General features: G+C 46.5%; 2 long non-coding RNA genes across 2 annotated transcripts; both read right to left on the minus strand.

Moving 5' to 3' along the window:
- Positions 1 to 1,412: 1,412 nt before the first annotated feature.
- LOC308470365 lies at positions 1,413 to 128,482 on the minus strand. Its single transcript, XR_013982393.1, has 2 exons — positions 127,718 to 128,482; positions 1,413 to 1,909 (listed from the first exon to the last, which is right to left on the minus strand). It is a non-coding gene; the product is annotated as an uncharacterized lncRNA (long non-coding RNA).
- Positions 128,483 to 170,642: 42,160 nt separating this feature from the next.
- On the minus strand, positions 170,643 to 178,145 carry LOC308470606. The gene is made up of 3 exons (XR_013982492.1): positions 178,118 to 178,145; positions 177,083 to 177,214; positions 170,643 to 170,832 (listed from the first exon to the last, which is right to left on the minus strand). It is a non-coding gene; the product is annotated as an uncharacterized lncRNA (long non-coding RNA).
- Between the last annotated feature and the right edge of the window lie 110,213 nt (positions 178,146 to 288,358).

Raw genomic sequence — 288,358 nt, forward strand, 5'->3', positions numbered from 1 at the left:
TCCATTCTTAAGGAAATCAGCCCGGAGTGCTCACTGGAAGGACAGATCCTGAAGCTGAGGCTCCAAGACTTTGGCCATCTCATGAGAAGAGAAGACTCCCTGGAAAAGATGCTGATGTTGGGAAAGATGGAGAGCACAAGGAGAAGGGGACGACAGAGGATGAGATGGTTGGACAGTGTTCTCGAAGCTACCAGCATGAATTTGACCAAAGTGCGGGAGGCAGTGGAAGACAGGAGTGCCTGGCGTGCTCTGGTCCAGGGGGTCACGAAGAGTCGGACACAACTAAATGACTAAACAACAACATGAACAGTCAGATGGAATAGACACTTATACGTGTATGGACCTTATGCATGAACGAGATATAGAATGAACTGATCCACTGGTTTTTCTGCTTTTTTCGTTGAACTTTATGAGACTTCCGTTGAAATCTACAATTTGATACAATGAATAGTATACCTTATTTATTCAAAAATACAGCCGGTTACGTCTTGTGTTTATCGGAGTAAGTTTTGGCAGCAGAGCAGCTACCTGGGGTGTGCCTCTCTCCACCAAATACCCAAGTACGACTCTCCCAGCAGCAGCTCAGAAATGTTTGCTTGTGTCAAATGAGCTAACGCTGGTCGTTTGGTGGAGCTACATGCTCTGGTCCTTGATGGGATCGTTCCCTATAACAGCTTCACAAATTGGAAGAAAGTGATACGCATCAGCTGGGAACACGTAGAGGATTTTTCTCATTCAGCAAAGGAAGCAGACCTTGATAGACTGAACCTGGAGGTTCCTATTGTACAAATATTACACACCTGCCCTACTTGGCTAAAAGCTGAATATGTGATCCCTTTGGCATTTTTTAATTTCCCCTTGTTCGGACAATGCTCACCAGTAACAGCCCATGTCTCAAATGTTCTCTCTGCTAAATCTGGCATTTCTGATCCTCAGGAATTCTGAAAATGACACCTACACTCGCTAGATTCAACGTGCTGCCATCTGCCTTATTGCAGGGCAGATTCGAGGGTAAACCATACACGGAATGAGTCTGTCTGTGATGGCCTGGGATTTGGACTCAGAGGCTGAACCTGAGGAATCCCAGCCTGCACAGCATTCCCTGCCTCCAGAACTAGCTGAGCTGGGGCTGGGGCCTGAGCCTGAAGGGTCCTCACCTGTGCTGGATCCTCAGGAGCAGGCATCAGCTGAGTCTGCTTTGGCTCCTGAGGTGTGTTGGAATTCTGCCTGGGTCAGAGGAATGTGCCACAGCGTAGGCACCGGCAGATATTCCTGTCGACCTCCCCGCGTCTCCCAACCTCTGCTGATAAGCAGGCGAGGTCCGGCGATTCTTCTCAGATGTATGAGAGGAACACACCGTTCTTCCTCTCTCCCCTTGGTGTCCCCAGGGAGGGGAAAGAAGCAGACAGAAAACTATTTACATCATTTATTTCTGCCTCTTACATCAGTACAGAGAATCATGTCTGCACTCAACAACAGCAAGAAGAAACTCCTCCCAAGTACATCCAGTACGGGTCATATGACACACACACACACTGAGCTAACATCCGGTGCTCAGTACAGAATGGACTGCCCCTTTGTTCCCATGGCAACAGTCACAAACATCCTGTCTGGCTTTCCAGCCACAAGCAGCTGGCTGAGCTGCTAGAGCCTTTGCTTGCTGCAGCATTGGTGCTTTATGGTAACATACTCCCCCTAAAGTATCAATGTGTGCCGCGAGCAAAGCGTCATCCAGAGAAGAAAACAAACAGTTGTTATATTTATAACATTCCCCTGTTGTTTCAGTTCCACCCTTGGAACTACCCGCCACTGGTTTAACCAATGTACCTCTCTGGTTGTGTGACTTCGCATTACCTCGGTTAACACCTCTCTGTTGTGCCTTTGTCTCTGACTCAGACACAGCTTCAATCTGTCCTTGGTCGTTTACAATAGCAACATATGCAAGGTTAGCAAACTCCTTTGAATACTTCTTGGGTGGTACACCCTTCGTTGCTCTCTCAGACCTGCGTATGAGGTTCTGATCCTCTCTGCTTTCTGGTTCAGCCTCTGAACTCTCTGGAGAACCAGTACTAAGCTTAATCAATGGTTCATCCTCCTCTTCTGAGGGTCTAGTCATTATGTGAGATTTTCTCTCAATGACTGTGACAACTGAGCTGTCTGAGCTATCGCTGTCATCATCAGTACTACTGAACTCAATAAGATCAAACTCATCATCATCATCATCAGAATCGTTACCTGTGGGAAATGTCTGTACTACCCGCTCTTGCTTTGGAGCACTCTCTAGGAACTTTGTGAGAATCACCTGACCAGATTCAGACAAAATTACTCTGTAGAGACCCTTTTCATAACCCACAAAAATGCCTCTGGCATTCTTTACTCCACCTGGAGCTTCTGTTCTCACATGAGACCCGAAAACCTTAAAGTAGGCAACAGAAGGTTTTCTATTGAACAGCTTCTCAAAAGGAGAACATCCCAACTCTGTTGAGACCTTTCTCAACCACACATGAAGATAGGACGCTAGCGATTCGGCCCAATATTCATGTGGCAAATGTGAACTCAGCAATTGCGCATTCATTCCCTTTTGCAATTCTTTGTTCACTTTTACACAGACCCCCCTGTTCCACGCTTCTTGCGAAACTGCCACTTTGTGGTCTATCCCTTTTCCATCCAGGAACTTCTGAAACTTCTGTAACAGAAAAATTTGCTTCTCATCTGTGAAAAGACAATCAATGTTAGCATCATGCATACTTTTAACCTTGTCACAAAACTCCTGAAACTTTTCTAAAGTTTCTTGCGGTTTCTCCATCATATAAACCCAAGAATAATTTGTGAAACAATCCACACACAAAAGGTAAAATCGTGCACCGCCTCTAGATGGTTCTAGAGGACCAATCACATCAGCATACACCCGCTGAAATGCTCTGTCGACCTTCTTGGTCTTGGTGCTCACACTGGTCACACCTGCAAGAGAGATTTCGTTAGACTCAGAAGAATTACATTCCATGTAATCACTTTGATCAAAAGTCAACAAATACAGTCCATCTTTCTCTTTGGCAGTAAGAAACAGTTCTCCATCTTTGTAGATCTTGCAGCTTTTAGCATCATAGGACAGTTTCAGTCCTTTCTTTGCAATCTGCGACACGCTCAGCAGATTAAATCTCAGTTCTGGAACCAGGAAAACATTGCTTATAGTCAAGTTCAGACTCTTAAGATACACAGTCCCAATTCCAGTCGCTTCCAACTCCTGACCGTTGGCCTGTTTCACAGTGAAGCTTTGCTTCCTCAACGTCGAAAATAGTTGTCTGTGCGGGCACATGTGAACCGTGGCGCCCGTGTCGATTATGAATGCGTTCCCAACATCTGGCGTGGTTCCTTTCGCCATCATAGCCTTTGCAGGTTTCACCTGGCACTTGGAACGGCTTTTGCCTGACGCCTCAGGCTTCGTAGAGCTGCTCTTTGCTCCTCTTGACTGGCGCGGCTTCTTACAGTTTCTCTGTAGATGCCCAGTCTGTCCACAATTGTAGCATCGGACAGCACTCAATGCTACTCCATGCTCCCTAGTAGCATCAGCAGTGGGGAGATTTGAACTCTGTTCTTCCCTCCCCCTGTCAGCAACATCCATTGCTTCTTGTTCAGGAACACCAACAGTTCCAACAGCCACAGTTCCTGCACTCTCCCCTCTGGGGTCAAAGCTATCCTCAGCTTTCGTTGAGCTCTTAGGAACTTGGCCAGCATCATCTTGGCTCACCCCTTCTGGGGTAGTTATCCATCCAGACCCTGATGAATAACTGTGTCTGGTCAGGGGAGATGAGTTAGGCAAGTCTCCCCCTTCTTGGCATCCATTTTGAAGCCAAGCCTCCAGCTCACACTGTCAAACAAACTGTAAAATCCAACAGTTGTTTTTTCCTTTCTCACGCAGGCAAAACTGCAAGTTGTTTACTTTCTTTTGCACCTAGCAGCTAAACTCTGGCTGCTATGAAAGTCCCTTCCAAGAGCTCGTAAACCTTGTAGCCAAAACATTCTCTGGTTTTGTTTCGCTTTCCCAGGCTTACACGCAGAGTCCAGCCCCTTTGCCAGTAACTCTCCAGGACCGTTACCTAGCAACAATGCATTTCAATAGGACATCTTATCTACCACAAAAATTTGTGGAATGCAGGCTTCAGCCTTCAAGCTGCAGGCCTCTTCCTCCGGAGCTTTTGTTTTCTTTGAAACGCAGCTCCGTGAACCAGGGAATTAATCTTCCTGCGTTCACACTTTTAGCCCGAAATGCAGCATACCTTGAACTTTGTTGCTCTGGAAAACACCTCTTCTTTCCACCAGCTGTCTGTGGAGCCTCTGGCTGTTCTCAGACGCTTTTCTTCCTCCTTGGAGCAGAGGAGGACAATCCACCAGCCTCTCATGCAGATGTCCGATGAATCGCAACCATCCGAAGGCTGCCACTGTTGGAATTCTGCCTGGGTCAGAGGAATGTGCCACAGCGTAGGCACCGGCAGATATTCCTGTCGACCTCCCCGCGTCTCCCAACCTCTGCTGATAAGCAGGCGAGGTCCGGCGATTCTTCTCAGATGTATGAGAGGAACACACCGTTCTTCCTCTCTCCCCTTGGTGTCCCCAGGGAGGGGAAAGAAGCAGACAGAAAACTATTTACATCATTTATTTCTGCCTCTTACATCAGTACAGAGAATCATGTCTGCACTCAACAACAGCAAGAAGAAACTCCTCCCAAGTACATCCAGTACGGGTCATATGACACACACACACACTGAGCTAACATCCGGTGCTCAGTACAGAATGGACTGCCCCTTTGTTCCCATGGCAACAGTCACAAACATCCTGTCTGGCTTTCCAGCCACAAGCAGCTGGCTGAGCTGCTAGAGCCTTTGCTTGCTGCAGCATTGGTGCTTTATGGTAACATGGTGATGGAGGACCCATTGCCTGCAGGTGCTCCACTCTCAGCCCCGTCAGGGGAAGAGGAGGTTGCCTCTGGGTCCAGTAACCCTCCAGCCTCTCCTGAGCTGCAGAGGCGAAGGGCAGAAAGGCAGAGGGAACTAAGTTCTCGCAGGAGGAGTGCTCGCCTCCAGGCCAGGAGAGGCGAGTCACCAGAGGATCGGGGCCGCCCTGTGCCTCGGGGCAGATAAAAGCCGGCCAGCCCCAGACCCAAGTTGCAGGAGCAACATTGTTGGTAGCCTGTTCCTGCCTGCACCCTGTCCTGCTCTTCTGCCAGAGTTCTTGACCCCACCCGACTCCCTGCCTTGGACCCAGCTTCAGCTTTGACAGACAGCCTCCATACCGCACCCTCGATCTCGGACTGGACTTGGACCTCACCTCGCGGTTAGCCCCCAGGACCAGCACACTGTCCCTGCGGCTTGATGGAGGTAGAACCTGTCTCTCATGCCTTGTTACGCCGCCGTTTCTACGGGGATATACACTCGGTATTTATTACCCCTGCTATGCAAAAATCTCCAAATGAATCTGAACTTCAATGTCTAAAATCCCTGGTAGAGGACAAGGACCTTGAGATCATGTTAAGGGTAGCCAAATTCTGTGAGTTTGCCATAAAACTTAGGGAACAAGCTGTGCTATCATAATGATTAAGGCCTTAAATGATAATTTTAGGTTATATGTCAGTGACTAAGTTTTAACTTATATATTTTTTAACTGCTGCTATATCTGTATTGTTGCTGTTATACCTAATTGCAAATTCAAATGTGTAACTATCATGTTTTATGACTTCCTTGATATTGTATGTGGGCTGGAACTGGTCTGTGACAGAAATAATAAAATTTATTCACCTGCCCTGCTTAAAAAGGCCCATTCCTACCAGCTTTCTGTGGTGCTCTTGTCTGGTTTTGTTTTTCAGTGTGGACATTTTCTTTGTGGAACAGATGATAGCCATCGGAAGATGGGGTAAGCATGTTTGCTGCTGGTCCAAAAGGCAGGACCCGAACCCATGGATTCAAATGGCAAGAAAGGGGATTCTGATTAAATGTTAGGAAGAACTCTCTGATGATAGGAGATGTTTGGCAATAGAGTGGACTCCCTTGGAATGTGGAGGACACTCCTTTACTTTGTACCAATTCTTTTTCAAATTTTGATGTTTCTTTTGCAAGTCCTTCTTTTTTATCAATGGTTAATCTTTGATGTATTTGAAAATATTGCAGCCAGTCTGTTAAGTGCCCTTTAATTTCTTCATATATTTCAGTAAAGGTTCATCCTGTTGTCCTCCTAATAATAATCAGTATGTGGCCCATTCCCCATCCATACTCTTTTTCTTAAATGCCTGCGCTTCTGTAGGTGAGGCCCATAGGGGGAACCTGGGTTCTGTTGTTGTTGCTGTTTAGTCGTTTAGTCGTGTCTGCCTCTTCGTGACCCCCTGGACCAGAGCACGCCAGGCACTCCTGTCTTCCACTGCCTCCCGCAGTTTGGTCAAACTCATGCTGGTCGCTTCGAGAACACTGTCCCACCATCTCGTCCTCTGTCGTCCCCTTCTCCTTGTGCCCTCCATCTTCCCCAACATCAGGGTCTTCTCCAGGGAGTCTTCTCTTCTCATGAGGTGGCCAAAGTCTTGGAGCCTCAGCTTCAGGATCTGTCCTTCCAGTGAGCACTCCGGGCTGATTTCCTTCAGAATGGAGAGGTTTGATCTTCTTGCAGTCCATGGGACTCTCAAGAGTCTCCTCTAGCACCATAATTCAAAAGCATCAATTCTTCGGCCATCAGCCTTCTTTATGGTCCAGCTCTCACTTCCATACATCACTACTGGGAAAACCATAGCTGTTTCGCCCGAAGGCAAGCACTCCTCCTGCGAGTACTCAGGTCTCTCCTTCTCTCAGACCTTAGTCTCTGCAGCTCGGGAGATGTCGGTGGGTTACTAGACCCAGGGGCCACCTCAGCCTCCCCTGACCCAACTGGTAGTGGAGCAGCTGTAAGTGATGGCCCAGCTGAAGGCAACGAGGTCATCCCCGCATCTGGAGCCAGGGCAGGCTCAGGCCCCGGACTCGGCCCAGCTGGTGTTTGTTGCAGGGGAACCTGTGCAGACTGGGACTCTTCAAGATCAGGCCCCAGGCTTGGTTCAGATGATGCCTAAGGCAAAGAATCCGGTGCGGACTGAGACCCCTCTGGTTCCGAGTCTGAGCTCAAGTCCCAGGTCATCACACCTGGCTTGTGGCCACTGATAGCCCCCTCCTTCTCCATGAATTTATCCAATCCTCTTTTAAAGCCATCTTGGTTGGTGGACACCGCTGCCTCCTGGGTCAATGAGTTCCATAGTTTAACTCTGCACTGTGGGAGGAAGATGTTGGTTTTATCTGCCCCGAATCTTCCACCTTCATGGGATGCCCGCAAGTTCCAGTGTTGACCTGCCTGTTCCTTGAGATCTGCTTCCAAGGACGTTCTCCAAGTTCTCCCCACCTTCAGAACTTAACTGGGTGCTGACAGAGAAGAAGGCCTTTGCGGCAGAGGTGTCATGCCTCTGCAACAGCCCCCCAGGACGGATTCGCAAGGCGCCTGTATTATGATCATTTAGACACCAGCTGTTTCCCTTTTTCCTCCTCTTTATCCAGGCTTTTAATTGAATTGTTGCTGCTAGTTTTTATTGGCCCTGTGCTTTTATTGACTGCTGTTTATTGATTTTGTCTGCTGCTTGCTGCTTATTTTATTGCCGATGGTGGTTTTTACGGCTTGCTGCGTTGAACATGTTGAATATTGTAAGTCGCTTTGGAGACCTCTTGCTAGGAAGCAATGAAAAGAGGGGGGGAGCCTTGTGGGGGGGTGCTCTCCATCCCTGATATAGTCCAGGTAATGGGTAAACATAAGAAAATATGTGTTGGTCTGATGCAGTCAAAATAAATTTAAAAAATAAATAATTGTCCAGTAGCATCTTAGAGACCAGCTAAGTTGGTTCTGGGTATGAGCTTTCGTGTGCATGCACACTTCTTCAGATACACTGACACAGAACCTGTGGAGACTGTTAATGATGGCAATTAGTCCAACTGCAGTCGTTAACAGTCTTCAACAGGTTTACCATACCCACTAAGTCAATCTCCCATCTCCTCCTACCCTTCTGAGAAAAACCTCACCCCACCCTCCCACTATATATAAGGTGACTTCTGTTTCAGTGTATCTGAAGAGGTGTGCATGCACACGGAAGCTTATACCCAGAACAAACTTAGTTGGCCTCTAAGATGCTACTGGACAATTTTTATTTTTTTATTTTTTTTATAAGTAAACAAGAAGAGCCTGTCTGCTGGATGATGCCAATGGCCCATCTAGTCTAGTCGCCAAGCATTAGCCAACATGCTACAATTCCAATCTAGGGATTTCCAACATTTCCTAGAATTGAAGAATTGGATGGGGACCCTCAAGGACCATCTCCCTGCATTGAGGATCCTGCTGTCAGAAGAATCGAGCGAAAATAGGATTGGAAGCTGCCAGTGTTTTCTTATTAGTCCCGTGTTCAGAAAGGAAATCGATCCAACAAACCCTGACGGTGTTTGCTGCCGCTGTTGTTGTTCTCACTCTTTAAACGATATGAAATTGATTATGTTCATCCCCCTACCCCCATCATTTGCACTGTGTTTCCTCTGCATTGCAAAGAACGGTGTGGAGTAATAAAATAATTACACAATGAATTGTGTAAAATGCCACCTCAGTGGATGCTGAGACAAATAACACAGTTTTTGCTAGAAGCCAAATTACAGTGAGATGGAAGCAGCCCTGCAGGTGACGAATGTGGGTTGGAACATAAATCAATGCCTTTTTATATCGCTATTCCCATACCCCCTGACTACGAGCCTTGTCGGTGGGGCTGATGAGAGTTGTCACTCCCAAAATCTAGAGGACACCCTGTTGTGTGCCTCTGGTCTGATTCTCACTTGCAGGTTTGCTGAGTCAGGTCTGTAGAGGAGCACCACCCAAAGGTCAATGAATAGAGCCTGCAATCTCTCAGGAGCTTATTCTACCTTGACCGGACGCCACTGGAGTCCTGTGTGCAGTTCTGGGGACCCCAGTTTAAGAAGGGCATTGACAAGGTGGAAGATCTGTGGTGGACGGCGACTGGAGTGGCCAAGGGCCTGGAAACCAAGCCTTATGAGGAATGGTTGAGGGAGTTGGGTATGCTTAGCTTGGAGAAGAGAAGAACGAGAGGTGATATGATAGCTGTCCTCAAATATCTCAATGGCTGTCACATGGAAGGTGGAGGGAGCCTGCTGCTTCAGAGGGGAGGACCCAAGCCAATGGACTCAAGTGACAAAAGAGGAGATCCTGACTGAACATCAGGAAGAACTTTCTGATAGTAAGAGATGTTTGACAGTGGAACAGACTTCCTTGGAAGGTAGTGGACTCTCCTTCATGGGTGGCTTTCAAACAAAGGCTGGATGCCATCTGTCAGGAATTCTTCAGTTACAGTTCCTACATTTCAGGGGGTTGGAGATCCTGGAGGTCCCTTCCAGCTCTATGGTTCTATGGTTCTATATTTCATGCTTGTGAAACATGGAACACTTATAAACCCCATCTCCAGCTCTTTGAAAGATTCCATCAATGGTGTCTCCGAAAAATTACACACATCAGTTGGGAAGACAGGCGAACTAATGACAGTGTACTGGAAGAAGCAAAGATCACCAGTGAGGAAGCAGTGATTCTTCAACATCAACTTCGTTGGACTGGTCGTGTTGTGCAGATGCCTGACTATCGTCTTCCAAAGCAACTACTCTATTCCGAACTTAAAATGGAAAGCGTAATGCTGGTGGTCAACAAAAACGGTTTAAAGACTGTCTCAAGGCAAATCTTTTTTAAAAATGTAGTATTTAACACCAACAATTGGGAAACACTTGCCTGTGAGTGCTCCAGTTGGAGAACAGCCTTTACCAAAGGTGTCATGGGTTTTGAAGACACTTGAACTCAGGACACACGGGAGAAACGTGCTAAGAGGAAGGCATGCTTGGCAAATCCACACCGTGATCAGCTCTCACCTGGAAACCAATGTTCCCACTGTGGAAGGATGTGTGGATCCAGAATTGGCCTCCACAGTCACTTACGGACTCATTGTTAAAATCGTGTTTATGGAAGACAATCTGACTCGGCTACGAGGGATCACCAAAGAAGAAGAAGGTTATATGACCATTAGGTTTTCTTGCTGGAACTGGTGAGAGTTGTAACCCACAGCAACCTGAGGACACCATGCTTTCCTCCTCTGGTCCAGAAGCTGACTTTTACTTGCAGGTTTGCCAAACCAGGTTTGGATGGCAAGAGTCAAGCATGGGACTTAGCGCATCTGTCTCTGCCTGTCCCAGCTGCCATGCAGCAAGCTTATGCCCAAGTGAGTCCAACCGGTCGCATGCTCTCTCTGTAGATGCAGCACCATGTGGGAGCATCACAGTCCCACCGACTCCAGCGCAACCCATTTCCACGTAAGCATGCCTAAGATCATGGCCTCAATCAAGCACCCAAGTGACTGTCCCCTTTGAAATTACACAATAAATTAAAACATCAAATATTCATTGCGTAATCTCTGTTTGACATTTCATTCTCATCCATGAATTGCGGAGGGAATTCGCGCCCGGCCGTATTATTAATTACCCATCCATTATTTATGCGCTGCTGTATTATTAATAGAAGAGCAATATATATATTTTAATTTTTTTAAAAAAAATTGTATCCCTATTGACGCTTGCATTGGAAACCTACAAAATACAATACGATGGGGGAATGAGCTGGATGGCCCATAAATCATGGCTGGGCTAAACTGGTTGAGAAGTTCTACTCAGTTGAGCCTACTTGTCAAGCTTCTGAAGCAGAAGAATGTCAGAAGATCGTAGCAGGATTGGACCCAAGTCCACATGGCCGCCCAGATGTCAATGGAAGCTCATTGGGTGGGGATGATGGCCAAGTTGTCAGAGGCTTAGTGCTGTCCAGCTGGCCATAGATAAGACTCCGGGCTCCCAGCCAGTTCCAAACAATTGATTTATTTGACAAAGTTCAAACGTACACCTCCAGCGTTTCCATTAGCCTCCTTCCCCTTGTGCGCAGTTGCGCCCTCTAATCTTACTTCCTCCTTTTCCGCACCCAGCATGCAATTCTGCGAAAACTCCTCCCCTTACTTCCTCTGTGTACACCCTGACTTGTCCCAGGCTCAACCTCCTCCCCCTCTACGTCAGACTGACTGTCAGACGACAAGCTGCTGATAATCTATTTAGGCTCTCTATAACTGCTGGTTTCTGTCCTTTCATCTTTTCCCGTTTGCCTCTCCCTGACACAAGTCACCATGGCTAATAGTTGATGCAGAATTTTTTGGAGCACCATCATCACAATCGTCCTTTATTTATAGGCCACTTTTCCATAGTTGGGCTCATGGGTGGTGCTGTGGTCTAAACCACTGAGCCTCTTGGGCTTGCCAATCTGAAGGTCAGCAGTTTGAATCCTTGCGATGGGGTGAGCTCCCGTTGCTCTGTCCCAGCTCCTGCCAACCTAGCAGTTCAAAAGCAAGCCAAAAGTGCAAGTAGATAAATAGGTACCGCTCCGGCAGGAAGGTAAACAGCATTTCCGTGCACTGATCTGGTTTCGCCAGAAGCGGCTTAGTCGTGTTGGCCACATGACCTGGAAAAACTGTCTGCGGACAAACGCCAGCTCCCTTAACCTGTAAAGCGAGATGAGCACCGCAACCCCAGAGTCGTCTGCGACTGGACTTAACCGTCAGGGGTCCTTTACTTTTACCTTTTTTCCCCATAATTAAAACAGCACTCAAGGCACATGAAGAGATTTACATAATTACAAAAATATAACAGAAGTAGTAGTTGTAATAATAATAATTTATTATTTATACCCTGCCCATCTGTCTGGGTTTCCCCAGCCACTCTGGGCGGCTTCCAACAAAGATTAAAAATACATTAAAACATCAGTCATTAAAAACTTCCCTAAGCAGGGCTGCCTTCAGATGTCTTCTAAATGCCAGATAGTTGTTTATTTCTTTGACATCTGATGGGAGGGCGTTCCACAGGGCGGGCATGTTGGGATAATGCTCCAGGATCTCTGAGCATCATCCGGTGAGCAAAGCTCTGGAAAAGGCATCCCCTTCTTTTCCAAGGCGCTCAAGCAACATAAACCAACTTGATTTACGCACACTAGCCTTCTCTCTTAACACAGCAAAAGAAAGAGGCATCGTAGTTCTAAACTACTATTTATTTACACTATATTACACAGACACAGAATCATGGTCCTTTCTCTCATCCAGCTCCGAGAGAGAACAGGACAGCGTAAAAGTGAAAGTACAGTTTCACAGACTCACACCGGAAGAGAGATAAGACAGTCTTCCTTTCTCAGGCTCCATTCAGACAGGCGTGTGAAATATACCAACCATAAAATCAGCACCGGGGAGCTTGAAATCCTAACAGGGCACCACCACCAAGAAGGCCCTCTGCCTGGTTCCCTGTAACTTGGCTTCTCGCAGGGAGGGAACCGCCAGAAGGTCCTTGGAGCTGGACCTCAGTGTCCAGGCTGAACGATGGGGGTGGAGACGCTCCTTCAGGTCTACTGGGCCAAGGCCATTTTGGGTTTTCAAGGTCAGCATAAAGACTTTGAATTGTGCTCAGAAACGTAGACTTTATGATTCTAAGGAAGTCTCTCTCTCTCTCTCTCTCTCTCTCTCTCTCTCTCTCTCTCACACACACACACACACACACTTTTCTCTATCCAGGGGAGCATTAGCATAGTTCAAGGATACATTCCAGCCAGGCAAACATTTTCAAGAAGGGTGTGAAGGAAGACTAGTGAGAAGGACCAGGAGGAGAGGACCAGAGGGATACAAGAGGTCCCCAGTTCTGAGGTCCCTTTAACTCTGCTCTACGAGGAACAACCTGCATAGGAAAAATGGAAGTTATCCACCAACGTAAGGAGCGGTTAAGAAGCCAGGGATGTTTATTTTTTTATATATAAGATATTTATTGAAATTTTCAAAATATTACAAAATAAAATTTAAAAAAATACAAAATAAAAATAGTTAAAAACAACTCAATCTTTCCATTACTTATTTTTCATTAGCTTATTTCCCGGACCTCCTCACGCCTCCTTTTTTTGTATTCCAGTTCAGTTTGTTGGTTCAGCAAATCCTTCCCCTCTTTGTTTATCCAAGTCTTTAATCTTAAAGTATTGTAACATTAAATTTTTACCTGTTAGTAATCCATTTTTCATATTCCCTTATAGTATTACAGCTAGAAACCACTTACTTTCTATCCAACATCATTCTAACATTCATTAATTTTACAATATTTCTGTAAATAGGCTTTAAATTTCTTCCAATCTTCTTCCACCGACTCTTCTCCCTGGTCTCGGATTCTGCCAGTCATTTCCGCCAGTTCCATATAGTCCATCACCTTCATCTGCCATTCTTCCAGGGTGGGTAGATCTTGTGTCTTCCAATACTTTGCAATAAGTATTCTTGCTGCTGTTGTGGCATACATAAAAGAAGTTCTGTCCTTCTTTGGCACCAATTGGCCGACTATGCCCAGGAGAAAGGCCTCTGGTTTCTTCAAGAAGGTATATTTAAATACCTTTTTCAGTTCATTATAGATCATCTCCCAGAAAGCCTTAATCCTTGGGCACGTCCACCAAAGGTGAAAGAATGTACCTTCAGTTTCTTTACATTTCCAACATTTATTATCGGGCAAATGATAGATTTTTGCAAGCTTGACTGGTGTCATGTACCACCTCTATATCATTTTCATAATATTTCATAATATTCTCTCTTAAGGCATTGCATGCCGTAAACTTCATACCTGTGGTCCATAACTGTTCCCAGTCAGCCATCATTATGTTATGTCCAACGTCTTGTGCCCATTTAATCATAGCAGATTTCACCGTTTCATCCTGAGTATTCCATTTCAACAGCAAGTTATACATCTTTGATAAAGTCTTAGTTCTGGGTTCTAACAGTTCTGTTTCTAATTTTGATTTTTCCACCTGGAAGCCAATTTTCTTGTCCGAATTATATGCCCCCATTATCTGATAATAATGAAGCCAATCTCGCACTTTATTTTTTAGTTTCTCAAAACTCTGCAGTTTCAATCTGTCTCCCTCTTGTTCCTGGGGATGTTTAGTGTGCAGAAGAGGAGAGTGACAGATCCTAGGAGAGCCATTTTCCAATCTTGAAAGGGCTGTCTCATGGAAGGTGGAGCAAGGTCTTCTCCTGATCCAGAGGAGAGGACCCAAACCAATGGTTTCAAGTGACAAGAAAGCAGATTCCAACTAAACCTTAGGAAGGGCTTTCTAAGCAAGAGCTGTTCGCCAGTGGATGAGGTGGTGGACTCTCCTTTATTGAACGTTTTTCAACAGAGGTTGGTTGGCCATCTACCAAAGATTCTTCAGCTGTGGTTCCTGTATGGCAGGGGTTTGGACTAGATCATCCTTTGGGGTCTCTTCCAACTCTACAATTTGGTGATCCTAACATGAGAGGTCTGGGTAAAAGCTAGAGGGTAGAGGCTAGGGAGATGGGAAGGGCCACAGCCTAGTGGCAGAAGATCTGCCTGGCATGCGAAAAGTTCCACATTCAAGTCCTGTCATTGCCAGGTGGAAAGCGGCAATGTTCCTCATCTGAAACCCTGGAGAGCCACTGTCACTTAGTGCAAACAGTACTTAGCCAAATGTATCAATTGTCTGGCTCAGCAGTAAGCAGAGTAGGCAGTCCCATAACTGCTAATGCCCCACAAGAGAACAGGGCCTTTTCTGTAGTAGCCCCTCGCCCCCATCTATACAATGCTATCTCCAGGGAGACCCCCCTGGTGCCAACTTTGTCATTTTTTCAATGCAAAGCCAAGGTGTTTTGTTTTCCCAGGCGTTTGGACGGTGCCCATGATGGGATATTTTAAAAATATTTTTTATACATTTTCATTACTGCATTCCACTATTACAACCCATCACTTCAATACTTTACACCGTGGGAATACACTTAACTTAGGCCTGGACTGTCTAACTTGTAGAGCTCCTTTGTACTGGTGGCTGAGATGAAGCCCCATGCGAGGTAATGGAAGAGAGGGCTACTGATGGCTACCAGCCATGATGGCTTTGCTGAACACCAGTTGCTGGAAACTGCAGGGGGGGAGAGTGTCAGGATTCACAGAATGCTGTGTGAGATAGTAAGTCTGCAGGCTTGAGTCTACTAGCTGATGCAACTGGCTGATGCAATCAGCCTGCAATACTTTCTATGCAAGTGCTGGGTCAGAATGACTCCCAGTAATGTGCTGTCAGTTGATTGGCTGTCATCGGTTTAAAAGGAAAACCTGTCCATCAGTAAGGGTGGCGGTTTAGAAGAGTGTTGGTCAGAGAGAGAGAGATAGAAAGGTCTTCCTATTTGCCTTAAGGTGCAGCCAGGTACTCTGTTTGACTGTATGAACTGCTCATGTATTACAGCCTGTAGATATTTGTGTATATAAAGGTAAAGGGACCCCTGACCATTAGGTCCAGTTGTGGCCAACTCTGGGGTTGTGGCGCTCATCTCGCTTTCTTGGCCGAGGGAGCCGGCGCACAGCTTCTGGGTCATGTGGCCAGCATGACTAAGCTGCTTCTGGCGAACCAGAGCAGCGCACGGAAACGCCATTTACCTTCCCGCCGGAGCGGTACCTTTTTATCTACTTGCACTTTGACGTGCTTTAATTAAAGACCCCCTAATTAAAAACTGTGGGAGGGAGTGGAAGACAGGAGTGCCTGGCGTGCTCTGGTCCATGGGGTCATGAAGAGTCGGCCACGACTAAATGACTAAACAACAACAACAATTAAAGTCCAGTCCCACACTCCAAATTGATTCAGGGACAAATCCAAGTGTTCCCCAAGTCAACCTGGCTGGGATTGGTGTCTGGGTGTGAGCACAACCCTGGTTTTGAGACACAACAAATCTTTGTATGTTATTTCCACCAATGCATGTGTTCTATTTATAAAGAATAATAAATAAATATACTGCACTGAAGAACCTGGAACTCTGAGCTTTTCTGCTAAAGCACCGCAAGGAATTTGCAACAGAGAGTTGCTCTTGTGCTCAGATCCTGTTTGCTGGTTTCCAACAGGCATCTAGTTGGCCACTGTGAGAACAGGATGCTGGACTAGATGGGCCATGGGCCTGATCCAGCAGATGCTCTTCTGTTACCACAAATTCTCCTCCCACACCCATTATAGAAAGGGACTGAAATATCGGAAGGGCTGTCCCTTGGGAGATGGAGCAAGCTTGTTTTCTGCTGCTCCAGAGAGTCAGACACAAACCAACGAATTCCAGTTCCAAGAAAGCAGATTCCAACTAAACATTAGGAAGAACTTTCTGTTTGACAGTGAAACAGACTTCCTCAGAAGGTGGTGAGCTCTCCACTGATGGTTTGAAAGCAGAGGTTGGGTGGCCATCTGTCAGGGATTCTTTGGCTGTGATTCCTGCATTGCAGGGGGTTGGACTAGATGACCACTGGGGGAACCCTCCAACTCCACAATTCGGTGATTCTAGGAGGAATTAAAGAACCTTTTAATAAGGGTGAAAGAAGAGAGCGCAAAATATGGTCTGAAGCTCAACATCAAAAAAACCAAGATCATGGCCACTGGGCCCATCACCTCCTGGCAAATAGAAGGGGAAGAAATGGAGGCAGTGAGAGATTTTACATTCTTGGGCTCCGTGATCACTGCAGATGATGACAGCAGTCACAGAATTAAAAGACACCTGCTTCTTGGGAGAAAAGCAATGACAAACCTAGACAGCATCTGAAAAAGCAGAGACATCACCTTGCCACCAAAGGTCCGTATAGTTAAAGCTATGGTTTTCCCAGTAGTGATGTATGGAAGTGAGAGCTGGACCATCAAGAAGGCTGATCGCCGAAGAATGGATGCTTTTGAATTTTGGTGCTGGAGGAGACTCTTGAGAGTCCCATGGACTGCAAGAAGATCAAACGCATCCATTCTGAAGGAAATCAGCCCTGAGTGCTCACTGGAAGGACAGATCCTGAAGCTGAGGCTCCAAGACTTTGGCCACCTCATGAGAAGAGAAGACTCCCTGGAAAAGACTCTGATGTTGGGAAAGATGGAGGGCAGAAGGAGAAGGGGACGACAAGAGGACAAGATGGTTGGACAGTGTTCTCGAAGCTACCAGCATGCGTTTGACCAAACTGCAGGAGGCAGTGGAAGACAGGAGTGCCTGGCGTGCTCTGGTCCAGGGGGTCATGAAGAGTCGGACACGATTAAATGACTAAACAACAAGAAGTGGCTCAAGGCAGCTTCCTCTGTTCTCATCAGGGTGCTTGTGAAGGGCAAGGCACTGCCTTGAACGTGGTTCCTCACTGGAGGCGCGGGTGCCAACTTGAATAAAATATTGGTAGGACCAATTAAGCCCTGCCCTGCATAACTGATCACATGACGTGGTGCACAGACACCATTTGAATGGCAAGGCCCATCAACTTTAGGGGTGGGGCTCAGCCCCTTCAAATACCCCCTCGCCCCCTAGGAGTTGGCCCCTATGGTTCAAGGAGAAGCGAAACTCTCCACCTGATCTTTGTGAACTCCACAGAAGGACTCCTGATGGCTCACGCATCTTTTCCGCATGCCCTCCGAAGGCCTGCTTGCGGAGCCTTTTGTTTTCTGTAACTGAGAAGTAGCGAGAGTTTTTGCTGAGAGAGAAAGATGAAGGCATCGCAGAGAGAAGGGTCTCGTTCTCTGTCCTCTGCAAGCGACGACGCAGCACTGCAGATCGCTCGCCGCCTCTGCGGGGAGGGCTATTTTCTTTACAATACGTCTATGAATTATAAATAAAGAGAAATTGCAGGGTGCTCATTCCTGGAAACCCAAATTGGGCTGGTTCCCTTTTTAAAAAGAAAAAGAATCCTGCTGAACTTGCTGAAAATTAAGGCAATGTGGCACAAACAGAGCATTTTGGCTCCGCAGCTGACGGCAGAATGGCAATTCCACTTTAATGATTATTAAATAGCTTGCATGACATTGTTAAAAGGACGCAGCAAAACTGTGGTCTGGAATCTCAAATGCAAGCAGCAGGGAAATGGCCTCTTCTTTTGAGCTGAGCCCAATGTCTGCTGCAGAGAGTGGGAGCGAAACGCCCGGGACTCCCCTGGGTGGATTCCTCTGGGGGAAGCTTGTGCAACGGAGGCCGCCTCAAACGGAGCACCTGCAGAACTAGAAGCCTCCAGGTTTTGTAAGCAAGGGGGCTGGCCTGGAATCTTAACATGGTTTATTTCTGTGCATCGTGGCATCAGCGCAGTGGAGGGTAAGCCTAATGTAAAATATACTGCTCCTGAACTATCTGTGACCCTGGTTACAAGCGCCTATCTCAGACGTGACCTGGAAGGAATAATTACCATCCTGACCTCTAATAGCTGCAGAAAAGATACTAATCCTTGCATTTGCCAGAAGACTTAAATATCACCCCCTCCTGTAAGCAAGAAACAGATGTCATGCAGACGTTGGAAATCTCTTGCAAGCAAATTTATGATTCGGAAACTGTGAAAATCAACATGTGGTCTCCCTGAAATTAAGCTGGTGTCGCCTTCACTATAAACGTGGGATGGAGATTTGGAGAGGACCAGTTTTCCTGATGAAGATTTCTTTGCACATAGAAAAACAGCCCATCAGGGTGGACCCTTTCTGCTGAGCTGTTGGATTCCTTCCGACAGGGAAGGGAGGGATTTTATGTGACGTCGCTGGAACATGCAGGAGGTCTGGTCTATCCCGGAAGTCCCTAGATGCTCACTTTCCCACTGCCATGTTGCAAGGATCCTGAGGAATTTTAATATTGTCATTATGACATGGTATCTTGGTGGAGTGTGTAACTAAAGTGCCTTGGAGGAATTTGTATCCTGAAAGGCAGGATGGAAAGAAATCAGAGCATTAGAATATGATCCACTTAGATCTGGGGGTCATTGCGAATGTGGCTCACCAAAGATGTCGAGCCAGCATGCAGCAGCTGTGGAAAAAGCCGATTCCATGCTAGGGATCATTAGGAAAGGGGCTGAAAACAAAACTGCCAATGTCATAATGCCATTATATAATGCCAATGGTGTGACTGTACTTGGAATGCTGTGTACCGTACCACTCTACATGTTGAAAAGGATATTGCAGACCTGGAAAATATTCAGAAAAGAGCAACTGAAATGACCAAGAGCCTGGCATCATTAAGAACATAAAAACAGCCTTGTTGGATCAGGCCAGTGCCATTTCCATATGCTAATTTCACTAACAAATTATTTCTATGCACTTTTATGCACTTTACCATAATATATACATTTTCGTACATTGTGTGCTTGGAGAACCACATTGTTAAACTTGGACCAGTGGCAATTCCGTAGGATGGCTGTGTTTCATGGAATCATAGAGTTGGAAGGGACCCCAAGAGGCATCTGGTCCAGCCCCCTGTGATGCAGGAATCTCAGCTAAAGCATCCAAGACAGAGGACTTCCAACCTCTACTTAAAAACATCCAAGGGAGGAGAGACCATTGTTTTTTTCTGGAAAAATGTTGGGGAAATCCCCACGAATTTCGTTTGTTTGTTTGTTAATTGTGGGCCTAGCTGGCAGTGCCAACCGCCCGCCCCCTGGAAGAGGATAAATATAAGATGTGATTAATAAACTCAAGCAGACAATGATCTGGATTAGGAATGGCCACAACTTTAATGGTTACAGATATGGGTGGATTTTTGGCTCAGGCATTGGGTGTATATCTGCTCCCCCCACCCAGCCAGAAAATTATTATTATTTAATTTTAGAAAGGCAAGGGGACTCAGCTCCCCCAAGTTCGTGCTCAAAAAAAAAGCCCCGGGAGAGTCCATAACCTCTCTAGGGAGTCCGTCCCATTGTTTCGCCTCTCATGGAAAACGTGAATTCGAGCGGTTCGGCTTTCAATGCCCACAGCCTTCGAATTCCACTCCCATCTCTAGAGGACACGCGAGGAGCCTGCAGTTCAGAAACTCCCAGCTGCTGCTCCTCCTCCCCGTGACCCGCTTCCCTCTTTCTGCCTTCCACGCTCTTGTAGCTGCCGCCTCGCCCGCCCGTCTCCGTTTGTCCCGGCGCGCTCAGCCAGGGGCGCGCCGGCAGCCGAGCAGAAAATGATGCGAGGCCTTCCCTGACAGCTTCGTTCCTGGGAAGCGACATGCCTGCGAGGCTCCGCCATCCATAACCACCAGCGGCACCTGCATCTGAAGAGCTGTAACGATCTGCGGCCGCCTTTCGCTCCCGGGGAGAGGGAGAGGAGAGACCCCGCTGTCAGGACGCGCGAGGCGACGCCACGGCGGGCGCATCCGAGGAGCGCCAGGGAGACGTGGACCAGCCGGCTTCCTCAACCATCGCTTCATCATTTCTGCCCTCTCCTCTTTTTTGGCAGAGGCGCCGTCAGCAGCTGGAAATGAAGAGGAGCAGGCAGTCCCCTCAATCCCAGCAGAGCCGTCCCCATCATCGGAGCCTTGGCCCTTTCATGTAATTCCAGCTCGCTTCCTGCAGGCTCACATTGTTTAACGCAGCCATTTGGGCACCGCCACTTACTCTCCCTGCCTGCCTCTGCTGCCGCCTCTTCCAGGGGACGGTCAGAGTGCAGGATTTGTGGCTTGAAGCAGCCTTATCTCGACAGTCCAGCAACGCTAGCGGGGCCGGCCGTGCGCTATCTGTGCTGCAGGCATTGGTTTGAGGCTGTGGGGACAATGGCGGAAATGGCCTTTGTCTGTGCAGGGCCATCGGGAATGGGGACAAAGCAGTGGCGTAGCATGAGGGCAAGGGGGGCTGTGGCCCCGGGCACAGAATTCTGAGGGGTGCCCCACAACAGGCTGCCTTCTGGAGCCATGGAGAGGTGAGACGCACTCAGACCTGGCCCTTGAGTCTGCAGCCCTGCCTCCTTCTCCTCATGGCCAGTGAAGGGACGCTTGCCCCGGGTATAACTCCTGCCAGTCAGAGCCCAGACTTTTCCTGGCCTGGTCCTTCTCTGTGGCCTCCCTCCTGGTCTCTGTCCTTGGGCGAGGGGCACCCCCAACCACAGGAACACAGAGAAGAGAGTCACTCATTCACCCGGGACCTGCCACTGACAGTCCTTGACTGTGCAGCCAAGGAGATGCAGCCAGAGAAGGGCTGCAATTGGCACCTTGTCTTGCTCTCTGCTGCCCTCTGCCTATGTGCTGGGCCCGGGAGTAGCCTGAGCCACGTGGTCCAGGTCCGGTCCCAAAATCCAAGGGTTCCACGAGGAGTCAGTCCAACAGGGCCAAGGCAGGACACGAGGCAGGAAACCAGGAAAGGACAGGCACAGGATCTCAGGCAGGTTCTGGTAAACAGCAGTGTTGCTCCCGCAACCTGGGGCAAGGTCCGACAACCTTTTGTCTCTGTCAGGATAGCGGCTGGTCCTGATTCCCCGGCGACTCACTTCCCTGTCTTGCCTGAAGGTGAGCACTCCTCCTGCAAGTACTCAGGTCACTCCTTCTCTCAGACCTCAGTCTCTGCAGCTTGGGAGACATCGGTGGGTTACTAGACCCAGAGGCCGCCTCAACCTCCCCTGACCCAACCGGTAGTGGAGCAGCTGTAAGTGATGGCCCAGCTGGAGGCAAGGAGGTCATCCCCACATCTGGAGCCAGGGCAGGCTCAGGCCCCTGACTCGGCCCAGCTGGTGCTTGTTGCAGGGGAACCTGTGCAGACTGGGGCTCTTCAGAATCAGGCCCCAGACTTGGTTCAGAAGATGCCTGAGGCAAAGGATCCGGTGCAGACGGAGACTCCTCTGGTTCCAAGCCCAAGTCCCAGGCCATCACAGCCTAGACTTGCAGCAGCTGTGGCTCTGGCACGGCTGGGATACCACCAAGTTCACCAAGGAGTGCCAGCTGCTACTCCCACCAGGAGCTCACAGAGCTGAGAGGGAAAACACAGCGACCAGCAGCCAACCTGCATGAGGAGCAGCCACCGAAGGGGTGCAGCAAAATCCACCTGTTGCCTCCCACGCAATGTCCTCAACAGTGGCGTAGCGTGGGGGTGCAGGGGGGGGCCGCACCGGGTGCAACATCTGGGGGGGGGCGCTCGCACTCGCAGCTCTCTGCCCCTACCTGGCTCACTCATTCTCTCTCACTGCAGTGCTGGCTGTGCGAATCCGATCCGAGCCGCTGGGTCGCCGCCCACTGTGGAGGGGGTGGGTGCCAGGCGTGCGGTGCGGAGAGAGAGCGAGGGACTATCTGGGGGAGGGACAGTGCAGCGGCCGCCCAGCGCAGCGCTGAGCGCGGGAGAGAACCACACCAGCCCAGCCCAGGCAGCAGCAAGAAGAAGCTGGCAGCGGCGGCAGGTTAGGGGTTAGGGGGCGCAAATTACTTGCCTTGCCCCGGGTGCTGACAACCCACGCTACGCTGCTGGTCCTCAAGGAGGTTAGGGGGTACAACCCTTGCCTTGTCCTGGGCACTTCCAATGCATGCTATGTGAGAATGTTCAGGGGGGCCGGAGAGGATATATTGTTTATTAATATCCTCCTAATTTGTGCTGGGACACAGGTGGCGCTGTGGGTAAAACCTCAGTGCCTAGGACTTGCCGATCGTATGGTCGGCGGTTCGAATCCCCGCGGCGGGGTGAGCTCCCGTCGTTCGGTCCCAGCTCCTGCCCACCTAGCAGTTCGAAAGCACCCCTAAGTACAAGTAGATAAACAGGTACCACTTTATAGCGGGAAGGTAAACGGCGTTTCCGTGTGCTGCGCTGGTGCTGGCTCGCCAGAGTAGCTTCATCACGCAGGCCACGTGACCCGGAAGTGTCTCCGGACAGCGCTGGCCCCCAGCCTCTTAAGTGAGATGGGCGCACAACCCTAGAGTCGGACACGACTGGCCCGTACGGGCAGGGGTACCTTTACCTTTACCTTTAATTTGTGCTAGCAAGTTCCTTTACTTAGCAGAGTTTACATTCCCCTTCTCACGTGCACAGCAGATAGCTGGTTGCAGGCTCGTGTGAGCCTCTCACTATTATACAATTCAGTCTGTCTCAGATTGAATTGTATACAGTGGTACCTCAGGTTACAGATGCTTCAGGTTACAGGCACTTCAGGTTACAGACTCCGCTAACCCAGAAACAGTACCTTGGGCTAAGAACTTTGCTTCAGGATGAGAACAGAAATTGTGTGGCGGCGGTGCAGCGGCAGTGGGAGACCCCATTAGCTAAAGTGGTGCCTCAGGTTAAGAACAGTTTCAGGTTAAGAACGGACCTCCAGAACGAATTAACCCTCTTAAAAGAATAAAGACACGGCAATCTTATTCAAAGTCAATAAAAGAAGTTTACTCACATCAGTTCACAGTTGGATTCCTGAAGGCAGACGTAGTCACAAATATGTACATGTGGGTCTACCCCATATGGGGGAATAATCCCAGTGCCTCTGCTAGCTGAGAAGCTAGCAGAGCATTCCTAGCTAAACAATGAAGGAAGTGAAAAAGAGAGAGGTGTGCTGCGTGACTCGTCCTTTTGTTACCTGGACAGGTGAGGTCACGCCCACCTTCTATCACATGCAAAAGGAAAGATGCTCCAGCCCGGAGGAACAGGAAGGTTCTACTGGCTGGACCAAACATTCCCTCGCATGTCTTCTCTAGCATTACAAGGAATGTTGTACTTAACAGTGTTAAGTTGTGGGTGAACATATCAGACGATTCGATCCATCAGGGCATCGTCTAAGTCTCGGAACTCGCAGTGCATTGCAGCCTGTCGGAGGGCGGCAGTGTAGTTGTTAATTGACTCCCCCTCTGCCTGGTTCCGGTGGTAGAATGCATGGCAGGCAGCAATCTTGGATGGCTTTGGCGTATAGTGGTTTTTTAGCTTCTCTTGAATCGTGTCCCATGGAGTTGCCTGGACTGCTTCAGGCGCAACCAATGCTCGGGCCGTCTCAAACACCTCAGGGCCACAGGGGCTGAGGAATAGGCCCCACTTACACTCCTGTGATACTTCCGTTAGCTCGTTGGCTTGGAGGTAGCAGTCGAACCGAGCGAGGTAGGAGTCCCATGATTCAGAGGCTGGCGCAAACGGCGGTAGAGGCACGAGTGAAACCATGGTTCGGATGCCGACGTGGAGGTGATGGATGGAACACCGTGCTCTAGCCACGCTATGCCACTGGGGCAAAGGGATGAGCAGGCAGGGTTGCGGGCCTGGAGGAAAGCAAGGACTCCATGCAGCACCTAGTTAAACTATGGAACTCACTCCCACAGGAATGGGCACCAACTTGGATGGCTTCAAAGAGGGTTAGGTAAATTCATGGAAGACAAAGTTATGAGTGGCTACTACTCGTGTTGCTACCTCCATGGTTGAAACCATGCTTCTGAATCCTAGTTGATGGAAACCACAGGAGGGGAGAGTTCCTCTTGTCCTTGAATCCTGGTTTCCCATAATGGGCACCCAGTTGGCCACTGTGAGAGCAGGATGCCGGACTAGATAAACCAGTGGCCTGATCCGGCAAGGCTTTTATTACATTCTTAATGGGGGCAGCTGATTATGATGGAAGCTGTGCAAATCCCATCCTGGTTTGATTCTGATGTCTTTAGCAATATCGGGTCATTGTCGTTCTGTCCTGGCCTTTTAGTGGCATTTGAAATGAATTTGATATTTGAAAGGCTAAAATTGTCTGTATTCAGTAGGTTGCAAACTGCTTTTGGAAAGAGCCTGTAAAACTGTGCAATAATAGTAAATAATAAATTGCTGCTGCTTACCTTCCTGAATACACAGACGGGAAGACTGCAAGTTAATAGATAAATGAACAACAAAGGATAGGAGAGGGAAGGGGTAGCAAAGGATGGCAGTGGAAAAAAAGACATCCCAGCAAATTCCATCTCTGAGGATGTTTCAGTGGCAAAGTAAGTTTTCCTACTGCTGGAGCGGTGGAGAAGCTGGCGAGCAAATCTGACCAACTTCTGCGTATGATTTGGAGATGGGTCATTTCAGCCGGGCTTACAAAACAAACCAGGCAGTTTCCATGCATTATTCCGGTCCAGGACAGGGGTCAGAACCCTCATTTGCATGTTCGGTGGCCGAACAACACTGCTTACAAAAACACAGTTGATTAAGGGGAAAGTGCGTCGGGCAGAGGTTTCTCGAGAGCGCCGTGACCAAAGCAAATGTCCAGGTTTAATCAATGCAGCATTTGCATAAAAAGCAGACATGGATTAATTTCAGATGCTTCCTTGTTTACTAAAAAAAAAAAAAAAAAAAAAAGGCAAAAAAAAGCACCCTCAAACTGGGGCACAATTTATTTATTTATTTAACAATGCACTTCAGAAATCACTTAACTTCCCCCCACCCCACCCTCTGCAATATACAATTAAACTTTACTCCTCCTGCTCGTTGCACATTGGGTGAAGCTGAGGTCATGCAACAAAATCGTTTGGCAGTATATTTGGGATGGAGGCAGGGAGAATATGAAGTCCTCGTGCTTGTTGTTGTTTAGTTGTTTAGTCGTGTCCGACTCTTCGTGACCCCCTGGACCAGAGCATGCCAGGCACTCCTGTCTTCCACTGCCTCCCGCAGTTTGGTCAAACTCATGCTGGTAGCTTCGAGAACACTGTCCAACCATCTCATCCTCCGTCATCCCCTTCTCCTTGTGCCCTCCATTTTTCCCAACATCAGGGTCTTTTCCAGGGAGTCTTCTCTTCTCATGAGGTGGCCAAAGTCTTGGAGCCTCAGCTTCAGGATCTGTCCTTCCAGTGAGCACTCAGGGCTGATTTCCTTCAGGATGGATCGGTTTGATCTTCTTGCAGTCCATGGGACTCTCCAGAGTCTCCTCCAGCACCATAATTCAAAAGCATCTATTCTTTGGCGACCAACCTTCTTTATGGTCCAGCTCTCACTTCCATACATCACTACGGGAAAAACCATACCTTGAACTATACGGACTTTTGTTGGCAAGGTGATGTCTCTGCTTTTTAAGAGGCATAAGGCAAGGTGATGTCTCTGCTTTTTAAGTCCTCGTGCTACATCTCATTAATTCACTGCTGTGAGATGTGTTGATGGCTACTAAGTTGAACAGCTTTTGACAAGACTTCAGCAAACCCAGAGAGAACAACTTTCTTAACCTTAATGAGTGGGATTAGGGCACCCTAAGGGTGTTCTCCCCACATAAGACTTCCATGCTTCCTTCACCAGGGGCATGTTCTATGGGAAGCTGGCTTCAAGCACCAGGTCCATGGGCAGACCAACTCTCACAGAAACATAGAAAGTGTCCTCCTAGGCGGGCAAGAGGCATTTCCACCCCCTTCCATTCCCTGCCTTCCTCTTCATCTTCCCCACCAGCCTGATGCTGGGCACATCTTTCCTCTGTACTGCCTTTTGCTGGTTCATCAAGCCCTAATGCTGCTACTTAGAATGGGAATTTTATACCCACTGATGCGCACCAGGACTATACCATTAAAGAGCCTTAACCAGGAAGAGAAGAAAAAGATTATCCCTCGGTTAAATAGGTCATGCATACACTTAGCATATGTTGCATTAATTCTCTTCTGCTGAGCCAATCATGCTGGCTAATTGAAGATCTAAGAAGAACAGGGGGAAGTTCTTTCCCAAGCAGGTTGAAACAAATCAGCCTTCAGAGGAGCGCAGGGTGAGCATAGGAGAGGGGACTTCAGCTAACGGGTGATAAAACTGGTCGATTTCTGGTCCATGTCTTCCTCTATTAACTCCATCTCACCCCTTTCCTGCACTGATCTATAGGCTTATGTTTTAAAGGAAATCTATACAAAACTTTCATAGAATCCTAGAACTATGGCGCTGGAAGGGACCCCGAGGGTCATCTAGTCCAACCCCCCTGAGATGCAGGAATCTTTTGCCCAACTTGAGTCTCCAACCCACAACCCTGAGATGAAGAGCCACATGCTCTACTGAGCTATCGACTTTGCATGTAAATACATTTTCAAACGTATTTTCAGACATATTTTTCTCTCTGAATACACGTTTCCTCTTGCTTCAAAATGCCTTTTCGTAAAGGATGGCTGGACGCGTCCATTTTTGTGAACTCTGTGCTGTGAACATAGCCCTACTCAGAGGAGACCCACTGAAATGGATTTAAGTTATCCAAGGATGACAGTGTCCAGTACAACTCTGAGTAATTTTTGCATTGTTAATTCCTAAATTTGTTCTGTCCCATTTCCACATTAACCTGTGGTTTGTTATTTAAAGAGGTATTTCGAGTACATTTCCAGGCACAATTCAAAGTGTTGGTGCTGACCTTTAAAGCCCTAAACAGCCTCGGTCCAGTATACCTGAAGGAGCGTCTCCACCCCCATCGTTCTGCCCAGACACTGAGGTCCAGCACTGAGGGCCTTCTGGCAGATCCTTCGCTGCAAGAAGCCAAGTTACAGGGAACCAGGCAGAGGGCCTTCTCAGTGGTGGCGCCTGCCCTGTGGAATGCTCTCCCACCAGATGTCAAAGAGAAAAATAACTACCAGACTTTTAGAAGACATCTGAAGGCAGCCCTGTTTAGGGAAGCTTTTAATATTTAATAGGTTATTGTATTTTCGTGTTCTGTTGGAAGCTGCCCAGAGTGGCTGGGGAAACCCAGCCAGATGGGCGGGGTATAAATAAATAAATAAATAAATAAATAAATAAATAAATAATTCACAAAACAGAATCCTAGAACTGCAGAGTAGAATGGGACCTTCAGGGGCCCTATAATGCAACCCCTTGCAATGCAGGAAACACAGCTGTTCCCAGCTTGCATCTCCTCCCCTCCGACGCCCATACAATAACTCATCTAAAACTTTGTTCCAAGGTGTTTTGTTTTTTTGCCCCAAATCCACCACTCGAGATCTGAGTGAGGCTGGGAAAGGAAAATAAATAGGGGGCACGCTGCAAATAAATTTGAATTTGCATCCCACATGCAAATGAAGGACTCACTTGTTTATCACGCTGAAACTAAATAAATATTAAAAGCATTGGTATTAGTATTCATTAATTATTGAATGTAATAACCATTAGTTTGCTATTTGCTCTTCATTAGTTTCGTGTTGTTGCATTTGCAGATGCTTATATTTTGGGATTTGCTCTGAAATTTGTACGGCGTGTTGTGGGCCGACAGTTGCATCCCACCTAAAGGGAAGGACCATAATTCACTGGTAGAACACGTGCTTATCATGCAAAAGGTCCCAGAGTAAGCTTACCAGATTTTTTTTTCAATGAATCTGGGGACACTTTTCAACTTCAGTAGGAATGATAGGACTGATTTGTAAATTTTGTTCCTCCTGGAACGAAAAGCGGGATGATATCTACAGTGGTACCTTGGGTTACGTACTTAATTTGTTCCGGAGGTCCGTTCTTAACCTGAAACTGTTCTTAACCTGAAGCACCACTTTAGCTAATGGGGCCTCCTGCTGCCGCTGCACCACCAGAGCACAATTTCTGTTCTCATCCTGAAGCAAAGTTCTTAACCTGAAGCACTCTTTCTGGGTTAGCGGAGTGTGTAACCTGAAGCGTATGTAACCTGAAGTGTATGTAACCCGAGGTACCACTGTATTTTTAATATATATCTATATCTATATCTCAAATGAATGAATGAATGAACAAGCAAAGAAATTCTCGCTCAAATTCTCACCCTCCACCCTTCCTCCAACAAAATCAGGGTGGCTTCTGGGTCCCCTTCCCCTCTGTTCCACAGCACAGATCAGGCCTGTCCATCCCCGTCCCCATCGTGTCCACGGCCGGCATTTACGCCTCTAGACAGCCCTGTAAAATTGAATTATTTGTCAGCTGGCAACAGCTTCCTGGTCCTGCTCTTATCCACCTTTCAGAAGCTGGCCTAGTTTGCTTTAAATAGCTGGATTGATAGCAATTCAGATCATTCCAGAGTGCACTAAAAGCAGTCGCAGAAACCCTCTGGAAGCCGGATGATAACAGAGTCTCTGATTCACAGCCGCGCGGAGAGGGCTTTTCCGTATCTGCTCAGCTGCGACAGAATGAGAGAGCCAGGAAGACACCAGGATCCTGCCTTCAGTCTTGAGCTCCCACTGGCTCCTTTGATCATTTCTCCCAGCTCCTTTCAAAGAATCGTAGAGTCGTAAAGGAAACCAAGGATCAGTTAGTCCAACCCCCTGCAATGAATTCTGCTGCTCCTTCTCATCTTGAGATATGCCCCGACTTATCCCAATTCCTTCTTGGAGCCTTCCATTTTCTATTATTGCACCTTGCCGACAGACGGAGCGACTCCCTATGATATGGTTACCAGACGTCCCCGTTTCCCGGGGACAGTCCCCGGATTTACAAATCTGTCCCCGGAATGTCCTCTGATTTCATTTAATGTCCCCGGATTTATATTTTAGGTGTTGTAGATTTATTAGTAGGGAATGAATGTTGCGTGATTGGTTCAACGGCACAAGACACATCATATGGGGACTTCCGGCGAGGCAAAATGGTGGGTGTCACGGCAGTGAGCAGCTCCTGAAGCCAGCCAGAGCCAACTGTGCTGCCACTGCCAAGGGGAAACCGGGGACGCCCGGCGCATCAACTGGGGGAACTGCTGACCCCTCCTCCTGCAACCCAAATCGAGCCGGGGGCAAGAGCGCCTGGCCACCCAGCCAATGGCCCAGCGGTGCTCGGGGGCCAGTAAAAACCCCAGAGCTGACACAGTGAGGAGGAGGAGGAGGAAGAGAGAGAAAGAGGAAGGAGAAAAAAGAGGGGAGCCCTGACCTTGCCGCGCCGCTGCCGCCAAGGAGGAGTGGTAGGAGAGTGCTGGGAGGGCAAGGACACGTGGCTGAGCCCAGGTCCGACCCGAGTCTGTTCCATGGTGGCAAGTGCTCCAAGAGAGCAGGCTGAGGCCCAGAGGAAGGCTGTGCAACAGAAGAGAAGATATTACTTATTTATTTATTTTTTTAAAATATTGTTTTAAATAAAATTTCCTCTTTTCAAAAAAAAAAAAAGTGTCCCCGGATTCCTTGAAAAAAATCTGGTAACTACTATCTGAATGATAATCTTGGTCATTTGATTGTCCTTTTTACCCATTGTTGTCTTTTTAATTGTATATATTGCTTGTTTTATGTTGCTATGGCCGTTGGCTAATGTGAATGAAGTTTATCTATCTATCAACAGTGGTACCTCAGGTTAAGTACTTAATTCGTTCTGGAGGTCCGTTCTTAACCTGAAACTGTTCTTAACCTGAAGCACCTTGGCCCAGTATACCTGAAGGAGCGTCTCCACCCCCATCGTTCTGCCCGGACGCTGAGCTCCAGCGCCGAGGGCCTTCTGGCGGTTCCCTCATTGTGAGAAGCAAAGCTACAGGGAACCAGGCAGAGGGCATTCTCGGTGGTGGCGCCCGCCCTGTGGAACGCCCTCCCATCAGATGTCAAAGCGATAAACAACTACCTGACATTCAGAAGACATCTTAAGGCAGCCCTGTTCAGGGAAGTTTTTAATGTGTGATATTTTAGTGTATTTTTGGTTTCTATGGAAGCCGCCCAGAGTGGCTGGGGAAACCCAGCCAGATGGGCGGGGTACAAATAATAAATTATTATTATAGCTAATGGGGCCTCCTGCTGCTGCTGCGCCACCGGAGCACGATTTCTGTTCTCATCCTGAAGCAAAGTTCTTAACCCGAGGTAATATTTCTGGGTTAGCGGAGTCTGTAACCTGAAGTGTATGTAACCTGAAGTGTATGTAACCCAAGGTACCACTGTATCTGGTAACCTTACCCTATAAGGAAAGGTTGCAGAGTTAGGGACTTTTCCGTTTAGAGGAAAGACAAGAGGCAACATGATACTTGGCAGGGAGAAAGCAGACAGAGAAAAGTTTTTTCTTTTCCTCTCCTAATACTAGAACTCATAGGCATCCAGGAAAACTGAGTGCAAGAAGATTCACGAGGGATAAAATGAAGTCCTTTATACACCTGTAGCCCCATCTTCAGTGAATTTGTCTAATCCTTTTTTAAAGCCATGCAACTTGGCAGCCATCACTGCCTCCTTTTTCATAGTTTAATTATGTGCTGTGTTAAAGGCAAGGTTATAAGGTATCACTTTAGGAATCCTTCGCAGCTTCCAATATGCCTTCTAAGAGCTATGGAAGACGATCTCCGGTATTAGGCGGCTACAAATCTTCTAAACTGTAGACATGTGCAATTCTGAAAATACCTGCCTAAGATGCCTTCATCTTTTGAAGCAAAAATAAAATAAAATAAAGATCTGCGCTTTGAAATATAAACACGCAAAGAAACAGAGAGAAGCTTGTTTCAGTCCATGCAAAGCACCAGTTCTCTGGGGTCTTGGGAGAGAAATAGGAATTAGAAGTTGCTTATCTCTCAGAAACTGAAACTGATTAGCTGCCTTGAAATTGTAGTGTTTTCAAGGATATATTTATTGAAGGGATGGGGGGCGGGGAATCCAATTTTGCTTGCATTTTCATAAGAAACTATCCAATTTGCACTTTTCAAACCAAGACACAGGGCAAAACACAATTACCCTTTGAAATCTGTGCCTTTCCAACTTTTGCAATTCGGTTCTCCAGCTAATGCATACAAAAAATGGATACAATAGGAGCAAGTCTGCATTGAAGAGCTGGAACATTGATCCCTAAGACCTGCAAAGACATCCTATACATTTTCACGATAGCCTCTCACCTATTTCCTAAGTCAAGACGCTTACTCTTTCCCACACGTTTAGTTTACACTGCTGCCGTTCATTTACTGTGCTGCTTTTATGTACTACCTACAAAGATGTGTTGTGTCTCAAAACCAGGGTTGTGCTCGCACCCCAACACCAATCCCACCCAGGTTGACATGGGGAACACTTGGTTTTGTCCCTGAATCAATTTGGGGTGTGGGGCTAGTCTTTAATTGTTGTTGTTGTTTAGTCGTTTAATTGTGTCCGACTCTTCGTGACCCCATGGACCAGAGCACGCCAGGCACTCCTGTCTTCCACTGCCTCCCGCAGTTTTTAATTAGGGGGTCTTTAATTAAAGCACGTCAAAGTGCAAGTAGATAAATAGGTACCACTCTGGCGGGAAGATAAACGGCATTTCCGTGCACTGTTCTGGTTTGCCAGAAGCGGCTTAGTCCTGCTGGCCACATGACCTGGAAGCTGTACACCGGCTCCCTTGGCCAGTAAAGCGAGATGAGCGCCGCAACCCCAGAGTCGGCCACGACTGGACCTAATGGTCAGGGGTCCCTTTACCTTTACCTAATTAGGGATATTTTATCCCCTAATTTAATATATAGTTGGGCCCCTCCTGGCTGCACTGCAGAGACCAGGAAGGTCACACCTGCTGGGAACTGTTTCACCTGTGCGTCTCTGGGGGGAATACAGCAGACCCCTGCAGCCAGCAGGATTGCATCCTCCGTTCCCCAGCTGAAGGTTTAATCCTGCTCAGTTTGACTCTGTGTGCATGTGCGTCCCCCCTGCTGGGAACAGCAACTAGCAAATTCCATCCATTGCAAATCCAGCCAACTTCCCCTGCCAGGTTCCTGCTTTCCCCGTGCAAGAGAGGCTTCGTGGCAAATCTCTCGGAATAAATCTCCCAGGGCCCTATAGATGGCGCCCTTATGTGCTGAAAAGAAAGGAAGGCTCCGGAAAAGAGGAGACAGAGCAGGGAAGGGGAGAAGAAACAGGCGGAGGGTTGAGTTGGGTGGGGCTCTTTCCGCAGGTGCCTCTCAAAGGGGTACCCAAATTGCCCCTGGCCCAATCCAAGCATCCTTTCCTCATCCACAAAACCAAACCAGCTACCAAGATTATTTTCCGACCTTCCAGGGAGCGTGGAATAGTAGTTAGAGCAGTGTTTCTCAAACGTGGGTCTCCAGCTGTTGTTGGACTACAACTCCCATCATCCGGGGCGGACGTCGTTCTCTCAAATGTCAGCAGCACCCTTAGCAAGGCTTCCCCTTCGCCTTCCATTCGGCCCAATTCACTGCACCCTAGTTGCAATGCCCTGCGGCGCCCCCTAGGCTTGGCAGCGGAACCAGCCATGCTGCCCTAAATCTGCCCCTGCCATCATCCGTATCCAGCAGGACCAGTGGTCATGGGTGATGGGAGTTGTAGTCCAACAGCAGCCTAGGAACCCACATTTGAGAAACACTGAGTTGGAGTTACAGGTAGGTAGCCGTGCTGGTCTGCCGTAGTCGAAACAAAATAAAAAAATTCCTTCCAGTGGCACCTTAGAAACCAAATAAGTTTGTTATCTGTATGAGCTTTCGTGTGCAAGCACACTTCTTCAGATACTGAGTTGGAGTGTCGGACTAGGACCTGGGAAGCTGGGGTTTGGTTTTTTTCATATAAATTTTTATTAATTTTCCAGCACAATTGTACAATTTTATCCAAATTTTAATAAATTACTCTTTTTGGACTTCCTTCAGTTTCTCTGGTAATCATCCGTAATTACTCTTCAATACGCATTCCCTTCATTGTATTGCCATTTAACTTCCCTCCCTTTTCTATTTCTTTTTAACAATACATCTTAAACTTTTACAGTGCTTCTTGAAACCCCACTAGTGTTGTTTGCACATCACATACATTTTTCAGATAATCTACAAACTTTCCCCAATCTTCGATGAACTTTTTGTTTCGAAGATATCTTATTTTCCCAGTCAATTTGTCCAGTTGCGCATAGTCCGTCAATTTCATTCTCCATTCTTGAATCGTCGGTATTTCCTCTTGTTTCCATTTCTGGGCCAATAAAGTTCTTGCTGCCGTAACTGCATACTGAAATAATTTACAGTCTTTTCTTCTTATTTCTTTTCCTGTGATCCCTAAAAGAAAGACTTCTGGTTTCTTAACAAAAGTATATTTTAACATCTTTTTCAATTCATTGTGTATCGGGGAAGCCGGGGTTTGAATCCTTTGGCCAGTGAGGGTGAGAATCTCACAGGGGAGCTTGACCTCCGATGGCTATTTTATATCAATCAATCAATCAATCATGGATGAAGAGTGGCAGCTCAGCAGTAGACACCTCAGATGGTAGAGCATGAGATCTCAGGGTTGTGGGTATGAGCCCCACGGCGGGCAAAAGATTCCAGCATCGGACTAGATGACCCTCATGTTGTTGTTGTTTAGTCGTTTAGTCGTGTCCGACTCTTCGTGACCCCCTGGACCAGAGCACGCCAGGCACTCCTGTCTTCCACTGCCTCCCTCATGCTGGTAGCTTCGAAAACACTGTCCCACCATCTCGTCCTCTGTCGTCCCCTTCTCCTTGTGCCCTCCATCTTTCCCAACATCAGGGTCTTTTCCAGGGGGTCTTCTCTTCTCATGAGGTGGCCAAAGTCTTGGAGCCTCAGCTTCAGGATCAGTCCTTCCAGTGAGCACTCAGGGCTGATTTCCTTCAGCATGGAGAGGTTTGATCTTCTTGCAGTCCATGGGACTTTTGTTTTTTTGCCCCAAATCCACCACTCGAGATCTGAGTGAGGCAGTGAGGCTTGACCTCCGATGGCTATTTTATATCAATCAATCAATCAATCATGGATGAAGAGTGGCAGCTCAGCAGTAGACACCTCAGATGGTAGAGCATGAGATCTCAGGGTTGTGGGTATGAGCCCCACGGCGGGCAAAAGATTCCAGCATCGGACTAGATGACCCTCATGTTGTTGTTGTTTAGTCGTTTAGTCGTGCCCGACTCTCCGTGACCCCCTGGACCAGAGCACGCCAGGCCCTCCTGTCTTCCACTGCCTCCCGCAGTTTGGTCAAACTCATGCTGGTAGCTTCGAGAACACTGTCCAACCATCTCGTCCTCTGCCGTCCCCTTCTCCTTGTGCCCTCCATCTTTCCCAACATCAGGGTCTTTTCCAGGGAGTCTTCTCTTCTCATGAGGTGGCCAAAGTCTTGGAGCCTCGGCTTTAGGATCTGTCCTTCCAGTGAGCACTCAGGGCTGATTTCCTTCAGCATGGAGAGGTTTGATCTTCTTGCAGTCCATGGGACTCTCAAGAGTCTCCTCCAGCACCAGAATTCAAAAGCATCAATTCTTTGGCGATCAGCCTTCTTTATGGTCCAGCTCTCACTTCCATACATCACTACTGGGAAAACAATAGCTTTAACTATACGAACTGTTGTCGGCAAGGTGATGTCTCTGCTTTCTAAGATGCTGTCTAGGTTTGCCATCGCCTTTCTCCCAAGGAGCAGGCGTCTTTTAATTTCGTGACTGCTGTCACCATCTGCAGTGATCAGATGTCCCTCACGGTCCCTTCCAATTCAACAGTTCCATGGTTCTGTGAATATGAGCTGCTGGAAACCACATGAGGGGAGGGTGGTCTTGTGTTTGAGTCCTGCTTGTGGGTTTCCCTTGGGGGCATCTGGCTGGCCGCTCCGTTGGACTCGATGGGCCGTTGGCCTGATCCAGCAGGCTCTTCTCCTCTTCTCGCAGATGGTGCCTTTTGCAATTCTCTACCACTTGGCTCCTTTGTCCTCCCCCAATACTTGCAAATGGAGGCTAAGATTTCATGCATCTGATTCGCAAGCAGGCAGAACATCAGTCGGCAAAGCTGAATCTCGCTGGCTTAAAAAAAAAGGAAAGAAAAATGATCATCTCCCTTGGTTGTTTATATCTACATGCACACAGACAATGCAATATATAAACAAGTAATAAATTCATTACCCTTTTTCTTAAAACACTCAGCCAAATGAGAAATGGAGATGAATGAATCTCATTAATTTCCCTGCTTTCCATAGAGGCTACCAAGGATTATTCCCCCTCCCTTTTCAAGACTAACGTCTACCTTCCACGCTAATCCAAGAAAAATGAGAAATGGGTGGGTGGGTGGGTGGGGTGAGGGAGTTTTTTCTTACTGGAAGGACCACAGCCTAGTGACAGAGCAGCTGTTTTGCATGCAGAAGGTCCCAGGCTGACAGAAGAATGTGAGAAGAGCCCGCTGGATCAGGCCAGACACTCCAATGGGAAACCAGCAAGCAGGATTTGAACACAAGAGCAACTCTCCCCTCTTGTGGCTTCCAGCAACTTCTATTCGGAAGCATTTACTGCCTCCAGTCTGTGAGATGTGAAACACAAGAGCAGTCAAGTACAACATTCCTAGAGTGAACACGTTTACACATAGGGAGGAATGTTTGTCCAGCCAGCAGATAAACTTCCTGTTTCGTGGGCTGGGACAGACTTCCTCTGCATGTGACTAGAGGTCACATACTGGTATTCGGAAGCAATTACTTTCTCCAATCATGGCCGGAACATAGCCATCATGACTAGTAGCCATCAATGAATTTGCCTCATCCTCTTTCAATAGTAAATAATAATAATAATAATATATTTTATTTATACCCTGCCCTCACCAGCCAGAGCCGGGCTTAGGGCAGCTAACACCAGTAAAATTACAATAAAAACATAATAGAAAAAAAACCAATTTAAAATACAGGTTAAAATGCAATTTAAAATGCAGCCTCATTTTAAAAAGTAGCCCATAAATCAAAACCATCAAGTGGAGGGAAGCAGAAGGGTCAGACTGAGTCCAAATCAAAGGCCAGGCAGAACAGCTCTGTCCTGCAGGTCCTGCGGAAAGTTGTCAAGTGCCTCAGGGTTCTAGTCTCTTGGGACAGAGCATTCCACCAGATCGGGGCCAGTACTGAAAAGGCCCTGGCCCTAGTTGAGACCAATCTAACCACCTTGAAACCTTGGACCTCCAAAATGTTGTCATTTGTGGACCTTAAGGTCCTCCACGGGGCATCCAGGAGAGGCGGTCCCATAGGTATGTGGGTCCTAGGCTGCATCTCTGTCAGTCCCCATCACAGTCTCCTGCATGAGGGGGTTCCATAGTTCTATACTCTGTGAAGAAGCGCTTCCTTTTGATCCTGATTTCTTGAGCAGAGGTTGGAGGGCCACCTGTCATGGATGCTTTAGTTGACATTCCTGCATTGTGGCGTTTGGACTAGATGACTCCTGGGGTCCCTTATAGCTCTAAGATTCTATGATTCTGTGATTCTAACTTCATTGGAAACCCACAAGTTCCAGCGGAGGGAACAGGGGCAGACCTTGGTAATGGTTAGAATTCCTGCTCCATGATTGCAGTCATGGGATTGTTGTCTATCACATGACAATGTATGTTTTGACTCCACAGAGTGGGAAGTGACGGAGACAGGATGTTTGTGTTACTGTGTTCCGTGAAGTGGGACTATTGTCCTTTGTTATTTTTCTCTTTGCTGATGCTAGAGAGAGAGGGAGCCATGTTGCAAAGAAGAAGATGGGAGGAAGCCCTTCCTCGTACCTACGGGACCGCCTCTCCTGGTATGCCCCACAGAGAAACTTACGGTCTTCAAATAAAAACATCTTGAAGGTCCCAGGCCACAGAGAAGTTAGGCTGGACTCCACTAGAGCCAGGGCTTTTTCGGCCGTGGCTCCGATCTGGTGGAACACTCTGTCACAAGAGACCAGGGCCCTGCGGGACTTGACATCTTTCCGCAGGGCCTGCAAGACAGAGCTGTTCCACCAGGCCTTTGGCCAGGGCACAGCCTGACTCCCTCCCTCGGCAATCTTCGCGGAGCTCTGGCCCAATGGTTGCCAGTGGCCTGAATTAATTAATTTTATAATGAATGATTTTAGAGTGTTGTTTATGCTGTACTTTTGTACTGTTTTATTGTTGTTAGCCGCCCTGAGCCCGGCTTCGGCTGGGGAGGGCGGGATATAAATAAAAATTATTATTATTATTATTATTATTATTATTATTATTATTATTCCTTCCATCTGCCCTGATGCATTGAATAGAATGAAAGTTTATGAGTCATGGCGGAGGGGAGAGCACGTGTGCAAATTCAACAGCGCTTTGTCTGTTTGTTTTGTTGATATTTTGTTAATGTTGTTGATATTGTTTTATAGATATGAATGCTGTCGTACTTTGTGAATCCTAGAATATGATTTTTGGTGTAACTGTCATGTTTGGTTTATTTTTTAGTTGTTTTGTTAATAGTGTTACATAGATGGTAACTGTTTGATTTGGGATTGCTTTACTGATGGTTTGTTAAGTATTCTATTTTATTTTTTTTAAAAAAATATTTATTAATAATTTCAGAATTACAGAAAAAAAAGAATAAAAAGCAACTGCAATACATAAAAAGAAAAAAAAGAAAAAGAAAACGCAAAAACATAAAAACCAATACAACAATACGACAAAAAAGGAAATAAAAAAGACACAAATCCCGGATTACATATCTCCAACTTCCATTTGCTTGTTTCGTTGACCTCCTCGCACCTCCCTTTTTGTATTCTAGTTTAATTAGTTATTTCAGCAAATTCTTTCCATCTTTCTCAATTTTTATTAAGTAATTTATCTTAGCAATTTAACCTATTAATTGACTCGACAGATCCTTTCCATCTTTCCCCATATTCTGTTATTCAAATTACCTTAATTTATTTAACCTTATCTTACCATAAAGTACCGTAAAGCTTAAAACTTAGTACTCAGTTATCCATAACTTCTGATGTCATTTCTGCTAGAGTCATACAGCTTCATTCCAACATTTTCCCTAATATTCATTCAATTTAGGCTAATTCCCCAAATAAAAATTTTTCTTTATAAATTTTCTTCCAATCTTCATCCAGCGTCTCTTCTTCCTGGTCTCGGGTCGTGTCAGTCCCTACTGTCCATTCCATCTAATCCATCAACCTGGAAGTCTTATGTCCGAGGCCCTTAAGTCTCTTCCATGTCCCTTCTGCAAATCTTCTTCTTCTTGTTTATACTTGCCCTTTTCCTTGTCTTTTGTTGGTCTCTTTCTTAATTTCTTCCCTTTCTCGTTGGGGAGCAGATCTCTGGGGGATTCCAATCCAAAATTGTCTCCATCTCCCTTCATCAAAGCCGCCCATTCCCCACAGTCCCACTCCCCACAGTCATCAGTGTAATCCAAAAGGTATTTAAAAGCATATTTCAAAGTCTCTCCAAAGTTAGAAACCTCCTCAGCTCCAGGCTCCCCCTGGCCCACTCCAGCTTCAATCTTCAATGACAGCGGCTTATACTCCTGTAGGGCCTCGGGTCTCTCCATTTGTATTATTTGAGGTGCGACCGCATCCTCCTCCATTATCTTCTGCACTTGCCCAGTCAATACAGATTCATGGGTTGGTCCTTGAATGGTTTCTGTATCAATGTTCCCTGTTTGTCCACAGTTATTAACCACAACAGTCATCAAGTCCATTTTCTCATTCATCAAATCCATCTTTTCATGCATCTGTTCCAGCAAGGCACTTGTCTTGCATAAAGCAAGCACCCAAACTTCCTTCCAGCTCATATTTAGTCAAGGTCAGAAAAGTCTGGTCCCACGATCTTAATCTGACAGCTGTTGAGTCCTCAAGTAGACTGTAGCAACAATTTAACAGGCTCCCTCTAGAGGAGACAATTTCTATTTGTATCCATTTTTTTAAGGCAAGTCCAGCAAAGGAAAATTACTTTCATTTTTCAGATATTTTGTTTCATTAAAATGCAAAAGGCAACATTGGAATCAGTTTGTTTCTCTTCTTTAGCTATCTGTCAAAATATTCCATTCACAGTCAATGAACCTCTCCGACTATTTCTGTCTCTGACACCCCGTTCCCAGGTTAGAGACGGTGGAAACTTATCTCTCTTCACTCCCTCTCCTGCAGGGGTTAAACAAAGCCCCCCCCCCTTTTCTCCTGCTTCCAAGGGAGTTTCAGTAATTATAAATGAAGGAAATTAAGACTTTTTTTTTAACGACTTTCCTGGCTTTAGCTTACGAGGTTTTTGCTTTAGTCTATATACAAAAAGCGGAAGGCGGTCTTCCTGTTTTGAACCTTCCCGCTTCGATGCCAAATTAAAGTATTTCTTGATCCAATTTTCCGTTTCTACTCACGGGTACTTGTTTTAAATCCAATTGTCCACAGGAAAATGTCAGCGCTCTCCGGCAATGGCTGTGCGGCTTCACTCCGTGAAAGTAGCAATCAGTTCGCAGCACTGTGCCACTCACCCCACTTCGCTCCGGCGCCCCAAAAAGGGGTTCCCGGTGAGTGGGGGGGGCGCTCCTGGTGCCCTGCCGAACCCCACGTTCCCAGGCTTCCTCCGCCTGGGATTTCTAGCGGGTCCCCGCCTTCGCCACGGCGGGAAGACCCAGTTTTCACGGAGCTCTTTCCTCCGGTCGGAGGAACTCCACCATTCACCGATCACGCTAACCCGGAAGTCCCGGTTTGTTAAGTATTCTATACGATTTATGCTGTTTTCGTGATGTTCCATTATGTTATTTTTATCTTTTGTTTGTAAGCCGCTTTGAGATTTATTTGAATGAAAAGGGGCATAGAAATAGAATCAATTCTTCCAACCTTCAGGTTCGCTGGATGTCCAAGAGTTCTGGTGTAATGAGAGAGGGAGTGGCGTAGCAAGGTCAGGTGGTACCTGGTGCAGAAATTTTCTTGTCACCCCCCTACACACACTGAAATTATTAAAAGAAGGAAAAATAAGATACTTACAGTCAGTGGCGTAGCTAAGGCTTTTGCTGCCCGGGGCGGTAACTGAATTTGCCGACCCTCACGCTGCTCCGCTTTGCCAGCAGCCAAAGGTAGGCTTGGGAAGTTGGGAGTCGCAGGTGGGCAGCGTGCCGAATGTCACCCCTCCTCAGGATGACACTCAGGGCGGCCCGCCCCTACCGCACCCCCTTCCTCTGCCACTGCCTCCATCCACTTTCTCCAGTGCCTCCTCTGCTCTGAAGAAATGGACAAGGAACACAGTTGAAGGAGTTAGAGAAGCTGATTGACACCTTGACCCCAGTAGCAGCCCTTGGCAGTATCAGGAAGGACAGATGGCATACGATACGATAATCTTTATTGTCATTGTCCCATACAGAACAACGAAATTGAAAAAAATCTAGATCAGACATTCAAAAACCAACACACCTGCTATCCCAGCTATCCCAGCCTGGTTGTTGTTGTTGTTTAGTTGTTTAGTTGTGTCCGACTCTTCATGACCCCATGGACCAGAGCATGCCAGGCACTCCTGTCTTCCACTGCCTCCCGCAGCTTGGTCAGACTCAAGTTTGTAGCTTCGAGAACACTGTCCCACCATCTCGTCCTCTGTCGTCCCCTTCTCCTTGTGCCCTCCATCTTTCCCAGCATCAGGGTCTTTCCCAGGGAGTCTTCTCTTCTCAGGAGGTGGCCAAAGTCTTGGAGCCTCAGCTTCAGGATCTGTCCTTCCAGTGAGCACTCAGGGCTGATTTCCTTCAGAATGGAGAGGTTGGATCTTCTTGCCGTCCATGGGACTCTCAAGAGTCTCCTCCAGCACCAGAATTCAAAAGCATCCATTCTTTGGCGTTCAGCCTTCTTTATGGTCTAGCTCTCACTTCCATACATCGCTACTGGGGAAACCATAACTTTAACTATACGGACCTTTGTTAGCCCCCTAAAAACTCTAATACCCCATAATTAAATACAATATACTCCCATAGAGACTACCTTACACTGTTTTTAAAACCAAAATTGCATTTGGATAGAAACTGTTTCTCAGGCGGCTAGTCCTAGTCTTTATAAGCCTGTACCTTCTTCTAGAAGGCAGAAGCTGAAAGAGATCATTTCCGGGGTGCGCACTATCTAGGGATAAAGAGGACCTGAATCCTGCAGCATATATATATATATATATATATATATGTGTGTGTGTGTGTGTGTGTGTGTGTGTGTGTGTATGTATAATCAGCGATCATTTCAAATGAGATGAAGGGAGGACAACATTTCTGGAAAACATCCTCAAAGCACCAAAGTATCCCCTCCAAATGCCCTGAGTACATCTTCCGTCTTCATAATTTAAAACGGACCATTCATATTTTATGGGGCAAGGAATTCCCTGTGAAGAAGCCGCTCTTGAAAATGGATTCTCCGCAAGGGGCTTTTTCAAGTCAGCTAAGCTCTCAAGGCTGAGAGGGGTTTATTTATTTATTTCAATTGACTTGACTTATTTATATCCCGCACTTCAATTAAAGGACTGCCCCCCCCCCGGGTGGCTTCCAAAGGAGAGAAGATGAAACAATAAAACGCAACTCTAAAAATCTAGGATTAATGACATTTAAAAAGTGGCAGGCATGCTAGAACAATCAAGACTGAAAACCAGAGGATGGGTATAAAATAGGACCCATTGAAAAACCAGCTCTGCCTAGAACCTGAATTTAATGGTCTTATTAGGGGGGTCTTTTAAAAAAACCAACAAGAAGTCTATTGCTTCAATTTAGAGTCACGCAATACATATCCCTCTTCTCTCCCCCTCTCAAAGCCATTTCATGTTTTGCAACCACTTCTTACATTCCTGATATGGTTAGAGCAAAAAGCAGAAACAAAGAAAGTTTGCAATCTTTGATTTCTAAAGGGCAACAATAATTAATCCCTGAGCACGTGCAGGTCTGCATTTGAAAACTCACTTAGTACATTGTAGCACCCCCATGACAAAAGGAATAAAATGTGCTTTGCTTCTGCTGCCCTGATGCTCAACTCAGTTACTTGGGAATGATAAGCACCATAGCGTTGCAAAAAGGCAGCACTAATTGTGTCTGTGCCCACTGGGCCACCCTCTGGAGAACGAAGGCTTTTAAAAATGAAGAATCCTAAGATCACAGAGTTGGGAGGGACCCCGAGGGTCATCTAGTCCAACCCCCTTGCAATGCAGGAATCTCAACAAAAGCACCCATGGCAGATGGCCGCCCAACCTCTTCTTAAAAACTGCCAATTAAAGAAGCATCCTGCTCATGCCAGGATAGGTGCGGAGGCCAGGCCTGTTTGGCATTGCTCCCATTATCTGTCCCCCCTCTGGGTAGTGATTTGGGAGCCCTCTCAGCTGTGGGTCTCTGGACATCAGCCCCAAGATCCAAGGTCTTAGAGAAAGGTCTTCCAAGATGGCAGCAATAAACCTCTAATAAACTCTGCGAGTGCGGCTTTCTCCCAACTGAAGTGCAGGGTGTTTGAGGACCGGGACATTTGCAGGGAAACCAAAATGCTTGTTTACAAAGCTGTTGTACTACCAACCTTACTGTACACTTGTAAAGCATGGACCACTTATAAACACCATCTCCAACTCCACCAAAGATTCCATCAATGGCATCTCCGAAAAACTTTACACATCACTTGGGAAGACAGGTGAACTAATGCCAGTGTACTGGAAGAAGCAAAGATGTCGAAGCAATGATTCTTCAACATCAACTTCGTTGGACTGGTCATGTTGTGTGGATGCCTGATGATCGTCTTCCAAAGCAACTACTCTATTGCGAACTTAAAAATGGAAAGTGTAATGCTGGTGGTCTAGAAAAGAGGTTTAAAGACTCTCAAGGCAAATCTAAAATAATGTAGTATAAACACCGACAACTGGGAAACACTGGCCTGTGAGCGCTCCAGTTGGAGAACAGTCTTGACCAAAGATGTCATGGGCTTTGAAGACACTCAAACTCAGGATGAAAGGGAGAAATGTACTAGGAGGAAGGCACGCTTGGCAAACCCTCATCATGATCAACTCCCTCCCAGAAACCAATGTCCCCACTGTGGAAGGACTTGTGGATCCAGAATTGGCCTCCACAGTCACTTTTAAAACCGTGTTTATGGAAGACAATCTTACTCGGCTACAAGTGATCGCCAAAGAAGAAGTAGTAGTAGTTTTCTTTTAATAGTGGCCAGGCTCATTAGAAAGAGGAACTGGAAGACCTTATGAGGGTGCTTCTCTGACCAATTGGGACAACAATGTATGGCAAATAGCCTTTGTGGAAAAATTAAACAATAAACTTAAACTGGCACGAGGTCTGAAGCACAAGACCCTCTTGCAACTGACTGGCACAGCTCCATTATATGCATGGCTAAAAATGCAAATAGAAGGCTCCCCTCAAAGCTTTTTGGCTAATTTTTATACCTTCTGTACAAAGAGCAGTCTGGGATAAGAACGTAACATGTTATCCGGATGTTGTTTTGCAGGCACTGCTTAACACCAGCTTCCGGACTAGGGTGGGATATTTCATCACTTACCTGACTGATGTTGTTACATAGTGAAAGAATTCAATGAAATCTTTAAAACCAAAGGTATTGTGAAGACATGGGAGAGATGAGTGGGATTAACCTCCTGGTAGTCCCTTCTTCATTTTCCACACATCCATCGGCAACCATTGCATAGATGTGCAGATGTTCCGGTGTAGATGTGAGCATTGGGATGAGCGCAATCGCAGATGAATGCATGAGTTGACCGTGTGTCTCTCTTTGTGATCCAGCATTTGCATTGTGATGTTGAAGGTCGCACGACCTTCTTCAGAGGTCAAGCCCCACTCCTTGATGCTCGTGTTCTGGGCAGCTCATACAACGGTCCCCGTCCTGAAGTGCAGGGGAGGACGTGTGGCGATGAGAGTGACACAGTGCCATACGCATTCTTTTCTTCGGGAAACCAGAACAACGTGTTCCTTCATTAGAGGAGGCTGCATCTCAACGAGTTTCCTCCGATTCCCAACGGGGCAGCTTGCAAGCAAATGTTATTCAGCAAATCCAAGAAACTTATAAACAGTCTCACCTTCGCAATGGCAGGAGATGCTTTCTGCTCTTCGGTAAGGACCTGGGCTTGTAGGCACGAGCCCCCTGGGCAAGTATTTCATAAGCGCTTCCTGGAAAGTCGGGATGAAATATGTGCTGAAATTAAAGATGCAGTTAGTTTTGTGTGCCATGTGCACACACACACACACAGAGAGAGAGAGAGAGAGAGAGAGAGAGAGAGAGAGAGAGAGAGAGAGTTTAGATCCCACTGCCTCTTGCTTTCCGGAAAAGTTTTCACTTTGATAAACCTCCAGCACAGGTCATATGTTCCTACCCATTTTAAAGCAGCAAAATTTTTTGACTATCATTTTCAATTTTGGGTGCCCTGTTTTTTCTCTAAGGGCTCGTGGTGACTGTAACTTGCAGGAGGCTGCCTTCTTCAAGACAGTAGAAGCATGTCTGATGTGGCAGAGCTATGAAGCTGCTCTCCAGAGACCTGCACTGCCATTACCACTTACCTGGATGAGCTCTAGCAGGGGGGCGGTGAGATCAGCTCCATGTAGGGGTCCTGACTGGCAGCAGACGTCCCACCAGTGTCTTGCCCTTGGTGCTGTCTGCCACAGCAGTCCAGCTAAGCAGCGGCAACAATGCCAGTGTTGGGAGCGGGGCTCTGTGTCTTTGCCCCATACACTGATGTTTGTTCCAGATCAGAATATTTGATCGGCCCAGTATACCTGAAGGAGCGTCTCCACCCCCATCGTTCAGCCCGGACACTGAGGTCCAGTGCCGAGGGCCTTCTGGCGGTTCCCTCCCTGAGAGAAGCCAAGTTACAGGGAACCAGGCAGAGGGCCTTCTTGGTGGTGGCTCCTTCCCTGTGGAACGCCCTCCCATCAGATGTCAAGGAAATAAACAACTTCCTGACTTTTAGAAGACACCTGAAGGCAGCCCTGTTTAGGGAAGCTTTTAATGTTTAATAGACTATTGTATTTTAATATTTTGTTGGAAGCCACCCAGAGTGCCTGGGGAAACTCAGCCAGATGGGCAGGGTATAAATAATAAATTATTATTATTATTATTATTATTATTATTATTATTATTTGCACATCTGACTGATAGAAGCATGCAGGAAGTGCCAGGCTCAATCTGTAGTTCTGTATCTCATTGTGAACCCCACAGTTTAAGAAGGACAGCGACAGAAGGTTTGCAGAGGAGGCCGACCAGCGTGGGCTGATAATACCAAGGTTGCAGATTTGATGAGCGTGCGGGAACTCTTCATATTCCTGTATTGCTTGGGGTCAGGCTAGAATTAAACTATCCATTGAAAGATCCAAGGAGCCCTTTGTGGGAGGCTGAAAGGGTGCGAGGCAATTGCTTTTGTCCACCACTGTCAAAACGCTCCTATTCCCGGCTGCAGCGCTCCATGCCTCCTGGTCACCAGTGACGGATTTGGGGCTCTCAAAATTCAGCGGATTTCTGTGTGATGCTAAAATTCGGCACACCACCACCACCATGTCTCACCTTCCATTCTACAACATTGTTATGGTGCCCCCTGCAGTGCAGAGCCCGGTAGCGCCGCACCGGTTGTGCTACCCTCAAACCACCTCTGTTGTCTCCCAGAGGTTCCAGGAAGAGAATAGCATGATGTGGCTTGAGAAAAGAGCCCTGCAGGATCAGATCAAAGGTGTGTTGTGGAAGGAGAGGAACACACCCACACACACACACCCTTGTTGTAACCAGAGGTGGTGTAGGTGAGAGATGTGGCAGAGGAACAGAAAGCAACTGGGAGGGTTCTCTCTAGCTTTCGCCATTCGGCAGGGAACAAATCGGAGAAAAGCTGTTGCCTTGCTGTGAAAACAAAGATAATTGTCTTGAGGACTCTTCAGTTCAAAGACTCTCAACAGCAACTCTTGTATTTGCATACTCCAGGCTCACGGAGCTGGCAGAGGCACTGCGGTGGTGGAAACAGAGAATGCCCCAGGGCCTTGCAAGTTCCTAATGCACTAATGGAGTTTTGGGCAGGAGAGAATTTCTCCCTGCAACTTCCACTCAGAGGGAACCAAATGCATCCTCCACCACAAAGCAGCAGCAGCAGGCGAGACGGCTCCATTCCTGTGCGCAGGAAAGCAGCATTTCTGCTGCAGTTCCACTAATTTCCCTACACCCCCCCTCCAAGTTCTTTCTGACACTCACAACCTGCTCCCTTCATACGGTAACAACAACAACATATTACTTGTACCCCGCCCATCCGACATCCTACAGCTGAGATTCAATTTACACAAGGGACAACCAGATAATAGAAAGGACTTTTCCATGTGGTTCATTGTTAAACTGCGGAACTCCCTCCCACAGGAATGGCCACCAACCTGGGTGGCTTTAGCAGAGGACTGGACAAATTCACAGAGGAGGAGAGGGCTGTTGAGGAGGAGGAGGAGGAGGAGGAGGAGGAGGAGGAGGAGCAGGAGGAGGAGTTTGGATTTGATATCCCGCTTTATCACTACCCGAAGGAGTCTCAAAGCAGCTCACAATCTCCTTTCCCTTCCTCCCCCACAACAAACACTCTGTGAGGTGAGTGGGGCTGAGCGACTTCAGAGAAGTGTGACTGGCCTAAGGTCACCCAGCAGCTGCATGTGGAGGGAAGCGAACCCGGTTCACCAGATTACGAGTCTACTGCTCTTAACCACTACACCACACTGGCTCCTGTATTGAGGGCCTTCACTTGTTCTGATTTAAAAGAGAGGTAGAGCTGGGAATCATCAGCATATTGATGAACACCCAACCCAAACCCCTAGCTGAAGCTAGAAAGCCGCCTGTGGCAATGGGGTCAAATATATTGTCCTACCTTACAGGGCTGTTGCAAGGCTTTAATGAATGCTATACATTTATTAGCTTTTTCTCCCCACCCTTTTGCCCAAAGGATCCATGGGCAGCGAAGGACAGAGTAGGAAAAGCAATATAGTGGAATACTATTATTAAAAACGTAGAATCAGAATCGCAACATTGTAGGCATGGCGGGGGTCATCTAGCCCAACAATTCAAAACATTTCATAACAATTGCTCTATGCAATACAAGTTGAGCACTTTGGGAAAGCGCTATAAAAGCATTCCTCCTTCTAGTGCTGCAGGGATGTTTCCTCAACGTGATATTTCTGAGAGATCTGGGAACCTGCTTCTGCCATCAAGCCCTGCATTTTGCAGCGAATGGGTTTCTTTGCTCTCAAATTACTTTCAAATCTTCTGCAGAATAGATGAGAACATTGTGCGGCTGTTTGATTTCCCTGACCTGAACGGGGTTGATTGCGGTTTTGAATTCTCTGCCTTACATAAGGAGATGCTGGGAGCTTGCATCTCACTCTCCCAGAAAGAAAGAAAGAAAGAAAGAAAGAAAGAAAGAAAGAAAGAAAGAAAGAAAGAAAGAAAGAAAGAAAGAACACTCTGCTCCTCCAACTGATGGTCTCTCAAGGGCTGCAGAGCTGAAAGGAAGAACCTGAGGCTGTCCCCATCCGTGAGACAGAGAAGGAACAGCTGCCCCAATGCTTCCTCTTCCTCTTCCTCTGCCCTCCCCATTCCTTTTTCCTTTTATGCCATGCCTATTAGATAGTGAACACAAAGTTAGGGTGCCTTTGGTCTTTCAACATTGCAGGCGCTATGTCAGCATTAAATAATAGAGGTGTTCACACTGTTACAGTCAAGAAGGGCACAGTCTGGGAGCCTCTTTACTCCAGAGCTGAGGTGTGTAAGCTGACAAGCTTACGCACTTGCCCACAAAGACTTGTGCATGTGCAGAGAGCATTAGAGATGTCTTGCACCTGTGTTCAGCATTGTTGTTGTTGTTTAGTTGTTTAGTCGTGTCCGACTCTTCGTGACCCCATGGACCAGAGCACACCAGGCACTCCTTCCACAGCCTCCCGCAGTTTGGTCAAACTCATGTTTGTAGCTTCGAGAACACTGTCCCACCATCTCGTCCTCTGTCGTCCCCTTCTCCTTGTGCCCTCCATCTTTCCCAGCATCAGGGTCTTTTCCAGGGAGTCTTCTCTTCTCATGAGGTGGCCAAAGTCTTGGAGCCTCAGCTTCACGATCTGTTCTTCCAGTGAGCACTCAGGGTTGATTTCCTTCATAGAATCATAGAATCATAGAATCATAGAGTTGGAAGAGACCACAAGGGCCATCGAGTCCAACCCCCTGCCAAGCAGGAAACACCATCAGAGCACTCCTGACATATGGTTGTCAAGCCTCTGCTTAAAGACCTCCAAAGAAGGAGACTCCACCACACTCCTTGGCAGCAAATTCCACTGTCAAACAGCTCTTACTGTCAGGAAGTTCTTCCTAATGTTTAGGTGGAATATTCTTTCTTGTAGTTTGGATCCATTGCTCCGTGTCCGCTTCTCTGGAGCAGCAGAAAACAACCTTTCTCCCTCCTCTATGTGACATCCTTTTATATATTTGAACATGGCTATCATATCACCCCTTAACCTCCTCTTCTCCAGGCTAAACATGCCCAGCTCCCTTAGCCGTTCCTCATAAGGCATCGTTTCCAGGCCTTTGACCATTTTGGTTGCCCTCCTCTGGACACGTTCCAGTTTGTCAGTGTCCTTCTTGAACTGTGGTGCCCAGAACTGGACACAGTACTCCAGGTGAGGTCTGACCAGAGCAGAATACAGTGGCACTATTACTTCCCTTGATCTAGATGCTATACTCCTACTGATGCAGCCCAGAATGGCATTGGCTTTTTTAGCTGCCGCATCACACTGTTGGCTCATGTCAAGTTTGTGGTCAACCAAGACTCCTAGATCCTTTTCACATGTACTGCTCTCAAGCCAGGTGTCACCCATCTTGTATTTGTGCCTCTCATTTTTTTTGCCCAAGTGCAATACTTTACATTTCTCCCTGTTAAAATTCATCTTGTTTGTTTTGGCCCAGTTCTCTAATCTGTCAAGGTCGTTTTGAAGTGTGATCCTGTCCTCTGGGGTGTTAGCCACCCCTCCCAGTTTGGTGTCATCTGCAAATTTGATCAGGATGCCCTTGAGTCCATCATCCAAGTCGTTGATAAAGATGTTGAATAAGACCGGGCCCAAGACAGAACCCTGTGGCACCCCACTAGTCACTCTTCTCCAGGATGAAGAGGAACCATTGGTGAGCACCCTTTGGGTTCGGTCAGTCAGCCAGTTACAAATCCACTGAGTGGTAGCATAGTCAAGACCACATTTTACCAGCTTCTTTACAAGAATATCATGGGGCACCTTGTCAAATGCCTTGTTGAAATCAAGGTAGGCTACATCCACTGCGTTCCCTTCATCTACCAGGCTTGTAATTCTGTCAAAAAACGAGATCAGGTTAGAAAGCACTGAAAATGAAATGGTAGATCCCAAGCAAGCCCATACCAAGAGGACATTCCCCAAACAGGTGCTCCAGCTGAGAAGACAGTCGCCCAGCGATGGGCAAATGGGTCCATGTCACTCCCCAGTTTTCAAACCCCTAAATGCAGTTCTCCACATCAGATTGCAAACTGCTTTTAAAAAAAACCCTCCTGGAAGTTCCTCAGCATTTTAGTGCAATTGTCCCCCAACAATCCAGGGATCAGTGTGCCTCTGAGCATGTGAAAAATGTGGCTGCTTGGATGGCTGGAGCCAACCCCACAAAACATTTCCTTCCATGCTCCATTTTTTGCCACCACACCGATCGATTTATAAATTCAACTTTTACAATTCTACTATTCTATTATGATTTAGTTGAGGTTCCTGCATTGGGGACGGTTGGACTAGGTATATCACTTGGGATCCCTTCCAACTCTACAATTCTGTGATATATTTTAATTATTTTTATTTATTTATTTATTTATTTATTTATTTATTTATTTATTTATTTATATCCTGCCCTCCCCAGCCAAAGCTGGGCTCAGGGCGGCTAACAACAATAAAATAATACAACATTCTAAAAACAACATTCTATAAACAAGTACATCTATAACCACCCAACAGGTGGAGCAGGTGAAAAACAGAAGACCCAAAGCCCATTAGGATCCCCCCTAACCAAATCTTCTACTCAGTCCCTGGAAAAGAGATGACTAGCCAAGTGGAGAGAGGGTGAGCCAAATTGCCTGCCACCACCTCCCCTCATTGGGCGATACTGCCCTCAGGCCATATTGTTCTCCCCTAGGGAGAAACCGCTTTCCCTTTTCTTCCAGAGGAGGAGGGGTGTGACAAATTCACCTGCCTCCATAATGGGGTGGAGGGGAACAGCACTCCTGGTTTTCCAAAACAAAATAAAAAAAAATCCTTCCAGTAGCACCTTAGAGACCAACTAAGTTTGTTCTGGGTGTGAGCTTTTGTGTGCATGCACACTTCTTTAGATACACTGAAACAGAAGTCACCAGACCCTTATATATAGTGGGAGGGTGGGGAGGGGTATTGTTAAGTTGTGGACGAACATATCAGACAACACAGCGATTCTTCAAGCAGCTCTTGTTTATTCAAAGGCCAGAACAGAACTGAACTGAGGAGCTCAGTCAGCCTGCTTATATAGAGCTCCAGAACAGCGTAACTGTTGCAACTTTCTAAAACTATCCAATCACTGAACGTCACTTTCGATCCTTCATTCGCATAACTATCTACAGTATCCCCCTGCTGGCCCAGGGTGAGAACTTCAGTACATAACAGGTATTACTCAGAAGGGGGGTGGGAGATGGGTGATTGGCTGATAGGCACGGTAAACCTGTTGACGACTGTAAACGACTGCAATTGGTCTTATAGGAAAAAGCAAGGGGTGAGATGGCTAAAAATAGCTTTATCTTATATAATGAGATAAGAATCCAATGTCTCTATTCAGACCAGGTCTCTCCATGGTTTTAAGTTTGGTAATAAGTTGCAATTCAGCAGCTTCTCTTTCCAGTTTATTTCTGAAATTCTTTTGTAGTAAGACAGCTACTTTGAGATCTTGTATAGAATGTCCTGGGAGATTGAAGTGTTCTCCTACTGGTTTCTCTGTCTTGTGATTCCTGATATCAGATTTATGTCCATTTACCCTTTGGCGTAGGGTTTGGCCTGTTTGTCCAATATAGAGGGCTGAAGGACACTGCTGGCATAAACAATGTTAGAAGATGAGCAATTAAATAGGCCTGAGATGGTGTGTTTGATGTTGTTGGGTCCAGTGATGGTGTTGTCCTGGTGTCTTTGGCAGCAAAGTTGGCATCTGGGTTTATTGCAGGCTCTGGTACCAGTGTCCATGTTAAATCTGGTTGTTGTATTATTGTGGGTGAGGAGTTGTTTAAGACTGGGTGGCTGTCTGTAGGCGATGAAAGGTCTTCCTCCCAGAGCTTGAGAAAGAGAACTTGCACTGGCGTGCTTTTGAGCTGCTAGATTGGCAGGAGCTGGGACAGAGCAATGGGAGCTCACCCTGTCGTGAGGATTTGAACCGCCGACTTTCTGATCAGCAAGTCCAAAAAGCTCAGTGGTTTTAAAATCTATTAATACTTAATTGTTACTAATGATATTTTCTGTGTTTTTAGCAGTTCTTGTTTTGAACTTGTTACATACGCTTCAGGTTACAGACTCCGCTAACCCAAAAATATTACTTCGAGTTAAGAAATTTGCTTCAGGATGAGAACAGAAATCGCGCAGCAGCGGCACGGCAGCAGCAGGAGGCCCCATTAGCTAAAGTGATACCTCAGGTTAAGAACAGTTTCAGGTTAAGAACAGACCTCCGGAACGAATTAAGTACTTAACTGAGGTACAACTGTACCTAGAAAGTAAATGAAACAACAAAAAAAGAAAAAAACAAAGAGAAAAAAGAAAAACAACCCCCCCCCCCAAGTGATATACATAACAACACACTGGACTTTCTATCTTTCCCGTTGTATATTCCTTTTTTACAAATGAATGTATTCTTATTATTGTATACTTCTTTACATTTTATCTAATACAGTCCTATATCAATATGTGCTCTTAGTCTTATTTCTCAACTCAGTCTCCCTCCAACGTCAATCAAATGCTAGCATAGATAGTGAACCTTTACTGCATATTTGAACATATGTTTTATATCTATCCCACTTTTCCATAACTTTTTGTTTTGAATTTCCTCTTAGTAGCCACCGATAGCCCTCTCCTCCATGAATTTGTTTGACCCATCCAGGGTGGTGGCCAACGCTGTGTCCAGTGGGAGGGAGTCCCACAGTTTAACTCTGCGCCTTGCGAAGGACTTCCAAAAATCAGTTTCACCGGAAATCCACGAGTTCTAGTGATATGGGAGGGGAAGGAAAACTTTATCCGTGTTCTCCGTGCCAAAATAAGCCGAATTCCTCATCCTAAGGAACATCCAACGCGCCACCCACCTCTCTTATTTCCCCAACCCACGTTTCCTGGAAAACAACAACAACACACTATGCTCCTGCCATCCTGGCTGTGAGATGGACTTGCGAGGTAAACAGCCTCTCTCTGTCTCCGTCCTCGCCTGTTAAATATGAAAGCCACCCAGAGCACAAAACAGATGATTAATGGCTCGGAATCTTCAGCCTGGCAACGTAAATTAGAGTCTTGGGCAGAACAAAAGTTTGCCGCAAATTGATTATTGCGGCCCCTGCTTAGAGGCCGGTTGGCTGGAGCGAAAGCAAAGCCGTCCGGGTGTTAAGCAGAGCGTCCGTGCGTGCGCGCAGGGCCAGAAATGTTCATTACGCCGCTACCGAAGTGATTATCCACCAGCGAAACCTGGGACTATTCCATTACTGTCAGACAGCCGTGGCAAGCGGGTGCGGCGGAGGGAAACGTATTATGCATCAGCAGGATGCCCAGGCTCTTGGTCATGCAAGCCATCCCGAGGTATTTGTTCAGCAGCTGCCAGAAAAAAATCAGAGAATCCTAGAATGGTAGTGTTGGAAGGGATCTCTGAGGGTCATCTAGCCCAACCCTTTGCAACGCAGGGCCCACAGCTAAAGATTCCCTAACAGACAGCCACATAACCTCTGTTTAAGAAGAAGAAGAAGAAGAGTTTGGATTTGATATCCCGCTTTATCACTACCCAAAGGAGTCTCAAAGCGGCTGACATTCTCCTTTCCCTTCCTCCCCCACAACAAACACTCTGTGAGGTGAGTGGGGCTGAGAGACTTCAAAGAAGTGTGACTGGCCCAAGGTCACCCAGCAGCTGCAGGTGGAGGAGCGGGGAAGCGAACCCGGTTCCCCAGATTACGAGTCTACCGCTCTTAACCACTACACCACACTGACCTGTGTTACATGGTCTCGGCAGCCACTCCCAGTCACCAGTCTAGCTGCCGCATTCTGGATTAGTTGCAGTTTCTGGGTCACCTTCAAAGGTAGCCCCACATAGAGCACATTGGTTTAGTGGAGGAGCAAGATCTGTTGGGGGTGTCCGCCTCTCTTTAGACCCCTCTAGTTTGCAGAGGTGAACCGATTGCACACACTTTTAATGTATCGTTGTGAACATCATTTAACAGGGTTTTTTCTCGCCAGGGTGGTGCATGCTCTAATTATCTTTCGCTTGGACTACTGCAATGTGCTCTACGTGGGGCTACCTTTGATGGTGACCAGGAAACTGCAATTAATCCAGAATGCGGCAGCCAGACTGGGACTGGGAGCAGCCGCCGAGACCACATAACACCAGTTCTGAAAGACCTACATTGGCTCCTAGTACGTTTCCAAGCACAATTCAAAGTGTTGGTGCTGACCTTGAAAGCCCTAAATGGCCTCGATCCAGTATCCCTGAAGGAGCGTCTCCAACCCCATCGTTCTGCCCGGACGCTGAGGTCCAGCGCTGAGGGCCTTCTGGCGGTTCCCTTGCTGCGAGAAGTGAGAACCAGGCAGAGGGCCTTCTTGGTGGTGGCACCTGCTCTGTGGAACTCTCTCCCACCAGATGTCAAAGGAAAAAACAACTACCAGACTTTTAGAAGACATCTGAAGGCAGCCCTGTTTAGGGAAATTTTTAATATCTGAAGGACTATTGTATTTTAATATTTTGTTGGAAGCCACCCAGAGTGGTGGGGAAACTCAGCCAAATGGGCGGCATATAAATAATAAAAAATTATTACTATTACTATTATTATAGTAAATGTGTTATAAGATGGTCCCTACCCTCAGGCTTGCCCTCTAATAGGCATCGTTGTTGTTATTTATTTATACCCTGCCTCTTCCCCCCCATGGGATGGCTTACAGATCAAAACAAGAACTGCTAAAAACACAGAAAAATCATTAGAAACAATTAAGTATTAATAGATTTAAATACCACTGAGCCTCTTGGGCTTGCTGATCAGAAGGTTGGCAGTTCGAATCCCCACGACAGGGTGAGCTCCTGTTGCTCTGTCCCAGCCCCTGCCAACCTAGCAGTTCAAAAGCACAAAAGTGCAAGTAGTGCAAGTGCAAGTAGATAAATAGGTACCACTCTGGCTGAAAGGTAAATGGAGTTTCTGTGTGCTTTGGTTTCTGTCACAGTGTCCCGTTGCACCAGAAGTGGTTTAGTACTGCTGGCCACATAAACCAGAAAGCTGTCTGTGGACAAACGCCGGCTCCGTTGGCATGAAAGTGAGATGAGCGCCACAACCCCACAGTCACCTTTGACCAGATTTATCTGTCCAGGGGTCTTGTACCTTTACCTTACATGTATAAAATCTGTTAAAAATATACATGAGACTGAAATCAGCCTTTGCTTCAAAACATTGCCATTGGGAAGCCTCTCTCCAATAATCCTATGAGGATGTCTACCTATTGCTGATATAAAAGGTAATACACATACACATACACACACACACACACACACACACACACACTCACAGTGGTACCTCTGGTTGTGAACGGGATCCATTCTGGAGCCCCGTTCGCAACATGAGCAGAATGTAAACCACGTCTGCGCGTGCACGGGACGCGATTCTCCGCTTCTGTGCATGTGTGTGATGTCATTTTGAGGAGCTGTGCATGCGCGAGTGGCGAAACCCGGAAGTAACCCTTTCCAGTACTTCCGGGTCACCGCGGGACACAACCCGAAAAGATTTAACCTGAAACAAACGTAACACAAGGTATGACTGTGAGGCATCAGATCAAGGTCTGCATTTTAAAATGAGCTTAAAAAATATATTTGTAAATGTTTGTATCTCTCATGCCAGGCATAAAGCAGCTGGCTGGGTGCTTTGGCAGATGTTTATCTTCCTAAACAGGGCCCCTCTGATCTATAGCAGTGCCTCAGGGTTGTAAAAGGAAATTACAGGCTGGGAGCAAAAGGTCATATTGACCATATAAATTACAGAATACAATCATGCTGCAAAAACACAATTAAGAGTTGGTAAATAGTGAGATATATTGTTTAACAGAAAATAATACTAGGTGCCTCCCATTAGACTTGAGCCATATTTTCATAAGGTTAAAGGGCAAGAGCTAATGGGAACAGCAGCTGGCTTGAAAGGGGTTGCTTTTGGAAACTGTTTTTACTAAATAAAAAATATTCCTTCTAGTAGCACCTTAAAGACCAACTAAGTTAGTTCTTGGTATGAGCTTTCGTGTGCATGCACACTTCTTCAGATACACACAGATATACTTCAGATATCTTCAGATATACACAGAAGTGTGCATGCACACGAAAGCTCATACCAAGAACTAACTTAGTTGGTCTTTAAGGTGCTACTAGAAGGAATATTTTTTATTTTGACTATGGCAGACCAACACGGCTACCTATCTGTAACTGTTTTTACAAAGTTCTTTTTACTTTGAAAAGGCCTTTTCTTCTAAAAATCTATATATGTTATGTATGAAATATATTGGCTTAAATGTAATTATGCAAAGGATTTAGAAAGTAAGAAATGTTAGATTCTTATGTTAGATTCTTATTTCATTGATGGTGTGTGAGAAGGTGAACCCAAGATCTCTGTTTAAGATAAAAATTAAAACCATTAGCCATCTGTTTTGGAGGGAAAGGGCAATAGGGCAATAGGGCAAAGATGATCTGGTAATTAAGGTGCCTGGTTGAGGCAAATGTAAGATATATGGCTACTTGTCTGCCATTTATGGATAGAAGGAACTATAGCTCTTTGTCTCCCATAAAAGGTAATAGGAAATGGGTGTATCTTTTATGATTGGTTCTAGCAAACAGCCAATAGGAATTTCAACCAGGCTGATTGGACAGAGGCAGCCAAAGGAGGAGCAAGGGGGCTGGGCTGAGGAAATATAAGTGCTGGCCATCAGGGCTGGAGTGGGCAGAGCTTTGGTATCCATATACCACTGTGTCTCTCATTTATTTGTCTGACAAATAAATTATTATTTTAATTTCTCTATTGCTGCGTTGAATATTTCATTCCAGCTAAGCGTTAACCACAAGCAGGGTGCTACAACTGTACATACACACAGTATAAACATAACGGTATAAAAGGAAAAAGGAATGGGGAGGGTAGAGGAAAAGGAATAATAGAATAGAATAGAGGGGACCTCTGAGGGTCATCTTGTCTAACCCCCTACAATGCAGGATTCCTAGATAAAGAATCCCTGAGAAACAATCATTCAACCTCTGCTTAGAAACCTCCACTGAAGGAGAGCCCAGCACTTTCAGAGGGAGTCCACTCTCAAAAAAGCTCTTGCCATCAGAAAGTCCTTCCTAATTCGTTTAGGTCTCACCCTTGTGAGCAGCAGAAAACAAGCTCGCTCCATCTTCCCTAGTGGGGGCGTCAATTTCAGGGGGTGAAACTCAATGTTTGCATATTTCTGGCTGTGAGGAATTCAAATCTGCTATTGGTTTTGTTTAATGAAGAACCACATCATCTGCTTAGGAAAACCTAAGAACTTCAATTTTACCTCTGAAAATGTCAGGTAATGCTTAATAATAATAATAATAATAATAATAATAATAATAATTCATCATTTTTTATTTGTATACCGTCTTTCTATCTTACAATACTCAAGGCGGTTTACAAGCTGAAGAAACAAAAAATGTACAACTTATAGCAGTCTAATGCAATACAAAAATGTGCTAATAAAGCAAAACTTTAAAATAAGCAACCTACATCAAAAAGTAACATTCAACAATTATTAGAATAGTATAAAATAACAATATCAACATATAAAAGTTAAACAGAAATCCATTCAACAGTTACAATAAATAATTTCTAAACTATAATTAACAAAACAATGGCAAGCCACAGTACATAAAATAATACAATACAAACTGAGAAGCGGAGACTATGGGGGGGGGGGAGCAAAGCAGGTGGAAGGAGGCCTTGCCTGATGGAGTCTCTCCCCTCACTTACAAATATATTTATATTCTTTATTATTATTATTATTATTATTATTATTATTATTATTGTCAGGGGTTCAGGAGCAGAGGCACAGGAAAGGGAGGAAATAGAGAGCGAGGGGGAGGAGTCCGAAGGAAATGTTAGCGATGACAGCGGTCCGAGGTCTCTGAGTCTTTCCAGCGAATCGGAAGATTCACAGAAAGGGGCTCCCATGGTCAGAGCAAGGGGGGTGCCTAGGGGGACACCCCAGGAAGAAGGGGCCAGAGGGGACTCAGAGAGCAGCAGTTGGAAATCAGGACCAGCGTCCACACCAGAGTGCAGTAGGGGGGAGGAGTCCCAGGCATCGGGATCAGGCAGCGCACTGCCAGTGGGAGGACATGAGTCAGGATTGGCCACGCCTCCATCGGGGAGCGAGGAAACGGTCGAGAGGAAGGTTGAAGGCTGGGCGCGCGCGCCAAGTTCAAATGTACAGGAGGGCGGCGCAGTTGGCAGCCCGGATAGGGAGCCAGGTCCCAAAGCCCGCCGAAAAGAGGGGGAGGAGTCAGGGGGGTCAACGTCAGCGTCAGAAGAATCCAGGAAGGAAGGGACCCCGGGGGGTAGCAGGACCCAGAGGAGAAAGGAGAGACGGAAGAGGTGGAGTAAGGCTAGAATCTTAAACTGGTGTACAGGGGGCGGAGACTCAGATGGAGCTTCGCCGATCTAACCCCTAGACGTAGAGCTGGGGCGCTGCGGCTTGAAAATGGAAACTGTACTTCAATAAAGACTTTTGTACATTACTGCCGGCTAGCGTTGGTCCTCTGTGAGCTGGGACCTGGAGCCAGCTCTGACAGTAAGCTCCATCTCCAAAAGTTTTGCACCAAAAACCTCGTAACGTGAGTGGACGCAGCGAGGGAAGAAGATTGGTGCTTCGCGAGCTCACAAAAGTCAGGCAAGATGACTACAGAACAGCAACTAGCAGCCCTGCAAGATGCAGTGACACAACTCAACGCGGAGGTACTCGCATCCAGGAAAAGGGAAGAGGAAGCGGCTGCCGCCTGCAGGGATCTCCAAGCCAGGTTGGAAGTGCTTGCTAAGCAGGGGCAACCGGGACCCAAATCAGAGGGGATTGGGCTGGCGAAAAGAGGAGGCAGCCTGGTATCTCATTTCGATGGGAATTTGCAGCAGTACCCTAACTTCCGAGCAGACGTGCTGTTTGCGCTGGAACTGCTGGATAAAGACTTTAGAGATGAGCAAGAGAAGGTGGGGTTTATCTTGTCCCATTTGCATGGGGAAGCTAAAGCGTGGCTGCGCAATCTGTGGAGAGATAAGGATCCGGCGCTCCAAAATGCGGATGCATTCATTAAAGCGATGGATTCGTGTTTTTTATCAAATATAGACATTGATATCGCCAGAAAAGACATACATGGGCTCAAACAAGGCAGAGCCAGTGTAAGGCAGTACCATTCCCGCTTTTTTGCATTAGTCCATGCGCTGGGATGGGAGAAGGATTCTGCCCCAGCCAGAGACCTTTTTTGGGAAGGCTTGAATGCAAATGTGAAAGATGAGATTGCAAGGGGGGAGAGACCAAAGAGCACTCAGGAGGTTGTCCGGCGGGCGCTGCAAATTGGGGTGCGTCTGGAAGAACGTCCATGGAACAGAGAAGAAGGACGTTGGGGACGTACGCCAGTGAGAGCACCTCCCCTCTTTCCCAAGGATGCAGCGCGTGTGCAATCCACACCTCCGCAGGGAGGGGGAGAGGAACCGATGGAAATTGGAGGCGCCAGGGCTCAGTCAGCAACCAGAGCCCTAACACCGGGAGCAGTCAAAGCGAAGCCTCCTAGAGGGAACAGGAAGTGCTACATCTGCGACAGTGCTCAGCACATGGCGAAAGAGTGTCCCCAGAGGCTCCACAAGCACACTGCAGCCTCAGCAACAGTAACAGACGCAACTCAGCAGAGAGAACCACAGCAGGGAAACGACAGAGTCTGGTTGGAGGAAGAGGCACTGGGGCCCAGCCAGACAAGTCAATGAAGCCGTCCCCAGAGATTTTGCAGCCCACAGACCCCCTCCCGCCCAAACCAGTGGTGCAGCTCACAGCATCGCTCCAACTACCCAATGGACTCACTATGGAAGTGCCGATTACCATTGACTCTGGTAGTAACGCAGACTTCATAGGACTGGATTTCATTCAAGAGCACAACATAGCACTCCTGCCAGCCACGCTGCCTCTGAAGGTTGTCACGGTGGATGGCAGGGAATTGCTGGGGGGGCAGGTGGTGCAGCAAACGCCTCCGATGGTGATGCAAATTGGGAATCACCGAGAAGTCATCAGCTTCAATGTCACCCAACTGTCGGACACGCCTATAGTATTAGGCATGAGTTGGCTGCACAGGCACAGCCCAGCATTGGCGTGGTACCAGCGACAACTGACCTTCGGCTCCTCATACTGTGCGGAACATTGCATTCTGCCTAGCCCGGAAGGGGAAGAGGATGACCCGCAGCTACAATTAGGCACGCTGCAAGCAGTGCCACTCAAGTACGCTGCGTTTTTGGAGGTTTTCTGCGAGAAGGAAGCGGACAAGCTGCCTCCCCACAGGTCCTATGACTGCAAGATTGACCTCCTGCCAGGGGCGACGCTGCCAACCGGGAAACTGTATTCCATGTCTGAAGACGAGCTGCAGGAACTCAGGGAGTTCATAGACCTCAACTTGAAGCGCGGTTTCATCCAGGAGTCGAAGGCAGTGGGGGGCAGTCCTGTATTCTTTGTGAAGAAGAAGGACACGCCCCAAAAAAGGCTTGTGGTGGACTATAGAATTTTGAACTCGAAAACCAAGCCCACAGCCTTTCCCATGCCCAAGATAGATGACCTGCTCGCAACGGTGAGGAAAGGACGCGTTTTCACAAAGTTGGATCTGCGAGGGGCGTACAACCTGATTCGCATACGGGAGGGCGACGAATGGAAGACTGCCATGTTCACGCCCCTGGGCACCTATGAATACAGAGTTATGCCCTTTGGATTACAAAATGGCTCCCACTGTTTTCAAGCCTTCATGCATCACGTATTGGCGGGTCTCCTCTACAAGAAATGCGTCTGCTTCCTGGACGACATCCTGATATTTTCAGAATCAGAGGAGACGCACGAGGGAGACGTCAAGGAAGTTCTGCAGAGACTGCAGGAGCACAGGCTGTACGCCAAGCTGGAGAAGTGCCAGTTCGACATGAAGGAGGTAGATTTCCTGGGCTACAAGTTGTCGGACAAGGGGCTCGCCATGGACAGCGCCAAGGTTCGCTCAGTGTTGGACTGGAAGAGCCCGCGCAATCGGAAGGAGGTCCAGCGGTTTGTCGGTTTCGCCAACTTTTACCGCAAGTTCATCAAGGGGTTCGCGATGCAGACGGCGGCCATTACCGACACGCTCAGCTCCAAGAAGAAGAAGTTCATCTGGACGGAGCAAGCGGAGCAGTCCTTTCAGAAACTCAAGCGTCTCTTCTCGTCCGAAGAGCAGCTACTGCATGTGAATCCCAGCAGACCGATGAGGGTTGAAACGGACGCCTCAGACAGAGCCGTGGGAGCAGTACTGTTGCAGCAAGACCCGCATGGGGACTGGAGACCGTGTGCCTTCTACTCCAGGAAGCTCAGCAAGTCAGAGCAGAACTACGCCATCTGGGACAGGGAGTTGCTGGCCATTCATGCAGCATTCAAGGCGTGGCGGCACTTCCTCATTGGAGCCAAACACACAGTGCAGGTCCGCACGGACCATAAAAACCTGGAGTACTGGCGCACGGCAAGGTTCCTGAACCAGAGGCACATACGATGGGCGGAGTTCTTTGCGGATTTCGACTTCAGGATAGAGTACATCCCAGGCGACAACAACATCATGGCGGATGCACTGTCCAGAAAGCCGCAATACCTCGAGGAGGCGGCACCAGCAGCGGCCAAGCACATTTTCGCACCGAAAGCGTGGGCGTGCGCTTCAGCAACCGTGGACCTGGATGCTGTACGTCGAGCACTGCAGGAGGACCCCTTCGCACAAGCCAAGATGGAGGAGGTGCACAGGGGCACGGCGGAGGACGACGAGTTCCAGATACGCAACGGATTGCTCATCCGCAGAGGGGCCCTCTACGTACCGGGAGACGACCTCCGCGCCAAAGTACTGCAGCAGTTGCACGACGCACCCACCGCCGGGCACTTTGGCAAAGAGAAGACGGTAGAATTAGTAGCCAGAGATTTTTGGTGGCCCAAGATGCGGGGGGAAGTCGCGGATTACGTCTCGAGGTGTGACACCTGCCAAAGGGCCAAGTCAGTGCACAAACCGCCGGCGGGACTGCTCGAACCGCTGCAGACACCGCTCGAACCGTGGGAGAGGGTGGCCCTGGACTTTGTCACGGATCTACCCAGCTCGAGGGGCAAGACGGCAGTGCTAGTGGTGGTGGACATGTTCACCAAAATGGCCCACTTCATTCCGTGCGCGAAGGTGGCCACGGCGGAACAGACCGCCAAACTGTTCATAGACCACGTGTTCAGGGTTCACGGTCTGCCACGGTCTATCCTGTCCGACCGGGGTCGACAGTTCATCTCGAACTTCTGGCAGAAGCTGATGGGTTTCCTGAACGTCAAGATCAACCTAGCGTCGGCGAGACACCCGCAGACGAACGGACAAGCGGAGCGAGTCAACGCCATCATGCAGCAGTACCTGCGATGCTACGCAAATCAGCAGCCGGCAACATGGGTGGACTACCTGCCGCTCGCTGAGTTCGCCTACAACAACACGAAGCACGTGTCCACGGGGGTGACACCGTTCTTCGCCAACAACGGGAGGCATCCCAGAACCTTCCCGGGATTAGCGAGAGCGGGGGAGGAGGAGCCACAGGCAGCGGAAGCCTTAGCATCAGAGTTGCAGGAGGTTCACGAACAGCTTCGGAGGCAGTTAGAACTAGCAAAGCACGCATACAAACTGCAGGCTGACAAGCACAGAAGGGTTGGGGAAGACATACAGGTGGGAGACTGGGTTTGGTTAGCAGCCCAGGCAGTGCCGGCCAGATCGTTAGCGAAGAAGAAGCTAGGGCATAAGCAGCTAGGACCTTACCAAGTCGAGGCACAGGTCAATCCAGTGGCCTTCCGGTTGACACTGCCGGAGGGATCCAGAATGCACCCAGTTTTCCATAGATCAGTGCTCACGCCCTACAAAGCACCTCATAGATTTCAGGAGCCAGGCACGGCACCAGACCCGTTCAGGGAGACGCCCACAAGGGGGGGGTCGCCAAGGCGGGAACCCGTCAACGAGGTCACAGAGATTTTAGACTCGAGATGGGGGGAAGAGGGAGTAGAATATCTTCTCGCCAGAGAAGGTACCCCGGCCAGCGCCAACAGTTGGGTGCCAGACTATGCCTTGGACGAACCTCTTCTCAAGGACGAGTTTCATGCCCTTTTCCCACACAGGCCCATGCCAGCCGAGTATTTCGACGACTGGCTTTTCACACCCACATTTTCAGCCAGCACATTCCAGGGGTTCACCTCGGCCGAGGAACCGGCACTAGAAACACGTTCCCCGGAGGGATCACCCTCGGGGTCTGCCTCAGACCGTTCCTATTGGTGGGACGATCGACCAGAGGAGCAGTGGCGCAGGAAGTGGCTGGGGGGTCCTTGGCAGGCAACGTCCCCGGAGGAGACCGGGGGAGAGACGGACATGGACGTGTTGGGGGAGGACCTTGGGTTCGAGCACGGCGGCAAAGAGATGGAAGCAGAGGAAATTGAGGCCGGCGAGAGCACGGAGGACGAGCCGGACTTATCCGGCTGGATGCACGCCACGGGGGACGAACTGTATCCGGCACTCACCCCCACAACGACGGAGCACCCAGTACCCACACCTGAAGGAGGGGAGGGGGGAAGGGGGGGCTTCGAGGGGGGGATGGATGTCAGGGGTTCAGGAGCAGAGGCACAGGAAAGGGAGGAAATAGAGAGCGAGGGGGAGGAGTCCGAAGGAAATGTTAGCGATGACAGCGGTCCGAGGTCTCTGAGTCTTTCCAGCGAATCGGAAGATTCACAGAAAGGGGCTCCCATGGTCAGAGCAAGGGGGGTGCCTAGGGGGACACCCCAGGAAGAAGGGGCCAGAGGGGACTCAGAGAGCAGCAGTTGGAAATCAGGACCAGCGTCCACACCAGAGTGCAGTAGGGGGGAGGAGTCCCAGGCATCGGGATCAGGCGGCGCACTGCCAGTGGGAGGACATGAGTCAGGATTGGCCACGCCTCCATCGGGGAGCGAGGAAACGGTCGAGAGGAAGGTTGAAGGCTGGGCGCGCGCGCCAAGTTCAAATGTACAGGAGGGCGGCGCAGTTGGCAGCCCGGATAGGGAGCCAGGTCCCAAAGCCCGCCGAAAAGAGGGGGAGGAGTCAGGGGGGTCAACGTCAGCGTCAGAAGAATCCAGGAAGGAAGGGACCCCGGGGGGTAGCAGGACCCAGAGGAGAAAGGAGAGACGGAAGAGGTGGAGTAAGGCTAGAATCTTAAACTGGTGTACAGGGGGCAGAGACTCAGATGGAGCTTCGCCGATCTAACCCCTAGACGTAGAGCTGGGGCGCTGCGGCTTGAAAATGGAAACTGTACTTCAATAAAGACTTTTGTACATTACTGCCGGCTAGCGTTGGTCCTCTGTGAGCTGGGACCTGGAGCCAGCTCTGACAATTATTATTAAGTACTTGGTAATCATTTTCAATTAAAGTCATCCCACGAGCCTTTGCACCGACCTTTGAGGCCTGTGGAGAGTTGGAGTTTGAGAAAGGGGGATTTTTGTGGACTTTGGGTGGAATTTGCCGATGTTTTAGGGGGACGTTTTTGGAGGGTGTTTGTTTGTTTTTGAGACAGCACCTAAATAAAACGTATTGTCATCTTCCTTGGGTGCTGAAAAACCCAGGAAGCCACGAGTGGTGCCCAGGCCAGCAGAGAAATAGGAACTGCTGGACTGGCATGAACATGTGTGTTGTGGCACCAGGAATGAATCCAGCATCCATTTCATTAAGAGCAGAGTTGGAAGGGAAACCAAGGATCATCTAGTCCAACCCCCTTGAATGCAAGTATCTCAACACACAGTTCCCCATCCAATTTGAAGCCAGACCGGATCCTGCTTAGCTTTTTACAAATGCGTTCACAGTTTTATTGCTGCACCACAGCAGGAGAACGGAGTGACTGTACCACTTCTGAATGCTTCTGTCTGGGCTAGATTTTTAAAAGACGCCTGCTTCTTGGGAGAAAAACAATGACAAACCTAGACAGCATCTTAAAAAGCAGAGACATCACCTTGCCGACAAAGGCCCGTATAGTTAAAGCTCTGGTTTTCCCAGTAGTGATGTATGGAAGTGAGAGATGGACCATAAAGAAGGCTGATCGCCGAAGAATAGATGCGTTTGAATTCTGGTGCTGGAAGAGACTCTTGAGAGTCCCATGGACTGCAAGGAGAACAAACCTCTCCATTCTGAACCGAACCCAAAGGGTGCTCATCAATGGTTCCTCTTCATCCTGGAGAAGAGTGACTAGTGGGGTGCCACAGGGTTCTGTCTTGGGCCCGGTCTTATTCAACATCTTTATCAACGACTTGGATGATGGACTCAAGGGCATCCTGATCAAATTTGCAGATGACACCAAACTGGGAGGGGTGGCTAACACCCCAGAGGACAGGATCACACTTCAAAACGACCTTGACAGATTAGAGAATTGGGCCAAAACAAACAAGATGAATTTTAACAGGGAGAAATGTAAAGTATTGCACTTGGGCAAAAAAAATGAGAGGCACAAATACAAGATGGGGGACACCTGGCTTGAGAGCAGTACATGTGAAAAGGATCTAGGAGTCTTGGTTGACCACAAACTTGACATGAGCCAACAGTGTGACGCGGCAGCTAAAAAAGCCAATGCAATTCTGGGCTGCATCAATAGGAGTATAGCATCTAGATCAAGGGAAGTAATAGTTTAGCCTGGAGAAGAGGAGGTTAAGGGGTGATATGATAGCCATGTTCCAATATATAAAAGGATGTCACATAGAGGAGGGAGAAAGGTTGTTTTCTGCTGCTCCAGAGAAGCGGACACGGAGCAATGGATCCAAACTACAAGAAAGAAGATTCCACCTAAACATTAGGAAGAACTTCCTGACAGTAAGAGCTGTTTGACAGTGGAATTTGCTGCCAAGGAGTGTGGTGGAGTCTCCTTCTTTGGAGGTCTTTAAGCAGAGGCTTGACAACCATATGTCAGGAGTGCTCTGATGGTGTTTCCTGCTTGGCAGGGGGTTGGACTCGATGGCCCTTATGGTCTCTTCCAACTCTATGATTCTATCATTCTCTATGAATATTGCTCCCACAACTTGGGACTGGGGCTGGCTGGCTTTTATCTGCCCTGAGGCATAGGGCAGCCTCGATCCTCTGGTGACTCGTCTCTCCTGGCCTGGAGGCGAGCACTCCTCCTGCGGGAACTTTGTTCCCTCTGCCTCTCTGCCCTGAGCCTCTGCAGCTCAGGAGAGGCTGGAGGGTTACCGGACCCAGAGGCAACCTCAGCTTCCTCTGACGGGGCTGAGAGTGGAGCACCTGCAGGCAATGGGTCCTCCATCACCTCAGGAGCCAGAGCAGACTCAGCTGGTGCCTGCACCTGAGGATCCAGCACAGGTGAGGACCCTTCAGGCTCAAGCCCCAGCCCCGGCTCAGCCGGTTCTGGAGGCAGGGAATCCTGTGCAGGCTGGGATCCCTCAGGTTCAGCATCCGAGTCCAAATCCCAGGCCATCACGCTCCGGGCTGATTTCCTTCAGAATAGATAGGTTTGGTCTTCTTGCAGTCCATGGGACTCTCAAGAGTCTCCTCCAGCACCACAATTTAAAAGCATCAGTTCTTTGGCGATCAGCCTTCTTTATGGTCCAGCTCTCACAGTGGAAGACAGGAGTGCCTGGCGTGCTCTGGTCCAGGGGGTCACGAAGAGTTGGACACGACTAAATGACTAAACAACAACAACAATCTTCAGTGGTCTTTTTAGGTGGCTTTCAATCAGCTCCTTCATTCTTGCTGCTTTAGTCCCTGCCGTGCTGTGGCGTTTGCCCATTCGTTTGAAAAATGTCTGTACAGGGAGAGAGAAAGGGTTAATATGTAAACCAATAGGAAAGCCGGAGGCGGAGCCTACCCGTATATAAAAGGGCTTAGCCTGAGGTTGTTGGTGGTTAGTTGATTGGTTTTAGTGGGTTGGTTGGGAAAGCAGTTGGCAGGCAGTTGGAAATAGAGAGACAGTTAGTGCAGTGGGTTCTTGTGTGAGGGGAGGTAGAAGAGATAGAGACAGGATAAAACAAGACTAAGAAGGTAAAGAGTAACAACGTTTAGAATGCAGTTAAAGTTTGTTTGTGTCTGAAATAAACTACACTCTTCTTTGTTAATTTGAGAACCTGACTGGGGTCATGTTCACTGCTTGTACAGTGTTAAAGGAAAATGTTATGAAAATGATGTATAGATGTTCTTAACTCCTGTACTTAATGATGTACTTAACTCCTGTAAAACTAGCAAAGATTTATCATAACAGTGATAATCTATGCTGGAAATGAAAAAAAGGGTACCTTTTATCATATGTGGTGGACCTGCCCCAAGGTGAAAGACTTCTGGGAGAAGATTTATAATGAATTGAAAAAAATGTTGAAATATACATTTATTAAGAAACCAGAAGCCTTTCTTCTTGGAATAATAATAATAGCCCAAGAAAGATGTTAGATTGTTTTTGTATGCCATAACTGCAGCTAGAATTTTGTTAGCCAAGAATTGGAAATCACAACAAGTCCCAGCAGTAGAGGAATGGCAGATGAAGATGATGGACTTTTCAGAGCTAGCCGACCTGACCAGAAGAGTCCACGACCAGAAGGAAGAGGAGTACCAGGAAGAATGGATGAAATGTAAAGACTATTTACTTAAATACGTTAAGATAACTTAATTGGAAAAACTTGCAAATATCAGACAGGCTTAGGATTTAAATATGTGATGTTAGAGAAATATGTTTAAAGTTAAAATGAAAAGAAAGAAAGATGTTAAGTGAATAAGTTAATATTACGAGAAACATTGTTTTTGGAAAACTGTCACAATGATATTCACTGAAATTCAGCTAGGGGGATTTGAGGAAGTCACTTAACAATGTTACTAAGATTGGATCAAGTTCAGTTATGATTTATGTTTGTTTAAAATTTTGGAAAATCAATATAAAAAAATTGGGGGGAAAAATTGAGAACCTGACTGAGATTAAGCTATTTACCAGGGAGGACCTGGTTGGTGGCAGCGGATTACTGGTGTATGGGTCAATAGTCCGTGAGATGACCAGGGGCTCCGTACGAACACCACACATGCTTATTTTTGAATGAATGTTGAATGTTATCACTAGAAATCTTGGAAATATTCATACGGAAAGGCAAGGGATGCGTCTCCAAAATAATTCACTAAACGTTGGCCATGTGGTTCGACACCTGAGGATCACCTGGGGAGCTCCAAGATCAGAAAGGAAGCCTCGGGGCCCCATTCCTCTTCTTGGAAATTCTTCCAGGGGAACATCTAGCCAGCTCGATGCATCAAGCAATCTTTTCCCTCCCTCCCTCTGGCTTTCTCTCTCGCTCTCCTTTTCAAATAACAATTCAATTATTTGGCAGAGACTTATCAAGGAAAAGAGCGCTTCTAATCCTGTTTAACCCTCTTTGGCTTTTGAATTTGCTCCCCAGGCTTTTAGCATAATGAAAACACATCCCATTTGCATTGGGAAACTTGGACACACAGAGATCCCTCTTTCCTCCCCTCCCCCAGCCTGTTTCCTGGGCAAAGGTTACCAACGCTGCAATGGATGGGTGGATCTCTCAAGGTTAGGCTCTCTCTCTCTCTCTTGCATTTTCCCAAATGGTGGCTCAGTTCTGCACCTCAGGTTTGCGGTTCTCTGCAAATTTATCTTAATACTAAAAACATCTGCAGAATTTTGAGAGGTGTTGAAGCCTGCTCAGATTTCTCAGGGCGATTCCACATACCTCTGCTCTGCATGCGATTTCAGGGAAATTTGGAAATGGTTGGGCTGTGGCAGACAGTGGCCTGCAAACAGGTTCCGTGGCAACTTGTGCGACAACTGGCCCCCGGCCAAAGCAGTACCTATCCACTCGCTCTTCTTCCTCTCCCTATTCCGTAAAGCACTTTTCTTTCTAATTGCCGCCTCAACCTCCCGACCCCATAGGAAATTCAAATCCGATTTAAATCCAATTTTGCATTTGTTGAAGTGTCTTCTGTCAGCTCTCTGTTGAATAAATAAGGTAATTTGTCCCTGGGAGATATCCCCGCAGGCCTGATCGATACGTCTGATGTGACTCAGCCTCCTCATTGCACTTATGCTAATATTTTTATTCCAAGGCATCATTGGCTAATATTTCGTCTCAATTCTAGAGGTGGCCTTGCAGGGAGGGACAGGTAAGCATCTGCTTCAGGCGGTGGGTTCAGGGTGGCAGTGGGGTGGGCAGGCATTGCTGAACCTCAGGGCAGAACCCACCCAAGAAGGTCTCCGGGGTGGGAGATTAGCCACCAAACCTAAAAAGTGCATATTCTTGCTAGTTAGCATGGGAAGGGGTTAAGTCCATAGAGATGAATTGCTTAGATGCAGGTACTCAGACCACAGAAATACAATTGGTAGAGAGGGCTCTATGTGATGTCATTTCCTCTTGAAGCATATAGTACTTCCTGTCCCCCCCATTTTTTGAGTAGCCATAAGGGCAGATGTGTGCTGCGCTAGCTCCAGTTTTCAGCAAATGTCAGAAGCTGATTATATTGTGAATGTAAGTATTTTGCATGCATAGATTTGCTGCTGTCTCTGCTGTGAACCAGTGCATGATTATAAAGTAAGTAAATCTTAATTTTAAATTTTACAAGTTGTTGCTTGATTCTTTCTTAAGAATCAAATGGCCACCGGCCATTTTGTCACCCCATCAGGGTGACACCCGGGGCAAACCACACCCCCTCCGTATGCCCCTGACTGCACCCTTTCTTCATAGTGGAGTCGCCCCATCCCGTTGATCTTTTTATTTTCTGGGTCTTGCTCTTTTCTGGACCTTGTCCAGCTCTACAATATCCTCTTTGTGGCGAGGTAACCAGAACTGCACACAGCATTCCAACTGCAGCCGCACCATAGATTTATATAAAGGCATTAGGATATCGGCAGTGTTATTTTCAGCGCTCTGATCTTAATTGCACGGGCTGCTTTAGCTCTTGTTGCTTTTGAAGTCTCCGATGAGTTTGATGGATGTCCTGGCTCTGCGTCTGACGGAGCAAGCAAGGGCCCTGACGCTTGGACAGGCGAGGGGGAAATTCTGGGCTTTCCAGACTGATGCTGGCAAAACTGTCTGGGCCGTTTTGCAAGGTGTTCCATCTTCATTTGCAAACCAGATGAAAGACGTTTTGGCTTCCCTTCAGGCGCTGACAGCAGCGAAGCACCTGGAGGCTGGGCTCCCCTTGGCAGCAGAACAGGCAGGATTTAGGAGAGGAAGGCAATCAAATCGTGATGGCCTTTGCAACTTGGGACCCGCCAGCCACGGATCATGCCCTGCTGGGTGACTCCCTGTTTGCCCAGGTGGACAAAAAGGGACAATAACATCAGGAGCTTATTTCACTCCGGGGGTCGGGGTCATTTGTATTTCTTAGGCTGTTTGGGGGTGGGTGGGTCAGAATTTGGGCAGGCCTGATGTATTTCTTTAATTAATTGTTATGAATTTGAAGGGTCACAGTCTGGAAGATGCCCCTTGAGTCCCTTCCATTTCTTCAGACCCTGTCTGGTGAGAGGACCCTCCAAGTGTCCCTATTTTCCAAGGACAGCCCCGTATTTACAGAAGCCACCCCAGTTTCTGATTTGATCCCGGAACGTTTCTCTTTTCCTTAAAAGGTAAAGGGACCCCTGACCATTAGTTCCAGTTGCGAACGACTCTGGGGTTGCAGTGCTCATCTCGCTTTATTGGCTGAGGGAGCCGGCGTACAGCTTCCGGGTCATGTGGCCAGCAGGACTAAGCCGCTTCTGGCGAAACAGAGCAGCGCAGGGAAACGCCGTTTACCTTCCCGCTGGAGTGGTACCTATTTATCTACTTGCACTGGTGTGCTTTCGAACTGCTAGGTTGGCAGGAGCAGGGACCGAGCAACGGGAGCTCACCCCATCGTGGGGATTTGAACTGCCGACCTTCCAATCAGCAAGCCCAAGAGGCTCAGTGGTTTAGACCACAGTGCCACCCACGTCCCACCCTCTTTTCCTTGGGATGTCTCTAATTTCATCAGAAAAATGTTGGGGGATATGGAGTTATGCGCCTCAGGTTGCATGCATGTGTAAATAAAATACCGCAAAGACACCAGAGTCTCGGCTGACCTTCATTCCAAGGAAACTGAACCCGAGTAAACGCCTGGAAGCCCAGGAGTCTTTTGCCACACAGAGATTCAGGTGGCACGAACATTTATGTTCATGAGCATTTGAACCCAACTCTTCTTCCAAAATAGCTCCCAGAGCAACTTGTGTGCATTCAGTTTTTTTTCAGTTTGGTACTCAAACAACTTGGAACCCAAACACTGCAAACCCAGAAGTAAGAAGTAAGTTTGCGAACCTTTTTCAGAAACCGTTTTGAGTGCTACACTTCTGCTCTGAGTGCCACACTTCCATTTTAAGTGTTACACTTCCGATTTGAGTGTTACACTGAGGTCTGTCTGTTTTTGCTATTTATTTTGTATTTTTGTTTTTGTGGCTCTTTTTTTGTGACTGTGTGGAACCCAGTTCAGCTATTGATTGATTGATTGATTGACTGATTGTGTGACTGCAGTACATCATTCATTGCTTTCATTTTATGGATCAATGGTCTTGTTAGATAGTAAAATTCATGCTAAATTGCTATTTTAGGGATTGTTTTTAAAAGTCTGGAACAGATTGATCCGTTTTGCATTACTTTGTATGGGAAAGTTTGTCTTGGTTTTGGAATGCTTTGGTTTTGGAACGGACTTCCGGAACGGATTAAGTTTGAGAACCAAGGTACCACTGTATATAAGCTACAACACAAAAGGAAAAGGGAACAGGGAGGGGAGAGGGAGGAAGCAAACTCAAGCACCAAATCTTGAAATGAAATAGTAGTTCTTAGGATAACCAGTTGAAATGGAAAGAATTTGGGGTCAGAGGACGCCCGTTGTCGGAGGTCTTTCAGCAGACAGAAGGAACCTTGCTTCCTCCAGGGCATCTCACAAAACCCTGCCATTCTCAAAGCCTCTGTAAAATCACACACACACACACACACACACACACACACACACCCCTTCCCATCTAGCCAGTAGGACCAGCTAGAGGCACAAGTGGTCTCTTTGCTTTTGGCATTTCTCAAACCTCTGTTGCTTAGCCTGAGTCTGGACCCATCGCAATGCGAACTGATGTTGCCTTTGATCCTTGCCAATAATAATAACAAAATGCAGCCCTTCCAGTTTCCTTCTCCTGCCTATTCTTTCATCTGAGCAGTGAGTCTCTCCGCCTGGCACGTTCCAGTCGTCTGTGCCACCCTCTGGGCAGGAGCCAACTGCAAACAAGTTGTCAAGTTAATTCAGACGTTTTAACATCCACGTCTTATTAAGAGATGGAAATATGCAGCTGGGGCTCAGGGAGCAAGGAGGGGGGGCTTTACTTCAAGCTCCCCAAGAGCTCTGAAAGCTGAGCAAGGAAAATGCTCTGGTCTGATTTGCAGGATGCATCCTCTTATACCTTTCAGGAAGCCTCAGATATTGTGCTATTATTGTGTAGCTTTATTCCAGAGCAGACTCCCTGCCCAATCTTTGCCAACTTGGTTCCCTCCTGATGTTTTGCAATACGGCTCCTATAAACCCCAGCTGTGGGAGATAATTCCTCCCCCCCCCCCAGTAAGATTTTATTAAGAGCTTTCATAATGCAATACAATAAAAAAACAAATTGATCTCAAGAAGAAGAAGAAGAAGAAGAAGAAGAAGAAGAAGAAGAAGAAGAAGAAGAAGACAGAGTCCTCTCTCACAGGTAGATCTTAACTTGTCCCACACAGAAAAAGGTGAACCCTCCCATTTCTCACCTGGGATCCTAACTTCTCCTTGCCTCCTACCCTGGGAGATCTTCCCTTCCTTACCTCTGACACAGGAAACAATTTCCATGGGGAACTGGGGACTCAGACTCGCCCCCCCTCCAGTGATTCGAAAGAGTCTGTGAGAGCAAAGCCATTATGGATACACACTATACAGAGGAAATATCCGGCTGTTCCATCCTCTACCTAACTACTACTATTATTTTGAACTAAAATGCAGAGTCACAATGGTGGCAATGGTGAATCTGCCTCAGGAGCATTGTGGCAGCTGTGGGCCCCAGTTTGCCACTCCAGACAGCATTAGAGTGTGCTTGGGCACCCTGTGGACATGTCCATGCTTTCAGATTTCACATGCATATGAGCTTTGATTCCTGCATGGCAAGGGGGTGGGCTAGATGACCCCTGGGTGTCCCTTCCAACTCTGCAATTCTGTGCTTCTGTTAAATGCTTCGTGGAAGCAGGGAGTTGCTGGATCTCTCCTACAGACGCTTGTAAACACCAATGAAATGTAAAGCTTCCTATGTAGCGCAGTGCCTGCCAATTCATGTTTCAGCTGGTACAAGTCTCTGCGAAGAGTTGATAACATATTAGTTTTTCCAGGGGATGTTCATCCATCCAAACAGAGACTCTCGCTCCTTTTAAATCGTGGCAGGTCAGGTTCTGCCGCAAAGCCGACGAAGGCATCGTGTGGGGAAGAGCCTTCAGCTATGTGTTGTAGCATCGCACAGGTGGAGGGGCTCAGGCAGTGATCCTTGATGTAAGACGAAGAGGGCTGCGGGGAGCTGAGGCTGCCCCTCGTTTTGCCTGTGAAATTATGGGCTGGCACGCAAAGGAACAGATCTGCCGGCAACACATTGCTGATGCAGTAACAGCGCATTAATGGGGGGTTTATTCTGGAGCCTCCACACAGGGTTCCCCTTTCTAGAGTCACCTGGCGATGCTTTCCTGCATTATTCCTGGCTGGAGGGAGAGTCTTGTCTTGCAGCACAACAGAAGTGCGACAAATACAAGGTGTGAACAGAAAGTTCGGTGAATGGTCACAGAAAACAGACAGTGAGAAATATTCGAACATACATGACTTACGAGGGACACGGGTGGCACTGTGGGTTAAACCACACAGCCTAGGACTTGCTGATCAGAAGGTTGGCGGTTCGAATCCCCGTGACGGGGTGAGCTCCCGTTGCTCGGTCCCAGCTCCTGCCAACCTAGCAGTGCGAAAGCACGTCAAAGTGCAAGTAGATAAATAGGTACCACTCCAGCGGGAAGGTAAACGGCGTTTCCGTGCACTGCTCTGGCTCGCCAGAAGCGGCTTAGTCCTGCTGGCCACATGACCCGGAAGCTGTACGCCGGCTCCCTCGCCCAATACAGCGAGATGAGCGCCACAACCCCAGAGTCGGCCACGACTGGACCTAATGGTCAGGGGTCCCTTTACCTTTACCTTTACATGACTTATAGGCCTTCAAGTAGGCCCCCTCTGATACAAGGCACCATTGACGACGTTTGTAGAACTTCTGGAAACTTCTGGAGAAGCCCTCTTTTCACGCTGCTTTCGGTTCCCTCGTCACAGCAGCTTGGACGTGTGAAATGTTGGAAAATCTGTGCCCTTTCAGTGCAGATTTCAGTTTTGGAAAAAGAAAGAAATCCAGTGGGGCCAGATTGAGAGAATATGGAGGGTAGGACAACTCAGTAACTTCAGTAATGATTTCACGCGGAATATGCAATTCTTCCACCATCATACCGGACAGACAAACGTCGATCCTGCATCAATAACTCACAAACTCTGTCGACATTTGCTGCCATTCTGCTCATCGATGGTCTGCCATACTGAGGGTCATCTTCGATGGTTTGCCGCCCTTCATGGGAATATTTACGCCGTGTTTATGTGAATATTCACTCATACGCCGTCTTTCAAGTTACTTTCTTTGGGAAAGCATGCTTTGGTTTGGGAACACTTTAGTTTTGAAACGGACTTCCAGAACGGATTAAGTTTGAGAACCAAGATACCACTATACAGTGGTACCTCAGGTTACAAACACCTTGGGTTACAAACGCTTCAGGTTACAAACTCCACTAACCCGGAAGCAGTATCTCAGGTTACGAACTTTGCCCCAGGATGAGAACGGAAATTGCGTGCCGGTGGCGCAGCAGCAGCAGCAAGATGCCCCATTAGCGAAAGTGCACCTCAGGTTAAGAACGATTTCGGGTTAAGAACGGACCTCCGGAACAAATTAAGTTTGTAACCCGAGGTACCACTGTTTTCTAAAGACAGCACAGTCTCCTCTCACCTTCATTCCTGGAACCCCAGGCATCTCTCACCACTTGAATATTGGGCTGCGTGCAACATTATGCTTTCTCAAAGGCCAAGCTGGCTAACATTGTTGCTTACCGAACTGCTTCTTGATATTGTAGGATTTTCTTTCCTCCCCCGCCTTGTTTCTAATGTGTTTTCCATTTGTACGTCTTCAGGAAATTATTTCGGTGTCTTGCGTGGCGGCTTCATTTTCAGAAAGCCCTTTCTCCTCGCCCCGGACCCCTTTGGCAGAGTGGCCGTGTCACACGGGGTGTGAATTGAAATGGCTCTATTAATGTTTTGGAGGCTGCGAAGAGCAGCTTGCAGGTCACGGAGAGGCTGATGGAAGCTTTCAAAGTGGCTGCTCTGCCTTGACATTCCTAATATACGAAACCTTAACATTATCATGGACCGTTCTCTTTCTTATGGCGCAGATTATTCCGGCAGCTCGATATTTTGCTAACTCTTCTAAAACACTTGGTGGGAAAAGTAAACAGGATTTGCGGCGTGTGTCGCACCCGCAAGTGTCACTCAAACTGCTCTTTATAGAACAGGAATCTTGGTGCCCCAAATTTATTGTTCTGGTCACCCTGCCTCAAAAAGGATATTGCAGAGTTGGACAAGATTCAGAAGAGGGCAAGTAAGATGGTCAGTGGGATGCAGCGACTGCCCTGTTAAGAAAGCTTGCAGTGTTTGGGACTTAATCTGGAGAAAAGGGGAGGAAGTGGGGACATGATAGAAGTCTGTAAAACTATGCATGGCATGTAATTTGTGGACACCCAATAAAGCTGAAGGGACGCGGGTGGCGCTGTGGGTTAAACCACAGAGCCTAGGACTTGCTGATCAGAAGGTCGGCGGTTCAAATCCCTGCGACGGGGTGAGCTCCCGTTGCTCGGTTCCTGATCCTGCCAACCTAGCAGTTCGAAAGCATGTCAAAGTGCAAGTAGATAAATAGGTACCACTGCGGCGGGAAGGTAAACGGCGTTTCCGTGCGCTGCTCTGGTTCGCCAGAAGTGGTTTAGCCATGTTGGCCACATGACCCGGAAGCTGTACACCAGCTCCCTCAGCCAGTAAAGCGAGATGAGTGCCGCAACTCCAGAGTCGGCCACGACTGGACCTAATGGTCAGGGGCCCCTTTACCTTTTAATGAAGCTGAACGTTGGAAAATCCAGGACACATTCAAGAAAGTTCTTCTTTACGCAGCACATAGTTAATTTGTGGAACTCCACAGGAGGCAATGATGGACAGCAATCTGGATGGCTTTAAAAGAGAATTTAATCATAATCATGCTACTTTATTATTCTGTACCTCGTCCAACTGACTGGGTTGCTCAGCCATTCTGAGCAGCTTCCAAAGTGTCGTTTCATAGTGCATCACGGTGTGGGACGCTGGTTTGACATCAACGGATAGGAAGTTCCTACAGAGGGTGGTGAATACAGCACAAGATATTATGGGCTGTTCCGTGAATCCGCTGGATGACATCGCGGAAGAACGTTGCCTCAGGAGAATGAGGAAAATTCTCAGAGATGATTCACACCCTGGCCGGCACTCTCTTGATCTCCTGCCCTCGGGCAGAAGATATAGAAGCAGGATTAGCCGCGCCAACAGGGTAAAGAACAGCTTCTATCCATGGGCTGTTAGGCTGCTGAATGAAAAGATAACAACAGGGCAACTGACTTTGGGGTTTGGTGGGTGTGCGTCAGTAAAGAGGGGAATTAAGACTAAGAGAGCTGAGTGAGGGGTGTATTGGCAAAACCTATTTGGTGTTTCGCAACTTTCTGACTAGTTGCAGGACCTTAGCCAGACCTAGCAGAGTACACGCGGAATCCACGAAAGCAATTGACGACTTGGCTGCAGACAAGATAGACGAAGCAGGAACCAGGAACTTGCAGTTAGATGTTTATTATATACAGTGGACTATTTACAGGGACAGAACACGGATCTTATGCTAGCTCTCTCTGACACGACTCACAACTCCTACACTCACTGACACACTGAACCACTGAACTCCAAACTCTGAACCTCTGAACTACCAGTTAGTAGGCCATTAATTATCACTCCCTTGAGAGAGCTTGACCAATCAGGGAGCGGTCTCCATGTCTCTGTTATCACCAGGCAGACTTACTCCTTCAGATTGCCTTCTGGCTGTCTGCCAAACCTTAATTGACTCTGTGTGAGTAGCTGCACATACAGTTTCCCAACAGGGTGCTCGTGTAATTTCACTGTATACAAGTTGTACAAGTGACCATAAAGTATTTCATTTGTTCATACTGAAAACAGTAACAAAAACAGTAGCAACAGCGACAAAAGCAACAACAGCAACACAAATTCATGGAGGAGAAGGCTGTCAATGGAAACTAGCCACGTTGAAGGCAGCAGTGCTTCTGAATACCAGTTACATGAAACCACAGAAGGAGAGGGGGCTCTTGTGTTCGAATCCTGCTTGCAGGTTTCCCACAGGTACCTGGTTGGCCACTGTGAGAACAGGAGGTTGGAGCAGATGAGCTGCTGGTCTGATCCAGAAGGCTGTTCTTGTGTCACTGCAATGTGGGATTATTTACATCCCCATGGCAAAATTCATGGTCCCCCCTCTCTACATCACTAGAGACCAGTTTTTGTTAGTGGTTTAGTTGTGTCCGACTCTTCGTGACTCCATGGACCAGAGCACGCCAGGCACTCCTGTCTTCCACTGCCTCCCGCAGTTTGGTCCAACTCATGCTGGTAGCTTTGAGAACACTGTCCAACCATCTCGTCCTCCGTCATCCCCTTCTCCTTGTGCCCTCCATCTTTCCCAACATCAGGGTCTTTCCTAGGGAGTCTTCTCTTCTCATGAGGTGGCCAAAGTCTTGGAGCCTCAGCTTCAGGATCTGTCCTTCCAGGGAGCACTCAGGGCTGATTTCCTTCAGAATGGAGAGGTTTGATCTTCTTGCAGTCCATGGGACTCTCAAGAGTTTCCTCCAGCACCAGAATTCAAAAGCATCAATTCTTCTGTGATCAGCCTTCTTTCTGGTCCAGCTCTCACTTCGATACATCACTACTGGGAAAACCATAGCTTTAACTATACAGACCTTTGTTGGCAAGGTGATGTCTCTGCTTTTTAAGATGCTGTATAGGTTTGTCATTGCTTTTCTCCCAAGAAGCAGGCGTCTTTTAATTTCGTGACTGCTGTCACCATCTGCAGTGATCATGGAGCCCAAGAAAGTAAAATCTCTCACTTCCTCCATTTCTTCTCCTTCTATTTGCCAGGAGGTGATGGGACCAGTGGCCATGATCTTCGTTTTTTTGATGTTGAGCTTCAGACCATATTTTGCGCTCTCCTCTTTCACCCACATTAAAAGGTTCTTTAATTCCTCCTCACCAGTTTTAAGGCTTATCAGAATCTGCTACAAGTCTAGCACAGGACTGGGTTGGAGCCTGGACCCACTTAGAGGACTTGTCTTGGGCCTGGCTATTATCCTGCGTACTGTTAATCACCCTGCGGTCATAAGGCCTAGAAACTTGGGGTAGTCTTTAAATGGAATCCATTATTTTCTGGACCTCCGATGCCGCCTGTGATACCAAATGATTTATGGGATGTTCCTGCGAGGGCAACTGTTGGTTAATTTCCTACGGATGATCAGATTGTGGTGCGTGTAGAGACTCTTTCCAATCCCAGGTCGCCCGGGAGGTGAAGGGTCATGTTTTTCATCTCCGCTAATCCCCCAGGCCTTCCTTCCCCCAAAAGTGTATTAATATATTATTGACCCCTACTGGCTTGTTGTGTTTTCATGCTTTCCTCCGGCAGATTAAAACCTCAGACAATAATCTTTGCCTGGGCTGGGCGCTTCTACTCTCCCCTCCAACCAAGCCTTCGACTTTTATTTCCTCCTGCTGGATTATACATTTTTAAAAAATGATGCACCAGGGAACTGTCAGGGGAGGCGGAGAACACGGCGGCTTTTTTCTGCCTAATCCCGCGGCACATCAGAGGATCAACTTCTAATTTGATTTGATTCCTCAGAAATGTCTGGGTTGTAGGAGCCATGCAAGGACTCTCATGTTTACAGCTCTGATCTGCTTTGCAACAAGACCGGAAACAGCTTCCTTCTACCGCTAAGTGCCCCCACCCTTCCCAAAAGCTCCCAAATGCCACAACGTCTTTTTATGGTTTTATTTTTCAAAATCGTAATTAAATAGAAAAGGGTAGGAGAGAGAGGCTGCGCCAGAGCCAGCCTTATCATTTCCTTTTGTTATTTACTGATTCCATTTCCACCCCACCTTTCCTTTGTGGTGGCAGGCATAGTTCTCCTCCTCCTCCCCCATTTAATTCCCACAACAACCCGGTGAGGTAGGTTGGGCTGAGAGAGGGAATGACTGGCACCCAGGTCAGCCAGTGAGAGCTTCATGGTCAAGTGGGGATTCGGACCCTCCTCTCCCAGATCCTAGTCCCAAACTCTAACCACTGAACCACACATCCCTTTATGATAGCCACCCATTTCCTCCCCCATTCATAGCAGGCCCTATATTCATTGACAACAAGCTGTGATCCCTGCATTGTACGGGGTTGGACTAGATGACCCCTGGGGTCTTTTCCAACTCTATAGTTCTGTGTTGAATACCATTTGTCTCCTGCAGTCCCTTTGGACAGCCTCACGCCTGTCCAGAGAAGGACTTCCTTCTCTGGGTCTCTCCTATTCCTTTTTCTTTCTGCCCCATTCAGCTATAGTCCACCACCAGGGGGAGGTTAGGGGATGCCCACCAAAGGGATGGGACCACGGTACAATTTGGATCTCTCGCTTTTGTTGTTGTTTAGTCGTTTAGTCGTGTCCGACTCTTCGTGACCCCATGGACCAGAGCACGCCAGGCACTCCTGTCTTCCACTGCCTCCCGCAGTTTGGTCAAACTCATGCTGGTAGCTTCGAGAACACTGTCCCACCATCTCGTCCTCCGTCATCCCCTTCTCCTTGTGCCCTCCATCTTTCCCAACATCAGGGTCTTTTCCAGGGAGTCTTCTCTTCTCATGAGGTGGCCAAAGTACTGGAGCCTCAGCTTCAGGATCTGTCCTTCCAGTGAGCACTCAGGGCTGATTTCCTTAAGAATGGAGAGGTTGGATCGTCTTTCAGTCCATGGGACTTTCCAGAGTCTCCTCCAGCACCAGAATTCAAAAGCATCCATTCTTTGGCGATCAGCCTTCTTTATGGTCCAGCTCTCAATTCCATACATCACTACTGGGAAAACCATGGCTTTAACTATACGGACCTTTGTTGGCAAGGTGATGTCTCTACTTTTTAAGATACTGTCTAGGATACTCTCGCTTTTAACTCACACAATTTCAACCATACGTGGTTGATGGCAGGCTGGTTGGAAATGTGCAAGTCAAATGCTGTGCAAGGTGGAGAGCTTTTTTTTCCCTCTCCCAAAAAACCATGAGACACAAAACAAACAAAATGGTCAATTATCTTCCATTTATGACCCAACACAGTATCCGAAACATTGTCTTGGAGCACTGAGGTGCAAAGCTTTGAATCAAATGCAAAACATAAAAGAAAAAGAACGCGAAGCATCCATGCAGCTGCGATGTGGAAGCCTTCCCAAGCTCTGAGTTTTCCCAGAGCAGGTAAGTAGCAGCGGTTTTTCCGATCATAAAATGGTATTGGGGTTATATGACAATTGCTTTTCTTATTGCCTCGCAAGGAAGAAAGCTATGATACGTGAGAGGAGATAGGGTTCAATTGAGATTGTTGCTAAATTAACCAGATAGTGCTAAAAGCAGGAGAAGTGGCTTAAAAGCTTTTTTTCCGTGCTGAGTCTGCCTGGGGCTACTTGGCACATTGAAGAGCCCTTGAGCTCTCTGACTTCCTTGCTAGACAGCTCAGGGTGCCACCCCTGGGAGACTTTCACGAGATATGGGATCATCTTAATAGATGGTCCTGGTTGCGGGCAGGCTCTCGACCTGGTTCCCCCCACCCTGGTGTGGGTGGAGCTATCACGCCCTCACGCCAGGGTGGCACCACAGTCACCCAGGGCTATTGCCCAATCATGTCAAAGGGTGATAGTGGGGGAAAGTATAAAAGCAGCAGTGCGACGTGTGCCAGGCTCCTGCTGAACACTGCTGAACACCTGCCCACCTTCCCTTTAATTTAGATCCTTTGGCCTTGCTTTGGACCTTGGTTGGTTGTCCGGCTTGAGTCAGGGGCCGGGTAGGAATTTTTTCCATTTGGCAAACTGGCAAGGGCCACTTGGTTTTTGCCTGGTAAAGGTAAAGGGAGCCCTGACCATTAGGTCCAGTCGTGGCCAACTCTGGGGTTGCGGCGCTCATCTCGCTTTACTGGCTGAGGGAGCCGGCGTACAGCTTCCAGGTCATGTGGCCAGCAGGACTAAGCCGCTTCTGGTGAACAGAGCAGCACACGGAAATGCCATTTACCTTCCCGCCAGAGCAATACCTATTTATCTACTTGCACTTTGACGTGCTTTCGAACTGCTAGGTTGGCAGGAGCAGGGACTGAGTAACGGGAGCTTACCCCGTCGCGGGGATTCGAACCGCCAACCTACTGATCGGCAAGTCCTAGGCTCAGTGGTTTAACCCACAGCATGGTTTTTGCCTATCTCTTAGCAGTTGCTACAACTTTGTAATGTTTGGCGGTTAGGCATTGGCTTATGGAGTAGGGGAGGTCAGCCGTCGCCTCCAGTTTCAACGGTATTCCATTAAAGGAATCCGGGGTCTGGTTCCTGTCTGAAGTCTGCTTGAGGGGCTAGGGCCATCCCAGGCCTCTGGAAACACCAGGGGAGATGCAGGCGGCTTCCCCCGAAGCAATTTCCCTTTGGGTCGTTTTACCTTTACAAACTTTCTGCAAAGCGGACAGGAGTCAGATATAGTCTTGCCAATGCCTAAGCCAATACCGCTCTCGTTCCTGTAATCAATAAAGTTGTGGCCAAATTTTTGCCCAAAAAACCTTAAGCAAAATATCTGTGTCTGTGTGAATTTATTTATCCTAATGGGGGGTCAGCCTGAGGGTCTTGCCACCCAACTCCTGGGGCCGTCCAAGTTCCTGCAAGATCTCACATGTGCATTCTTAGATTCCAGAACTGGTGTGCTGAGCATTCCTCCCTCCCCAATCCAGTGAATGCACAATTGGATCTTTCTGAAACACGTGATTCTGGCTATTTCCCGATTCTAACACACAAGCTCTAAGGGAGCTGGGCATGTTTAGCCTGGAGAAGAGGAGGTTAAGGGGTGATATGATAGCCATGTTCAAATATATAAAAGGATGTCACATAGAGGAGGGAGAAAGGTTGTTTTCTGCTGCTCCAGAGAAGCGGACACGGAGCAATGGATCCAAACTACAAGAAAGAAGATTCCACCTAAACATTAGGAAGAAGTTCCTGACAGTAAGAGCTGTTTGACAGTGGAATTTGCTGCCAAGGAGTGTGGTGGAGTCTCCTTCTTTGGAGGTCTTTAAGCAGAGGCTTGACAACCATATGTCAGGAGTGCTCTGATGGTGTTTCCTGCTTGGCAGGGGGTTGGACTCGATGGCCCTTGTGGTCTCTTCCAACTCTATGATTCTATGAATTAAATTTGAACGTTTATTTAGCACCCACAAATCTATAAAATTATGCTCCTGGTTCCAGAGGAATGGAGAACTGGAGCTACGGGCCATCTGTCAGGGATTCTGGAGTTGCAATTCCTGCATTGGGGGGGGGGGTTGGACTAGATGACCCCCAAGGTCTCTTCCAAGGCTACAGCTCTTTGTTTCCATGTGATAAGGCTTTCTCTGTTTTGCCCCCACCTCAGTCTAAGCAACATCTTTCCCTGAGACATCCAGGTGGTCCCTCATTTGACGGTGGCTCACCAGGCTGAACAATAACACTGGGGAACAAAGTTTTTTGTTGCATCGACACCTGCAGTTCTAACCTAATTTTGACATGCTAATTTCATATGTGAAGTTGGTTTTGTTCTGTAAGCTCTAGTTCATTTGCAATTCATATTTTTCACTTTTCACCATAATCTTTGTTTTTCACAATGCAAGAATTCAATATTTTATTAAACACTATAAAAATAAAGAAAAAATAAGATTGCAAAACAATAATTACCATGTGGTTAGGGTAGATCAAAGTGTCAGTGTCCACTTATCCCCAGTGTAAATATGGCATATCAGCAAAAGTCGGAAATTAAAGATAACTATAGCATGTACACGAAAATCGATTTCAGATTTAAAATCAGCATTGAAAGAACATATAAGAACAGTTGAAAAATCTCATGCAACAGAAAATGGGGGAAAAAAATTGTTCCCCAGTGTAAGCAAAATACTACATCTCGGGGACTTTCGCCTGGAAATCTAATACGTAGTTTCTGCTCCCTGGTATGAATCATAGAATCATAGAATCATAGAGTTGGAAGAGACCACAAAGGCCATCGAGTCCAACCCCCTGCCAAGCAGGAAACACCATCAGAGCACTCCTGACATATGGTTGTCAAGCCTCTGCTTAAAGACCTCCAAAGAAGGAGACTCCACCACACTCCTTGGCAGCAAATTCCACTGTCGAACAGCTCTTACTGTCAGGAAGTTCTTCCTAATCTTTAGGTGGAATCTTCTTTCTTGTAGTTTGGATCCATTGCTCCGTGTCCGCTTCTCTGGAGCAGCAGAAAACAACCTTTCTCCCTCCTCTATGTGACATCCTTTTATATATTTGAACATGGCTATCATATCCCCCCTTAACCTCCTCTTCTCCAGGCTAAACATGCCCAGCTCCCTTAGCCGTTCCTCATAAGGCATCGTTTCCAGGCCTTTGACCATTTTGGTTGCCCTCCTCTGGACACGTTCCAGTTTGTCAGTGTCCTTCTTGAACTGTGGTGCCCAGAACTGGACACAGTACTCCAGGTGAGGTCTGACCAGAGCAGAATACAGTGGCACTATTACTTCCCTTGATCTAGATGTTATACTCCTATTGATGCAGCCCAGAATTGCATTGGCTTTTTTAGCTGCCGTGTCACACTGTTGGCTCATGTCAAGTTTGTGGTCAACCAAGACTCCTAGATCCTTTTCACATGTACTGCTCTCAAGCTAGGTGTCCCCCATCTTGTATTTGTGCCTCTCATTTTTTTTGCCCAAGTGCAATACTTTACATTTCTCCCTGTTAAAATTCATCTTGTTTGTTTTGGCCCAGTTCTCTAATCTGTCAAGGTCATTTTGAAGTGTGATCCTGTCCTCTGGGGTGTTAGCCACCCCTCCCAGTTTGGTGTCATCTGCAAATTTGATCAGGATGCCCTTGAGTCCATCATCCAAGTCGTTGATAAAGATGTTGAATAAGACCGGGCCCAAGACAGAACCCTGTGGCACCCCACTAGTCACTCTCTTCCAGGATGAAGAGGAACCATTGATGAGCACCCTTTGGGTTCGGTCAGTCAGCCAGTTACAAATCCACTGAGTGGTAGCATAGTCCAGACCGCATTTTACCAGCTTCTTTACAAGAATATCATGGGGCACCTTGTCAAATGCCTTGCTGAAATCAAGGTAGGCTACATCCACTGCGTTCCCTTCATCTACCAGGCTTGTAATTCTGTCAAAAAAACGAGATCAGGTTAGTCTGACATGACTTATTTTTCAGAAATCCATGCTGACTATTGGTGATCACAGCATTCCTTTCTAGGTGCTCACAGACTGTTTGCTTAATGATCTGCTCCAGAATCTTCCCTGGTATTGATGTCAGACTGACTGGGTGGTAATTATTTGGGTCCTCTCTTTTCCCCTTTTTGAAAATAGGGACAACATTTGCCCTCCTCCAGTCTGCCGGGACTTCGCCTGTTCTCCAGGAATTCTCAAAGATGACTGCCAGTTGTTCTGAGATCACATCTGCCAGTTCTTTTAATACTCTTGGATGCAGTTCATCTGGCCCTGGAGACTTGAATGCATCTAAACTAGCCAAGTATTCTTGTACTATCTCCTTAGTTATTCTGGGCTGTGTTTCCTCTGCTGAATCATTTGCTCCAAATTCTTCAGGTCGGGCATTGTTTTCTTTATCGGAAGTTTGCTTATGCTTTGCTGCTCTGCTCGATGGAGTTTCAGGAATTTGGCTGTTTTGTTGCATTTTCAAAAATCAGATTTCTGTTGCTTTATGGATATGGCTGTTGGTCACCTTGCAGGTCCTTTGCACTCGAGAGAGTAAATAGAATAGAGAGATAAATGTTTTTAACAGAGAATGTAACGAAGAGGTTACCCTGTTTCCACTTTGATTTCTGCAACATGCCACCCCGCCTTTAATTCTCCACATTTTGGCTGCAGGAAATGGGCTTTTTGACTTTTGCAACAGTTTTCCATCCCGATGGGTGTTTGTTAAATGCAGAAATCAAGTCACGCCTGTCTCTCTCTCTGGAGATGAGGGAGGGAAACCATCTGACCCACTGAAAGGATGATTTAAAAAAAAGTCCTCGTAAAAATAACGACGTTTCCACAAACGGGAAACAATTCCCTGCATCTCAAGCCCCATCATTTACTCTCCATTTTTATGACCTGAGGATTTATGGAAAGGCAGATGACAACCATTTATCCTGCCACAGATTGGGCACCATGCATTTAAAGGGACAGAACCGCACTCAAAACCCAAGTTTTTAAAAACATGGAACTAGAAATCCCTCCCTTTCTCCCATTAAACCAATTGATAGAACTTAAGGGTAGAAGAGGGATGTGGGTGGCGCTGTGGGTTAAACCACAGAGCCTAGGACTTGCCGATCAGAAGGTCGGCGGTTTGAATCCCCGCGACGGGGTGAGCTCCAGTTGTTCGGTCCCTGCTCCTGCCAACCTAGCAGTTCAAAAGCACGTCAAAGTGCAAGTAGATAAATAGGTACCACTCCGGCGGTAAGGTAAACGGCATTTCCATGCGCTGCTCTGGTTCGCCAGAAGTGGCTTAGTCATGCTGGCCACATGACACGGAAGCTATACGCCGGCTCCCTCGGCCAATAAAGCGAGATGAGTGCAGCAACCCCAGAGTCGGTCACGACTGGACCTAATGGTCAGGGGTCCCTTTACCTTTAAGGGTAGAAGGGAATGAAATAGGTAGGTCCACTTACTGCCCCTGCAATACATAGAATCATAAAAGAGACCTCAAAGGTCATGGAATCACAGAATCGTAGAGTTGGAAGGGACACCAAGAAACACCTTCTTCTTCTTCTTCTATCCCTCGTACCCAAGTAAGATTGTCTTCCACAAACACGGTTTTAACAGTGAGTCTGTAAGTGACTGTGGAGGCCAGTTCTGGATCCACACGTCCTTCCACAGTGGGGACATTGGTTTCCGGGTGGGAATTGATCACGGTGTGCATTTGCCAAGCGCGCCTTCCTCTTAGCACATTTCTCCCTTGTGTCCTGAGTTCGAGTGTCTTCAAAGCCCACAACACCTTTGGTCAAGGCTGTTATCCAACTGGAGCGCTCACAGGCAAGTGTTTCCCAGTTGTCAGTGTTTATACCACATTTTTTTAGAAGAAGAAGAAGTGTAGCATCAGAAGAGACCTTTCTCCATAGGAAAGTCATTCCCTGCTGTTATAGGAATTCTAAGGTCCCAAATATAAAATTTCTGGCAATTTTTCTTCTTTTGCAATCCCTCGTGGCCGAGTAAGATTGTCTTCCATAAACATGGTTTATGGCCAGTGTTTCCCAGTTGTCAGTGTTTAACCTACAATCAGAGGAGTGCCTGGCGTGCTCTGGTCCACCATTGGGTCACAAAGAGTCGGACATGACTAAACGACTCAACAACAGCAGCAACATACTACAATACAAGGGACACTAAGGCTCATCTGGTCCAACCTTCTGCAATGCAGAAGATCAGGAGGGTATGGAAGTGCCTTCTGGATCAGGCCATTGGCCTGCCCAATCCATCACCCTGTTCTTACAGATGCTCGCAGGAGACCAGTAAGCAGGATCTGAGCGCAAGAGCCTTCTCCCTTCCTGCATTCTCCAGCAACTGGTATTCAGAAACATTGCACCCTCCTCTCCATCTGTGGCCTACAGGCCCTTTCCTGCCATAGAAGTGAATGGTTGCCAGCCAGCCCTCATGTTGCTACGAATCCCGGTCCTCTGAGCCAGTGCGAAAAGAAACAAGCCAAAGCACATCGAGAATGCCTGGGCAATGACTCCTCATAAAAACCTGCGCTATATATAGCCTTCCTTTTAATGGCTCTTTACGGCTCAGTGCAATATTTTACTTCAACGGCAATAAAACACGAGAAGCGAGGTATTAATCTGGTGGCTTTGAAAGAGCTAAATCATAGCCAACATGTGCCCAGTGGGCTGGATTAAGCCGGGACAGAGACTACTCTGTGGACCATTGGCCCAGTGCGGCGTTGAGCGATGTGACGGGGCCAGACTCTGACCACAACCTCATTAGTCTTTTGGATGGGTCACAGAGGGAGGCGGCAATGAGCGCCTGTCGGGAGGGGCAAGAGATTTGACTTCCCACATTCGCTGTAGCTACGAGGCAGGGATAATAGCAGGACTCCGGTTGCAAAGGTACGTATGAGAGAGACAGTGTTTTGCAAGACTCTCTGCTTTTCTTTTCCCTGCCTCGTAGCTACAGCGACTGTGGGAAGGCAAGCTAAACTGTTTTGAGGTGTGTTTGTTTAAGAATCAAGCGGCGTATAAATTTTATGTTTTCTTGGAAGCACTGTAGACTCTGCACCACTTCAGGTTGCAAAGGTACGTATGAGAGAGACAGCATTTTGCAAGGCTCTCTGCTTTTATTTTATTTTAAGAAAACGCAAAATTTATACGCCACTTGATTCTTAAAAAAACACACACCTCAAAACAGTTTACAGGAAAAGATAATAAAATTATCAATAAGAAGGACTAGCAACAATTTAAGACTTTCAAAAAGGTTGAGTAGACTAAAAACAGCTTTCTAAACATCTGGGGTGGCTTGTCCAGTGCTTTTTTCTGGGGGGACGCAGGGGAACGCATACCTCTAAACATTTTGTGACTCTAAGCTTGGCCTCATTGAGGGGCAGTATTTCAATATGAGTAGGAAAATGAAAGTACCCCTAAATGGGGTTTTTTTTTTGGAGGGGGAGCACTGGGCTTGTCTAAACAAAAATGGTTTTTGCAGGTGGCAACAAAAGTACAGGAAAGACCCCTGCCTGATGTCAACAGGCAGAGTTCCAACTGACTTGATCAGCCATCAGGATGCACAGCAATTGACAGGGCAGGTCCCTGCCCCGATGAGCTTACAATCCAAAGTTCATTCCCTCTGCAGAAAACACATCACTTTGTAGCAGCTTCTTAGAATCTGTTGGCTGTGGGTTGATAGATAGATAGATATCTGCTGCCTTTCGTCTCCTTAGCATCAAGATTTCACCTTCATCCTTTTTATTCACTTTCAAGTATAGTGCATTTAAATTGCATTATTTCTCAGCAGCTGAAGTAGCAGTTTTGCTACGAAAACTGTTGAGTCTGCCATAGAACGATTTATTCATTATTAACCCTGACTTGCCACTTTCTCTCTTTCATGCATCAGGAAAGTATTAATCAATTCATCAATTGATTCTTTTTATCTTGCATTTTTTTGCTCTGGACCCAGAATGCCCAAGGTAGCTGATACCATTTTTTTTAAAAAAATAACACACACCAGTGCTATTTTTCTCGAAAAAGGAGTGCCAGAACTCACCATAAACACCTCCCTTGTTCTCATATAATGGCAATGGCGCACACCTGAGAGGGGCCAGAACTGAATTCTGGTGAGTTCCAGCAGGAGAAAAGCCCTGACACACACACACACACACACACACACACAAACACACATCTAAATTAAAATAAAATAAAACCATAAAACCAGCAGAGCATCAACAAACAAGAGGGGGGAAAATTCATCACTGGAATTTTTTTTAAGGCAATCGAAAGAGACACCAAATGCTAACTGGGTCTTCTTCAGCGTATGGTGGAAGACCCCCCAAAGAGGGAAAGGAGTGTTGTCAAATTGGATGGGGGAGAAATTTGATCTGGTTAACATTTAAAGGCAAATCCACACTTTCTGGGGGGGGGAAATATGCATCCTTCAAATTGCACTTCTCTGAATTTTGCATGTGATGTGTACAACAGTGCACATACTCAGGGAATTTTATTCGGCCAGAACTCACTGGAACTCAGTTCCAGCATCGGAAGAGTAGCAGTACAAGGTCATGGAATATGCAGAAATAGCCAAATTAACGGGGGAAATTCAACAATAGGGCGATGAAACATTTCAAAAAGAATGGGAAAAATTTATGTTATACATAGGATAAGGTGAAATAGTGAAACCGGTAGAATGGAAATAAACCTCATAATGGGAAATTAAAAGAAACTTTATTGGATGTTAATGGCAATATGAATTAAAATGTAAAATACAATCAAGGTCACTAATGAATATAGACAAACAAGATGTGTATATACAGAAATATTTATTTGTTTATAGACACTGTATGGATAAAGTTGAAAGAAGAACAACAATACAGTGGTACCTCGGGTTACAGACGCTTCGGGTTACATACGCTTCAGGTTACAGACTCTGCTAACCCAGAAATAGTACCTCAGGTTAAGAACTTTGCTTCAGGATGAGAACAGAAATCGTGCTCTGGCGGAGCGGCAGCAGCAGGAGGCCCCATTAGCTAAAGTGGTACCTCAGGTTAAGAACAGTTTCAGGTTAAGAACGGACCTCAGGAACGAATTAAGTTCTTAACCAGAGGTACCACTGTATACAAAATCGATAAAGACAATGCAAAAAACTTAGAGACGACATAAAAAAAGCCAGAAGAAGGAAGGAGGGAAGTCAACTCTTAGGAGTAAATGTAAATGTAAAGTAATGTTTTTATATATAGTATGTAATCATAAAATCAATAAAGATTATCTTAAAAAAAAACCTCAGTTCCAGCATCTCTCAGGTGGGCATTAAAAGAGAGCAAGGGAGGCGTTTGTGGTGAGTTCCGGTGTCTCTTTTTCTAAAACAATAGCACTGCACATGGTTGGGTAAAGTGTTCTGTGTGGCACTGCCCTTGAAGATGACTCAGAACATGAGAACGTCCCCACTGGATCAGGCCAACGGCCCATCTAGTCCAGGGTCCTCCTCTCAAAGTGGCTGAAGTGGGAAACCAGCAAGCACAACCTGAGCACAAGAGCAAGAGTAACAGGGATTCAGAGAATTGTGGCTTCTGACTGTGGAGGCAGAGCAGAGCCATCCTGGCTGGTAACCATCAGTTGCCCTCTCCTCCTCCATGAAGTTCTCCCATCCTCTTTTAAAGCCATCCAGGTTAATGGCCATCATTGCTTCCAGTGGGAGGGAGTTCCATAGTTTAACTGTATGATGAAGGACTTTCTTTTATGTCTGTGCTGGGCCCAGGGGTAACCCAAGCAACGCAGTCCAGGTCCAGTCCCAAATCCAAGGATTCCGCGAGGAGTCAATCCGACAGGGTCAAGGCAGGAAACCAGGCTAGGTCAGGCACAGGGTCACAGGCAGGTCCTAGCAAACAGCAAATGTTGCTCCCGCAACCTGGGGCAGGATCCGGCAGCCTTTTATCTGTGTCGGGGTAACGGCCGGTCCTGATCCCCCGGCGACTCACCTCCCTGTCTTGCCCAAAGGCGAGCACTCCTCCTGCGAGTACTCAGGTCTCTCCTTCTCCCAGACCTCAGTCTCTGCAGCTCAGGAGACGTTGGTGGGTTACTAGACCCAGAGGCCGCCTCAGCCTCCCCTGACCCAACCGGTAGTGGAGCAGCTGTAAGTGATGGCCCAGCTGAAGGCAACAAAGTCATCCCCGCATCTGGAGACAGGGCAGGCTCCGGCCCCTGACTCAGCCCAGCTGGTGCTTTTGCAGGGAAACCTGTGCAGACTGGGGCTCTTCAGGATCAGGCCCCAGACTTGGTTCAGATGATGCCTGAGGCAAAGGATCCGGTGCGGACTGAGACTCCTCTGGCTCCGAGTCTGAGCCCGAGTCCCATCACAATCTCTGTTGAATCTTGTCCTGAAACTGGGGTTCCCTTTAGAACTCCTATAAGCCCTGTTGCTTTGAGGAACAAATAGGTACAGTGGTACCTCGGGTTACATACGCTTCAGGTTACAGACTCTGCTAGCCCAGAAATAGTACCTCGAGTTAAGAACTTTGCTTCAGGATGAGAAGAGAAACCGCGCGGCAGCGGGAGGCCCCATTAGCTAAAGTGGTGCTTCAGGTTAAGAACAGTTTCAGGTTAAGAACAGACCTCTGGAATGAATTAAGTACGTAACCAGAGGTACCACTGTATAAAGAACAGAGAACTCATGGGTGCCAAGGACCAAATTCATGGAGGAGAGGGCTATTCATAGCTACTAGCCATGACAGAAGCTAAGATCTGTCTCCAAAGTTGGAGGCAGCATGCCTCTGAATACCAGGAGGCCACAGGAGGGGATATTTGCTGCTGTGCTCAGATCCTGCTTCTGAATTTCCCACAGGTATCTGGTTGGCTCCTGGGAGACCAGAATGCTGGACTAAATGGGCCCCCTTTGGTCTGATCCAGCAGGGTACTCTTATGTTTGATGGCTATGCTCTGCATCCACAGTTGCTACTGAACACCGGTAGAATAAATAATAATAATAATAATAATAATAAATTTTATTTATATCCCGCCCTCCCCAGCCGAAGCCGGGCTCAGGGCGGCTAACAACACTAAAATAGTGCAGCAGTATAAAAACATCATAAGAATTAATTAAAATCAAAATTGATGGCAACCATAAACTAAAGTATTGTAAAGATTGCCAAAGGAGGGAGTCAGGCTGCGCCCTGACCAAAGGCCTGGTGGAACAGCTCTGTCTTGCAGGCCCTGCGGAAAGATGTCAAGTCCTGGAGGGCCCTTGTCTCTTGTGACAGAGCGTTCCACCAGGTTGGAGCCGCAGCCGAAAAAGCCCTGGCTCTGAGACTTCCGGTCGGCGCCATCGGTTAATGGCGGATTTCCCTCCGAGCTCCGGAGGGGGTCTGCTTTACAAGTTCGGGTCCTGTCGCTACGGCGAAGCGGGGACCCTCAAAAATTACAGGCGCGGAAGCCTGTGAACAAGGAGGCTCGGTGGGCACCATCGCGCCCCCCCGAAATCGCAAGGGAGCCTTTTTAAAGGCTCCGGAACGGCAGCGGGGGGAGAAGCGGTGCTGAGAGCCGCTACCCAGCTTGTAAAGCGAAGCCGCATCGCCATAGCCGGAGAGCGCCGATTCCTTCCTGAAAATTGGATTACAAAGTAAAACCAGTGAGTAAGACTGACTTAATTGGGATTTACAATTATCTTTTTGAAATTTGGCTGAAAACGGGATTGGTTAAAGTAAGGAAGTCAGCCTTTCCCGGACTGCATAAGGATAAAGCAAAGAAGGATTAAAAGCTGCAACCATTGAGAGATCGCAAAGAGTGAAGAGAACCAGACATAAACTGTGAATTTTCCCCCTTTTGGTAGGCAGGAGCAAAAGGGGGAGGAATTTGGAATTAGAACCTGCCAGAAAAAGATTTTAAAACTTTTTATCGCTGTGTCAAATACCCCTGAAACGGACTGCCGGGGCAAAGGAACCTGGAGAGAGAGAACTGTCAGTGAGCTGTCACTTAGATTATTACATTGTTTCAAACTACTCAGCTCAGGAGAGACATTAAATTACTGGTTTGTTGAACTCTGAAAATATAAGAACTGTTACAATTGACTATTGGGAAACCTCAGGGGAATTTTGGACTGTAAGACATTTTGTGTAGCTTTGGAAACTTTGTTCCCCTAGAGGACACTTTGATAACTGTTGCAAATTGGGCTGTAACTATTAAGGCAGTGGAAATTTCCCTTGAAAAACAACTAACAGCTGCGAGAGTGACCTTGGCTAGGCATGAGTGGTGCATCAGAAGAGACAACAACCAGGTCTGGGAGACAATACAAAACAAAATCTTCACAGCGAAGAATTTCAGTCCCAGGCATCCCAGTGGCACCAGCTGCAACTGGTCAGACAAGAACAACAATGTCATCAGATCCTGTAACACAAGCTTTGGTTAAAATAAATGAGTCTTTGGAATCTTTGACAAAGCAGGGGGCGGAAAATAGTAGAAAATTGACAGAACTCTCAATCAAACTTGATCAGAATACACAAAGTGTGAATGAATTAGGGAAAAGGGTGACATCTAATACAGAATCTATTAATAAAATATTAGAGGACTCTGCTAATATACGTAAAATCGCAGAAGAAGCCAAAGTCTCTGCTGATGAGGCTAAAGTCTCGGCGGATGCTACACAGGAAAAAATTGTACCAGTTTGCAAAAAGCTAGAAGATCATACATTGGCCCTGTCTATGCTTGAATTGGAGAGGAGAAGTAGAAACTTAAGACTACGAGCGGTGCCTGAAAGTGAAGGAGACAACTTGGCGAACTTCCTTTCTAAAGAATTTTCTGATTTTTGGCAACAGGAGTTAGAGAAGGAAGAAATTAAAATAGTCACTGCTTTTAGACTGGGAAGAGCACAAGGCAGGAAGAAGCCAAGGGATTGCCTAATAACATTAAGATCAAGAGAGGAAAGAGAAAAAATATTGAGCCTGCATTTTCAAAGAACACTCGAGATTGAAAAGTCTTTTGTGGAGATCTTTAAAGATATCCCAAAGGAAATTCTAGACGCAAGAACATACTATAAAGAATTGGTCGGATTGCTGAAGAAGAACGAAGTACCTTTCAGGTGGGAATTCCCGCAAGGCCTATCTTTCAAATTCAAAGGTAGGAAAATAAGGATAAGATCAGTAGAAGATCGAGATCAATTTTTAAATCACTACAGGGAAGACCTTCTGAAAGGAACAGTCGGAGAGGAAATAACATCAGAAACGAAAGACGCAACAGACATTTTAAACCTGACGTTTGGACTGAAATCACCGACAGAAGAAGAACAACTACTCGGAGCGACAGGAGGTAAATAGCTTCAGGATGGCCCTGCAACTTCTAAGCTGGAATTGTAATGGACTCAATCTTCCGCGAAGGAGGAAAAACATATTCCATTTATTGAAAAAAGAGCAGTTGGACATAATTTGTTTACAGGAAACTCATATAACAAGATTGCATAGGAAATTACTCGTCAATAAGAGATTAGGCCAAGAATTTATTTCATCGGATAAAGTTAAGAAAAGAGGAGTGGTAATCTATGCAAAAGAAAAATTTTCCCCAAAGTTTATATTTAAAGATGAACAAGGAAGATATTTGGCAATTGAAGTGCAAATTCAAGGTGAAAAATTTTTGATACTAGGGATCTATGCACCTAATGAAGGGAAGTCAGAATTTTTTAAGAAGCTGCATGAGACATTGTTGGACTATTTGGATTACAAATTAATTATGATGGGAGATATGAACGGAGTGGTATCTACAAATATGGATAAAGCACAAAGACAGGTAATTACCAGAGATGGGAGACTACCAAAGACTTTCTTTGAAATGACTGAAAATATGGACTTGATTGATATATGGAGAACAAGGAACCCTCTCGAGAGAGAGGGAACCTTCTTCTCTGAAGCAATGATGACCTGGACCAGAATCGATCAAATTTGGATTACTAGTGGGTTGGCTCCAAAGATTAAGAAAGTGGAAATCTGTCCAAAGACTTGCTCCGACCATAACGCCGTGAAGATGGAGATGAAATTTACAGTAACTGGTCAATTCAGATGGAGGATGAATGACAACCTATTTCGAGACGAGGAGATCCATAGAAAGGCCCAAAAAACTTTAAAGGACTATTTTGAAATAAATCTAAAAACTGATGTAGAAAAAAGAGTGATATGGGACGCAAGCAAAGCAGTGATGCGAGGATTTTTAATTCAACAAAATTCAGTAAAAAAGAGAAAGCAAAATGAGAAGAAGGATAAGATCTTGGAAAAGATAAAAGAAGGAGAGAAGAAATTGAGATCAAAACCAAAGTCCCAGGAGATTCTGAGAGAGATTAAGTTATACCAGACACAATATATGGAATTGATGAATCAAGAGATTGAATGGAAGATAAAACAAATGAGACAAAAGACTTTTGAATCAGCAGATAAATGTGGTAAGCTTCTGGCTTGGCAACTGAAGAAAAGACAGAAACTAAATACAGTTACAAGTCTAGAAGTGGATGGAAAGAATATTTCTAAACCTAACGAGATAAGAAACTGTTTTTTGAGTTATTTTAAAAAGCTATATTCACAAGGACCGCAGAAGGAAGAAGATATAGACGAATTCCTTAAAAAGTATGGACTACAAAAAATCTCCTACCAAAGTAAGGTGGATCTAAACCAGAGAATAACAGATCAAGAGATAGAGAGTGCCATTCAAAATATGCAACTGGGCAAATCTCCAGGACCAGATGGACTGACTTCCAGATACTATAAAGCTTTGAAGGAGTGGCTGGTACAACCATTAAAGGAAGTCTGTAATGAGATCTTGGAGGGGAAAAGGGCACCAGAATCGTGGAAAGAAGCGTATATTTCACTCATACCAAAGACAGAGACTGAAAAGACTCAACTTAAGAACTACCGCCCAATATCATTACTTAATGTGGATTATAAAATTTTTGCAGACATTCTGGCAAAAAGATTGAAAAGAGTGTTGATGGAGAAGATTCATAAGGACCAAGCAGGCTTTCTCCCAAAAAGGCATTTATCAGATAATGTGAGGAACATAATAGACATTCTGGAATTATTAGAGGTGAATATAAACACTAAAGCAGTTCTGATCTTTGTGGACGCGGAGAAAGCCTTTGACAATATTTCTTGGAGTTTTATGAAAAAGAATCTTCATGGGATGGGGGTAGGCCAAGGATTTGAGAATGGTATGGGTGCCATATACGCTGAACAAAAGGCTAAGTTGATTGTAAATAATGTGATAACTGAAGAATTTAAAATAGAAAAAGGGACACGACAGGGGTGCCCAATTTCCCCTTTACTTTTTATTTCTGTTCTGGAGGTGTTGCTTAATATGATTAGAGATGACCAGCAGGTTAAAGGTGTACAGGTCGGAGCCAAACATTACAAGTTAAGGGCCTTTGCAGATGATTTAGTACTTACTTTACAAGAGCCAGACACTAGTACAAAAAGGGTGTTGGAGCTAATTCAAGAATTTGGTCAGGTGGCCGGATTTAAATTGAATAAACAAAAGACTAAAGTTTTGGAAAAAAATTTGACAGTCATGGAAAGGGAGAAGTTCCAGAATGAAACAGGTTTGACAGTGGTAAAGAAGGTGAAATACCTAGGGGTCTATTTGACATCTAAGAATTTGAACTTGTATAAAGACAATTATGAAAAATGTTGGTCGGAAATTAAAAAAGATCTAGAAATATGGTCAAATTTGAGATTGTCAATGTTAGGCCGAATTGCAGCTATTAAGATGAATGTATTGCCTAGAATGTTATTTTTGTTCCAAACATTACAAATTCTGGACAAGATAGATTGTTTCAAGAGGTGGCAGAAGGATATCTCGAAATTTGTCTGGCAGGGCAAAAAGCCCAGAATAAAATTTAAAATACTGACGGATGCAAAAGAAAGAGGGGGGTTTGCCCTGCCGGACTTAAAACTGTATTATGAAGCAGCAGCATTTTGCTGGCTGAAAGAATGGATGCTCCTCGAGAATACAGATATCTTGGACTTAGAAGGTTTTAATAATACATTTGGTTGGCATGCATATCTATGGTATGATAAAATTAAGGTGCATAGGGCCTTTAAAAACCATATTGTCAGGAAAGCATTATATAACGTTTGGATAAGATATAAAGATTTGTTGGAAAGTAAAACCCCTAGATGGTTGTCACCTTTAGAGGCTACAGCGCTGAAAAAGCTTAATATGGAAGCTGAATGGCTAAAGTATTGGGAAATTTTGGAACAAGATGGAGATAAATTGAAGTTACAGAGCTATGAGAAATTGAAACCCAAGGTTCGAGATTGGCTCCATTATTATCAAATAATGGAGGTACATAAACAAGACAGGAAAATTGGATTCCAGGTGGAGAAATCAAAATTAGAAATTGAACTGTTAGAATCCAATACTAAGAATTTGTCAAAAATGTATAATCTGCTGCTGAAATGGAATACACAAGATGAAATAGTTAAATCAGCTATGATTAAGTGGGCACAGGACATTGGTTATAACATTATGTTTGCTGACTGGGAATGGTTGTGGAACACTGGTATAAAATTTACGGCATGTAATGCCTTAAAGGAAAATATTATGAAAATGATCTATAGGTGGTACATGACCCCAGTCAAGCTAGCAAAAATTTATCATTTGCCTGATAATAAGTGTTGGAAGTGTAAAGAAACGGAAGGTACTTTTTATCATCTTTGGTGGACGTGCCCGAAGATTAAGGCTTTCTGGGAAATGATATATAATGAAATGAAAAAGGTACTTAAATGTACTTTTCCTAAGAAACCAGAGGCCTTTCTCTTGGGCATTGTCGGCCAATTGGTGTCAAAGAAAGATAGAAATTTCTTTATGTATGCTACGACAGCAGCAAGAATACTTATCGCAAAGTATTGGAAGACAGAAGAATTACCCACCTTGGAAGAGTGGCAGATGAAGGTAATAGACTATATGACACTGGCTGAGATGACTGGCAGAATCCGTGAGCAGGGGAAAGAGACGGCGGAAGAAGATTGGAAGAAATTTAAAATTTACCTTAAGAACTATTATAAAATTGAGGAATGTTAAAATGTCGAGGTTTGGAGAAAGAAAAGGAGATTACAGTGACATAAGATTAAGTTGAAGAAAAGAATAAGAAAAAATATATTTGATAAAATTAATTAGAATTTGCTGAAATAAATTTTGGAAATTGGGATGTAGGAAGGGGAGGTTTGGGGGAGTCCGAGAAGAGAGGGACATGAAAAAAAGGTTATGAAATTTTACATGTTTGTATGTCTTTTTTTATTTGTTTGTATTGTTTAAAATTATTCTGTAAAACCAATAAAAATTCTTACAAAAAAAAAAAAAAAAAAAAAAAAAGCCCTGGCTCTGGTTGAGGCCAGCCTAACCTCTCTGTGGCCTGGGACCTTCAATATGTTTTTATTTGAGGACCGTAAGTTCCTCTGTGGGGCATACCAGGAGAGGCGGTCCCGTAGATACGAGGGTCCTAGGCCGTATAGGGCTTTGAAGGTTAAAACCAGCACCTTGAACCTGATCCTGTACTCCACCGGGAGCCAGTGCAGCTGGTATAGTACCGGATGAATGTGATCCCGCAGCGAAGACCCCGTAAGGAGTCTCGCTGCGGCATTCTGCACCCGCTGGAGTTTCTGGGTCAGTCTCAGGGGCAGCCCCACGTAGAGCGAGTTACAATAATCCAGTCTGGAGGTGACCGTCGCGTGGATCACAGTGGCTAGGTCAGGGCGAGAGAGGTAAGGAGCCAACTGCTTAGCTTGGCGGAGATGAAAAAATGCCGCCTTTGTTATAGCTGCAATCTGCGCCTCCATGGAGAGGGAGGTATCGAAGATTACACCCAAACTCTTAACGGACGGTGCTGGCACTAATTGCACCCCTGCAAGAGATGGGAGTTGCCCCCTCAATCCCATATCGTCCCGTCCCAGCCAGAGGACCTCTGTCTTCGAAGGATTTAACTTCAACCGGCTCCCACGTAACCATCCAGCCACAGCTTCCAAACATCTGGTCAGTGTGTCTGGGGCCGAGTCAGGATGGCCATCCATCAACAGATAGAGCTGGGTGTCATCAGCATACTGATGGCAGCCCAGCCCAAAACTCCGGACAAGCTGGGCGAGGGGGCGCATAAAGATGTTAAAAAGCATCGGGGAGAGTATCGCACCCTGGGGCACTCCACACACCAAGGAGTGGCGGGATGACAATTCCCCCCCAAGCGCCACCCTCTGTCCCCGACCGGAGAGAAACGAGCGCAGCCATTGAAGGACTGTGCCCTGGATCCCCACGTCGGCAAGGCGGTGGTCCAGGAGTTCGTGATCGACCATGTCGAAGGCTGCTGACAGGTCTAGAAGAATCAGCAGCCCCGACCCACCTCGATCCAGCTGCCTGCGGAGATCATCTGTTAGGGTGACCAGAGCCGTCTCGGTCCCATGACCAGCGCGGAAACCGGACTGGAATGGATCCAGAGCCGATGTTTCATCCAGAAACCTACCAAGCTGTTCAGCAACCGCTCTCTCAATCACCTTACCCAGGAATGGAAGATTCGAAACTGGGCGGTAATTGGATAGATCTAAGGGATCTAATGATGATTTCTTTAAGAGCGGACGTACCACTGCCTCCTTCAGTTCCCCTGGGAATGTCCCCGTGCCAAGGGACAAATTGATGATATCCCCCAGGGGGGTCCACACCTCGTCTGGACACGCTCTAATCAGCCAAGACGGGCACGGGTCAAGAGGACAGGTGGTGGGCTTTCCAGCTCGGAGGAGTCTGTCCACATCGGCTGGGGATATCCGGTCAAAGTGGATATCCGGTAAAGACAGTCAGGGAACTGAGAAATTGCACAAAACAAATGAAATACCTTGAAAATCTCTGAAACGAGAAGTAAACGACTAGAAATATTATGTTGTGGAAAGAAACTAAATAAATATCAAAAAGTTTAAGGGAAAAAGTTAGAAAAACCTAAAATTGAACAAAGGCTTAACGGGATGCCGGCTACAAACCTCGTTTTTCACTGAACTAATCAGTTTCCTCAGAAGGAAATAGAAAAATCATAAACCTTAAATGACCAAAATTCAAAAAAAGGGGGTAGAACTCCCAAAAATTCTGAAGTATTATAATCCTAACTTGACCTAGGTAAAGCAAAGCATGATAATAAAGGATTGAGGACTCAAAGGTACAGTTTCTAATACTGAATTTACAAAAAAGGGGTTTGGAAACCACAATGGCAAGTTTTAGACAAAGCCCAACTTGAAGAAAGCAAAGCACAAAATTGCAGAGTTGGGTGGGACCCTGAGGGTCATCTAGCCCAACCCGCCTGCAGTGCAGGAATCCCTAGCAGAGGGCCACCCAAGGTCCTGCTTGCGGGCTTCCAATTGGGGCATCTGCTTGGCCCCTGTGAGAACAGGGGGCTAGACTAGATGGGCCATTGGCCTGATCCAGCCAGCTTGCCTTGTATTCTTATGTCCGTCAGCAGATGATCTGCCAACCCCAGACACAGCCTCCAGCAATGGCCAGGGCGAAGCTCTGCGTCCGGATCCTGGAAGCTGCTCAGGGTTCCTCCATGCGGAGGGAGGGGGGGTTGGACCAGATGACCCCTGGGGTCCCTTCCAATTTTATGATTCTGTTGCGGAGCTGGGCCTAATTAACTGCCCACAAGGGTTTGTCTGCAGCTTCGCTCAGCCTTTCTTGGCTTTGCTGCTAATGATGACCGAAGCAGGCATCCGAGTGCCTGGAAGCGAAGGCTGTCGAGAGATGCGCAGCCAAAGATTATCGAACACCTCGCAGACACCTCAGCAAAAAAACAGAGTCGGAGGAGAGAGCAGGGAATCCCCCAAGGCTCTCACAAGGTCTCTCTATTCAGCAGACCCAAAAACATTTCCCACTGCCCGTGTCACTCTTTGGCCGAGGCCCAGCAAAAGCCTTGAACATCAGCCTTATTCAGCAAAGATCAACCAATTAGGGAAGGACAATTGCAAAAGCCTTTTAACCTCTCAGAGTGTTTTCTGCACCTCGTTCTCCGACTGCTCAAAGCAATTTCAAAGCGGCAGATTACCATGGCATTGTGAAGCTCCTCCGAATCTGGAGAACGCAATTAAATTCCCCTTCCCGTCGCCCCATGCCCTGCGTGGGACCAAAACTGAATATGCTCCTTTCTGTCCCCCTTCCCCTTTCACCTCCCCTGGGTCTCATTATAGATTGTAAGCGCCTTGGGAACAGGGAAATGTCCTCTTGTGCTTTGCAGTAACAGCAGTTCAATACTGGAACTGAGGAGGTGATGGACTCTCTTTTCTTGGAGGTTTTGCAGCAGAAGTTGGATTGCCGTCTGTCATGGATGCTTGAGCTGAGATTCCTGCATGTCAGGAGGAGGAGAGACTGTGGCTACTGAGGTCCAGCCTGGTGGGATAACCAGCTCTGAGGGGAAGGCAGAGAGCACGACCACCCTGGGCAGGGAGAAAGAGGGAGCGAAGCAGACTGGAAAGGGTCTTGATTTAAAAACAAAACAAAATGCTTTGTGCATCCGCATCTAACCTTGCCCCTTTCTAAAATCAATTTATTAGAGTGTGCTTGTTGTTGTTTATTCATTTAGTCACGTCCGACTCTTCGTGACCCCCTGGACCAGACCACGCCAGGCACTCCTGTCTTCCACTGCCTCCCACAGTTTGGTCAAACTCATGTTTGAGAACACTGTCCCACCATCTCGTCCTCTGTCGTCCCCTTCTCCTTGTGCCCTCCATCTTTCCCAACATCAGGGTCTTTTCCAGGGAGTCTTCTCTTCTCATGAGGTGGCCAAAGTCTTGGAGCCTCAGGATCTGTCCTTCCAGTGAGCACTCAGGGCTGATTTCCTTCAGAATGGAGAGGTTTGATCTTCTTGCATTCCATGGGACTCTCAAAAGTCTCCTCCAGCACCAGAATTCAAAAGCATCCATTCTTCGGCGATCAGCCTTCTTTATGGTCCAGCTCTCACTTCCATAGTGAGTGCTTTCCTTTTTGTAAATCACCAAAGAATAAAATACAGTCGAACCTTGGTTTTCGAACAGCTTAGTTCTCGAACGTTTTGGCTCCCGAATGCTGCAAACCCAGAAGTGACTGTTCCGGCTTGCGAACTATTTTTTGGTAGCCAAACGTCCGACGGGGCTTTCCATGTTTTTTTGTCTCTTTTGTAATGCAAGAAAATCTCTAATGAAACCTTATTTTTCAAAGGCTGTCTAATCTCCCTGCAAACAAAAGTCAGGATGAACGTTCCATCAACTTCTTGTTTGGAAGTGACCTAACAGCAGAATCCATTGCCTGCATACAAGTCACTGGTCTCTCCTCTTATTCATCCTCCTGGGAGGAAGCAATGACCACAAACTTGGATGGCTTTGAAACAGGGTTGGACAAATTCGTGGAAAATGCTATCTGTGGCTACTTAGCATGATGGCTCTTCTCTGCTACATCTGGAGGCAGCGATGCTCCCAGGACATTTCTGAGCACAATTCAAAGTGTTGGTGCTAACCTTTAAATGGCCTTGGCCCAGTAGACTTGAAGGAGCGTCTCCACCCCCATTGTCCAGCCTGGACACTGAGGTTCAGCTCCGAGGGCCTTCTGGCGATTCCCTCACCACGAGAAATGAAGTTATGGGGAACCAGGCAGAGGGCCTTCTAGGTGGTGGCGCCTGCTCTGTGGAATGCCCTCCCATCAGATGTCAAGGAAATAAACAACTACCTGACTTTTAGAAGACACCTGAAGGCAGCCTTGCTTAGGGAAGTTTTTAATGACTGATGTTTTATTCTGTTTTTATTATTCTGTTGGGAGCCGCTCAGATTGGCCGGGGGAACCCAGCCAGATGGGCAGGGTATAAATAATAACGCAGCCTCACCAGTTAAACTCCGTTAAAAACCTCCAACGAAGGACAACCCACCATCTTCTGAGAGAGTCCACTGCACTGTTGAACAGCTTTTACTCTCAGGAAGTTCTTCCTAGTCAGAATCAGCCTTTTTGTATTTTGAATCCATTGTTTCAGGTCCTGCCCTCTGGAACAGGATTCAAGCACAAAAGCAGCACACAGTCCCCTCCTGTGGTTTTGAGCTACTGATATTCAGAAGCATTGATGGTCCAAAAAATGGAAGCAAGACGAAATAATGACGAAAGAAGAATGGCAGACGAAATTAATGGACTATGCAGAATTGGACAAAATGACAGGAAGGCTTCGAAACCTGCGGGACCAGAGATTCACAGAAAATTGGAAGAAATATACAAATTATTTGAAGAGAAACTGTAATCAACAAATTATGCTAGTAGGACTACAAGAAGTTTTGTAAGGAGGAATATATGAAATATTGCAAAGAAGAGAGATATTAGTTATGATATTTAAATGTAATAGTGAAAGTAAGAAATGTAAATTAAGTGGAAAAGACTGGAAAATTTTCAGATGTGATTGATGGAAGTAAAAAAAATGTATAAGATATAAAAGTACGTTTAATAATTGTTGAAAATGATATGTTAGAAAATCAATAGATGATAGATAGATATATAGATATAAATATTCAGAAGCATCGCTGCCTCCAATTATACAGACAGAACATAGTCAAGATGGCTAGCATCCATCCATAGCCCTCCATGAATCTGTCTAATCTTCTTTTAAAACAATGTAGCTTAGGGACCATTACTGTCTCCTGTGGCAGTGAGTTCCATGGTTTAACTATGTCCCTACCTAACCCAGGCCAAGATTGGTGTTGGATTCCTTTATTGGGTTACGCTGTGCTTGGTCCCTCCCTTCGAGGGCTCTGGGTCTCAGTTGCTACCCTGGTCCGATCAGGCAGATGCTTCCATTCCCCTCTTCCACATTTTGCAGACTTCAGCACCGCTTTCTGCAAACCTGGGCCTTTCTCTTCCTCCTCCTCCTCTTCCCAGCTTCCCACTCCAAATGCCAGCAGCTTTCCTCCCTGTCTGGTAAATTTTTTAACAAGACCACCCTCGGAGTGAGCAGACTTGCCAGCTTTTCATGGGTTTATTGCTGGTCTCAGGAGATTCATTGTATTATTAATGGCCTCCAAAAATCACAAGCCTTGCAATAAGAAAATCATGATAGCATCAGCTTTCATGGTTTGAAAGAGAAGAAGGTGTGCTCTTTTTTCCTCTCCCCTGTTCTTTTTTTAAGCCCCCTTGGTTGAGAGGAAAAGCATTAAACTGCAGGAGGAACATAACCTTCAAGCTCGGGAAACGGGAGCAGGTTTGGCGGCAAAGTCACATTCAGAGACGGACCTCTCTCCTCGTGAAGGCACTTGCCCACACTCTGTGGCACTCGAGCTCAGCCCTTCCCCAACAAGCTGCCCTCTTGACCAGTGCGGACAATGTTCAAAGATGATGGGAGCTATCATAAGAAGAGCCTGCTGGACCAGGCCCAATGGCTCACAAAGCCCAGCATCCTGTTCTCACGGTGACCAAGCAGGATTCGAACACAAGAGCCCTCTCCCCTCCTGTGGTTTCCAGCATCTGGTATTCAAGAAGCATCACTGCCTCCAACTGGGGAGGCAGAACAGAGCCATCTTGGCTAATACCCATTGATAGTCTCCTCCTCCTTGAATTTGGGAGTGAGTTCCACGGTTTAGCTATGTGCTACATGTAAAAGCTAGGGACGCGGGTCGTGCTGTGGGTTAAACCACAGAGCCTAGGACTTGCCGATCAGAAGGTCGGCGGTTCGAATCACCCACGACAGGGTGAGCTCCCGTTGCTCAGTCCCTGCTCCTGCCAACCTAGCAGTTCGAAAGCACGTCAAAGTGCAAGTAGATAAAGCAGTTTACCTTCCCGCTCCGGTGGGAAGGTAAACGGTGTTTCCGTGCACTGCTCTGGTTCACCAGAAGCAGCTTAGTCATGCTGGCCACATGACCCGGAAGCTGTACGCCGGCTCCCTTGGCCAATAAAGTGAGATGAGCGCCGCAACCCCAGAGTCGGCCACAACTGGACCTAATGGTCAGGGGTCCCTTTACCTTTACCTTTTACATGTAAAAGCAAAGCTATGGTTTTCCCAGTAGTGATGTATGGAAGTGAGAGCTGGACCATAAGGAAGGCTGATCACCAAAGAATGGATGCTTTTGAATTCTGGTGCTGGAGGAGACTCTTGAGAGTCCCATGGACTGCAAGAAGATCCAACCTCTCCATTCTGAAGGAAATCAGCTCTGAGTGCTCACGGGAAGGATTGATCATGAAGCTGAGGCTCCAAGACTTTGGCCACCTCATGAGAAGAGAAGACTCCCTGGGAAAGTCCCTGATGTTGGGAAAGATGGAGGGCACAAGGAGAAGGGCACGACGGAGGACGAGATGATGGGACAGTGTTCTCGAAGCTACCAGCATGAGTTTGACCAAACTGCGGGAGGCAGTGGAAGACAGGAGTGCCTGGCGTGCTCTGGTCCAGGGGGTCACGAAGAGTCGGACACGACTCAACAACTACAACATGTAAAAGCACTTTCTTTTATCTGTCCTGAATCTTCCAATATTCAGTTTCATGGGGTGCCCATGCATTCCAGTGTTATGAGAAAGGCAGAAAAACAGAAGCATTTTTACATGGCATTGTAGGAGACGATATAAACAAAAAGGATTGTAAGTTGTTTTTCTATGCAATGACGGCAGCAAGAATATTATTGGCACAAAAATGGAAGCAAGAAGAATTACTGACGAAAGAAGAATGGAGGATGAAACTGATGGACTATGCAGAATTAGATAAACTGACAGGAAGGATTCGAAACCTGTGGGACCAGAGATTCTCAGAAGACTGGAGTAAATTTACGGACTATTTGAAAAGTAATTGTGATGAACAGATCACGCTGGTAGGTTTACAAGAAGTTTTGTAAGGTGAATTATTTGAAATATTGCAAAAAAGACAATGAGGTGAATTCTTAGTTAAGGATAATTAAAGGTAATATGAAATTAAGAAATGCATAATTAGTGACAAAGAATGGAAAATCGGCAGATGTTCTTCTTCCCATTGGGCCTGTTGATCCCTTTATTGCATGCATGGTCTTAACTCGTTGAAAGATTAGGAAAATATCAATGACTCCCAGAATCCTTTCTGGCTTCAAAACCCATAATTTTACAGTCTTCCAGCAAGTTGTGGCACACACTCCGCTCATCCTATCACCACCACCACTAATTGGCATTTGCAGGCAATATTTTACCATGCCAGATCTGCCCGGGAAAGGGCTTAATGTGCAGGTTGCAGAGCTATTAAGTGGAGACGGATGTTTCACCCATCCAAAGAGAGAGGAGGAAGACTTCCCCCCGCCGTTGCCTTTCAGGGCTATAATTGAGCTCGAAGCACTTTCAGATCATTGAAAAATGGCTCTCAGTCTTTACAAGAGGTGGTTTAAAAAACCCTTTATATTTGAATATTTTTGACAGCTGTTGGAACTATTGCACGAGGAGATCAGATAATTAACTGGGGAGGTTCTTGGGGAGTTCAGTGTTGTCATTCATCCTGGCAATTCCAGACAACAAGAACATTTCAGCTCAGACAGATACTCAGATGCCACTTGTGATGGCCTGGGACTCAGACTTGGAGCCAGAGGGGTCTCAGACTGCACCGGATCCTTTGCCTCAGGCATCACCTGAACCACGTCTGGGGCCTGATCCTGAAGAGTCTCAGTCTGTACAGGTTCCCCTGCAACAAACACTAGCTGGGCCAAGTCAGGGGCCTGAGCCTGCCCTGGCTCCAGATGCGGGGATGACCTCCTTGCCTTCAGCTGGGCCATCACTTACAGCTGCTCCACTACCGGTTGGGTCAGGGGAGGCTGAGGCGGCCCCTGGGTCTAGTAACCCACCGACGTCTCCTGAGCTACAGAGACTAAGGCTGAGAGAAGGAGAGACCTGAGTACTCACAGGAGGAGTGCTGGCCTTTGGGCGAGACAGGGAGGTGAGTCACCAGGGGATCAGGACCGGCCGCTACCCCGACAAAGATAAAAGGCTGTCGGATCCCGCCGCAGGTTGCGGAAGCAACATTGCTGTTTTCCAGATCCTGCCTGAGATCCTGTACCTATCCTTGCCTGGTTTGCTGCCTCGTGTCCTGCCTTGACCCTGTCGGACTGACTCCTAGCGGAACCTACAGATTCTGGACCGGACCTGGTCCGTGGTTCTCAGGTTACCCCCGGAACCAGCACACCACTCTTTTCAGATAGGTCCACATTTACATCACTGTTGGAAGAGGAGGTGTCACGGTTTGGTATAGTTGTTGGGAAGATGGTTCCGGTGAGGCCCATGCCCAGCAGCCCTGGGTGTTCATCTGAAAGGTTGGCCTTTGTGAGAACAGGACTAGATGGACTACTGGCCTGATCCTGCAGGCTCTTCTTTGACTTGTACCTCCTGCTTTCTCACCTGTCCTCTCCCTCTGGCCCAGACCAGGTGAGCAAGAGAAGAAGGGCCATGGTGGTGGCAAGGAGAAGGTATATCCGCATCTGCACACCCTTTTAAAAATGGTTGCATTCTATTTCATTTGGGGGCAAATTATGAGCTGAGCCCAAACTTCTCTGCAGTTTGGGCTGAGATCATAACTAGCTCAACCTCTGCCTCCAACGTGAGCCTGAAGGAATGGGTTTCCCAAATCTAAAACCTGACTGTGCAGTCAGTCTGAAGCGGGCCCCAAAATCCCCATTTTTCCTTCTCCAAGGGTGCATTAGCTAAAAACCATTAACTTGAGCACTTGAGCCAATGTATAACAGGAACCCAGCTGTATAAACAAAGCCCTCTCCTTTATCAGTCCATGACGCTTAATGGATGGCCTTGTCAGTTCCGAAGTAGAGATAGGATGGCAGAGCTGGGGCTTATCTTATCTAGTGGGTTGTAAATATCCTGACACACTGACGCAGAGACCTTGCAAGACACCCCTGCGCTCAGGGATGGCGCCAGGAGTGCTCTTAGAGTTGGTGACCTTCTTACCCCAAGATAAGAAATACAGGAACAGGAACATCCTTTTATGGTCAAGAGTACAGGAACAGGAACATGTGTTTATGGTCATGGATGTCAACTTACGTGTATAAGCTGGCGTGGCTGGATTCCTGGGGAGGGGGCAAGGGGACCAGAAAGGGTATATAAGCTGTGTGTAACCGCTCTTTAAGTGTGCTTGCTGTGAACCGATTCACGCAGGGCCTTCTGCTATCCGGAGAGCAGAATAAACTCTTTCTCTGAACCAACCTCGGTGTCATTTGACTCCTTCCTCCCTGTTCTGGGAGCAACGCTCACCCTACCAATCGGTAAAGTCTAAGAAGGCTACAAGCCCTCTCTGCTGCCTCGGCCCCCTCTTCGCTGCTGAAACATCAGCTTAAAAAAGTTATCTCCATGGTGTGGGACACTGGTGGGCTGCCTGGCCTTGTGAAATGGTCTGCAAGAGAGTAAGCGCCACCCCCAAGTGAGAAGATGGAGGAAGCTTTATAGAACTGAAGAGGCTTCCACTCTCCCCCCCCCTTTTTTTAATGGCCCTCGATTGGTTAACGTTCGGTGGGCACACGGGCTACTCAAAAATAAAATAAAAGGCGGGCTTCTGCGGAGTCTGTCACTTCTTTGTAGCCAAAGATTCCATCTCAATTGGGGAAGCCAGCATATGTTCCAGTCGGCTGCAATCTGTCAGATGAGCCCATCTCGTCCTCTGCGCTGTTTTCCTATCACTTACGATGATGGATGCGCTTTATTTATTTATTTGTTTATCTCCCCCCCCCCCCACTCCTCGCCAGCCCTCGCGAAACATTTGGCGAGCGTCTTTGTCGCCTGCCATCTGCATGGGCGGGGAAAGTGGTCCAGGGATTTTGCAGGGATAATGTCGCCATTTGAAATCTGAAGGTTAGCTGAGATTTAATCAAACGGAACATTTTTTATTTTTTTATTTTTTAAAAAAATCGTTTTGTCACTTCCTGATATTCTTCACTCAATTTATGAATGGGATTAGGAGGAGGGCCGTGGGCCAGTAAAACGGTCTTTGTGGGCCGTATCCTGCCCATGGGCCGCACGTTGCTGACCCCTGTTGTAAACCATTAGGCGGGAGGGAGGGAAGTCCTTAGGATGTGTTGAGCCAAAGAGATTAAATAAGAGGGTACAATGTTATGCAATTTTATTATGTGTAAAACTAATAAAAATTATTATAAAAAAATTCTAATGATACTTGACACTAGTTTCAGGGTTTGTCCATTAGTCCTAAAGTCCATTAGTCCCATCAACAACTCCCATCAACCCCGATCATCGGCCATGCCAACTGACGCTGATGGCAGATGGGTCCAGAATTTCTGGACCCCAAGGCATCTCTCCCAGCCAGCCTGCCCAAGATGGATCCCCTTCCTTCTTCTTCCCAGCAACCCTTGCTCAGGACTCTCTTTTCCTGTCACCTCACACCCAGTTACTCTGGCAACCTTCCCAAACCCCAGTCTCTGTTGACACTTCAGGAGCAGAGGGGACAGGGCAGTTCTCTTGCGTTGCCAACGTCCCTCAATGACCCTCTATCATTTCTGAATGGCTTTAGCTTGGCCAGGTCTTTTTGCACAGGCTAACCCAGGAATTCATCCGTAGCTTGTATTCTCCCTTCACATCCCAAATAATCAAATTCCTACCATTTATAATTTTTTGGGTGGGGGGGGGGGTCCCCTCCAAATTTATAACAGCATTTTGCATTTTTTTTTAATTGTCATTTGTGAACCATTCTTAGATCTACATATAAAGTGCACTATACAAATTTAACAAAGAAACTAATAGTAATAATAATAGTAATAATTGTTTTTTCCATATCAAAGTTTCTAGCAGAAGGAGCAAAAGAAAAGGGTGAGTGGTTAGATAAAGTCAGATGGGAGGCTCTTTATTGTGGGTGGTGCTGTGGGTTAAACCACAGAGCCTAGGACTTGACAATCAGAAGGTCAGCGGTTAGAATCCCCGCGACCAGGTGAGCTCCTGTTGCTCGGTCCCAGCTCCTGCCAACCTAGCAGTTCAAAAACACGTCAAAGTGCAAGTAGATAAATAGGTACTGCTCCGGCGGGAAGGTAAACGGCATTTCCGTGCGCTGCTCTGGTTTGCCAGAAGAGGCTTAGTCATGCTGGCCACATGACCTGGAAGCTGTACACCAGCTCCCTCGGCCAATAAAGTGAGATGAGTGCCGCAACCCCAGAGTCGGTCACGACTGGACCTAATGGTCAGGGGTCCCTTTACCTTTACCTTTATAAGGCAGCTTCCGATTCTCTTATGACTGTTGCAGGAATTTATGTATAGGTTGGGGTGGGGTTGCCCCTCCAGCAGATATCATGCACATGCAGCCCACTACCAAAATCAGCACAATCACTTTTGTGACTTTTGTGATTTGTCCCCACAAAACACTTCATCACAGTTTCTTCCTATCTATTCAAAGGGCCTTTGCTGCACTATACCAAATGTAAGAATTCACTGATCAATGTATCTATGTACTGGCTCACTGGGAAAACTTCAGAAATTCATATAGACATGTGAGCTCAGCTACTCAGCAGCCCCTCTGCCTGAGGGATAATCCCTGGCATCCTGATACCAGACAGGTAGCCATTCCAGAAATAACAAAACCAGATGAAGACAAAAGGGTGTGATTGACTTGGCTGGGAAACAGGGAAATGTAAAGATCTCTTTTGTTACACTTGATGGGTGTTTGGTGGAGGGCAAGGAGAACCATGGGGCAGGGTCCAGGATGCTCAGATTACAGCCACCAGACCTCCCCTTTCATGATGCAACCATGATGTATTAGTGATGTCGTGGGGGGGGGTGTAACATGGGAATTAAAAAGGTAAAGGTACCCCTGCCCGTACGGGCCAGTCGTGTCCGACTCTGGGGTTGCGCGCCCATCTCGCTTAAGAGGCCGGGGGCCAGCACTGTCCGAAGACACTTCCGGGTCACGTGGCCAGCATGACAAGCTGCATCTGACGAGCCAACGCAGCACACGGAAACGCCGTTTACCTTCCCGCTAGTAAGCGGTCCCTATTTATCTACTTGCACCTGGGGGTGCTTTCGAACTGCTAGGTTGGCAGGCGCTGGGACCGAACAATGGGAGCGCACCCCGCCGCGGGGATTCGAACCGCCGACCTGACAATTGGCAAGTCCTAGGCACTGAGGTTTAACCCACAGCGCCACCCGCGTCCCTAACATGGGGATTAGCAGCTAATAAAAGTTTGGGGGCTCTTTTGTTCGGGGCTTCCATCTTGTTCTACCTTGTGGCAGGTGGGAGTCCTGTCGCGTCAGTCTTCAATCAAGACCAAGCCTACTGGCTGCTGTTTTGCTCTGGTATTCCTGGCTGGTGTCCTTGTTTTTGGTCCAAGGGAGCCCTCAGATTTCTCCGTTAACATGACACAACGGAAGTGAGATTTGGAGTAGGGAGTTCCAGTCTCAAATTGCTGAGTTGCTCTGCTGCTACTTTGCATGCCAGCGTTCTCTCTCTCTCTCTCTCTCTCTCAAGGTGGCCCAAATTCAGCCTCCAGGATTTATTAAAAGATTGTAAAATGCAAAACGTCATTTGCAAACTTTTAAAAAATAATAATGGTTTGTTGCTGTTTTTTTAAGTGCTCATTCCTCCCAGCTCAGATTCATAGACCTGGGACATTACTGCTGCAAGACGGGGGGGGGGGGGGGAGAGACAGAGAGAGAAAGTCATTAAAAAAACAAGGCAGCTGACTTTTGCTTACAGCCATACGCTGCCTGGAAAATCAATAAGAATTAAGCTCGATGCATAAAAACATTATTAGAGTTTTATAGGGTTTCTTTATGGGCTGCCTTTTTAATTTACAATGCGAGATTGCCATGTCTATAAAAACAGGGAGAGAAGTTTAATAAAATACGTATTACGAGGAAAGGACTGCGTCAGAAGGAGGGGGGAGTTGTTACCATACCAGGGTCTTTGGCCCCTGAGAACAAAATGACGCAAGGTTAATTGAGGACAAAAGATGAGGGAGCAGACAGGGAAGGTGACAGTGGGTAGTAAAGAGGCAGTCAAAGTCAGTTCCGGATGTCCGGTGTCGGGAGATAGAGAAGTCAGGAAGGAACAGGTTGCTTGCAATGCATCCATCCAGGGACCAAGGAAGAAGAAATGGAAAGGACCAAAAGTCACAGGGATGCTGTAGCCCAGAGGGAACAAAAGAACAACCTCCAGAAGCGTGGGAATGTTCAGGGTGGCAGGAGAGGATATATTGTTTATTAATATCCTTCCTAACTTGCACTAGCAAGTTCCTTTACTTAGCAGAGTTACATTCCCCTTTTACATGCACAGCAGATAGCTGGTTGCAGGCTCGTGTGAGCCTCTCACTATTGTACAGTTCAATCTGTCTCAGACTGAATTGTATGCTCCTGGTAGGTTCCCTTGATCCCTCTCAATCCCTTGGGAGAAAATGACAAACCTAAACAGCATCTTAAAAAGCTGATACATCATCTTGCCGACAAAGGTCCGTATAGTCAAAGGTATGGTTTTCCCAGCAGTGATGTATGGAAGTAAGAGCTGGATCACCAAAGAATTGATGCTTTTGAATTCTGGTGCTGGAGGAGGCTCTTGAGAGTCCCATGGACTGCAAGAAGATCAAACCTATCCATTCTGAAGGATATCAGCCCTGAGTGCTCACTGGAAGGACAAATCCTGAAGCTGAGGCTCCAATACTTTGGCCACCTCATGAGAAGAGAAGACTCCCTGGAAAAGACCCTGATGTTGGGAAAGATGGGGGGCACAAGGAGAAGGGGACAACAAACGACGAGATGGTTGGCCAGTGTTCTCGAAGCTACTAGCATGAGTTTGACCAAACTGCAGGAGGCCTTTGTCAGCAAGGTGATGTCTCTGCTTCTTAAGATGCTGTCTAGGTTTGTCATTGCTTTTCTCCCAAGGAGCAGGCGTCTTTTAATTTCGTGACTGCAGTCACCATCTGCAGTGATCATGGAGCCCAAGAAAGTAAAGTCTCTCACTGCCTCCATTTCTTCCCCTTCTATTTGCCAGGAGGTGATGGGACCAGTGGCCATGATCTTCATTTTTTTGATGTTGAGCTTCAGACCATATTTTGCGCTCTCCTCTTTCACCCTCATTAAAAAGTTATTTAATTCCTCCTCACTTTCTGCCATCAAGGTTGTGTCATCTGCATATCTGAGGTTCTTGACATTTCTTCCGGCAGTCTTAATTCCGGCTAGGGATTCATCCAGCCCAGCCTTTCGCATGATGAATTCTACATATAAGTTAAATAAACAGGGAGACAATATACAGCCTTGTCGTATTCCGTTCCCAGTTTTGAACCAATTGGTTGTTCCATATCCAGTTCTAACTGTAGCTTCTTGTCCCACATAGAGATGCAAAATCACTTCCCTTCGTAATGGTCAAGAGACCACCTGCAGGAAGCCCATCACTTCGGATCTTTGCACCATCATCGCTCTGTGGTCCAGCCGCCTACTCAGCAATAAGAAAATAGCTGTGGGGCACCTCTGGAATGTGTGTGTCCCCCCCCCCTTGCTTTTTCATTGTCGCTTATAATTGCACCCCCCTGCAAAACGTTTCCTTGCCCTAGAGGGAAGAAGTTATTACTAGTGCGTGTTCCCTTGAGTCAAGCAACCAAGCACAAGGCTTTTAATAAATGTATACCAGAATAATGTGCTCCCTATTGTAAATAAATTCTGACAGCATAAGGGGGGGGGGGGACAATATGGGAAGAATTACACCACCACAACCCAAGAAACAAACTTCCCATGAAAAGTCTTTGGCCACCTGGGATTGCTCAAAAGCCCTAATCCTGCATCTCTTATCTCCAAGCCCATACAGCCATACATTACCCCCATTTAGGAGATGATGGGAGGGGGGAGGGGGTATCAAAATCCTGCAATTAATTGATTCCGCCAATTAACGCCTTATCCAAGCATTCGGATTCTGATTCCTCAGCTAATCAATTTGTTTGATAGCAGGCGCAGTACAGTTTCCAAATGAAAGGGCTTGCTGTTTCATTCCGGTTTGGGCTAATTAGCGAGTTTTTCTTCCCCCAGAAGAGAGAAAGGAGTCTCTCTCCATGTTTTTAATTGCCTTTTGACCTTCTTCGTCAGCTTTGCTGCCTTCAAAGGTTCCTCATCATCACAAGGCAAATTAAAATCCTGTTGACACTCAAGGGAGAAGGAGACCGAGAAAAACACACCACTTTGTTGGGCCCAGAGGAAACTTTTCTGCATAGCTGCAAATTGTTTGGAGGTCTCACTCGTGTGGTCTGCGCAGAACAAAATCCAGTTGGCATGTTTTGGGGAATGGCATCCCAGGTGACCTGCAAGTTATGCACAAGCTGCAAGCTGCAAACTCTGCCTATTAGGACTAGAGAGGCAGGGGTGTTGCAGAGAGAGGGAGACAGTGAAGGGCCATTAGAATATTGTTGTCTTGTTGTTGTTTAGTCGTTCAGTCGTGTCCTCCTCTTCGTGACCCCCAGGCACTCCTGTCTTCCACTGCCTCCCGCAGTTTGGTCAGACTCATGTTTGTGGCTTCGAGAACACTGTCCCACCATCTCGTCCTCTGTCGTCCCCTTCTCCTTGTGCCCTCCATCTTTCCCAACATCAGGGTCTTTTCCAGGGAGTCTTCTCTTCTCTTGTTGTCTATATGATCCCAAAAACTGTTTGAGGCATTTTCTCCTCTCTCATATGTTATGCCCAAATCCCTTCCTTAAAGGGGGAAGGGAGGTTTTTACACCAGGCTTTTTTTTAGATGTTACAGTGAAAATGGGCCTCCCTCTCTGGAATGTCTGGCTTATGCACGTAGCGATAATAAGCAAGGTTGCATTTCCTGGGTGGCGCCATCAGTAATGGCGGATTCCCTCTGATCCGGAGGGACCAGCTCCATGGAAAACGGGTCTTTCCCGCTACGGCGAAGCGGGGACCCTTTCAAAAATCACAGGCGGATGAAGCCTGTGACCATGGGACTCGGCGGGCACCTTTAGCGCCCCCCCAACCCGTAAAGGAATCCACTTACGGGCTCCAGAGCGAAGAGGGGGAAGTGGCGCGGTGCTGAGAGTCAACTGCTTCTTCCGTGGAGCGAAGCCGCACAGCCGTTGCCGGAGAGCGCTGCCTTTTTCCTGGGACAATTTGGCTTTTAAAACAATTACCCGTGAGTACTTAAATTTTGGACAATTGGACTTTAAATAATGACCAGTGAGTAGAAAGGAAAATTGGACTAAGAAATTTATCTCAATTTGGCACTGAAACGGGAAGGTCTAAACAGGAAGTCAGCCTTCCGTTTCTTGTAGATAGATTAAAGCAAAGACATGGCAAACTGGAGTTCAGAAAATCGCTTGTAACTTTCATCATTTAAAATTGTTGAACCCCCTTCGGAAGCAGGAGAAGAGGGGGGATTTTTTTCGGACTGTTTAAACCTGCAGAAGAGAGTGTAAAGCAAAGTAATTTTCCACCGTCTTGATCCTGGAGCGGGGTTTCAGGACTGACGTTCTTTGAAGCTCATTGACCAGAGACAAACATTTTTGACAGATAGTTAAAAGAAGAGAAACATAGTGATTCCATTGTTCCCCTTCGCATTTTAAAGGAACAAATATTGACAAAATATCTGAAAAAGGAAACTTTGTTGTTAGATCTGCTTTTAAAAGAAAAGAACAAATAGAAGTTCTTCCCCTAGAGGGAGCCTGTGAAACTGTTACCAATTTTGAATCGGGGAGCTTGCAGCTGCAACAGATTACGATCGTGGGAATAGACTTCTGACCTTGCAGAACAATGTATTCAGAAGCTCTGGTGCGTGCTTTCTGCAAAACAAGTGCCCTACTGGAACAGCTATATGAGAAGACGGATGTGATGACTGCTGCGATCAGAAATTTTGGACAGGTAGTGGGAAACTATATAGAGCCCACCCAGGAATCAAATCAGGAGTGTGCTCTGACAGAACAGATGAGGGAAGAGGATGTTGCTGAACCTCGGGCGCCAGAGATGGAGGGAGCTGTGGCCCAGCAGGAACATGAGTTCTTGGATCTGACAAATGAACTTGGAAAAAGCCAGATTTGGAAAGATAAAGTTTGGTTTGGTTTGGAAATGGGGGGTTGGATAGACCCCCTATGCAGGGATGTTTGGACTTTTCAAGTCTGGCAATGGGCCGTGAGATGTTTGGGGTTGTGGGGGCTCTTAATTCTGGAGGGACTTTGAAACATGTTTTTAAATACCAAATGGAGTTCAATGTGGACTATGGAAAAGGGGCTGCTTTATCGAGAAGGGTCAAAACACTGTTAAGTTGGAGTTCCCACGAGTGAAAGGAGCAGGAGACAAAGTAAAGTACAGGTATAAATATGAAGAAGAGCCGCGGAAGGGACATGGAAGAGACTTAAGGGCCTCGGACATAAGATTACCAGGTTAATGCGCTAGACGGATGTGATAGAAAGGACTGACAAAACCCAGGACCAGGAGGAAGAGACGCTGGATGAAGATTGGAAGGAAAAAAAAATAAAATTATTAGGATTGTTTTATAAAATTGATGAATGCTAGAAAAATGTTGGAACGAAATTATTTGGCTCTAGTAAAAATGTTTAAAGAATTATGTAAGAATATTATGGTTATGAGAAATTGGTATAAATAAGATCTAAGTTTCAAGTTTTAAGGTCTTTTATAGTAAGATAAGATTAAAATAGATTAAGGTAATGTAATGACAGAATATTATGAAAAATGGAAAGGATTTGCTGTGACAATTAACAACTAGGATACAAAAAAAGGGAGGAGTGAGGAGGTCAAAGAAAGAAGGTAACGACAGTTAAGGATTTGAGAATATTGGATTTGTTTTTAAAATGTTTGTGGCTTATTTTTGTCTTTTGATTGTGTTGTGTTATTTTTTGATTTTGATTCTTATCAATTTGTATTGTTGGATTGCGGTTTGTTTTTCTTTTGTTTTTTTCTTTTTCTTTTATTGTTTTTTTCTGTAATTCTAAAATTCTTAATAAATATTATTAAAAAAAAAAGAGATAATAAGCAAGGTTGAATGGGTATAATTGTAACCCCAGACAAGGGGAGGCAAGGGGAGGCTGAAAAGGAGGAGGCAAACTGAAAAGGAGGAGGGTAACACAAGTGTAAATCACATGTTATGCATGTGAACACGTGTCTATGCATTCTAAGGGGTGTAAAAAGTGGGCGCACCCTGACTGAGGGGTGCAGATTGCAAATTTATTGCTCTGTACCTTTGTCCTGCATATGCATTTCAAATAAATCCTGTTAAATCCTGCAAGGTTGGTTGCCACTTTGTGTGATTCTATATATATATATATATATATACATATATATATGTTAAAATAGTTCATCATTAATCCACATATATTACATATATAGAAGCATACAAACATACATTTCATACAATCCTTAAAAGTGTTCAAACATACTTACACTCAATCCCACAAATAATTCATTTTCCCATCACCATCCACCACCCCTCACCCCACCTTTGTGTTAGACTTCCAATCTACTCAATTGCAATTTCTTTCCACTTCTATTACTTTCTTTCACACACCTTTAGCCTTATTTCATACTTCTTTTTCTATTACACATTGTTATCCATCTTATTCAGTATTTCAGTGTTTGAAACGGAACTTGTTTATTCTAATAGGAGTTCTGATTTTTCGATATGGTTTTGCAAGTATCTTTTAAACACCTTCCAGTCCCTGTCTATCTTCTCTTTTGAGATCCTTCCAATTTCCCCCATTGTTTTGGATATATTGTAGTACTCCACTTTGTGTGATTCTGTGCTCCAGGGACTCAATAGCAGATATGGAAAATGTCCAACAACAGCACTTTTGCTGCCCGATGAGCATGGAGCAATTTCCCGATATCATACCCTCCAAGTGCCCCTATCTTCCGGGAAAAGTCCCAGAATTATGAAAGCTGTCCCAGCTTCTGCTTTGATCCAGGAATGTTCCCATTTCCCCTGCCAGTGCTACCGCTGCTGAGTTCAGAGAGGAGGAGGAGCCAGTCTTGAGTGATGGCAGTGGCTGCAACGGAGAATCCCGCTGCCTCTCCATGGCTGCTGCTTCCGGCCTCCTCCCTTGTGCAGCTCATATTAGCAGCCCCAGGCGACGCAACAGCAGGGTCCAGGGCTGCCCTCAGTGCTGGATTTACGTATAAGCTCAACAAGCTGTAGCTTAGGGCCCCACTCTCTTGGGCGCCCCAAAAAATTTTAAAGGGAAAAAAACCTGGATTTACATTTCCAAAATATAAGATAAAAGACAAGTAAAATAAAACCTACATCCAGCAACAGTGTTTTGTGTTGTGTAGGCTCCTATGATGTAAGTCATGGGCCCTGCCTGCTAGCCTGCTCCCTAAAATATCACTGGTTTGCTCCTTTGTATATATAGGATGGGATGCGGGTGGCGCTGTGGGTTAAACCACAGAGCCTAGGACTTGCCGATCAGAAGGTCGGCGGTTCGAATCCCCACGATCGGGTGAGCTCCCGTTGCTCGGTCCCTGCTCCTGCCAACCTGGCAGTTCGAAAGCACATCAAAATGCAAGTAGACAAATAGGTACCGCTCTGGCGGGAAGGTAAACAGCGTTTCCGTGCGCTGCTCTGGTTCGCCAGAAGCGGCTTAGTCATGCTGGCCACATGACCCGGAAGCTGTATGCTGGATCCCTCGGCCAATAAAGCGAGATGAGCCCAGCAACCCCGGAGTCGGTCATGACTGGACCTAATGGTCAGGGGTCCCTTTACCTTTACCTATATACAGGGTGCCTACATTCTGCATGGACTGTTATGTGCAAATGGCTTTAGATACCTATTAGGTCCATCAGTGACCATATAGCATATATCCAACACAAAAAACAGCGACAATTTGTTGTTGACAATGGACAGCAGGACATATAAAGGGCCCCCATTACCTTCGGTAGCTGAGGGCCTCATCAAACCTAAATCCAGCCCTGGAGGCACAGCATAGTCATCATAGCTAGGAGCCATCGTTAGCCCACGAATTTGTCCAATCCTCTCTTCAAACCATCCAGTTTGGTGGCCATCCCTGTCTCCTGCTCGAGGGAGTTCCACAGTTTAGCTCTGCGCTGAATGAAGAAACACTTTCTTTTATCTGTCCTGAACCTGGCAACGTTCAGCTTCTCTGGATGTCCACAAGTTGTCAGGAGTTCAGCCTACACTCGAGTAGGACCCTGGCAGAGACACATGCCCAACTGACATGTTCCCTCCCTCCTGGTCGATCGTTCGGGAGCTTCATAAGCTTTCTTCAGTCTGAACATCACAGGGACCGATGCCAACCGACACTGGTACACTTAGGGATCCGCAGAGTTTGTGCATCTTGCGGGACAGACCTCAGCAACTCAGCATTTTGGCTAATCTACTTTTTTTTTACATATCAACCCACACAGAGCACTGCAACATGGCTCCCTCTCTCTCTAGCATCAGACAGCAAAGAGAAAGGACAAAGGACAATAGTCCCACTTCACGGAACACAGGAACACAAACATCCTGTCTCCGTCACTTCCCACTCTGTGGAGTCAAAACATACACCGCCATGTGAAAGGCAACGATCCCATGACTGCAATCATGGAACAGGAATCCTAACAGCGCACAAGTCCTAGTGTCACATAATCAGAGAATCGTAGAATTGTAGAGTTGGAAGGGACCCCAAGAATCATCTAATTAGCCCCCCTTCAATGAACACATGACCCAAATATGCATAGCAATGTAAAACAGAAATAAATAAAAGTAGCCTAAAATAATAAACAGCAGCATCATAAAAGCTCTAGTTATGTCACAAACTCCCAAGAAGAAGGTTGTGAACTATCTGGGGCCAGTTCTTGGAAAGTTTTACTTTTCTGCAGCACAGAACTTGGTTACATTGGAATAAGAGATGGAATGCTTGATTTAAAAAGAGGGGAACTTTCTCCCCAAACAACAATCATTTTTACCCCACCACCACCACAAAAAATGCATAAAATTGGGAGTCATGGATTTGTGATTATTTTTCCGCAAGCTGAAAGAACGCTGCAGCCTCCATTCAGTACAGCTTTCGCATGATCAAGAATTGGAGCGCAGTGCCCTTCCTAGAAGCCTTGGATCCAAAGCTTCTGTCAATTTAAATATTTATTTATTAATACCTCCCCTCGCCTCCCCTGCCTCAAATTCAGCACACGGGGGATTAATTATTCCAATTTAGTTTTGAGTGTGATTTCCCAACTATTTTTAATTAATGATTTGCCTGCCAGGAAGCTTGTACAAACTGGTGCAGGGGGCAAAGGGTGAGAATCGTGTTTCAATTCGAGGCCCCAGTCGGATTGCAACAGAGGGACGCAGAGATGCCACTCGGTCGACATTCCTGGGCTGTCGTCCTAATTAACAAGCTCTGGTTCCGACAGATTTCCCCTTCCCTCCAGAATTAAGGAGCACCGGCAGAGACCAGCTGGTTTTTTTTATAAGCTACATTCCCTTATGGACATCCTTCCAGAGATCATGTTCCCAGGATTGGCAAAGACTGGGGATGGGTGAAGCATCTTATGTTTCTACATCACTTGGGAAGACAGGCAAACTAATACCAGTGGACTGGAAGAAGCAAAGATCACGTGTGGTGAAGCAATGATTCTTCAACATCAACTTCGTTGGACTGGTTGTGTTGTGCGGATGCCTGATGATCGTCTTCCAAAGCAACTACTCTATTCTGAACTTAAAAATGGAAAGCGTAATGCTGGTGGTCAACAAAAGAGGTTTGAAGACTCTCTCAAGGCAAATCTTTAAAAATGTAGTATAAACACCAACAACTGGGAAACACTGGCCTGCGAGCACTCCAGTTGGAGAACAGCCTTTACCAAAGGTGTCATGGGCTTTGACGACACTCGAACTCAGGACGCAAGGGAGAAATGTGCTAAGAGGAAGGCACGCCTGGCACATCCACACCGTGATCAACTCTCGCATGGAAACAAATGTCCCCACTGTAGAAGGACGTGTGGATCCAGAATTGGCCTCCACAATCACTTACGGACTTATTGTTAAAACCGTATTTATGGAAGGCAATCTTACTTGGCTACAAGGGATCGCCAAAGAAGAAGAAGAAGAAGTTTCTACACAGGTGACATTTCAGTGGCGTAAAAATCAGAGGGTTCTGTACCTGGGGACACAGTAAAATGACTTGAAGGGGCTACATAAGGACACTTATTTATTTTGCTACATTTCTTTCCTGCCTCTTCTCCTGGCATTCAAGGCGACAGACATAGTTTTCCTCCAGTGAACTTCATTGCTGAATGAGGGTTTGAATCCTGGTCTCTCCCAGGTCCTAGTCTGACACTCTAACCACTGCACCACACTGCCTCTTGCATATGAACACCATGGGAAGCTCTCAAGCGCTGAACGTTCCTTTGTAGTCCCTCCGAGACCCTCCAAGGGATTTCTCTGGTTTTCTTTCAGGGCTGCTGTTGCGGATGTTCCCAAATCAGAGGGCAAAATCCAGACTCTCCCCCCTTTGCTTTGGGCCGCAGGGAGAATCCCAGCTTCACTCCTTGTTATGCATCCTGAATTTTGCCCTAAAGCAAGACGGGCTCCCCAGGGCCGCCTCCATCCCCCCCCCCCGCTTCCCCTCTGCATCGTCAGCAGCCTTCACCCTCAGAAGAAGAAAAAAAAGCTCTCCTAGGTAGGCACAGAACTCTCTTCATTATTAAAAAAAGAGCATGCTAAATACAGCATGAAATATTTATGCTGTACGACTTGTATGATAAGAATATTAGATCGCTAGAGATTGCTCTAATTGAAATTGCCTTCAAGTGATGCAAGAGCTCGCTTTTGCCTACCCTCGTTAAAAACTTAAAACAAATAAGAGATGGGGAAGTTGCAGACCGGAATATTCTTTCCATCATCATCTTTTGGCTGTATGTGGGTTTTTTGATGTCTGCAACATGAGGTCTGCAACATGGATCCAATATATCTTTGGCACAGACCGGATTTTGTGGTGGGTTCATTTTTTAAAAATCCCATGTACTATATAGTCATGTATGGAAGTGTAGTATAGTATAGTATAGTAGTGGTGTATGGAAGTGAGAGCCAGACCATAAAGAAGGCTGATCGCCAAAGAATTGATGCTTTTGAATTCTGGTGCTGGAGGAGACTCTTGAGAGTGCCATGGACTGCAAGAAGATCAAACCTCTCCATTCTGGAGGAAATCAGCCCTGAGTGCTCACTGGAAGGACAGATCCTGAAGCTGAGGCTCCAAGACTTTGGCCACCTCATGAGAAGAGAAGACTCCCTGGAAAAGACCCTGATGTTGGGAAAGATGGAGGGCCCAAGGAGAAGGGGACGACAGAGGACGAGATGGTGGGACAATGTTCTGGAAGCTACCAGCATGAGTTTGACCAAACTGCGGGAGGCAGTGGAAGACAGGAGTGCCTGGCGTGCTCTGGTCCAGGGGGTCACGAAGAGTCGGACACAACTAAACGACAACAACATATAGTCATATAGTCCCATCCTACCCTTCCTCTGCTGAGCTTTGGGCAGCGTGCGTGGATGTTGGTTCTAGAATCTCCGCTAAAGAATCCTTGACAGAGGGGAGTCATCTCTGCTCCCAGTGGCAGTGAGTTCCATAGCTTAACTATGCACTGTGTGAAGAATACTTTCTTTTATAACTTTCATTGGATGTCCACAAGTTCCAGTGTTAAGACAGAGTGGGGAGGAAACTTCTCTCTATCCACTTTTCCCATGCCATGCACGATTCTATAACCTATCATGTTGCCTCTTGCTTGCCTTTTCTCTAAATAAAGGAGTCCCAGATGTTGTAGCTTTTCCTCATAGTGGAGTGGCTCCATCTTCCTGGTCACTGTCCATTCCTTCCCTAATGATCCCAATGGATTCAAGTTACAAGAAAGGAGATTCCCTCGAGCTTTTTAAGGTTGGATGGGCATTTGTCATGTATGCTTTCTGTTGAGATTCCTACATTGCAGGGGGTTGGACTGTGTTATGTACTGACTTGAATAGGATCCAAAATGCAGCAGTCTGATTGGTCCTAGAACAATAGGATTCAAAATGCAGCAGTCTGATTGGTCCTAGAACAATAGCATTCAGAATGCAGCAGTCTGATTGGTCCTAGAACAATGCAGCAATATGATTGGTCTGCAGGAGCCACCCAATCCAGCTCCAGATGGAAGTGAATCCACAACCTGATTGGCCTACAGGAGAATTCCGGAATTAGCCAATCACGTGCAGCCCATTGTGTAAATAATGTATATAAAGCAGATACTTTGGGGGAACTTTCATTCCTCCTCACCACTATGAGCTGAATAAAGAGCATGAAATCCACTCTCGACTCCGAGTATATTTCAGACAGGACACCCTAAGGAAAAGCGGGACATTCCAGGATCAAATCAGAAACTGGGATGCTTCTATAAATTCAGGACTGTCCCTGGAAATTAGGGACACGTGGAGGGTCTGCAAAAAGGCTCTCAGTCTGGTTCCCTGTAACTTGGCTTCTCGCAGTGAGGGAACCTCCAGAAGGCCCTCGGAGCTGGACCTCAGTGTCCAGGCAGGAGAATGGGAGTGGAGACGCTCCTTCAGGTATACTGGGCTGAGACCATTTAGGGCTTTAATGGTCAGCACAACAACAACAATTTTTTATTTATACCACGCCCATCTGGCTGGGTTTCAGAGGAATTTCGTAGGAATGCTGCAAACCCACAATTTTATGAGGAGAGTGTAGGCAGCAAATTATTTAATACTTCTTAAGTGCCCCAATCAATAATGTAGGGGCTGCGCACAAATGTAATGGCAGTCCCTGCCCAGGATTTTAGCGTCTGAAGAAAGAGAAGCAGAAGCGAATGGGAAGAGGGGCGAGAGAAAGGTCACTGGCTTCCCAACAGGATGCTGAAAGTCAGGTGACTTGCAAAGAGCGATAGGGGATGGATTCCATTCAGATTAAGGTGGTGATCCTTAATTCACACTTTCCAAGAGAATGTGAGAATCAAGACACAGCCATCCTTCAAAATTCGTGTTTTTCCAATTTTTTTCACATGGGGGGGGGGAGAAGGAATATGCATGTTAGGCAAAATTACATGCAAGTACAGTGGAACCTCGATTGTTGAACATAATCCATTGTGGGACACGGGTGGCACTGTGGGTTAAACCACAGAGCCTAGGACTTGCCGATCAGAAGGTCGGCGGTTCGAATCCCTGCGACGGGGTGAGCTCTCGTTGCCTGGTCGCTGCTCCTGCCAACCTAGCAGTTCGAAAGCACGTCAAAGTGCAAGTAGATAAATAGGTACCACTCCGGTGGGAAGGTAAACGGCGTTTCCGTGCGCTGCTCTGGTTCGCCAGAAGCAGCTTAGTCCTGCTGGCCACATGACCCGGAAGCCGTACGCCGGCTCCCTCGGCCAATAAAGCAAGATGAGCGCCACAACCTCAGAGTTGGTCACGACTGGACCTAATGGTCAGGGGTCCCTTTACCTTTACAGTGGAACCTTGGTTGTTGAACATAATCCATTCCAGAAGACCATCCAACTTCCGAAATGTTCAACAACCAAGGCACAATTGCCGGTTGGCAAAACCCATTGGAAAAATGGAGAAACACGCTTCGGAAGCCATTCAACTTCCGAGGCACGTTTGAAAATGGAAGCATTCACTTCCGGGTTGTCAGCATTCGAAATCAAGATCCCACTGTATTTTGTTGCTGCTGCTGTAACTGTTGCGTGGTGTGCACTGCCTGTTGTTCATAGGAAAGTGTGTTTTGTAGATATTCAAGGAAATCAACAAATACAAACACATATTAGAAATTCACACTGAGGTGCTGATGGTTTTCATAGAACTTGAAAAACTTAAAAGAACTTTCAATGAACTTAAAAAAAAAAAGAGTGCCATGTGGAGAATATAACTTCAGACCAGAAAAATGAGAAATTGAGAGAAACTGAAATTGACAGAGTCATCCATCCATCCTCACTTTAAAACTGAGGGAAAAGTCACTTAGCCATTGGTCACACGGTTCCAGATTTTAAGTGGTTATGCAAATATCTTCAAAAACCTCAAGTTTCCTATGTGCTGCTCCAATGTACTTGTGGAACTCCTGTCTGCTTGTGTTTCCCAATTCAGTGGAAGAGTTTGCTCTGCACACATCTCCTCTTTAGTCCCTGGTTGAAAGCCGCCTCTTTGAAATCACCAGGGAAGCCCATGGAGATGGGAGGCCATTACCCTATGTGAGAACAGGATGATGAATTAGCATAGAATCGTAGAACTGTGGAGTTGAAGGGGACCCCAAAGGTCTTCTAGTCTAACCCTTGCAATGCAGGAATCACAGCTAAATAATCCCAGACAGATGGCCATCCAACCTCTGCTTAAAAACTTCCAAGGAAGGAGAGTCCACCACCTCCCAAGGTTGACCATTCCTCTGTCAAAAGCTCTTAGAAAGTTCTTCCTAATGTTTAGGAGGAACCTACTTTCTTGTAATTTGCATCCATAGGTTCGGATCCTATCCTCTGGAGCAGCAGAAAACTGGACACAGGACTCCAGGTTAAGGTTACCAGATTTTTTTCAATGAATCTGGGGACACTTTAAATAAAAAAATACATACATAAATACTACATGTTCAGGACGTTGATGCTGCAAGCGATGGCGGTGGCAGAGGGGCTGTGGCCGCCTTGACCTCAACCACCATGTTTCCCCTTCCTCTGAGGCTTCTATCTCCTTTCTCCATGAGCCTGGGCAGCCCCTGAGTTGTTGGTTCTTGGGGGGGGGGGAGAGCTGCTGCGCGGTGGGTCAGGCATGGAAGTTGGAGAAAGAGGGCCGAGAGCAGCGGTGGTGGCGAGGCTCGGGCAGCGCAATGCCTCCCTTCCCATCGGAGCAGCCCCAATCCCATTCCTACTTGCGTGCAAGCAGGAGGGGGCAGGGATCCCTCAGCTGGGAAGGGAGGCTTCCTGTTGCCTAACTGAGAGATCCCTGCCCCCTCCTGCTTGCACGCAAGCTCTGATAGGCAGCGTGAAGCCTCCCTTCACAGCTGAGAGATCCCCGCCATGCTCCTGTTTGCACGCAAGTAGGAGTTGGGAGGCTGCTCCAATAGGCAGCATGAAGCCTCCCTTCACAGCTGAGTTGCGGGGGTCAGGGAAGGTGGAGGCAGCCCGGAAGCTGCATCTTTGAGCCCCTGCACCACCATCAGATGGGGACTTCCCAGCAGCTCCTGAAGCCAGCCAGAGCCAACTGCTCCGGGCTGCTGAGACTGCCGCTGCTGCATTTCCCGGGGATGTTAGATGAAATCCGGGGACATTCCGGGGCTGGAATTTGTCCGCGGACTTATTTGCAAACCCAGGGACTGTCCCCGGGAAACGGGGACATCTGGTAACCCTACTCCAGGTGAGTAAAGCAGAAGAGAGCAGGACTATCCCTTCCCTTGGTCTGGAGGCTTGATGCAGCCTAGAATTGCATTAGAAGTTTTTGCTGCTGTATCACATGGTTGGCTCACGCTAAGCTTGTGGTCTACAAAGCCCCTAATTGGATGAGGACCCTTTGGCTTGATCCAGAAGAAGAGTTTGGATTTGATATCCCGCTTTATCACTCCCCTTCAGGAGTCTCCAAGCGGCTCACATTCTCCTTTCTCTTCCTCCCCCACAACAAACACTCTGCGAGGTGAGTGGGGCTGAGAGACTTCAGAGAAGTGTGACTGGCCCAAGGTCACCCAGCAGCTGCATGTGGAGGAGCGGAGACGCGAACCCGGTTCCCCAGATTACGAGACTATCGCTCTTAACCACTACACCACACTGGCTCTCTCTGGTTTTTCTTATCTGTGTCCTGGAGCACCTGATCCTGCTAGGAAGGCTAAGAAGAGGGGTGTTCCTCTATTGCCTTCCTAAATGTACAAATTCATTTCAATCTGTGGATGGACTTTGTATGGATTTTCAATCAGGATGCAACAGTTAACTCAAAATTTACGGCCTGCTTCGTAAAACGGCTAAATCAAAGGATTCATAGCTCATTTTATCGGCACAAAGACTGTGCATCAAAAAGAGGAGGGGGGGGATACAGAAAAACAATATTAGTGCGGCGTAGCATTCATCTCCACTCTGTGTTTAAATATTTAGGTATTGTTTGCTCCGAGGCTTGCTGTAGGATATTGAATCATCTCTTCCACATTAACTTTTATGTAGCAAATATTCCCGAAACACAAAAAGGCGCCTTTCATCTGCCAAAATGAAAAGAGAGAGAGGATATCAATAACTAAGCTGCTTTTCATAAGACATATTAAATCAAGACATACGCTGATAGCATTAATGATTGTGCAGGTTTCCCATTAGAGAAGAATTATAGTAAATATGGCTCTTTGAACAGATGTAAGAATGTGTTTGTCTAGGGCAAAAAGAGAGAGAGAGAGAAAGATCCGGTTCTATTATTTCAGATCTTTAGTCCTCTTTTATGCTAACCACCTTGGTGGTTTGCAGTAAATAACAGAGCACTGGCTCAAGTGTCTGTTGGGTCTGTTGGTAGGAAATCTGGCTTCCAATCCTCAAGCAGCCAGGGACTTTTACTGGCTGGATTTGGGCATGGCGAGGGGTTGGACTAGATGACCCTAGGTCCTGGAGTGGCCTAGCCAGTCTCCAGACCTTAATCCCATTGAAAATCTGTGGAGGAAGCTGAAGGTTCGAGTAGCTACACATCAGCCTCAAAATCTTACTGACTTGGAGAAGATCTGCAAAGAGGAGTGGGACAAGATTGTCAATATCTTCAGCTCACAGGCAGAGGTACCTGGCCTCCCCCGAGGCAATTGAGCGAGATACTGGATGACCTCTCCGCTGCTTCTCCCGGCAGGCTAGGTCATAAACCGGCGATTTCCCTCATTAGATGTGAGGAAAACACACCCTCTGCTTCTCTCTGCTTCTCTCTCCCTCCCTGCATTCTCCCAGGGAGGAGAAATGAGACAGACAGGAGTCCTATTTACATGTTTTATTCCTGTCACTCAACAGTACATAGAAATGTGACTGTTCCCTTCAGACTCCATCAGAAGAGTCTCACACTCCTCCCCTGTACTTCCAGCACAGGTCAGATGACACACTGAGCTAACATCCGGTGCTCAGTACAGAGAATAGGCTCCACCTTTTCTCCAACAGTACATCTGCACTGTTTTGCATTCCAGCCATCTGGAGCTGGCTTTTGTTTTGGTGCTTTTTCCCAACATCCTCCCCCAAAAGCATCAATTGGCAAAACATGATCCAGAGAAGAGAACAAACAGTTGTTATACATATAACAGTCCCCTGTTGTTTCAGTTCCACCCTTGGAACTCCCCACCACTGGTTTCACCAGTGTACCTCTCTGGTTGTCTGGCTTCCAAGGAATGAGTGCCTCTGCATTACCTTGGCTAGCTACCCTCTGTTGTGTCTTTGTCTCTGACTTAGACACTGCTTCAACCTGCTTTGAGTTGTTAACAATAGCAACACATGCAACAGCTAAGTTAGCAAACTCTTTTGAGTACCTCTTTGGTGGTACACCCTTTGCAACTCTCTCAGACCTGCGTATGAGGTTCTGATCCTCTGTGCTCACTGGTTCAACCTTTGGACTCTGTTGAGAACCAGTAGCAATCAGTGGTTCTTCCTTCACCTGTGAAGGTCTATCCATTGTGTGAGATTTCCTCTCAATGACTGTTACAACTGAACTCTCTGAGCTATCACTGTCATCATCATCAGTACCACTGTAATCTGTGACATCAGAAAAATCATTATCATCATCTGAATTGTCACCTGTGGGAAATGTCTGTACTATCCGCTCTTGCTTTGGAGCACTCTCTAGGAACTTTGTGAGAATCACCTGACCAGATTCAGACAAAATTACTCTGTAGAGACCCTTTTCATAACCCACAAAAATGCCTCTGGCATTCTTTACTCCACCTGGAGCTTCTGTTCTCACATGAGACCCGAAAACCTTAAAATAGGCAACAGAAGGTTTTCTATTGAACAGCTTCTCAAAAGGAGAACATCCCAACTCTGTTGAGACCTTTCTCAACCACACATGAAGATAGGACGCTAGCGATTCGGCCCAATATTCATGTGGCAAATGTGAACTCAGCAATTGCGCATTCATCCCCTTTTGCAATTCTTTGTTCACTCTAACACAGACCCCCCTGTTCCACGCTTCTTGCGAAACTGCAACTTTGTGGTCTATCCCTTTTCCATCCAGGAACTTTTGAAACTTCTGTAACAGAAAAACTTGCTTGTGATCTGTGAAAAGACAATCAATGTTAGCATCATGCATATTTTTAACCTTGTCACAAAACTCCTGAAACTTTTCTAAAGTTTCTTGCGGTTTCTCCATCATATAAACCCAAGAATAATTAGTGAAACAATCCACACACAAAAGGTAATATTTTGCATTGCCCCTAGATGGTTCTAGAGGACCAATCACATCAGCATACACCCGCTGAAATGCTCTGTCGACCTTCTTGGTCTTGGTCACCTTCCTGGTGCTCACACTAGTCACACCTGCAAGAGAGATTTCGTTAGAAACAGAAGAATTACATTTCATGTAATCACTTTGATCAAAAGTCAACAAATACAGTCCATCTTTCTCTTTGGCAGTAAGAAACAGTTCTCCATCTTTGTAGATCTTGCAGCTTTTAGCATCATAGGACAGTTTCAGTCCTTTCTTTGCAATCTGCGACACGCTCAGCAGATTAAATCTCAGTTCTGGAACCAGGTAAACATCACTTATAGTCAAGTTCAGACTCTCAAGATACACAGTTCCAATTCCGGTCGCTTCCAACTCTTGACCGTTGGCCTGTTTCACAGCGAAGCTTTGCTTCTTCAACGTCGTAAGCAGTTGTCTGTGCGGGCACATATGAACCGTTGAGCCCGTGTCAATTATGAACGAGTTCCCAACATCTGGCGTGGTTCCTTTCGCCATCATAGCCTTTGCAGGTTTCACCTGGCACTTGGTACGGCTTTTGCCTGACGCCTCAGGCTTCGTAGAGCTGCTCTTTGCTCCTCTTGACTGGCGCGGCTTCTTACAGTTTCGCTGTAGATGCCCAGTCTGTCCACAATTGTAGCATCGGACAGCACTCAATGCTACTCCATGCTTCCCAGTAGCATCATCAGTGGTGAGATTTGAACTCCGTTCCTCCCTCCCCCTGTCAGCAACACCCATTGCACCTTGTTCAGGAACACCAACAGTTCCAACAGCCACAGTTCCTGCACTCTCCCCTCTGGGGTCAAAGCTCTCCTCAGCTTTCGTTGAGCTCTTAGGAACTTGGCCAGCATCATCTTGGCTCACCCCTTCTGGGGTAGTTATCCATCTAGACCCTGATGAATAACTGTCTCTGGTCAGGGGAGATGAGTTAGGCAAGCCTCCCCCCTTCTTGGCATCCATTTTGAATCCAAGCCTCTCTCACACTGTCAAACAAACTGTAAAATCCAACAGTTGTTTTTTCCTTTCTCACGCAGCAAACTGCAAATTGTTTACGCTCTTTGCACCTGGCAGCTAAACTCAGGCTGCTATTGAAAGTCCCTTCCAAGAGCACGTAAACTTTGTAGCCAAAACACTCTCTGGTTTTGTTTCGCTTTTCTCAAGCTTCATAATCCAGCCTCTCTGCTAGTAACTTTCCAGGACCGTTACTTAGCAACAATGCATTCCAATAGGACTTCTTATCTTAACCACAAGAATTTGTGGAATGCAGGCCTCTTCTCCCGGAGCTTTTGTTTTCTTTGAAACGCAGCTCCGTGAACCAGGGAATCAATCCAACTGCGTTCACACTTTTAGCCCGAAATGCAGCATACCTTGAACTTTGTTGCTCTGGAAAACACCTCTTCTTTCCACCAGCTGTCTGTTGAGCCTCTGGCTTCTTTCAGACGCTTCTCCTCCTCCTTTGGAGCAGAGGAGGACAATCCACCAGCCTCTCATGCAGATGTCCGATGAATCGAAACCATCCGAAGGCTGCCATATGTCAATATCTTCAGCTCACAGGCAGAGGTACCTGGCCTCCCCCGAGGCAATTGAGCGAGATACTGGATGACCTCTCCGCTGCTTCTCCCGGCAGGCTAGGTCATAAACCGGCGATTTCCCTCATTAGATGTGAGGAAAACACACCCTCTGCTTCTCTCTGCTTCTCTCTCCCTCCCTGCATTCTCCCAGGGAGGAGAAATGAGACAGACAGGAGTCCTATTTACATGTTTTATTCCTGTCACTCAACAGTACATAGAAATGTGACTGTTCCCTTCAGACTCCATCAGAAGAGTCTCACACTCCTCCCCTGTACTTCCAGCACAGGTCAGATGACACACTGAGCTAACATCCGGTGCTCAGTACAGAGAATAGGCTCCACCTTTTCTCCAACAGTACATCTGCACTGTTTTGCATTCCAGCCATCTGGAGCTGGCTTTTGTTTTGGTGCTTTTTCCCAACCTCCTGAGATGTGTGCAAACCTGGTGGCCACCTACAAGAAACGTCTGACCTCTGTAATTGCCAACAAGGGTTTTGCCACCAAGTACTAAGTCATCTTTTGCAAAGGGATCAAATTTAACTCATTATAATGCACATCAATCTCTGACTTTTGTCTTCTGGGTTTCTGGGGGGTTTTCCTGTTGTTATTCTGTCTCTCACAGCTACAATAAACCTACCATTAAAATTATGGACTGGTCATTTCTTCGTCAGAGGGCAAATGGGCAAATTTAGCAGGGGATCAAATACTTTCCCCCCTCACTGTATGAGAAGGAAATGAGAGAGAGAGAGAGAGAGAGAGAGAGAGAGAGAGAGAGAGAGAGAGAGAGTCCATGAGAAGCCAAATCAGAATGATGGCAATGTTTCCTTCTATCATTCTGAACAGGCAAGCCTTTGCGCTCTGTTTTGGAAGGCAACCAACATACCTCTAATCGCTCAAAGCTGTAGATGTTCTTGAAAAGTTGGGTGTTTTGTAGAGAGGGTCTATGAATCTGAGCTCTAGATTCTAGGAAGAACTATGGAGATCAGCTCAGAGTCTCTCTTCTAAATGCCACCTCCAAGTTCTCTGGGGCAGAGGGATGCTTGGCAGGGTGCCCAGTTGTGCGTGGCAACCCACCAGTGGTCCCTGAAATAAAACAGCATCTTTGTGCATCACACGCTCTCCCCTACCATAGCTGTGGATATACCGTATTTTTCGCTCTATAAGACGCACTTTTTCCCCTCCAAAAATGAAGGGGAAATGTGTGTGCGTCCTATGGAGCAAATGCAGGCTTTCACTGAAGCCTGGAGAGCGAGGGGGGTCGGTGCGCACCGATCCCTCTCGCTCTCCAGGCTTCAGGAAGCTATCCCCTAGCCATGGGAGACCCAGCTCTCCCAGGGCTAGCGGAGACCTTGCCGGCACCGAGAAGCTTGGGGCGCGCTGAGCTCTGCACGCCCCAAGCTTCGGGATTAGCGCAGCGCTCCGCTAGCCCTGGGAGAGTCGCGGGGCTCTCCCACGGCTAGCGGAGACCTTGCCGGCACCCAGAAGCTTGGGGCGCGCTGAGCTCTGCACGCCCCAAGCTTCGGGATTAGCGCAGTGGTCCGCTAGCCCTGGGAGAGCCGCGCGGCTCTCCCATGGCTAGTTGAGACCTTGCCGGCACCCAGAAACTTGAGGCGCGCTGAGCTCCGCACGCCCCAAGCTTCGGGCTTAGCACAGCGCACCTGGGTGGGAAATATTTTTTCCCCCCTTTATTTCCCCCCCAAAAAACTAGGTGCGTCCTATGGGCCGGTGCGTCCTATGGTGCGAAAAATACGGTAACTGTGCCAGACTGTGAATATAAAGGGATACATACCGTATTTTTCACTCCATAAGGCGCACCGGACCATAGGGCGCACCTAGTTTTTAGAGGGGGAAATCAAGGGGAAAAAATCTTATTTCCCCCCCAGCCCCAAAGAGCAGCATACAGGCCACGCACAACCTCTCCCTGTCAGAGGGGTTGCGCACGGCTATGGCACAAGCCAAGACAACGAGCGGGATCCTGAATGGGATAACTGTGCCCCAGAAGGACCAGGTGCGCAGCCTGAGAGTCATTTTGGACTCACAGCTGTCCATGGAGCCACAGGTCAATTCTGTGTCCAGGTCGGCTGTCTACCAGCTCCATCTTGTACACAGGATGAGACCCTCTCTGCCCGCAGACTGTCTCGCCAGAGTGGTGCATGCTCTGGTTATCTCCCGCTTGGACTACTGCCATGCGCTCTACGTGGGGCTACCTTTGAAGGTGACCCGGAAACTACAACTAATCCAGAATGCGGCAGCTAGACTGGTGACTGGAAGCGGCCGCCGGGACCACATAACACTGGTCCTGAGAGATCTGCATTAGCTCCCAGTACGTTTCCGAGCACAATTCAAAGTGTTGGTGCTGACCTTGAAAGCCCTAAATGGCCTCAGTCCAGTATACCTGAAGGAGCGTCTCCACCCCCATCATTCAGCCCGGACAGTGAGGTCCAGCACCGAGGGCCTTCTGACAGTTCCCTCATTGCGAGAAGTGAGGTTACAGGGAACCAGGCAGAGGGCCTTCTCAGTGGTGGCACCCACCCTGTGGAACGCCCTCCCACCAGATGTGAAGGAAATAAGCAGCTATCTTATCTTTAAAAGACATCTGAAGGGAAGCCCTGTTTAGGGAAGTTTTTAATATTTAATGCTGTATTGTTTTTAACACTCGATTGGGAGCCACCCAGAATGGCTGGGGAGACTCAGCCAGATGGGCAGGGTTTAAATAATGAATTATTATTATTATTATTCCTCAAACAACCTTGTTTGGTCAAGCCATGCCTTCCAGAGACTCCTCCAAGGAAAGGACAGCCTTCTGTCCCTGGATTTTGGAAATGTTGTTAGCCGTGGGTTTCAAAGTCAGTTCCACTCAGTTTCTATATGTATAAAAAAAATGTCATTTTAAGACTTAAAATAGGACATCATTAATTGGCTGAAAAGCAGCATTAATCTGGCAAGTCTAATTCTGTAAATTTAAGGCCTCTATTTCCTCATGGATCATATCTCGCGCAAACCCCAGTCTTCCTTTCTGAAGTTATCTCCTTCCTTCCAACGCCAGAGCCACGAGAAGCATCTTTATTAAACATTTTCATCTCACTTTTGCAAATTGACATCACGGCGTCGTTTCCAACGTTGAAAATAATGAAACAGAAATAACTCCAAGGACAAAATCCATCCGGCAAACATGGTTTGCCAATCAGAGCGTGGCCCAAATAGGAAGATTACTAAATGTAGATCAAAGAGGCAATTCTAGAGGAGAATTTGGTCCTTTTACAACGGCCGCACATAATCTTTAATGGCATGTGCATGGATGGGGGGGGGGGGAACCACACGTAATGTGATTTATTTTCCGGCAGGCAAACCTCCTGTCCATAGCTGCCAGCCCTAGAGCAAGGGGACTGTATTATACCGTGGGCTGAAGAAGGAGGTGTATTGATACCCAGCAGAAAGTATTGATTCAATCTTGCTTAGAAGGCTTGAAGACAAATCTGTTCCAGGATGAAAGGCAAAAGGATGCTTCTCTGTTGGGCATAAACGAAAATATTTCTCAAATCGTTTGAGAATTGTTTATCGCAAAGCGATACATGTCACGGGGGGGGGGAGGGGAGGAAATGGAATTAATACCCTGCAAACTTTTTTGTGGAGAGAATTTTAATGACGTTGGAGTCAACTCATTAGATATTCCAGGGCAGCTTATAGCAAGAAGGCTCCCGTTTCCTACGGAGGAAGTTCCAAGTTCCCTTTCAGCTTTTGATTTTGATTTATGGCCCATCCTATTCTTAGCGGGTTCAAGGTGAGCAGCGATCATGCTCAGTTCAGAACTTTCCAAAGACGTAGCGTAGTGGGGGGTGGGAAGCAAAAATTAAAAATAATGATGCAAAGATTGGATCGGTCTGTACAAGCATCTTGGTTGCTTGGTGACTGCAGGATCAAGTTGTGATTTACAAGGATCAAAAGACCATTGCACTTCAAACAGCAGAGACAGAACCTCTGCTGTGCATCCAAGAGAAATGCTTTTCGTTTCTCTACATGCAGTTGTAGATCGCCGAGTGCTGAGCAAACTAAAACATCTGTCATGGATGCTTTCATTTTGATTCCTGCATTGCAGGGGGTTGGATTAGAAATCAGGCATCCCCAAACTCGGCCCTCCAGCTGTTTTGGGACTACAAATCCCATCATCCCTGACCACTGGTCCTGTAAGCTAGGGATGATGGGAGTTGTAATCCCAAAACAGCTGGAAGGCCAAGTTTGGGGGTGCCTGGACTAGATGATCCTTAGGGTCCCTTCCGACAATCCCAGGATTCTTTGAAGAGGTGGCTTGATGGAAGTTTATGAAATTATGTGCGGCATGGAGAAAGCGGAGAACGTTTTCCTCCCTCTCTTGTAACACTGGAACACATGGATATCTTCTTCTTCTTCTTCTTCTTCTTCTTCTTCTTCTTCTTCTTCTTATTTTCACATAACAAATTATTCCAACAAATCATCTTTATTGTATTCCCCCCCCCCATTTTTCCTCTCCCATCTCCCCCACATACCCCCCCTCCCTCCTCCCTACGACTTTCCTCAGTTCCTTTCTGGGGTTTTTTAACACATATGTTCTCTGAATGTTATAAAAAATGTAAAAATCCCTAAATTATCCCTCTATTACATTAACAAGTAAATTTCTGTATGTTTATTCAAAACCTGCCAATGAGTCCAATTCATTTTGTTGTTTCTTTAAATACTTTGTAAAAGGTTCCCATTCTTCTTTGAAGTCACAGTTGTCCTAATCACGTAGTTTGTGCGTCAATTTTGCCAGTTCCGCGTAATCCATCAGTTTCTCTTCCCACTGTTCTTTAGTCGGGGTTTCTTCATTCTTCCATCCTTGTGCTATTAAGACTCTTGCCGCCGTTGTCGCGTACATAAATATGTTATTCATTTCCCTTGGCAGGTCTTATCCTACAATCCCTAACAAAAATGCTTCTGGCTTTTTTACAAATGTTAATTTAATTTTTCAACTCATTATATATCATTTCCCCCAAAAAATTAATTTCTCTGCAATCCCACCACATATGGTAAAAAGTCCCTTATTTTTCCTTGGAACGCATGAATATCTAATGAAGCTAAATTTTGGAAGACAGAAGAAAGCTTTTTTTCACGGACGTCCAAATGGAACTCCCTCCCACGGGAGGCTGTGACGTCCTCCAAACTGGATGGCTTTAATAATAATAATAGTTTACTATTTATACCCCGCCCATCTGGCTGGGTTTCCCCAGCCATTCTGGGCAGCTTCCAATAAAACACTAAAATACAATTACCTATTAAACATTAAAAGCTTCCCTAAACAGGGCTGCCTTCAGATGTCTTCTAAATGTCAGGTAGTTGTTTCTCTCTTTGACATCTGGTGGGAGGGTGTTCCACAGGGCGGGCGCCACTACCGAGAAGGCCCTCTGCCTGGTTCCCTGTAACTTGGCTTCTCGCAGTGAGGGAACCGCCAGAAGGCCCTCAGTGCTGGATCTCAGTGTCCGGGCAGAACGATGGAGGTGGAGACACTCCTTCGGGTATACTGGACCTGAAGAGGAATAGACAAATTCAAGGAGTAGAGGGCTTTCAGTGGCTACTAGCCATGTTGGCTATGCTCTGCCTCCACAGAGACAGTGATGCTCCTGAATCCAGTTGCTGGAAACTGCAAGAGGGGAGGATATTATTGTGCTGAGCTTCTGCACGCTGGTTTCTCACAGGCACCTGGCTGGCCATGGTGAGAACAAGGTGTTGGGTGGGCTACCGACCTGATCCAGCAGGACCTTTCCTATGAAATAGGTAGTTTCATATTTCATAGTTTCATAGTGATGTATGGAAGTGAGAGCTGGACCATAAAGAAGGCTGATCGCCAAAGAACTGATGCTTTTAAATTCTGGTGCTGGAGGAGACTCTTGAAAGTCCCATGAACTGCAAGAAGATCAAACCTATCTATTCTGAAGGAAATCAGCCCGGAGCGTGATGGCCTGGGATTTGGACTCAGATGCTGAACCTGAGGGATCCCAGCCTGCACAGGATTCCCTGCCTCCAGAACCGGCTGAGCCAGGGCTGGGGCTTGAGCCTGAAGGGTCCTCACCTGTGCTGGATCCTCAGGTGCCGGCACCAGCTGAGTCTGCTGAGGTGATGGAGGACCCATTGCCTGCAGGTGCTCCACTCTCAGCCCCGTCAGAGGAAGCTGAAGTTGCCTCTGGGTCCGGTAACCCTCCAGCCTCTCCTGAGCTGCAGAGGCTCAGGGCAGAGAGGTGGAGGGAACTAAGTTCCTGCAGGAGGAGTGCTCGCCTCCAGGCCAGGAGAGGCGAGTCACCAGAGGATCGGGGCCGCCCTATGCCTTGGGGGAGATAAAAGCCAGCCAGCCCCAGTCCCAAGTTGCGGGAGCAATATTGTTGGTTGCTAGTTCCTGTCTGAACCCTGTCCTGCTTTTCTGCTAGAGCTCTTGACCCGCCCTGGCTCCCTGCTTGCATGCCTGTTCCTGACTTCACCCGACTCCCTGCCCTGCACCTAGCTTCAGCTACTACGGACTGCCTCCATGTTGCACCTTTGACTATGGACCAGACTTGGACCTCGCCTCTCGGGTAACCCACGGGACCAGCACACCACCATAAAGCTGGACCATAAAGAAGGCTGATCGCAGAAGAATTGATGCTTTTGAATTCTGGTGCTGGAGGAGACTCTTGAGAGTCCCATGGACTGCAAGAAGATCAAACCTATCCATCCTTAAGGAAATCAGCCCTGAGTGCTCACTGGAAGGACAGATCCTGAAGCTGAAGCTCCAATACTTGGGCCACCTCATGAGAAGAGAAGACTCCCTGGGAAAGACCCTGATGTTGGGAAAGATGGGGGGCACAAGGAGAAGGGGACGACGGAGGACGAGATGGTTGGACAGTGTTCTCGAAGCTACAAACATGAGTTTGACCAAACTGCGGGAGGCAGTGGAAGACAGGAGTGCCTGGCGTGCTCTGGTCCATGAGGTCACAAAGAGTTGGACACGACTAAACAACAACAACAAGTTTCATATTAAAATGCTGTAGGGGCCACTCTCCAGCCTCCCCCCCCATCCCTGTCCCAGGGACCCTTGGGGTGGCAATTCCAAGTCCTTAGTAATGTCACGGTTTCCGCAGCGTGTGAGATGTCGGAGGTTGTGCTGTTGATACGAATTTAAGCAGAAAGGAGGCTAATTGAGATCACATGAATTAAAAGCATTCAAAAAGCAATGCTAAATAATTTAAGAGGCAGGCTCGAGATGCAGAAAATACTGAAGCAGTAAAGCCGAAATGGCATAAAATGAGATTACAATGAGGTTGCAAAACAAAGTACAAAGTTGACATAAACTGTGTTGCGTTCCAGAGTTATGAGCAAAGCATTAAACGCAAAGTAAATGTGGAGAAGAGCAGTAAATGCAAAGTAAATGAATAAACTGAGCATAGCAGACAAATTGCAGCAGCAGGAAAGAACTGCAAGAGGGTGCATTGGCGGATGGGAAGTCGCTGATTTCCCCCCACCTGGAGATCTTGAAATATCTGAAGAGCTGTCAGTCTCTGCCTGTCAGCTTGTCCTAAAATGGTTTGTCCATTTGTCTGTTTGTCTAGTATGCATTCGGAGGCCTCTTGAGATAGAATCATAGAATCACAGAATTGTAGAGTTGGAAGGGACCCAAAGGTCATCTAGTCCAACCCCCTGCAAAGCAGGAATCTCAGCTAAAGCATCCATGATGGATGGCCATCCAACTTCTGCTTAAAAACCTCCACGGAAGGAGAATCCACTCCCCCCCCCCAAGGGAGTCTGTTCCACTGTCAAATAGCTCTTACTTTCCAATGTTCAGTCAGAAACTCCTTTCTTGTAACTTGAAGCCATTGGTTCAAGTCCTCCAGATCAGGAGAAAACAGGCTTCCTCCCTCTTCCATGTGAAAACCCTTGAGATATTTGAAGATGGCTATCATTCTTCTTCTCCTCCTCCTTCTTCTTTGGCAATCACTCGTAGCTGAGTAATAATAATAATAATAATAATAATAATAATAATAATAATAATAAATTTTATATCCCGCCCTCCCCTGCCGAAGCCGGGCTCAGGGCGGCTAACAACAATAAAATAGTACAACATTCTAAAATCATTGATTATAAAATGAATTCAAATCAAATTGATGGCAACCATTAGGCTAGAGATTCTGTGAAGATTGCCAAAGGAGGGAGTCAGGCTGTGCCCTGACCAAAGGCCTGGTGGAACAGCTCTGTCTTGCAGGCCCTGCGGAAAGATTGTCTTCCATAAACACGGTTTTAACAATGAGTCCATAAGTGACTGTGGAGGCCAATTCTGGATCCACACGTCCTTCCATAGTGGGGACACTGGTTTCCGGGCAGGAGTTGATGACAGTGAGGATTTGCCAAGCGTGCCTTCCTCTTAGCATGTTTCTCCTTTGCGTCCTGAGTTTGAGCATCTTCAAAACCCATGACACCTTTGGTAATGGCTGTTCTCCTCGGAGTCTCCTCTTTTTCAGGCTAAATGTACCCAGATCCTTCAATCGTTCTTCATAAGGTTTGGTTTCCAGACCCTTGATCATCTTGGTTGCCCTCCTCTGCACACCTGCCAGCTTGTCAACTTCTTTCCAAAATTGTGGTTCCAATATTGTCACCAAACTAAGCCCAAATCTTCCCGAGGTGTGGGTGACAGTCTTTGTCAATGTTTGGGTGCCAGATGTCATTTGATTCAAGATAGCAGACCTAAACATGACTTTGAATTGACTTCACTCAATTTTTGGCGTGATGGGTCCAAACACACAAATTGCACCATTTAAAATATGGAATTTAAAAGCAAAAACAAAACAAATCAGGGACCTTGCTTGGTAATCCTCACTACCTTATACTTCTCAATCCATATATTAGGACTGAGCTGACATAATTTCTATTTTTTTCTTTGTGCCAATCTGCACTTAATGGGCAGTCATGAGAAGCTCCTTGAACTCTGAGATTTAAAACACTTGTTGAGTGTATCTTGAAAAAAACTTCCATCAAACGGCACTTCAACAAATTGCCTGAGGAGTTCAAACAAGCCACACATCCTTGCTGGCGGGACTGGAAAATCGCTGACTGAATTAACTTTGGCTCCTGAGAATTAGAACGCCTGCTAGGAAGGGGGTGGGAGAAGCTTTTAGGATATTTTTAGCCATCCCTTCCCTTGGGGAAGGTGGCTCGGAATCCAAGTATGATTGCCACTCCTTCAGCGGCTAAGAAAGATTTGGTTATAAGCCAAGATGGTACATGGTTCAGTCACAAGTTTTCAGCATGCAATTCTGTTGAAACTCATTAAAAGTGAACCTCAAGTTTCTATGTCTGTAGCAGAGGTGGAATCTTTGGTGAAGCTGAACATCCATCGAGAAAACTGCATGAGCAATGGATTTGCACATCACCCAATACTTGTATTTCCCTCCTGTGAGACTTAGAGGCATGCATTGGGTTTGCATTCAATTTGTATTGTTTTTGATGGCATCCTTCTGTTTCAAGACAAAATGGAGGAGAGCGTCTTTGGGGGTGAAACCAAATTGTCGGAAGGTTATAGCACCTGCAGTGGCTGTCGAGAATGATATGGGAGAGACATGTTTTGTTGCAGCCGGGGCAGATGAAGGCTTCCGGTTGTGCTGCTGCAGGTGCACCGTTGCATTTCTTCTCTGAGTCCTCCTCCTAGCGGTCATTCCTCCTCTGGTCACTGCACAGCCCAACTGTCTCCAGGCACTGCAATGGACTCCCACACTACAAAGATAGCAAAAACAAACATTAAAAAGCAAACATTGATAGAATTGAAACTATCTATATCAAAGGGGACGCGGGTGACGCTGTGGTCTAAACCACTGACCCTCTTGGACTTGCTGATCAGAAGGCTGACGGTTCATATCCCCACAACAGAGTGAGCCCCCATTGCTCTGTCCCAACTCCTGCCAACCTTGTGGGAATGTTCAGGGTGGCAGGAGAGGATATATTGTTTATTAATATCCTTCCCAACTTGTGCTAGCAAGTCCCTTTTGTTTAGCAGAGTGCATTCCCTTTTTAACGCACAGCGGCTAGCTGGTTGCAGGCTTGTTTAAGCCTCTCACTATCATACAATTCAGTATTGAATTGTATGTTCCTCATAAGTCCCCTTTTATCCCTCTCAAAAGAGTAAACACACAACCATCTTATTTAAAGTCAGTAAAAGAAGTTTACTCACATCAGTTCATCAGTTCACAGTTGGATCTCTGAAGGCAGACTTAGTTACAAAATATATACAGAGCATCTCTAGCTAAAATGCTGTTACTCCTATGATGGAGGAAGAGAGAGAGAGTGCTGTGTGCCTTGTGCTTTTGTTACCTGCACAGGTAAGGTCACGCCCACCTCTAGTCACAGGCAAAGGGAATATGTCCCAGCCCAGGAGGAAACAGGGAGTTCCAACTGACTGGACGAAACATCCCCTTGCATGTCCACTCTAGGAAAACAATGTTGTATTTGACTGCTACTTATATATCACATCCCACAAACCTAGCAGTTTGAAAGCACACCAGTGCAAGTAGATAAATAGATATTGCTCTGGTGGGAAGGTAAAAGGCATTTCCATGTGCTCTGACTTCTGTCACTGTGTTCTGTTGCACCAGACGCAAAAACAGCATCGCACCAGCCCTTTCCTTAAAAACAATTGGTTCCGAAAAGCCTTCTGAATAAGCCAGTCTTCACTTGCCAGCAGAAGGACCAGTAGGGAGTCGGTCTCGCTTCTCTAAGAAGGGAGTTCCAGAGTCTGGGAGCAGCCCCTGAGAAGACTGCAATTGTAGCCCACAAAACCTGGGGTCAGTCCCATGCAGAGTGCGGGGCAGCCAGGTCCACATGCCCTGAGGAGAGGGGCTGCCACGGTTCTGCCCAATTTACACTGTCATGCCAAGAACAAGACTCCCAAACCAGGCCTCTCAGACCAGCTCTGCGCAGGTTGTTATGGGCGGCACCATGTTGGCATGGATGGCCAACAGCTTAAGCGAATGGAGGTGAAGGTCCGCTTTTGACCCTCCTGGATCTTCCCATGACTTTTCATTTCATCAGCCAAGGCGTCTGTCTAGACTGCTTCTCTAAAAGGCCTCAGTCCAGTATATCTGAAGGAGCGTCTCCACCCCCATCATTCTACCCAGACACTGAGGTCCAGCGCCGAGGGCCTTCTGGCGGTTCCCTTGCTGCGAGAAGCCAAGTTACAGGGAAGCAGGCAGAGGGCCTTCTTGGTAGTGGCACCCGCCCTGTGGAATGCCCTCCCACCAGATGTCAAAGAGAAAAACAACTACCAGACTTTTAGAAGACATCTGAAGGCAGCCCTATCTAGGGAAGCTTTTAATGTTTAATAGGTTATTGTATTTTAATATTTTGTTGGAAGCCGACCAGAGTGGCTGGGGAAACCCAGCCAGATGGGCGGGATATAAATAATAAATTATTATTATTATTATTATTATTATTATTATTATTATTATTATTTTCTAGAGTGTGAATCAGAGGAAAGGTGTTGCTGTGGCTATTATTGCATCCCCTCTGCCATGGCCATGGGGGTCTCAGTTATATTGCACACAATATTTTTTAACGTTTACATGAAAGTCACATGAAGTCACATGGAAGTTTACATGAAGTTTACAAGTTTACATGAAGTCACATGGAAGCTCCATTGGGCTGAGCTTGCATCAGTATGCAGATGACTCTCTGCCTTACCTCTCCTCTCCATCTACTAATCCTGCTAATCCTATGGAGGCCGTGGGAATCCTGAATCAATGTTTGGAGGCAGTTATTTAGCTGTGATTCCTGCACCTTAGGGGGTGGGCTAGATGACCTTGGGGTCCCTCCTGACTCTGCAATTCTGTGGTTCTATGCTTCTATGTATTTGAAGGTTTCAGCTGCAGGGCACCAGGAGCCTGCCCCTGTCTCTTCCCAAATATAAGGTGAAACTTTTCTATCAGGAACTTTCAGCTCCTGTTAGAAGCCTGAAAATGGGGAAAGAGTTTTGGAGATTAACCAAAGAGGACAGTGGAAGAATCACAAGGTGAACTGGAGGGCATTCATTCTAGGGGAGAAAAACTGCCAATAGACTCTGGCAATTCTTTGGCTAAAAAAATAAAAAATAAAAATCCTACTTTGGGACCTGAGAAATCAAAGCTGGCATAAGCACTGCAGGTTACAGACACTGTAGGGGTTTTGTGTGTGTTGAGAAACAAATGGAAAGTGCAAAGCAGAAGGGCTTTTTTCCCTTCCGTTCTCCAGAGCAGCACCGCAGACAAAAATAATCCAGTCCGATTGGTGTCTCATTGCCCCAGAGCTGATCAAAAGCCTCTTTAAAGTCAATAGCCTGATTGAGCAGATCACAAAGGTTAGCCCCATAGACAGCGTTTGCAGACTTTAAAGCAGAGATCATAAAGCAAAGCGGCCTTGGGAAAGAGGTGAAGGAAAAGCTCCAGGGGCTGCTACTGCAAGGAGGACTCTTCGCTTTGAGGTCACTGCCTGCCTTCCACATCTGACAAGTCGCTGGCAAAACAAGGGGGGAGAAGGGAGCCCTGGGCCGGCAGATGATGGATGCAGAACGACGCAGATGGGTGGCAGTTGCTTGGCGCCGCGCAGAGAAGCTGCCTGCAGTGTGGATCACTCATACATAATTGCGCTAATTAGCACCTCGATGGGCATCTGTAGCACAAGAGCATTGGCCAAGGACTTAAAGAAAGCGTAGGCAACGTGGTGCCCTTCAGAAGTGACAAGACTACCAGGCCACCAGTCTCCGCACATTAGCCACTTCAATATACTCCAACATTTTTCTGATGAAAATGTTGTCGTTTAGTCGTGTCCGACTCTTCGTGACCCCCTGGACCAGAGCACGCCAGGCACTCCTGTCTTCCACTGCCTCCCACAGTTTGGTCAAACTCATGCTGGTAGCTTCGAGAACACTGTCCCACCATCTCGTCCTCTGCCGTCCCCTTCTCCTTGTGCCCTCCATCTTTCCCAACATCAGGGTCTTTTCCAGGGAGTCTTCTCTTCTCATGGCCAAAGTCTTGGAGCCTCAGCTTCAGGATCTGTCCTTCCAGTGAGCACTCAGGGCAGATTTCCTCCAGAATGGAGAGGTTTGATCTTCTTGCAGTCCATGGGACTCTCAAGAGTCTCCTCCAGCACCATGATGAAAATAGGGACATCCTACTCTGTTATTAATGGGACGCGGGTGGTGCTGTGGGTTAAACCACAGAGCCTATGGCTTGCCGATCAGAAGGTGGAGTAGGTGGACCACTGGCCTGATCCAGCAGACTTCTCTTACATTCTTATGGCAGTTGCCAACATCCTTGACCATTGTGTAGGATGTTTTGTGGGGATTGTTTTGTGGGAATGTTCAGGGAGGTAGGAGAGGATAGATTGTTTATTAATATCCTTCCTAACTTGCGCTAGCATGTCCCTTTACTTAGCAGAGTTTTACATTCCCCTTTTAAACACACAGCAGGTAGGTGGTTGCAGGCTTCTTTAAGCCTCTTACTTTTAGGTTCCTGGTAAGTCCCCTTATATCCCTCCTAAAAGAATAAACATGCCACGATCTTGTTTAAAGTATACAAAAGAAGTTTACTCACATCATCAGTTCACAGTTGGATCCCTGAAGGCAGACTTAGTTACAAAAGTATATACATGTGGAGCTATCCCATATGGGAATAATCCCAGTGTCCTCTGTTGGCTGGAAGCATCTCTAGCTAAAAGCTGCTCCAACAATGGAAGAAGTCAAAAAGAGAGAGTGCTGCATGCCTTGTCCTTTTTGTTACCTAGACAGGTAAGGTCACGTCCATCTCTAGTGACACGCAAAGGAAGTATGTCCCAGCCAGGAGGAAACAGGAAGTTTTCAACTGGCTGGCCAAACACCCCCTTGCATGTCCACTCTAGGAAAACAAGGAATGTTGTATTTGACTGCTACTTATGTATCACATCCCACATGTCTTCCAGAGTGCAGCCAGGTGGGGAAGGGCTCTACTCCGGTGCCATAGAATGTGGGCAATTTTTCAATGTTCAATGTTTTACTTTGTTTTTATATATGTTGGAATCCGTCCAGTGGCTGGGGCAACCCAGTCAGAGGGATGGGGTAATAATGATGATGATGATGATGATGATGATGATGATGATGGAGTAAGGTAAAGGTAAAGGCACCCCTGACCATTAGGTCCATTCGTGGCCGATTCTGGGGTTGCGGCACTCATCTCGCTTTACTGGCCGAGGGAGCTGGCGTACAGCTTCCGGGTCATGTGGCCAGCATGACTAAGCCGCTTCTGGCGAACCAGAGCAGCGCACGGAAACGCCGTTTACCTTCCCGCAGGAGCGGTACCTATTTATCTACCTGCACTTTGATGTGCTTTCAAACTGCTAGGTTGGCAGGAGCTGGGACAGAGAAACGGGAGCTCACCCCGTCGCGGGGATTCTAACTGCCGACCTTCTGATCGGCAAGTCCTAGGCTCTGTGGTTTAACCCACAGCGCCACCCTTGTCCCTGTGTTTGTGGTTAAGTAATGATAAAACACAAAAGGTGTGTGTGTGTGTGTGTTGAGAGAGAGAGAGAGAGAGAGAGAGAGAGAGAGAGAATTCTCCACAAATAGTTACTGTGCAGAGTTAAATTGCAGCCAGTCATGGTTTATCGTTTTGCAGTTTAAATCACGCACATGGTATGGCTTTTAAAATGCGCATTGCAAATTATCTTACGATTCCAAACTGATGTGCTTTAACTTTATATATAACCGGAAAGACAATAGAGGCTTACTCTGGCATTCGTGAGCTATAAGTAGAATAAAGCACGCAGGGAAGAATCTGCAACTTCCAGCAGTTCTGGATTTGGGCAGGCAATGCATTCCAGATCTGGCCAGGCTCCAGTTGGGGAAGATGAAGGAATCTGAAAGAATTAACACAATTAATAGGCTCATAAAATCTCTCCTGCCTGGAGGCTGAGAGTTGACAGATCTCAGCAGCCTCTTGCAAAGCTTGACAGGCACCAGAGTTCCTGCATTATTTTAATCTCCCGAAACAGTAGTTTTGAAGTCCTGTAGACAAGGGACTGGAGCATTAAAGAAGCATAAAAGTCTTTTCACATCACATGTGGACATTTATAATACAGCATGGGCTATATTTACGCTGCCTGCTCAGTATTCATAGAATCACAGAATAGCTGAAGGAGACCCTCAAGGGTAATCTAGTCCCTGCAATGAAGGAATCACAGCTCAATCATCACAGACAGATAGCCATCCAAACAACCTCTGCTTTAAAACTTCCAATGAAGGAGAGCCCACCACCTTCTGAGGAAGTCCATTCCATGGCCAGAAAGTTCTTCCTGATGGTCAGTTGTAATCTCCTTTCTTGTCAATGGAATCCATTGGTTTGGGTCCCAGCCTCTGGAGCAGGAGAAAACAGAGTTGCTCCATTTTCCACGTGGCAGACCTTGAGGTATTTGAAGGCAGCTCTCATATCTCTTTTCAGTCTCCTCTTGTCCAAGATAAACTTTCCCAATGCCATCAACTGTTCCTCATCAGGTTTGGTTTCCAGATCCTTGATCATCTTGGTCGCCCTCCTCTGCATGTGTTCCAGCTTGCCAATGCACTTCTTAAGCACTGGTGCCTAGAACTGGACACAGGACTCCAGGTGTTTTTGTACTGGTATCCTTCAGGACATGGGAGAGCTGGTGCTTCTGCAACTAGTTTTGGAACATGAAGGTGATCAATGTTCTCATTCTTCTGTTCCTGTCTTCCCACCTTTTTGCAAACTGCTGTTCTTCATTCTTCAGAGGCTGCCCTCCTATTCCAGAATACACCACCTGCAAATATCTGTCTATGGACACACACACACACACACACACACACACACACATATATATATATGGAAGAATTGGTGCTTTTGAATTATGGTGCTGGAGGAGACTCTGGAGAGTCCCATGGACTGGAAGAACATCCAAGCTATCCATTCTGAAGGAAATCAGCCCTGAGTGCTCACTGGAAGGACAGATCCTGAAGCTGAGGCTCCAATACTTTGGCCACCTCATGAGAAGAGAAGACTCCCTGGAAAAGACCCTGATGTTGGGGAAGATGGAGGGCACAAGGAGAAGGGGACGACAGAGGACGAGATGGTGGGACAGTGTTCTCGAAGCTACCAGCATGAGTTTGCCCAAAGTGCGGGAGGCAGTGGAAGACAGGAGTGCCTGGCGTGCTCTGGTCCAGGGGGTCACGAAGAGTCGGACACGACTAAACGACTAAACAACAACATATATATATGAATTGGGAAGAAATAATAATAAGATCACTCACTTTCTGTGACCCTCCCCCCTCCTGTTGGGTCTGAGAATGGAATATGCTGTAATGTTACGGCTGGATTGATGCTCGTGGGAGAATGATGCAAGCTAGGAAATGCATTTGGAGCACATTTCTGTAATGCCTTTATCCCGACATCTTACAGGAAACAGAAGAACAAACAGAGGCAGGGGAAACCAAAGGAGAAAAAATTAAAGGCAAAGAGAAACACAAAACAACTCAGAATGGAGCTTTAACAATGAAACCTGCCAGAAAAAAATGTTCAGCCACTCCTGTAATCTTGGAAAAAATATTAGAGGGAGAGCAAACCCCAGCGGAAGGCGTGTGGCTTCGGAGCAGATTAAAGGAGCTGTCTCCCGCTTGATGGGCACAGTCGCCTGTACCCCAACCAGACATCATTCATTAAAGCAGAAAGTATGTGTTTATTGCATAGCACAGAGGTGTTTAGCAAAGATAACCTTGTTAGCAACAGAGTCCGCCTGGATTGCCAGCGTGACTAACCAAACTGGCAGCCAAAGGAGGGGGCGCCGGTGCCCTTCTGGGAATGGGGGAACGGGGGGGAGGTTCGGGACATGCCCTTTTTGAAGCCACTCGTTTGGTCGCTTTCCGAAACGGCTGTGTTAGCAAATTCACGATTTGCCACACAGTCGTTCTGGGTGTGCGACGGCATCTGACAAGCAGATGTCCAAATCTGACAGGTGCCTGGCAGCAGGATTGCAGCAGCAGTCTAGAGCTTGGAAGTAGCTGCCTCACGCTGAGTCAGGCTATTTGTCCACCTGGCTTAGCCCTGTCTAAAGCAGCGATGGGGTAGCTGTCACCCTCCAGATGTTCTTGGGACTCATCAATCATCTTCCCCTGTCCAGACAAGTGTCTGGAAACCAAGCCTGATGAGGAACGGTTGAAGGAGCTGGGTATGTTTAGCCAGGGGAAGAGGAGACTGAGAGGAGATATGAGAGCCATCTTCAAATATCCAAGGGGCTGTCACATGGAAGATGGAACAAGCTTGGAGGGGAGGACTCAGACAAATGGAGTCAAATGGCAAGAAAGGAGATTCTGACTCAACATTAGCAACAAATTTCTGACAGTCCTGAATGGGGTAACTGTGCGCCGGAAGGAGCAGGTGCGCAGCCTGGGAGTCATTTTGGACTCACAGCTGTCCATGGAGGCACAGGTCAATTCTGTGTCCAGGGCAGCTGTCTAACAGCTCCATCTGGTACGCAGGATGAGACCCTCCCTTCCTGCAGACTGTCTCACCAGAGTGGTGCATGCTCTGGTTATCTCCCGCTTGGACTACTGCAATGCGCTCTACGTGGGGCTACCTTTGAAGGTGACCCGGAAACTGCAATTAATCCAGAATGCGGCAGCGATACTGGTGACTGGGAGTGGCCACCAAAACCATATAACACTGGTCCTGAAATATCTTCATTGGCTCCCAGTACGTTTCTGAGCACAATTCAAAGTGTTGTTTCTGACCTTGAAAGCCCTAAATGGCCTCGGTCCAGTATACCTGAAGGAGTGTCTCCACCCCCATCATCTAGCCCGGACACTGAGGTCCAGCGCTGAGGGCCTTCTGGCGGGTCCCTCGCTGCAAGAAGTGAGGTTACAGGGAACCAGGCAGAGGGCCTTCTCTGTAGTGGTGCCTGCCCTGTGGAACGCCCTCCCAGCAGATGTCAAGGCAATAAACAACTATTTTACTTTTAAAAGACAACTAAAGGCGGCCCTGTTTAGGGAAGTTTTTAATGTCTGATGCTGTATTGTTTTTAGTATTTTGTTGGAAGCCACCCAGAGTGGCTGGGGAAACCCAGCCAGATGGGCGGGGTATAAATAAATTATTATTATTATTATTATTATTATTATTATTATTATTATTATTATTTGGTGATCACTCATAGACAAGTAAGATGGCCTTCCATAAACACGGTCTTAACAGTGAGTCTGTAAGTGACTCACATCCTTCCACAGTGGGGACATTGGTTTCCATCTGAGAGTTGATCACGGTGAGGGTTTGCCAAGTGTGCCTTTCTCTTAGCACGTTTCTCCCTTTCATTCTGACAGTAAGAGCTGTTCGACAGCGGAGTGGACAATCTCAGAAGGCTGAGTTCCACCTGTCCCTCCCTTCCCTCCACAGCACGTGCAGAAACCTCCTTCTTGACTGTTGGTCCCAATCTTGGTCTCAGCTGCTCAATCTGTCTTCACATGCAGGGGAAGTCCCTCACTCACCGAGGGTTTGAGACCCATTGGCTACCCTCCTCTGGCTTAGCCGGCCAGTTGAAGCCATTTTCTGGTGTTTGGTATACAAATTTAATTTAACAACAACCACAATTTCATTTAATTGATTCAACAAAACTGAAGAGGATGGTCCAGTTTTTACCAATCTTTTTCCCCAGTTGATCCCAGCTTTTCAGAAGCTGACAGTCATTTACACCCCCAGCGTCCCCTCCCACCCCCTTGCCTCTTAGTGCCCCCCTAGGTAATTCGACCACCTCCAGGGGGCAGAACTGCCCCCTTTGGAAACCACTGCTTGAGAATCTCCCTTAGCTATGAATCCCCCATTGTAAGTGAAGGGGCGCTTTGCGAATTGACATGATGCAGGCCACGAGATCTGAATTTATGCTCAAATTTGAGCCGCTCTGCAGAATTAGAGCTGAGCTAATGCCTCAGTGGATTAAAGTGCCTGTACAAAGATCTCCTTTGCAGAACTTTCGCGGGGGGTTCAGGAGGTGAGCAGCAGAGCTCTGCAGATAGCTTTCTAATTGGAAGGAAAGCGGAGCTGCCAGTGTTGAACACGGAGGCTAAGTCCTAAACTGCTCCACGCTATCTAAACATGCCCCCGCTGTTCCCTTTTATGCTGAGCGGAGAGAGAAGATTCATTCATACGCCGCACATTGCACATTAAATATAAAAAAAGAAAATGAGGAACAATTCATACGGTGAGTGACTGCGGTTCCTTGATTTGACGGAGGGAGTATAACAATCAAGAGAAGCATATTTAATTCACTCGTAGCATAGTCTCTCTTTTTTATTAAAAAAAAAAGTGTAATGTTCCTTCTGGCGTGTAATTTGCAGAGTGACTGTGATAGATTACGAATATCAAAGCACTGTTTGGAAATAGCTGGAGGTTGTTCGGAAAATTCCTAGGTTCACTTCCTGGGAGCAGACTGCCAAAAGCCTCTAAGGATAGTGGAGTCAGGGAGGCTCAGCAGAGATTTATTAATCATTAAGGCAGCGCTGAATGGTCAGCCACCAGGCTATTGCCACAAGCATGGTCTGACAACAGTACATGCCCTTAGGCTCTTCTTATAATACCCTTCTTCTATTGGGTAAATACATGCAGTCCTCATGCCCCTCTCATTTATGCAATATTATTGGCTAAAGCACTGCATGAGCAGCTTGTGGACTTCCAACTGGATGCTAGGGCTTGCCAATTAGAAGGTCGGCGGTTCAAATCCCCGCGACAGGGTGAGCTCCCGTTGCTCGGTCCCTGCTCCTGCCAACCTAGCAGTTGAAAAGCACATCAAAATGCAAGTAGATAAATTGGTACCGCTCTGGCGGGAAGGTAAACGGCATTTCCGTGCGCTGCTCTGGTTCGCCAGAAGCGGCTTAGTCATGCTGGCCACATGAACCAGAAGCTGTACGCTGGCTCCCTCAGCCAATAAAGCGAGATGAGTGCCGCAACCCCAGAGTCATCCGTAACTGAGGTCCAGCTCCGAGGGCCTTCTGGCGGTTCCCTCGCTGCGAGAAGCAAAGTTACAGGGAACCAGGCAGAGGACCTTCTCGGTAGTGGCACCTGCGCTGTGGAATGCCCTCCCAACAGATGTCAAGGAAATGAGCAACTACCCTACTTTTAAAAGACATATGAAGACAGCCCTGTTTAGGGAAGTTTTTGATGTTAAATGCTGTTTTGTGTTTTTAATATTCGGTTGGGAGCCACCCGGAATAGCTGGGGAGGCCCAGCCAAATGGGTGGGGTATAAATAATAGATTTGTGTTGTTATGTTATGTTATGTTATGTTATGTTATGTTATGTTATGTTATGTTATGTTATGTTATGTTGTTATGTTATGTTATGTTATGTTATGTTATGTTATGTTATGTTATGTTATGTTATGTTATGTTATCCTCTTAATGCCATCACTTCATTTTGTGGGAGCGAATTCCACCTAGTACATCGCTTGGAACTTGGGAGGCCTCCCCATTTCATAGCATCATAGAATCACGAAGTTGGAAAGGGTCCCCGAGGGTCATCTAGTCCAACCCCCTGCAATGCAGGAATCTCAACTTGAGCATCCATGGCATCCAACCTCTGCTTAAAAACTTCCCAGGAAGGAGAGTCCACCACCTCCCCAGGGAGACCCTTACGACGCGAACAGCTCTTACTGTCAAAAAGTTATTCCAGATGTTTAGTCAAAATCTCCTTTCTTGTAACTTGAAGCCATCAGTTTGTGTCCTTCCTTCCAATGGCTTGCAGGCTTCTCTTCTCGCAAGGTGTACATCTTCAATTGCTTTCTTCCATTTTGGGCCCTGAAATACTTCTTTTTCTGCTCAACTCTGCTCAGGATCTCCTGGAGAACTAGCTGCTAGATTGCATATCCTTTTCAAAAAAATTCCATTACTGCTTCTTCATTCCACTCGCCCTTGGTGGAACCGGAAATCTCTTTAGCACCTAGCAAGAGGCTAATCTAATTAAATCTGCACAGCCCTTTCTACACTCCATCCTAAAACTGTTACAAACAGCAGACTTGGGGGCTTTTAACGTCACGCCCTATTTCCTCACCTGCTTTTGAAACTCAATAGCCAGCCTGAAGAAAAGTTCCAAAGGACTCGAAAAGTTTGCTCCCCACTTTATGACATTTTGGTTGGCCCTAATAAAGACTTTGCTCTCCTGTTCTGTCCTCTCCCCCAACAGGTCAACAGCTTTTATGACCTTCCGTGGTGGATTTGCCGAACAATGCTTGCCTGATATTTCAAAAGAAACCTGCTAATATCATGAGGCCATTGTTCAAGTCTATGTTGCAACCCCATTTGTGCACAGTTGTGGTCGAATCAACTCAAAAAAGGCTATTGTGGAGGTGGGAAAGGTTCAGGAAAGAGCAACAAGAATGATCAAGGCGGATGAGTGACTCAATAGACATAATGCTCGAATTCTGGAGTGATCCAACGTAGCTGAATGTTGGAAGGCTCAGAACAAACCAAAGAAACTGCTTCTTCACACATCACATACCTAAGCTATGGAACAGGCTGCCACCTCGACGATTTTAAAAGAGAGTTGGGCCAATTAGTCAAAAGGGGACAAGCCGATCAATGGCTGCTAGGTGGCCATCCACACTCTGCTTAAAAACCTCCAATGAAGGAGAGTCCAGCTTTTGGAAACCCAGCAGGGGAGAAGCCCTGCTTGAATCCTGCTTGTGGCATCTGGCGTCTGACCACAGTGAGAGCTGGAGGTTGGGTCAGATTGGCCTTTTTGACCTGATCCAGCAGGGACACAAATTCTCCTCTCGTGTCTCCTCTCATAGCAAGGGACTGGAATATTGTTAGGAATTTTATCCACCCGCGCTGCTCCAGCAAGTAGCACTATGTTGTCTATAGCATGTGAGTGCCTAAGAGCGTGAGACAGGAAGTCTCAGCACTGTTGGGAGTTTAGTTTCACTTCTGTGTGTGATGCTTTTCTGTACTGATGCTGAGAGAGCACAGACATGCTGATGGGTTCTTTGTATATAGACTGTAAAATAAAGTAGTTTATAGCTATAGTCCCATGGACTGCAAGAAGATCAAACCTATCCATTCTGAAGGAAATCATCCCTGGGTGCTCACTGGAAGGACAGATCCTGAAGCTGAGGCTCCAATACTTTGGTCACCTCCTGAGAAGAGAAGACTCCCTGGAAAAGACCCTGATGTTGGGAAAGATGGAGGGCACAAGGAGAAGGGGACGACAGAGGATGAGATGGTTGGACAGTGTTCTCGAAGCTACCAGCATGCGTTTGACCAAACTGCGGGAGGCAGTGGAAGACAGAAGTGCCTGGCCTGCTCTGGTCCAGGGGGTCACGAAGAGTCGGACACGACTAAACGACTAAACAACAACAACAACAAGCTACTGATTGTCTCTTTCTTCTGCAATGAGATGCCAGAAAACAAGTGTGCTCCTCTCAGGAGGGAGGGGTTGCATATCACCGGTCTCTCTGGACTGAGGAAGATTTACAGCCAGAGGGTGACCACCGGAGAGACTTAGGAAGGTGACGGCCTTCCTGGGCATTTTTCCCAACAAATATCTGTCACCTGGAAGATGGAGCAAACTCAATTCCCACTGCTCCAGAGAGTCAGACCCGAACCAATGGATTCCAGTTCCAAGAAAGCAGATTCCGACCAAGCAGGAGAAAGAACTTTCAGTTGGACAGTGGAACAGACTCCCTCAGAAGGTGGTGGACTCTCCTTCCTTGCAGGTTTTTCAGCAGAGGTTGAAAGGCCATCTGTCATGGATGCTTTAGCTGAAATTCCCGCATTGTGGGGGGTTGGAGTAGATGACCCTTGGAGTCCCTTCCGACTCTTCAATTCTACGATTCTACTAGCCATGATGGTTGTGGTCTTCCTCCACTGTCAGGCAGTAGGCCTTCATGTGCCAGTTGCTGGGGACCACAAGTGGGGAAAGTGGCTCTTGCGCTTGGGTCCTGTTTGCAGGCATCCCGCTGAGACGTTTGGTTGGCCGCTGTGAGAAAGGATGCTGGAACTCGATGGTCCTTTGGTCTGTTCCAGTTGCGGGCATGCTCTCCTCTTCTTCTGTTCTGTTAAAGGCCCTTTCCTGTGTTGGGAAGAATAGATGTTTCACTCTACTAGACATCCTCAGTTTATTCTCTCAGTGGGTGTTGACGTTTGGGTGTCCTTAGCATTTCCCAAGCTCCATAAAGGCTGCTTCTGACCATAGCACTGTTTTGAACAGTTCCAGCTCCTTGCTAATAGTTTTCCTTCCATTCTTGCTCCCAATTAACCTTTCCTTCTCCCTTTAATCCAGTCCGTTGCACTCTCCAACATTCCTAGTTTTTATCAGACTAATTGCACTTTTTCATCTACCCCTTTTGATTTTCTCAAATCTAATTATACTGTTATCGTGGGTTCTGAGATGGTGTAACACCATTGGGTTATTGATAATTCCTGTTCATTAATTTTTTTTTTAAAGCAGCTTCTTATAATTTCTTGCTAATATTCAGATGGCAAAATCAACCCCTGGGATTGGCTGGCTGTACAGTTGTGAGTACTGATTTGTGTAGCATTAATGGCTGGCAGTTTGCAGGTAAATCCTTCCCCTTTGTCTTCATAGCCCCAGTAGATGGGGACCTCACCTTTCACCACTTTCCTCAGAGCACTTCTTGACCTGAGCTGGACCCAGAGGTGGAACATCAGTGGAATTAATCAATGAAAGCAGTGAAGCATTCTTCATTCGCCAAGTGGTAGAAGCAAAGATGAACAAGTTCATCTGATACTGTGCGTTCAATGGAAAGTTTGAGAAGCTCCACCAGCTCCAGAGTACTGACCGTAGTCTATAGCAAATAAGGAAACAAATAAACCAGTGGTGCCTTGGTTTCTCTGACTTGCTATCCAGTTGTAGAGTTGGAAGTTACCCTAAGGGTTTAGCCCATCCCCCTGAAATGGAGACTTCTCTGACAAGTAGCCATCCAACCTCTGCTTAAAAACCTTCAGTGAAAGAAAGTCCACCACCTTCCAAGTTCTTCCTTACATTTGGTTGTAATCTCCAGTGCCAGTGTGGTGTAGTGGTTAAGAGAAGTGGACTCGTTATCTGGTGAACAGGGTTCGTGTCTCTGCTCCTCCACATGCAGCTGCTGGGTGACCTTGGGCCAGTCACGCTTCTCTGAAGTCTCTCAGCCTCACTCACCTCACAGAGTGTTTGTTGTGGGGAAGGAAGGGAAAGGAGATTGTTAGCCGCTTTGAGACTCCTTAGGGTAGTGATAAAGCGGGATATCAAATCCAAACTCTTCTTCTTCCTTCCTTCCTTCCTTCCTTCCTTCCTTCCTTCCTTCCTTGTCATTTGAATCCATTGGTTTAGGTCCTAACCTCTGGAGCAGCAGAAAACAAGCTTGCTCCATCTTCCATGGGACAGCCCTTCAGAGATTTGAAGAGGGCTCTCATGTCACCTCTCAGTCTCCTCTTCTCCATGTTGAACACCCCCAAGTCCCTCAGCCATTCCTCAAAAGGCTTGGTATCCAGTTCTGTTTTGGACCCAGTCCAGGAAGTTCTTCAGTGAGTTTGTCATCTCCCACAAGAGCCTGAATAATGCAAAGTGCAAAGTGGTCCTTTGTGACTCTTTAAAGCAGCATAATTCATATGGCGCATATGAGATTTACGGGGGTCAGTGCAAAAAAGGATTGCAAATCTCTTCTTGACACTTCATTGAGGAATCGGCGCAGGCGGGGGTGGGGGGCACCTGCCTTGGTACTTCAAGGCAGGTAAGTTTGAACAAGGACAGTGCTGCATATTATTCAGCAGTTGTTGGGAGAGACAAAAGCTTTCCCCTCCCCCACCTGACACTCTGCAGATAGGGAGAGGGGAGCAGTCTGCCAAACAGAAACACCTCGGCCTTGCAGTGCAATGGAAGAAAGCAGAGCTTTAATTTCCGAGGGGGGCGGGGCATCTCAGCTCAAGGCTAACCAGGAGCTTGGCCAGTCCTTGAAACTTAGTGTTACGTGAAATATCTGTGGTTCCTCAGGGGTGAAGTGTTGGCAATCTGCATGCAATTGGGCTAATAGCAGTTCCTGCCACTGTGTTCCCCTCCACCATTTCAGCTTTATTTATTTTAAAATAATTAAGATGCAACATCACAGTAAAATGGCCCCGATTAACATGACTTCCCAGTAGTGATGTATGGAAGTGAGAGCTGGACCATCAAGAAGGCTGATCGCTGAAGAATTGATGCTTTTGAATTCTGGTGCTGGAGGAGACTCTTGAGAGTCCCATGGACTGCAAGAAGATCAAACCTATCCATTCTGAAGGAAATCATCCCTGAGTGCTCACTGGAAGGACCGATCCTGAAGCTGAGGCTCCAATACTTTGGCCACCTCCTGAGAAGAGAAGACTCCCTTCAGAAATTGGTGGTGGGGGATGAGTGTTCAGACCCCTGGGCTCTCACTTGTGGGGTGCCTCAGGGTTCTGTCCTCTCCCCCATGCTTTTCAACATCTACATGCAGCCACTGGGAGAGATCATCAGGGGGTTTGGGCTGGGTGTTCATCAGTATGCGGATGATACCCAGCTCTACCTCTCTTTCAAATCAGAACCAGTGAAGGTGGTGACAGTCCTGTGTGAGTGCCTGGAGGCGGTTGGAGGATGGATGGCGGCTAATGGATTGAGATTGAATCCTGACAAGACAGAAGTACTGTTTCTGGGGGACAGGAAGCGGGCAGGTGTGGAGGATTCCCTGGTCCTGAATGGGGTAACTGTGCCCCTGAAGGACCAGGTGTGCCTGGGAGTTCATTTTGGACTCACAGCTGTCCATGGAGGCACAGGTTAAATCCGTGTCCAGGGCAGCTGTGTACCAGCTCCATCTGGTACGCAGGCTGAGACCCTATCTGCCTGCGGACTGTCTCGCCAGAGTGGTGCATGCTCTGGTTATCTCCCGCTTGGACTACTGCAACTTGGACTACTGCGGGGTATAAATAAATAAATTATTATTATTATTATTATTATTATTATTATTATTATTATCACACCGGTGGGAAGACTCAAGATGCACTGTGGGAGCAGGGAGAGTGCTAGACTCCTGTCTAGTCAAGTTGTGTGGGATCAATTCCAATCTGTTACCCCCAAGGATGTGGACAGGCTGCTTGGACGAGTGAAACCAACCACCTGTCTCCTTGATCCTTGCCCATCCTGGCTGATAAAAGCTAGCCAAGAAGGACTGGGCGATGGGCTTCGTGGGGTGGTGAATGCTTCCCTCCATGAGGGAGCCTTCCCAGAACCGCTGAAAGAGGCAGTTATTAAACTGCTTCTTAAAAAACCATCTTTAGATGTGGCCACTATGGCCAACTATCGCCCAGTCTCAAATCTTCCATTCTTGGGCAAGGTGATTGAGCAAGTGGTTGCTGAACAACTCCAGGCACGCCTGGAAGAAGCAGACCATTTGGATCCCTTCCAGTCGGGATTCAGGCCTCATCATGGGACTGAAACTGCCTTGGTCACACTGGTCGAATATTAAAAACATGATAAAAGATCAAACATTAAAAACTTCCCTAAACAGGGCTGCCTTCAGATGTCTTCTAAAAGTCAGGTGGTTGTTTACAGTGGTGCCTTGGTTTAAGAACAGCTTAGTTTATGAACAACTTGGATTAAAAGCGCTGCAAACCCAGAAGTAGGTGTTTTCATTTATGAACTTTGCCTTGGAATAAGAACATGTTTCGCTTCCTGTTGAGCATGTTTCATTTGTAAATTGATTCCCCCGCTGCTATGGGAAAGCATGCCTTGGTTTAAGAACAGACTTCTAGAATGGATGAAGTTCATAAACCAAGGTACCACATCTGATGGGAGGGCGTTGCACAGCGCAGGTGCCGCTACCGAGAAGGCCCTTTGCCTGGTTCCCTGTATCTTGGCTTCTTGCAGTGAGGGAACCACCAGAAGGCCCTTGGCGCTGGACCTCAGTAGCTGAGCAATGGGGGTGGAGATGCTCCTTCAGATATACTGGACTGAGGCCATTTAGGGCTTTAAAGGTCAGCACCAACACTTTGAATTGTGCTTGGAAACGTATTGGGAGCCAATGCAGGTCTCTCAGGACCGGTGTTATATGGTCTTGGCGACCACTGCTACTCTTGGAAATTACAAGACCAGACGGCACGGATTGAGGAAGAGTCAGCACAGCTCTTTTTATTTTTCTGGCCAAAGGGAATACTCCAAGTGAACTATGCCTTTTTAATGCCACATCAGACCATGCCTAGTAGCTTTCCTCGCTGAAGGGTACGGATTCTGCTTCCTAGTACCTCTGTCTTTCCCAGAAGCCTTGGGGTGCTGGCAGCTTCTCCTTCTCCGGGAATCATCCTTTCTTCCTGGTTTCATTCCATTGTTTCACGGGAGACGTTCCAAGAGGCGTTTGCAACAGAATTCATGCAGAGCCAGCCAGCTCAGCCGAGCGTGTTATCTCTTCCACTTGATATTCCAGGCAGATGAGCGATTCCCCTTCCTTTTGGTCTGGCGTCCTGCCACCCATACATTACAAAGAGAGTAAATCACACAGGAATTGTCGATGCTAACCAGGCATTACGTGCATGATGCGGCTTGGCAGATGCCATTCCTGATGAGGTGGCACTTTCAGAAGCCTTGCCAACCTTGCCATTATACGCCACAGTTTCAGGCTCGCTCGCCGAGTCTCAAAATGGACGGATCCAACGGACGTTGCGTTAACCAGCGGGAGGCAGTTGTCTTTGCACGCTGGGGCTGTGTACATTGAACCCTAGGGAAAAGGAGAAAGCTTCCTCCGCTGTGGGATATGTTCACTCATGTGTACAACTCAACCCCACAGGAGGCCCTGGCCCAGGAACTATTTATCACTAAAAAGGGGTTGGACACAAAAATTATTAAAAGAATGGAGATGTGCTAAAGAGTATATGAAAAAACATTGTTCTGGAGTAAGCATATCGGTATGTAATGAATGATGCTTTGCAGGGTTAAAGAAAGAGAAAAATGGTGTAAAAAGTATAAAGATAGAGGTAATCTATATTAGATTACCTCTACATACATACTCGAAGCTACCAGCATGAGTTTGACCAAACTGTGGGAGGCAGTGGAAGACAGGAGTGCCTGGCATGCTCTGGTCCAGGGGGTCACGAAGAGTCGGACACGACTAAACGACTAAACAACAACAACAATCTACATTAGACACAACAACTTAGAAAGAGTAAAAATTTCGAGGTCTTAGAACAAAGGAAGGAAGTCAATATGTGTATATGTATGTAATGACTAGATTAGAATGATGACATGGTTTTATTTGTAGATGTGTGTTTTTGTTTTTGTTTTGTTTTTTGTTCTTTTTTCTCTTGTGTTTTATTTTTTTCTTGTTTGTACTGTTTTATTTTGGATTCAATGTTTGTAATTTTTGTTGTAATTTTGCATTGAAATTTTTTTTTAAAGGATTGGACAAATTCATGGAAGAGAGGGTTCTCACTGGCAACTGGCCATGATGAAGATTAAGATCTGCTCCCACAGTTGGAGGCAGCGATGCTTCTGAATACCAGTTCCTTGAAACCACAGGAGGGGAGAAGGCTCATGTGCTTGGGTCCATAGAATCATAGAACTGTAGAGTTGGAAGGGACCCAACATGTCATTTCATCCAACCCCCTGCAATAGCAGAATGAAAGCTGAAGTGTCCCCAACAGTTGGCTATCCAACCTCTCCCTAAAAACCTCCAGTGAAAGAGAGTCCACCACCTTCTGAATCCAGCTTGCCAGCTTCCCACAAGCATCTGGTTGGCCACTGTGAGAAATGGATGTTGGACTAGATGAGCCATTGGCCTCATCCAGCAGGCTCATCTTATGTTCTTACAGTGCATAGAACACGCACTAGATTAGGGAAGGCAATCCCTACTTTTGCTACTCTCTTGTGCCTGGCTTCAGCAATATGGTAGAGGCTGAACAGTGTCAGGTGTGCGTGCAGGAGCCGGGCCCCATGACCAGTAGGACTTTGCAGGACTGGGGCCTTCCTAAGTTTGTTCTGGAGAGGCAAGGTGCGGCCTCACAGGTGAGGCCAATTGGTAACTCACAGCGCCTGGTGGCAAAAGCCAGGAAGGGATATATAAGGTCAGCATTTCCCCTCAGCTCTTTGCCACAGCAACACGTTCCATGCCTTGCTATGTTTGACTCCTTGCTTTTTGATCCTTGGACCCCTGACTTCATGACTCCTTGCTTCCTGACCCTCAGACCCTTAGCTTCTTGACTCCCAGCTCTCTGACCCTCAGACTCTTCGCTTTCTGACTCCTGGCTTCTGGACTCCTGTTCCTCCTCCCACCCTGCCATCTTGCCCCCGGTCCTGACACCCCCAGCCGGGACTTCAATCGCCCGTGAACCAGACTGTGACATACAGTTGCCTTCTCCAACCAGGTGTGCCACAAATGCTTTGGAGTGCAACTCCCATCATTCCCATTAAGCACTGGCTAGGACTGATGGGATTTGTAGTCCAAACACCCTGAAGGCTTGAGGTTGGGGAAGGATGATGTGTGGAGGAGTAACGCAGCAAATTTTTGAGAAGAGTTTCTGTTTTGTTTTGTTTTCTGAAAAATGCAAATTCATGTGGAGATGTGGCAAACTAAATGTAAGACTGGGAAAATGCGAAACCAGGGCAGTATATAAACTCAATTCTATTCCAAACTTCCTCTATTCCGAACTTAAAAATGGAAAGCGTAATGCTGGTGGTCAACAAAAGAGCTTTAAAGACTCTCACAAGGCAAATCTAAAAAATGTAGCATAAACACTGACAACTGGGAAACACTGGCCTGTGAGCGCTCCAGTTGGAGAACAGCCTTGACCAAAGATGTCATGGGCTTTGAAGACACTTGAACTCAGGACGCAAGGGAGAAACATGCTAAGAAGAAGGCACACTTGGCAAACCCTCACCGTGATCAACTCCTGTTCGGAAACCAATGTCCCCACTGTGGAAGGACGCGTGGATCCAGAATTGGCCTCCACAGTCACTTATGGACTCGTTGTTAAAACCATGTTTATGGAAGACAATCTTACTCAACTACGAGTGATCGCGAAAGAAGAAGAAGACGAAGAAGAAGACGAAGAAGAAGACGAAGAAGAAGACGAAGAAGAAGAAAAATTCAAATCATCATCAACATCAACATTAGATTTGCCCATTCCTAATCCAAGATCTCAACCATTTAGGGCATTATATTTACCGTATTTTTTGCACCATAACACTCACTTTTTTCCTCCTAGAAAGTAAGGGGAAATGTCTGTGCGTGTTATGGAGTGAATGCCTGCGGGTGGCAGGGGGGATCTGCTGCAGTCATGAGCAGAGGATCCATGGTTCCCCTTCCTTCCCTCCTCTGTGGTTACAAAGCATGGACCCACATGGATCCTCAGGATTTTTGCATTGGGCTACTCCAAACTCACTGTCAGATCACATGTCTGTGGCCACAGCATGAACCACAAAAATCATATATCCACTATTTCGTTTAGAATATTTTTTTTCTTGTTTTCCTCCTCTAAAAACTATGTGCGTACGAAGTCACAGCCAACTCTGAGAGAAATTAAACTTTATCAAACACAATATTCTAAATTGATAAATCAGGAAATTGAATGGAAGGTTAAATTAATGAAACAAAAAACGTCTGAGTCGGCGAATAAATGTGGAAAACTGCTAGCTTGGCAGTTGAAGAGAAGACAAAGACTAAATACTGTTACAAACTTAGAGGTTGATGGAAAAAACATTCAGAATCCAGTGGATATCAGAAAGTGTTTCCAGAGATATTTCAAAAAATTATACACCCAAGGGCCGCAAGACGATGTTGAGATTAAACAATTTTTGGCAAAAAACGGACTATCTAAATTGTCACAAGAAAATAGGACAATCCTGAATTCTAAAATAACACGACAGGAGATTGAACAAGCCATCCAGAACATGCAACTCGGCAAATCTCCAGGACCAGATGGGCTGACCTCCAAGTACTATAAGACATTAAAAGACTATTTGATACAACCCTTGATGGAGGTCAGCAATGAAATTATGGAGGGGAAGAGGGCACCGGAGTCGTGGAAGGAAGCGTTCATCACATTAATACCAAAGTCGGAAGCTGAAAAGACACAACTTAAGAACTACCGTCCCATCTCTCTTTTAAATGTGGATTACAAAATATTTGCAGACATTTTGGCAAATAGATTTAAAAAAGTTTTAAATGAAGTAATTCATAAGGACCAGGCCGGCTTTCTCCCAGGTAGACATCTGTTTGCTAATACAAGGAACATTATTGACATTTTGGAACTTTTGCAAACAGATATAAATACAAAAGCAGTTTTAATTTTTATAGACGCGGAGAAGGCCTTTGACAATATCTCCTGGAAATTTATGATGGGAAATTTAAAAGAGATGGGAGTGGGACGGGGTTTTGAGAATGGGATTGAGGCGATATATTCAGAACAGAAAGCTAAATTGATAGTTAATAATGTGGTTACAGAAGAGTTCAAAATTGAAAAAGGGACACGACAAGGTTGCCCTATTTCCCCTTTGTTATTTATTTCGGTTCTGGAAGTGCTATTGAACATGATTAGAGGGGATCGGTTGGTGGAAGGAATTCAGGTCGGTCAGAAACAATATAAATTAAAAGCTTTCGCAGATGACCTGGTTTTGACCTTGCAGAAGCCAGAGCCCAGTACGAAAAGAGTATTACAACTGATTAATGACTTTGGTCGGGTGGCTGGATTTAAACTAAATAAACAGAAAACTAAGGTTTTGGGGAAAAATTTGACTGATACAGAGTCAGAACGGTTTCAGAAGGAGACGGAACTTAATGTGGTTAAAAAAGTAAAATACCTAGGGGTAAACATAACAGTAAAAAATCTAAGTCTATTCAAGGACAATTATGAAAAATGCTGGACAGAAATTAAGAGAGACTTAGATAGTTGGTCAAAATTGAAACTTTCTTTGTTAGGCCGAATTGCTGCTATCAAGATGAATGTATTGCCAAGGATGTTGTTTCTATTTCAAACACTTCAGGTTTTGGACAAAACGGAGTGCTTTCAGAAGTGGCAGAGAGACATTTCCAAGTTTGTCTGGCAGGGCAAAAAGCCCAGAATTAAGTTTAAGATATTAACCGATGCAAAACAAAGAGGGGGCTTTGCCCTGCCAGACTTAAAGTTGTATTATGAAGCCGCAGCGTTCTGCTGGCTAAAAGACTGGCTACTTCTTGAAGACACTGATGTGTTAGATTTGGAAGGGTTTAACAACGCTTTTGGATGGCATGCATATTTATGGTATGACAAGGTTAAAGCAAATAAGGCCTTTAAGAACCATATTGTCAGAAAATCACTGTTTAATGTCTGGACAAAATATAAAGACTTGCTGGAAAATAAAACACCAAGGTGGCTTTCACCTTTGGAAGCTAAGGCCCGAAAAAGACCCAATATGGAGGCTAAATGGCCAAAATATTGGGAAATACTAGAAAAGGATGGAGACAATTGGAAATTGCAGAGTTTGGAGAAAATGAAAGACAAAGTGCGAGATTGGTTACATTACGCTCAGATTAAAGAAGTTTTTAAAAATGATAAGAAACTAGGGTTCCAGGTGGAGAAATCGAAATTAGAAACAGAATTGTTAGAACCAAAGATTAAGGTACTTTCAAGGATGTATAACTTGCTGTTGAAATGGAATACACAAGATGAAACGGTTAAATCGGCTATGATAAGGTGGGCACAGGACATTGGGCATAATATCATGTTTGAGGACTGGGAGAGGTTGTGGAGTAATGGATTGAAATTTACTGCATGTAACGCTCTGAAAGAAAATGTAATGAAAATGATTTATAGATGGTATATGACCCCAGTCAAACTTGCCAAAATTTACCACCTGTCTGATAATAAGTGTTGGAAATGTAAAGAGTGTGAGGGAACGTTCTTCCACCTCTGGTGGACTTGCCCTAAAGTGAAGGCGTTCTGGGAAATGATTTATAATGAATTGAAAAAGGTATTTAAATATACCTTCACTAAGAAACCAGAGGCCTTCCTTTTGGGTATTGTCGGCCAAGGGGTGGCAAAGAAGGACCAGACATTTTTTATGTATGCAACAACAGCAGCAAGGATACTTCTCGCAAAACACTGGAAAACTCAAGATCTACCCACACTGGAAGAATGGCAGATGCAACTGATAGACTACATGGAACTGGCTGAAATGACCGGCAGAATTCGTGACCTGGGAGAAGAGAGGATTGAGGAGGATTGGAAGAAATTTAAGAACTATTTACAAAAGCATTGTAATTTGAGTGAATGCTAAATAAGATGCTAGACTAAAATAACTGAGCACCACCAAATTTAGAAGCTTTTAAGAAAATAAGTAAGATTGTGAAAATTTAGCTCCTTTCGAGAATTATAAGATTATGAAATATAGAAGGGATATAAGAATTTAAATAAGATGATAAATTGCTGACAAAATGTTACAACGATGAAAGTGGGAGCGGGAGATGTGAGGAAGTCCAAAGAAAATGTGAAACTATGTTAAGACAAATGTTATATTGTTTATTATGTTTACTTTTATTGTAAAACCCAATAAATTGCTTTAAAAATAAAAATAAAAACTATGTGCGTGTTATGGTCTGGTGCGTGTTATAGAGCGAAAAATACAGTAGGTTAAAAATATCATCTTGACTTGTAACAAAGTACCGGTATTTCAGATGAGATGCAGAACAACTGCCTTGATTTATTTTTTAAGTGCCGTTGGCGCTTCTGGAGAACAATTCCCAAACCGGTGACTTTTTATCTTGTTTTGCTTGGATTTAGATTCCTGAAGGGAATTTTGTTCTGGGAAGATATAGCATCCACAGATACCCAAAATGTGTGGTCCTTTTTAGAATCTCCCTCCGTCAGACTTTCTCCACTGACGCCAGCTCAGCCTAAATTGTGGGGAGCAAAATGCAGTCTCCCTTCATTGTGTGAAGGTGGCAGGAGCTCATTAGTGTCATTCAAATAAATTGGTGTGAAATGTGATCATCACGAGAAGCATATTTATTTACACTTGCAAATCGGAAATAATGCCGTTAGGGTCTAGGAAGCAACAATTAGGGAATGCATCTGCAGGGATTCACAAAGGCATCATTCGCCTTTGGCTACGCGCAAAAGAATCTTTTATTGCTCTGGGTATAGGCTTAATTGAATTCCGAGGAGAAGCTGCGCTGCTTTTTCACCGGTGTGATAATGATGGCGAGGGTTCCTAAGGGCAGGCGCTGTCCTCCAAAGGGAGACCTGGGATAATAAGCAGGGGGATCTATCTTCTCAAAGTGCAAGCAGGATCAAAGTAGTCAGGCACATGGTTTGCACGCAGAACATCTCTGTTTCACCACACTGGAGCATCAGCAGAAGTCTAGTGTCCAGATCAAAAGAAATAATAGCACCGCTCTCTTCTGCCTTGGTCAGACCCCACCTGGAGTCCTGTGTCCAGATCTGGGCACCCCAGTTTACAAAGGAGATGGGCAAACTGGATGGTGTGCAGAGGAGGGTGACCAAGAGGGGAGGTTCAAAAAGTATCAACATAGTTCTTAGAGAATAACTTGAACCTAAATATTAGCAGGCGGGACGCGGGTGGCGCTGTGGGTTAAACCACTGAGCCTCTTGGGCTTGCTGATCAGAAGGTCGGCGGTTTGAATCCCTGCGACGGGGTGAGCTCCAGTTGCTTGGTCCCAGCTCCTGCCAACCTAGCAGTTCGAAAGCATGTCAAAGTGCAAGTAGATCAATAGGTACCGCTCCTGCAGGAAGGTAAATGGCATTTCCGTGCGCTGCTCTGGTTCGCCAGAAGCAGCTTAGTCATGCTGGCCACATGATCCGGAAGCTGTACGCCGGCACCCTCGGCCAATAAAGCGAGATGAGCGCCACAACCCCAGAGTCGGCCACGACTGGACCTAATGGTCAGGGGTCCCTTTACCTTTAAATATTAGCAAGACAAAGGAGATGGTGTTGGACTTTCGGAGGAAGAGAGGGGAACTAGCCCCGTTGTATTTCAGGGGGGTTGTGTGGAGAGAGTCTCTTCCTTTAAATTCCTGGGAGTTTACCTTAGTGAAGACCTTCTGATTGGCAAGTCCTAGGTTCTGTGGTTTAACCCACAGTGCCACCTGCGTCCCTAGAAAGAGCAGGGGAAATGCTAAATGTGGATCAGCCCTTTGACAGAACATTAGGAAGGATTTCTGGCAGTGAGAGTTGTTGAGCAGTGGAACAGGCTCTTTCAGAAGGCAATGGACTCTCCTTCATGGGGGGCTTTTAAAGAGAGGTTGGTTGGCCACCTGTCAAGGGTTTCTTTAGCTGTGATTCCTGGATTGAGTAGGGGTGCGTTAGATGACCCCTGAAGGTCCCTTCCAACTCTATAATTCTATGTTTCTCTTGTTATTTCTTTTTTCTTTTAAAAAAATGTTTTTATTAACAATTTCAACATAACAAATTATCAAAACATATCATACTCATTAATTTTCCCCTTTTTTCCAACCCCCCTTCGAACCCTTTCCCCCCGAGACTTCCCTCAGCTCCTCTCTCTGATTTCTCAGCACATATTATTCTCTGCATGTTATCAAATTATACATATCCTTACATTATCTATCTACCCTGTTATCAACCAATAAATTTGTGTATGTTTATTCAAAACCTGCCAAGGAGTCCAATTCATTTTGATGTCTTTTTAGATAATTTGTAAAAAGCTCCCATTCTTCCTTAAAGTCACAGTTGTCGTTGTCCCACAATTTATATATCAATTTAGCCAACTCTGCATAGCTCATCAATTTTTCTTGCCACTGTTCTTTCGCTGGGATTTCCTCGTTCTTCCATCCTTGTGCTATCAAGACTCTTGCTGCTGTTGTAGCGTACACAAATAAATTCTTTGTTTCTCTTGGCAGGTCTTGTTCTACAATCCCTAACAGAAATGCTTCTGTGTTGTTTTTTTACAAATGTCATTTTAATATTTTTTTTTGCAATTTATTACATATCATTTCCCAAAATATTTTAACTTCTCTACATTCCCACCACATATGATAAAAAGTCCCTTCTTTTTCTTTACATTTCTGACAAATATTTGACCCAGTTTTGTACATTTTTGCTATCTGTACTGGTGTAATATACCATCTATACATCATTTTCATACAGAACAATCTGTAAATTTCAAATTTACTTTCCACAATTTCCCCCAGTCCTCAAACTGTATATTATGTCCTATATCCTGTGCCCATTTGATTGTTACCGATTTGACCTCATCTTTTGTTTCCCATTCTAGCAGAATACTATATGCTTTCTTCAACAGCTTCATTTCTTCTATGACTTCCTTTTGAAATCTAGAAATTGTATAACTAAACCCTTTTTTGTTGTCTTCCTTGTACATCTCAGTTTCTGTTATTTCTATGCATGTTGTGATAGGAATTTTGAGGTCTAGATATATGGTAATGTTCATAACCGCACGTACATAGATCAGCACAGGAAGACCGACTTGAAGCCATTTTGATTCCTAAACTGAGCAAATGTTTTCTCTACGAGGTCAAAGTGGAAAAGCCTCCCCATTGTCTTTTCCTTCACAAATCCTGTCTTAAGGGTATGTCTGTGTTTGAATAAGGGTGTGAGCCTGTGACCTGGCCCAGGAACTATTTATCACTACAAAAGACTGACCAGGCTCCGCAGGCAATCCAATCAAGTAACCTGCCAGACAGGAAATAAACAAGGATAAGAGAAAAACAATATTGAAATTTCTGTTTTAAGACCACCTTTTCTGTGATGTATCTGAGGGGTGGTCTTAGGTTACACCCCTTCTGTGATGTATGTATAATGTTTCTGGGGGTGGTCTTGATCTACAGGATGGGAATTTCAAAAGTCTTTATAAGCCCTTGCACAGCATTTTTGTGGGTCCTCCTCCTTTCCTGTGAGTGAAGGGAGCACCCTGTTGCAACAGATCAATAAAGATCAGGCTTACTAGCTGCTTTGCTTCTCAATATTCTCTGGTTGGCCTCTGTTATTCTCTCCTACCAATAGGGAACCTACGTAAGAACTCTTTATGGGCTCTTGGGTACCCCATAAGGGAAAAGGGCAATTTGTGTTTACTACAATGTCAAAACAAGGAAATGCAGGAAGAAAATGCAACTGCAGAGCTGGAGCAAGGCACGCTGCCTTTTGCACTTTTCCCAGCGGGAAACAGACAATAGTCTCATAACGGGAGGGGATTCCCAAGGATCAGAGTTCAGGGCTGCCCTTTTGAGTCTCCACAGGTCCTGCCTGCCAGGCCTTTGTGTCCATCTTTGTCGTACATGCTGAGAAGCTGCATGGACAAAACAGGAGGAGTTTCCCAGGCGCAATCAAGTTCTGTAAGTTGGGGAACATCGCCCATTGTGCTCAAGCCGAAATGAAAAGGCTGCAGCTTATTTCACCCGGAGAAATTGTTGGCCTTTCCTGCTCGCTGCCCTTGTGAATTGCAAACAAGCAATCCACTTAGCCCTCTGAAAACATGTTCTTGAATTTTGACTCTCTCAGGCTTGCTCCAGTGAGCCAGAGGTAGCAATCAGGAAAGGGTCAGAGCTCCCCAAATAAAATGAAATAAATGAAATAAATGAAATAGATTGGAAATATTTGTTAAGATCAAAGCAAAGGAATGGCGAAAATATGCAAACTCGCCAATAAATGAAATGCACAAACTCAGCAATATCTGACACAGAAGGATAAAAAGAAAGGAGGGATGAAATATAGGAGCAATTTATAAATGGGAAAGAACAATGTTAAATTGGCAAATGAGAAGAATTAGCAAGTCACCAAGAAAGCATGGATAATACTAAATTGCATCCTCGTGAAACAGGAGACGGGAATCTTATAAACATAAGAACATAAGAAGAGGATCCTGGAACAGGCTAATGCTCCATCTAGTCCAAAATCTGCTTCTCGCAATAGCCAACCAGGCACGTACAGAAAACCTGCAAGTAGGACCAGGGCACAAGAGCTCTCACCCTCTACTGTGGTCTCCAGCAACTCATATTCAGAATCTTCCACCGGTGGACCAATCCTGGATTACCAGAGGGTCCAGTTTGGCCTATGAGGCCATTTTCCACCAGCCACAACCACCTGTCCATCAGCTGATATCATATCAGCAGATGCGTGGGAGGACAGGATTTAATTCTGCATTAGATACACACCCTCTCCCCAGAAGGGAACAGACAAACGCAGCCAAGGAATCCCTGATCAATAGCTGATGAGCAGGGGTCACAGCTCTGTGCAAAAGCGCTCTTTGAAGCAGCTTCTCCTTTAATCAGGCAGGCCACGTGAGGCTGCCAGGGAATGCCCTGGAGCTGAGGGAGGGGGGAGAACAGGAGCTTTTAGAAAAGACAGGAGAGGGAGAGGAGGACAAGCAAGTGGAAGGAACTCAAGCGGCGAGGACGCTCCCGGATGCTGGAGAGCAGCAACACCACTCGACTAGTTCAGGGACAGAGGGAGATTCAGTGCCCATTCCTTCAGCACAGGACAGGAGGTGGTTAAAATGTAGGGAACAAAGGAGGCTCTTGGGGCTTCCCAAGCTACTCTGTTGGAGGAGGAGCAGAAAGCTCCCACTTCCTGGATCTGCTACCGAGGATTCAGATGCATGAAGCTATGTTCTGTACCTTGTGAATATGTATGTAAATAAAGACTGTAAATATATCTCTGAGTGAGCAGAGGTATTCCTTGTGAAAGGCTTCCAGACCCATCACACCGTAACTCCAGGGGAGGGAAGAATGACCCTTCTCTTACCACCCTATACCGTCTGAAAGGATGAGCAAGTTCTTTCTGAAGGCTTAGATAGGTGCATGGAAGCTGCCTTGCAGCCTTTTTGCAAAGAGCAAAAGGGATTTTGAAAGGGACCATCAACCACATGATATAACAATGTCATGTGATTGTCTGATGGGCAGCCCTGCCTACCTTTCAAATTCACCCTACCTCCCTGAGGCTGATCCTGAAAAGGATCTGGCCTGTGGAGCCAAAAGCCTTCCCCACCCCATCCTAAAACTTCCACCAGTTCAGTCAGGTCTCTTCCCCCACTTCTGGGGCCCAGCTGAGAGGTGCCAGAATGCGGTGAGTTCCGCCTGAAAAAAAATGTCCCATAAGGGGCAATGCAAACTTTCACCTGTCGCAGGAACCCCCCCCCCCCAATCATTCAGTTTGTACAAACTCGACACACACACACACTCACACGACATACACTTTGCTTCTGTTATAAATTCATAGAAAATCAACCGTACATCGGATCTGCACCGTTCCACTTTTATTTTACTCCATGAAGGAAGGACTACAAAATGGGGAAGGTTTGATACAGGCCAGCCATAATCCCTTGAGCATACCAGCAAATACACAGGAGCCCTGCCCAGTTGCTACGCCAACCCTGATGGTCCTAGACAGAAGACCATCAAGGCTACAAAGGACTTGCATATGGGAGTGGATTCAACATGGACTGGAACAAAGGACAATGATCAGATCTTCCCTCTGGGGGCAGGAAACTGCCAGCTCCCCTCTGTCACCTGGAAAGTACTCATGGGGAGGGGGAAAGGGGGAACCAGCCAGGTGACAGGACACTCAGGTTACCTCCACAACTCCTCCCTCAACCCCTCCTTTTTGTGATCTGTCAATGATGTAGTCATGATGTAGTTCTAGGGGTGTAGTTTAGGGGATTAGTAACTAATAAAAGTTTGGGTGCTCTTTTGTTCTGTGCTTCCATTTTGTTCCACCTGGTGGCAGGTGGGAGTCCTGTCCTGACAGTCTTCAATAAAGACCAAGCCTACTGGCTGCTGTTTTGCTCTGGTATTCCTGGCTGGTGTCCTTGTTTTTTTGTCCAAGGGAGCCCTCGGATTTCTCCATTAACACACCTATCCTGGTCGCAAGCAGTATAAGACTTTATACACCAAAAGCAGCTCCTTGTACTTAGCCCAGTAGCTAATTGGCAGCCAGTTCAATTCTTCCAGGAACGGTGAGCAGCCGGGTTGCTGCATTTTGCACCTGCTGGAGCTTCAACTTGCATTTAACCAACCTATTTTGTTCTCAGTGTCACTTGCAAAGGTTGGCGACACCACAGTTCAGCACTTAATGACTGTGGACAGGAGGAAATGTCAATATTGAAATGAGGCCAGAGGAAGTCACCAAAGGGCATCCAGAAAGCAAGGCAAACAACACACAGCAAATTTAAAAACATATTAGCAATTAAATGAAAACAGACACAAGGTCTGGGCGGAAAGCAAGCAGAGCAGATCACCGCCAGGCCTGTTTCCTCCCTTGCAAAGGTCCTCTGGTGGCATTCGGTGACAAACTGTCTCTGAACAGCTGCCCAGGAACTTGAGCGATGATACTGAACGAAGGTTGTGAACCAGGAATGCAGGTGCGGTAGGAGAAATGTGGCAGTCAAGTGTGAGTGAGCACCTTTTCAAAGTGCCGGATCAGAGCAAGGTGATCAGTATCAAAAGCCAAGGAACAGAGTTACGCACCTAATATCTAGTCTGCATCTGTTAGAAGCTGATTGTTCAGTGTGGCAGTAGCTACACTTTGGAATGTCCTGCCGATTGATATCAAGCCTTCGCTGTTCTCTTTTCAGTGCCTGCTAAAAAAAAAGTCTTGTTTAAACAAGGTAATTTTAATCTGTTTTAGTATTTTTACTTTTTGTGTATTTTTTAAGTATGCTTGTGGGACGTGGGTGGCGCTGTGGGTTTAGCCACAGAGCCTAGGACTTGCCGATCAGAAGGTCGGCGGTTCGAATCCCCGCGACAGGGTGAGCTCCAATTGCTCGGTCCCTGCTCCTGCCCACCTAGCAGTTCGAAAGCACATCAAGGTGCAAGTAGATAAATATGTACCGCTCTGGCAGGAAGGTAAATGGTGTTTCCGTGCGCTGCTCTGGTTCGCCAGAAGCGGCTTAGTCATGCTGGCCTCATGACCCGGAAGCTGTACGCCAGCTCCCTCGGCCAATAAAGCAAGATGAGCACCGCAACCCCAGAGTCGGTCACGACTGGACCTAATGGTCAGGGGTCCCTTTACCTTTACCTTAAAACCAAGCAGTGTATAAATGTTGTGAAATAACCTTCAAACAGATGGACGTTCAATGAAGCTGAATATCGGAAGATTCAGGGCAGATAAAAGAACTTCAGTACAGAGTTAAACTGGGGCCCCCACATCCACAGGAGACAGGGATAGCCACCAATGTGAATGGCTTTAAGAAAGAACTGGACAAATTCATGGCTAAGACTATCATAGGAATAATAATAATAATAATAATAATAATAATAATAATAATAATTTATTATTTATACCCTGCCCATCTGGCTGGGCTTCCCCAGCCACTCTGGGCAGCTTCCAACAAAATATTAAAATACAGTAATGCATCAAACATTAAAAGCTTCCCTAAACGGGGCTGCCTTCAGATGTCTTCTAAAGTCTGGTAGTTTTTCTTCTCTTTGACACCTGGTGGGAGGGCATTTCACAGGGCGGGCGCCACTACCGAGAAGGCCCTCTGCCTGGTTCCCTGTAGCTTGGCTTCTTGCAGTGAGGGAACTGCCAGAAGGCCCTCGGAGCTGGACCTCAGCGTCTGGGCGGAACGATGGGGGTGGAGACGCTCCTTCAGGTATACTGGGCCGAGGCCGTTTAGGGCTTTCAAGGTCAACACCAACACTTTGAATTGTGCTCGGAAATGTACTGGGAGCCAATGTAGGTCTTAAATCTCGGTTAAAATAGTTCCTGAATATTGGAGCTCAGACATGCAGATGTTTCCATATTCCTGTCTTGCTGATGAGATGAAGAGATAAAAGAATAAAAGAGGCTGTCCATAGACGGGTGAGGACAATATACCGTATTTTTCGCTCTATAACACGCACCCGACCATAACACGCACGTAGTTTTTAGAGGAGAAAATCCGTAGGCATGCCACCCATAGGCATTCCCTCCATAACACGCACAGACATTTCCCCTTACTTTTTAGGAGGAAAAAAGTGAGTGTTATGGTGCAAAAAATACGGTATATGGCTAGGCCTCCCCTTGTCAGGACACAGTGGGAATGTCTCTCATGGAGTCTGCTCTAGCAAACGTACAGGGAAACTCTGTGAGTTTCACCTCCTAAAGGTAAAAGGTAAAGGACCCCTGGATGGTAAAGTCCAGTCAAGGGCGACTATGGGGTTCCGGCACTCATCTTGCTTTCAGGCCGAGGAAGCCGGCGTTTGTCCACAGACAGCTTTCTGGGTCATGTGGCCAGCAGGACTAAACCGCTTCTGGCACAACAGGACACTGTGACGGAAACCAGAGTGCATGGAAATGCCGTTTACCTTCCTGCCAGAGTGGTCCCTATTTATCTACTTGCACTGGTGTGCTTTCGAACTGCTAGGTTGGCAGGAGCTGGGACAGAGCAACGGGAGCTCACTCCGTCGTGAGGATTCGAATTGCCGACCTTCCCATCAGCAAGCCCAAGAGGCTCAGTGGTTTAGACCACAACGCCATCCTCTATCATATGCCTATCTAGCAGAACATGAATGGTTGGTTTGACTGCATTGCCAAGATCCACCTTTAGCATTGCTCTGCCCGTGTTGGTTGCCTACTCCCTGGGAGCCCTTTGGCCCACCTGGGTCAAGCAGTCCTTCAACCGGGACAGTGCCATTTACCCAGAGACAGAGCGCAATTTGCTCTACGTCAAACATGCCATTATCCAGGTCACTGCCTTGACTGAAAAGGAAGCCTCGGCAGTCAGTGAATTGTTGTTTTTATAAAGCTGTCCCGGAAAACAAAGCAAAGAGCCTCTTGGAGGGGCGGCCACTCTCCTTGCTCAAAGAGCATATGTGCTTGGGGTTTTTTGCATCTTTCAGAAAACTGCCACCTTGATTTCACGGGGGAGTGCAAAATGATCCCCCACAAGGTACACCTCTGCAGCCAACCTGACATGCTGCGAGTGGAGTTGCTTTGTGTGTGACCTTTATACACAAACCTTTCCATCGGCGGGTACACAGAGTTGCGTGCTTAGGAAACCGACGTTTGCCTTTTGATGGCATCTGACTTGGCAGCTGCCATCACAAAGCCAAGATTTCCCATAATGGTCCAAGGAGCAAGAGTATCGAAGGGGGAAATAGCCATCTAGGGCATTCAGGAGTGTTTCATCTAGAAATTACAAAGCCTCCACATGTCCTGATTTTCCAGGGACTGTCCTGGAATTATGGAAACTGACCAGGTTTCTGATCTGATCCAGGAATTTCGCGGATTCCCTTTTTCTTCCCCTCTACTTCACGGAAAACAATTAAAAGTGGTGGTGTGTGTGTAGATGTAAAAACAGAGTCATGTTTATTCTGAAAATAGCATACCTGCACCCGATGAAGGAAATTGTGAAGCTGGCGTACAAAGCCCTTCCTATACTTTTGACGAAAAAAGTGAGCAATCCACTTTAAATTCTTTAACTGCAATGCTTCAGTGGTCAGCAATTTTTTAGGAAATGTGCAATGTTTATTCCTTTCTTGTAAATTGAGCCTTGCACTGTCTATTCAGAAGTAAGTCCCAATGGAGCTTACGACATAATTATTATTATTATTATTATTATTATTATTATTATTATTATTATTATATCTTGCCTCCTTTTCCCTTGATAGAAACTCAAGGCAGCTTATAGCTAAAATTTTATTTACTTCTGTTTATCTGTGGAAGCTCTTTACAACCTTGTCAACATCACCTTGTCAACAAAGGTCCGTATAGTTAAAGCCATGGTTTTCCCAGTAGTGATGTACGGAAGTGAGAGCTGGACCATAAAGAAGGCTGATCACCAAAGAATTGATGCTTTTGAATTATGGTGCTGGAGGAGACTCTTGAGAGTCCCATGGACTGCAAGAAGATCAAACCTCTCCATTCTGAAGGAAATCAGCCCTGAGTGCTCACTGGAAGGACAGATCCTGAAGCTGAGGCTCCAAGACTTTGGCCACCTCATGAGAAGAGAAGACTCCCTGGAAAAGACCCTGATGTTGGGAAAGATGGAGGGCACAAGGAGAAGGGGACGACAGAGGACGAGATGGTGGGACAGTGTTCTCGAAGCTACCAGCATGAGTTTGACCAAACTGCGGGAGGCAGTGGAAGACAGGAGTGCCTGGCGTGCTCTGGTCCAGGGGGTCACAAATAATAATAATAATAATAAATTTTATTTATATCCCGCCCTCCCCAGCCAAAGCTGGGCTCAGGGCGGCTAACAACACGAAGAGTCGGACACGACTAAACAACAACACAGATCACAGCCAGTCTTTTTATCCTGTGAGTAGATTGTGATCTCTTGGGAGTCCAACTAGATTTCAATAGGGGAGTGAGAAGAAATTGCCCACACCGGGGCGACTTCCGGGTTGGCGCCACCGGCAATGGCGGAATTCCTCTGATTGGGAGGAATTTGCCTCGTGGAAATTCGGGTCTGGCCACCACGGCGAAGGCGGAGACCCACTAAAAATCACAGGCGGTTGAAGCCTGTGAACGTGGGATTCGGCGGGCACCTTTTGCGCCTCCCCTACTCGCGGGGAAACCCGATTTCGGGGATCCGGAGCGATGTGGGGTGAATGGCGCGGTGCTTCGGATCAACTGCTTCTTCCACGGAACGAAGCCGCATAGCTGTTGCCGGAGAGCGCTGACTTTCTCCTGTGGACAATTTGATCTTAAAGCAACTACCCGTGAGTAGAGTGAAGAATTGGATTTCTAAACGTTTTAATTTGGCACCGAAACGGGGAGGTTCAAAACAGGAAGTCCACCTCCCCTTTTTGTAAATAAGACTGAGGCAAAGAGGCTGCAAGCTAAAGTTTTGGAAAGCCTATTGTAAAGGACTAAATTCTCATCAGTAAAAAATATTAATCCGTGCAGGAGTGAGTGAAGGAAGTTAAAATACCACCGTTCCAAACCTGGAAACGGGCTGCTAGTAAGACCGACGTGTCTTGGAAGGTTCATTGACAGCGAATAGAACATTCAGTGACAGCTAGCATAAGAGAGATACAATGTTTCCATTGTCTTCGTCTGCACTTAAAAAGGAGTAAAAGTAACGGAAAATTGAAACAACTTTATTGAACTTTATTAAAAAAGGAGGAAAGTAACTGAAAATTGAAACTAACTTTGGATTATTGAAACTGTGTTTAAAAGAGGACATACTGACCGATACAAATACAACTCGCTTTCCCCTAGTGGAAGCTTTTGAAATTGGTTACTTTATAGGAGCTGGGCTAGGGGAATTTCCAGCTGCAAGATAAAAAAGTGTGAGACTTTGGAATTGACCTTGAATCTCTTAAGTGTTATGGCAAACGGAAAGGAAAAAACAGACGGGATGTCGACAGAGGAGGCCTTAGTGGCTGCATTATTGAAAATAAATGATTCGCTGGAACAACTCCACAAGAAAACAGATGCAATAAATGTGAAATTGGATGTTGCAAATATTGAAATTGATTCAACTGTAGAAAGTTTAAATAACTTGGGACAAAAGGTGAATACCAATTCAGGAACCACCCAGAAACTGACACAGGAATCTACTTCGATATGGCAAACTGCAGATGAAGTCAGGGGAAAAACCCTTGCTGCTGAATCTAAAGTAATACAACGGGAGAGGAGAGTCCCATCCATACAAAGACAACTTGATGAACATAAGTTGACATTCGTTATGATTGAACTTAAAGAAGAACGGATGAATTTGAGGACCAGAGCCCTTTCTGAATTGGAAAAGGAAAGCTTGACAGAGTTTCAGGAGGCGATACTAACATTGGTTGAGAAAGAGAGGTATTTGGGGGTTAGTATGACCGCCAAAAATGTGAATCTGCTTAAGGATAACTGTGAAGGATGTTGGATTGAAGAGAAGGGGGATTTGGAAATATGGACAAATCAGAAGTTGTTACTGTTGGGCCGAGTTATTGTGGTGGGGATGAGGGCTGCTGTGTTGCTGGAGATGTTGCTTTTGTTTCAAACATTGCAAGTTTTGGATGGGATGGAGGGTTTCAGGATGTGGCAGAGGGATGCTCCTAGAGTTGTTTGGCAGGGCAGGAAGCCTCAAGTAAAACTTAAGATATTGACGGATGCCAAAGAAGGAGGTGGACCTGCCCTGCCAGACCTTTAAACTTTGCTGTGAACCATCTGCTTTTTGCTGGTTGAGAGAATGGTTGTTGCTTGAAAACATTGAAGCGTTGGACAATGGCAGATGAAGTTGATGGACTATATGGAATTGGCGGAAATGACTGGCAAGATCCGAGACCAGGGTGAAGAGTCGGTGAAAGAAGATTAGAAAAAGTTTGAAGACTATTTATAGAAATATTGTAAAATTAAGGAATGTTATTAAAATGTTGGAATGAAATTATATGGCTTTAGCAGAAATGTCATAAGGAATTATGTATAAATAGATCAATAGAAAATTAAAGGAAAAGTATGGCAAGAATGTGTTAAGATAATTATAGAACAGAAAACAGAGTAAGATGGAAAGGAATTGCTGAAACAAATAACAGAAGTAGAATACAAAAAGGGAGGTGGGAGGAGGTCGCTGGAAATAAGTGAATGAAATATAAGATAATGAAAATGTTTGAGGTGTTTTTAAATTGTTTTTGCTTGTTTTTGTTTGTTTTGTTAGTCCATGTAGCGTTTTTGTATTGTATTTGCATTGTTTTTTTTCCTTTTTTTCCTTTTTTCTTTTTTTGTTTGTAGTGTTGTGTTGGAAATGTTAAAAAAGTAATAAATATCATTTAAAAAAAAAAGAAAAGAAATTGCCCGCACCGGGTACCACCTGACCTTGCTACGCCCCTGGCATCTGGTTGTTCACTGTGGGAACAGGTTGCTGGAATAAGTGGACCCCCTTTGACGTGATCCAGGAGGGGGTCTTCTTGGCTTACCGACTTCAACGTAGCTGCTGCTTCAGTTGTTCCTGACCATTCCTAAGCACTGACAGCATTTTCAGAAGACTGTTTGGCTCATAACTGCTTCTTTTCCTCTCTTCCCTTGGCCAAGCTGAATCTCGGCTTACACTGTGGAAGAAAAAGGCCTCATTAGTCTATTTTGCCTTCCTCCTTGACATTGAACAGACGGTAGCCTAATGAGATTCAGGTAAGGCCACCAGGCAACCAAAGGTCAAGAAGTTTCCATCCTGCCCCCTCCTTCCCCCTTCATTAGGACATAATTCGCACGCCAGCGGAAAGAAAGCCCTTCGTTTGCATTTTTACTTTTAATTACGAAAGCAAACTTTTGGCACTGAGAGGCTGCGAAAACGCAAACAGTTCCTAATTAAAGTGTAGCGCTGGGCCCAAAATAAGCATAATTAGTTATGGTATGCAGAAGTTAATAATGTATTTTGATATGTGCATACAAATCGGTGAGAACGGGGAGATTTTTTTATATAAAAAAAAAACATTAAAGTGCTGCCCTATTAATAATAGGGCACAGTTGGAAAGGGAAGGTTTTTTAAAAAAAAGTTTTTCTCTACTTCAAATGACTCCCCTCACTCCTAATAGTGCTGTGAAACAGGACAAAACTGTTCAGATCTTCAAGGAGGGCTGTCCTCACTCTGAATTGGCTGCCTTCACTTTTGGTGAGCTTAGCACATAAAGCCACTTCCGCCCTTAGGAGGAGGTGGAGTTGTGGGCTTCACCGCCCCCAGCCCCCGCACGATTGGGGAGATTCCCGGCCGCATCACCTCCTGTCCAGCCAATCGGCTGGCTCAGGGGGGATGGCGTGCCCTATTTAAACCAGGACGCGGTCGGGGATCTCCCTCTTTGCCGCCCGCCAGCTGTTCCTGCTTTTCTCACCCTCCCGCCCTATAAGGTTTCTGTTCTTTGACCTTGCTATGGACCTTGGTTGGTCACGATTGAGGGGCCTGATAGGAATTTTTTCCACTTGGCAAATGGGCACCAGCCACTTGGTTTTTTGCCTACCTTGTAGAAAATCATCACAACTTTCTTGGTATTGGCGGTTGGGCATTGGAATTGCTCTGTAGATGGCAAAGGGGAGGAAGCGTCATCACCTGCCCCACATATTGAGACATCACCTTGCCGACAAAGGTCCATATAGTTCAAGCTGTGGTTTTCCCAGTAGTGATGTATGGAAGTGAGAGCTGGACCATAAAGAAGGCTGATGGCCGAAGAATGGATGCTTTTGAATTCTGGTGCTGGACAGGAGTGATGTCACCGAGACAGAAAGTAGCAAAATGGAGAGAGGGAGAGCAGCGCTAGAGAGCAATGTTTGGTGTGTGTTTGCATCCAAGATGCTGGCTATGTGAAAAACAAGGCACTCTTGGGGTATTGTTGTTGTTGTTAAAATTTGTATACTGCCCTATACCCACAGCAGCTGTGCCAACTTGAATAAAATATTGTGGGGGCCCAGGTAAGCCCCACCACCCCAGACACATTGGAGGGGTAGAAATAATAATAAAAGGGCTATCATTATTATTAGTGATCACATGACGCTGTGTACAAACATTGTTTGAATGGCAATGCACATCAACTTTGGCTCAACCCTCTCAAATATTTTATTGGGTGGGTGAAGCCCCCTCAGCCCCTAGGAATTGGCTCCTATAACTCTCAGGGAAGTTCACAGGATAAAATCACAAGATTTAAACATACAATACATAATGTAAACAAGAACAACCCCTAGAATCCCCCTCCACTGTAGGCTCTGGTTGTATACATGTGTAAATAACACATATCTCTGCCCAGTTTCTGCTGTGCCTCATTCCCAAAAAGAAACACGGACTAGTTAAGTGCTCAGAGATTTGGGGTGGCGTGCAACAATGGGGTAAGTTGTGTACAGTGAAGGGGGGAAGTATTTGATCCCCTGCTAAATTTGCCTGTTTGCCCTCTGACGAAGAAATGACCAGTCCATAATTTTAATGGTAGGTTTATCGTAGCTGTGAGAGACAGAATAACAACAGGAAAACCCCCAGGAACCCATAAGACAAAAGTCAGAGATTGATGTGCGTTATAATGAATGAAGTAAGTACTTGATCCCTTGGTGGCAAAACCCTTGTTGGCAATTACAGAGGTCAGACGTTTCTTGTAGGTGGCCACCAGGTTTGCATGCATCTCAGGAGGTATCTTGTCCCACTCCTCTTTGCAGAGCTTCTCCAAGTCAGTAAGATTTCAAGGCTGATGTGTAGCTACTCGAACCTTCAGCTCCCTCCACAGATTTTCGATGGGATTAAGGTCTGGAGACTGGCTAGGCCACTCCAGGACTTTAATGTGCTTCTTCTTGAGCCACCCCTTTGTTGCCTTGGCCATGTGTTTTGGGTCATTGTCGTGCTGGAATAGCAGGGGATCAAATACTTTCCCCCCTCACTGTATGTTCTTATATCCAACACCAAATTTCTGAGTTCTCTTCTGGAGAGCACCAGGTGTACTCTTAGTCCTGGAAATCTTATCCTTTGTGAGGAAAGTACTTCTGGGTCTCCAAAGAAAGAGGCCCCCTTCTTATTGTGTTCCATGTTCCATTTGGGCTTGTGAAAGTCTCCCATTCTGCTGCAGATGTGTTGACTTTTTCATGCCAACGGCTGTCACGAAAGGACTTCATTGTATCTTAAAGGTCTCCCAGCCCAGAAAGAATGTCAGCTCCTGCAACCTCCTTGACATTTTGAGCATGGCTGCCTTTTGAGGATCAGAAATGTCCCTGCCCACCCTGGGCGCTTCATTCGAGAGCATTATTCCCTTTGTAAGGTGCCCAAGGAAACGCCATTGATTTTGAGTTGACCCATTAGTGTTGCCATAGTGTTGCTCACTACAACAAAAGACTCTTCTGGGACCAACAGATGGACATTGGCTGCTGACACCTTGGTCACTTTGAGGGACATCCAGACAAAAAGGGAAACGGGACAACAAAATCTTTCTGTTATATCCATGGCCAAGCTTCCTAAAAGGAGAGGACCTGGTCATAAGCAAGGAGCAAAAACATAGATGGAAATTGAAGTATTTGCTTGTTTTGATTAGGTAACAACTGAATAACGCAATCAAAGAATTGTAGGGTTGAAAGGGACCAAAGGGTCATCTAATAGCAACAACAACAACAACAACAATAATATTTATACCCTGCCCATCTGGCTGAGTTTCCCCAGCCACTCTGGGCGGCTCCCAACAGAATATCAAAAACATGATAAAACATCAAACATAAAAACTTCCCTAAACAGGGTTGCCTTTAGATGTCTCCTAAAAGTCAGGTAATTGTTTGTTTCCTTGACATCTGATGGGAGAGCGTTCCACAGGGAGGGCACCACCACCGAGAAGGTCCTCTGCCTGGTTCCCTGTAACTTCGCTTCTCGCAGGGAGGGAACCGCCAGAAGGCCCTCGGCGCTGGACCTCAGTGTCTGGGCAGAACGATGGGGGTGGAGACGCTCTTTCAATCCAACCTCCTCTAATCCAGGAATCACAGCTAAAGAATGCTCAGCAGATGGCAAAGAGTTGAGGCTATCTGAGACCAAGAGTTCTTTTAAGTGAAGGATCCAGAGTGAAATATTAAGCACAAATAGCATAAGAAGAGTGTGGTGGATCACGCCAATGGCCCATCCAGGCCTATTCTCCCAGTGGGAAACCCTCTTCATCATCATCATCATCACCTTTAATTTGTATACCATCTATCTTCTATCTTACAATACACAAGGCTGTTTACAAGCTGAAGAAACAAAAAATGTACACCTTATAACAATCTAATGCAATACAAAAATGTGATAATAAAACATAATTTTAAAATAAGCAATCTGCATCAAAAAGTAACATTCAACAATCATTATAATAGTATAAAATAATAATATCAGCATATAGAAATTAAACAGAAATTCACCCTTAACTGTTACGATGAATAATTTCTAAACTATAATCAATAAAACAACGGCAAGCTACAGTACATAAAATAATACAGTGGTACCTCGGCTTACAGACACTTCAGGTTACAGACTCCGCTAACCCAGAAATAGTACCTCGGGTTAAGAACTTTGCTTCAGGATGAAAACAGAAATCTTGCTCCAGCAGCGCAGCGGCAGCAGGAGGCCCCATTAGCTAAAGTGGTGCTTCAGGTTAAGAACAGTTTCAGGTTAAGAACGGACCTCCAGAACGAATTAAGTTCTTAACCCGAGGTACCACTGTACAATAGAAATTGAGCAGCAGAGACTGAAGGGTGGAGCAAGGCAGGTGGAAAGAGGCCTTGCCTGATGGAGTCTCTCCCCCCAAGAAGGATCAGAGCGCAGCAGTACTGTCCCCTCCTGTGAAGAAGAAGAGAAGAAGAAGAGTTTGGATTTGATATCCCACTTTATCACTACCCTAAAGAGTCTCAAAGCAGCTAACATTCTCCTTTCCCTTCCTCCAGCAACTGGTTTTGAGAAGCATATCTGCACCCAGCTTTGGAGGCAAAGCATAGCCATCCTGGTTAGCAGCCATCAATGGCCCCCATTGGCCCCCTCCTCCATGAAACTGTCCAATCCTTTTTTAAAGGCACCCAGGTTGGTGCCCAGCACGGCTTTCTGTGGAAGTGAGTTCCATTGTCTAACTATTCTAACAGTGCAGTCCAACTCCCATAGATGCCGGCTGTCATGATCTCTGACAGGCAAGCAAGCCCCCGATAAGAAGTAATGACTCTCCGGCAGTTTTATGTACGTTTATTTACAAAAAGACACATCCAGGGCACGGCTTCTCACCTGCTCGCATTGACGATAGTTGGTCTGTCTGAATTTTCGCCCCTCCCACAGCAGGAAGGATGCCAAACTCCCGCCTTTCCCCTCTTGCCCTTCCGGTGCCATATGATCTTATTCAGATGCCTATCACGGGGACTGAGAAGCTGGACTGTCCCCTCCCCACTGCTACTTGACACAGACTCAGACCCCTGCTTACCTGCTGATTGCCTAGCAATGCTCTGGCTACCTTCCAACTCTTCCTCTCCTTGAGAGATAACAGAGTCTTCCCAGGGAAGGGGAGTCAAATTGCCCTTTCTCAACTCTGTCAGATAGCTCTCATCTGTAAAGTCAGCCTCTCATTCACTTAGTTCGATTTCCGAGTCTAACTCTTCCCCTGTGTTCTGGGGGGGCCACGTTCCTGACACTGGTTCCCTGGGACCCTGTGTTCCTCAGCACCCAAAAATTCCCCAAAAGGGGCTGGGCACCCATAAATTTTACTGCCATGGCCATGCACGTTGCATGGCACCCACGGCCTGGGGCACCCATGGTCAACGAGCCAAGCTGGCACTCCTGCCACCTCCAGGGTCAGGGATTGGGGCCAGCACCTCCAAATCGTTCCCTAAGCTGAGGTCAGTAACATCTTTCAATGAAGCTCAGTCAGGAGCGGTGTTTGGGCAGTGTTTCTTCTGTGAAAAACTAATCCTTACCCTCTACTAGGCTAACCCCAATTCTGCACCAAGAATTCTGCAGTCTGAACAAATTGGCCCTGGAGACTCTTTAGACCTAGGCAGAATTTTGACATGGTAATGCGCTGAGTCTCTGGACCACGAGAGATGTCTAAGCCTTACTCTGTGTACTCAGATGATCTGGGTAGCTTTTATTTTTGCCTCTCTCCTAGAGCTGAATATATAAGCTTGGTTTGCAGCTCAGGGAGCCTGCAAAGTTCAGTCACTCCATAGCTGCAGGACCGATGCAAGCTTAGAACTCTCCGACAATTCCATTAGCACAAAAGGTGAAGGATTTGGTGTGTGGGATTGGGGGCGTATGCATTCTGAAGGTTTGGCCTTGCATTTTTATCAGCGAGAGCCGCGGAATTTGAATCTAAGTGGTGCAGAAATTATTTATGAAGCGTGCCGTATTCCCAGTCCCTCGACTTGGATGCTTTTCAAATGGCAATGCATTTACAAAGCCAGCGAGCGACACTCACGGACCACTTTGAGGCTGCCCAAACAGAGAGCCAGAACTGTTTCCCTGCTGGCTGAAGGCCACCTGGAAAACATGTAACTGTTTGGCTCCGGTGTTAAGTAGGACACATGACATGTTCTGGAAGCCGGGGATTCAGTGCTTCCAAAAAGAGAAGAAAAACCTTTACAAATTCTGTGCGCCAAAAAATCACCTACAACTGCATTGTGAATTGGATTGATTTGCTTATATTTACTTAGGTAAAGGTAAAGGGACCTCTGACCATTAGGTCCAGTCGTGGACGACTCTGGGGTTGCGGTGCTCATCTTGCTTTACTGGCCGAGGGAGCCAGCGTACAGCTTCCGGGTCATGTGGCCAGCAGGACTAAGGCACTTCTGGCGAACCAGAGCAGTGCACGGAAACGCTGTTTACCTTCCCGCAGGAGCGGTACCTATTTATCTACCTGCACTTTGACGTGCTTTCAAACTGCTAGGTTGGCAGGAGCTGGGACAGAGAAACGGGAGCTCACCCCGTCACGGGGATTTAAACCACCGGCCTTCTGATCAGCAAGCCCTAGGCTCTGTGGTTTAGACCACACCACCACCTGCGTCCCTTTATATTTACTTAGCAGGGCATAATTCTGATTTAGCTAGTGTTTGTGGTCAAGCACTGCAGAAGGATTTGTAGTGAGTCTGGGTTCAAATTCTGAAAACAATGGAAGATGTTTTTGTTATAACAGGCTTTCCCAGCTGGATGAATGGGTCTCTGCAACAAGTGTCTATTTTTTGTATCTCTTCATATAAATGGAAGGCTGCCATCATGTTGCAGTTTGCATGGCTGACAACTCCAGCATCATGATGAAACAGCAGGCAGGGAAGCGAGCGAGCGGGGGGGGGGGAGGCAGGGAACCCAGATGAGCAATTTTATAGAGACAGTGATGTTTAACAGGAGGAGGGGGGGAATTCTACTTTCTCCTCTTTCAGGTAAATAAAGGGAAGAGGGTGTGGGGAATGGAGAAGCATGTGGGGAAGTGGGGACAGGGTGTCTTTTTAAAACAGTCTCTTCTTTAAGGAAGCATTCTGAAATCCCCAGAAGTTGTTTCTAAGCCAGACTTGGCGGTGGGGTGTGTGGGTTTCCACGCATCTATATTCAAGACTTGCAAACCCATTTTAAAAGTGTCTGTATTAGCTCAACATCAAACAATCGACGATCATGGCCACTGGTCCCATCACCTCCTGGCAAATAGAAGGGGAAGAAATGGAGGCAGTGAGAGATTTTACTTTCTTGGGCTCCATGATCACTGCAGATGGTGACTGCAGTCATGAAATTAAAAGACGCCTGCTTCTTGGGAGAAAAGCAATGACACACCTAGACAACATCTTAAAAAGCAGAGACATCACCTTGCCAACAAAGGTCCGTATAGTTAAAGCTATGGTTTTCCCAGTAGTGATGTATGGAAGTGAGAGCTGGACCATCAAGAAGGACCATCGCCGAAGAATTGATGCTTTTGAATTCTGGTGCTGCAGGAGACTCTTGAGAGTCCCATGGACTGCAAGAAGATCCAACCTCTCCATTCTGAAGGAAATCAGCCCTGAGTGCTCACTGGAAGGACAGATCCTGAAGCTGAGGCTCCAATACTTTGGCCACCTCATGAGAAGAGAAGACTCCCTGGAAAAGACCCTGATGTTGGGAAAGATGGAGGGCACAAGGAGAAGGGGAGGACAGAGGACGAGATGATTGGATAGTGTTCTTGAAGCTACCAGCATGAGTTTGACCAAACTGCGGGAGGCAGTGGAAGACAGGAGTGCCTGGTGTGCTCTGGTCCAGGGGGTCACGAAGAGTCGGACACGACTAAATGACTAAACAACAATAACATTAACTGTGGGCGTTATCAAGGAGTTTCAGAAGGCCCGTGTTAAGAGTTATGGCAGTAAGGTTCTGCACCTTGGGACAGGAGAGAGAGAAAGAGAAGCAAGTGGACAATTGCAGTGTGAGATATTCTGCATGTAACAGATCCCTGTCTAGGAAGAATCAAAACTGCACTCCTCTGGAGGCGAACCACAGATAGTTAAATGATTTCTTCCACTGAAAAGTCAGCACCAAGGAAGCAGAGCGCGGGAAATAAAACCTACCGTTTGCCTGAAATGTCATCTCCATGGAGTTGTTACTGCTTGGATATTACTGTCATCCGGCTATCAGTCAGTCCTTGTTGAAAGCGGGGAGCTGGGAATGCCATGGAGAAGCCCCCCCCCCCCCATTTCCCAGCCTCAGTCCACCCTCAGATTGGGAGAGAAATCCATTTGGTTCTAATTTATTGCAAACTCGCCACCTACTTCTCGAGTTGTCTGTTTTGGCCACAGTGACGCACACCTTAGTTTTACCCCATCTGGATTGCTGTCATGTGATATACGTGGGACTACCTTTCAAATGGGCTAAGAAACAACTTCTTCTTTTTTCCAAAGGTATAAATAGCTTGTATTTTATTTTTCTATATTTTTTATTAAATTTTCTGTTTTACATTTTATAATATTCATTCAAACAACCTTAAAATATCAATGACTTGCCTTCTTCTCTTTCCATGGTTCATTTTGCATAACATAAATCCTTGCATATTTTATATAAACTAAACCATTCAGTATTCCATTATTACTTCCATCAAAACCTATTTACACTGTTGAATTTATCTTAATGCTACAGCATTTTCAAGTGTACAATTTTCCCCCATATATTCAATAAACATTTTCCAATCTTCTTTAAACATATGTTCTTCTTGTTCTATTATTCTGTATGTTAGGTCCACAAGCTGCGCATATTCCATCACTTTAAGTTGCCATTCTTCCTTAGTTGGGACTTCATTCCATTTCTATTTTTGGGCTAACAAAACATGAGCCACAGTAGTGGCATACATAAATAACCTTTTTTGATACCTGGGAATTTCCATCTGAATTATCCCTAAAGAGAAGGACTCTGGGTTGTTGTTTTTTGGTTGCAAGAACAAATGAGCCCTATATTCTAAACAAAATGCTTGATTAACCTGGAGGTAGGCTGTATGAACTGTGTATTGATTTGTAATGATTTGTTGGGTCTCTGGATCGTAATAAAGATTGTTGTTGTTCTTTTTTGGAAAAGTTATTTAAAACATTTTTTTCAATTCATTATGGATTATTTCCCAATACTCTTTTACCCTTTTACAGGTCCACCACATATGACAGAAGGTACCCTCAGTCTCATTGCATCTCCAACATTTATCTGATTCAGTCTTGTACATCTTAGCAAGTCTACTCAGAGTTAAGGGTTCAGCAACTTCAATTGGCTCAAAGAGCTGCAGCCATCATGTGGGAATGTTCAGGGTGGCAGGAGAGAGTATGTTGTTTATTAATACCCTTCCTAACTTCTGCTAGCAAGTTCCTTTACTTAGCTACATTCCCCTTTTTACATGCACAGCAGATAGCTGGTTGCAGGCTCGTGTGAGCCTCTCACTATTATACAATTCAATCTGTTTCAGATTGAATTGTATAGTTCCTGGTAAATTCCCTTGAATTCCTCTTAAAAGAATAAAGACGCCACCATCTTATTCAAAGTCAATAAAAAAAAGTTCACTTACATCAGTTCACAGTTGGATTCCTGAAGGCAGACATAGTCCCAAATGTGTACATACCCCATACGGGGGAATAATCCCAGTGCTTCTGCTAGCTGAGAGCTAGCAGAGCAGTCCTAGCAAAAAGCTGAACAAATGAAGAAGAAAGTCAGAAAGAGAGAGAGAGAGAGAGAGGTGTGTGCTGTGTGACTCGTCCTTTTGTTACCTGGACAGGTAAGGTCACACCCACCTTCTATCACATGCAAAAGGAAGGATGCACCAGCCAGGAAGAACAGGAAGTTTTGACTGGCTTGACCAAACATTCCCTTGCATGTCTTCTCTAGCATTACAAGGAATGTTGGACTTGACTGCCTCTCATGGATCACATCCCACACAAAGGAGCACAGATACCCACAGCCCTGTAGAGATGGCGCTTCACCAACGCCTGCTATGGCCACAGACACTCTGAGCAGTGCGTGCAGCATCCACAGTGGAAATTTTGTGGGTGCCAATGCACCCAGCCCCTCCTCCCAGAGATGGCACCTTCGGCATGAGGGAAGTGTACCCTTGTGCTTGGATCCTGCTTGCAAGCTTCCCACTGGGGTACCTGATTGGCCACTGTGAGAACAGGAGGCTGGATTAGATGAACCAATGGACTGATCCAATGATGACCAGCCACCTAGAGGGCTATTGATGGCTGCTAACTATGATGGCTGTGTTCTGCCTCCAGGACTGGAGACAGTCGTGCTTCTGAATACCAGCTGCTGGAAATGGCAGGAGGGGAGAGGGCCCTTATGCTTGGATCCTGCCACTGTAATGCTGGACTAGATTGTCCCATGTCAATACGTTATGATACGATAATCTTTATTGTCATTGTCCCATACAGAACAACGGAATTGAAAAAATCTACATCAGACATTCAAAAACCAACAAGCCTGCTATCCCAGCCTGGTTAACCCCCTAAAAACTCTGATACCCCATTTTTAAATACAATATACTCCCATAGAGACTACCTTACACTGCGTTTAAAACCAAATTTGCATTGGATAGAAACTGTTTCTCAGGCGGCTAGTCCTAGTCTTTCTAACCCTGTACCTTCTTCCAGAAGCTGAAAGAGATCATTTCCGGGGTGCGCACTATCCTGCGCTATCTCTGCAGCTTTCATATGGCACCCGGAAGCATAGATTTGATCCAAGGTGGGAAGAGTGCACCCAATTCTTCTCTCCGCAGTCTTTACAACCCTGGATCCAATGTTCTCATGTTGGAATTTAGATGAGAACTGTGCCAGCTAACATCCATCCTTTGAGAAACATGACTTCAATGTCTCACAGAGCATCTCCCTGTGATTGCAAAAGCAGAGTAAATAATGCAATGAGCCAGCAATCTGTTTGTTTTGCATAATTTAAACAGGCCCGGGAGTTCAGCCTGGAAGCTCTGCTCCAAGGCCCTTTGCTTGCTCTGACTTTTACCCACTGGTCTCCCGGTCCTCAGCGAGGGTTCCTCTCTTGCTCCTCCTCTCTTGCCCTCCCTTCCTCCCCAAGGGCCAGGTGGGAGCCTTGCCTTCTCGTAGTCCCCGATTCTGATAGATGTTAATTGCAAGGGCTGCAGATCGGCTGTTGTAGAGGAAGGGAGCTGATAACAGGATAAAGGTTATCTCGACTCACATTCGTGGATCTAAATAGGGAAACAGAGCACGGAGCTGAGAGCATTTTTATCTCGAGGATGTCATTAGGGAGGGAGAAGGGGGGGGGGATTCCACAAGTGCCGCTAATCTCTAAATGCTCCTCCTGCAGTCTCCACCATGATTTTATCTCTCTCTCCAGTGCTCTTTGGAGAGCAAAGTCTGCGGGTGCTTAGCAAGCGGAATAGTTCAAGCTAAGTTAGCGGCTGCCTCTCGCATTCCTGAATGCTAACCAAGAGCCACATAAGCTATGCGCTGACTAAGCTAGGGTTGCCATATTTCAAAAAGTAAAAACCAGGACACCCCGAAAGTGTGTCCACACAGGAGCACACGTGCATAAGGAGAGCTTGCTTTCAGCATTCAGCTGCATTGGGAGCCCAGATTTTCTACCACTGACCCACCCTCCTTGCAAAAGATGTGCTTGTTTGAATAGGCTGCCTTTTAAGTGTACAGTGGTACCTCCGGTTACGTACTTAATTCGTTCTGGAGGTCCGTTCTTAACCTGAAACTGTTCTTAACCTAAAGCACCACTTTAGCTAATGGGGCCTCCCACTGCTGCCGTGCCACCAGAGCCCGATTTCTGTTCTCATCCTGAAGCAAAGTTCTTAACCCAAGGTATTATTTCTGGGTTAGCGGAGTCTGTAACCTGAAGCGTATGTAACCTGAAGTGTATGTAACCCGAGGTACCACTGTATGTGCTTTAAGGTAAAGGGTAAAGGACCCCTGGATGGTTGTTGTTGTTTAGTCATTTAGTCGTGTCCGACTCTTTGTGACCCCCTGGACCAGAGCACGCCAGGCCCTCCTGTCTTCCACTGCCTCCCACAGTTTAGTCAAACTCATGCTGGTAGCTTCGAGAACACTGTCCCACCATCTCGTCCTCTGTCATCCCCTTCTCCTTGTGCCCTCCATCTTTCCCAACATCAGGGTCTTCTCCAGGGAGTCCTCTCTTCTCATGAGGTAGCTAAAGTATTGGAGTCTTAAGTCCAGTCAAAGGAGACTATGGGGTTGCGGCACTCATCTCACTTTCAGGCCGAGTGAGCTGGCATTTGTCCACAGACAGCTTTCCGGGTCATGTGGCCAGCAGGACTGAACCACTTCTGGTGCAACGGGACACCGTGACGGAAACCAAAGTGCACAGAAATGCCATTTACCTTCCTTACCTTACCTTACCCATATATCTACTTGCCCTGGCGTGCTTTCGAACTGCTAGGTTGGCAGGAGTAGGGACCGAGCAACGGGAGCTCACCCCGTCGCGGGGATTCGAACTGCCGACCTTCCGATCGGCAAGCCCAAGAGGCTCAGTGGTTTAGACCACAGTGCTACCTGCGTAAGAAGAGCTTGCTTTCATCATTCAGCTGCATTGGGAGCCCAGATTTTATACCACTTACCCACCCTCCTTGCAAAAGATGTGTATGTTTGAATAAGCTGTGTTTTAAGTGTACGTGCTTTATCCACTCTGGTAACATATATTTTAAATGATAAAATTTATAATTTAAAAAGCCTCTCCTCTCCCGTGACCTGTTCCCCTGAACCATTGAAAGAAGAGAGAGCAGAAGCGGTAACCTGCCTGGTTCAGTTCATTAAGTGCATTCTGACCCATAAAAGATACAGCGAGATCATTAGATTTCATGGGGATGTTTTGTGCAAGAGCATTAACATTCAGTATGCCTCTCGCCCGCCCCTAACGCAACCCTAATTCGTCAAAAGGGACGGCCCTGGGGAACCCGATTCTGACAAGACGCATAGAACAGAGGCCAGCACCTCGCGACTGAATTCCTGTGTAGGGAAAATCGGTGGAAGATGCAGAATCAGGGAAAGAAGGTCCCTCTTGTGACCAGAGAGGGAGAAGAGATGCTGAACAAGATTTTACCTGAAAGACACTCAGCAGAATAAAGCTGGGGGGGGGGGTAGCTGCTTCCAGTCGAGAGGGATGCGCCATTGATTTTTCAAAAGTACTGTTGGGGTGTGAATAAATGCTAGGAGAGGATATATTTGCTAGATATTATCTTTCCTTCCTCACATTTGTGAGTTCATCAGCTTAAAAGGGAAGCTTGGATAGGTTAGTTTTAGCCTTTTAATGTAAGTAAACCAGGATGCTTTAAGGCAGAATGGATTTTCCTTTCTTACATCTGGAGTCTAGCTAAAGATGGAGTCTGAGCCCTGGAGCTCAGACTTGGCAGATCTAAGAAAATACGTATAGCTATGCCCTCCCGCTGTCAGGGCACAGTGGGCAGGTGTCAGGTGTGCGTGCAGGAGCCAGGCCCTGTGGCCAATAGGACTTTGCAGGACTGGGGCCTTCCTAAGTTTGTTCTGAAGAGGCAAGGCGTGGCCACACAGGTGAGGCCGATTGGTAACTCACAGCACCTGGTGGCAAGCGCCAGGAAGGGATATTTAAGGTCAGTATTTTCCCTTCGGCTCTTTGCCACAGCAACACATTCCCTGTCTTGCTTCTTGATCCTCGGACCCCTGACTTCATGACTCCTTGCTTCTTGATCCTCAGACCCCTGACTTTGTGACTCCTTACTTCCTGACCCTCAGACTCCTGGCTTCTAGACCCCTGTTCCTGCTCCCACCCTGCCATCTTTTCCCCAGTCCTGACGTCCCCTGCTGGGACTTTGATCGCCCGTGAACTGGACTGTGACAGTGGGTCTCTCACAGAGTCTTCTCTAGCAAACTTACAGGGAAACTCTGTGAGCTCCCTTAATATGCCTTTCTAGCAAAACATGAACTGTTGGTTTGATTGCATTTTAAATATCCCACAGGTATCACTCTCTGTCTGTAATAAACACACTTCAAGCAAGTATATCATCATTTGTTGTTTAGTCGTTTAGTCGTGTCCGATTCTTCGTGACCCCCTGGACCAGAGCACGCCAAGCATGCCTGTCTTCCACTGCCTCCCGCAGTTTGGTCAAACTCATGCTGGTAGCTTCGAAAACACTGTCCCACCATCTCATCCTCCGTCGTCCCCTTCTCCTTGGGCCAATCTTTCCCAACATCAGGGTCTTTTCCAGGGAGTCTTCTCTTCTCATGAGGTGGCCAAAGTCTTGGAGCCTCAGCTTCAGGATCTGTCCTTCCAGTGAGCACTCAGGGCTGATTTCCTTACGAAGAGGTTTGATCTTCTTGCAGTCCATGGGACTCTCAAGAGTCTCCTCCAGCACCAGAATTCAAAAGCATCAATTCTTCGGCGATCAGCCTTCTTTATGGTCCAGCTCTCACTTCCATACATCACTACTGGGAAAACCATAGCTTTTACGTTGGCAAGGTGATGTCTCTGCTTTTTAAGATGTTGTCTAGGTGTGTCATTGCTTTTCTCCCAAGAAGCAGGAGTCTTTTAATTTCGTGGCTGCTGTCACCATCTCCAACTCTTCGTGACCCCATGGACCAGAGCACACCAGGCACTCCTGTCTTCTATACAGCTGCAAATAAAAAGTTTTAAGTGTGTTGTAAAGTGCATTGTACAAATGTGACAGTAGATGGCGATGGTGAGCTATGGCAAATTCAATATATTTTCAGAACTTTTTTTTTAAAGGCATTTTCACAGCGTTTTGTATTTTTTATGTGTGTAGATTCCACCCTTGTTTCTCCATTTGTCACAACTTTGGATCCAGCACAGAGCAAGCAGCCTTCTGTATCTCCAGCTTCCAGTCCAACTCATGCACACTTTCACCAGCTATTGAGTGGGGTGGAGGAAAGGCCCACCATGGGAGGTGCCCATCCCTAATTGTGGCTCTTGCAACCTGGCTCCTAAGACAGTTGGGTGGCGTCTTGTGTGCCACCTCCTTGCAGCTCCTGCAGCCCAGCTGGTGCCAAATGTCTTGCTCTGCTTTCCTTTGGACCCCATCAGTGAGGCTGAAATGGGACCTCCAACGCACTGCTCAGGCTTGCGCCCCGGGGTGGTTACCTCAGTGCAGCTATCACAGCAGGTGTGCTCCATTGCCTCTTGAGACAGATGGATTTAAAAAAAAAACTGGGGGGGAAATGGAAGCGAATGTCACTGATGCAGCTAGGAATGGATAGAATTGGAAGTTTTGTTTTTTTCCAGATAATGATGTGCCAAAAATATATCTATCATGTTTGTGTACGTGTGTGTGCATGGGGATGGGAAGATTGTGATTCCCCATCTATTTATGAGAAAAGCAATTCTAATTCATGGAGGAGAGGGCTATTGATGGCTACTAGCCAGGATGGCTATGTTCTGCCTCCACAGTTGGAGGCAGCAATTCTTCTGGACACCAGTTGCTGAAAACTGTGGGAATGTTCAGGGATGCAGGAGAGGATATATTGTTTGGTTATAGCCTTTCCAACTTGTGTTAACTACTTCACAATTTAGCGGAGTAACATTCCCCCTTTTAAACTCACAGCAGATGCATTTGCTCAGGCTTGCTAAAGCCTCTGTAATAACTGTTCTGGTATTTCCCCCTTATTCCCTCATAAATGATAAGACACTACAGTGTTCTATAAAAGTATAAAAAGAGTTTACTCACTCACATTCTGTTCACAATCGGATCCCAGAAGGCAGCCTTATTGTAGAAAGTAACATACACCTGAAAACTATCTCATAAGGAGACAGTCCCTTTGTCCTCTCTTGGCTGGAAGCCAAGGGCATCTTTGGCTAAGCAGATGTTGCTTCTTTGATGCATGTAGTCAGAGAGAGAGAGATGGCTGCCCTGCCCTGTGCTTTTGTCGTTACCTGCACAGGTGAGGCCACGCCCACCTCTGGTCACATGTCCCAGCCCAGAAGGAAACAGGAAGTTGACCTGCTGGCTGGACAAACACTCCTCCCCATGTGTAAACATGTTCACTCTAGGAATGTTGTACTTGACTGCTTTTGTGTTTCACATCCCACAAAAACCACAGGAGGGGAGAGGGCTCTGGTGCTCAGATCCTGCTTGTGGTTTCCCATGATGGGCATCTGCTTAGCCACTGTGAGAAGAGAATGCTGGACTCAAGGGGCAATTGGCCTGATCCATCAGGTTCTTTTTCTGTTCTTAACTGCAGGATCTGGAACAGGAGTCAGCAAAAAATTATAGCTGCTGACCAGTCCACTGTCCCTTGGACCTTGTGGCAGGCCAGAGAAGAAGCACCGGGGGAGAGCTGGAAGAAGAGGCGAGGGGGGCAAGTAGTCCCCCCCCAGCCCCAGCCGCTGCGCTTACCTTCCCAGGTACTGCCTCTGCCACCACAACTACCACCACCCCTGCTGCTGCTTCTCGTGAGTAGACCGAGGGAGCTCGTCCGCTCTGCTCTCTGGCCCACAGGAGCACCAGGGCGGTGGTAGAGGAGGAGTAGGGAAGATGAGCAGCGCGAAAGGGCTGGATCTGGAGAGGGACAGCTCAAAATGGTGCTCAGCCAGCTCAGCCCAGCCCCCTTCCTCCTCTAGGCAGGGCGGGGAGAAGCCAGGAGGAGGGAGGGAGGAGGCGGCAGCGCGATGCGTGTGAGGGAGAGAAATGGAGCAGCCCAAACGATCAGAATCCCCACACCGATCCACGGACAGTCCATGGTCCGGATCCTGAAGGCAATTGGCCCTGATCTGGCCCCCAGGCCTTAGTTTGCCAACGCCAGATCTGGAAGATCACCAGCAGTCTGTGATGGGTGTCTGGGCATTGAGTCTAGGCTTAAAGAGGAGTTGCTCTAGCCTGTGACTGGCTATTGTTTTAAGGAAAACAGGATCCTCTCTTTTTACATGAAACTTCCTGTATTTGTGAGGGTGACCATCCAGCATGTAAGGATTAGCAAAGCTAAGCTCTTTGCTATTAATAACCTAGTTGATGGGGCAGTCAGAAGAGAAGGAATCACTCAGATTACTCACCCCACCCCTGTTCCGCGGGAATCAAATTCATAATTCCATTTCTCCTGAAACAAATGGTTTGTTTCCTTGCAAAAGGGAAAATACTTTGACTTCTCCTGAGCCACTTTGCATTTTATCATGTCTTAGAGAGCTCTCATATTACAGGAAAACCTCCCAGAGATAGAAGCGACAGATCGAACTTTGTGTTAGGAAATTCACCAGGTGAGTTATTAACACTACAGATGGTTATTTATTGACTTTTTTCTTTCTTTTTTGGCCGGGGGATCCAAATATATTGCCTTTCTGTAGCCAACTGTCTTAAAACAAGCACCTAATGAGGACAGGAACAGAGAGTTACAGCAAACCAGAGGCAATAAAGCACATGATTTTTAATCAACAATGCCACAAGTGAGACAATGCATTTAAAACGGGGGAAAAGAGTGGAGAGACCAAATCTAAAATCCTGCCTGGGTTTTATTGAGTCCAACGTAGCCAGAGAAGAAAAACCAGTGTAGCATTTTGTGTGTTTGATTTCATATGTGCACTCCTTCTTCTTCTTCTTCTTCTTCTTCTTCTTCTTCTTCTTCTTCTTCTTCTTCTTCTTCTTCTTCTTCTTCTTCTTCTTCTTCTTCTTCTTCTTCTATCCCTCGTAGCCGAGTAAGATTGTCTTCCATAAACAGTTTTAACAGTGAGTCTGTAGGTGACTGTGGAGGCCAGTTCTGGATCCACATGTCCTTCCACAGTGGGGACATTGGTTTCCGGGCAGAATACGATCATGGTGTGGATTTGCCAAGCATGCCTTCCTTTCAGCACATTTCTCCCTTGCATCCTGAGTTCAAACATCTTCGAAGTCCATGACACCTTTGGTAAAGGCTGTTCTCCAACTGGAGCGCTCGCAGACCAGTGATTCCCAGCTGTCAGTGTTTATACCACATTTTTTTAGATTTGCCTTCAGAGAGTCTTTGTACCTCTTTTGTTGACCACCAGCATTACGCTTTCCATTTTTAAGTTCAGAGCAGAGTACAGTTGTATCTTAGCTCTCGAATGCCTTGGGAGTCAAACGTTCCAGCTCCCAAACAATCAAAACTCGGAAGTGAGTGTTCCAGTTTTCGAATGTTCTTTTGGGAGCCCAACATCCGACGGGGCTTCTGTGGCTTCTGATTGGCTGCAGGAGCTTCCTGCAGCCAATCAGAAGCTGCACTTTGGTTTTCAAACATTTCCAGACTTCCAGAACGGATTCTGTTCGACTTTTGAGGTACGACTATAGTTGCTTTGGAAGACAATAATCGGGCATCCGAACAACATGACCAATTCACTTGGGGGCCACCACGCAAAGAAACTTCTATGGACACAAGGAAGCTGCGTGATGTTGTGTTCATCTACCTCAGTGTCACCCACACTGGCTGGCAGCAGCTGTCCAGGGAGTTTTCCCCAGTCCTACCTGGAGACTCAGAGAGTTGAACTCAGGGCCTTCTTCATGAAAAGCAGACACTATACCACTGTTGTCTTTATCTTTGTCCATGGAGTTTTCTTGGCAGGGACACTGGAGTGCTTGCCGGTTCCTGCTCCAGGTGGATCACGTTTGGTCAAAACTCTCCACTATGACCTGTCCATCTTGGGTGGCCCTGCACGGCATAGCTCATAGCTTCTCTGAGTTATTCAAGCCCCTTCACCATGGCAAGCCAGTGATCCATGAAGAATTGATGCTTTTGAATTATGGTGCTGGAGGAGACTCTGGGGAGTCCCACGGACTGCAAGAAGATCCAACCTCTCCATTCTGAAGGAAATCAGCCCTGAATGCTCACTGGAAGGACAGGTTGTGAAGCTGAGGCTCCAATACTTTGGCCACCTCATGAGAAGAGAAGACTCCCTGGAAAAGACCCTGATGTTGGGAAAGATGGAGGGCACAAGGAGAAGGGGACGACAGAGGACGAGATGGTGGGACAGTGTTCTCGAAGCTACGAACATGAGTTTGACCAAACTGCAGAAAGCAGTGGAAGACAGGAGTGCCTGGCATGCTCTGGTCCAGGGGGTCACGAAGAAGCGGACATGACTAAACGACTAAGCAACAGCAACAATACCACTGAGATGCATCTTTTCCACTTATGGGCCTGAAGGTGTGTCTTCTGGAGGCACTCGCCAGTGAGGGAACACCTAAGATACCCTTTGCCCTGACAAGCAATTAAATGTGTGGAAGACTCAAATCCATAGCAACCTGCAGTTGGGTGCCCACACTATGTGTGAGCCTGGAGCTTAGGGAACTTGCAGGGCAGATGACTGTCAGATTTTGGGTACCATCCTGCCTCTTTCTTTGCTCTGAGTGTGGCTGCTCCATGTGGCAAGTCATTGAACTGCAGGCTGCAGCATCTGCCTAGATCAGGGGCTGCGAACATGGTTCCTGAGGACTCGGAGGACCAGGGTGGTGCATCATATCCGACCTGTTATATGGGGACCTGTTTCATTAAAATAGAAAAGAATAGAACAGCAAACTGTATAGTGCCACACTATGAAAATGCTTGTGAGACCAGTCACAATCCTGCATCCTGTTCATTCAATTCAGATTTCATCTAGGTAATGGAAGCATTCCACAAATCCAATAAAATCCATCTATTCCTACCCCAATGTGAACAACTCATTATGTTTCTCCCTCGTTCCAGAAAAAGAAAAACATCTGGAGATCAAATTAGACTTGATTGAGGGGGTGCTTCCCCCCCAAAAAAAAACACTCTCTGGCCCCAGAAGTTTTCCCTCTCTTTGGCCACATTCCATAATTTCAAATGCCCATCATTATCTGCAGCTGGAATCAATTGGCAGGAAAGAGGGTGGTTTGCAATAGCATTACGTTGACCTCATTTATGGTAATCCTATTGTTTTAACCACCCTGATCAATTTGGTATCGTCAGCAAACTTGGCTGCATCACTGCTCATCCTTTAAAGGTCATTTATGGACAAGGTCCACACACACACACACACACACACACACACACACACACACTGGACACACCCAGTTCATTTGCTACTTATGTTCAGAATTCCACCCCATCCTGAGTTTCAACCCATGGATTGCTCTCACTGGGTCATGGCAAGAGGACCAGCCCAAGACATTTTGCCGTCTGCAATGCAGAATGTTGCCTTATAATGAGTCAGATTTTTAGTCTATCTAGTTAGATATTGTATACACCGAATGGCAGCTGCTCTCCAGGAAGTCAGACGGGGCTCTCTGCCAGTCCCAGTTGGAGGTGATAGAGACTGAAACACAGACCGTGTATGATATTGATATTGTTATTATATTTATAGCCAACCTTTTCCCCAGGCTGGGATTCAAGGCAGCCTACACAAATTAAAAACCACGCCGATAAAATACAAAAAGCTAAAGACATATTAAAGAGGACTATTGGAGGCTACTTGCCATGATGGCTCTGCTCTACCTCCACAGTTGCTTCTTAATATCAGTTTCAGGAAAACACAGGAGGTGAGAGTGTTGTTTTTGTGTCTGAATCCTTCTTCTGGCTTTCCTTTTTTAAAAAAATATTTTTTTATTTGATTTTCCAAAATTTAAACATACAGCAAAAACAATTCCCAATCTAATTATCGCCTGACTTCCCCCATCCTATTGATGCTATTTTCAACTGCATATCGATGCTTGTCAATTTCTTCATCTTCCTAAATTATCTATAGCAGGGATGTCGAACAGGTCAATCATGATCTACAGGTCAAACGTGGAGTGTTCCTGGTCGATCCTGGTTGATCGTGTATCCTGATAGATCTTTACAAGATCCTGATAGCCTCCCCAGAAGAAGCTCAACAACTTTGGTCCGTCTAATGGGTAGATCACTGCCAGTGCTTTTATAGTGGGAGTAGATCACAGTCTCTTGGGAGTTGCACATCCCTGATCTCTACGTTCTGTTACATTACAAATGTGTTTAAAATCCTGCTAATGCTTTGGCCTGTTTACAATGATTCTGTACATACATTATAAATATTTCCCATTCTTTTAAAAATTTATTGTCTTCTTGATTCCCAGTTAGTTTTGCCATTTCGGCAGAGTCCATCAACTGGATTTGCCATTCTTCTCTGGTCGGTGGGTTTCCTATTAATTTATCTGGTTGGACACTGTGAGAACAGGATGCTGGCCTGATCCAGCAAGCCATTCTTAAGATAAAGGTAAAGGGACCCCTGACCATTAGGTCCAGTTGTGGCTGACTCTGGGGTTGCGGCGCTCATCTCGCTTTATTGGCTGAGGGAGCCGGCGTACAGCTTCCAGGTCCTGTGGCCAGCATGACTAAGCCGCTTCTGGCGAACCAGAGCAGCGCACAGAAATGCCGTTTACCTTCCCGCCGGAGCGGTACCTATTTATCTACTTGCACTTTGAGGTGCTTTTGAACTCCTAGGTTGGCAGGAGCAGGGACCGAGCAACGGGAGCTCACCCCGTCATTGCGGGGATTCGAACCACCGACCTTCTGATTGGCAAGTCCTAGGCTCTGGTTTAACCCACAGCACCACCCGCGTCCCTTACAAGCCATTCTTATGTTCTTATAAATCTTTTGCTTCTGGATTCATTCGATGTTCTCATCATGAGATACACTCAATCTCTGCCTCGTTCCATCCACACAGCAGCTCACATGCCTTCCCCCTGGTGCCTGCTTTCCGAGGGAAGGAGCTTTTCAGCATAAAGGGAGTAAGCTTTGTGAGGATGAATGCAAGTGGCCTTTGACAATCCTGCACCGATCTCCAGCTGCATTGACAAGACCCCACTCGCTTAAAGCCAGTGCCACCTGCACCGCTGCAGCTCACAAATCTGAAATCATTTCAGTCTTGTGTTGTTGCCTGAGATGGTAATTGCATCTGGGAAATGCAAAAAATGTATTTCCCCTAATTGTTGTTATTGTTTAATAATTACAAAGCAGATGTAAAGCTGAAGAGGAACAGGATGAGACCCTGTGGCTCAGGTGTGCTCTCCAGCAAATAAATCTGGCATTAAAAGCTGATTTGGTACCTGACGGAGGACAGATTGGAAACAGTCGGTTCCTGTTGCACACCTGTTTCTTTTTTCACACAAGGCGTTATTAGCTTGTGGGGTTCATCCCAGCTTCCGTGCCATTAAAGTGGATCTGATGATGGGAATAAAACATTGGGGATTCTGGGACCTGAACGAGGAATCACATGATGCCTAGCTAAGATCTAGGGGTCTAGTGACCTACCTTGATTGTTGCTTGGACTCTACAGCCATCTTCTTTGTTTGACAATTTGCTTGCTTATTATTATATTTGCATCCCACCTTCCCTCAGAGGAGCTCCGGGTGGGATACATAGGTCCCCCCTCTCAAGTGTATTCTCACAACTGCCCTGTAAGGTAGGCTGGACTGAGAGACAGACACTGGAACAAGACCACCCCAGGGAGTTTCATGGCCAAGTGGGAATTTGAACCCAAGTCTCCCAGGTCCTAGTCCAACACTCTTCTTCTTTCTTCCTCTTTGGCGATCACTGATAGCTGAGTAAGATTGTCTTCCATAAACATGGTTTTAACAGTGAGTCTGTAAGTGACTGAGGAGGCCAATTCTGGATCTACACGTCCTTCCACAGCGGGGACATAGGTTTCCAGCTGGGGGTTGGTCACGGTGAGGGTTTGCCAAGCGTGCCTTCCTCCTAGCATGTTTCTCCCTTGCGTCCTGAATTTGAGTGTCTTCAAAGCCCAGGACACCTTTGGTCAAGGCTGTTCTCCAACTGGAGTGCTCACAGACAAGTGTTTCCCAATTGTTGGTGTTTACACTACATTTTTTAAAATTTGCCTTTACAAAAGAGTCTTTAAACCTCTTTTGCTGACCACCAGCATTACGCTTTCCATTTTTAAGTTCGGAATACAGTAGTCTCTTTGGAAGACAATAATCAGGCATCCGCACAACATGACCAGGCCAACGAAGTTGATGTTGAAGAATCATTGCTTTGACACCGGTGATCTTTGCTTCTGGCATTAGTTCGCCTGTCTTCCCAGGAAGACATTTTTCAGAGACACCATTGATGGAATCTTTTGAGGAGCTGGAGATGGGGTTTATAAGTGGTCCATGTTTCACAAGCATACAGTAAGGTTGGTAATAATGTGATAGGAATTTTATGGTTTTAGATATATGGCAACGTTCATAACCACACGTACATAGATCAGCACAGGAAAACCAACCTGGAACCATTTTGATTCCTAAACTGAGCAAATGTTTCTCTGCATGGTAAAAATGGAAAAGCCTCCCCATGGTCTCTTCCTTCACAAATCCTGTCTTAATCTGTGTTTGAATAAGGGTGTGAGCCTTATCATTACAAAAGACTGCCAAGGCTCCCCAAGAAATCCAATCAAGTAACCTGCCAGACAGGAAATAAACAAAGCGACAGGAGAAAACAACATGCAAATGTTCTGTTTTAGACCGCCTTATCTGAGGGGTGGTCTTAGGTTACACCCCTTCTGTGATGAATGCATAATGTTTCTGGGGGTGGTCTTGATCTAGAGGATGGGAATTTCAAAAGTCTTTATAAGCCCTTGCATAGCATTTTTGGGGGTCCTCTTCCTCTCCTGCGTGTGAGGGGAGCCCCCTGTTGCAACAGATCAATAAAGATCAAGCTTACTAGCTGCTTTGCTTCTCAATATTCTCTGGTTGGCCTCTGTTATTTTCTCCTACCAATAGGGAACCTATGTAAGGACTCTATATGGGCTCTTGGATACCCCATAAGGGAAAAGGGCATATTTTTATTTACAACAGTACAATAGCTTTGTAAACAAGCATTTTGGTTTCCCTGCGAATTTCCTGGTCCTCAAACACTCTGCAATTGGGAGAAAGCTGCACGCGCAGAGCCATTCTACGCATTATATGACAAAACAGAATCAATGTATGACAACATCTTTTTTGGGGGGTGGGGACCACAACCCAGCACATTTGACAAAGGTCTCACAATGCATTGTTACTGAAAGTCCCTTGCCATCATGCAGCGACCAGGACTTGCAGAAGGCAGCTTCCCAGGTGAAGCAAGTTAAGTGCCTTGTCAAAAGCCCATCAGACTCTTAAGTCCTCAGAGTGAGGCTTAAACAGGATTAGAGCTGTGTGGCTCATTGGGTTAGGTGCTTCACACGCTAACCTGGCAGATGATCCTTCTCCTGTGGGGGAAGTCGGCGCACTACTTTCTGCTAGGTGTGTGTTATGTGCCCTGTGATTAATCTTCTTGGCTTTTGTTCTGTTTGTTTTTAAAATGCAAAACCAGTGTGGAAATGTGGCAGACAATATCAGAGTGGAAAAATGGGACACTGAGAGAAACTGAAACAAACACATCCACCCACCCTGATCCAAAAGAAATTTAATGTGCCCTTGAAGACAATGCAAGGCCTTTTCCCCTGCTAAGAGCAGCACTAGAACAGCAATGGCAGAATAAGTCACTATGGTCTGGGTTTTGCTATTTTCCTGTTCTAGAGACCATTGCATTTTCAGCATATGGATTTTTTATTTCATTTCTATTTCCAAAAAAATTATACACTGCTTGATTGGGGATTCGACATTAAAATCCATGGCATAGCTTGTTGAAGAGAGGTACTCGGTGTGCATAAAGAAAAGAATCGACTCTGTGTTTTTCCAATTCCAGAGAAACCATGTGCATATCTGTGGGGGCAGGAGAGTAGAGCAAAAGAGACTTTTTTATGGTGGTTGGGAAAAATCAGGATAGAGCTTTAAGGGAGCTATAAAATATTTAATTGCATTTGATGCCCATGCCTGAGACAGTGGAGATTTAGGTTCCGAAGACCACCTGCCTGTTTTTTTTCAGTAATAAAATAATTGAAATGGCAGTAGAGGCAAGATCCAGAAGATGACTTAAGGAGGAATGCTTAGTTGACTCTCAGTAATTAATTTCCTTTCCCCTTGAGTGAATTAAACCATAGATCAGATTGTAGTGGGGGGGGGGTGAAAGATCCTCAAGAATTAGGGTAGGGGGAGAAGGAGATTTTGTTGTTGTTTAGTCGTTTAGTCGTGTCCGACTCTTCGTGACCCCATGGACCAGAGCACGCCAGGCACTTCTGTCTTCCACTGCCTCCCACAGTTTGGTCAAACTCATGCTGGTAGCTTCGAAAACACTGTCCCACCATCTCGTCCTCTGTCGTCCCCTTCTCCTTGTGCCCTCCATCTTTCCCAACATCAGGGTCTTTTCCAGGGAGTCTTCTCTTCGCATGAGGTGACCAAAGTCTTGGAGCCTCAGCTTCAGGATCTGCCCTTCCAGTGAGCACTCAGGGCTGATTTCCATCAGAATGGAGAGGTTGGATCTTCTTGCAGTCCATGGGACTCTCAAGAGTCTCCTCCAGCACCAGAATTCAAAAGCATCAATTCTTTGGCGATCTGCCTTCTTTATGGTCCAGCTCTCACTTCCATACATCACTACTGGGAAAACCATAGCTTTTACTATACGGACCTTTGTTGGCAAGGTGATGTCTCAGCTTTTGAAGATGCTGTCTAGGTTTGTCGTTGCTTTTCTCCCAAGAAGCAGACGTCTTTTAATTTCATGGCTGCTGTCACCATCTACAGTGATCATGGAGCCCAAGAAAGTAAAATCTCTCACTGCCTCCATTTCTTCCCCTTCTATTTGCCAGGAGGTGATGGGCCCAGTGGCCATGACCTTCATTTTTTTGATGTTGAGCTTCAGACCATATTTTGCACTCTCCTCTTTCACCCTCAATAAAAGGTTCTTTAATTCCTCCTCACTTTCTGCCATCAAGGTTGTGTCATCTGCATATCTGAGGTTGTTGATATTTCTTCCAGCAATCCTAATTGAAGGAGATTAGAAAGGGGAAATTGATTAGAAAGGGGAAATGGCTACTTTTCAGAAAGCCAGGTGCTACTTGATTTGACTGGAGTTTACTACATGTTTGTAAAGTTCTTTACACCACCCTGAGTGCTTAGATAAGACTAACAGATTTATTGGGGCAAGGACCCAGTCGAACTGCTCTCAAGTGCCACATTTCTGAAAGAGCAACAAAAGCCTTGAAGATCAGCCCGAGGCTAAATAGAAAAGTTTACAATGCACTGTGAAAGTAGCCCTTTCCCCCAGAGGTTAATGCAGCTTTTGTGGGAGAAAGTGGTTTAATGTGAGCATAATGTTCCTCACATTTGCTAAAAGGCTGAGCTTCTCTCTCAGATGTCTAGGAAAAGAAATGAATGTCCACTCTTAGGCTTGAGTTATAAGCCTTATTAAGAGGCCTGTATTGCCCTTAATGACTTTCCTTTGGCCTGTTGGGGGGTGGGGGGAGGAGGAATGCTCAGCTTTGAGTACTGAGGAGCCAGGGAGCAGCCCCAGGGAAGGGGGAGATATTGCAATAAGGATATTGCTGCCCATAAGTCTTTGCCTTTGTTATTACCATCTTGTTCCTTCCTTAATAAGGCCTTCTGGGGTTTTAAAGAACAGGGCCATCACAAGAGCTTAAAGCTGGCATAAAACGTGGAGCGAACAGGGTTCACTTTGAGGTGGACTTTGTGTTATTGGAGAGGCCAGCAAGAACACAACCTGACCGTAAGACTGGTAAGGACCAGCCAAGGAGGAACCTAACGTTGGCCATGAACGTGAAAAACAACTCAAGTTAAGGTACAAGGAAGGTTCCAACATGCGCAGTGAAAAATGGGTTGAGTGAGTTTGATTTCAAGGACTCTGGTTGGATGTGAGGTGGTGATGTGGCAGGAGGTGATTGGGTGGAGGCAGAGCAGCTAAGATCATAGAATCATAGAGTTGGAAGAGACCACAAGGGCCATCGAGTCCAACCCCCTGCCAAGCAGGAAACACCATCAGAGCACTCCTGACATATGGTTGTCAAGCCTCTGCTTAAAGACCTCCAAAGAAGGAGACTCCACCACACTCCTTGGCAGCAAATTCCACTGTCGAACAGCTCTTACTGTCAGGAAGTTCTTCCTAATGTTTAGGTGGAATCTTCTTTCTTGTAGTTTGGATCCATTGCTCCGTGTCCGCTTCTCTGGAGCAGCAGAAAACAACCTTTCTCCCTCCTCTATGTGACATCCTTTTATATATTTGAACATGGCTATCATATCACCCCTTAACCTCCTCTTCTCCAGGCTAAACATGCCCAGCTCTCTTAGCCGTTCCTCATAAGGCATCGTTTCCAGGCCTTTGACCATTTTGGTTGCCCTCCTCTGGACACGTTCCAGTTTGTCAGTGTCCTTCTTGAACTGTGGTGCCCAGAACTGGACACAGTACTCCAGGTGAGGTCTGACCAGAGCAGAATACAGTGGCACTATTACTTCCCTTGATCTAGATGCTATACTCCTATTGATGCAGCCCAGAATTGCATTGGCTTTTTTAGCTGCCGCGTCACACTGTTGGCTCATGTCAAGTTTGTGGTCAACCAAGACTCCTAGATCCTTTTCACATGTACTGCTCTCAAGCCAGCTGTCCCCCATCTTGTATTTGTGCCTCTCATTTTTTTTGCCCAAGTGCAATACTTTACATTTCTCCCTGTTAAAATTCATCTTGTTTGTTTTGGCCCAGTTCTCTAATCTGTCAAGGTCGTTTTGAAGTGTGATCCTGTCCTCTGGGGTGTTAGCCACCCCTCCCAATTTGGTGTCATCTGCAAATTTGATCAGGATGCCCTTGAGTCCATCATCCAAGTCGTTGATAAAGATGTTGAATAAGACCGGGCCCAAGACAGAACCCTGTGGCACCCCACTAGTCACTCTTCTCCAGGATGAAGAGGAACCATTGATGAGCACCCTTTGGGTTCGGTCAGTCAGCCAGTTACAAATCCACTGAGTGGTAGCATAGTCAAGACCACATTTTACCAGCTTCTTTACAAGAATATCATGAGGCACCTTGTCAAATGCCTTGCTGAAATCAAGGTAGGCTACATCCACTGCATTCCCTTCATCTACCAGGCTTGTAATTCTGTCAAAAAACGAGATCAGGTTAGTCTGACATGACTTGTTTTTCAGAAATCCATGCTGACTATTGGTGATCACAGCATTCCTTTCTAGGTGCTCACAGACTGTTTGCTTAATCATCTGCTCCAGAATCTTCCCTGGTATTGATGTCAGACTGACTGGGCGGTAATTATTTGGGTCCTCTCTTTTCCCCTTTTTGAAAATAGGGACAACATTTGCCCTCCTCCAGTCTGCCGGGACTTCGCCTGTTCTCCAGGAATTCTCAAAGATGACTGCCAGTGGTTCTGAGATCACATCTGCCAGTTCTTTTAATACTCTTGGATGCAGTTCATCTGGCCCTGGAGACTTGAATACATCTAAACTAGCCAAGTATTCTTGTACTATCTCCTTAGTTATTCTGGGCTGTGTTTCCTCTGCTGAATCATTTGCTCCAAATTCTTCAGGTCGGGCATTGTTTTCTTTATCGGAGAAGACTGAGGCAAAGAAGGCATTGAGGAGTTCAGCTCTTTCTGTGTCCCCTGTTTGCATTTCACCATCTTCTCCTCTGAGTGACCCCACTGTTTCTTTGTTCTTCCTTTTGCTACGGACATACCCATAAAAGCCTTTTTTGTTGCTTTTAACCTCTCTAGCAAGCCTGAGTTCATTCTGTGCTTTAGCTTTTCTGACTTTGTGTCTACACATGCTGGCTATTTGTTTGAATTCCTCTTTGGTGGTTTCCCCCCTTTTCCATTTTTTGTACACATCCTTTTTTAATCTTAACTCAGTTAAAAGTTCTTTAGATAGCCACCCTGGCTTCTTTAGGCACCTTCCATGTTTCCGTCTCATTGGTATTGCCTGACGTTGTGCTTTTACTATCTCCCTCTTAACAAACTCCCAGCCATCATGAACTCCCTTTCCTTTTAGTATTACTGTCCATGGGATCTCACCCAGCACTTCCCTAAGTTTTATGAAGTCGGCTTTCTTAAAGTCAAGAAATTGAGTCCTAGTATGCTTGGCTGCTCCTTTCCGCTGTATAGTAAACTTCAGAAGAGCATGATCACTCGCGCCAATGATCCTTCCACTTCTACCCCACTAACCAGGTCATCAACATTGGTTAGGACCAGATCTAAAATGGCTGTTCCTCTTGTTGCTTCTCCCACTTTCTGGACAATGAAGTTGTCTGCAAGGCCAGTGAGGAATCTGTTTGACCTTATGCTCTTGGCTGAGTTTGACATCCAACAAATATCCGGGTAATTGAAGTCCCCCATTACTACTATCTCCCTTCCTTTTGCATGCTTGGCCATCTGTTCCAGGAAGGCATCATCTATGTCCTCCATTTGGCTTGGGGATCTATAGTAAACTCCCACAACGAGGTCACTGTTATTCTCCTCTCCCTTAATTTTGACCCAAATGCTCTCACTTTGGCTTTGAGGTTCTAAATCTTGGATCTCTTCACAGGTATACACATCCCTGACATATAACGCCACTCCTCCTCCTTTCTTGTCTGGTCTGTTTCTCTGAAATAGATTGTATTCCCCCATTATTACATTCCAATCGTGGGACTTATCCCACCAGGTTTCAGTGATGCCTATTATGTCATATTTAGTTTGCTGTACCAAGAGCTCAAGCTCATCTTGTTTATTTCCCATGCTTTGCGCATTAGTGTACAGACATTGAAGTCCATTAATCATTCCCCCGTGTCTCTTATTTAAGGATTTTTTCCTCCCACCACTAGGTCTGCGTGCTGTTTGCTCCATTTGGTCTATGACATTTGGATGATCATCTTCATCAATTGATAGACTCCTACCTTCAGGAGCACTGTCTCCCTCCCCCACATTAGTCAGTTTAAAGCCCTCCTGATGAGGTTTCTGAGATTTTTGGCAAAAACATTTCTCCCAACCGTTGTGAGGTGCAGCCCATCACTTGCCAGAAGTCCATCTTCAAGAAACTGCAGTCCGTGATCTAAGAATCCAAACCGTTCCTGTTTACACCATTTGCGAAGCCAGCTGTTCACTTCCACTATTTTTCCCTCTCTCCCTGGGCCACGTCGTTCAACTGGGAGGACAGATGAGATGACAATTTGTGCATTTAATTGCTTCAATTTCCTGCCCAGAGCCTCGTAGTCTCTTTTGATCTTCTGGAGGCTATTGCTTGCAGTGTCATTGGTTCCCACATGAACCAAGAGGAAGGGGTATTTGTCAGTGGGTTTTATGATTCCTTGCAGTCGTTCAGTTACATCTTGGATCTTAGCCCCAGGGAGACAGCACACTTCCCGAGACATCTTGTCAGGCCCACAGATCACTGCTTCTGTTCCCCTCAGTAGGGAATCCCCTATCACCACTACACACCTCCTCTTAGGTTTGGTCGGGGTTCTTCCGTGAGCTGTCCGTTCCAAGGTCGCCTGCACAAGATGATGTATCTTTTGCCTATATAGGGTGTGCCCTAAGGGAAATGCTCTCTCAAATTCTTTGCCTGTTAAAAGATTACTGAAGAAAGTCTGACCAAAAGGGAAATTGGGAAAAATTGAACCCCACAAGGGGAATTTGCCCTGCAACACCTGGGCTGTGGAGTATAGGGGTGGGGCTGCCCTTTTTCCTGCTAAGTCAGCTACAGCTAAGACCTATCTGCAGGTCAAAATATAATCATACCTCAGGTTACAGACACTTCAGGTTGTGCGTTTTTGGGTTGCACACCGTGCCGAAGTACCGGAACAGGTTACTTCAAGGTTTTGGCACTCATGCATGCGCAGAAGTGCTAAATCATGCTTTGCGCATGTGCAGAAACACTGAATCGCAACCTACATGTGCGCAGACGCAGCGCTGTGGGTTGCGAGCCTGGAAGGTTGTGAAAGTGCCTCCTGCACGGATCAGATTCGCAACCCGAGTGTCCACTGTAGATGAGTGGGCACATAATGGGTAAGGGAATCCCACAAGTCAATTGGTCCCAAACCATTAAAGGCTTTATATGCCAACAGTAAGCCCTCAAACTCAGTCCAGAAACATGTCAATAACCAGTGCAGAACTCTGAGCAGAGGATGCAGACAGGATCTCACCCCTGCCAGCAGCTGTCCCTTTAAGGAGTCTCAAAGCGGCTAACATTCTCCTTTCCCTTCCTCCCCCACAACAAACACTCTGTGAGGTGAGTGGGGCTGAGAGACTTCAAAGAAGTGTGACTGGCCCAAGGTCACCCAGCAGCTGCATGTGGAGGAGCGGAGACGCGAACCCGGTTCCCCAGATTAGGAGACTACCGCTCTTAACCACTACACCACACTGGCGAGTACTCCAGTTGGAGAACAGCCTTGACCAAAGGTGTCATGGGCTTTGAAGACACTCGAACTCAGGACGCAAGGGAGAAATGTGCTAAGAGGAAGGCACGCTTGGCAAATCCACACCGCGATCAACTCCCACCTAGTAACCAATGTCCCCACTGTGGAAGGACATGTGGATCCAGAATTGGCCTCCACAGTCACTTACGGACTCATTGTTAAAACCGTGTTTATGGAAGACAATCTTAATTGGCTACGAGGGATCGCCAAAGAAGAAGAAGACAGGTCTATGATTCTCAGTTTAAATAATTTTGCTTGGTGAGGAGAAAGCGGCTCGAGAAACACTAGAACTCATGTACATCTAATGAAACTGAATAATGGGATAGTCAAGATAGACGGAGGTCCTTCTTCTTGGAGCACAAAGTGTGGAACTTTCTGCCACAGGAGGCAGCGATGGCCTCCAACTTGGATGGCTTTAAAAGAGGGTCAGACAAATCCATGGAAGAGGAGAGGGCTGTGAATGGCTGCTAGCCAGGATGCTGACCATGCTTTGCCTCCCACGGTGGAAGGCAGCAATGCTTCTGAATACCAGTTGCTGGAAACCACAGGAAGGGAGAGGGCTCTGGTGCTTGAATCCTGCTTCCAGGTTTCCCACAGACATTTTGTTGGCCACTGTGAGAGCAGGGTGCCAGAATAGATGGCCTTGTTGGCCTCATCCAATGTGGTGTAGTGGTTAAGAGCGGTGGACTCGTAATCTGGGGAACCGGGTTCGCGTCTCCGCTCCTCCACATGCAGCTGCTGGGTGACCTTGGGCTAGTCACACTTCTTTGAAGTCTCTCAACCCCACTCACCTCACAGAGTGTTTGTTGTGGGGGAGGAAGGGGAAAGAGTATGTTAGCCGCTTTGAGACTCCTTCGGATAGTGATGAAGTGATAAATCCAAACTCCTCCTCCTCCTCCTCCTCCTCCTCTTCTTCTTCTTCTTCTTCTTCTTCTTCTTCTTCTTCTTCTTCTTCTTCTTCTTCTTCTTCTTCTTCCAAAACACTCTTCTTAAGTTCTTCACTGACCTGGCATGTGAGGGTCCCAAGATCTGGAGCCCATAATCTACTGCCAGAATGCTCCCATGGGGAGGGTCAGAGAGACCCAAAGAACCAAAGCAGGTCTTGCCTCAGTTCCTTCCCCTGGATCCATCATCTCTCCGGGCATAGGGCGGCATATAAATTCAATAAGTAATCATAATAATTATTCTGCTCACAGTGTAACTACAGAGATGCAAAAGCAGCTGCGGCATGGTGTGCAAAACAGGGCCAAAAGGCAATGAGAGAGGGGAGTGGAAAAGGCAAGGCATTCACATGTTAATTTTAAAGAGGCCTTGTGGTGTACAATGAGCCATTTGCAGAGAAGGCAGGCTGTCAGAGAAGCTGCCTGGAATTTAGCCTGTCAATAGAGTGACATGCTGGAGACTCGGGACTCCTGCATATTGCATGAGCTGAGAACTTCGGGGCCCGGCCTGCTGCCATAAAAGATTCATGCTCAACGGTGCTTTTCACTGCTGCGCCAAAAGGCGCTTGCTATATTTGGCATCCCAGAACTTTACCTGCAAGCAGTGAAAGGAATGATGGGCAGGAGCCAAGAGAAGCTGACTCAAGCCTACCTTCTCAAAGCTATCCAGCATTTTCTGTACACACACACACACCTGTGATGATGCTCTGGGGTGTCACTAGAGCTAGCCTAACAGCTGCACAAATTTAGGCTGCTATATTTAAGAGCCAAGCCAGTGTGGTCTAGAGCTTAGAGTGTTGGACTAGGACCTGTGACCCCAGGGTTTGAATCCCCACTCAGCCAGGAAGCTCAGTGGGTGACCTTGCCTCTCAGCCTAACCTACCTCAAAGGGTTGTTGTTTGAGTAAAAAGGGGAGGGGAGAACCATGTTCATCCCCTTCAGCTTGTGGGAGAAAATACCCTTTGGAGGTTCAGTAAGGAGGCTCACACCAAATTTCCAATTAGATTTTATTCAGAAATGCATCGCTGGAGCCCAAAAAGGTGTGTGAGAACATGTCCATTAACACATTCTGTATGGGAAATAAATGTCATCTTAGCTGTCCCAGCTAAGAAGGTGAAGAAATGGAGGCAGTGAAAGATTTTACTTTCTTGGACTCCATGATCACTGCAGATGGTGACAGCAGTCACGAAATTAAAAGACGCCTGCTCCTTGGGAGAAAGGCGATGGCAAACCTAGACAGCTTCTTAAAAAGCAGAGACATCACCTTGCCAACAAAGGTCCGTATAGTTCAAGCTCTGGTTTTCCCAGTAGTGATGTATGGAAGGGAGAGCTAGACCATCAAGAAGGCTGATTGCCGAAGAATGGATACTTTTGAATTCTGGTGCTGGAGGAGACTCTTGAGAGTCCCATGGACTGCAAGAAGATCAAACCTATCCATTCTTAAGGAAACCAGCCCTGAGTGCTCACTGGAAGGACAGATCGTGAAGTAGAGGCTCCAAGACTTTGGCCACCTCATGAGAAGAGAAGACTCCCTGGAAAAGACCCTGATGTTGGGGAAGATGGAGGGCACAAGGAGAAGGGGACGACAGAGGATGAGATGGTGGGACAGTGTTCTCGAAGCCACAAACATGAGTCTGACCAAACTGCGGGAGGCAGTGGAAGACAGGCGCGCCTGGCGTGCTCTGGTCCAGGGGGTCACGAAGAGGCGGACATGACTAAACGACTAAACAACAACAACAACACAGCTGTTCCATCCTCCACCCGAGCATTTGCTACCACCTTTTGCCACCCCAGCACCTTATCCTCTTTTCATTCAAACATAGTCCCTGAAAGGTAAAAGGTAAAGGACCCCTGGATGGTTAAGTCCACTCAAAGGTGACTATGAGGTTGCAGCACTCATCTCACTGCAGGCCAGGGGAGCCAGCGTTTGTCTGTAGAAAGCTTTCCAGGGCATGTGACCAGCAAGACTAAACCACTTCTGGCACAATGGAACACCGTGGCGAAATGGAAAACACAATGGAAAACCAAAAATGCATGGAAACACTGTTTACCTTCCCGCCACAGTGGTACCTATTTATCTACTTGCTCTGGTATGCTTTCAAACTGCTAGGTTGGCAGGAGCTGGGACAGAGCAATGGGAGCTCACCCCATTGTACAGATTCGAACTGCCCACCTTCCGATAGGCAAGCCCAAGAGGCTCAGTGGTTGAGACCACAGTGCCACCCGCATCCCCTGTAAACAGTTACTCAACACAAATATGTTTGGTGTATGTGCAAAGACCTCCTCCTCCTCCTTATTATTACTATTATTATTATATGTATACAATCCTTCATGCAAAGATCAGAGGAATGTTCACCCCTGGTGACAGCAAAGGTTCCAGAAGCACCCGAAAGCTACGTGCCATCTCCTTCAGAGGAAGTGTAACCCCATCCAGAGCTTATAAGTGCCCTATATGCATTTGTTTTTCACTCTTAACAGCCAGACATTAGGTTCCACATATATGTGGCACTGATAATGCATTTTACAGCATTTCCACCTCACTAGTGCTGAGAATGATTATGAAACAATGTGGGTTATCTCTGCAACAGGTGAAGGAAATCACTGACAATGGGAAGTGGTTTTCAGTACTCATGAAAAATCAGCTTGGAACTAGCTGTAGCTCCCTGTGAGTAAGATGGCACTGGTAACAACAAGAACAACAAAGTTTTCTAGGCCTTCAGATGAGAAGATAAGGTTTGGTATTTAGGTACACATTTGGAAATATCACCCCCACCCCATTAAAAAAAAACACCACCCAATTGACCATTCTGTTGTGTAAGCACCTTTGCAGTCCAGCCTTTGCTTGCCAAGAATGCTCAAAAGCGCCAAGTTGTTCTGTTTCGAAAAGGGAATTACCTGATGAGCCATTTAGCACCTGGCGTAATTTCCAAGTGCCAAGTCCAGAATTATGTTCTCTCTTGCAGCCTTGTTCTGGGGACAACAAACAAAGGATTGGTATGAGCAGAGTTTGCCTCCTCCTCCAGGTGGGAATATCGCACCGGCCCTTTATTTGCGGATAACATCCTTTTTCTTTATGAACCTTCTGGACTGCTGTTCTTGCAAAACATTTACCCTCTCTCAGCCTCCTTCTGGTGTTGCAACCGTGCTTCGCAGGTTGTAAAAACAGAAGGTGTGGGGTACATTAGAATGTGCTGTGTTGGGGCTGCTCTCAGTGTTTGCTCTTTGCTGTCTCTGGCTAATCATGTCAATATTTGCAGAAAAACTGGCACAGAAAAGTGTGATTCCTGCTAAACATGAATGGGCAGACCAATCTAAGTCCATTCTGTGTTGTACCTTTTGAAAGAATGCATGGAAAGCCGGCATGTTCATTGTACACATTTTCGGGTTGCATTCAACGTAGCACTAAGCACAATGTTCCATCAGCGCATGCGTTTCTTCTCACATAACGGGATGTTCCTCCAACCTCCTCCTGCCCCCATGCGCACCCTAAATCTGTTCTGGGGATTCGCCCAACTATCCAAAATAGATTTGAGGATGGTGCAGGATTCACAGGGTGGGGACAAGAAAGGGACATCCTGTTGCGTTAGCAATAATATTTGGTCTAGTCACTAGTGCAACTATTCAGCTGAATACCACACTTTGAGCACACCCTTTACAAAAAAAATACAATTTCCCCTCCAATGCTTTTCAATTCATTCCCCCCCAAATAAGCATTTTGTTACGTGTGCACTTTCTGGAGACTTGAATCTGCCCTGCAAAATCTGGAGAAGCACATAACCCAATCAATAGCTGCATTCTTATCCACAAGCAAGTCTAGGAACACTGGATGCTGCAAAAAGACCAAATGATAACCTTCCTCCATCCTTCCTCTTAAACTTGGAAGTAATCCATAGCCATCATGACTAGAAGTCATTTATACCCTCCCATGCTTCCATATACCAGTTGGTGGAGACCGCAGGAGGGGAGAATGCTCTTCTGCTCGGATCCTGCTTGCTGGTTCCCCATCGGGGCATCTGGTTCGCCACTGTGAGAACAGGATGCTGGACTAGATGGGCCATTGGCCTGATCCAGCAGTTCTCATCTCATGTCCATTTGTCTAACACCCCTTTGGAGCCCTCTGAGCTGGTGGCCATCATGGCATCTTGTGCTGGTAAATTCCATTGCTTAATTTTGTATTGTGTGAAGAATGCATGTTTTTTCCCTGTTAAAAAAAGTGCAGTGGACATACAAAGCTGACTATCAGGAGGTCTGATAAAAACAAACAAACCAAAGTACAATGTAGGAAAAGACTTGTTGGTTCAGACCAAACTGAGCCCAACATCTTAGCCAAGGAGCAGGGCAGGTGGCCCCATTCTCTGCCCATCTGCAGCGGCGGCCCACCAGAGAGCAGGTTAGCAGTGCCCTCTTCTGGCCAGCTGCCAAGGGATTAAGGCAACTGGGTCTGACTCATCCTCCGTGTCCCCTGCTTGAGATCTCTCGCCGGGGCCTTACATGCTGACACAATTGCAGACTGACAAGTCCTGATGTAAACCTTTTAAAGCTTATTGCAAAGCGAAGAGTGGAAAGGATGTTTTTGAGCATCTGCTCACTTTGGAGCTGACCTCCCATTCACCCTATCCACTCGCTTGGCCCTCATCCACGAACCAAGCAATTGGCATTTTAATTTCGGGGGGGGGGGGAGAGAATTCACAGACACAATGGAAAAGAAGCCAGAGATATTACTGGGAATGTCACATAAGCTGCTACATTCCAAAAGAAGAGGGGGAGGGGGAGGGGGGAGAAAGGGGGGGGGGAATCATTCATTCAATAAGTGGCAGCAGGCAGCATCCTTTTAAGTAATTGGAGAGTTGCTCAAATGTTGACCATTCTGAAAATGTGGTCCCAGTGCAGGAAAATGCCAGCTAAGGAAACCCATCCCTGGAGATGTTTAGAAGGAGATATGCAAGGTTATCATTTATTTATTTGCATGTAAGTTATACATTTCACCCATATAAACCATACATTTAATTCAATGTACAGCTTTCGTCTTTTCTTCCTCTCTGTGATGAGACAGGCTGTAGACTGCACCATAGGAACCTAAGAAGAGGTTGCTGGATCAGGCCAATGACCCATCTAGTCCAGCATCCTGTTCTCCCTGTGGCCAACCAGGTGCCTCAATGGGGAACCTGCAAGCAGGATCCAAGCACAAGAGCCCTTTCCCCTCCTGCACCTGCTAGAGGCAGGTATTCAGTGTGGGAATGTTCAGGGATGCAGGAGAGGATATATTGTTGGATTATAGCCTTTCCAACTTGTGTTAACAAGTTCACAATTTAGCAGAGTAACATTCTCCTTTTTAAACTCACAGCGGATGCATTTGCTCAGGCTTGCTAAAGCCTCTATAACAACTGTTCTGGTATTTCCCCCTTATTCCCTCTTAAAAGATAAGACACAACACAGTCTTCTATAAAAGTATAAAAAGAGTTTACTCACATTCTGTTCACAATCGGATCCCAGAAGGCAGACTTAGCTTAGAAAAGTAACATACACCTGGAAACTATCTCATCAGGAGACAGTCCCTTTGTCCTCTCTTGGATGGAGGCCAAGAGAGCATCTTTGGCTAAGCAGATGTTGCTTCTTCGATGCATGTAGTCAAAGAGAGAGAGAGCGAGATGGCTGCCCTGCCTTGTGCTTTTGTCATTACCTGCATAGGTGAGGTCACGCCCACCTCTAGTCACATGCAGAGGAAGTCTGTCCCAGTCCAGAAGGAAACAGGAAGTTTACCCGCTGGCTGGACAAACATTCCTCCCCATGTGTAAAGAAGAGTTTGGATTTGATACTCCCTTTAAGGAGTCTCAAAGCGGCTAACATTCTCCTTTCCCTTCCTCCCCCACAACAAACACTCTGTGAGGTGAGTGGGGCTGAGAGACTTCAAAGAAGTGTGACTAGCACAAGGTCATCCAGCAGCTGCCACACTGGTGTGAAAGATGTTCACTCTAGGAATGTTGTACTTGACTGCTCTTGTGTTTCACATCCCACATTCAGAAGCATTGCTACCTCTGACTGCGGATACAGGGCAGAGCCCTCATTGCTAGGAGCCAGCCATGGACAGCCTTATTCTCCCTGAATTCGTCTAATCCTCCTTTAAAGCCAGCTAAGCTGGTGGTCATCACTGCCTCTTGTAGGAACGAGTTCCATAGTTTAACTATGTGCTGCTTCATAGGTGAGTGGAAAACGTCTGGCTGTTCCTTTTCAGCCACAGCATTCAGGAGCTCCTTGGTCCTTGCTTAATGCAACACAGCAGGATGAGGCTCCAGATTCAAGCCACAGCTGCAAAGGAATGTTTTGTTGGCACTGTTCAGAGCTGTGGTTTTGCCTATCCCATGCCCAGTATCCTATGCCATGCCCAGTATCCTATGTGATCATAGACGCATAGAATTGTAGAGTTGGAAGGGACCTTGAGGGTCATCTAGTCCAACCCCCTGCAATGCAGTAATCTCAGCTAAAGCATCCATGACAGATGGTCATCCGACCTCTGCTTATAAACCTCCAAGGAAGTAGAGCCCACCACCTCCCGAGGGAGACTGTTCCACTGTCAAACAGCTCTTAATGTCAGAAAGTTCTTCCTGATGTTTAGTTGGAATCTCTTGTAATTTTAAATCATTGGCTCGAGTCCTATGCTCCAGAGCAGGAGAAAACAAGCTTATTTCCTCTTCTATGTGACTTCCCTTGAGATATTTGAAGACGGCTATCCTATCTCAGTGTCCTCTTTTTCAAGGCTAAGCGTACCCAGCTCCTTCAACTGTTCCTCATAAGGTTTGATGGACAATCCTTTGGATCTTTTTCAACTCCACAGTTCTATGCAACAGCCTTGGAGGCCAAACAGGGAGAACAGGGAGAGCTGAATAGACCTGCTGCAAGCAGGAGGTTCACCACCCAAGCTCTATAACTATTGTAGATTGTTTTCCGAACGAAGCGAATGCTTCAGTTTGCATCATTCAACTCCTGGGTTCCCTTGCAACCTTCCACTGATCTTTTTCATCTATGGTGATGCCTCTCTGTCTCTTACAGTGATTCAGTTATTTCTCTTCAGTTCTTCAAGTGCCTCATCAACGCATCTTCAGCTAGCACCCCTGTTTTCCAAATTGGCTTCTATATAATTGCATTTATGCAATGGGTGGAATTCAATGTCATGCTGATACAATTGTTCTGTCGATGCAAGCAATTCCGCTTTCCTCCCCCTGCCCCCAGTACACTTTTCAAGGGGTTCTCCTTATACTCCACACTGGATTAGGGGGATGTGTGGGGACATGCAGCAGGGAGACAAGAGGAAGTTCCACCGTGCTAGCAGGACTCCTTTCACTGGCTTCCACTACTGCCCCAGGTTAGTTGAATCTGCCCCAATACGTTTACATTCTCTTCTAACCTCTAAGCCTATTAGAAGGAGAAAGAAATCCTGGTTGTGTTTCAATTTCTCCTTAATTGCCAGCTCCTAAGGCTGAACTTTTGACCCTCCTGCGTAGAACTTCCCCCAGTGAATTTCTGACCTCCTGTGCAGAAGAACCTTTACAGCGAAAAACCAGACATTTAACAACTCAGGTTTTCCAACCCAAACTCAAACACTAGATGCCAGAAAGTCCTGTTTCTTCACACACACACTCATTCGTAGGGCCTGATGCTAAAAACTAAACCCATGATGTATCGAAGATTTAATTTGCCCACTGCCCTCTTCAACCGTAGGAGGAAGCAGGTATGTTTGTGTCTGCAGTATCAGCCCCTGTGACGCAGTACGACATCACTGGATTGGGCAAGAGGCCTGTTGAGAAAAGGGTGAGTCCAGTGTTAGGCAGGATTAAGAAAAGGATTTGAAATAATCTTGGCACTAGCACCATGCTTTTAACACAGATCTATAGCGTGACCACACTTGGAATGTATGGCTTTGAATGGTCTATTAAGTGCTATGCAGTGCGCAGCTGTGAGGTGACCCCAGTCTTACATTCTTTATGAGATGAATGTGACTTAGATAATAATGAGGCGGGAGGAAATAAATCTAATAGGAAAGCTCTCCAAATCCACAGCTATCTCTGCCCCTGCCATGAGAAGGCGGCCGTTCAAATGAAATAATGGAAGCAGCCTCAGGGCTTCCCGCGCTGAGTGAGGTTAGGACCCTGGACAGAGCCCAGGTTGCTGGCTCAGAAGCAAGAGTTTCAGGACCATGGACAGCAGTTCTGGTGCTTCAAATGGAAAGGCTGCTTCACTGCTTGTCGCAATGGCCTTGAAAATCCAGATGGAAGCCCTGTCTCCTGATGCTGCGGCCTGCTTGTTAAAGGGCCAGTGCCATAGAATCATAGAATCAGAGTTGTAATGGACCACAAAGATCATCTAGTCCAACCCCTGAAATGCAGGAATCTTTCGCTCAGTGTGAGGCTCTAACCCGAGACCCTGAGATTAGGATGTGTGCTGCCATTGAGTCCTTCTTGGTGGTGGGTTCAGGAATTAGCAGAACCGCAAAGTTCCTAGTCAAAAGTGTACCCTTTGGATTGTGGGGTAGGATAAGTTAAATGCAGAATCTGGTGCTAGTGAATATATGTGAAATGGACAGGGAGTTAATCCATCTCCACCTTAGACTCTGTATGGTTACCAGATTTTTTTTCAATGAATCTGGGGACACTTTTTTGGGGGGGGGAAGCTGAGTAGCAACAGGGAGTCAGTAGTGGGGATGGTGAGGCAAAAGACCCTGGGCCCAAGCACATGCATATTGTATAAAGGTGCAAAGCCCTTCTTTTGCACCCTGTGAAGCATAAATGCGCAACTGGGCAACGGCGCACTGCCAGCCCGTGACTGCCGGGCCTTCCCTGATCTCCTGCCCCCTTCCCCCTTTCTTTTGATAGATCGCAGGAGGCTCCGGAGTCACGGGCTGCCCAGGAGCGGCCCAAGGCCCACGGTTTCTCTGCCAGGCAAGGTGCAAAACCCTTCTTAAGCCATATTTTAATTAACTGTTTGGTTGGTTGGTTGGTTGGTTGGTTGTTGTTTGTTGGTTTTTTTCTATTACGTTTTATTGTAATTCATATTTGGTGTTAGCCACCCTGAGCCCGGCCCTGGCCAGGGAGGGCAGGGTATAAATTATTATTATTATTATTATTATTATTATTATTATTATTATTATTATTTCACACCCTGTGAAACATAAATGCGTAGAGTTTTTAAAAAACTGGGCAATGGCCCACAACTCCCGAGCCTCCCACGATCAGTCAAAACAAAGGGGGAAGGGGGCAGGAGATCTGTACCGCCGGTTCCCCTTCGGCAGTGGCAGCGGCAGCGGCAATCTCAGCAGCCCGGAGCCAGCCTGGTAGAGCAGTTGGCTTTGGCTGGCTTCAGGAGCTGCTTGCTGATGTGGCACCTGCCATTGTTCCTCTCCAGAAATCCCCAGCAACACATCATATGGGGACTTCTGGAGAGGAAAAATGGTGGGCACTACGGCAGTGAACAGCTCCTGAAGCCAGCCAGAGCCAACTGCGCTACCAGGCTGGCTCCGGGCTGCTGAGGCTGCCGCTGCCACATTTCCCAGGGACAGATTTGCAAATTTGGGGACATTCTGGGGACAGAATTTGTCCAGGGACAGATTTGCAAATCCGGGGACTGCCCCCAGGAACTGGGGACATCTGGTACCCTTACCTTGGAGCAACTACTACCCAGGGAGTCTGGGTCCAAGGACTCTAAATGTTGGGCTAGACAGCGAATTCTGCCCCATTTCTAAACTCTAGCACTCAGTGAGAGGTCATTTGCATCCATTTTGGGTCCTGTTCCATCACAATTGGACAATGCGGTTCAATACATCCACCTGTAGAATACACATTTTGTGAGTATCATTTACATAAAGTATATATTTTTGTGCATGGAAAATGCATTGTCGGATCTGCTGAAGTGCATCATCCGACCGGGAGTTGCTTTCTGCTCTACGAGCAAGATTCCAAGTATCAGATTAGGTCATCCCACTGTGAAAATCAAGTTAAATTATTTCCTTTCCCAATGCTATCTTGGCCCGTGGCAAAAGCAGGGGCAGGTAAGAGCAGCTGTGGTTATGCAGGTGAGGGTTTGCTTATAGGTCTCTCCTAGCCCAGCCCAATGGTCTTCCTACTGCAGCCTCAACCAACTCCCTGGGGCTGATGGGAGTTGCAGTGCAAAACATCTGGAGAGCACCAGGTTAGTGAACACTGTTCTGCTGCATCGCGCATCTACAAACAAAGTTATGTCTTGTGGGGGGGGGTGCTTTTATTTATTTCTTTGTTCTCCTTCCTGCCATTGTGGGCAGAGAACCCTTCTGAAAAACATAGCTAATCTTTTTGAAATTGCTTTTCCCTTTCCTACGGTTCTCATCTCTGCCTCACTTTAAGTGAGATTTGGTGGGAATACAGGGCTTATTCCCCCATCACCAGACAGCTGCAACATATGGCGCTGAGCACTCTGGAGGAGCCAGGCCCTGAAGCTGCGCTGCACAACGCACAATGCACATGACATCACATGTGCAATGCACACCAGGCTCCATCAGCATTTAAGGGGCCTGGCCCCCATCAAACAAATATGCAGGGGGCCAAAGGCACCTTGGCCCCCTGGAGCTGTTGCACCTGTGTAGAGGTGTGCTGCGCTCCCATCCCTGAATCTTAGGACTTATCCACACCTTGGTTCACCCTACCACTTCTCCCCACCCCCCAGAAACCCACACTTTTCTTACTCAGAACAAATGGCAACTGGGTTTTCTGCAGATTGCCATTGGTTCCAATTTAGCAATAAGAGTGGGTTTTCCAGGGAGGAGTAGCATGGCAAAGGCAAGCAACTCAGACCCCTGCCTAGAAAGTGTGGGAGAAGAGGAAACCCACTCAGACCCATGCTTTCTAGGTATGGGAGAAGCAGAAATGCCAGTAGTGATGTATACATCCCAGTAGTGATGTATGGAAGTGAGAGCTGGACCATAAAGAAGGCTGATCGCCAAAGAATGGATGCTTTTGAATTCTGGTGCTGGAGGAGACTCTTGAGAGTCCCATGGACTGCAAGAAGATCAAACCTCTCCATTCTGAAGGAAATCAGCTCTGAGTGCTCACTGGAAGGGCAGATCCTGAAGCTGAGGCTCCAATACTTTGGCCACCTCAGGAGAAGAGAAGACTCCCTGGAAAAGACCCTGATGTTGGGAAAGATGAAGGGCACAAGGAGAAGGGGACAACAGAGGATGAGATGGTTGGATAGTGTTCTTGAAGTTACTAGCATGACCAAACTGCGGGAGGCAGTGGAAGACAGGAGTGCCTGGCGTGCTCTGGTCCAGGGGGTCACAAAGAGTCAGACATGACTAAATGACTAAACAACAACAACCTTTGAAGGCAACCCAGAAACTACAACTAATCCAGAATGCGGCAGCCAGACTGGTGACTGGGAGCGGCCGCCGAGACCATATAACACCGGTCCTGAGAGATCTGCATTGGCTCCTAGGACATTTCCAAGCACAGTTCAAAGTGTTGGTGCTGACCTTGAAAGCCCTAAACCGGGGGTCAGCAAACTTTTTCAGGAGGGGACAGGTCCACTGTTCCTCAGACCTTGTGGGGGGCTGGACCCAATCTCTCCCAAAAGCACCCCTGCCACTGCCACTCACGCTGCCACCACTGCCGCCTCGTCTTTGGCAGTGTCGTCATTATCCTCTGCCTCGGCCAGGGGTCCACAGGACGCAGAGCCCATGCCGCTGGCCTGGGTGGAGTAGGCAGCCTCCCTGCCGCTGCTGCTTCCTCCTGCTCAGCTCTTGGCCATACCCGGCCGCCTCAGCGGGAAAGAAGGTGTGTCGCCCAGAGGTGTCCACGGCTTCAGATTGGCTGCAGGAGCTTCCACGCCACACTGGTTTAGCACGGGGACTGACTGAGCCAGCGGCAGGGTCTGCAAGGTTTGTGGGCCAGATTAATAAGCCCGGTGGGCTGCATCCACCCCCCGGGCCTTAGTTTGCCGACCCCTGCCCTAAACGGTCTCAGCCCAGAAGAAGAAGAGGAGGAGGAGGAGGAGGAGGAGGAGGAGTAGGAGGAGTTTGTGAGTGGGGCTATCTTGGACTGGTGCATTGTGAATAGCCAACCTTCAGAAAATGAGGCAAGGCCTACTCTGGGGTGTCCCAAAAATGATTCCCAGAGCTTTGAGTGGATGGGGACTGGGGAGGGTGGTGGGGGAGAGAATAGCTAGAGGTACATCTCAGTGAAATCTGTTTGACAAAGAAGTGATTCTCTGTCCAGCTGGGGTAACAGTTTTTTCCTGGTGATGTAACAGTGTCTCTGCTACCTCTTTGTGCAGATTTGATATCCTACTTTATCACTACCCAAAGGAGTCTCAAAGCGGCTAACATTCTCCTTTCCCTTCCTCCTCCACAACAAACACTCTGTGAGGTGAGTGGGGCTGAGAGACTTCAAAGAAGTGTGACTGGCCCAAGGTCACCCAGCAGCTGCAGGTGGAGGAGCGGGGAAGCGAACCCAGTTCACCAGATTACGAGTCCACCGCTCTTAACCACCACACCACACTGGACCCGAAGGAGCGTCTCCACCCCCATCGTTCAGCCCAGACACTGAGGTCCAGCTCCGAAGGCCTTCTGGCTATTACCTCCCTGTGAGAAGTGAGAAGGGAAGGAGGCAGATGGCCTTCTCAGTAGTGGCGCCCGCCCTGTGGAACGCTCTCCTGTCAGATGTCAAGGAAATAAACAACTATCTGACTTTTAGAAGACATCTGAAGGCAGCCCTGTTTAGGGATGTTTTTAATGTTTGAAGTTTGATTCTGTTTTTAGTGTTCTGTTGGGAGCCGCCCAGAGCAGCTCGGGAAACTCAGCCAGATGGGCGGGGTATAAATAATAAAACGAAGAAGAAGAAGAAGAAGAAGAAGAAGAAGAAGAAGAAGAAGAAGAAGAAGAAGAAGAAGAAGAAGCAGCAGCAGCAGCAACAGCCCATGCTGGCCTTTCCTTGACCTTCTTGAAGAAACTGTAGGCTTCTAGACTCTGGTTGCATTTGCTCTCTCTTTCTAAGTTGATTTCACCAGAGCACATGCTAAAACCAACAGTCCAACCTTCAGAATTAAAGAAATCTTTAAAAAACAACCACCAGCTGAATAAATATTCCATCTTAACAAGCTCCAGCTATTTGATGTTGCTCGGCTGATGCAGCGGCTTCCCCTTAAATTGAGCCATGTCTAGCTGCTCCCAACCCTGCAGTCTCTCTTCCCTTTTCCTAAATTGGTTCCGAGTGCCTGCTTAAATTCCCAATATAAAGCAGATTCATATGCGGCTGAGGGTTAGAGACGTACTGAGAAATGAAAGCCACGCAACGCTCTCCTCATAAACCTCTCTGTGTTCTGCTCCCCCTGCATTGCTGACTTCTGTAGAGGCTGAGCATGGACCCTTTTGTGAATGTTACCAATTAATTTCGAGCTCTACAGCGTTTTCTGAAGGAGGCCTTTTAAAAAAGATCTGCTCAGAAATTCATTAACTTCACAATATCAGTGGACGGGCTCCAGGAGGCTTGTTGCACCACGAGAGTATTGCAAATAAATAGAGAGTAGCCCTCGATAATTGGAAAAGAAACACCCACACAAATCGGAAGACTGTGGCTTCAGAAAGGTGGAAACACCAAAGAGAGATCGCTAGGAGGACCAAGCGCAGACTGCCAACTGGTGCAATGATTCCGAAGAAGCGAGATGGTTCTTTTCATGGAGATGAACATAAAAAGAGCTGGCTGGATGAGGCCAAGGGCCATCTAGTTCAGCATCCTGCTCTCCCCATAGCCAACCAAGATCCCTGCAGAAAGACATGAGTGCAACAGCATTCGGCCACCCTGTGATTCCCAGCAGAGGCACAATTCAGAGGTGGAAGAAGAACAGCATTTTGACAGCTTGTAACATGCCCCCATTCTTATCCATTCTATCCATTCTGAAGGAAATCAGCCACTGGAAGGACAGATCGTGAAGCTGAGGCTCCAAGACTTTGGCCATCTCCTGAGAAGAGAAGACTCCCTGGAAAAGACCCTGATGTTGGGAAAGATGGAGGGCACAAGGAGAAGGGGACGACGGAGGACGAGATGGTGGGACAGTGTTCTCGAAGCTACCAGCATGAGTTTGACCAAACTGCAGGAGGCAGTGGAAAACAGGAGTGCCTGGCGTGCTCTGGTCCAGGGGGTCACGAAGAGTCGGACACAACTAAACAACAACAGCAACATGCCCCCAGGTTCATAGAATCATAAAATTGCAGAGTTGGAAGGAACCAAAGGGTTGTCTAGTCCAACCCTCTGCAATGCAGGAATCACAGCGAAGGTTCCCTTCTGTTGTTGTGGAGTAACAACTACTGCTGGAGGCAACATGCCTCCGGATAACAGTTCTTGTTGTTTTTAACTTTTATTTATGCTTTTCAGGTTTATACATTTCACTAATTTTACAATCATTTTGACATTTCAGAACTTGACTTCCTTCCCCCTCTTTCTGTGGTTCCTTAAATTTATTTTTAATATCTTCTGCATTTCCAGATTAACTCAATTTGCTCATTTATTCATCTACTTTAAATATATACTCTTACCAAACTGCAGGTTATTACAATATTCCTGCCAATGTTCTTATCTGTTTACAATTTATCTGTAAATATTCAATAAGATATTTCCATTCTTTTATAAAAAGTTTGTTACCGGATAACAGTTGTTGGTAGTCACAAGTGAGGAGAACACCATCACACTCGGGGACAAAGGGAGACTTGCAGTTGTTAGACCGAAGTCAGAAACTCTTTTTCACTCTATTGGACTGTTGCACTGTGATGTGCAGATAAAGACAGATGGTACATTTTAAGAAGACTCATGAATGAACCCAGCTTCACAATTCATATTACGAATGGACACAAGCACGTGTCAAATGGTGGAAAGTAAATAGAACCTCCCTCTTCAGTGGCAGTGTATCACTGAATACTAGATACCAGGGATGGCACTCACCTTGATGCCCTGCACGTGAGCTTCCAAAACCGGGAAGCAATTTATTGGACCAGATCCTTCTCATTCCAAGTATCTTCTTCTTCTCCTTCTCCTTTGGCAATCCCTCATAGCCAAGTAAGATTGTCTTCCATAAACACACTTTTAACAATGAGTCCATAAGTAACTGTGGAGGCCATTTCTGGATCCACACGTCCTTCCACAGTGGGGACATTGCTTTCTGGGTGGGAGTTGATCACAGTGTGGATTTGCCAAGCGTGCCTTCCTCTTAGCACGTTTCTCCCTTGCGTCCTGAGTTCGAGCGTCTTCAAAGCCCATGACACCTTTGGTCAAGGCTGTTCTCCAACTGGAGTGCTCACAGTCCAGTGTTTCCCACTTGTCAGTGCTTATACTATTTTTTTTTATTTGCCTTGAGACAGTCTTTGAACCTCTTTTGTCGACCACCAGCATTACACTTTCCATTTTTAAGTTCGGAATAGAGTAGTTGCTTTGGAAGACAATCATCAGGCATCCACACAACTTGACCAGTCCAACGAAGTTGATGTTGAAGAATCATTGCTTTATCTGGGCAGCCAATTTTCAGAAGGACGTTCCACAGGGCATTACGTTTTACAGTGTCGAAAGCCCTCAGTATTTCTCTTCCTTTTGTGCAGGGAGGCTCATACCTTGATCTATATAGGGGTTCATACGTCACCTTAATTCAAAAAAGAATATGCAACATTTTAGCATGGTTGCAAAACCACTCATAAAATCTTGGAATTGGAGAGTTGGAAGGTACCCAAGGGTTATCTAGTCCAACCCCCTGCAACGCACTCTTGAGAGTCTGTTGGGGTGGATGTTAGTGACTTCACAGTTGCTAGCCAATAGGTACAGCTCAGCTGTTCAACTTGAACCATAAGTAAAAACCTGCAGAACATTGTGTGTGTGTGTGTGTGTGTGTGTGTGTGTTTCCCCCCATTCAGATCTTACTCCAAGGAAGAGGTTGATCTCAATCAGCTCCAAGAAATCAGCTCCAACCTCCAAGAAAGAGGTTGAGCTCAACCCTTTTAAAAATGTAACATCTGTATTCAGTGTTAGTGAGGCTCCTTGCCAAAAAAATAAAATAAAAATAAAATGTCCTTGCTTTCAGCAGGAGGTCTTCCCAACAAGTGGTCTATCACTGAAAATAAATTTGCAGAAATGTTTAAAATGATTGTTATCCTTTGCTCAGAGGGCTCGCTGTGCACACAGAAAACCAATGATCCGTTTGCTCAGTGAAAAGCTGTCTCTTTCCAACTGTAAATGAATGCCCTGTGCAATCCATCAGTCATTCTCTCAGCCTCTCCTGTCCACTGATTCCTTCATTCCCCACTGCAACAAGTCTGCAGTTCAACTCAGCACCTTTGGGATAGTCCTTTTGTGCATGACTTGTCACCGCCAGGATGGAAATCTAACAAGCAATCTTGGGCTGCAACAGGGAGCTGCCAGCCCTGCTACTGAGTGGGGCCTTTTATAGATGCTGCAAACACTCCGGCCTTATTGTCAGGAAGCCAATGTGTCAAAGCGGCCGAAATTTCCAGGCAGGGCCTGCGAATATGCTTTCTGGGAAGCAGAACAGAGAAACACAGGAAAGAAAGAACCAGGAGCATTGTGCCGTTATACAAATCTATGGTGCAAGCACACCATATGGTGTATGGTTCTGGTTGCCTCGCCTAAAGAAGGCTACTGCAGAGATGGAAAAGGTTTGGGAAAGGGCAACCAAAATGATGAAGAGGATGGAGCAAGCCCTGTGTGGGGGAATGTTCAGGGAGGCAGCAGAGGATATATTGTTTATTAATATCCTTCCGTGGGTGGTGCTGTGGGTTAAACCACAGAGCCCAGGACTTGCTGATCAGAAGGTTAGCAGTTCGAATCCCCACGACGGGGTGAGCTCCCGTTGCTCGGTCCCAGCTCCTGCCAACCTAGCAGTTCGAAAGCACGTCAAAGTGCAAGTAGATAAATAGGTAACGCTCCGGTGGGAAGGTAAACGGCATTTCCGTGCGCTGCTCTGGTTCGCCAGAAGCGGCTTAGTCATGCTGGCCACGTGACCTGGAAACTGTACGCCGGCTCCCTCAGTCAGTAAAGCAAGATGAGCGCCGCAACCCCAGAGTCGGCCACGACTGGACCTAATGGTCAGGGGTCCCTTTACCCTTTACCTTTAACTTGTGCTAGCAGGTTCTAGAACTTAGCAGAGTTTTAACATTCCCCTTTTAAAAGCACAGCGGGTAGCTGGTTGCAGGCTTGCTTAAGCCTCTCAATATAGATTCCTGGTAAGATCCCTTTATTTCCCTCTTAATTTTTTATTTCCCTCTTTATTTCCCTCTTAAAAGAATAAACACTCCACAATCTTATTTAAGATATATAAAAGTAGTTTACTCACATCATCAGTTCACAGTTGGATCCCTGAAGGCAAGACTTAGTTACGAAGTATATACATGTGAGTCTATCTCATATGGAGATAGCCCCTTTGTCCTCTGTTGGCTAAAAGCTAACAGAGCATCTCTAGCTAAAAAGCTGCTCCAACGAAGAGAGGAAGTCAAAGAGAGAGATGGCTGCATGCCTTGTGCTTTTGTTACCTGCACAGGTAAGGTCAAGCCCACCTCTAGTCACATGCAAGAGGAAGTATGTCCCAGCCCAGGAGGAAACAGGATGTTTTCGACTGGCTGGTCCAAACACCCCCTTGCATGTCCACTCTAGGAAAACAAGGAATGTTGTACTTGACTGCTACATCCCACACTCTGAAGAAAAGTTGTAGTGTTTGGCACTTTAGAGGAAAAGCAAGTAAAAGGCAGCATGATAGAAGTTTATAAAATTATGCCTGGCATAAAGTGGAAAGTTTCCTCCCTCTCTCATAACACTAGAACTCATGGATGTCCAACGAAGGTGTTGGAAGATTCAGAACAGAGCAGAGAAATAAGAAATTAAAAAAGAAGTATTTCTGCATGCAGCACGTGGTTAAGCTATAGAACTACTTCCCACAGGAGAGAGTGATGGTATCCTGCTTGGAAAGCATCAAAACTAATCCAGAATGCAGCAGCTAGACTGGTGACTGGGAGCGGCTGCCAAGATCATATAACACTGGTCTTGAAAGACCTGCATTGGCTCCCAGTTCGTTTCCGAGCACAATTCAAAGTGTTGGTGCTGACCTTGAAAGCCCTCAATGGCCTCGGTCCAGTATACCTGAAGGAGCGTCTCCACCCCCATCGTTCTACCCGGACACTGAGGTCCAGCTCCGAGGGCCTTCTGGCAGTTCCCTCACTGCGAGAAGCCAAGTTACAGGGAACCAGGCAGAGGGCCTTCTCGGTAGTGGCGCCCTCCCTGTGGAATGCCCTCCCACCAGATGTCAAAGAGAACAACAACTACCAGACTTTTAGAAGACACCTGAAGGCAGCCCTGTTTAGGGAAGCTTTTAATTTTTAATAGGTTATTGTATTTTAATATTCTGTTGGAAGCCACCCAGAGTGGCTGGGGAAACCCAGCCAGATGGTTGGGGTATAAATAATAAATTATTATTATTATTATAAAAGAGGATTAAACAAATTACTGGATGGCTACTAGCCATGTTCTTCCTCTACAGTTGGAGGCAGCACTGCTTCTGCTGGAAAACACAGGAGGGGCTCAGGTGCTCTTGTGCTCAGGTCCTGCTTGTGCATTTCCCAGAGATGCATCTAGAACAGGGAGGTCCAATTTTTCATACCAAGTGGGCTGCAATAGTATTTTGACCCAGAACTAACTTTGTTGCACAGAAGTGAGCAAGTCCAAAATTTGACACCCCCACCCCACCCAGCCCTCATGCTGCCTTCCCAGAGCCCAGCAAGCAAGGTGCGGGACTTTGGGAAGGAAGTGCAAGGCTTTGGCAGAATCCTAGCGCCTTCGCAATACAGTGGTACCTCAGGTTACATACGCTTCAGGTTACAGACTCCGCTAACCCAGAAATAGTGCTTCAGGTGAAGAACTTTGCTTCAGGATAAGAACAGAAATCGTGCTCCGGCGGAGCGGCAGCAGCAGGAGGCCCCATTAGCTAAAGTGGTGCTTCAGGTTAAGAACAGTTTCAGGTTAAGAACGGACCTCCAGAACGAATTAAGTACTTAACCCGAGGTACCACTGTACCTTCCCAAAGCTGGGAAATTGCTAACTAAGCTTTGGGAAGGAGCTGGGAGGGCTCTAGGACCCCACCAGAGCCCTCATGCCTCTTTCCCAAAGCCCAGCACCTCAACTGGCTTTGGGAAGGCAGTATGTAGGGGCGGGGGTCAAATGCTGCCTAGGGCTGCCCACAAAGGCCTGAGGATTCCCACTGGATCACTCTGATCTGTGTGTTTGTGCATAGACATCGGGTGGATATTAAGTATACATTGCCTTTTTAAAAATGCTTTTAAAAAATGATGAAATAGGTCTTTCACTTCCTGGCATTGCTGCGTTTTGAGACTCTCATTTCTCTGTCTCTGGACAGGTGAAGTTTGGACTGGAGCAACGGAAGGATGGAGCAGAGGATGGAGTTCATTCAAGGCTAAAGCATTGGACAAGCTCTCCTGGCTCCTCTTGCTCGCCTGTTAACCCCAATAAGGGCCCAGGGATGTGTAGTAATTATGCCCAGCCTGCAGACACTCTGGATTGCTTTGGCTGGAGTCCATGCAGGCACTTCTCCAGACTGCATTTGTCAAAACAATGACAGCAGCAGAAATCAAAGAAGCGAGAGCATCATGGAGAAGTGAAGTGGAACATCCCTGGTGATGCTACTGGAAGCAATGGGATCCAAGCCGTGGACTTTATGGTGATTTGAAGGTTCAGGATTCCCGTGGGCACACAAATGGCTCCATCATGTGTGGCCCCACTTAAGAACCTAAGAAGAGGTTGCTGGATCAGGCCCATCTAGTCCAGCATCCTGTTCTCACCTCCAACTGCAGAGACCTCTCCTCCCTGAATTTGTTTAATCCTGAAAGCAATTGAATTTATTATTTCGGCCACAGACCAGTTCCAGCCCACATACAATATCAAGGAAGTCATGAAACACGATAGGGATACATTTGAATTTGCAGTTAGGTATAACAGGGACACTACAGATATAGCAACAGTTAAAAATATATAAATTAAAACTAACATATAACCTAAAATTATCATTTAAGGCCTTAATCATTATGATAGCACTGCTTGTTCCCTAAGTTTTATGGCAAACGCACAGGATTTGGCTACCCTTAATGTGATCTCAGGATCCTTGTCCTCTACCAGGGATTTTAGACATTGAAGTTCGGATTCATTTGGAGATTTTTGCATAGCAGGGGTAATAAATACCAAGTGTATATCCCCATAAAAATGGCAGCGTAACAAGGCATGAGAGACAGTTTCTACCTCCATCAAGCCGCAGGGACAGACACGTTCCGCGTATGGTTTACCCTCGAATCTGCCCTGCATTACAGCAGACGGCAGAACGTTGAATCTAGCGAGGGTAAATGGCCATCTGTATTTGGGTATTTGTAATTTTGACCAATAATTTGCTGGGGTAAATCCTCTCCCATTATCTTTTATTGCTGGGTGTTTATTCAACTCGCTCACGTGGCATTGCAGTTCCACATCCCAAATTCGTTGGTGGATTATTGCTCTAGTTTTCTCATAACTTACAACTATCAGGGCCTGTGGGGAAAACCCCAAGCCTCTTAGCTTTTCATGTAGTGTAGCTTTCCATTTGGAATGGTAGGAATCAAGTAGGGTTAGGAGTGCCTTTGTTTCAGCCTCTTTTAAAGCCACCTAGATTGGTGGCCATCCCTGCCTCCGGTGGGAGAGAGTTCCATAGTTTATGAAATATACTCGGAGTCGAGAGTGGATTTCATGCTCTTTATTCAGCTCATAGTGGTGAGGAGGAATGGAAGTTCCCCCAGAATGTCTGCTTTATATACATTATTTACACAATGGGTCCCACGTGATTGGCTAATTCCAGGATTCTCCTGTAGGCCAATCAGGTTGTGGATTCACTTCCACCTGGAGCTGGATTGGATGGCTCCTGTGGACCAATCAGACTGCTGCATTCTGAATTCTATTGTTCTAGGACCAATCAGACTGCTGCATTTTGGATCCTATTCAACTCAGTACATAGCGGTTTAACTCTGTGCTATGTGAATAAGGACTTTGTTTTATGTGGCCTGAATCTTATGAGAAAGAGAGAAAACAATTTCTCTAGCCCAGGGGTGCCCAAACTTTTTTCAAAGAGGGCCAGATTTGATTAAGTGAACAAGCGTAATGGCCAACCAAAGTTGATGAGCTTTTTTTAGGATTGAACTTGTTGAGCTTTTTTGCGATTTTGTGCTGGCACCCATGGCACATTTATCAGTCTATGAATACCATCACCTTATTTATTTTTTTAGTCTGGGGGGGGGGGGGCACTGCTAATGCTAATTTTTAAAAATGGTGCTCATCTTCAAACTTCCACCCCACTTTGTCAACCCTCCCTTATTCTGCAAGTAAGATAAATTAAAGCATGGGGGTGGGGGGATATTTACACTGGCTAAGCTTTTTAGAAACTTCAAAGAAAACTGGAAATCTCTGGTCAGGAAAATGTTATTTATTGCTGTGATGGCGATATAATGAAGGAGAGTGCTGATGCTAAGAATTTGCCTCCTCCTTTAAACAATGGGAATCCAAAAGGCAGACAGATATACACAAACACGTTTTAATGCTTAATGGAGCTGCAGAGATACAGTTTCAGAAGTTTGTTTGATTTATTTGGTGCCAGGTTTCCATTTGCTGATGCGTGATCTCTGTTGCTGCAAAACCACCTCCAAAAAGCAACAGAATGGGAAACTAAGCAAAGACTAAGCAGCAGTACATGTGGAAAGGATCTAGGGGTCTTAGGCTTAACATGAGGCCACCGTGTGATGCAGCAGCAAAAGAAGCTAACGCTATTCTAGGCTGCATCAAGGGAAGCCTGGTGTCCAGATCAAGGGAAGTAAAAGTACCGTTCTCTTCTGCCTTGGTCAGGCCACACCTGGAATCCTGTGTCCAGTTCTGGGCACCACAATTTAAGAAGGATGTTGACAAGCTGGAAGGTGTGTGCAGAGGAGGGTGACCAAGAGGATCTGAAAATCAAGCCTTATGAAGGAAGGTTCAGGGAGTTGGGTATGTCGAGTCTGAAAAAGAGGAGGTTGAGAAGGAGGTATGATGGTTATCTTCCAGTATCTGAAGGGCTGCCCCATGGAAGATGAGGCAAGACTATTTTCTCCTGCTCCAGAGGGTAGGACCCGAACCAATGGATTCATGTTACAAGAAAAGAGATTGAACTACGTATTTTTCGCTCTATAAGACGCACTTTTCCCTTCCTAAAAAGTAAGGGGAAATGTGTGTGGGTCTTATGGAGCGAATGCAGTCGGGAGGCTCTGCTCACCACTCCCTTTAAAGAGCCGCGCACACACTCCACGCACTCTTTAAAGGGAGCGCGGCTCTTGGGTGAGCCTTAGCCGTGCGCAGCCTCTCCCGAGCAGGGGATGAAGGCTCCCCTTGCCCGGAAGAGGCTGCGCGCAGCTATCCCATAAGCCAGGACAGCAAGCGGTATTGCTGCGCAGCAATCCTGCTTGCTGTCCTGGCTTCTGGGATTCAGATTTTTTTTTTCTTGTTTTCCTCTTCCTAAAACTAGGTGCGTCTTATGGTCTGGTGCATCTTATAGAGTGAAAAATACGGTAGATGTTAGGAAGGTAGTGAACTCTCCTTCACAGGAGGATTTTAAACTGATGTTGGGTGGCCATCTGTCAGGGTTCTTTAGCTGAGAGTCCTGCATCGCAGGGGGCTGGACTAGATGACCCTTGGGGTCCCTCCTGACTTTACAGTTCTATAATTCTGTTCTATGATTTCACCTGGAGGGGCAGCATCACACAGAAGACAGGAAAGACCACAACACCGTACAATTAAAGCACTCTTATACCATTCCAGCAGTCATGGAGAATCCTGGGAACTGTAATTTAATAGTGCTGATAACTGTAGTTGTGAGTCGATGACCTGCCACCCGCTTGAGGATAAGAAAGACACAAGGACGCAGCATATTAGGTTATGGGCTAAAAAAAGGCCACAACTTTATTGATTACAGCATGTGAGTGGTATTGGCTTAGGCACTGGATAAAACAACAGAGCATGACTCCACCCCCTCAAGGAGAGGTGAGTCTATCAAGGGTTAACCACCAGTAGGAGGAGCTTGTTGATGCAAATACAACTGGAATCTCCCCCTGATGTCACCGGGGGGTCATGACATGGCCCTAGCCACCAGCAAGGGCGTCGGACAGGTTCCACGATCACCAGATTCCTTTAACGGAATACCCAAAAGTGGAGGGGTAGGTGATGGCCACACCCTGTCCTCCAATACACAACCATATTCCAATGCCTAACCGCCAGTACCTAAAAGTTGTAACGATTTGCTAAGAACCTGCTGTTGGGAAAAATGGAGGGCACAAGGAGAAGGGGACGACAGAGGACGAGATGGTGGGACAGTGTTCTCGAAGCTACCAGCATGAGTTTGACCAAACTACAGGAGGCAGTGGAAGACAGGAGTGCCTGGCGTGCTCTGGTCCGGGGGGTCACAAAGAGTCGGACATGACTAAACAACTAAACAACAAGGCGAAAAACCAAGTGGCTGGTGCCAATTTGCCAGTTGGATAAAAATTCCTACCAGGTCCTTTGGACCACCAAGGCGACCAACCACAGGTCCATAGCAAGGTCAAAAACATAGGAATGAACTAAAGGGAGGGTGGGTGGGTGATCTGCCGAAACCCAGCAGCGCAATGAGAGGGCAATGCTGCCACAGCGGCATTTGAGCAGCCAAACCCCATCCCCTCAGCTTTTGCCCGATTGGTTGGTTGCCAGGGGGCGCAGCGCAGCAGCCGGGACAGTAGATGCAGGGGACAGAACGCCCCCTGCCGATTCAGGAAATGGCTCCCGCTCACAACTCCTCTCTTCTGGAAGGAGGAGAGGCTTTCTGTGACCTCAGCAGCCTTAACCAGTTCCAGTTACCAGAATTCTTTGGAAGGGAAGCTATGACAATTAACTTTAATCCTGTGATGTAGATGTGACCTTGTTCTCTGCTGCCCTCGAGTGCACAACGGGATCTAATAGATTGATGTGGCAGGAGGGTAGTTTGGGGCTGAACATTAAGAGAAAAGTCTTAAAGGTGAGAGCAAGTGGATGATCAGAGAGGCAGGGAGTTTGGGCTTTCCATTTTTAGCAGAGACTTGACGGACGTTTGTTGGAAATGCTAAAGCACTGGGTTTTCAAGCCACCAATTTTCTGGACGGGGTTCAATGCCTTTAACCACTGCCTTGCAGGCAGAAATCCAACAGCTGAGGCTCCATGCAAAGGAAGGTTGCCCCTGTGGAACAGCTGCCTGGCCTAGACCTCTTCACAACACAACGGGGGAAAGCTATTCCTCTAGTTTTCAGTAATGGCAATCCCAAATGACTAGGAAGAAACCTGGTTTTCAAATGTTGCATTTATGTATTCTGTTTTTCTTCCTTCCTGTGTTCTTACTCACCTCCCAGGGCTGCACATTATCAAGGTTATCCAGGATTTTAATCTTGCAGGTTCATATTCCATTAGTTCCTCTGGTGTTCCACATAAGCCCAATTACAAATGGGTAAGTTCCTCCTCCCCCTCCCAAGTCATAGCTTCATCTTGCAAGGAAAATATTGTTTTACTAATTGGCAGACATTCCCCTTCACCTCCCTCTCTTGCAAGCTTGCAAGGTGCTCTTGCATTAAACATTTGAGGGCATGAAAGGAACTGGGGAGGGGGGGTTGAGAAATTCAGAGGGAGACATTCCTCTCACAGCACATCTGTTTAGATCCATCTTTGCCACAGGAAAACCTTTGATGGGCCGAGGAAAAGAAAACAAAATGCAATGGCTGGTTTTCTTCATCGGATAAAAAACGAGAACACAGGCAGGATTCGAAACAATGGCACTGCTCTCTTCCTGCTTTGCATTCCTCCCTCCCCCTGGCTGCACATCAGAGAGCAAATGGTTTGTGAGTCCTGATGTTGAGTGCCGTAAGATGCCAGCTTCATTGGACAAAGGTGTTCAATTAGGACTAGATGTCAGGGCTGCATGTGTGGCTTGTAGCAAGAGAGATCAAAGTCCTGCAGGAACGAGAGTCGGGCTCAGAGCTGTGGAAAGGCAAGTCCAGCAACGACCGATATAAATTAGGAGCATGATCTTTCCCCAGAAGCTGCTCATCTGTGGTGAGCTCCCAAACTGCCCGGTTCTTCTCCTTTTACTTTACCCCCATCCCACTCTGAAGATAGGAGACACAGGAAACTGCCTTATACTAAATCAGGCAATTAACCTAAGATCAGAAGAGCCTGCTGAATCAGGTCAGTGGCTCATCTAATCTAGCATCCTGTTCTCACAGTGGCCAACCCAATGCCCATGGGAAGCCCATAGGAAGCTGTGCCAGGATCAGGCCAGAGGGCCATCTAATGCAGCCCCCTGTTCCATACCCTCCAACATTTCTCCAGTGAAAATAGGGACGTCCTTTTCAATAATAAGGACCTGCCCATCTGACTAGGTTGTCCATCCACTCTTGGTGGCTTCCAGCATATATAAAAACATAATGAGACATTCAACATTTAAAAAAAAAAAACACCCCTTCCCTCTACAGGGCTGCCTTCAGATGTCTTCTAAAGGTTGCATAGTTGTATGGTGGTACCTCGGGTTAAGAACTTAATTCATTCTGGAGGTCTGTTCTTAACCTGAATCTGTTCTTAACCTGAGGTACCACTTTAGCTAATGGGGCCTCCTGCCACCGCCGCACAATTTCTGTTCTCATCCTGAAGCAAAGTTCTTAACCCAAGGTACTATTTCTGGGTTAGCAGAGTCTGTAACCCGAAGTGTATGTAACCCGAGGTACCACTGTATAGGTAAAGGGACCCCTGACCTTAGGTGCAGTTGTGGACGACTCTGGGGTTGCGTGCTCATCTCGTTCTATAGGCCAAGGGAGCTGGCATTTGTCTGCAGACAGCTTCCGGGTCATGTGGCCAGCATGACTAAGCCGCTTCTGGCGAACCAGAGCAGCGCACGGAAATGCTGTTTACCTTCCCGCCAGAGCGGTACCTATTTATCTACTTGCACTTTGACATGCTTTTGAACTGCTAGGTTGGAAGGAGCAGGGACAGAGCAATGGGAGCTCACCCCGTCGCGGGGATTCAAACTGCCAACCTTCCGATCGGAAGCCCTAGGCTCTGTGGTTTAGACCACAGTGCCACCCATGTCCCTAATGCATAGCTGTATAGTCCTTGGCTAAGGGGTTGCATAACTCCACACCCTCCAACCTTTATCCAATGAAAATAGGGACATCTCAAGTAAAAGTGGGACATTCCAAGATCAAATCAGAAACCAGGACAACCTTTGTAAATCCAGTTTGCTGAACTAATAAACTGAACTGGAATACAAAAAAGGGAGGTATGAGGAGGTCCGGGGAAATAAGTGTAAGGAAGATATGCAATGGAAAATTAATGTGTTTTTAACTGTTTTTATTTTGTTTGTTTCTTTTTATTTTTCATTTCTTTGTTATATCTTAATAAGGGTTTTTTATTTTTCTTGCTGTATTTTGTATTTTCTTGTATTTTTACTTTCTGTTTTTGTGTAATTCTTGTATTTTTTGAAATTTTAATAAATATCATTTAAAAAAAAATAATGTAAATCCAGGACTGTGTCTGGAAAATAGGGATCCTTGGATGGTCTGCTATTCTCACTGCTTGCTGACCTGTGGAAAGCCCACAAGAAGAGCTGGCTGGATCAGGCCAGTGGCCCGTCCAGTCCAGCCTCCTGTTCTCACAGCGGCCAACCAGATGCCCCAATGGGAAACCAGCAAGCAGGATTTGAGCACAACGGCACTCTGGTTCCCAACTACTGGTTTTGAGAAGCATTGCTTCCTCCAGTGGCAGAGGCTGAGCACAGCCATCATGGATTGTGGCCATCGATAGCCCTCTCCTTCATGAATCTGTCTAATCCTCTTTTAAAGAGAGCCAGTGTGGTGTACTGGTTAAGAGCGGTGGACTCGTAATCTGGTGAACCGGGTTCGCTTCCCCGCTCCTCCACATGCAGCTGCTGGGTGACCTTGGGCCAGTTACACTACTCTGAAGTCTCTCAGCCCCACTCACCTCACAGAGTGTTTGTTGTGGGGGAGGAAGGGAAAGGAGAATGTTAGCCGCTTTGAGACTCCTTCGGGTAGCGATAAAGTGGGATATCCAATCCAAACTCTTCTTCTTCTTCTTCTAAAGCCATCCAAGCTTGTGACCATCACCACCTCCTTTGAGAGCGAGTTCCATAGTTTAACTATGCACTCTGTGAAGGACTGTCTCTCACCTGTCTTGAATCCTGTAACAATCAGCTTCATTGGATGTCCATGACTTCTCATGTTAGGAGCATAGGAGCCAACTCCAGGGGGCCGTGGGTGCTCGGGCACCAGCAATAATATAAATGTGGGGGCCGGGCACCCACAAAGTCAATGAAAAAAGCTGGCAGGTAGCAGCAGCCCCCGAAAGAGTCACAGCCAGCCAGCGAGGCATCCTGGGGAGGGGGCTGGTTCGGATATGGACGCAGAGTTTCTCTGCCTCCTAATGTGAGCTGCTCCTGGTGGGAAAGGGTGCATTGCTGGCTGCAGAGAGGAGGAAGAAGAGGAGCAGCTGCTGCTGCTTCTGGCAGCCACAATGCAGACAAGCAATGACACACGCACACGCCTGCGTGTTTTGCACGTGACAGCACATGCATGCATGTGATGTCACACGTCCGCATGGCAGCAGCGGGCACCCACAATTCTGAGGGCAATATGGCACCCCTGGTTATGAGAGAGGGAATTGGCGCATCTTGCTCCATGCAGCCTTTTGCACTGAGTGGCTGTGCCTCTCCAGGCTGTCAGGCAGGGAACTCTCCCAGCCCTACCTTGAGACCCTGGAGCATGGGTAGGCAACCTAAGGCCCGGGGGGCCGGATCCAGCCCAATCACCTTCTAAATCCAGGAAATCAGCATGTTTTTACAGGAGTAGAATGTGTGCTTTTATTTAAAATGCTTCTCTGGGTTATCTGTGGGGTATAGGAATTCGTTCATTCCCCCCCCCATATAGTCCGGTCCCCCACAAGGTCTGAGGGACAGTGGACTGGCCCCCTGCTGGAAAAGTTTGCTGACCCCTGTCCTGGAGACGGAACAGTGAACCTTCTGCATGGAATGCTGTGATTCTGCTGGGTGATCTTACTCTCCTGCACAGGAGCCCATCTGAAGTTGGGGACTGAGCCAAGGACCTCATGCATGCAGCGTTGTTGCTGGACGATTGAGCTACAACCGCCCCCCTAGTAAAGTGCCTCATACACTGAACGCACTTGAGAAGGATGGTGAGATCCTGCAAACAGCTGATCTCAGATTCCTGGCATGCTCCGTTCTGACACCAACCGCATCTACAAAACCACCGCTCTGCCTCTGGACAGTGTGTGTTAGGACCAGAGAAATGCTTCTCGTGTGGACAGTGAGATATTCCACAATCCAAATGCCTTCCTTTCAGCATAATGATTGCCAGTAATCAGGTAGGATTATATGTCAGTTCAAGGTGCTGACTGAAATTCAGTGGAAGCTATAGCTATTTCAAGCAAGCAGGAAAACACAAGATCATTATTCACTTAAGCAGATCATCATTCACTCACTTTGCATTGCAGCCCTTATTGGATTTTAATAATAGTTCAGGTCAGAATCAATCTTCTCATCCAGGCGGAACGTCACCAGGTATCTCCTAATGACTGAAGTGTTCAAAGGCCAAGAGGAAAAGCAAAAGGCTTTAGGACTGAAGGACTGCGTGTTGTTGAGGAAAAGGAATTTGCAGGGCTTTTTTGTTACCGTTTTCCAGGTGTACTTTCAGAGATGGCATTAGGAAAGGACTGAGCTGTGTTGATATAGAGGGAATCATGGGGGGGCCATTAGGGGGCGCATTGGAAGATGGCCGACAATACCATCTCTCCGACCCACACGGGGTAATTAAGAGGCTGTTATGGGAGTAGGCAGCCTCCCTTCTTGCCCCAAGGAAATGGGGAACACTGCCCTTGCCTGCTGTGCCCATAAATCACCCCCTAATTCGAAAGAAGGGGGTGAGGGCCCTAGGCAGAATGCCCCCGTGTGGACATCGGCTCTCCTGGACGCTGTCTCTGATCGCACACTAGTTGCAGCAATTTGGAATAATTAATTACAAAAGAAGCAAATGCACATATTTCAAGTGAAGAAGGGGAGTGAATGCTAATTTAAGTGACCTCTGCGAAAGAAGACGACGGGCTGGAGAAACAGGAATATTTTACAATGAAGATACACCAAAGGCGGGGTATGTTGACAACGGGGCTGAATGGGGGGGGACCTTTTTTACTTTCCTTCTATGTGATTTACAAGAACCCCTCCTCATTAGAACCGTCGGTTGAACTGACCCAAGCAGGATGATTAAGGTCTGTGTGGAGATAAACTTTAACCAAAAGTATGCTTTATGGAGACTGAGAAGGAATAAGAGCTTTTGGGAATGGCGCAGCAATTAATTCGAAGTCGCCATCTTGCCAAAGGATTTATAGCCGGGAGGAAGAACGGACTTCTTTTCAGACTGCATTCCTAGTGAATCTCCTCAGAGGTTTTGATAAAGGAGGCAGATTGGTGAAGATTAATGACGCTAAGACTGTTTTGATGTATGGAAGTGATGTTATATGGAAAACGTCTGGATATGGCTACTGGATAAAAAAAATAATATCCATGCAGGATTACAAACTGTTCTAACCAGCTTGCGGAGACTATCAGAGGTCACAAAGAGAAAGGAAAAATATATGAAAATAACAACAAGAGATGTGGAAAAATAATAAGAAAGGACTGGATAGTACTGTGAACATCATAAGGTTAGATTTGTGGACATTAAAACAGCAGTAAGAAGCAAGAAGTTGATTGGATCCCCTTTGGAATTTGAAATATGGGTACCCCCAACAAAAATTTAAAATTCGGCTGTGTAATTTGGAATTTATGTAATTTGGTTTGATTTGATGTGATTGGTCGGTTAATAAAAAATTATTCTTAAAAAAAAAAGATATAGAGGGAATCATAGACTCCTAGAAAGGTGGAGAAGGGATCCTGAGGGTCGCCCATCGGATGTGCAATTCCAAACCCATTCCCCCAACAGATGGGTGCATTCTAACCCATGGAAACATATAACTGTAGAGTTGAAAGGGACCCCAACTCTAGGGACAAGACAGAAGTACTGTTTTGGGGGGACAGGAGGTGGGCAGGTGTGGAGGTTTCCCTGGTCCTGAATAATAATAATAATAATAATAATAATAATAATAATAATAATAATAATAATTTATTATTTGTACCCCGCCCATCTGGCTGGGTCTCCCCAGCCACTCTGGGCGGTTTCCACAGAAACCAAAAATACACTAAAATCACATATTAAAAGCTTCCCTGAACAGGGCTGCCTTAAGATGTCTTCTGAATGTCAGGTAGTTGTCTCACCAGAGTGGTGCATGCTCTGGTTATCTCCCACTTGGACTACTGCCATGTGCTCTACGTGGGGCTACCTTTGAAGGTGACCCGGAAACTACAACTAATCCAGAATGCACCAGCTAGACTAGTGACTGGGAGCGGCCACCAAGACCTACACTGAAAGACCTACACTGGCTCCCAGTACGTTTCCGAGCACAATTCAAAGTGTTGGTGCTGACCTTTAAAGCCCTAAATGGCCTTGGTCCAGTATACCTGAAGGAGTGTCTCCACCCCCATCGTTCTGCCCAGACACTGAGGTCCAGCTCCGAGGGCCTTCTGGCGGTTCCCTCATTGCGAGAAGTGAGGCTACAGGGAACCAGACAGAGGGCCTTCTCGGTAGTGGCGCCCGCCCTGTGGAACGTCCTCCCACCAGATGTCAAAGAGAACAACTACCAACCTTTTAGAAAACATCTGAATTCAGCCCTGTTTAGGGAAGCTTTTAATGTTTGATGTATTATTGTATTTTAATATTCTGTTGGAAGCCACCCAGAGTGGCTGGGGAAGCCCAGCCAGATGGGCAGGTTATAAATAAATTATTATTATTATTATTATTATTATTATTATTATTATTATTATTACTATTATTGTTATTATTATTTCCAACCCGTTGCAATACAGGAATCCCCACTAAAGAATCCCTGACAGATTGCCACCCACCCATCCCATACCCCCATTGGTTGCATCCTGACTGCATAACTCTTTCACTTTGCCAAATTATGATGCCATCTTTGAATGGCTGGCACTGTCAACTTGTTAACCGTGGAAGCGAGGCATGGAACCAGGTGCCTATGCCAGCCTTGTTTAAAGGGGTAAAATAAACGATAGATGCCCTCCCCCCCCCTCTTTCTCCAGGGCTCCAGCATGAGGACAGGGAGAATTGCCTTCTTCCTGATTGCTTTGTGATGATGACCGTATGGGGTGAAGCCAACTCAGAGTGAGGGTAAGGCTTCATGCCCTCACTCTTAAGCCTGGTGTTTGGAGGTGGGGATAACACTTGGCAGCTATCATGAGCCGGTGTGTCACAGCTGCCTGGGTGTGATGGCCTGGGACTCGGGCTCAGACTCGGAACCAGAGGAGTCTCAGTCTGCACTGGATCCTTTGCTTCAGGCATCATCTGAACCAAGTCTGGGGCCTGATCCTGAAGAGTCGCAGTCTGCACAGGTTCCCCTGCATCAAGCACCAGCTGGGCCGAGTCAGGGGCCTGAGCCTGCCCTGGCTCCAGATGCGGGGATGACCTTGTTGCCTTCAGCTGGGCCATCACTTACAGCTGCTCCATTACCGGTTGGGTCAGGGGAGGCTGAGGCGGCCTCTGGGTCTAGTAACCCACCGACGTCTCCTGAGCTGCAGAGATTGAGGTCTGAGAGAAGGAGAGACCTGAGTACTCGCAAGAGGAGTGCTTGCCTTCGGGCGAGACAGGGAGGTGAGTCACCAGGGGATCAGGACCAGCCGTTACCCCGACAGAGATAAAAGGCTGCCGGATCCTGCCCCAGGTTGCGGGAGCAACATTGCTGTATGCCAGATCCTGCCTATGACCCTGTGCCTGACCTATCCTGGTTTCCTGCCTTGTGACCTGCCTTGGCCCTGTCGGACTGACTCCTCGTGGAATCCTTGGATTTGGGACCAGACCTGGAGCGCGTTGCTCAGGTTAGCCCCCAGGCCCAGCACACTGGGCTACGGAGAAGTCATGATGGTGAAAAGGCCCTGCAAGGTGGGAGGAGGCCCTGCAAGACCCCCACCCCCACCTCCCCAGCAAGAGCCCCTCGCTTTCAAATGAAAAGTTCTCTGGGCTCACCTCTCACTTTGGCGAATGTTCATAATGGAGCCATCATTTTTGGGGATGTGGAAAAATCTCAGCTTGGTACAAATGCAAAGGAAAGACCTCCTCCGTCATCCCTATACTATTTCTCTCCTTGGGGAAGAGGTGGGGCGTGGAAGAGCAAATGATGGGATGATTCAGTCATTGAATCATGAAACTGTAGAATTGGAAGGAACCCAAATCTGGTCCAACCCCAGGACCAATGCAGGAATCCCAGCCATCGCAGTCAGACAAACAAGACGGTGTAATTGGTTTCGTCATCTTTTTTTATTTTGTGTTTCCTTCCTTGTCCCTGGGAGGATTACTCTTTTGATCTTCAGGACTTCTTTTTCGACCTCCATGTTCTCCATCCCTAGAGTCTGTGCACCTCTGGTGCTCTCCATCTCTTCGAGGTCCAGCAGCCCTTGCCCATCAAGGGTTGGTGGATCTATCAACTACCCGCGACCCGCGGGACTTGGCTGTTCGTCTCTGCTGATGGGATCATCATCCATGCCTTCTGCTCCATATCCTTGTGTGTTATCGTGGCTTGGCTCTGGAAATCCCACAGGGCCTTCTCTTCCCAATCCTTGCATTTTATTGTGGCTTGGATCTGGAAATCCCACAGGGCCTTCTCTTCCCAATCCTTGCATTTTATTGTGGCTTGGATCTGGAAATCCCACAGGGCCTTCTCTTCCCAATCCTTGCATGTTATGGTGGCTTGGATCTGGAAATCCCACAGGGCCTTCTCTTCCCAATCCTTGCATTTTATTGTGGCTTGGATCTGGAAATCCCACAGGGCCTTCTCTTCCCAATCCTTGCATGTTATGGTGGCTTGGATCTGGAAATCCCACAGGGCCTTCTCTTCCCAATCCTTGCATGTTATGGTGGCTTGGATCTGGAAATCCCACTGGGCCTTCTCTTCCCAATCCTTGCGTTTTATTGTGGCTTGGATCTGGAAATCCCACTGGGCCTTCTCTTCCAAACCCTTGCATGTTAGAATGGCTCTGCACTGGAAATCCCACTGGGCCTTCTCCAGGTGCTTGTTGCTGGCTAACACCTTCCGATGACAGTTCCACATCCTCTACAAGGACTTGATCAATGTGCTCCTCCTCTGTCTGCTGACTCTGAGATTCCAGCAGCTGGCCTGTTTTCAGGTTCACCCAACTCCCTTTCTCCACGGAGACAGCGGTGTACAATGCAGTTTCGTCCCCCACATCTGGAGACTCTATGCTCAAGAGCATAGCCTCACTCAGGCGACGGCTCAGGAGCTTCTCAACATCATCTGCACACTGAGATTCCCCCCCTGTAGGCTTCACTATGATAAGGCTGGCATCTCGGTCGGAATCTTGCTGATTGCCACGGTGGCTTTCCTGACCTGACGGGGCTTCTTCTCTTTCAGATTCCTCCTGATCACTCCTGGCTCCATCCGACCCACTTCCAGGAGCCCCAAAGGCTCTTCCTGAGTTGCCTCCCTTTCCCAGGAGAGATGTCCTGCTGATGGTTGGGACAGCAGTCTTACCTGTTTGCTGAAAGTGACTCACCACTAATTTCCCAGTTCTCCTGTTCATCCAGATTCCATCTTCCAGAGAAATGATGCTGTAGATCTGGTCATCTTCCCCTTCCATATAGTATGAGTATGGCATGCCATTCTCCATATACAACTTGGGTTCAGAATCATCTGGCCACTGGAGAGAGCTTCTGACAAGCTTGCTATTTGGGGGGTCCTTTACAGTGTGGAGCAGCAGTGGTCCCTTACCATCTTCATGAGAGCTTCGCCGGCTACCTTCCTTCACCACATCTTCAAGGCCACCATCCTTCACCATCTCTGCACGGCTACCTTCCTTCACCATCTCTGCACAGCTACCTTCCTTTACCATCTCTGCCTGGCCACCATCCTTCACCACCTCTGCAGGGCCAGCTTCCTTCACCACATCTGCACGGCTACCTTCCTTCACCATCTCTGCATGGCCACTTTCCTTCACCACATCTGCAAGGCCACCGTCCTTCACCATCTCTGCACGGCTACCTTCCTTCACCATCTCTGCACGGCCAACGTCCTTCACCATCTCTGCATGGCCACCGTCCTTCACCACCACTGCAGGGCCAGCTTCCTTCACCACCTCTGCACAGCTACCTTCCTTCACCATCTCTGAAAGGCCACCGTCCTTCACCACCTCTACAGGGCGACCGTCCTTCACCACTTCTACAGGGCCACCGTCCTTCACCATCTCTGCATGGCCAACTTCCTTCATTACCTCTGCACGGCTACCTTCTCTCACCGCCTCTGCACGGTTACCTTCCTTCACCATTTCTGCACCACATAGCTCATTCTGCGGTGACAATGAATGTGAATCATGGAGCAGGAAGCCTCTGGGATCTTCATTTCTGCACATAGTGCTGGCGTCCCCAGTCCTGGGCTGTTCCTGCTGATCCCTGGCAGCAGGCATGGATTCCCTGCTCGCTTTCTTCATTTTCCTCTCTGCATAGCTCTGGAGGAAACTCTCGTCGGTCTGTTGGCTGGTGCACTTCTTGACCTTCTGCCTTTTGGCTGCACAGTACTGAAGCCAACTCTTGTCTGTCTGCTGGCTCCTGTTCTTCACAACTTTGCCCGTCCTTTTGCTGATCCAGGTGCCTTGCTCAAGAGGAGGTTCTTGGGTGGCTTCATTCGCCCTGCTTTGAAGACCAGCTGGCATATTAGACTCCTTCCCAACACCAACGTCCTTCCCAATGCCCTGGGGTGGCATTGGGTGACTCCTCTGGAAATCCACTGCTGTTGGTGTGCTCGGCTGTGACTCTTCCCACACAAGCTCTTCATTGGCAGGCTGGGGTATTTGGGCATCTTCTCGCAAGCTGCTACGGTGAGAAACAACTTGGGCTCCAACCAAGGCGTCCCTCTGTTGACTGTGGGGCAACAATTCTTCCTTTAGACTCTCACAGCTGTCTGTCTGCTGGGCCTGCTCAGACATAAAGGTGTCCATTTTAGCATTCCTGTACGGCGTTGGCTTTTGCTCCTCCAGTTTCTGGGTATCCTGCCAGGATTTTACGGCTTCTGGAACTAGGCTGCCTCGGCGAGATTCTTGACCCATGGGTGGCCTGCTCTCTGGTCGTTGGACAGTGCGCTGTGACCCTCGTCTGGCTTGCTGTTCAGCCTCGGTCTCAGAAGACAACTCGGTTGTATCCATTTCTAAGGCATTGGGGAAAGATTCCTGACTGGAAGTATGCAGGATTTCCGAGAGAGTTTTCAGTTCCCAAACAACGCTTGTCTGTTGAGCTTTGCATTTCATTTCCTTGCCAGTCTTTGGGCTGATCCAGGATATGTCCTCGTCGAGGCAAATCCCCTTTGGGAGCAGTAGAGGTGTCTCCATGGACCGCTGGCTGTTCCTGCGAGAGTCCCTCTTTAGGCTGTTGCGCTTTGACCCCTTCCCTTCCAGCTGCTGGCTGCTGTGGCGCCCTTTGCTCCCCAAAGATTCTTGCAGTGATGCTTCCTCCGAATACATCATCTCGGACTCGTCTACTGTATTCAGGGTTTCCATTGATCCCTCTCTGCTTCTGTCGGATTCGTCGCTGGAATTACTGAGGATATCGGAAAAGCTCTTCTGCTCCCATATGAGGCTCGTTTGCTGGGTTCGACACTTCATCAGCTTCCCCGTCCTTTTGCTCACCCACGTGATGTCCTTCGCATCCGACTCACTGATGGACTGTGTTCGGGAAGGGTTCAGGCTCGGTGGGGACTGCACACCAACAGATTGCTGGCTGCTCCGGCGGGACTCCTGACCAGGAAGTCGTGGGATGCTGCGGCGGGATGGCTTCCGTAGACTCGACGCACTGCTCTTGATGCTCCCAGACACATCTGGTGCCTGACTTTGGTCTTTCCTTCTGAAAATGCCCCCTTTGTTCTCTGTCTGCAGGGCTTGGTCTGGCACATCTTTGCCCAAAAGGGGTTTCTTGGTGGGTTCTTGATCCATGAAGGGGCCATTGTCCCCACCTTCCTGGTGGATGTTCACCTCGTCCTCAAGGGTGCATTTCTGCAACTCGGCAACGCTGAACGATTGCTCGCTCACTTCGCAGCTGCCCAGGACGGCTTCATCGAGACCGGGCTCTGGATCGTCATCCATCCTGCTTCTCTGCTATGACACCTCGGTGGGGCAGATTAATGCACAGTTCCTCTGTCCGTTGGGTAGGCCTGGACCACTGGCAAATGTCTCCCAGCCCTCTTGCTCGGTGCTCTTCGTGGGGCTAAACTCACCGCTCTTGAAACAGATGGAAAGTCCCTTTTCCCCTCGCATAGGATTTCACTTCAAGGTCTCTCCTCCTCCTCCTTTTCCTTTTTCTCATTGGGGCTGCAGGTGGCACGTAGGTTGTGTCATTGTCCAGAGGGGAAGATGTTGGGTGGTGGTTGCTGTTGTTTCCTTTCTACTGGCAGCCAGCTGGAATCATGGCCCTTGAGTCGTCACAGTAGCCCTCGGCACTCTGGACTTGCCCTTCCCCTTCGGTGGTCTCCTTGCTCTTCCTTCAACTGCCGTGCATTCTAGAAGCTTCCAAAGACTGTGCATCTGTGACATCACTGTATTCTGAAACACGGGGGGGAGGTTGAATTTGCCATGCCCCAGCTCTCCTGGGAAGAAGGTTCGCAATGGTTTGAGGGACCCAGAAAGGAAGCTGTATAAACTGGCTCCACCCCAAGCACTCCATTCTTCCCTCTGCAATTCCCTCCCTCTGTACACAGCCTTGGCTTTGCTAGTTGTCTGCTTAGGACCTGAGCAGGAATTTTTAGGTGCCTTCTTGGTTTTCCCCTCCTCACTCAATCCCCAGATAGGCAAGTGACTTTTCATTCGAAAATGAGCCATGGTGTTGTGAGTTGGAGGGAGCAGTGTGGATGATGCCCTGAGTGCCTTCCAATTCTTGGGGTTCTGTACCCAGTGAGGGTTAGAAAGGGCTGCCATACACCTGGAATTTCCTGCACACAGCCAGAATACGGCAGTCGGAAGCAGAATATGGCAGTCAGAAATCACCGAAAATCCAGACATGTGGCAACCCAAGTCTAGATTTTGGCAACTTTCATTAAAAAATGGCTCAAGAATTTTGGGCAAAGCTCAACGACTTTCTCCAGAGAGGAAGTTGCTGAGCAACTCAGACAAGTTTCTTTTTAAGACAATGACCTTAGCTGCCTCCTTAAGCTTCCTCATCTGCACCCCAGAAGATTGAGCTAGGCTGCAAGAGCTGCAACTAAGTGATGCTGGCCTCCAGGGGAATGGGTGGACCTTTTCTCCTCCAACATCCCCTCACCTAGCTGCGAGTGATAGAAGAAGAAGAAGAAGAAGAAGAAGAAGAAGAAGAAGAAGAAGAAGAAGAAGAAGAAGAGCAGCCAGAGAGGTGTGTGTATGAGCTGGACTGGGAACAGGCTGGAAGCTGGAGACACAGAGACCTGCTTGATCTGTTCTGGATCCAAAGCTGTGACTAATAGAGATCAGGAGACTCTTGAGAGTCCCATGCACTGCAAGAAGATCAAACCTATCCATTCTGAAGGAAATCAGCCCTGAGTGCTCACTGGAAGGACAGGTCGTGAAGCTGAGGCTCCAAGACTTTGGCCACCTCAGGAGAAGAGAAGACCCTGATGTTGGGAAAGATGGAGGGCACAAGGAGAAGGGGACGGCAGAGGACGAGATGGTTGGACAGTGTTCTCGAAGCTACCAGCATGAGTTTGACCAAACTGCGAGAGGCAGTGAAAGACAGGAGTGCCTGGCGTGCTCTGGTCTAGGGGGTCACGAAGAATCATAGAATCATAGAGTTGGAAGAGACCACAAGGGCCATCGAGTCCAACCCCCTGCCAAGCAGGAAACACCATCAGAGCACTCCTGACATATGGTTGTCAAGCCTCTGCTTAAAGACCTCCAAAGAAGGAGACTCCACCACACTCCTTGGCAGCAAATTCCACTGTCAAACAGCTCTTACTGTCAGGAAGTTCTTCCTAATGTTTAGGTGGACTCTTCTTTCTTGTAGTTTGGATCCATTGCTCCGTGTCCGCTTCTCTGGAGCAGCAGAAAACAACCTTTCTCCCTCCTCTATGTGACATCCTTTTATATATTTGAACATGGCTATCATATCACCCCTTAACCTCCTCTTCTCCAGGCTAAACATGCCCAGCTCCCTTAGCCGTTCCTCATAAGGCATCGTTTCCAGGCCTTTCACCATTTTGGTTGCCCTCCTCTGGACACCTTCCAGTTTGTCAGTGTCCTTCTTGAACTGTGGTGCCCAGAACTGGACACAGTACTCCAGGTGAGGTCTGACACGAAGAGTCGGACACAACTAAACAACAACAACAACAACAACAATAGAGATCAAGATCTGTTGGGGTGTTGACGCTGTGAGCTTCGTCTTATGATCAGTGTAGGAAAGCTTTTTAATATGCAATGTTTTATTATGTTTTTATATGTGTTGGAAGCAGCCCAGAGTGGCTGGGGCAACCCAGTCAGATGGGTGGAGTACAAATAATAAAACTGTTGTTGTTACGTACCATATTTACACGAATCTAATGAGCCTTCAAATCTAATGCGCACCTCAATTTTCAAAACCTTGAAACCAAGTAAGTATGTGCTGGCGCCATTAAATCTAACACACACCCTAATTTTCACGACATAATTTGGCCCCAAAAGGTGCGTATTACACTTGAGTAAATACGGTATATGTGTAAATAAAACCATATATCCTGAAAACATTGCAGTTTCTGCGGACCTTCATTTCAAGGAAGCTGAGCTTGGGGTAAGTGCCTGGAACCCCCAGATTCTCTCTCCGCTGTGAGATTGGGGTGAATGCAACAATAATGAGTCACCCTGCACCCAAGACGGCATTGTTGGGTAAAGCTGAACGCCTGACAAATAGAGCAACCACAAAACTCGCACTCCAAACAGTATCACGAAGCAAGTTCTCAAACCCACCCAAGACTTTGTGGACTCAGGAAGACCTCAGGCACTTAGCACAAAAAGCAGGTGGCAATTGGGTGACGTGTAACAATATCATTATGCTTCCAAATTCTGCAGGGGCGACATCAGCCCCCACCATGGCACTGGAAGATATCCCTGTCTGTGGAGATGGGGTGTGATGGCCTGGGATTCGGAATCCCACCCTGCACAGGAGTCCCCGTCTCCAGAACCAGCTGAGCCGGGGCTGGGGCTGGGGCTTGAGCCCGAAGGGTCCTCACCTGTGCTGGATCCTCAGGTGCAGGCACCAGCTGAGTCTGCTCTGGCTCCTGAGGTGATGGAGGACCCACTGCCTGCAGGTTCTCCACTCTCAGCCCCGTCAGGGGAAGCTGAGGTTGCCTCTAGGTCCAGTAACCCTCCAGCCTCTCCTGAGCTGCAGAGGCTCAGGGCAGAGAGGCAGAGGGAACTAAGTTCCCGCAGGAGGAGTGCTCGCCTCCAGGCCAGGAAAGGCAAGTCACCAGAGGATCGGGGCCGCCCTGTGCCTCGGGGCAGATAAAAGCCAGCCAGCCCCAGTCCCAAGTTGCGGGAGCAACATTGTTGGTAGCCTATTCCTGCCTGCACCCTGTCCTGCCGGAACTCCTGACCTCACCCGACTCCCTGCCTTGGACCCAGCTTCAGCTTTGACGGACAGCCTCCATACCACACCATTGACCTTGGACTGGACTCGGACCTCACCTCTCGGTTAGCCCCTGGGACCAGCACATGGGGTCTTGTCTGATGTGTTCCAAGAACTGCCTGTCCCGTCTGGCAGGGACTGCGCCCGTGTACATTTCCCAGCTAATGGAGTTTCTTTGTCTCTGTTGCAAAGAGTGCCAATCTCTGGAACGGTGCCTCCGGTTCCACCCCATTAGTCTCCTTTTCAACATGTTAGGGACAAAGAACGGAGCTTGTCCTCTCCCACTCGCTCGAAAGGCTCCCTGCGGAATTCCCTCCTCCTTTTCTCGGTCCAGCAGCTTCTTCTGCTTTGCCATCACCAGCACACCGCCAGCCTCCAGCTCACTTTCTCCCATCTTGGGCCTTTGTAGCTATTTCTCAAGTGCTGAAATGCCTGCCGGGCATCTTTGCAGATGCTTGGAAATGTAAGTCCCAAAGCAGCATTTTCGGTAAATATAGATGTCAGGAGGTCAGGAATGCCCCCAATTTCCTTCACACACATACACACCCAAATAAGTATCCCAAATAAGAAATAGTTGGGGAATAATTTTTGCAAACCCTTAACAAAGGTCCATGACAACTTATCCAATATAAGCTTTGCCATTTCAAAATACCATAAACATCCATTTCTGTTTTAACTGACATTTTAATTAACCATTTCCAACTAAAGGCTCACCCAGACTTCCTTTTGAACTGTGTTTGTAGACACAAGTCCACATTTTGAAGCTCCATTTCTGAGCACTTTTTGGCCCCCGTACTTTCCTCATGTTAACCTGCTTCTAGCATCCGTGGAAAACCCAAATTTCCATTTGTTCTGATTCAGCACTAAAGAGCCAGTTTTCCAGCGGGATGCGGGGGCGGGGCACTGAGTTTTAAAGGGTGAGAAAGGGTGCATCTTTTCTGAGTCTGAATGCAGTTGAATATCACCCAGTGTCACAAATTCTTTATTTTTATTTTTGCTTGTAAGGAAATCTTACTCCAATTAATGCAAATCTTTCTTATTTAAAATGTTTCAGATCTACATGGTATTGCAGCTTTTTAACTAACAGGTGATCCTGTGACAACTGCAGATCAGAAGATGCCCTCCCAATTCTGATTTGCAAGTACGTTACAAATCACACCAAACTGGTATTTCAAAAAACCCAAATCCCATACGCACAACCACACACACTCGAAGCCGGGTCACATAACCAGCTGGGTCTGCTGCAAGTGGGCAGAGAAAGGGAGCAGCGTTGTGGAAGTCAGTCCTCCTTGACTTACAGACACAGAAAACCTCTGTGCAGAGTTCTATGTGCAAGAAGCATCTGTTTGTATGCAGATCCAAGTGCCTCCTCAACTGGTGCATCACCTAAGTGTGGAAAGCAGATAAAATCTTCTTTCGTCTTCTTTGGCGATCACTCATAGCCGAGTAAGATTGTCTTCCATAAACATGCTCTTAGCAATGAGTCCATAAGTGACTGTGGAGGCCAGTTCTGGATCCTCACATCCTTCCACAGTGGGGACATTGGTTTCTGGACGGGAGTTGATCCCGGTGTGGATTTGCCAAGCGTGCCTTCCTCCTAGCATGTTTCTCCCTTGCGTCCTGAATTTGAGTGTCTTCAAAGCCCATGACACCTTTTGGTCAAGGCTGTTCTCCAACTGGAGTGCTCGCAGACAAGTGTTTCCCAATTGTTGGTGTTAATACTACATTTTTTGAAATTTGCCTTGAGGCAGTCAGGGGCGGAGGAAGGGGTGTGTGGTGTGGGCGGTCTGCCCCGGGTGTCACCACTGAGGGGGGTGACAAAATGCTGGGTGGCACTCACTGCGGGGCCTGCAGTGCGCCCAAGTCACGCATCTCTCCTGTGAATGACATGGTGGCTTGGGCGCCTGCAGGCTCTGCTCTGCCCAAACTGTCCGCCCACTGCCTTCCCCCTCCCCCCAGCTGTAGGGTGGCTAAGTGGGAGGAGGCAGGCAGATTCCTTGGAGGCCCCGCGGAGCGTCCTGCCCCGGCTCGCCCTGCCCCATGGGTGGTTGGCCCCACCCCCACGGGCGGCTGGCCCCGCCCCTGGGCACAGGGCACACGCGCTGCCCCAGGCACCCAATTGGCTTGCTCCGCCACTGGAGACAATCTTTAAACCTCTTTTGTTGACCACCAGCATTACACTTTCCATTAAAATAAAGGTAAAGAGACCCCTGACCATTAGGTCCAGTCGCAGACGTCTCTGGGGTTGCGGCGCTCATCTCGCTTTATTGGCCGAGGGAGCCGGCGTTTGTCCACAGACAGCTTCCGGGTCATGTGGCCAACATGACAAAGCCACTTCTGGTGAACCAGAGCAGCGCACGGAAATGCCACTTACCTTCCCGCCGGAGTGGTACCTATTTATCTACTTGCACTTTGATGTGCTTTCGAACTGCTAGGTTGGCAGGAGCTGGGACCGAGCAACGGGAGTTCACCCCGTCGCGGGGATTCGAACCGCCGACCTTCTGATAGGCAAGTCCTAGGCTCTGTGGTTTAGACCACAGCGCCACCTGCGTCCCTCCATTAAAATAGAAGCCTGCTAATTCCAGGGAAGTTGGTGGAAATAGCTCCTTAACGAGCAAGTGCATTGACCTTTAAGTGCCCTGTGACAACATTAAGAATCCCAAAGCCATTAGCCTTTCATTTAGCAAAGTGCTTGTTTCTCCAGGCTTTGCTAATCAAGGGAGCCACACATACCCCTGATCTGCTCCAATCTGCCAGCACGGAGGGCTCAGGCCTGGTGCAAAGTCTTCTGCATCCTCTTGGGCCCTTCCAGCTTCAATGGAAAACCCATGTGTAGAACCCGAGCACAAGAGCCTTCTCCCCTCCTGCAGTTTCCAGCAATCGTTTTTCAGAAGCATTACTGCCTCCAGCCGTGAAGGTGGAATGCAGCCATCATGCCTAGTAGCCATTGATAGCCTTCTCTTTTAAAACCTTCCAAATTGGTGGCCGTCGCTGCCTCCTGTGGCAATGAGTTCCATAGTTCAACTATGAAGTAGGACTTGCTTTTATCTGTCTGGAATCTTCCAGCATTCAACTTCATTGGATGTCCATGAGTTCAAGTATTGTGAGAGAGAAATGCCCTTTCTCCAATTTCTCCATGCTATGCACAATTTCATAAATGTCTATTACCGTATTGGCCCGAATATAAGCCGCACACTTATCCCCCAAATTCTGACCATTAAAAGTTAAAGTGTGGCTTAAATTTGTGACCTTACAAAAGTTAGCTTTTATGATATGTCCACTCTCCAGATTGGGGATTGAGGGATGCCGCCCACGTCATGGGGATTCTGGCCGCGTCATGCTCCTGGCCGTCCAATTGGGCAGCCAGAGTCGTGGCTGCAGGACTCTTTAAATTGCGGCATGGCCAGGGGATGGCCTCCTCGCCGGATCTTGGCTGCATCTCCTGCTGTTGCCTGCCGTTCGGTCATTCTTTTATTTCTCACTGACTTTGTCACTTCGTCACTGCTCTTTTCCTGGAGATTGCTGCAGGAAAAAATTGACTCCAAAAAATTGGCAAAATAATTTTTTTGAAATGATTGAGTTAGCAAAAATGACGGCAACAATTAGAATGCAATCTGATCAAAATCTCAAACAGGAATAGAAATGTGTAGAAGAATACATGACCAAAAGATGCTCCAACAAGAATTTATTGATATGTATACACTGATTTCACAAAGTTAAATTAAGCTAAGCTAAACTAAGCTAAGCAGATATATAAGATTGAATGTTTAATTATTAAGATACAAAATTACAATCTCAATAATAAAGTTACAAAATAATAACAAGGAAGTCACATACTGGTGGAGGGAAGACACAGGGCAAGAAATAAGAAATGGATAAATATTGGTACATAATGAAATGTGAAAATGTGAATTTACAAATATAATGTATATGTATCGAAATGTAAAGATTTCATATGTGTATTGCAACATTAATAATAAATAAATTAAGTGCAAAAAAGGACTCCAATTTTAAGGGAGCAGCTTATATTCAGGTATTTTCTCCCCCCCCCCCTTGAATTTTAAAGGTGCAACTTATTTGCGGGTGCGGCTTATATTTGGGGCAATATGGTATGTTACCTCTTCTTCACTGAGCCAAGGAGTCCCCAAAGTTACAACTGTTCTCCATAGAGCAGTCGCTCCATCCCTTGCCCTTTTCCGAACCTGTTCCAACTCTACAATGTCCCTTTTGATGGGAGGCAAGCAGAACCAGAAGCACACTTTGCTGTTGCTATTATTTATTAAATTTATACACCGCCCTTGATCCGGAGATCACAGAGCGGTTTGCAGCATAAAAACGCAAGAGCTGGGAAACAGGCAGGGATGGTTGGAAGAGGCCACAGCTCAGCTCCTGCACAAAGGTGGTCCTCGTTCCGTTCCTTTTAAAAAAAAAAAAAATTGATTTTAACATATAAATTATAAAATGTACCACAAAACTTATCACTTATACAATCTTTTTGGACTTCCATCAGCACCTCTAATGATCCACCGTTTTAACCACTTCTTATGCATTTCTTAACTTTATATTGCCTGTACATCTCTTAACAAATCATCCTTCCCCTTCTCCATTTTTGCAATACTTCCAACAATACTCCTCACAAAACTTCTTGCAAACCTACAAACGTCGTCTGATCTTCACAATTACTTTTCAAGTAGTCCGTAAATTTACTCCAGTCTTCCGTGAATTTCTGGTCCCGACGGTTTCGAATCCTTCCTGTTAGTTTATTTAGTTCTGCATAGTCCATTAACTTCATCCTCCATTCTTCAATCGTCGGTAATTCTTCTTGCTTCCATTTTTGGGCCAATAATATTCTTGCCGTTGTTGTTGTTGTTGTTTAGTTGTTTAGTCATGTCCGACTCTTCGTGACCCCCTGGACCAGAGCACGCCAGGCACTCCTGTCTTCCACTGCCTCCCGCAGTTTGGTCAGACTCATGTTTGTAGCTTCGAGGACACCGTCCAACCATCTCGTCCTCTGTCGTCCCCTTCTCCTTGCGCCCTCCATCTTTCCCAACATCAGGGTCTTTTCCAGGGAGTCTTCTCTTCTCATGAGGTAGCCAAAGTACTGGAGTCTCAGCTTCAGGATCTGTCCTTCCAGTGAGCACTCAGGGCTGATTTCCTGAAGAATGGATACATTTGATCTTCTTGCAGTCCATGGGACTCTCAAGAGTCTCCTCCAGCACCATAATTCAAAAGCATCAATACTTTGGCGATCAGCCTTCTTTATGGTCCAGCTCTCACTTCCATACATCACTACTGGGAAAACCATGGCTTTAACTATACGGACCTTTGTTGGCAAGGTGATGTCTCTGCTTTTTAAGATGCTGTCTAGGTTTGCCATCGCCTTTCTCCCAAGGAGCAGGCGTCTTTTAATTTCGTGGCTGCTGTCACCATCTGCGGTAATCATGGAGCCCAAGAAAGTAAAATCTCTCACTGCCTCCATTTCTTCCCCTTCTATTTGCCAGGAGGTGATGGGCCCAGTGGCCATGATCTTCGTTTTCTTTGATGTTGAGCTTCAGACCATATTTTGCGCTCTCCTCTTTCACCCTCATTAAAGGGTTCTTTAATTCCTCCTCACTTTCTGCCATCAAGGTTGTGTCATCTGCATATCTGAGGTTGTTGATATTTCTTCCGGCAATCTTAATTCCGGCTTGGGATTCATCCAGCCCAGCCTTTCGCATGATGAATTCTGCATATAAGTTAAATAAGCAGGGAGACAATATACAGCCTTGTTGTACTCCTTTCCCAATTTTGAACCAATCAGTTGTTCCATATCCAGTTCTAAGTGTAGCTTTTCCCACATAGAGATTTCTCAGGAGACAGATGAGGTGATCAGGCACTCCCATTTCTTTAAGAACTTGCCATAGTTTGCTGTGGTCGACACAGTCAAAGGCTTTTGCATTGTCAATGAAGCAGAAGTAGATGTCTTTCTGGAACTCTCTAGCTTTCTCCATAATCCAGCGCATGTTTGCAATTTGGTCTCTGTTTCCTCTGCCCCTTCGAAATCCAGCTTGCACTTCTGGGAGTTCTCGGTCCACATACTGCTTAAGCCTGCCTTGTAGAATTTTAAGCATAATCTTGCCAGCATGTGATATGAGTGCAATTGTGCGGTAGTTGGAGCATTCTTTAGCACTGCCCTTCTTTGGGATTGGGATGTAGACTGATCTTCTCCAATCCTCTGGCCACTGCTGAGTTTTCCAAACTTGGTGGCATATTGAGTGTAGCACCTTGACAGCATCATCGTTTAAAATTTTAAATAGTTCAGCTGGAATATCATCACTTCCACTGGCCTTGTTATTAGCAGTGCTTTCTAAGGCCCATTTGACTTCACTCTCCAGGATGTCTGGCTCAAGGTCAGCAACCCCACTACCCGGGGTGTACGAGACATCTATTTCTTCCTGGTATAGTTCCTCTGTGTATTCTTGCCACCTCTTCTTGATGTCTTCTGCTTCTGTTAGGTCCTTTCCACTTTTGTCTTTTATTATGGTAATCTTTGTACGAAATGTTCCTTTCATATCTCCAATTTTCTTGAACAGATCTCTGGTTTTTCCCATTCTATTGTTTTCCTCTATTTCTTTGCATTGCTCGTTTAAGAAGGCCTTCTTGTCTCTCCTTGCTATTCTTTGGAAATCTGCATTCAATTTCCTGTAACTTTCACTATCTCCCTCACATTTTGCTTGCCTTCTCTCCCCCGCTATTTGTAAGGCCTCGTTGGACAGCCACTTTGCTTTCTTGCATTTCCTTTTTGTTGAGATGGTTTTAGTTGCTGTCTCCTGTATAATGTTACAAGCCTCCATCCATAGTTCTTCAGGCACTCTGTCCACCAAATCTAGATCCTTAAACCTGTTCCTCACTTCCACTGTGTATTCATAAGGGATTTGACTTAGATTGTATCTTACCGGCCCAGTGGTTTTTCCTACTTTCTTCAGTTTAAGCTTGAATTTTGCTATAAGAAGCTGATGATCTGAGCCACAGTCAGCTCCAGGTCTTGTTTTTGATGACTGTATAGAGCTTCTCCATCTTTGGCTGCAGAGAATATAATCAATCTGATTTCGATGCTGCCCATCTGGTGATGTCCATGTGTAGAGTCGTCTCTTGTGTTGTTGGAAATGAGTGTTTGTGATGACCAGCTTGTTCTCTTGGCAGAACTCTATTAGCCTTTGCCCTGCTTCGTTTTGAACTCCAAGGCCAAATTTGCCAGTTGTTCCTTTTATCTCTTGATTCCCTACTTTAGCATTCCAATTCCCTATAATGAGAAGAACATCCTTCTTTGGTGTCATTTCTATAAGGTGTTGTAAGTCTTCATAGAATTGGTCAATTTCAATTTCTTCAGCACCAGTGGTTGGTGCATAAACTTGGATTACTGTGATGTTAAAAGGTCTGCCTTGGATTCGTATCGAGATCATTCTATCATTTTTGAGATTGCATCCCAGTACAGCTTTTGCCACTCTTTTGTTGGCTATGAGGGCCACTCCATTTCTTTTACGGGATTCTTGCCCACAGTAGTAGATATGATGGTCATCCAAACTGAATTCGCCCATTCCCGTCCATTTTAGTTCACTGATGCCCAGGATGTCAATATTTATTCTTGCCATCTCATTTTTGACCACATCCAACTTACCAAGGTTCATGGTTCTTACATTCCAGGTTCCTATGCAATATTTTTCTTTACAGCATTGGACTTTCCTTTCGCTTCCAGGCATATCCGCAACTGAGCGTCCTTTCGGCTTTGGCCCAGCCGCTTCATCAGCTCTGAATCTACTTGTACTTGTCCTCCGCTCTTCCTCAGTAGCATGTTGGACGCCTTCCAACCTGAGGGGCTCATCTTCCAGCGTCATAACTTTTATATGCCTGTTGCCTTTGTCCATGGAGTTTTCTTGGCAGGGATACTGGAGTGGCTTGCCGGTTCCTGCTCCAGGTAGATCACGTTTGGTCAAAACTCTCCACTATGACCTGTCCATCTTGGGTGGCCCTGCACGGCATAGCTCATAGCTTCTCTGAGTTATTCAAGCCCCTTCACCACGGCAAGGCAGTGATCCATGAAGGGGTCGCTGTTATTGCATATAAAAAGAGCTTATATTCCTTTCTATTTATATCACTCCCAACAATGCCCAATAAGAATGCTTCTGGTTTCTTTATAAATGTATATTTCAACATTTTTTTTCATCTCATTATATATCATCTCCCAGAAGCATTTCACCTTTTTACATTCCCACCACATGTGATAAAATGTTCCCTCTTTTTCTTTACATTTCCAACATTTATTACTGACTTTATACATTTTCTCTAACTTAACAGGTGTAATATACCATCTATACATCATTTTCATCACATTTTCTTTTAGGGCGTTGCTTGCAGTAAATTTTAAACCTTCTTTCCATAAGGTCCTCATTCCTTTCCTGACTTCCACCTGCAGTTAAAAGGATCAGGAGAGCAGAGAGGCAGAGATGTGGAAAAGCACAAAGGGCCCTGATGGATCAGATCAAAGGCCCATCTGGTCCAGCTTCCTGATTCCCACAGCAGACAACCAGAAGCTGAAGGAGAGAAGGAGGTGGCTACTGGTTGCTACTAGCCACAAAGGCTAGAGGGAGCCTCTGGACACCAGTCGCTGGGAGCTGCTGTTGTGCTGAGGTCCTGCTTGCCGGCGTTGGACTTGCCACTGTGAGAACAAGACATTGGACTAGAGAGGCAGTGTGGCACAGTGGTTAGAGTGCAGGACTAGGACCTGGGAGAAATTAGGGTTCAAATCCCCACTTGGCCCTGAAGCTCGCTGGGTCCCCTTGGGGGCTAGTCACTCACTCTCAGCCTAGCCCACCTCACAGAGTTGTTTTGAGGATAACACAGGGAGGAGGAAAATTATGTATGCCAGCCTTGAGCTCCTGGGTGGAAAGGTGGAATAAGGAAGGAAGGAAGGAAGGAAGGAAGGAAGGAAGGAAGGAAGGAAGGAAGGAAGGTCTTTGGCCCAATCCAGCAGATTTATTAATTCAATTAATTAATTAATTAATTAATTAATTAATTAATCAATTATATCCCGCCCATCTGGCTAGGTTTCCCCAGCCACTCTAAGCAGCTTCCAACAAAAGATTAAAAATACATTAAAACATCAGTCATTAAAAACTTCCCTAAACAGGGCTGCCTTCAGCTGTCTTCTAAACGTCAGGTAGTTGTTTATTTCCTTGACATCTGAAAAAACCTAATCAGTTCCCAAAGGCCTGTTGGGGGAAAATTCTTCACCTGCATAGCCTTCAACATTTCTCTTATGAACATAGGGACATCCTATTTAATTTAATAATAATAATAATAATAATAATAATAATAATAATAATAGGAAACTGCCCATCTGACTGGATTGCACTGGCCACTCTGGGCAGCTTCCAGGATATATAAAAACATAATAAAACATTATTATTATTATTATTATTATTAGCTAATTCTACAACTAGCACACACTAGTTGAGTTTCCGGTTCCAATCCTGCGGTTTGGGATCACAGTACAGTGGTACCTTGGTTGTCAAACGGCTTGGCTCCCAAACAAATTGGCTCCCAGACACTATAAACCCAGAAGTGAGTGTTCCGGTTTGCGAATGTTTTTCGGAAGCTGAACGTCCGACGCTGCTTCCATGAATTCGAGTTGAGCACAAGATGCTCATGCAGCCAATCAGAAGCCACACCTTTGTTTTTGAACTGTTCTGAGAGTTGAATGGACTAAGTTCGACAACCAACGTACCACTGTAATCCATCCATATAAATCCAGGGTCATCACCCAGAGGACACTCAGCATAGGGTGGCAACTGTTCCTTGCACCCTTCAGCAACTCACCCACCCAATAATCTCTCAAAGCAAGCAGAAAACAGTCCATACCCTTTGATGTTCTCCTGATGGCTTGCCGTGATTTAATACCTTGTAATAGCTGGAGTGGTTTCATTAAAATCATTTGCCGATAGTTTCTTCTTATCGTGTGGCCAGGTTGCTAAGTACCAGGTACAAAATTTGAGAAGCAAAACAAGGAACAAATCTGACTCACTGGCACACAGCGCATTGGACCACTCTCCCTCAGAAACCCCTTTCTTTTTAATGGGGCTCTGAAGGAGAAATTCTAAAGGAGTCCAAATCTGCCCAAGAACACAGAACAACTCAAAGGGTTCTCTAACCAATCAGGCCCAATTAGGAAACCCTTTTACCTCCCCAAATACAGAAGAGGAAAAAAATCTTAGGATATTTCAGTGGCATATGCTGATAAACAGCATTTGAAATCCACTCTGGCACTCTGAGCTCTGCCAAAGCCTCGAGACTCCATTTATTTTTAAGGGCATGCACACAATTTGCGATGAAATTGCATCAACAGAATGCCCCTGAGGTAGGAGGAAAATACAGTAAATTATCAGTTTATTCTGCAATTTGCCTGCAATCTCTCCACAGCAAGATGAAGGTTTGCAAAATGAGCTCTCTGTCTCCCCACCACCACCACCCCCTTCTCCTGCCTATAGTGCTTTGGTCGCATTACCCAGAGTGATCTTAGTGTTTTCATCTCTTAGTACAAAAAGAGAGAGAGAGGCTTCTCTCCGGCTCAAGATAAGGAACCTTCTGATGACACAGCCAAATGATCTCTCAGCATTCATCTTCTCATATCTGAGATCAATCGGAATGGCGTGATGCAGGGAGTTAAAAGGGAAATAGATCAGACGGAGGGACACAAAGCCTTCTCTTTCTGGAGTTCTTGGTTCTCCTGCTACTTTTGGTACTCCAATCTAAGACCATAAGGAGAGCCTACTGGACCCTACACACACACACACACACACACACACAGAGAGAGAGAGAGAGAGAGAGAGAGAGAGAGAGAGAATTAAATTTTCTGTTTCACAATTTGGAATATTCATTTAAACAACTTTAAAATAGCAATGACTTCCCTTCTTCTCTTTCCATGGTTCATTTTGCATAGCAAAAAGGTAAAGGTAAAGGGACCCCTGACCATTAGGTCCAGTCGTGACCGACTCTGGGGTTGCAGTGCTCACCTCACTTTATTGGCCGAGGGAGCCAGCGTACAGCTTCCGGGTCATGTGGCCAGCATGACTAAGCAGCTTCTGGTGAACCAGAGCAGCGCACGGAAACGCCGTTTACCTTCCTGCCGGAGTGGTACCTATTTATCTACTTGCACTTTGACGTGCCTTCAAACTGCTAGGTTGGCAGGAGCAGGGACCGAGAAACGGGAGCTCACCCCATTGCGGGGATTCGAACTGCTGACCTTCTGATCGGCAAGTCCTAGGCTCTGTGGTTTAACCCACAGCGCCACCCGCGTCCCTTGTTTTGCATTGCATAGCATAAATCCCTGCATATTTTATATAAACTAAAACATTCAGTATTCCATTATTGCACCCATCAAAACTTATTTACACTGACCTTGGCTCAGACATTGGGTGCTTATCCTTCCCAGTCCCCAGCTGGCGATCTGGGAGACTTCAGGGTTATTCAGAATGTGTGGGGACTGGGCTGACTCTGGAGAACATATGTTCAAGCAGAAAGCCCGCCCCCTGTTTAGCTGCCGTTGGAGGGGAGAGCAATGACAACCTCTTGGCGTATGGCCAATGCCTCCCCTCAAGACCCCTTTAACGGGGAACCCTGGGGTCACAGCCGCAAGGGGGGTGTGGGTCACCACTTCATGCCCTCCCTGCCCTCCACATTTAGGAAGATAGACTAAAGGATTCCGGCCAAGTCCTGAAACCGCCAAAGTTGTGACGTTTTGCTACGGGAAAGGCAAAACCTGCCAATGCAGGAAAATTCCTTTCCGGCCCTTCAACAGCGACCCTGACGTAGCAGCGCCTGCGTACCTGTGGAGAAGAGGTTAATCTGCAAAAGAAGACTTCACTGAGGGAGGGGGGGTGGGAGAAGCTCTGGAGCTGACTGCCACTTCGCAGGTAAGATTCACCTCCCATTGTGTGGTCAGGTCGGTTCCTCCACATACCTGGCCAATCCCCTGGCAATGCCTCCCCAGGTGGGATTGGGTGATTGGCTGAGGTAGGCGGAGACCTCCAGGTATCCAGCCTGGGGGGGGGGGGGAATTAAGCAAGCCCAAACTACCAGGAGTCACACTGGGATCCAGGGGGCTGTGCACGACCACACAAAAGGCACCCCCCATTTGATGTGGGGAGCAGTCATTCTTAACAAAGACAGATCAAGCAAAACCAATGAAGTTTTTACATGTCCCTAGTGTTATGTACTGAGTTGAATAGGATCCAAAATGCAGCAGTCTGATTGGTCGGCAGGAGCCACCCAATCCAGCTCCAGGTGGAAGTGAATCCGCAACCTGATTGGCCTACAGGAGAATCCCGGAATTAGCCAATCACGTGGGGCCCATTGTGTAAATAATGTATATAAAGCAGACATTCTGGGGGAACTTCCATTCCTCCTCACCACTATGAGCTGAATAAAGAGCATGAAATCCACTCTCGACTCCGAGTATATTTCACCTAGATATCGGACCCGTTCTATTATCCCTTCTATTAACAAAAGATCACCTGGGTCCAAAATCTGCTCATCTCCATGGATCACTTAACCATTGTTTCCTCAGTAGCTGCAACACCCTCCATGTTCATAATGCCCTTTCTCTGCCCATCTCCAGCAAATGTCAGGCTTATATCTTTTCGTGGAACCAGAGTAAAATGCCACTGGGAGCTGGTCTTAAAACAAGGTGCATCTAAACTGGCTCTCGTGGTTCATTTTGACATACACATTTCCATTAATTTCCTGTATTGTTTTTCCTGCAGAGATTTCCCCATCGTTTTTATTTTTTTCAAAGGACAAGCTCTGACCCTGTACCATTTCAGGGGACTAGAACCATCTTCTGTACGTGATTTTTATATAAGCTCGGCCGAAAGGAACTTTCTGTTTCATTACTGTATTTATTTCCCAAGACTTATCCAAATAATTATTCTCGGGCATGCCCATCAGTTTCTCATAAAACATATAATTATGCCTTAAGGAAGCCAGTTAGCAGCCGAAAAGCTTTTACAGAGACCATAAAAGGGATACAGAGAGGTGCTTTGCAAAGAGCAAACAAACCGTTAAAATAAGAGAACACGGTGGCTGGGATATTGAGCCCTCCGTGTATTTACCGAGTTAAAATAGTTCCTGCATTATGAACTCTGCTTTACAAAAGATGGAATTTGTTTCAATAAATGCTGCAAGCTCCCTGCTCCGCCCACGCAAGCGATTTCTAGCCGCGGTGAGTTTTGCACTCTGAAAAGCGTAGGTAGGCAATTGTCTACAGTGGCTCTCTGGGGTTTCCAATGGGACTGGCTTCCAGCCCCACCTGAGGATGCTGTTGGGCCATCCTGAATGAGGGCAAACTTTTAGATATCTTGGCGTTCTCTTGAGTGAATCCCTGACCTGGAAGTGGCATATTGGGGCGATGAAATCCAAGGCACAGAAGTTAATTTCAAGGAGGGCAGTCAGTTGTTTGCTCTTGTTGTTGTTCTTTAGTTGTTCAGTCGTGTCCGACTCTTTGTGACCCCCTGGACCAGAGCACGCCAGGCACTCCTGCCTTCCACTGCCTCCTGCAGTTTGGTCAAACTCATGCTGGTAGCTTCAAGGACACTGTCCCACCATCTCATCCTCTGTCGTCCCCTTCTCCTTGTGCCCTCCATCTTTCCCAACATCAGGGTCTTTTCCAGGGAGTCTTCTCTTCTCATGAGGTGGCCAAAGTATTGGAGCCTCAGCTTCACGATCTGTCCTTCCAGTGAGCACTCAGGGCTGACTTCCTTCAGAATGGAGAGGTTTGATCTTCTTGCAGTCCATGGGACTCTCAAGGGTCTCCTCCAGCACCATAATTCAAAAGCATCAATTCTTTGGCGATCAGCCTTCTTTATGGTCCAGCTCTCACTTCCATACATCACTACTGGGAAAACCACAGCTTTAACTATACAGACCTTTGCTGACAAGGTGATGTCTCTGCTTTTTAAGATGCTGTCTAGGTTTGTCATTGCTTTCCTCCCAAGAAGCAGGTGTCTTTTAATTTCGTGGTTGCTGTAGAATCTCTCACTGCCTCCATTTCTTCCCCTTCTATTTGCTAGGAGGTGATGGGACCAGTGGCCATGATCTTCGTTTTTTTGATGTTGAGCTTCAGACCATATTTTGCGCTCTCCTCTTTCACCCTCATTAAAAGGTTCTTTAATTCCTCCTCACTATCTGCCATCAGTGTTGTGTCATCTGCATATCTGAGGTTGTTGATATTTCTTCCGGCAATCTTAATTCCAGCTTGGGATTCATCCAGCCCAGCCTTTCTAGGATTGAGCAAATTTGTGTTGGAAAAATGCCCTGTGGGGTGAGCATGCAAGCCCCTGGAATTCCGAGCATCCTCCAGTATGCGCAGCTCTGGAAAAGGCATTTCCCCATCAGACGATTTATGCACACTAATCTTCTGGCAAAACACAGCAAGAAGCTTGAGACATCGTAGAAACTAGTCTACGATTTATTTACACACTATGTACAGACAAAGGCATAATGGCGTCGGTTCTCTCCAGCTCCGAGAGAACAAACAAACAGAAATAAAAGTGAAAGTACATTGTAATGGTACCCACAGCAGAAGAGATAAGGCAGTCTTCCTTTCCCAGACTCGTCCCAGACAGGCATGTGATTTACAACAATCTCATCTGCACCATTGGAGGAGTGAAATACTAACAATTTGTTGGTAGCAAAGTGACCCCCAAATGTTGTACAGAGGTGAAATTTGGGAAAGAGTTCTGAATCCATTTCTTTGGAGATTAATCAATCGACCATCCATGGCCCTTTTACAAAGCAGGTTGGACACAACGTGTTCTCCCTGAAATGAGAGCACGTGTTGCGATGGGGTCTGCCAAGCCAACCCTCTGTTGCCAGGCAGGGCAAATGTAAGCTGGCCTGGGGCAACGATTGGATGGCCGGATTGCTGGGGCAAATTGCATGTTGCAATGTGGTGGGTGGGACCAAAGGCTTTAAATATTGGGGCACTCAGCTTTTGCTTTCTCTTTCACTGAGTGCATGGGATCACCCGCCCGCCTGCCCTGAGTTCTGGTTGACCTTGCTATGCCTGTCATGGGGTCGTCTGCCATTGGGGCAGGGGCCTGGTAGGAATTTTGTCCATTTGGCTGATTGGCTGGTGCCATTTGGTTTTTGCCTACTATATAGCAATTCATCACAACTTGTAAGGTTGCGGTTAGGCATTGGTTATAAAAATTGGTTGGAGGAGGGGCAAGGATAGGCTGGGCCTGCCCCTCCAATGGTGGTGTGGAAGGGAATTTCCATTAAAGGAATCCAGGGGCTTGCCACGATTTCGTCCAATCCCTGAAATGGGACCAGGGCTGGCAAGCCCTGGGGAGAATGGGGGTGAGCGGTGAGGGCCTGTGACTCAGCTCCATTGCTCCCCAATATTGTTTTCCCTTCACTGGCTTCCAAGGGAGTTAGGAAGTCAGTTCTGTCCCAGGCGGGGGGGGGGGGACAGATAGTCTTAACCAATGCCTAAGCAACCACTCACAGATTATGTATTTTAATAAAGTTGTGGCCAAAATTATGCCAAACACCTTAAACAAAAATTATGTGTGAATTGTGAGTTATTTTTAGGGGTGGCTTGGGGACCTCGACACGCACTCAAGTACAACATTCCTTGTAACGCTAGAGAAGACATGCAAGGGAATTTTTGGTCCAGCCAGTCAAAACTTCCTGTTCCTCCTGGCTGGAGCATCCTTCCTTTTGCATGTGATAGAAGGTGGGCGTGACCTCACCTGTCCAGGTAACAAAAGGACGAGTCACGCAGCAACCTCTCTCTTTTTGACTGACTTCTTTGTTTGACCATCTTTTAGCTAGGACTGCTCTGCTAGCAGAAGCACCGGGATTATTCCCCCATATGGGGTAGATCCACATGTACATATTTGTAACCAAGTCTGCCTTCAGGAATCCAACTGTGAACTGATGTGAGTGAACTTCTTTTATTCACTTTGAATAAGATGGTGGGGTCTTTATTCTTCTAAGAGGGATTCAAGGGAACTTACCAGGAACGTATAATTCAATCTGAGACAGATTTATTTGTATAATAGTGAGAGACGCACACGAGCCTGCAACCAGCTATCTGCTGTGCATGCAAAGGGGAATGTAACTCTGCTACATAAAGGAACTTGCTAGCACAAGTTAGGAAGGATATTAATAAACAATATATTCTCTCCTGCCACCCTGGACATTCCCACATTCTTTAACTGTGATTCCTGCATTACAGGAGCTCGTGTGCTGGGCCCGGGGGTAACACGTGAAACGCAATCCAGGACTGGTCCAGAATCTGAAGGTTCCGATAGGAGTCAGTCCGACAGGGCCAAGGGAGGACACGAGGCAGGAAACCAGGCAAGGACAGGTACAGGATCTCAGGCAGGATCTGGCATACAGCAATGTTGCTCCTGCAACCTGGGGCAGGGTCCAACAGCCTTTTATCTTTGTCGGGGTAGTGGCCGGTCCTGATCCATTGGCGACTCACCTCTCTGTCTCACCCGAAGGCGAGCACTCCTCCTGCGAGTCCTCAGGTCTCTCCTTCTCTCAGACCTCAATCTCTGCAGCTCGGGAGACATTGGTGGGTTACTAGATCCAGGGGCCGCTTCAGCCTCCCCTGACCCAACCCGTAGTGGAGCAGCTGTAAGTGATGGCCCAGCTGGAGGCAACGAGGTCATCCCCGCATCTGGAGCCAGGGCAGGCTCAGGCCCCTGACTCGGCCCAGCTGGTGCTTGATGCAGGGGAACCTGTGCAGACTGGGACTCTTCAGGATCAGGCCCCAGACTTGGTTCAGATGATGCCTGAGGCAAAGGATCTGGTGCAGACTGAGACGCCTCTGGTTCCGAGTCTGAGTCCGAGTCCCAGGCCATCACAGCTTGACAGAATCACAGATTTGTAGGTTTGGAAAGTACCTCAAGGCTCATGTAGTCCAACGCCCTGAGAGACAAGAATCACAGCTAAAGCTTCCAAGAAGGAGAGTCCTTCTTGTGCATTATCTCCTTTCTGTCTGTTGTCCCCGCGCTGAAGTATATGAAGTGCTCATACATGAGCTGCTGGGATTATTTGCGAAATAGAATTAAGACACCGGGAAGATTTATTTGCTAAATTAGCCCTCAGCCCTCTGAGAAAGGAGGCCGTGCACTTCATTAAAACAGATTAATGTAGAACAACTGCTGTCTATTAAGGGTGGGGGCCTGGGAGGGCTTACTGCAAGGTGTATCTGGTTTGTGGGGCAGCAGTGGGGAGAGAAGCAAAGCGCCTTAAATGAACCAGCACTTTGCAGTCTGGAATGTGGCAGGGAACGAGTTCTCCTTCGCCCCTTCGAAGTGGATCTTGTTTGGAACTGGCATCTTGCCAAGCAGCTGAATGAGTGATGCAGAGAAATGCAAGTACCACTTCCCACGGAGACAAAGCACTGGGGAGGAACCATCCTGCAAAACCACAGAGAATCCATGCTCTGTTTTTATCACAGGCAATGGGCACATCTGCTTGGAATTGTAGGGAAGTTGCACGAGTTACTATTCCGGAACTTGACTTTCTTTCTTTTTTCTAAAAAATTATGCATACTCTTCAGGTTTATACATTTCATAGAATCATAGAATCATAGAGTTGGAAGAGACCACAAGGGCCATCGAGTCCAACCCCCTGCCAAGCAGGAAACACCATCAGAGCACTCCTGACATATGGTTGTCAAGCCTCTGCTTAAAGACCTCCAAAGAAGGAGACTCCACCACACTCCTTGGCAGCAAATTCCACTGTCGAACAGCTCTTACTGTCAGGAAGTTCTTCCTAATGTTTAGGTGGAATCTTCTTTCTTGTAGTTTGGATCCATTGCTCCGTGTCCGCTTCTCTGGAGCAGCAGAAAACAACCTTTCTCCCTCCTCTATGTGACATCCTTTTATATATTGGAACATGGCTATCATATCACCCCTTAACCTCCTCTTCTCCAGGCTAAACATGCCCAGCTCCCTTAGCCGTTCCTCATAAGGCATCGTTTCCAGGCCTTTGACCATTTTGGTTGCCCTCCTCTGGACACGTTCCAGTTTGTCAGTGTCCTTCTTGAACTGTGGTGCCCAGAACTGGACACAGTACTCCAGGTGAGGTCTGACCAGAGCAGAATACAGTGGCACTATTACTTCCCTTGATCTAGATGCTATACTCCTATTGATGCGGCCCAGAATTGCATTGGCTTTTTTAGCTGCCGCGTCACACTGTTGGCTCATGTCAAGTTTGTGGTCAACCAAGACTCCTAGATCCTTTTCACATGTACTGCTCTCAAGCCAGCTGTCACCCATCTTGTATTTGTGCCTCTCATTTTTTTTGCCCAAGTGCAATACTTTACATTTCTCCCTGTTCAAATTCATCTTGTTTGTTTTGGCCCAGTTCTCTAATCTGTCAAGGTTGTTTTGAAGTGTGATCCTGTCCTCTGGGGTGTTAGCCACCCCTCCCAGTTTGGTGTCATCTGCAAATTTGATCAGGATGCCCTTGAGTCCATCATCCAAGTCGTTGATAAAGATGTTGAATAAGACCGGGCCCAAGACAGAACCCTGTGGCACCCCACGTCACTCTTCTCCAGGATGAAGAGGAACCATTGATGAGCACCCTTTGGGTTCGGTCAGTCAGCCAGTTACAAATCCACTGAGTGGTAGCATAGTCAAGACCATATTTTACCAGCTTCTTTACAAGAATATCATGGGGCACCTTGTCAAATGCCTTGCTGAAATCAAGGTAGGCTACATCCACTGCGTTCCCTTCATCTACCAGGCTTGTAATTCTGTCAAAAAACGAGATCAGGTTAGTCTGACATGACTTATTTTTCAGAAATCCATGCTGACTATTGGTGATCACAGCAATCCTTTCTAGGTGCTCACAGACTGTTTGCTTAATGATCTGCTCCAGAATCTTCCCTGGTATTGATGTCAGACTGACTGGGCGGTAATTATTTGGGTCCTCTCTTTTCCCCTTTTTGAAAATAGGGACAACATTTGCCCTCCTCCAGTCTGCCGGGACTTTGCCTGTTCTCCAGGAATTCTCAAAGATGACTGCCAGTGGTTCTGAGATCACATCTGCCAGTTCTTTTAATACTCTTGGATGCAGTTCATCTGGCCCTGGAGACTTGAATACATCTAAACTAGCCAAGTATTCTTGTACTATTTCCTTTGTTATTCTGGGCTGTGTTTCCTTTGCTGAATCATTTGCTCCAAATTCTTCAGGTCGGGCATTGTTTTCTTTATCGGAGAAGACTGAGGCAAAGAAGGCATTGAGGAGTTCAGCCCTTTCTCTCTCATTAATTTTACAATCACTTTAACATTTCAAAGCTTAGCTTCCTTCCCTCTCTTTCTGCGGTTCCTTAAATTTCTTTTTTAATATCTTCTGCATATCCAAATTCATTTAATTTGCTCATTTATTTATCTACTTTAAATATACACTCTTATAAAACTGCAGGTTATTACAATAATCCTGCCAGTGCTTTCATCTGTTTGCAATTTATCTGCAAATATCCAATAAACCATTTCCATTCTTTTATAAAAAGTTTGTTATCTTGATTTCTTATTCTTCTGTTAAGTTTTGCCATTTCTGCATATTCCATAAGCTTTTGTATCCAGTCTTCCTTTACTGGGACTTCTGCTTCTTTCCATTTTGGGCTGAGTAGCATTCTTGCTGCTGTAGTAGCATACATTAATATATTTTTATACAGTTTAGTAGTTGACTTTCTAAATGGTTTGGCTGCCTGGGGAAGTCTGGTTATTCCTAGAGAACCAACTGTCCATCTTTGGAGTTACCCAGATGGAAATGGTTTGGAACAGGAATCTGCCTCTCTTTTTGCAGGCAGACCGATGGCTACTTGATCTTAATGTCAATGTCGTATCGCTCATGCAACAGGTAGGTAAAGGACCCCTGAATGGTTAAGTCCAATCAAAGGCGACTATGGGGTTACAGCACTCATCTCACTTTCAGGCTGAGGGAGCTGGCGTTTGTCCACAGACATCTTTCTGGGTCATGTGACCAGCAGGACTAAACCGCTTCTGGCACAGCGGAACACCATGATGGAAGCCAGAGCGCATGGAAATGCTATTTACCTTCCCACCGGAGTGGTACCTATTTATCTACTTGCACTGGTGTGCTTTCGAACTGCTAGGTTGGCAGGAGCTGGGACAAAGCAACGGGAGCTCACCCTGTTGTGAGGATTCAAACCGCTGACCTTCTGATCAGCAAGCCCAAGAGGCTCAGTGGTTTAGACCACAGCGCCACCCATATCCCTTTATATTTACTTAGCAGGGCATAATTCTGATTTAGCTAGTCTCCAAAAAAATTTACATATCACTTGGGAAGACAGGCAAACTAATACCAGTGTACTGGAAGAAGCAAAGATCACCAGTGTCGAAGCAATGATTCTTCAACATCAACTTTGTTGGACTGGTCATGTTATGTGGGTGCCTGATTATTGTCTTCCAAAAAAAGACAGAAGCTGCACTTACATCATTTTGCAACGCAGTATCCCAGCTGCCACTGACAGCAGTCAGTCCATCAGGATTTCTGCATTGTTTTCGCCCCAGCTGCCATTAGAAGAAGTGCCGCTTTAAGAACTGGTGGATTGCAAGCCTATGGGCAGAGAGTGCCTTACCGTTGATATTCAGAGACTGCTCTGAGAGCCTTTCCACCTACAGAGCTTGGAATCAATGAATTTAGAAGTGAATGAAATTCCTGTATGGGAAATGCCAGCCCAGAGGTCAACAGCAAGTGAGTCAAGTGAATAAATGAATAAGGCAGCCAGCAGAGCCATTGATGAAAAAGAGAATTTCAGCCGGATCTGAAGATATCTGATTAAGTCCCATGGTGAAAGCTAAGGCAGGAATGTAGGGAGCTGTCAGGACCTTCACCCCCCCCCCCCAGACTTGGGTTCCTCCCCTAGCCCAACCTGGAGATGCCAGGATTGAACCAGGAATTTCTGCGTATGATGGGCTTCAACTGGTTGCTGTGAGATCCTAAACGGTGCTGGAAGGAAATCCACCTGAGACCTGCAGGCTGGGATCTTCATCACAATTGTTGGCATCTCTCTCAAGAGACAATGAATGGAGTGTGCCTCCAAGGGTGAAGTCAAACTTCTGTGTTAGCAGCACCAAAGTGACGTCCCCGGGGACAAGCCTGGCCAGTGTGTCTGGAGGTCCTGGGCTGCCCAGAGGACAAGGCCCACCTCTCAGCCTGGCTGATGTGGTCCAAAGGAAAGCAGAGCAAGACGTTTGGCACCAGCTTGGCTGCAGCTGTTGCCGGAAGAAGACGTACAAGGCGCCATCCAACTGCCTTAGGGACTCCGCTCCAGATTTGTGTGACGTTTACTCCTGAGTCTTTTCTTCTCCTGAAGATATCCTGCAAGGCAGTGGAGGTTTAGGGTCAGAGTCTTCCTTCTTCTAGATGGGCAAGCTTCCCAGGTAGACGAGCCCCATCTGCCCCTCACTTCCCTCTACAGCATGGGCAGAAACCACTTCCTTGTCCAATGGACCCACTCTTGGTCTTGTCTGCTCAATCTGCTAGAGCCTGTCTTTGCATGTATGGGAAATCCCTAACGCATCGAGGGTTTGAGACCCGTCAGCTACCCTCACCCGGTTTAGCCAGCCAGTCAAAGCCGTTCCCCAGGTGTGGCTGCTGTCACCTGCTGACAGCTTCTAGGAGCCACAGGTGAGAGCTGAGTGCAGGGTGGGGACCAAAGGTGGACAAACTACCTCAGGAGGAGCATGACGTGTCCCCCACCGCAGATACGACCCATCCCCTAACACCCCATAAATAATAGGAAGTGGAAAATGAATGAATATGAAGAGGTGTGGGTATTGACTTAGCTGGCTAGCTATTTATTATTATTGTTTTCAAGGAGTTAAAGTCCCACCTCCATTGATTATTCACAACAGTCCTGTGAGGTAGGCCAGGCAGAGCAGTTGGTTAAAATTTGTTGGAGGACAGATTTCATAACTTGGGCACTCTTAACTTATCAATATGGGTGCATTTTGTATGGGGGGTGTAGAGATTGTGATTATTTTTTCTGTTTTAATTACTGTTTGTCAGCTATTTTGAGTCTGTTTGGAGAAATAGGTGGTATACCGTTTTTTATATTTTTTTAAAAAAATAGATGAGAAAAAAAGAGAAGTGAGCCACGGAGGCAATCAGAAATCTCATGCAAACGAGTGAGTATGTCAGGCGAAAAGGAGAAGAAAAATGGATGTGACTTGTGTTGCCGCCTAATTTTCCCTAAAGTGACAGCCTTGAGTAAATACTGAAGGTCCTAATCAGGCAAAGGATCTGTATAAATTCTGAGAGAACTACTCTGAAATGTCAGGAAGATTAGGGGAGATTTGCCTATCACTCAGAAGGTGCCTAAATCAGGCCATGTGGTGTAGCAGATCTGGTTCAGCTCAAACAGCTGTGACATTTCTGGACAGGAGTCCTTGTGGAGACACTAGGGATGGAACCTGAGGTTTTCTGGATGCAAAGTGGGCAGGGCCGTCTTAAGCATATTCGGCACCAGGGTGCAAAGATCCGCCAGGTGCCCCCCACCCCCAGGTTGCCCAGAGTTTTGGCCATTTTTTTAGGGGGGGAAACCCCAGAATTATAGACCCTTTTTTAGGGAGCTGACACCATGCTTATCTCTGCTCAGGAAAAGAAAACAGTAAACACAAGGAGCCCAGCACAACAAAGCAGCCTGAGGCATCAGCGTCGGCGACTGAGCGAAGCTGGGCATCTCATGGTCTAAACAGCGTGCACTGGGCAGGCCTCTCCATGGCCCTACGCCAATCCCAGGTGCGCGGGAGGGTGGAGCCGGCCGGCCGCCTCAGCGTCTCGCTGGCTCGCTCGCCCCCAAACTCGCAGCAAGCAGGGTCTTCCCTGGACTCCAACTCTTGGATCCTGGACTCTTGGCCTGGCGCCCCTGAGATCCCTGCACCTGGGTGCCCCACACCCCTGGCACCTATGGGTAAGACGGCCCTGAAAGTGGGTACAACCCTTGCCCATCACAGTGTTACCTTATGGCAGTTGCACTGGCTGTATTGAAGAAACTAATAATGTGCATCTGGAAGCTCCTTTTGGAAAGAAAACATTGTCAATGCCCATAAGTTTTACTCGCAGAAATTCCTTCAAAAACATCAAAGATACATCAAAATAATTCCGTACGCACATGGAAAGAAAGATAACTATGTTTGAGGGGGGGTGGGCTAGCTGGCTCTTGTGGTCCCTTCCAGCTCTACAATTCTACGATCCGATGAACTGCTTCCCAACTTCCTTGATGCTCATTTGCTATTCTATAGCTCCCAGCATCCTTTGAGGGAAAAGCTCTGAAGGCACAGATGAGATATCAGTTCTCATGCAGGAGGCATCGGAACAGGGCACAGTTTATTCCTGATTATTCTGCCTCTTGCCTTACAGGAGCATTTTTACTTCAGGCTATAGAGACATGGAAGTTCCGCTATCTCTTCTTGTATGCATAATGACTCCTAGCAGTGAAATATTAATTGTGGTTTGGGGGCATTGACTAAACGAAGGTGCCATCTTGCCATAAGTGAGTGGAATCTTACGATGCTGTCCCTCTCTTCTGAGCAGTGTTATGCTAGAGGGGGGACTGGAGAAGGGAGCATGGCTCCAGCGGCAGTGATGACTGTGGGAATGTTCAGGGAGGCCGGAGAGGATATATTGTTTATTAATATCCTTCCTAACTTGCGGTGGCAAGTTCCTTTACTTAGCAGAGTTTCACATTCCCCTTTTAAAAGCACAGTGGATAGCTGGTTGCAGGCTTGTGTAAGCCTCTCACTATTAGGTTCCTGGTAAGTTCCCTTGTTGTTGTTGTTTAGTTGTTTAGTCGTGTCCGACTCTTCGTGACCCCCTGGACCAGAGCACGCCAGGCACTCCTGTCTTCCACTGCCTCCCACAGTTTGGTCAAACTCATGCTGGTCGCTTCGAGAACACTGTCCCACCATCTCGTCCTCTGTCATCCCTTTCTCCTTGTGCCCTCCATCTTTCCCAACATCAGGGTCTTTTCCAGGGAGTCTTTTTAAAAAAAAAAAAAAAAAAAAAAAGATATTTATTAGAAGTTTAGGAATTACAAAAAAAGAAAAAGAGAGAAAACAACAAAAAATTTAACAAGACAAACATTACATTACATAAAAAGAATAACATAAGAAAAGAAAAAAAAACAATACAACAATACAGTGAAAAAGAACAATAACATTAAAAAAAACATACATCCAGTATTCCATATCTTTACCTTTCATTTACTTGTTTCATCGACCTCCTCACACCGCCCTTTTTGTATTCTAATTCAATTAATTGTTTCCGCAAATTCTTTCCATCTTTCTCAAATTTTGTTCTATAATTTATCTTAATGGTCTAACCTTACATTTTTCTTTTTGGTCCATTATCAATCAACTTTTACTTAATTCTTTATTACATTTCTGCTAAAACCATATAACTTCATTCCAGCATCCTTCTAACATTCATTAATTTTACAATGTTTCTGTAAATATACTTTAAATTTTTTCCAATCTTCTTCCACCGACTCTTCTCCCTGGTCTCGAATTCTGCCAGTCATTTCCGCCAGTTCCATGTAGTCCATCAGCTTCATCTGCCATTCTTCCCAGGTGGGTAAATCTTGTGTCTTCCAGTGCTTTGCGATGAGTATTCTTGCTGCTGTTGTAGCATACATAAAAAAAGTTCTATCCTTCTTTGGCACCAATTGGCCGACCATGCCCAGGAGAAAGGCCTCTGGTTTCTTCAGGAAGGTATATTTAAATACCTTTTTCATTTCATTATATATCATCTCCCAGAATGCCTTAATCTTTGGGCATGCCCACCAAAGGTGAAAAAATGTACCTTCAGTTTCATTACATATCCAACATTTGTTATCGGGCAGATGGTAGATTTTTGCAAGCTTGACTGGTGTTATGTACCACCTGTAGATCATTTTCATTAAATTCTCTTTTAAGGCATTACATGCCGTAAACTTCATACCAGTGGTCCATAACTGTTCCCAGTCAGCCATCATAATATTGTGTCCAACATCTTGTGCCCATTTAATCATAGCAGATTTCACCGTTTCATCTTGAGTATTCCATTTCAACAGCAAGTTATACATTCTTGACAAATTCTTAACTTTAGGGTCTAACAATTCTGTTTCCAATTTTGATTTTTCCACCTGGAAGCCTAATTTTTTGTCCAAGTTATATGCCTCCTTTATTTGATAATAATGGAGCCAATCTCGCACTCTATTTTTTAATTTTTCAAAGCTCTGCAGTTTTAGTCTGTCTCCCTCTTGTTCCAAAATTTCCCAATACTTCGGCCATTTGGCCTCCATATTGAGTTTTTTCTGAGCCTTTGCTTCCATTGGTGACAACCATCTTGGGGTTTTATTTTCTAACAAGTCCTTATATCTTATCCAAACATTAAACAATGCTTTTCTGACAATATGGTTTTTGAACGCTTTGTGTGCTTTAACCTTGTCATACCACAGACATGCATGCCAGCCAAATACATTGTTGAAACCTTCCAAATCCAACAGATCCGTGTTTTTAAGAAGCATCCATTCCCTCAGCCAGCAAAATGCAGCTGATTCATAGTAAAGTTTAAGGTCTGGCAGGGCAAATCCACCTCTTTCTTTAGCATCTGTTAATATCTTGAATTTTATATGAGGCTTCTTGCCCTGCCAGACAAATCTAGAGATATCTCTCTGCCACTTCTTGAAACAGTCCATTTTGTCCAAAATTTGCAGTGTTTGAAACAAAAACAACATTCTTGGCAATACATTCATTTTTATCACAGCAATTCGACCTAGCAACGATAGCTTCAAATTTGACCATATTTCTAAGTCCTTTTTCACTTCAGTCCAACATTTTTCATAATTATCCTTAAATAAATTCACATTCTTAGCAGTCATGTTAACCCCTAAATATTTCACTTTCTTAACCAGTGTCAATCCTGTCTCCTTCTGAAATTTGTCTCTCTCAATCTCAGTTAGATTTTTCTCTAAAACTTTAGTTTTCATCTTATTCAACTTAAAACCTGCTACCTGACCAAATTCTTGGATCAGTTCTAATACTCTTTTAGTACTTGATTCTGGCTCCTGTAAAGTCAGTACCAAATCATCAGCAAATGCTTTCAATTTGCACTGTTTGGCTCCCACTTGTATACCTTTTACCAATTCGTCCCTTCTAATCATATTTAACAAAACTTCCAGGACCGATATAAAAAGCAATGGAGAGATTGGGCAACCTTGTCGTGTTCCTTTCTCAATCTTGAATTCTTCCGTCACTACATTGTTCACGATTAATTTAGCCTTTTGTTCTGAGTAAATTGCACCTATACCGTTTCCAAAACCTTGACCCACCCCCATCCCCAATAGGTTCTTCTTCATAAAACTCCAGGAAATGTTGTCAAAGGCTTTCTCAGCGTCCACAAATATCAAAACTGCTTTAGTGTTAATCTTCACTTGTAGTTTTTCTAAGATATTAATTATATTCCTCGTATTGTCGGACAAGTGTCTACCCGGGAGAAAGCCTGCTTGATCTTTATGGATTTCATCTGTTAACACCTTTTTAAATCTTTTAGCCAAAATGTCTGCAAAGATTTTATAATCCACATTGAGCAGTGATATGGGGCGGTAGTTCTTAAGCTGTGTCTTTTCAGTCTCTATTTTCGGTATAAGTGTGATGTACGCTTCCTTCCACGACTCTGGTGCCCTTTTCCCTTTCAATATTTCATTACAGACTTCCTTTAAAGGTTGTATCAACCATTCTTTCAAAGATCTGTAATATCTAGAAGTCAGTCCATCCGGTCCTGGAGATTTACCTAATTGCATGTTCTGAATGGCCCCTTCTACTTCCTGTTCCGTTATTTTGTAATTCAACATTAATTTATTTTCTTGGGAATTTTTTTGTAGTCCATTCTTTTTCAGAAATTTATCAATATCCATTTCTTTCTGCTTCTCCTGTGTGTATAGTTGTTTAAAATACCTCTGGAAGCACTTTCTAATTTCCACTGGATTCTGTATATTCTTTCCTTCCACTTCCAAATTCGTAATGGTATTAAGTTTTTGTCTTTTCTTCATTTGCCAAGCCAACAGTTTCCCGCACTTATTTGCTGATTCAAATGTCTTTTGTCTCATCTGTTTGATCTTCCATTCTATTTCCTGATTCATCATTTTCATGTATTGTACTTGATATAACTTTATTTCTTTCAAAATCTCCTGGGACTTTGGTTTCACCCTCAATCTCTTCTCTCCTTCCTTTATTTTTTCCAAAATTTTGTCTTTTTTCTCATTTTGCATTCTCTTTTTAATTGCATTCTGTTGTATCAAAAATCCTCTCATGACAGCTTTACTTGCATCCCAAATTACTCTTTTTTCCACAGTAGTGTTCATATTTATCTCAAAATAGCCTCTCAAGGTTTTTTTGGCCTTCTTGGTAAATTCTTCATTCCTGAACAAAGTATCATTCATCCTCCATCTAAAGGAACCAATTGGCATCAATTTCATTTCCATCTTCACGGCATTATGGTCGGAGCAGGTCTTGGGGCAGATTTCAACTTTGCTAGTCTTTGGGGCCAGTCCTCTAGTTACCCAAATTTGGTCAATTCTTGTCCATGTCATTTTGGCCTCGGAGAAGAAAGTTCCCTGTCTTCCCATCGGGTTTTTCGTTCTCCAAATATCAACTAAGTCCATGTTTTCAGTCATATCAAAAAAAGTTTTTGGTAGTCTTCCATCCTTGGTAACTATCTGTCTTTGTGCCTTATCCATATTTGTAGACACTACGCCATTCATGTCTCCCATCAAAATCATATTGTAGTCCATGTAATCCATCAAGATCTCATGTAACTTTTTAAAGAATTCTGATTTTCCTTCATTTGGTGCATAAATGCCTATTATCAGAAATTTTTCTCCTTGCGTTTGAATTTCAATTACAACAAATCTTCCTTGCTCATCTTTAAATATAAATTTTGGTGATAGACTCTCCTTTGCATAGAGGACCACTCCTCTTTTTTTTACTTTATCCGAAGAGATAAATTCTTGGCCTAATCTTTTGTTATTCAATAACTTCCTATGTGCCCTTGTCACATGTGTTTCTTGTAAACAAATCAAGTCCAAATGCTCTTTTTTCAATAGATGAAATACTCTCCACCTTTTTTCAGGGCTGTTCAGGCCATTTACATTCCAGCTCAAGACCTGCAGCGCCATCATGTGGTTACTTTGATACCCCCCCAACTGCCCCCAAAGCTTGCTCCTCTTCTGTTGGTAAAGATGTTGGCACGTTCACTGGGGGGTCCAATCCAAAATATAATGTCGATATGTCCAACGTTCCCCTGGTTGGTGATCTTCTCTCCAATCCTCTATCTGGTGATCTTCTGTCCAATGCTGTTGACTCTTTTTCAATTCCCTTCTGTAGGTCTTCTTCGTAATTAAGCAGAAACTTTATTTTATCTTCTACTGATCTTATTTTTATTTTCCTTCCTTTGAAACTGAAAGATAGGCCTTGAGGGAATTCCCACCTGAAGATAATTTTGTTCCTTCTCAACAAAGCAACCAAATCTCCAAAGTTGGACCTAAGGTCCAGAAGATGTTTTGGAATATCTTTAAATATTTCCACTCTTGATTGAAGTATTACCAAGGTCTTGTCGTAATGCCAGCCCAAAATTTTATCCCTCTCTTCTTTAGATCGGAGGGTAATCAAACAGTCTCTTATTCTGTTCTTCTCCTTCTTCCCTCCTCTTCCAAGTCTAAAGGCCCTCACAATTTTGAACTCCTCTTTTCCCAAATCCAAGTCCCAATGATTTGCAAATTCCTCCATAAGATAGTCTGTCAAAGAATCTTTTTCCAATTCAGGTACACCTCTAATCCTCAAGTTCACCTGTTTCTCTTTGAGCTCAATCATAGAAAGCGCCAACTTATGGTCCTCGAGTTGCTTCTGCAGGTCTGGAACTCTCTCTGTTTCCAGTTGCGTTACCTTCACTTCCACAGCAACAACCTTTTCCTTAGCTTCCTCTGCAATCTGTCGAGTTGAATTAGACTCCTGAATCAATTTCTCAATAGCTTCTGTGTTAGAATTGACTTTTTGTCCCAAACTATTTATACTTTGTGTATTTTGATCCAATTTTTTATTCATTTGTTCCAATGATTCATTTATTTTGCTCAGAGCAAATGCCAGAGTCTCTTCTGCAATCATTCCTTTTGGTTTAGGGTGCATTGATATAGCCGCAGATGAGGCTGGAGGACCAGATGTAGAAGCTCTTCGCCAAGACTTCCCAGACCTTGTTGTTTTGTCTTGGGTTGGCGGGTCTATTTTTTCTTTTCCATCTGCCATAACACTTATACCCTTCAAGGTCAAATCCACAGTCTCAAAATCTTTTCCTTAGAGTTAGAAAATTCCACTCTTTGTAGCAATTTCAAAGTCCTCCTCTAGAGGGAAATAGTTACTGTTTATATTATGTTAGTCCATAGTGTAGCCTTCTTTTCTTTTTCTTTTTTAAAAGTCACAGTTGCACCATTTATTTAATATCAGATCTCAGCTAATATTACTCAGTTTCTTTTACTCCTTTTAGTCCCTTTTAAATCAGGAGAGTAATTGAAACAATGTATCACTCTTGTTTCACTGATTGTCAAATGGACAGTCTATTCACAGTATATGCAGAGCTCCGAAACAACACAACAATCTTAATGGCAGCCCGTTCCCAGGTTCTTAGCGATGGAAATTTAGCTTCTTTCCCTCTCTTTTGCAGGCAAATATTGTCCAAAGTTTTCCCCCCTCTTCCCCTGCTTCCAAGGGGGGTCACTAACTTTTTAATCCTGGAAATTTAGGCGTGTAAGGTGGACTTTCCCAGGCTTTAGCTTAAGTCTCTTTGCTTCCAACTATTTACAAAAAGAGGAAGGCGGACTTCCTGTTTTACACCTCCCCCCGTTCGTTGCCAAATTCAACTTTTAAAGACTCGAATTCTTCACTTTACTCACGGGTAGTTGCTTTTAAGTCCAATTGTCCACAGGAAAAAGTCAGCGCTCTCCGGCAACAGCTATGCGGCTTCGCTCCGTGAAAGTAGCAATCTGTTTGAGGCACCACGCCGCTCACCCCACTTCGCTCCGGAGCCCCAAAATGTGTTTCCCCGTGAGTAGGGGAGGCGCTTTTGGTGCCCGCCGAATCCCACGTTCCCAGGCTTCCTCCGCCTGGGATTTTTGAGGGGTCCCCGCCTTCGCCGCGGCGGCAGGACCCGATTCTCGCGGAGCGGGTTCCTATCAGTCAGAGGAACTCCGCCATTGCCGATGGCGCTAACCCGGAAGTCCTCGGGAGTCTTCTCTTCTCATGAGGTGGCTAGAGTATTGGAGTCTCTGCTTCATGATCTGTCCTTCCAGTGAGCACTCAGGGCTGATTTCCTTCAGAATGGAGAGGTTTGATCTTCTTGCAGTCCATGGGACTCTCAAGAGTCTCCTCCAGCACCATAATTCAAAAGCATCCATTCTTTGGCGATCAGCCTTCTTTATGGTCCAGCTCTCACTTCCATACATCACTACTGGGAAAACCGGAGCTTTAACTATATGGTAAGTTCCCTTATATCCCTTTAAAAAAAATAAACACACTACAGTCTTGTGTAAAGTATATAAAAGTGGTTTACTCACACCATCAGTTCACAGTTGGATCCCTGAAGGCAGACTTAGTTACAAAGTATATACATGTGGAGCTATCCCATATGGGGATAGCTCCACATGTATACGCTCCACATATGGGGATCCCAGTGTCCTCTGTTGGCTGGAAGCATCTCTAGCTAAAAGCTGCTGCTCCAGCGATGGAGGAAGTCAAAGAGAGAGGGTGTGCTGCTTGCCTTGTCCTTTTGTTACCTGGGCAGGTAAGGTCACGCCCACCTCTAGTCACATGCAAAGGAAGTATGTCAGAGCCAGGAGGAAACAGGAAGTTTTTGACTGGCTGGACCAAACATTCCCTCGCATGTCCACTCTAGGAAAACAAGGAATGTTGTACTTGACTGCTGCTTACGTATCACATCCCACAATGACGTCATCTGCCACAGCATCAAAGGAGCTGATGGACTCTCCTCCCTCTGGTAAGTGAATGAGGGGATGAGGAGGCTTTCAAGTTTGTTTGTAACAGATTAGCCACTGAAATGGTAGCACCATGAGGACCTCAGAAGAGCCTGCAGGATCAGGCCAATGGTCCTCCTAGTCCAGGCATCCCCAACCTGCGGCCCTCCAGATGTTTAGGTCTACAACGCCCATGATCCCTAGCTAACAGGACCAGTGGTCAGGGATGATGGGAATTGTAGTCCAAAACATCTGGAGGGCCGAAGGTTGGGGATGCCTGTTCTAGTCCATTACGTACAAAATTGTTTTCATTGTTTTTATACAAGTATGGTTACATATGGCTGCCTGCTATTGGTGCCTTTTGTTGTTAAACTGGTTTGAGATTGATGCTTTGGTTGAGATTCCTGCATTGCAGGGGGCTGGACTAAATGACCCTCCAACTCTACAATTATATGGTTTTGTGAGATGCTTCATCGGAAGCAATCCATAAATGGCCATAACTAAGTAGTTTACAAGTTAATAACCTCTGAAAACCACTCCAGGCTTCGCTCAAGATTAATAGCACATAACAAACCCTTCATGACTAGCCAGCTGAAGAAGATTCTGATGACATCTAACCAGTTTTTAACAAATGTATTTCTTTATCAGACCAAATGCTGCTTAATCATCCAAACCTTTTAGCAGTTTACGTACAATATAAAATATACAATAAAATTATTGATCCAGTCAAATGTTCAAAATAAGCTAGTTTATTATTATTTTCCAGAATCAGCCATTCTAAAAATATATACGGCCTAGGACCCTCATACCTACGGGACCGCCTCTCCTGGTATGTCCCACAGAAGAACTTACGGTCTTCAAATAAAAACATCCTGAAGGTCCCAGGCCACAGAGAGGTTAGGCTGGCCTCAACCAAAGCCAGGGCTTTTTTGGCTGTGGCTCCAATCTGGTGGAACGCTCTGTCACAAGAGACCAGGGCCCTGCGGGACTTGACATCTTTCCACAGGGCCTGCAAGACGGAGCTGTTCTGCCAGGCCTTTGGTCGGGGTTCAGTCTGACTCCCTCTCCCCTTTCATAAGAACTTGCATGAAAGTGGCCTCCCAATTTTTCTCACAGGCCCATATAAGTCCAGCACAAACAGTTGGGCCTGGTGAGCATTTAAGGTCCCCAACCCTAATCTGCAGGTTGCCATCTGACTGGATTTTATTCTGATCCTGATCTGATTTGAGGATGTATTTTAATTGATTGTCTGATTTTATGTTAATGTGTTATACATTTGATGTTAGCCGCTCTGAGCCTGGTTTCGGCTGGGGAGGGCGGGATATAAATAAAATATTATTATTATTATTATTATTATTATTTACATTATAAAATAAAATTGCATATTAGAGCACATGTCGAATGTGCAGGCCTAGATAAGGCTTGCTTGAACAAAAAAAGTTTTTAGCACCAATGGGCAGGGAGTTCCAACCTTAAGCTGCAGCCTTTTAGAAAAATCTATTCTTTGCGAGTGTGAAATGAACATTATGTGGCACCTGTGAAAGTCCGGCCACAAAGCACTGAAGTATGGCTTTTCTTAGGAGCAAGTGGAGAATTACGTGAGCAGCTAAAGAAGAGCGTGACTTGTTCTTTTGCCAAAAACTGCCATCCTGCTCAGAGACGTTTAAGATAGCGCTTGGGAAAAGGGCAAATGATTTGTGCATTAAAATCTATTTCCTGACCACTCAATACCTGCACTTAGCAGTGACCCCATAAATCCACGAGATAGGCGAGAGCTGGACCACCAAGTAATGCCACCTCCATGATGAGATGTCACACGGCCGTCATTTTGCTTTATCCCTGGGGCTGAAAGGTTAAGGATCTTCATACAGGGAGGAGGTGCCTCCAGCTTCCCAGACAGCCTTCCTTCCCCTCTGAGGACCAATAGCCTGGGATGCACTCAAGGAAGGCGTTGCCACTCCAGGAAGTCAGTGCATCATCTCCAGCATCCCGTAACCCTCAAGTGTCCCAATTTAACCGGGACACCCCAAATCAACAGAAACCAACTTTGAACCCCAATTCCAAATGCCTCAACTTTGCTTCCATGTGCTGTCTGTGCCAGAGCAACAGTGTTTTTCGGTTATGTGCCGTGGCACAAGTCCGCTGGCTCACACCAGAGCGAGGGGCAAAAAAAAAACAGAAGGAAAACTTACCTTGGCCCTGCTCCTCATCGCTTCTCTTCCTCCTTACCTAGGCCTAGAATCTGAAGCCGTCCTAATAATCTAGTGGAACCCAATTAAGAGGATTACAATATTGGTTTATGAGTTTGGTGTGTTGCTTTAGCTACACATTTGCATTTTTCTCTCCATTTTCTTCCACTGAACATTAATGCGAGGTGACGTGAGCCTTGACAGTTCAATGCTTCACTCCACAACTTAATTAATGCAACCCAGCTAATTGGCAAGCTGTGTGTGCTGAGAGCAGTGATGTCCAGGATTTCTACTCATTACTGAAACGTTTGACAATTCTGTTTGCTAAAAGGCTTACACATAAGTCAGGTCCATTTCCATGTCCCTTTATCTTGACGGAAAGGATGGAAGTCTAAATCTGCAGCTGCTGAGATGTGCTTTGGGACGGGAATGCGTTTTCAAATGTATGGCTATCATCATAGGACCAAACCACTGAATGATGATGGCTTCAAGTTAAAACCCTTGGGGACCTTTCCAGCTCTGCAACTCTATGGTCTATGATTTTGCCAGATGGACGGTCTGGGGCGGTCCAATATCTCACCTTCCCTGAGCCAGGAGTAAGGTCCACCCACCCTTTTCTATCCCTTTCTCTGAAGCATCATCTTGAGAAGGATGGTGGGCACACTTTGTTCCCTCCAAGCTCTCCCCACCCGCTCCCCACATGGCAAAACAATGTTCCCAATTATTTAAGAAGAAACCAAGAAAAATAGTTACTTTGGAGTTAATTTGATTGCCTCAGACTCCTGGGTGCAAGATTTATTAAAAAGTGATTTGGATGATACAGTCATGACGGCAGCTTTGTAATCAAATGCCAGCCACCGTTCAGCCATGTAATAACCAGACGCCAAGACATCTGCCTCCCTGAGCATATTTATAAGGAGAGGGCGAATGGTGCTTAGCTACCTTGATTAGTTTCATTGCCTCTAATTGACTGAGCTGCTAGGCCCCGGATCCAGCCTGCGAATCGGAGATCTTTTGGAAATGAGAGGGTCGTACTCATCTCTGTTGCCGGGAAGAGTCGCAGCTCAGCAGCAGAACACACCCTTTGCATGGAAGAGGTCCTCGCTTCAGTCTCTGGCATTGCCAAGTGGAGCTTGGAGAAACGTCTTCCTGAAAACCCTGGACAGCTGCTGGCAGTCATTGTAGACCAGATTTCAGGGCCAGAACCAGCTGCAAGTCCATACAAAAGATGCCAGGCTCTGTTGTCAGTAAAGTTAACTCTTCATTCAAGGCAATGGCATACAGCTCAGCAAGCCTTTTGTCTCGCCAAATGGAAGGTGGTTCTTTTAACGCGATTCAGAAGCAATGCAAACACAAGTGAATGGGAAGAGTAAAGATTTTATTCTAAACAGCAAGCATTATATACATTAGCAAGCACACAGGTCATTCATTAGTCACCCTCTTCCCGATGCTCCCACATCAACGAAAGTCAGAAGGTACCCAACATTAGCACTTCTTCCTTCCACCAGATTATACATTAAAGGCTGCTCTCAGCCATCAAAGAACTTCAACAAGAGATAGGGCAGGGAAGTAAACAGAGGCAGGAAGAGACGACCATGCTAGATCAACTAACCCCTCGAAATTACAATTATCTTCTGGAAAAGATTGCCCATACACCATCCCAGTAGGTCTTGCCCCTGGGCAGAAGTTGCCAGGACTGAAGGTCCCTGCCGTCCACCTTTCTAAGGCTCCCCCTCTCCCAGATGTTTCCCAAGCAGTCTCAATCTGCATCTGCGCACCTCTGGCCTCTGTTCTGCTCTTCCCATTAATCTGTGAGTTCTTGGAGACCAAGGGAAGGGGAGCTTGCTGCATTGGATTCTCCACCGGCCTCTTGACCTCCTCCTCTGCTTCAGTCCCGGAGTCTGAACCATTCCCTGTCATTGGTTCCTCCTGCTCACTAATGTCGTAGTCTCACTGCTGAGTGTGATCATCAGTGAAGTGTGTGAGAGCTAAGCTGGAAGCAGGCTAGAAGCTGGAGACCCAGAGACCTGCTTGTTTGGTTCTGGTTCCAAATCTATGAATGATGGAAAAGCAAGATCTGTTGGGGCTTTGACGCTGTGAGCTCCTCCGTCTCATTCTCAGCGTGAATATATATGTGTAAATAGGGCCATTTATCCCAAAGACACCACAGTCTCTGCTGACCTTCATTCCAAGCAAACTGAACCTGGGTCAGCGCCTGGAACCCTTAGAGTCTCTCTCCACTTAGAGGTTGGCAACAAACAATATGTATTTTCTGCAAATTTCATGCTGGCTGTAGCTGCCATCCTGCCTGTGCCCTTTTGTTCCAGAGCCACTGATGCAGATTTTTCTTTGAAGAAAAAAAATATTAAAGCATCGAGTGCACTTCACAGGTTCAATGAACATTAACTTCCAACTTAATGCTTCAGAGGCTCTAGTCATATTGTTCAGGAACTGGAGTAAATGAGATAAATTGAAGCTATCATTAGTAATGTTCTGCTTAGGCAAGTTAAGAGAGAACCAGGTGCTGCTACACTTTGAATCTTTTCCCTAGAGCTTCCCTTGCAGAATGGCTAAGAGTAAGCAGTGCATTCTGGGTAACAACCAGAGCCAGTGTGGTGTAGTGGTTAAGAGTGGTAGTCTCGTAATCTGGTGAACCGGGTTCGCTTCCCCGCTCCTCCACATGCAGCTGCTGGGTGACCTTGGGCCAGTCACACTTCTCTGAAGTCTCTCAGCCCCACTCACCCCACAGAGTGTTTGTTGTGGGGGAGGAAGGGAAAGGAGAATGTGAGCCGCTTTGAGACTCCTTAAAGGGAGTGAAAGGCGGGATATCAAATCCAAATCCAAACAACCCGCTCTTCATTTTCTTTGTGAGATGCGCCTGACTCAGGTCTGGCCAAAGGTGGCCGTGGATGAGGGTTTCTGCTGTTTCCCACTTTACCTTGTGACCCTAGTGGGACCTGGGGAAGTTGTATGGACATGAGAGAAAGCCACTTCTGAGCTAGGGAGGAGGTGGGGTTGCGGGCTTCACGCCCCTCCCCCCACACGCGGGGGCTGGCTTTCAGCCCCCACAATAGCAGGGGAATCCTCCGACGCGTCATCCCCTAGGCCAGCCAATCGGCTGGCTCAGGAGGCATGGCCAGCTCTATTTAGGGCTGGCACGGCCAGGGATCTCCCTCTTTCCCTCGCCTCAGCTGATCAGGTTTTCCCTCCCCTCCCACCCTTTAGCTAGGCTTCCCGACTTTGCTGTGGGCTTCGGTTGGTCGCTGTCGAGGGGCCTGGTAGGAATTTTTCCAATTGGAAGATTAGCACCGGCCATTTGGTTTCCGCCTACCTCGTAGCAAATCGTCACAACTCCTCCGGTATTGGCGGTTAGGCATTGGTAGGGGTATTGTTATGTAGATGAAGGGGGGAAGGAAGTGCCATCACCTTCCCCCAAAACAAAGGGTAGTCTGGTAAAGGATTCGGGGGGCGTGGCCTTGTCCTAAGCCTATGGAGGTGTGGGCCCACGGCATGCCCCCGAGCGGTGACCCCGCGGGAGCTCCTAGTTGATGTGCATCAGCAGGACTCCCCCTATTGGTGGTTAGCCCTTACCAGTCTTCAAGCAAGCAGGCTGAAGCCAGTTAGTTGATAGGACCAATGCCTAAGCCAATACCGCTCAAATCCTGTAATCAATAAAGTTGTGGCCTAATTTGACCCATTAACTCGAATTCTTGTGTCTCGTGTCTTTATTTCTGAGGGGGGAGGCGGGAACTCGCCACACAAATAGGGAGGTGGGGACAAGCATCTTAGATTTGTAGAATGGTAGAGTTGGAAGGGGTCCCCCAAGAGTCATCTAGTCCAACCCCCTGCAATGCAGGAATCACAGCCAAAGAATCCTGTAAAGCCCTTAACGGCCTAGGACCCTCGTACCTACGGGACCGCCTCTCCTGGTATGTCCCACAGAGGACCTTACAGTCTTCAAACAAATACATCTTGGAGATCCCGGGCCACAGGGAGGTTAGGCTGGCCTCAACCAGAGCCAGGGCCTTTTTGGCCGTGGCCCCGATCTGGTGGAACGCTCTGTCACAAGAGACCAGGGCCCTGTGGGACTTGACATCTTTCCACAGGGCCTGCAAGAGGGAGCTGTTCCACCAGGCCTTTGGCCAAGGCACAGTCTGACCCCCTCCTTTGGTAATTCTCACAGAACTCTAGCCCAATGGTTGCCATTAATTTGATTTTGAATTGATTTTAAAATGAATTGATTTTAGAACGCTGTGTTACTTTTATTGTTGTTAGCTGCTCTGAACCCGGCTTCAACTGGGGAGGGTGGGATATAAATAAATTATTATTATTATTAATATTAATATTATTACAGATGGCCACTCACTCTCTGCTTAAAAACATCTGGTGAAGGGGAGTCCACAACCTCCTAAGGGAGACTGTTCTACTGCAAAACAGCTCTTACTGTCAGAAAGTTCTTTCTGATGTTTAGTCTGAATCTCCTTTCTTGCAACTTGAAGCCATTGGTTCAGTTTCTGGAGCAGAAGCAAAAAAGCTTCCTCCATCTTCCATGTTTCAGCCCTTAAGATATTTGAAGGTGGCTATTATATCTCCTCTTGGTCTCCTCTTTTTCCAGGCTAAACATACCCAGCTCCTTCAACGTTCCTCATAAGGCTTGATTTCCAGACCTTTGATCATCTTAGTCACCCTCCTCTGCTCATCTTCCAGCTTGTCAACATCCTTCTTAAATTGTGGTGCCCAGAACTGGACACAGTATTCCAGGTGTGGCCTGACCAAGGCAGAAGAGAACGGTACTTTTACTTCCCTTCATCTGGACACCAGGCTTCCCTTGATGCAGCCTAAAATAGCATTAGCTTCTTTTGCTGCTGCATCACACGGTGGCCTCATGTTAAGCCTAAGACCCCTAGACCCTTTCCACATATACTGCTGCTTAGTCTTTTCCCTCCCAGCAGCTTCCCATGCAGCCTAGAAAAGCGTTAGCTTCTTTTGTTAATTCATCTTAAGCTTGTGTTTGCCTTTCACAACCTAAGAACAGAAAAACAGTGTTGCTGGATCAGGCCAGTGGTCCATCTTGCCCAACATCCTATTCTCCCAGTGGGCCAACCAGATGCCTCTTCTGGGCAACCCGCAAGCAGAATTTGAGCACCAGAGACCTCTCCCTTCCTGTGGTTTACAGCAACTGGTTCAGAAGCATTGCTGCCTTGTAGCCATTGATGCCTGGCACCTTTCAGATGTTTGGAGCCATAATAATAATAATAATAATAATAATAATAATAATAATAATAATTTATTATTTATTATTTATACCCCGCCCATCTGGCTGGGTTTCCCCAGCCACTCTGGGTGGCTTCCAACAAAATATTAAAAATACATTAAAACATCAATCATTAAAAACTTCCTTCTACAAGGCTGCTTTCAGATGTCTTCTAAATGTCAGATAGTTGTTTATTTCCTTGACATCTGATGGGAGGGTGTTCCACAGGGTGGGTGTCACTACCGAGAAGGCCCTCTGCCTGGTTCCCTGTAACTTCACTTCTCGCAGTGAGGGAACCGCCAAAAGGCCCTCGGAGCTGGACCTCAGTGTCCGGGCAGAACGATGGGGGTGGAGACGCTCCTTCAGGTATACTGGACAGAGGCTGGTTAGGGCCTTCAATATCAGCACCAACACTTTGAATTGTGCTCGGAAACGTACTGGGAGCCAATGTAGGTCTTTCAAGACTGGTGTTATATGGTTTCGGCAGCCACTCCCAGTCACCAGTCTGGCTGCCGCATTCTGGATTAGTTGCAGTTTCCAGGTCACCTTCAAAGGCAGCCCCACATAGAGCGCATTGCAGTAGTCCAAGCAGGAGATAACCAGAGCATGCACCACTCTGGTGTGACAGACATCAGGCATGGAGGGTCTCAGCCTGTGTACCGGTTGGAGCTACAACCCCCAGCTGTGTGGAATTGCTTGAATACATTATCCTGCTGAATATCAGCTTCTTGGTGCTAGAAGA

Source organism: Podarcis pityusensis (assembly GCF_964106645.2).
Source record: "Podarcis pityusensis genome assembly, chromosome: 1".
Lineage (NCBI taxonomy): Eukaryota > Metazoa > Chordata > Lepidosauria > Squamata > Lacertidae > Podarcis > Podarcis pityusensis.